Source organism: Protomyctophum bolini (assembly GCF_963924005.1).
Source record: "Protomyctophum bolini genome assembly, chromosome: 18".
Classification (NCBI taxonomy): domain Eukaryota; kingdom Metazoa; phylum Chordata; class Actinopteri; order Myctophiformes; family Myctophidae; genus Protomyctophum; species Protomyctophum bolini.
The window spans coordinates 6,025,528-6,313,885 of NC_137879.1; the positions used below are offsets into that span (position 1 = coordinate 6,025,528).

General features: G+C 42.1%; 15 protein-coding genes and 1 long non-coding RNA gene across 26 annotated transcripts; 6 read left to right on the plus strand and 10 right to left on the minus strand.

The window, feature by feature from the left end:
- Positions 1-33,110: 33,110 nt before the first annotated feature.
- LOC308333125 (uncharacterized protein) lies at positions 33,111-36,565 on the minus strand (the record flags this gene model as incomplete). The annotated part of the gene is made up of 5 exons (XM_080789320.1): positions 33,111-33,298; positions 33,383-34,784; positions 35,443-35,634; positions 36,199-36,322; positions 36,543-36,565. 5 exons carry the CDS (start codon positions 36,563-36,565, stop codon positions 33,111-33,113), a joined length of 1,929 nt encoding a protein of 642 aa, XP_080645446.1.
- Positions 36,566-36,703: 138 nt separating this feature from the next.
- Positions 36,704-37,657, minus strand: LOC308332963. Its single transcript, XR_013965770.1, has 3 exons — positions 37,602-37,657; positions 37,425-37,512; positions 36,704-36,763 (listed from the first exon to the last, which is right to left on the minus strand). It is a non-coding gene; the product is annotated as an uncharacterized lncRNA (long non-coding RNA).
- A 4,908-nt stretch (positions 37,658-42,565) lies between these two features.
- Positions 42,566-49,258, minus strand: LOC308333126 (uncharacterized protein; the record flags this gene model as incomplete). The annotated part of the gene is made up of 10 exons (XM_080789321.1): positions 49,163-49,258; positions 48,637-48,694; positions 48,390-48,517; positions 48,214-48,301; positions 47,630-47,820; positions 47,285-47,408; positions 46,532-46,714; positions 44,639-45,873; positions 44,223-44,310; positions 42,566-42,622 (listed from the first exon to the last, which is right to left on the minus strand). Exons 1-10 carry the CDS (start codon positions 49,231-49,233, stop codon positions 42,566-42,568), a joined length of 2,223 nt encoding a protein of 740 aa, XP_080645447.1. The 5' UTR covers positions 49,234-49,258.
- Positions 49,259-63,497: 14,239 nt separating this feature from the next.
- LOC308333128 (nephrocystin-3-like) lies at positions 63,498-69,315 on the plus strand (the record flags this gene model as incomplete). The annotated part of the gene is made up of 12 exons (XM_080789323.1): positions 63,498-63,560; positions 63,645-63,719; positions 63,860-64,030; positions 64,217-64,320; positions 64,707-64,821; positions 65,007-65,150; positions 65,630-65,727; positions 66,376-66,478; positions 67,950-68,120; positions 68,307-68,410; positions 68,797-68,911; positions 69,097-69,315. The coding sequence occupies 12 exons, from the start codon at positions 63,498-63,500 to the stop codon at positions 69,313-69,315; spliced, it is 1,482 nt and encodes a 493-aa protein (XP_080645449.1).
- Positions 69,316-87,566: 18,251 nt separating this feature from the next.
- tubgcp2 (tubulin gamma complex component 2) lies at positions 87,567-124,600 on the minus strand. 4 transcript variants are annotated; one of them, XM_080789012.1, is made up of 20 exons: positions 124,514-124,600; positions 122,387-122,444; positions 121,779-121,873; positions 118,714-118,874; positions 118,001-118,129; positions 116,723-116,899; positions 115,828-115,987; positions 115,027-115,234; positions 114,422-114,621; positions 112,637-112,826; positions 111,574-111,719; positions 109,156-109,336; positions 106,759-106,939; positions 103,441-103,613; positions 99,193-99,321; positions 98,588-98,708; positions 97,445-97,588; positions 96,420-96,539; positions 88,253-88,416; positions 87,567-87,832 (listed from the first exon to the last, which is right to left on the minus strand). In XM_080789012.1, exons 4-20 carry the CDS (start codon positions 118,861-118,863, stop codon positions 87,757-87,759), a joined length of 2,649 nt encoding a protein of 882 aa, XP_080645138.1. In that variant the 5' UTR covers positions 118,864-118,874; positions 121,779-121,873; positions 122,387-122,444; positions 124,514-124,600; the 3' UTR covers positions 87,567-87,756. The 4 variants fall into 4 exon arrangements, with proteins under 4 accessions (XP_080645138.1, XP_080645139.1, XP_080645137.1 ...); XM_080789013.1 differs by lacking the exons at positions 121,779-121,873; positions 122,387-122,444; positions 124,514-124,600 and adding an exon at positions 120,358-120,487 and having other exon boundaries at positions 88,253-88,410; XM_080789011.1 differs by lacking the exons at positions 121,779-121,873; positions 122,387-122,444; positions 124,514-124,600 and adding an exon at positions 120,358-120,487.
- On the plus strand, positions 120,912-124,520 carry kctd2 (potassium channel tetramerization domain containing 2). The gene is made up of 6 exons (XM_080789015.1): positions 120,912-121,619; positions 121,761-121,869; positions 122,060-122,151; positions 122,334-122,429; positions 122,871-122,996; positions 123,132-124,520. Exons 1-6 carry the CDS (start codon positions 121,251-121,253, stop codon positions 123,159-123,161), a joined length of 822 nt encoding a protein of 273 aa, XP_080645141.1. The 5' UTR covers positions 120,912-121,250; the 3' UTR covers positions 123,162-124,520.
- Positions 124,601-128,868: 4,268 nt separating the features above from the next.
- On the plus strand, positions 128,869-139,492 carry slc16a5a (solute carrier family 16 member 5a). Of its 3 annotated transcripts, XR_013965804.1 has the most exons (6): positions 128,869-129,088; positions 131,088-131,540; positions 133,555-133,698; positions 134,590-135,423; positions 136,978-137,693; positions 137,793-139,492. XR_013965804.1 is itself a non-coding variant. In XM_080789818.1 (5 exons), exons 2-5 carry the CDS (start codon positions 131,159-131,161, stop codon positions 137,262-137,264), a joined length of 1,647 nt encoding a protein of 548 aa, XP_080645944.1. In that variant the 5' UTR covers positions 128,869-129,088; positions 131,088-131,158; the 3' UTR covers positions 137,265-139,492. The 3 variants fall into 3 exon arrangements, 2 of the variants coding, with proteins under 2 accessions (XP_080645944.1, XP_080645945.1); XM_080789818.1 differs by having other exon boundaries at positions 136,978-139,492; XM_080789819.1 differs by having other exon boundaries at positions 131,095-131,540; positions 136,978-139,492.
- A 3,751-nt stretch (positions 139,493-143,243) lies between these two features.
- Positions 143,244-154,551, minus strand: LOC308332699 (uncharacterized protein). The gene is made up of 9 exons (XM_080788719.1): positions 154,240-154,551; positions 152,331-152,401; positions 151,394-151,508; positions 148,702-148,911; positions 147,918-148,051; positions 147,158-147,424; positions 145,187-145,332; positions 145,023-145,091; positions 143,244-144,918 (listed from the first exon to the last, which is right to left on the minus strand). Exons 2-9 carry the CDS (start codon positions 152,333-152,335, stop codon positions 144,578-144,580), a joined length of 1,287 nt encoding a protein of 428 aa, XP_080644845.1. The 5' UTR covers positions 152,336-152,401; positions 154,240-154,551; the 3' UTR covers positions 143,244-144,577.
- A 1,743-nt stretch (positions 154,552-156,294) lies between these two features.
- On the minus strand, positions 156,295-157,110 carry LOC308333129 (THO complex subunit 4-B-like; the record flags this gene model as incomplete). Its single annotated transcript, XM_080789324.1, has 1 exon — positions 156,295-157,110. One exon carries the CDS (start codon positions 157,108-157,110, stop codon positions 156,295-156,297), a length of 816 nt encoding a protein of 271 aa, XP_080645450.1.
- An 8,584-nt stretch (positions 157,111-165,694) lies between these two features.
- On the minus strand, positions 165,695-182,601 carry msh2 (mutS homolog 2 (E. coli); the record flags this gene model as incomplete). Its single annotated transcript, XM_080788656.1, has 16 exons — positions 165,695-166,148; positions 167,616-167,794; positions 169,265-169,512; positions 170,608-170,812; positions 171,486-171,740; positions 172,681-172,778; positions 173,138-173,288; positions 174,183-174,306; positions 175,136-175,245; positions 176,003-176,202; positions 176,992-177,125; positions 177,827-177,976; positions 178,712-178,858; positions 179,411-179,692; positions 180,850-180,998; positions 182,391-182,601. 16 exons carry the CDS (start codon positions 182,599-182,601, stop codon positions 165,984-165,986), a joined length of 2,808 nt encoding a protein of 935 aa, XP_080644782.1. The 3' UTR covers positions 165,695-165,983.
- A 13,094-nt stretch (positions 182,602-195,695) lies between these two features.
- gch2 (GTP cyclohydrolase 2) lies at positions 195,696-200,252 on the plus strand. Its single transcript, XM_080789959.1, has 6 exons — positions 195,696-196,063; positions 197,170-197,279; positions 197,610-197,665; positions 198,310-198,341; positions 198,690-198,774; positions 198,974-200,252. Exons 1-6 carry the CDS (start codon positions 195,763-195,765, stop codon positions 199,095-199,097), a joined length of 708 nt encoding a protein of 235 aa, XP_080646085.1. The 5' UTR covers positions 195,696-195,762; the 3' UTR covers positions 199,098-200,252.
- Positions 200,253-202,149: 1,897 nt separating this feature from the next.
- cript (cysteine-rich PDZ-binding protein) lies at positions 202,150-209,514 on the minus strand. Its single transcript, XM_080788389.1, has 5 exons — positions 209,372-209,514; positions 208,997-209,062; positions 208,687-208,741; positions 205,951-206,054; positions 202,150-205,103 (listed from the first exon to the last, which is right to left on the minus strand). Exons 1-5 carry the CDS (start codon positions 209,385-209,387, stop codon positions 205,039-205,041), a joined length of 306 nt encoding a protein of 101 aa, XP_080644515.1. The 5' UTR covers positions 209,388-209,514; the 3' UTR covers positions 202,150-205,038.
- A 533-nt stretch (positions 209,515-210,047) lies between these two features.
- On the plus strand, positions 210,048-217,775 carry pigf (phosphatidylinositol glycan anchor biosynthesis, class F). The gene is made up of 5 exons (XM_080788756.1): positions 210,048-210,471; positions 213,030-213,121; positions 214,028-214,144; positions 214,770-214,878; positions 217,402-217,775. Exons 1-5 carry the CDS (start codon positions 210,244-210,246, stop codon positions 217,513-217,515), a joined length of 660 nt encoding a protein of 219 aa, XP_080644882.1. The 5' UTR covers positions 210,048-210,243; the 3' UTR covers positions 217,516-217,775.
- Positions 217,776-224,680: 6,905 nt separating this feature from the next.
- Positions 224,681-233,484, minus strand: cox7a2l (cytochrome c oxidase subunit 7A2 like). The gene is made up of 3 exons (XM_080788467.1): positions 233,329-233,484; positions 227,928-228,062; positions 224,681-225,723 (listed from the first exon to the last, which is right to left on the minus strand). The coding sequence occupies exons 1-3, from the start codon at positions 233,398-233,400 to the stop codon at positions 225,577-225,579; spliced, it is 354 nt and encodes a 117-aa protein (XP_080644593.1). The 5' UTR covers positions 233,401-233,484; the 3' UTR covers positions 224,681-225,576.
- Positions 233,485-238,279: 4,795 nt separating this feature from the next.
- Positions 238,280-242,000, minus strand: kcng3 (potassium voltage-gated channel, subfamily G, member 3; the record flags this gene model as incomplete). The annotated part of the gene is made up of 2 exons (XM_080788468.1): positions 238,280-238,925; positions 241,336-242,000. 2 exons carry the CDS (start codon positions 241,998-242,000, stop codon positions 238,280-238,282), a joined length of 1,311 nt encoding a protein of 436 aa, XP_080644594.1.
- A 4,973-nt stretch (positions 242,001-246,973) lies between these two features.
- Positions 246,974-286,903, plus strand: mta3 (metastasis associated 1 family, member 3). 6 transcript variants are annotated; one of them, XM_080789197.1, is made up of 20 exons: positions 246,974-247,302; positions 250,301-250,368; positions 251,422-251,515; positions 253,059-253,185; positions 254,112-254,175; positions 256,963-257,080; positions 258,227-258,329; positions 259,581-259,680; positions 260,048-260,236; positions 265,814-265,888; positions 266,217-266,275; positions 266,698-266,831; positions 269,613-269,773; positions 274,026-274,248; positions 277,477-277,569; positions 278,637-278,798; positions 279,563-279,594; positions 280,179-280,294; positions 281,814-281,841; positions 285,774-286,903. In XM_080789197.1, exons 1-20 carry the CDS (start codon positions 247,275-247,277, stop codon positions 285,831-285,833), a joined length of 2,034 nt encoding a protein of 677 aa, XP_080645323.1. In that variant the 5' UTR covers positions 246,974-247,274; the 3' UTR covers positions 285,834-286,903. The 6 variants fall into 6 exon arrangements, with proteins under 6 accessions (XP_080645323.1, XP_080645324.1, XP_080645322.1 ...); XM_080789198.1 differs by having other exon boundaries at positions 266,707-266,831; positions 285,774-286,902; XM_080789196.1 differs by having other exon boundaries at positions 269,613-269,794; positions 285,774-286,900.
- The last annotated feature ends 1,455 nt before the right edge of the window (positions 286,904-288,358 follow it).

Genomic DNA, 288,358 nt, shown 5'->3' on the forward strand with positions numbered 1-288,358 from the left:
AGCCTTAAAAGCCACCAGATAATTCACACTGGTGAGAAATCCTATGGATGTGATCAGTGTGGACAACACTTCTCTCAAATGTCCACCCTGAAAATCCACAAGAGAATTCACACTGGAGAGAAACCATATGGATGTGATCAATGTGGACAACACTTCTCTCAAATGTCCACCCTGAAAATCCACCAGAGAATTCACACTGGAGAGAAACCATTTGGATGTGACCAGTGTGGACAACACTTCTCTCAAATTGCAAACCTTAAAACCCACCGGAAAATTCACACTGGAGAGAAACCATATGGATGTGACCAGTGTGGACAACACTTCTCTCAAATTACAAACCTTAAAAGACACCAGAGAATTCACACTGGGGAGAAAACCAAATAAACTGTATAAACTTATATAAACGCATTACATGTATATGAGCATGCTAATTCTAGATTAATAGGATGGCGATTAAACAAATGTTTCCATGTATAGATTAATTGCAAGTAAACATACTATTTGAACGGACTGGTCTTCTACCATGTTACAGATTCCCCAGATTTGCTGTAGTTTACATTTATACGATTTTAGTTGTATGTCGGATGTAAATGTCCGGATTAATTGAAAAATGGAGAACCCTGGTGTAAACAATTTTGTTGTTTATTTTTCCTCGTATCAGGTTTATTGTATTGACCTGTACTTTTGTTGAACTGTAACCATTCTACAAACTGAATAAAATGTTGAATCAATCGTTTGTCTGTGCTTTAAAATATATAGAATATCATTAATTGTTGTGTTACTCAACACTAAAACAAACTGCCTATGTATTTAGTTGGATAGTCCATTATGAAAGGTTGTTTTTTCTTCCTGTTTTGTTCTTCTTAGTATATCTTTAAAGCTTGGTCTATAGTTAAACAAATCATCTTAAAAAATGGGTAGATGTTAAAATCCCCCAAACATGTTTGAAAGTGAAACATCCATTTAAACATGCAGTCTTTGTTCAGTACCAGGAGTCTGCCCATCGCATCTCTTTGGTAAACATGTGGGTTACAAATTCCATCCTAAAGGAGAGAGAACCCTGCAAAGATTTATCAGCTTGTGTTTTAGTTCAATTTCTTCCAGTTTCACTTATATTCTGTATGTATCCTATATGAGTTATATGACTGTATATGGAGACATGGGAAGACCTCTGTTTCTGAACAAATAATAATTATATCAATGATTACTAGAGCTATTTTAACTACACATATCCCTTGCAAATGGTAGTTTATTGCAACACCTTTAATATTTCACAAAGGGTAATATGAAGTTCTGTGTGATAGACCTATTTCTGTAGTTCTGCTGAAACTCATCAGAGAGGTGTAAAATGTTCTCAGTTCATCCATAATGTGATCGTTAACAGGTGATCTGTCCAATGCCAGACAACCAGTGACCATTAACACGTTTAATCTCTGCATTTGAATGCCTGTTTACATTTTAACCTGGGGTAAGAATGTGGGTTTTGTTCACCCTGCAAAGATTTATCAGCTCGTGTTTTAGTTCAATTTCTTCCAGTTTCCCTTCCAGTTTCACTTATATTCTGTATGTATCCTATATGGAGACATGGGAAGACCTCTGTTACTGAACAAACAATTATCAATGATTACTAGAGCTATTTTAACTACACATATCCCTTACAACACCTGTAACATTTCACAAAGGGTAATATTAAGTTCTGTGTGATAGACCTATTTCTGTAGTTCTCCTCAGAGTCAAAGAGGTGTAAAATGTTCTCAGTTCATCCATAATATGATCATTAACAGGTGATCTGTCCAATGCCAGACAACCAGTGACCATTAACATGTTTAATCTCTTCATTTGAATGCATTGTAGTCTGTTTACATTTTAACCTGGGGTAAGAATGTGGGTTTTGTTCATTATTTAGCATAAATGAGAAAATAAACATTGAATAAAGGGCAGTCATCACAACCCTATTGAAACTAATTCCACACACCTGAGTGCTCCTCATTCCCTCAGAGCAGCACAACCTGAACAATGACTTAAAGAAGTTGTCCAGGTTTCCCAGGTTTACACAAATATAGTTGTTGCTGTTATTGTGTTGCTGTTACACATCCCTGAATTGCATGGAGTGGAAACCTTGGGGTGGCAGTGGCTCAGGGGTAGAGTCACCAGATGGCAACCGCAAGGTTCCCAGTTCTAACCCGGGCTCCCCCAGAGTTAAGTGTCTTTGAGCAGGACTCTGAACGCCTAATTGCTCCCGATATGCATGTTGGTGCCTTGCATGGTTTCCTCCGTCATCGGTGTGTGTGAATGTAACACCTACATTGTAAAGTGCTTTGGAGGAAGCCTTATATAGGTGTAATTTAAATGGTAGTTTCATTTACCATGTAACCCTGCACTGCACACTTGAGTGTCTATTTGGCTCCCCAGCATTCTCTAGAGCGATTTCAGAGGCATTTCCCTTGCTTTGCTTTCAGGCATGATGGTGAAAGTGTGAATGCACGCCAGTGTTTCTCACTTGGCCTGGACCGCTGGAAAGACAACCACCCTGTTTAATGGAGTGCTGCACAACTACCACCCTGTTTAATGGAGCAGAATCCTGCCGGTGAGAACTATGAACACCTTAGTTTACCCCCTGTGCAAACACATTATAGCCTTACTGCCTTAGCCTCAGTAGCTAATCAGCCAGCGTTGTTCTTTTTCTTCTGTGTGATTTCTTGCTTGTTATTGGGTATATTGGTAGTTCTTAAATATACAATGTACTTTTAACATAATTCACATTATGAAATAGTAATACTGATGTTAGTGAAGTAGGTATGGAGGCATGGGAAGACCTCTGTTACTGAACAAACAATATAGCAATGATTTACTAAAGCCATTTTAACAAAACATATCCCGTACAGCACCTTTAACATTAACACAAAGGAAGTTCTGTAGTTCTGCTGAAACTCCTCAGAGTCAAAGAGGTGTAAACTGGTCTCAGTTCATCCATAATGTGATCATTAACAGGTGATCTGTCCAATGTCAGACAACCAGTGACCATTAACACGTTTAATCTCTGCATTTGAATGCTAGTCTATAGTGAATGAATCATAAGCCATCATCATTTAGCCTGTTTACATTTTAACCTGGGGTAAGAATGTGGGTTTTGTTCACATTTGAAGAAAAAAAAACATTGAATTAAAAGTGCAGTCATCACAACCCTATTGAAACTAATTCCACACACCTGAGTGCTCCTCATTCCCTCACAGCAACCTGAACAATGACTTAAAGACATAACGTTATCCAGGTTTCCCAGGTTTACACAAATAGTTATTTTATTCAGTTCAGTTCATTTATCCTGACTTATCCTGATCATTAATTAATAATACTGTATGGACACATGTTTCTGCACACAGGCCTACACATTACACAATGGGATATAAGAGGATTTGACAATAATGTGTTGTTAGGCCTTGACCAGTTTTGTACAGGAACCAGACCACTGTCTTCTATACTAAAGTGGAAACAAATTGAACTTACATCGCACCTTAATATAAAATAATAATAAAAGTACAGGGGATGTGTTACTATACTGGTAAAATACAAGATAGACTTGTGTACTATTTATGAAGACTGCCTGAAATAATTTAGGGGATTTTGGAAAACAAATAAGCCTAACTGTTTTTCTTTGTAAGACGCTGGGATGTTAATCACAGTATGAGCAGTTGTTTCTTCACCAGAGTTGGTTCTGAAATAATGTAAAGCAATCCTCTTTGACTCTGCTGCATTAATTGATATCCACTTATATTATTCAATACTGTTAGACATATACAATCCAGATACTCATTGCATGTACATAATATCCATAGCATATCATTTGTGAACCTCAGTCTCCAGTAGGAGACCAAATGGAGAGTGTTTGGTAGGAACTAATCCTTTGATGTTTTTAAGGTTTATTATAAACCAGTAGTTTTTATGCACCACATATGTAAAAACTCCCAGAAAACAGCAGTTATGCTGGCACTCTGTAATTTTTATTTATTTTGTTTCTCCACATAGGCTAATAGGATGTACGTATGTCCATTGATTGATTGATTGAAATATTTCTTAACAGTTTGTAGAATTACAGTACATTTCAAGCACAAACTCAATACAAAGACTGTTAACTGTGAGTGGACGACCCAATTAAGCATTACACTTGTTTACAACAGGGTCCACATTGTTCAATTCATCAATGTATTATAATTTGGATATAGTTTAGATTAATTAAATATGAAGCTTACAAAGCAATCTCACAGTTAGCAGTTTTTTTCTAGAATGTTGCATGGAGCATGGGGGGAGCTACAGGGGTGGAGCATGCAGCAGTTTTTTAGGTTGTGATTGGTTGAGCCATGATTCTATTGTTCTCTTTTTTGGCCAATCAACACCAAGCAGTTAGTGGTTCCACATCTGGCTCTCTAGTATAAGAAGAGTTTGTAGTTGTCAGTTCTCCACAACTCCTCCAGGATATCAATCCTTTCTGATCACATCTGACTGTGGACTCCAGACTTCAGCTGAAGATGAACTCTACCAATGCCACCATGAACAGTTCTGCTCAACAGGGAGGACCCAATGATCAAGACCTATGTAAGTTACTTAATGTGTCTATGGATATACAGCATGTTTATTTGTTTTGTTTTAATATTAGCATTGACTTAAAATACTGTTGTTTGTCTCTTTTTCTAAAATGCAAAACAGATTGTCTAATCGGATTATAAATGGCTGCTAATTTATAATTGTGTACATTAACTTCACATTAGTTTTAGATTTTAAGATCATGAAGTACAACTAAGCAATTTTAGTTAAATTTGTCTTTGTTTCCAATTCAGTGTTGCATCATCAGTCTGGTTTACCTGTTCTACCAGAGGTGAATGAACAAAGAAGCTTGGCTAAGCAAAAACACCACTGCTGTGATCAGTGTGGTAAACGCTTCCCTACAATGTCCAAACTTAAAGTACACAAGAGAATTCACACTGGAGAGAAACCATATGGATGTGATCAGTGTGGACAACACTTCTCTCAGTTGACCCACCTTAAATCACACCAGAGAATTCACACTGGAGAGAAACCCTATGGATGTGATCAGTGTGGACAACACTTCTCTCAAATTACAAACCTTAAAAGCCACAAGAGAACTCACACTGGAGAGAAACCATATGGATGTGACGAGTGTGGACAACTCTTCTCTCAAATGGCAATCCTTAAAAAACACCAGAGAATTCACACTGGAGAGAAACCCTACGGATGTGATCAGTGTGGACAACACTTCTCTACAATGTCCACCCTGAAAATCCACCAGAGAATTCACACTGGAGAGAAACCATATGGATGTGATCAGTGTGGACAACACTTCTCTACAATGTCCACCCTGAAAATCCACCAGAGAATTCACACTGGAGAGAAACCATATGGATGTGACCAGTGTGGACAACACTTCTCTCAAATGACAAGCCTTAAAAAACACCAGAGAATTCACACTGGAGAGAAACCATATGGATGTGATCAGTGTGGACAACACTTCTCTGAAAAGTCAACCCTGAAAAACCACCAGAGAATTCACACTGGAGATAAACCATATGGATGTGACCAGTGTGGACAACACTTCTCTATAATGACCAGCCTTAAAAGCCACCAGATAATTCACACTGGTGAGAAATCCTATGGATGTGATCAGTGTGGACAACACTTCTCTCAAATGTCCACCCTGAAAATCCACAAGAGAATTCACACTGGAGAGAAACCATATGGATGTGATCAATGTGGACAACACTTCTCTCAAATGTCCACCCTGAAAATCCACCAGAGAATTCACACTGGAGAGAAACCATTTGGATGTGACCAGTGTGGACAACACTTCTCTCAAATTGCAAACCTTAAAACCCACCGGAAAATTCACACTGGAGAGAAACCATATGGATGTGACCAGTGTGGACAACACTTCTCTCAAATTACAAACCTTAAAAGACACCAGAGAATTCACACTGGGGAGAAAACCAAATAAACTGTATAAACTTATATAAACGCATTACATGTATATGAGCATGCTAATTCTAGATTAATAGGATGGCGATTAAACAAATGTTTCCATGTATAGATTAATTGCAAGTAAACATACTATTTGAACGGACTGGTCTTCTACCATGTTACAGATTCCCCAGATTTGCTGTAGTTTACATTTATACGATTTTAGTTGTATGTCGGATGTAAATGTCCGGATTAATTGAAAAATGGAGAACCCTGGTGTAAACAATTTTGTTGTTTATTTTTCCTCGTATCAGGTTTATTGTATTGACCTGTACTTTTGTTGAACTGTAACCATTCTACAAACTGAATAAAATGTTGAATCAATCGTTTGTCTGTGCTTTAAAATATATAGAATATCATTAATTGTTGTGTTACTCAACACTAAAACAAACTGCCTATGTATTTAGTTGGATAGTCCATTATGAAAGGTTGTTTTTTCTTCCTGTTTTGTTCTTCTTAGTATATCTTTAAAGCTTGGTCTATAGTTAAACAAATCATCTTAAAAAATGGGTAGATGTTAAAATCCCCCAAACATGTTTGAAAGTGAAACATCCATTTAAACATGCAGTCTTTGTTCAGTACCAGGAGTCTGCCCATCGCATCTCTTTGGTAAACATGTGGGTTACAAATTCCATCCTAAAGGAGAGAGAACCCTGCAAAGATTTATCAGCTTGTGTTTTAGTTCAATTTCTTCCAGTTTCACTTATATTCTGTATGTATCCTATATGAGTTATATGACTGTATATGGAGACATGGGAAGACCTCTGTTTCTGAACAAATAATAATTATATCAATGATTACTAGAGCTATTTTAACTACACATATCCCTTGCAAATGGTAGTTTATTGCAACACCTTTAATATTTCACAAAGGGTAATATGAAGTTCTGTGTGATAGACCTATTTCTGTAGTTCTGCTGAAACTCATCAGAGAGGTGTAAAATGTTCTCAGTTCATCCATAATGTGATCGTTAACAGGTGATCTGTCCAATGCCAGACAACCAGTGACCATTAACACGTTTAATCTCTGCATTTGAATGCCTGTTTACATTTTAACCTGGGGTAAGAATGTGGGTTTTGTTCACCCTGCAAAGATTTATCAGCTCGTGTTTTAGTTCAATTTCTTCCAGTTTCCCTTCCAGTTTCACTTATATTCTGTATGTATCCTATATGGAGACATGGGAAGACCTCTGTTACTGAACAAACAATTATCAATGATTACTAGAGCTATTTTAACTACACATATCCCTTACAACACCTGTAACATTTCACAAAGGGTAATATTAAGTTCTGTGTGATAGACCTATTTCTGTAGTTCTCCTCAGAGTCAAAGAGGTGTAAAATGTTCTCAGTTCATCCATAATATGATCATTAACAGGTGATCTGTCCAATGCCAGACAACCAGTGACCATTAACATGTTTAATCTCTTCATTTGAATGCATTGTAGTCTGTTTACATTTTAACCTGGGGTAAGAATGTGGGTTTTGTTCATTATTTAGCATAAATGAGAAAATAAACATTGAATAAAGGGCAGTCATCACAACCCTATTGAAACTAATTCCACACACCTGAGTGCTCCTCATTCCCTCAGAGCAGCACAACCTGAACAATGACTTAAAGAAGTTGTCCAGGTTTCCCAGGTTTACACAAATATAGTTGTTGCTGTTATTGTGTTGCTGTTACACATCCCTGAATTGCATGGAGTGGAAACCTTGGGGTGGCAGTGGCTCAGGGGTAGAGTCACCAGATGGCAACCGCAAGGTTCCCAGTTCTAACCCGGGCTCCCCCAGAGTTAAGTGTCTTTGAGCAGGACTCTGAACGCCTAATTGCTCCCGATATGCATGTTGGTGCCTTGCATGGTTTCCTCCGTCATCGGTGTGTGTGAATGTAACACCTACATTGTAAAGTGCTTTGGAGGAAGCCTTATATAGGTGTAATTTAAATGGTAGTTTCATTTACCATGTAACCCTGCACTGCACACTTGAGTGTCTATTTGGCTCCCCAGCATTCTCTAGAGCGATTTCAGAGGCATTTCCCTTGCTTTGCTTTCAGGCATGATGGTGAAAGTGTGAATGCACGCCAGTGTTTCTCACTTGGCCTGGACCGCTGGAAAGACAACCACCCTGTTTAATGGAGTGCTGCACAACTACCACCCTGTTTAATGGAGCAGAATCCTGCCGGTGAGAACTATGAACACCTTAGTTTACCCCCTGTGCAAACACATTATAGCCTTACTGCCTTAGCCTCAGTAGCTAATCAGCCAGCGTTGTTCTTTTTCTTCTGTGTGATTTCTTGCTTGTTATTGGGTATATTGGTAGTTCTTAAATATACAATGTACTTTTAACATAATTCACATTATGAAATAGTAATACTGATGTTAGTGAAGTAGGTATGGAGGCATGGGAAGACCTCTGTTACTGAACAAACAATATAGCAATGATTTACTAAAGCCATTTTAACAAAACATATCCCGTACAGCACCTTTAACATTAACACAAAGGAAGTTCTGTAGTTCTGCTGAAACTCCTCAGAGTCAAAGAGGTGTAAACTGGTCTCAGTTCATCCATAATGTGATCATTAACAGGTGATCTGTCCAATGTCAGACAACCAGTGACCATTAACACGTTTAATCTCTGCATTTGAATGCTAGTCTATAGTGAATGAATCATAAGCCATCATCATTTAGCCTGTTTACATTTTAACCTGGGGTAAGAATGTGGGTTTTGTTCACATTTGAAGAAAAAAAAACATTGAATTAAAAGTGCAGTCATCACAACCCTATTGAAACTAATTCCACACACCTGAGTGCTCCTCATTCCCTCACAGCAACCTGAACAATGACTTAAAGACATAACGTTATCCAGGTTTCCCAGGTTTACACAAATAGTTATTTTATTCAGTTCAGTTCATTTATCCTGACTTATCCTGATCATTAATTAATAATACTGTATGGACACATGTTTCTGCACACAGGCCTACACATTACACAATGGGATATAAGAGGATTTGACAATAATGTGTTGTTAGGCCTTGACCAGTTTTGTACAGGAACCAGACCACTGTCTTCTATACTAAAGTGGAAACAAATTGAACTTACATCGCACCTTAATATAAAATAATAATAAAAGTACAGGGGATGTGTTACTATACTGGTAAAATACAAGATAGACTTGTGTACTATTTATGAAGACTGCCTGAAATAATTTAGGGGATTTTGGAAAACAAATAAGCCTAACTGTTTTTCTTTGTAAGACGCTGGGATGTTAATCACAGTATGAGCAGTTGTTTCTTCACCAGAGTTGGTTCTGAAATAATGTAAAGCAATCCTCTTTGACTCTGCTGCATTAATTAATATCCACTTATATTATTCAATACTGTTAGACATATACAATCCAGATACTCATTGCATGTACATAATATCCATAGCATATCATTTGTGAACCTCAGTCTCCAGTAGGAGACCAAATGGAGAGTGTTTGGTAGGAACTAATCCTTTGATGTTTTTAAGGTTTATTATAAACCAGTAGTTTTTATGCACCACATATGTAAAAACTCCCAGAAAACAGCAGTTATGCTGGCACTCTGTAATTTTTATTTATTTTGTTTCTCCACATAGGCTAATAGGATGTACGTATGTCCATTGATTGATTGATTGATTGAAATATCTATTAACAGTTTGTAGAATTACAGTACATTTCAAGCACAAACTCAATACAAAGACTGTTAACTGTGAGTGGACGACCCAATTAAGCATTACACTTGTTTACAACAGGGTCCACATTGTTCAATTCATCAATGTATTATAATTTGGATATAGTTTAGATTAATTAAATATGAAGCTTACAAAGCAATCTCACAGTTAGCAGTTTATTTCTAGAATGTTGCATGGAGCATGGGGGGAGCTACAGGGGTGGAGCATGCAGCAGTTTTTTAGGTTGTGATTGGTTGAGCCATGATTCTATTGTTCTCTTTTTTGGCCAATCAACACCAAGCAGTTAGTGGTTCCACATCTGGCTCTCTAGTATAAGAAGAGTTTGTAGTTGTCAGTTCTCCACAACTCCTCCAGGATATCAATAATTTCTGATCACATCTGACTGTGGACTCCAGACTTCAGCTGAAGATGAACTCTACCAATGCCACCATGAACAGTTCTGCTCAACAGGGAGGACCCAATGATCAAGACCTCTGTAAGTTACTTACTGTGTCTGTGGATATACAGCATGTCATAAAAAGTCATGTTTATTTGTTTTGTTTTAATATTAGCATTGACTTAAAATACAGTTGTTTGTCTCTTTTTCTAAAATGCACAACAGATTGTCTAATCGGATTATAAATGGCTGCTAATGTATAATTGTGTACATTAACTTCACATTAGTTTCTGCGATTTTAAGACCATGAAGTACAACCAAGCACTGTTTAATTTGTCTTTGTTTCCAATTCAGTGTTGCATCATCAGTCTGGTTTACCTGTTCTACCAGAGGTGAATGAACAAAGAAGCTTGGCTAAGCAAAAACACCACTGCTGTGATCAGTGTGGTAAACGCTTCCCTACAATGTCCAAACTTAAAATACACAAGAGAATTCACACTGGAGAGAAACCATATGGATGTGATCAATGTGGACAACACTTCTCTCAAATGTCCACCCTGAAAATCCACCAGAGAATTCACACTGGAGAGAAACCATTTGGATGTGACCAGTGTGGACAACACTTCTCTCAAATTGCAAACCTTAAAACCCACCGGAAAATTCACACTGGAGAGAAACCATATGGATGTGACCAGTGTGGACAACACTTCTCTCAAATTACAAACCTTAAAAGACACCAGAGAATTCACACTGGGGAGAAAACCAAATAAACTGTATAAACTTATATAAACGCATTACATGTATATGAGCATGCTAATTCTAGATTAATAGGATGGCGATTAAACAAATGTTTCCATGTATAGATTAATTGCAAGTAAACATACTATTTGAACGGACTGGTCTTCTACCATGTTACAGATTCCCCAGATTTGCTGTAGTTTACATTTATACGATTTTAGTTGTATGTCGGATGTAAATGTCCGGATTAATTGAAAAATGGAGAACCCTGGTGTAAACAATTTTGTTGTTTATTTTTCCTCGTATCAGGTTTATTGTATTGACCTGTACTTTTGTTGAACTGTAACCATTCTACAAACTGAATAAAATGTTGAATCAATCGTTTGTCTGTGCTTTAAAATATATAGAATATCATTAATTGTTGTGTTACTCAACACTAAAACAAACTGCCTATGTATTTAGTTGGATAGTCCATTATGAAAGGTTGTTTTTTCTTCCTGTTTTGTTCTTCTTAGTATATCTTTAAAGCTTGGTCTATAGTTAAACAAATCATCTTAAAAAATGGGTAGATGTTAAAATCCCCCAAACATGTTTGAAAGTGAAACATGCAGTCTTTGTTCAGTACCAGGAGTCTGCCCATCGCATCTCTTTGGTAAACATGTGGGTTACAAATTCCATCCTAAAGGAGAGAGAACCCTGCAAAGATTTATCAGCTTGTGTTTTAGTTCAATTTCTTCCAGTTTCACTTATATTCTGTATGTATCCTATATGAGTTATATGACTGTATATGGAGACATGGGAAGACCTCTGTTGCTGAACAAATAATAATTATATCAATGATTACTAGAGCTATTTTAACTACACATATCCCTTGCAAATGGTAGTTTATTGCAACACCTTTAATATTTCACAAAGGGTAATATGAAGTTCTGTGTGATAGACCTATTTCTGTAGTTCTGCTGAAACTCATCAGAGAGGTGTAAAATGTTCTCAGTTCATCCATAATGTGATCGTTAACAGGTGATCTGTCCAATGCCAGACAACCAGTGACCATTAACACGTTTAATCTCTGCATTTGAATGCCTGTTTACATTTTAACCTGGGGTAAGAATGTGGGTTTTGTTCACCCTGCAAAGATTTATCAGCTCGTGTTTTAGTTCAATTTCTTCCAGTTTCCCTTCCAGTTTCACTTATATTCTGTATGTATCCTATATGGAGACATGGGAAGACCTCTGTTACTGAACAAACAATTATCAATGATTACTAGAGCTATTTTAACTACACATATCCCTTACAACACCTGTAACATTTCACAAAGGGTAATATTAAGTTCTGTGTGATAGACCTATTTCTGTAGTTCTCCTCAGAGTCAAAGAGGTGTAAAATGTTCTCAGTTCATCCATAATATGATCATTAACAGGTGATCTGTCCAATGCCAGACAACCAGTGACCATTAACATGTTTAATCTCTTCATTTGAATGCATTGTAGTCTGTTTACATTTTAACCTGGGGTAAGAATGTGGGTTTTGTTCATTATTTAGCATAAATGAGAAAATAAACATTGAATAAAGGGCAGTCATCACAACCCTATTGAAACTAATTCCACACACCTGAGTGCTCCTCATTCCCTCAGAGCAGCACAACCTGAACAATGACTTAAAGAAGTTGTCCAGGTTTCCCAGGTTTACACAAATATAGTTGTTGCTGTTATTGTGTTGCTGTTACACATCCCTGAATTGCATGGAGTGGAAACCTTGGGGTGGCAGTGGCTCAGGGGTAGAGTCACCAGATGGCAACCGCAAGGTTCCCAGTTCTAACCCGGGCTCCCCCAGAGTTAAGTGTCTTTGAGCAGGACTCTGAACGCCTAATTGCTCCCGATATGCATGTTGGTGCCTTGCATGGTTTCCTCCGTCATCGGTGTGTGTGAATGTAACACCTACATTGTAAAGTGCTTTGGAGGAAGCCTTATATAGGTGTAATTTAAATGGTAGTTTATCATTTACCATGTAACCCTGCACTGCACACTTGAGTGTCTATTTGGCTCCCCAGCATTCTCTAGAGCGATTTCAGAGGCATTTCCCTTGCTTTGCTTTCAGGCATGATGGTGAAAGTGTGAATGCACGCCAGTGTTTCTCACTTGGCCTGGACCGCTGGAAAGACAACCACCCTGTTTAATGGAGTGCTGCACAACTACCACCCTGTTTAATGGAGCAGAATCCTGCCGGTGAGAACTATGAACACCTTAGTTTACCCCCTGTGCAAACACATTATAGCCTTACTGCCTTAGCCTCAGTAGCTAATCAGCCAGCGTTGTTCTTTTTCTTCTGTGTGATTTCTTGCTTGTTATTGGGTATATTGGTAGTTCTTAAATATACAATGTACTTTTAACATAATTCACATTATGAAATAGTAATACTGATGTTAGTGAAGTAGGTATGGAGGCATGGGAAGACCTCTGTTACTGAACAAACAATATAGCAATGATTTACTAAAGCCATTTTAACAAAACATATCCCGTACAGCACCTTTAACATTAACACAAAGGAAGTTCTGTAGTTCTGCTGAAACTCCTCAGAGTCAAAGAGGTGTAAACTGGTCTCAGTTCATCCATAATGTGATCATTAACAGGTGATCTGTCCAATGTCAGACAACCAGTGACCATTAACACGTTTAATCTCTGCATTTGAATGCTAGTCTATAGTGAATGAATCATAAGCCATCATCATTTAGCCTGTTTACATTTTAACCTGGGGTAAGAATGTGGGTTTTGTTCACATTTGAAGAAAAAAAAACATTGAATTAAAAGTGCAGTCATCACAACCCTATTGAAACTAATTCCACACACCTGAGTGCTCCTCATTCCCTCACAGCAACCTGAACAATGACTTAAAGACATAACGTTATCCAGGTTTCCCAGGTTTACACAAATAGTTATTTTATTCAGTTCAGTTCATTTATCCTGACTTATCCTGATCATTAATTAATAATACTGTATGGACACATGTTTCTGCACACAGGCCTACACATTACACAATGGGATATAAGAGGATTTGACAATAATGTGTTGTTAGGCCTTGACCAGTTTTGTACAGGAACCAGACCACTGTCTTCTATACTAAAGTGGAAACAAATTGAACTTACATCGCACCTTAATATAAAATAATAATAAAAGTACAGGGGATGTGTTACTATACTGGTAAAATACAAGATAGACTTGTGTACTATTTATGAAGACTGCCTGAAATAATTTAGGGGATTTTGGAAAACAAATAAGCCTAACTGTTTTTCTTTGTAAGACGCTGGGATGTTAATCACAGTATGAGCAGTTGTTTCTTCACCAGAGTTGGTTCTGAAATAATGTAAAGCAATCCTCTTTGACTCTGCTGCATTAATTAATATCCACTTATATTATTCAATACTGTTAGACATATACAATCCAGATACTCATTGCATGTACATAATATCCATAGCATATCATTTGTGAACCTCAGTCTCCAGTAGGAGACCAAATGGAGAGTGTTTGGTAGGAACTAATCCTTTGATGTTTTTAAGGTTTATTATAAACCAGTAGTTTTTATGCACCACATATGTAAAAACTCCCAGAAAACAGCAGTTATGCTGGCACTCTGTAATTTTTATTTATTTTGTTTCTCCACATAGGCTAATAGGATGTACGTATGTCCATTGATTGATTGATTGATTGAAATATCTATTAACAGTTTGTAGAATTACAGTACATTTCAAGCACAAACTCAATACAAAGACTGTTAACTGTGAGTGGACGACCCAATTAAGCATTACACTTGTTTACAACAGGGTCCACATTGTTCAATTCATCAATGTATTATAATTTGGATATAGTTTAGATTAATTAAATATGAAGCTTACAAAGCAATCTCACAGTTAGCAGTTTATTTCTAGAATGTTGCATGGAGCATGGGGGGAGCTACAGGGGTGGAGCATGCAGCAGTTTTTTAGGTTGTGATTGGTTGAGCCATGATTCTATTGTTCTCTTTTTTGGCCAATCAACACCAAGCAGTTAGTGGTTCCACATCTGGCTCTCTAGTATAAGAAGAGTTTGTAGTTGTCAGTTCTCCACAACTCCTCCAGGATATCAATAATTTCTGATCACATCTGACTGTGGACTCCAGACTTCAGCTGAAGATGAACTCTACCAATGCCACCATGAACAGTTCTGCTCAACAGGGAGGACCCAATGATCAAGACCTCTGTAAGTTACTTACTGTGTCTGTGGATATACAGCATGTCATAAAAAGTCATGTTTATTTGTTTTGTTTTAATATTAGCATTGACTTAAAATACCGTTGTTTGTCTCTTTTTCTAAAATGCACAACAGATTGTCTAATCGGATTATAAATGGCTGCTAATGTATAATTGTGTACATTAACTTCACATTAGTTTCTGCGATTTTAAGACCATGAAGTACAACCAAGCACTGTTTAATTTGTCTTTGTTTCCAATTCAGTGTTGCATCATCAGTCTGGTTTACCTGTTCTACCAGAGGTGAATGAACAAAGAAGCGTGGCTAAGCAAAAACACCACTGCTGTGATCAGTGTGGTAAACGCTTCCCTACAATGTCCAAACTTAAAATACACACGAGAATTCACACCGGAGAGAAACCATATGGATGTGATCAGTGTGGACAACACTTCTCTCAAATGTCCACCCTGAAAAACCACCAGAGAATTCACACTGGAGAGAAACTACATGGATGTGATCATTGTGGACAACACTTCTCTCAAATGGCACACCTTAAAATACACCAGAGAATTCACACCGGAGAGAAACCATATGGATGTGATCAATGTGGACAACACTTCTCTGACAAGTCAACCCTAAAAAAACACCTGATAATTCACACTGGAGAGAAACCCTATGGATGTGATCAGTGTGGACAACACTTCTCTCAAATGGCAAACCTTAAAAGTCACCAGAGAATTCATACTGGAGAGAGAGCATATGGATGTGATCAGTGTGGACAACACTTCTCTCGAATGTCGATCCTTAATAACCACAAGAGAATTCACACTGGGGAGAAACCATATGGGTGTGATCATTGTGGACAACACTTATCTACAATGACCAGCCTTAAACGCCACCAGAAGTCAATTCACACTGGAGAGAAACCCTATGGATGTGATCATTGTGGGAAACACTTCCCTACAATGTCCAAACTTAAAATCCACCAGATAATTCACACTGGAGAGAAACCCTATGGATGTGATCAATGTGGACAACACTTCTCTAGAATGGACAAACTTAAAAGCCACAAGAAAATTCACACTGGAGAGAAACCATATGGATGTGATCAGTGTGGACAACAATTCTCTATTTTGTCCAACCTTAAAAGACACCAGATAATTCACACTGGGGAGAAACCCTATGGATGTGATCAGTGTGTACAACAATTCTCTCTTTTGGCCAACCTTAAAAGCCACCAGAAAATTCACACTGGAGAGAAACCATATGGATGTGATCATTGTGGGAAACACTTCTCTCATTTGACCCACCTTAAAACACACAAGAGAATTCACACTGGAGAGAAACCCTATGGGTGTGATCAGTGTGGACAACACTTTTCTGACAAGTCCACCCTGAAAAACCACCAGAGAATTCACACTGGGGAGAAACCATATGGATGTGATCAATGTGGACAAAACTTCTCTCAGTCGTCTGCCCTTAGAAAACACAAGAGAATTCACACTGGAGAGAAACCACATGGATGTGATCAGTGTGGTCAACACTTCTCTACAATGGGTAGCCTTAAAACCCACCAGAGAATTCACACTGGGGAGAAACCATATGGATGTGATCATTGTGGACAACACTTCTCTACAATGTCCACCCTGAAAATCCACCAGAGAATTCACACTGGAGAGAAACCATATGGATGTGACCAGTGTGGACAACACTTCTCTCAAAAGGCAAGCCTTAAAAAACACCAGAGAATTCACACTGGAGAGAAACCATATGGATGTGATCAGTGTGGACAACACTTCTCTGACAAGTCAACCCTGAAAAACCACCAGAGAATTCACACTGGAGAGAAACCATATGGATGTGACCAGTGTGGACAACACTTCTCTACAATGACCAGCCTTAAAAGCCACCAGATAATTCACACTGGTGAGAAATCCTATGGATGTGATCATTGTGGACAACACTTCTCTCAATTGACCAACCTTAAAACCCACCGGAAAATACACACTGGAGAGAAACCATATGGATGTGATCAATGCGGACAAAACTTCTCTCAAATGGCACACCTTAAAAGCCACAAGAGAACTCACACTGGAGAGAAACCATATGGATGTGATCAATGTGGACAAAACTTCTCTCAAATGGCACACCTTAAAAGACACCAGAGAGTTCACACTGGAGAGAAAGCCAAATAATTGTGATGTTTGTGGAAAAGCCTTTTAGTCAAGTAATTTAGATTTTCATAATGTTGTACACACTGGATTTAAACTGTTGACTCTTTTGTTAGAATTGTACTAATTTGAGCCACTGAAAATGTCCTGACCGCACACATATTAATCCACATTACAACCAAGTGTAACATGTTGATCCATATGGTATTTTTTTAACAATTGTTTAAGGCTAAACTGTTTAAACGCATTACATGTATATGAGCATGCAAATTCTAGATTAATAGGATGGCGATGAAACAAATGTTTCCATGTATAGATTAATTGCAAGTACACTTTAAACGGACTGGTCTTCTACCATGTTACAGATTCCCCAGATTTGCTGTAGTTTACATTTAGACGATTTTAGTTGTAGGCTACTGTATGTCGATGTAAATGTCTGGATGAATTGAAAAATGGAGAACCCTGGTGTAAACAATTGTGTTGTTTATTTTCCTCGTATCAGGTTTTTTGTATTGACCTGTACCTTTGTTGAACTGTAACCATTCTACAAACTGAATAAAATGTTGAATCAATCGTTTGTCTGTGCTTTACAAAAAATATAGAATATCATTAATTGTTGTGTTACTCACAAAAAAAACTGCCTATGTATTTAGTTACGATGGATATTCCAAATGCTATTATGAAAGGTTGTTTTTTTCTTCCTGTTTTGTTCTTAGTATATCTTTAAAGCTTGGTCTATAGTTAAACAAATCATCTTAGAAAATGGGTAGATGTTTGAAAGTGAAACATCCATTTAAACATGCAGTCTTTGTTCAGTACCAGGAGTCTGCCCATCGCACAATCTCTTTGGTAAACATGTGCGTTACAAATTCCATCCTAAAGGAGGGAGAACCCTGCAAAAGATTTATCAGCTTGTGTTTTAGTTCAATTTCTTACAGAATTTACAGAATTATATTCCAGTTTCCCTTACAGTTTCACTTATATTCTGTATGTATCCTATATGGAGACATGGGAAGACCTCTGTTACTGAACAAACAATTATCAATGATTACTAGAGCTATTTTAACTACACATATCCCTTACAACACCTGTAACATTTCACAAAGGGTAATATTAAGTTCTGTGTGATAGACCTATTTCTGTAGTTCTGCTGGAACTCCTCAGAGTCAAAGAGGTGTAAAATGTTCTCAGTTCATCCATAATGTGATCGTTAACAGGTGATCTGTCCAATGCCAGACAACCAGTGACCATTAACACGTTTAATCTCTGCATTTGAATGCATTGTAGCCTGTTTACATTTTAACCTGGGGTAAGAATGTGGGTTTTATTCATTATTTAGCATAATTGAATGAAGGGCAGTCATCACAACCCTATTGAAACTAATTCCACACACCTGAGTGCTCCTCATTCCCTCAGAGCAGCACAACCTGCACAATGACTTAAAGACTAAAGTTGTCCAGGTTTCCCAGGTTTACACAAATACAGTTGTTGCTGTCATTGTGTTGCTGTTACACATCCCTGAATTGCATGGAGTGGAAACCTTGGGGTGGCTCAGGGGTAGAGTCACCAGATGGCAACCGCAAGGTTCCCATTTAGAACCCGGGCTCCCCCAGAGTTAAGTGTCTTTGAGCAAGACTCTGAACGCCTAATTGTTCCCGATATGCATGTTGGTGCCTTGCATGGTTCCCTCCGTCATCGGTGTGTGTGTGTGTGAATGTAACGCCTACATTGTAAAGTGCTTTGGAGGAAGCCTTATATAGGTGTAATTTAAATGGTAGTTTATCATTTACCATGTAACCCTGCACTGCACACTTGAGTGTCTATTTGGCTCCCCAGCATTCTCTAGAGTGATTTCAGAGGCCATTTCCCTTGCTTTGCTTTCAGGCATGATGGTGAAAGTGTGAATGCACGCCAGTGTTTCTCACTTGGCCTTGACCGCTGGAAAGACAACTATACCACCCTGTTTAATGGAGTGCTGGACAACTACCACCCTGTTTAATGGAGCAGAATCCTGCCGGTGAGAACTATGAACACCTTAGTTTACCCCTTGTGCAAACACATTATAGCCTTACCGCCTTAGCCTCAGTAGCTAATCAGCCAGCGTTGCCAGGTCTGCTTATTAAAAACGACCTTGGTGGTTGTTCTTTTTCTTCTGTGTGATTTCTTGCTTGTTATTGGGTATATTGGTAGTTGCATTTTGCTAACAATAGAGCCCAGGCCGTAATTCCCCCTTCATATTAGTGTTGATCAATTATACTTTTAACATAATTCACATTATGAAACAGTAATAATGATGTTAGTGAAGTAGGTATGGAGACATGGGAAGACCTCTGTTACTGAACAAACAATATAGCAATGATTTACTAGAGCCATTTTAACAAAACATATCCCGTACAGCACCTTTAACATTTCACAAAGAGTCAAAGAGGTGTAAAATGGTCTCAGTTCATCCATAATGTGATCGTTAACAGGTGATCTGTCCAATGCCAGACAACCATTAACACGTTTAATCTCTGCATTTGAATGCTTGTCTATAGTGAATGAATCATAAGCCATCATCATTTAGCCTGTTTACATTTTATCCTGACTTATCCTGATCATGAATTAATACTACTGTATGCACACAGGCCTACACATTACACAATGGGATATGAGACTAAGAGGATTTGACAATATACTCATTTGTTTGTTAGGCCTTGACCAGTTTTGTACAGAAACCAGACCACTGTCTTCTATACTTAAGTGGAAACAAATTGAACTTACATTGCACCTTAATATAAAATAATAATAAAAGTACAGGGGGTGTGGTAGTATACTGATATTCATGATATGAAGGCTTGTGTACTATTTATGAAGACTGTCTGCAATCATGTTAGGGGTGAGTGGCAGTTTGTGTTTTGGAAAACAAACGGGCCTAACTGTTTTTCTTTGTAAGATGCTGGGATGTAAATCACAGTATGAGCAGTTGTTTCTTCACCAGAGCTGGTTCTACTTGGTTCTGATGTTACTGAAATAATGTAGAGCAATCCTCTTTGACTCATGCTGTATTAATTCATATCCACTTATATTATCCAGATACTCATTGCATGTCCATAGCATATCAGTTGTGAATATCAGTCTCCATATAGGAGTCCCAATGGAGAGTGTTTGGTGTTTTAAGGTTTATTATAAACCAGCAGTTTTTATGCACAACATATGGAAACACTTGGTTGTATAGATCTGTTGTGACAATTCTCGTGCTTTGGGTTGGAATGGTTAAGCCTGTAGGCCTATGCTGTGCATTAGACAGATATTGTAGTGGATGTTTGGGAGGCTAAGAATAAGCATGTTAGATGTCAGGTTTTTTTTTTGAAGCAGTATAGGCAATGGAAACTTTGCACGCGATAGGCTTCAGCCAAATCTGTTTGATATCCTTCCCCCAGGCCTTCTAACCCATTCTGACCTGAGATCAGATTCATACGAGGTTTCCACTGGACACACACTGGTCTGATTAACCCATTCTGACCTGAGATCAGATTCTAAAAATGTCAGTCGCTCTTCGATTTTTCAAAAATAGCAGACCTGCAAGCTCGTAGCGCGCCACTCGGTGGCGCGCTATGAGCTTGTAGATCTGCTATTTTCCAATAGCTAAAGCATAGCATGATGCTAATACCAAAATAGGTTCCCTTTCAGAATGGGCTAATGTGAAACTGCTTCCTCCCTGGCTGTAATGACATGCAGGGACACAGGCCTCACAGAGGAGGACCTTTAGGAGAGACGTACTCATCTACGTCGTTTCCTTATCATCTGTCTATACAGCAGAGTGTAGGCCTGTATCGACGTCGCTGTCGGGCACAAACCCGACTTTTAATCGTCTTTTCCGAGGGGCCGCTAGCCCCCTTCCAACGCCTGGCTTACAGACCTTGACGTCATGTGGAAGTCTATGATATTTGTCTTATAGGCAGGACCCTCCCCCCCCCCCCCATTTTCAGCATGTTATGGACTCTGCGTGCGTGGAGGGATTTTCTAAAGGCTAATTTAATCCAGTGTAATACGTTTCTGCTTTCTGCACAGATATACCGTATTTTAAATGCAAACATCTGTCCCGTATGGCCTGAATCACGAGCCAGTTTATTATAACTCTGTTCATCCCCAGATGTTCACACTAATAATACTGTATGTACTGTACATCACATGATGTCACAGCCTCTAGCCTCTAAAGACCTATACTTTGCCTGTAACCTGTGTTGTTTTCGTCGACTAAAACTAAGACAAAAAATATACTGACAATGTCGTCGACAAATACAAACTAGACTAACATGTCAGGAAGGGACTACTAGTGGACAAGAGATCCAGTATAAGTCATTTTACAATTTACACTTGGTTGCATGCTGAAAATAGCCAATATACAAACACTAAAACAGTCCAGGTGACTGAAACTAAATGAAAACTATTGAAGAGACTTTGACTGAAACTAAAATCAAAACGTGCTGCCAAAAACAACACTGCCTGTTAACCTGCCTCCCGTTTAGGTATATACAATTAGACCATTCGTCCGGAAACAGTGTCACGAGCAGTGGTGGAAAGTACATTTACTTGTGCAACACATATGTGACAGTACATGACAGACATAACTTAAAGGAGCATTCAGTAATTTGGGTGATTTGGAAAAAAACCCAGTCCGCCCCGGTAACAAGATGTGCACATGCACGCACTACAGTGGGGACACACGCAACAGGCCCACAGCATGTGCACCAAGGCCCGCCCCCCGCTCGATCATGATTGGCGGAAGACCCCTCTCTATCCTGATTGGATGAAGGCTCATGGGCCACCTATATAGCCAAAATCGAAACCTACGGTTTTTTTGACCCCAAGGAGTTAACTGGGGACAGGGAGGAACTCCTTATATGGTCAGCACACTCTATAGTAGGGAGGATTATCACAACGAAACAAAAAAGAAGTGATATTTGAATTAAGTGAAATGCACTGAATACACCTTTCTTACACCACGCTTGTAACCAACAGTATTAATTTAACTCACAGGGTGTAAAGATGGAACCATACGAGGGTCCCCTGCTGAGTTAAACTAACACTCGGCATTATGTGCATTACGGTGACAACCAACGCGAGTCTTTCGCAGTTTCTTGGAAATGTTAATTCTTGTCGCCCGCACGAGCAAAAGGAGCGTTATAAGCGAGAGTTAAGCCCGCCGGCCGTGAGACAATTCTCGTGCTTTGGGTTGGAATGGTTACGCCTGCAGGACTATATGCTGTGCATTAGACAGATATTGTAGTGGATGTTTGGGAGGCTAAGAATAAGCATGTTAGATGTCAGTTTTATTTGAAGCAGTATAGGCAATGGAAACTTTGCACTTTGATATCCTTGAGAGAGCAGGGTTGGATTTGTTTTGGGAGGGGGGGGTTCTGTGGGGAATCCATGCCTCTGTTTTTGATATACCCCCTCTGGCATTTCATTTTAATCTCTGGGGATAAGGATTTTATCCCTGCTTCTTGGTCAATTGGATAAAACATTTAGGACATGTACTATTATGCTAGCCACGGCAGGATTTGGAACAAAAACCTCCCCCCCTGCATTTATATCATCAATAGAATCTAGTAGTAGAAAATGTCTTCACAGGTCTTGAAACAAACAAACAAACGAACACAAAAACAATAAGACAATTGTACTTGATTCAGAACGTGCTGCTGCTCAAGTCTTTATACCAATGAAGTGGATCAGTTCTTAGATCTTTACACTATCTTCTTCTGTCGATGATGATGATTTTTGAGTTGAAGTTGATTTAATTTGTCTGTCAGACGGTTAAGCGTGAGACAGACAGACAGACAGACAGACAGACAGAGGGGTTTGTAGATGCATCTTGTCCTCAAGGCCAGAAGAAGACTATAGGTCTCTCAGTGAGTCAGGGTTGTGTAGCATGGAATGGCCTTCCTCTGCGTTTATAAGGGAATCGTGCTACATTTCCATCTTTTAAATTCAATCTGGAAAAAATGGCTGCTTGAAAACCAAGGCTGCCTTGTTTTAGGTGTATTTTTATGTAATGTTATGTAAATGTATTCCACTGTTTGTCTGTCTGTTTTTGTGTTTCTTTGTGAGGACTGTTGATGAAAACTAGCATCTTTTGCTAAATCTGGTGTATTTACGTTCATGTGACGTCCATTAATATGCATTGTCCTGTCCAAATAAACAAACACAGTGCTTCCTATACTTGTATATGATTACGGTGATCTGTTGTACTGTAGGCTACACATCAATATACAGATCATCTGCACGTCTATAAAACAGAAGTGCTAAAAATGTGTGACACGCGTGGGGGGGAAAAAGGGATGTTTTCTTTCCAACGCTAAAGATATTAACACACCCAAATGTCACATCAAATGTCAACAACTTGGCCAGCTTCCAATGCAAACTCATTATCACTGCCCTGCGGCACCGAGGATGTTCTGGACAGGACAATGGGTTTCCGAGGACAGATAATGTCCCATGGCGGTCGGTGTGAAAAGGTCTTGTGCGTCTTCTTATATCGAGGGCTTTAAGGAATGCTAGTGGCCTTTTAATGGGGACCGTTCTGGTACCAGCCGAGGCACGCGCATGCTCGCCAACTTATAAATACTATAACGCCCCTCTGGACGTGGCTGGAATGCACTGCGCTTTTCTGCTTTATTATTAACTTATTTATTTTATTACAAGGAAACGAGGGTGGCATGCAGTTTGCTCAGGAGGTATAGAGCGGTCGTCTCGGAAACCGAAAGGTTCCACGTTCGATCCACGCTGCATTGTACAAGACCTATACCGTATATAATTATACGCTGTATATTTCTCGGTGCGGAAGTTGCAGGAATTTGGCGGAAGTATAGGCCTACCGCTCAAGGAAATTATTTGGTAAATTATACCAATCTGTTTACATTCTCTGTGAATGAAACAATTAAGCGTTGTGATTACATACACTCTCTGTCTTAAGTTGTGACCAGGTTTTTTTCTTTCTCTTTTCGCAGATGAGTAATCCTGGGACCGAGGCTATACAGTAGGTTCCAATCCCCTCCTGCATGGCTATATACTGTACGCGTCGACCGACGAGTCCTTGAGCAAGACGCTCTGAACCCCCCTAACGAACTGCTCCCGCTCAGCAGGTTGGTGCCTTGCATTGGTTTACACACACACACACACACACACACACGACATGGTGTGCATCTTCGTGCGTGTGAATGCAGTCCATTTCCCATTTGCGGCAACGAGCCGTCAACAAGGTCTATCTGACAGGCAGCTCAGAGGTGTATGTGGCCTCCGCGATCCACACCGCAGCATGCACCGTACGTATGTGTGTATTTACAGCCGGTGAAAAGCTCTCCTGGATGTTTGCAAAATATGCCTCACAGACACGCACAGAACACACACACACACGCACGGACACACACACACACACACGACCGCCCGGTTCTGACGTGGGAGCTGTGTTAATACGTACTAGCCATAGGTCACTTCTACGCCTTCGTTACCGTCTTACCGACAACTTCATCTAGTATGAAGCCTGATTTATTTATATACACGGGTAGTCTCTTTGACATGATTATTTCTCCCAGCTGCAATGAATCACTGGGTGGGACGTCTCGACTTTAGGAGGGTATGGTCCAGACAGTGGTGGAGGTTAGGTGGGTGTATATATATATATAGATATATATTTGTGTACTGTACATACTTTGATATCATCTGCAGCCAAGTGATGTCTCACCTGCAAACAAGAGTATTATGCATTGGCCATATCTTGCATGGCACCTTATCACATATTATGGCTAATGTTATATTATTTTGAAGAAGGAAAAAAAAGCATATTAAAATAGTGAAAATGGACGATCTACAAGCTCACAATGTCAATGTAGATCCGCTGTTTTCACTATTTATTTTAACCCATTTTGGGGTGGGAACCCCTTTTGGTGTTTTCACTAAGCATTATGTTATACTTTAGCTATTGAAAAATAGCAGATCTACAAGCTCATAGCGCGCCACCGAGGGGCGCGCTATGAGCTTGTAGGTCTGCTATTTTAGAAAAATCTTGAAAATGCGGCACAAATCTTTGAATATATTCTTTCAGAAGACTTTTTTATTTTTTTCGACGTCAGGCCTAAATGGGTTAAAATAAATATAAATATTGCCAATTTGGCCTCAGGGCTAAGGTGCATGGCGTGCATTGCAGGCCCTGTACGCACAAGGGACTGATTCACTAGACTTAAACATGCACCGTGTATCACCGCTTACTGACATTGCTCGTAGTGAATGGCACACAGCTAGCTCTGTTCTTTCAGTATATACCCAACTCACAGGGCCTGTTTAGGCTTTTATTTCACATTTACACGTCGATTTAAGCTCTGAAACCTTTGTCAGACATACTCTAGTGAGTATGTCTTGCTGCGCTATTAACTCAGGGGCTTTCATCTTCAATCTTCGACGCAGAGACTTCTCAGATACAACGTGTTCCTCGGCCAATTAAGGGCATTCGTCTGATGGGAGGCAAATATAGGGCTTTTTGGGTGGGTGGTCAAGAAACTCTCCCTGCACCCTCTCCTAAATGCTCAGGTCTCTCTCTCTCTCTCTCTCTCTCTCTCTGTCTCTCTGTCTCTCTCTCTCTCTCTCTCTCTGTCTCTCTCTCTCTCTCTCTCTCTCTCTCTCTCTGTCTCTCTCTCTCTCTAGCCACTAAGCTACGGTCGCCCCTACAATAATAATGACATGCCCAAAATACGGACGCCCAATTTTAACCCATCTTGGGCGGGAACCCCTTTTGGTGTTTTTAAACATTGTTATAATTTAGCTATTGAAAAATAGCAGATCTACGAGCTTGTAGGTCTGCTATTTTTGAGAAGTCGTGAAAATGTGGCGCAAATCTTTGAATATATATTATTTCAGAGCGAACATTTTTAACTGCTTGTAGCCTATACGTGTGGGACAAGAGGGACCACAATCCGGCTTGTAGGTCTGCTATTTTTGAAAAGTCGTGAAAATGTGGCGCAAATCTTTGAATATATATATATTCTTTCAGAGCGAACATTTTTAACTCAAATCTTTGCTTCTGGGAGGGAGGTCCCTGGAAGCTGGAACAACATATTTTCAGATGGGGGTCGGTGCGTGGCCAAATAAATGCATATCATTCTGGGGGGGTCCTTGACATGAAATATTGAGCACCACTGATATAGAAACATGAGGTTTTTCAGAAAAAATAATATTTAAAAAAATATATATATTTTTTTATTTCGACGCCAGGCCTACATGGGTTAAAGAGGTTAGATTGCATTTCATGGTGTGAATGCTCTGTAGTGGTCTGAGCTGATGTGTGTGTGTGTAAGAGGCATGATGAGACACAGTGGTCCCCTTCAACCTGCGTGGGGCTGAGTGTGTGATAAACACCGCAGGCTCACATATATAGGTTCACACCCTTTAAGTAAGGTACACACTGAGCACCTCCAAAATAGCCGCTCTGTTTCTCTCCCGGCTAAAGGAAACGGCTGGCCTTTTGACCCACGGTCGTCCAGTTGGCAGCGGCGTTATAATGGGAGTGTGCCAAGCAAGTAGATTTAACCCATTCTGACCTGAGATCAGATTTTTTTAAATGTCTTCTACATCCTGACAGTTTTCATTCTGACCCGAGATCAGATTCTAAAAATGTCTTCTATGTCAGTCGCCACCAAGTGGCGCGCTACGAGCTTGTAGGTCTGCTATTTTTGAAAAATCGAAGAGCGACTGACATAGAAGACGTTTTTTTAGAATCTGATCTCGGGTCAGAATGAAAACTGTCAGGATGTAGAAGACATTTTTATAGAATCTGATCTCAGGTCAGAATGGGATAAACAGGAGGTAACGGGATACGTGTGGGGCGTACTGTGCTAGTGGACGCCCAAAGAAAAGTACTATTGCCCGCGATAAAACATTTCTCGTTTTTCCGACGTGCCTTTGCAGAAGGGCATTCCGCTGCACGTTCTTGGGGATCTTCGACACTGGGAGGAGGAGGAGGAGGAGGAGCCGGTTGTTTAAAAAACATTAGTGAAATTGTTGTCAGATGTAATTCCCTTTTTTGAATGGGAGGATATGCGTGCTTCGTGCTATAGGGCCTCGCAGTGTAAATAAACCAACCGCCTAAACGTGGAGGTGTGGGGCCTGGGTGCCACTGCGTGTGTGTGTGTGTGTGTGTGTGTGTGTGTGTGTGTGTGGTCCACCCATCACGGCTTCCTCCTCACTCCAGAGAGAGGGAGAGAGAGAGCACTTCCTGGAATAGCCTATAGTGTTGAGGTCGATAAAGCACACTCGAGAGGGTTCTGGTTTTTAGTTAGAAAAGATGTCCGTCATCATCGTGAACCCGCCCTGTTATTCTGCTGTAAGAGAATACGGTCGAATGTGAACGACCGTGTCAGCTGTTCAAAGCCGTCGAGCTCGGCAAAAAACGAAAAGTCATGATTAATAACCGTGACTTTTTTGTTTCCTTTTCTTTCTTTTGCGAAAGGAAACCGTTTCATCAGCCCTGGCTTCTTAATTTATTATGGGCCCCGTTCGTTTAGATGTTCAGACATGGCAGCCAAATCCAGCCTCAATCAGATCTGTGCCTCGTTACATCCAGATTGGAATCAGATTTGTTTAAATAAGTCTAAACACAAACGAGTCACATGGAATCCGATTTAGAACACGTTACTGCGTTAGGTTCTTAGCGTATGGTTCATGATGTTGTTCATATTGTACATGTATTACCATGTTGTTGTTTTTTTTGTTCTTGCTTACTGTAAATCGCTCTGGATTAAGAGTGTGCTGCTAAATGCCTAAATTGGAACCATGCAAGGCACCAACCTGCTCATCGGGAGCAACTATAGCCGGGGTTCAGAGTCTTGCTCAAGGACACTTCGACACTAACTCTGGGGGAGCCCACTTGGTGTTTTTCCACAGTTTTTCCTATCCGGCAACTCTACCCCTGAGCCCCTTGTCATTCTCCTACTCTCTCTTATAGTTTCCTCTCTCTCTCTGTCTCTGTCTCTGTCTCTCTCTCTCTCTCTCTCTCTCTCTCTCTCTCTACTACAAACTGATCTCCTGTCTAGAACAGTTCGTTGAGATGTGGGGACATGATAACATCTTGTGTAGCATTGAGCAAGAATCACTGGTTTTATCTCTTTAAGGAAAAAAAAAAGAAAGAAAAGGGTTTTAATATTATTGTGAGTACCCAAAGCATGACATTTCTAGAAATGTCCTGAAGAATTATGTGAGTGTACACAAAAGATTAAATAAAGGCTTTGTTAAAGTTCTCTCTCTCTCTCTCGCTCTCTCTCACTATAAATAAATCGCCCCCGAAGTCTTGAGAGATCTATAGTGAAAGAAAATCTGAAACAATTCAGCAGCTTATATCCAACGTGCCTTTTGCATTACCATCTCCATATGTTACGCTTATGTTATTGTTCGCTTTTGGGAAATGTCAGCGGAAAAGTACACTATAAAGAACCACGCCATTAACCCATTCTGACCTGAGATCAGATTCATACGAGGTTTCCACTGGACACACACTGGTCTGATTAACCCATTCTGACCTGAGATCAGATTAAAAAAATGTCAGTCGTTCTTCGATTTTTCAAAAATAGCAGACCTACAAGCTCGTAGCGCGCCACTCGGTGGCGCGCTACGAGCTTGTAGGTCTGCTATTTTTCAATAGCTAAAGCATAACATGATGCTAACACCAAAATGGGTTCCCGGTCGGAATGGGTTAATCATCCCATATATAAAGAGAGCAAAGCTGGCAAGACCACAGACGGACATACCGAACGAATCTGAGTTATTATGTCCCAAAAAAACCTGGTGAAATAAACCACACACGGGCCTTGTTAGCCACATGTGATGACAGCCTTCAGGACGGAATGATCCACTGTGGGAGCTCAGCCAACATGTTGTTCTCCCCAATCAGTCAGTCAGTCTGCACTGAACACTGCCTCATTCGTCCTACTCCATGGGACGTCCCATGGAGAGCAGTGTTGTTGTTTTTGGCAGCAAATTTCTATTTTAGTTTTAGTCATAGTCTCTTGAATAGTTTTCATTTTAGTTTTGTCACATTTTAAGTCACCCGGAAATGTTTTATTGTTAGTCTAGTTTTAGTCGACTAAAATGTATTTTGGCGGGCCTTGATGCCGTCGTAATGACTGATTTGACACTTGCTGAAAATAGCCGATCTACAAGCTCACAACGTGTCGCCCTGCGACGCGTTGTGAGCTTGTAGATCGGCTATTCCAGCATGCAACTGTGAAGTGTAAAATGACTTATACTGGATCTCTAGTCCCTTCCTAACAAAAATGATGTTTTAGCAAACTGCGCGGAACAAGGCAGAAAGAGACTCAGAAGTCTGACACAATTAAAGGTGAATTCTACATGGTATGGCACTTCTTGTCCTGTCATTACAGTGCTCATTTGTATGTCAATATAATAATATTGCTGGTCGATTCTTTTATTTCCGTGTCCTGCACACATTGGCTATATCTTGCGACACTCATTACATCTTATCCCTAAACTTCTTTGCCCTTTTTTTTTACTATCTTGAAAAACATTTTTAATCCAATAGCCAATCTATAACAATACAAGCTCACAACGTGTGAGCTTGTATCGTTGACTATATAAATTATAAATGCACCATTTTTACCATTTTTATCCTTTATCTTGTTGTCGCACGCGCGCACACACTCTCACATGAACGTGCACATTAACCCATTCTGAACGGGAACCCATTTTGGTGTCAGCATCATGTCGTGCTTTAGCTATTGAAAAATAGCAGATCTACAAGCTCATAGCGCGCCACCGCGTGGCGCGCTACGAGCTTGTAGGTCTGCTATTTTTGAAAAATCGAAGAACGGCTGACATTTTTTAGAATCTGATCTCAGGTCAGAATGGTTTAATCAGACGAGTGTGTGTCCAGTGGAAACCTCGTATGAATCTGATCTCAGGTCAGAATGGGTTAACACACACATAAGCACGTGTACAAGAGGTGGAAAGGGCGGTGCAGATGATGGAGTATAGTGGGAGAGTGGTATCCGTCCCGTCCGTTTCCTCCTCCTGTGGCTTCGTGTTTTCGTTTCCAAAGCCGTGAGTGAGAGAATGCCGATCTGCGCTGCACGGACGTGTTCTCTGTAAACAGAGACACGTACCCCTTCCCCTCTGTGGTGTGGTGTGGTGCTCCCCACCCTCACACACCCCCCCCCCCCCCACCGTGTCCCTTCCCTCCTCTCAGGGGAAGGAAGCTGCAGAAGAGTCTCCCCCACCCCACCCTGCCAAGGTCAAATCCCTGAGTTTCCCCACCCTGCCAAGGTCAAATCCCTGAGTTTCCCCACCCTGCCAAGGTCAAATCCCTGAGTTTCCCCACCCTGCCAAGGTCAAATCCCTGACAGACTGGAGATGGAGGTGGCGGAAGGGGGCGTGGCTAATGTGCTGTCTGTCTGTCTGGCTGGCTGTCTGTCTCTGTCTGACTGGCTGGCTGTCTGTCTGGCTGGCCGGTTGGTTGACTGTCTGTCTTGCTGTCTGTCTGGCTGAATGGCTGGCTGGTTGGTTGACTGAAGGATGCGCTGGCTATAGCTGACTGGCGGTGCTCGCTGACTGGCTGCACTGCACTTGGAATTTTAGGAGTTGAGGCATTCAATTTAGTTTGACTCTGGTTCCACAGATACATGTTGTGAAAATAGTGTTTTGCGAGGCGTTGCAGATCAGCTATTTGCAACATGTTTTGCCTATTTATTATTAGGTGAAATTTGACCCAATGTTTGACCAGTTTTTGTCGTATTGTATTATGTATTGGGTCTTCACCCTGTAACACCCAGCGTTGCAATACTACAACATATTTTAATTAATTAATTAAATTTTTTTTTCTCACCTAAACGTCATCATTGATGTTCATTGCAATGCCATTGGTCATGATATTTGCATATAAATACCCCCCCGCAGAGGCTGAAATTCACACAAATAAAACATCTCTGGACTAAACTAAATTATTATAAATGTGCATAAAATTTGCTCATAACATTTACATAATTTCCTCTGATAAGTCCCAGTAGTACGGTTGAAATCGTTTTCTTTGCAAGTCATATGGGGACCCCCCCCAGAAAATCATGTAGGTTTAGGCAGCACTAGTAGACTAAATGACTGGTTGACTGACTGACTGACTGACTGACTGACTGGCTGGTAGGAGGTTGGTTTCACCCTGAGCCCTGTTGCAGTGACAGCAGGAAAGGCCAACTGTGTTGCCTTCCTCTCTGTGCAGATGAGGGCAGGATGTGGAATATCAGAGTGTTAGGATTAGGAAGCTTCGCAGTTCGCACCGTGTCAGGGTGGCGTTTCAGTGAGGCTCCCTAAAAACTCCTCTATAGCTTTTCCATGAAAAAAAAAAAACAGTCACACGTTTACGTCATAGGCTACTTTTTTTTCTCCACCAGTGACTTCAGAAAGTCTCTCTCTATATACAGTAGGCTGTTTATTTTATAAAAGTTTACAAACAATCCAAACAGTTTGATGGGAGGTCACTCCACATTTTACTGTTGACTCCCAGCCCTCAAAATTAAAATGTGACATTCCAATAATTGTAAAATAACAAAAAGCACACCGTGTGCCCATTCTAAAAAAAATATGCAAGATATTCACCCGTTGAGGAAGAGGAGGGTCAACTCAGAGATCCCTTAACTTGCTAAAGCCCAAACATCACTAACAATTAAAATCTCCATTTTGCTCCCACCCCTGTTTTCCCATATCCTTCATTAGAAGCTGTCTGTCTGGTTCACAGCTCCTTGTCCAGAAACCAAAAAGAAAAAGAGTGTGTTATTTTTGTCTGACTGCCCCTTAAATCCGTATCCCCTTAACCCATTCTGACCTGAGATCAGATTCATACGAGGTTTCCACTGGACACACACTGGTCTGATGAACCCATTCTGACCTGAGATCAGATTCATACGAGGTTTCCACTGGACACACACACTGGTCTGATTAACCCATTCTGACCTGAGACTCAGATTCTAAAAATGTCAGTTGTTCTTCGATTTTTCCAAAATAGCAGACCTACAAGCTCGTAGCGCGCCACTCGGTGGCGCGCTATGAGCTTGTAGATCTGCTATTTTTCAATAGCTAAAGCATAACATGACACTAACACCAAAATGGGTTCCCGTTCAGAATGGGTTAATACTGACACTCTTCTTGGCGTAGCCTCTGAGCTGAGAGAGAATTTTACATTTTCTGCTTTACACCATTATCATGTTCACATTTTGATCATAACACCCACTTACTGAATGTCAAGTCTCCATGTTTTCCTCAGAACAAGCATGACAATTATTTATTGTGACACTATATGGCACATTAGGAGTCCAACTAGTACTAGTGTTTCTCACATTTAATTTGCAAAGACCCCCTTCACTCTGAGTGTGTTCAAATGGAACCCTCTCACAGAGTTACAGACCTGTTATGGTCACTCAGGGTTATCTATTTGTGTTTCTGGTAATATTATTGTCTGTGGCAAAAATGGAATGTTGTCCAAAATGTCCACCACAAGCCACCTATATAATGTTTGTTGTGCAGGAACCGTCAGCCACTCTCCAAACCCAATGGTCTGCTCTCTCTCCTGGTTTCTATTCTCCATATTGGCTAGTATTCTGGGTTAGTTATATCTTAAGTTAACATGTAGTATGATGTTTAGCACATAACAATTGCACTGTGATATGAACGATGGTTTGTACACACTCCAGCATAATATAATAACTTATTGATATGAGATATGGTCTCATCCACGTGTACAATATCAATTGTAAACACTATCGGGGTCAATGATCAGAGGAGCAGAGTTTATACCATCAATATGACCAGGACCGAAGAATGGAAAGAGTTTCTCAGTGAATGTGAGGCCAGTGAAAGAGTAGATGAACTCTGGCCTCCACGTCGTGAAAGGAAACCAGACCCTCCTCATAGTCCACAAACACTCCCACTGTCTGGACCATCTCTCTTACAAGGGGGAGGATACGAGGGTCAGCAGAGGCAGGAGAGTCTCCCTTCCTGTTGATGGACTCCCTGGCCACTCCTAAAACCCACTCAGTCTTCTCACATGTATGTCTTGGGGTAAAAAAAAAGGTACTAATATTGTGATATAAAATCTAGGCCATACTAACAGGAGAGATGGTCAGGGGAGCTGAGTTTATATCACCATCTTTAAGCCCAGGACAGAAGAATGGAAAGAGTTTCTCAGTGAAGGAGCAGCCAGTGAAAGAGTAGAGAAGAACTCTGGCCTCCACATCATAAAAGGAGACCAGACCCCCCGCATAATCCACAAACACTCCTACTGTCTGGAGTTCCTGTTTTACAGGGATGAGGACAGTAGGGTCAGCAAGAGACTCCTTATTCCACAACCTTATAGTCCAGATACCATTGTTGGGACTCAGTGTGATGTCTTCCTTCCTGTTGATGGACTCTCTGGCCACTCCTAGCCACCACGCAGTCTTCCCTTTAACCTGCACCTCATAGTAAAACCTTCTTGAGGAGAAGCTTTGCTTTCCTAAGACAAAGATATGGTGTGAGAATCTCTCTTTGTTGTATGGGACATCATTCCTCGTGTCTCCATCACTCACTTGTCTTCCGTCCTCAGACAGGATGAGCCAGGGATTTGCTGTATCAGGGTCCAGAGTCACATCCACTGCATATCGCTGGACCCTCCTCAGCTCAGCATCAGGTAGCTTCTCCATCTCTTGACCGAGTGTCTCCTCCAGTGTCTTCTCCAGCTGAGCCACAGCTGTCCACACAGTCTCCACAAATGAAAGCTGATGGACATTCACCTTTGTCCAGTCCTTGGTGGGTGGAAGGGTGTTGATGGATGTGACGTTCAGGAAGAGGATGAGTTGTTGGAGGCGGTCTTCAGTGTGTGAGAGCTGCTTCAGATCACAAATCCTCTCCTCTAACTGAGCGATGTCCTTTTGCAACTCGTTGATGAAGCCTTCGGCCTGTTTCTCCGTTGGTTTCTGCTCCTCTTCAATCCCATCCATGAACTCAGCTCGGCTTCTGTCCATACAGCTGACCAGGGCAGTGAAGACCTGCACGCCGGCTGCTATCACTGTGTCTGCAGCTTTCCTGTTGAGCTCTACTGAGTGTTTGATCTCCTGAATCTTCACTTGTCTCTCCTGGATCTGCTGCTGAACTGCAGCCTCTGTCTTCACCAGCTCAGCAATCTTTTCTTCATATTCCTCCATCAGCGGTCCAAATTGATGTAACTTGTGACCTGACTCACTGCTGAACGGATAAAGGGCTGAGGCTAGGATCATGGCTAGGATTACAGCGAGTACAGTTAGGATCTGGGTTAGGGTTAGGAAAGGTTTAGCAGGTTCTTGGTTTTTGTTGGCAGTCTTTTCTTCATCTGGCTTGGCGGGTTCTTGGTTTGTGCAGGAAGGTGTTTTCTGCAGATTTGATTCTTTAACCTTGACACAGGTGTTGCAGCGTCCACATGGAGTGGTGGACATACCCAGACCAACTGGACACAGGGACGTGAGACTGCTGGGCGGAGAGTCCAGTTCGACACCCTGAGAATAAAAATAAAACAAATGATACTTCACTTACACCAAAAACCTTCATTGCAACCCATAAATGTCACATTTTGCAGCTCTCAGTAGCAAACTAAATAACTAAAATAAGATATGGTGACTAAAATGAAGACTAGATATATTGACAATTTTGTCAACAATTAAAACTGGTGGAGAAGAGATACAGTAGAACAAAAAAATAATTGTATGCTTGGTTGCACTCGGGTGTTGCGCCAGGGACCCCTGTGTGCTCTGGCACATCGTTTCTCAGATCCTCACCACCAAACTTGGCAATAACAGTGTTCAGGGGTCTACCATCACAATAGCCATATCAGGGGCCGCATGGAAAAAAGTGGCATGCCATACCACTTTTTAAAAGGGTATAATACTTTTAAAAGTGGTAGATACCACTTTTTGTAGAGTGTGAGCTCTCTCCTTATGGATCTAAATGATGCCAGATTCAAAGAAATTTACACCCAGGTGTAAATAAAGTGACTAAAGAAGTGTGTACTTTCGGTACGATCATTCTCACGTGTCATTGGGGGGGGAGAGTTAAAACTCGACAAGGATATAATCATTTCTACTGATGAAATCAGAGCTGTAGGCTATTGATTACTGTCCCACTCTATACTATCGGCCCTACTGACTGGGATTCTACCTGCTTGTTGGTCATGTCCATGTGAACAGTGGGGTCTTCACCAGCCTCCTCCTCCTTCTCCTCTTCCTCCTTCTCCTCCACCTCCTCCTCCTCCTTCTTCTCCTCCTCCTCTTCCACCTCCTCCCGGTAGAGGTCATCTCTCCGCTCCTCAACCTTGACCTCCATCTCTTCCTCCAGTTCTTTAATACGAGCCTTTCAAATCAATCAATCATATCAGGTTAACGTGTGACAATCATCATTTACTCGTACTCATTTCTCTTACTTGCTTCTCAACGTTTAGAATATCAAGGACCCCCCCCAGTTGGATGTATGGCATGCATTAGGTCATTTGATATAATTTATTTAAATCTCTGGGACCTGTAAAAGTGTGTGGCTCTTAAAGCAATATGTTGGTAAGTTTGTTAAGATCTGTTCTAACACGTTTTGTAATGTGATTGATTGAGTGCAATTAGTACAGTGTACACAGCATGTTCATTTTGCAAACGGCATAACAAAAATATTTTTGGTTTATGATACAGAATGACACAAATACTTTTGTATGGCCAGTTTTACAAAAACGCCAGTAAAGAACCTTAACGAAGCCAGTGTCTATTGTCTAACGGGCTTTATTGGGAGCTCTAGTGTAATAAGTTTAATTGTGTAATGGTGTAATAAGTGGAATAGTGTAAAAGTGTGTAATAAGTGTAATAGTGTAATAGGTTAAGGTTAAAAAGGGATAAAGCGGTTAATGAGAAATGCATTTATATAATCATGGACCCAGGGACACATCAGGGGCCCTGCCAGGGACACATCAGGGGCCCTGCCAGGGACCCCTGCAGGTGCCACAGGAACACAGTTGCCCCGATCCTCACCAGACGTGGCGATAACACTGTTCAAGGGTCTACAATCACAATAGTCACATCAGGGGCCACATGTGCCCCCCCCACTCCTTGCTGAACGTTAATAACTGAAGTAATAAGTTACTCTCACGTATAATGAGAAAGAAGTTAATTTATACAGTTCAACATCATGATCATATAAGCTGTATTGATTACTGGGGTGATTGATTGGATTTTGAAATCAAATGGAATAATGAATCTGGCCCTATAGTCTGGGATTACATGGCTACCTGCGTGTTGGCCATGTCGATGTTAATAGCGGGGTCTTCACGAGCCTCCTCTTCCTTCTCCTCCTCCTCCTCCTTCTCCTTCTCCTCCTCTTCCTCCTCCTTCTCCTCCTCCTTCTCCTTCTCCTCCTCCTCCTCCTCCTCCCCCCGGTCGTCGTCATCTCTCTGCTCCTTAACCTTGACCTCCATCTCTTCCTCCAGTTCTTTAATACGAGCCTTTCAGATCAATCAATCATATCATGTTAACGTGTGACAATCATCCTTTACTCGTACTCATTTCTCTTACTCTCTTACTTGCTTCTCAACGTTTAGAATTTCAAGGACCCCCCCCCCCCCCCCAGTTGGATATATGCATTAGGTCATTTGATATAATTTATTTAAATCTCTGGGACCTCGATCTATTCCTGTCACAACACTCAGTGTTTATTTAAGTCTGAGAGGGTACAAATGGAACCATTATGGACATGTAAGGCTTCATTTGTTGTACGCCCGTCTGTGAGGAGCTAATCTCTGGAACAATCGACATGAAACTTGTGATGTTTGAATCATATTAATATTACTCCTACACACGTTTCTCCACACAAATCGGTACACAATACCTATATAGACGAATCCACAGAGTGGTTCCCTGGGCGCAGCCATATCTGAGGTGTACCAGCTTGACACCTGGCCTACAGGCCAGAGCTCCGTGGATTTGTCTATAGTCATCGGATCAAGACAGATCTGTCCAATCTTTCATATTCCATCCTGGTTGGCTTCTAAAGTTTGCAGGAGTGGCTCGTTTAGAACAAAATTGCCGTGAAATGTTGCGGCCTACAATAACCTTCCTGCCCTGGCGGAGATCTGTTATTAATGATTTTAATGAGAAACAATATACCTGTTGCTCTTTGACCTTCTTTTGCAAAAAGGACGAAGACTTCTCATCTTCAATCTTATCCAGAAGCTGGCCTATTTCAAAGTCCTTCCTGTGGGACAGGGATACAGCCGTCATAATGTCAGTGTCATTCTGCAGGTATAGTTACTGCATGTCATTCCACACCGTGGTCCATCTTACCTCTTGATCTCATTCTCCAGATCCATGATGGATTCCTGGGATCGTTTCAGGTCCTCCTGGGATCGTTTCAGATCCTCCTCCAGCTTTCTGTTGACTCTCTCGGCTCTCTCCAGGTCCATGCGGAGCTTCTTCTCTCGCTCCGGAGAACCCTCCAAATGAACAATGATGCATTTATTTGTACATCATTATTCAGTACAAAAATAAACATTTGTCTCCCATTCAACCAATCATTATCCATTTAATTTGTATAAGAAAATATGTTGTAAACGGACTCACCGGATCTGTTTGATGCTCCTGATCAGACTGATCATTGAGATCCTTCTTCTGGTGGTCTCTGTGGAGGACGCACACACACACACATGCACACACACGCACACAGGTCAGATGAGTTGCTGGCCAATATTAATGATCAGGGATCTATATGGGCTTAACTATTCAATGTATCCTGTATTGCTGTCACAATTAAACCGAAAATATATAGGAAAGAATATATAATAAGTACAACCAATAAACCACTTAAAACTGAATAATCTAATATGTTTTTTTTTTTGTTGACGATGGGCACATTTTATTAATGGATTAGGCCTGTTAACTAGTGATAAAATCAGAGTACCAATGCTTTATTGAGCCTTCATTAACAGTTTAGTCCACTATAGATGTTTGTCTTACCTCTCATGTTGTTCACACAAGCTGCTTTTAGAGGCCACGCCCCCCTCCTCTCTCTCCACAGACTCACTCATCGTAGAGCAGACCTTTACACGCGCACACACACACACGTCAGTCCATGTAGCTTGACTGCACATCCGCTAGCCCTCTGTGTTGTGTTGTGTTGTGTTGATGGAAAGAAGGGACCACATGTTGCTGCTGATGCTTCTTTACTGGTAGTAGCCGGTGTAATAGTGCAGTACAGTCCTGAACGTAAACACAATGCATGCACAACACTCTGATGAATATGCAGTTCTCCACATACAGTACAAGGCTCAGCAAGAGACCCTGCTTTGCATATATGCTTTGCATACTGTAATACATTTTGTGTGTATGAAACCAAATGAAACATGAGCAAACACTAGTACAATTAGTTTAAAAAGGAGGTGGCTTGCACACATCCAGTGCTTTGCTGGTGCTGGACAAAAGGTAGAATACATACAGAGAAGGAGTGGACCGCACACGGTCTTTGCTCCAACACTATGGTGTTTGAAAATGACCTGCCCTCTGTTCTTAACCCATTCTGACCGGGCACCCATTTTGGTGTTAGCATCATGTTACGCTTTATGTATTGAAAAATAGCAGATCTACAAGCTCATATCGCGCCACCGAGTGGCGCGATATGAGCTTGTAGGTCTGCTATTTTTGAAAAATTCGAAGAACGACTGACATTTTTAGAATCTGATTTCAGGTCAGAATGGGTTCATCAGACCAGTGTGTGTCCAGTGGAAACCTCGTATGAATCTGATCTCAGGTCAGAATGGGTTAACGTCAGTCACGTGACGTGACGACCATTATATAAGGGAGGTTATCATAATGTGAGCACTGAGCGGACACAAGGCAGGATCAGATTGGGCCACCACGGCCGTTTATTAGGATTAAGTGCGCTTCAGGCGCGCAGCATTATTAAATGCAAAACTCAAAGTCTCTTTAAACAACAGAACTCCGCCTCTTCTTCTGCCGTCTGTCACACAGGCAGGATTGGGCGGTCAGTTAGGGTCCTTTTCCCCTAACTGGGCTTAGTGCGCCCTGATATAAATCACGCTAAGAATGTCCCCGGGTTTGACAGGTGCTTCTTTCCCTGCATGTCAACATTCCCCCGGGGAAGTGGAACTCTCTCTCTCTCGTCACTATAGATTCGTCCGGGGCGGCGGGTTACCGCCGAGCATGCCCGAACTGTCCCTCTCAGCAGTCAGTCCTTCCCTTTTAAAGGGACACTTCAACCTTTTTGCAAAAAAATACATGTTAATGACGTTTAGAAGCTTTAGATCACTTTCCTGGGGGTATTTATGTGTGTAATATGTGGTTTTAGATATTTTAGATTGTAGCAGTGAGCCTGTTGTCTCTGATGTCATGGACACTGGTCTCACTACCTTCCTGGACTACAATTCCCATAATTCTTTGGTGCACTGCTCCTCCTTGTGGATAGGGGGGAGAGTAGTCCAGGAAGGAAGTGAGCCCAGTGTCCATGACATCAGAGACAACAGGCTCACTGCTACAATCTAAAATATCTGAAACCACATATTACACACATAAAGACCCCCAGGAAAGTGTTCTAAAGCTCCTAAACGTCATTAACATATATTTTTTTTGCAAAAAGAGTGAAGTGTCCCTTTAACCTTCCCTGGAGGCGCGTACACTTGGCCTTGAGCCAATAGGTACGCGGGGTAGTACTGTATGACTGACGAGGCCGAGTAGGCGTGTTCTCCTTGGCTGCGTTCTGCCTCCTCCCCACTGGCTGTCTGGGCTACTACTACGTATGCTCACCTGGCAGCTGGTTGCCTAGCGACACCCCACAATATACTGATTACTATCACCTGACCGGTTTAACACAAACACTGTTGGAGCAAAGTGCGGACCACTCCTTCTCTGTATGCCAAACAGTACAATTAGCCACACACACACACACCAGTTCCAACATACAAAGTAAAATTTATACAAAGTGCAGCCAATATACAACACAACAAAATAAACATACCTGTAGTACGTAACACAATAAACGCACAACACCCTGATGAATATGCACTTCTCCACATACAAGGCTCAGCAACAGACCCTGGAACCCTGTAATATTCGGAAACGCATGTCTCCTATAAACATAACATGCCAAAAATGTATTTTCTACAGACTTAATATACTGTAAGAGAGACCCCTGCATGTGTTGCATATTCATAAGTCTACTAGTAGCATTTATAGATGCTATACTGTTGTGTAATATTGCTTACAAAACAAAATACAAACATCAACTTCTGACGGAGAAAAACATACCTGCCCTCAGTGAGTAAACTTCAAGCATAAACTGAGAAGGAGGCACAGCTGTATATGACTCCATAAACAGTGAAGGCTTAAAGTGACAGTACAGGTTTTGGAATGGAATGACTGTTTTAACTGAACAACAATATTATTGACTGAATCTAATAAAGTTGTGGTGTGGGATTTCAACCATGAAAATAAACTATAATTGTAACCTTGTTACGTTTGCAGTGTCCCTTTCCGTGATGTGATGGACCGACTACATTAAAGAGTGTCCACACAACCTGCCCAGCACGGGGGAAAAAACACGGTCAGTGACTCCAAAGACACATCGCTGTCTGCCTTCGTTCAACATGTACGCTGTGTGTGTGTGTGTGTGTGTGTGTGTGTGTGTGTGTGTCACTCAGATCGCTCTGCCACATAGACGCTCTAGTATATTACATACGATACAATACCAGTTACAATTAATTACAATTACCATAATGTTAAGCCCGAAGCCCGACAAAAGCCAGACAGAAAAAAAAGCAGCACTAAATTGCGGCGCAGCGGCGCCGTGTTTCAGTGTGAAAGTGAGAACGGAGATCAACGGATTTATCAAAATAAAGGATATATGTAACTCACGTTAGAATAGGCTATTAATGTTCCATAACTTCCATTTCCAATCATTCTAATGGATTCCATACACATTATAGTTTCCTCTGAAGTGAAGTTGCTTTACGTGTAGCGTTATAAGTTATATATCACCATCATGGATCGTTTGGTGACGTTGATTAATAATTAGGTTTTATTCATCGCAGCCAGCTGGGTTAGCGAGACTCAGTGCAACATGACGAAAACCTGACTCTTCTTCAGCTGTGATAACCCGATTGATTTTATAAAATATTTAAGCATAATTATGGCAACTTGGCAAGTTAACTGGTGGTTAGTAGCTCGTTTGGTGCGCAAACCAGAGGGAAACCAGCGGTAGCAAGGCAAGCAAGCAAGTCTCTCACCGTTCACTGTTCTCTATACTGTATTGCCTGCGCGCAGTGCAGGACTGCGGGGAAGGCTACATGGTCCCTCCTCATGGTCTAAATGTACCCCTTCCCCTCTGTGGTGTGGTGTGGTGCTCCCCACCCTCACACCCCCCCACCGCGTCCCTTCCCTCCTCTCAGGGGAAGGAAGCTGCAGAAGAGTCTCCCCCACCCCACCCTGCCAAGGTCAAATCCCTGAGTTTCCCCACCCTGCCAAGGTCAAATCCATGACAGACTGGAGATGGAGGTGGCGGAAGGGGGCGTGGCTAATGTACTGGCTGGCTGTCTGTCTGTCTGGCTGGCTGGCTGTCTGTCTGTCTGTCTGGCTGGCTGGCCGGTTGGTTGACTGTCTGTCTTGCTGTCTGTCTGGCTGGTCGAATGGCTGGTTGGTTGGTTGACTGAAGTATGCGCTGGCTATAGCTGACTGCGGTGCTCGCTGACTGGCTGGACTGCACTTGGAATTTTAGGAGTTGAGGCATTGAATTTAGTTTGACTCTGGTTCCACAGATACATGTTGTGAAAATAGTGTTTTGCGAGGCGTTGTGAGCTTGCAGATCAGCTATTTGCAACATGTTTTGCCTATTTATTATTAGGTGAAATTTGACCAATGTTTGACCAGTTTTTGTCGTATTGTATTATGTATTGGGTCTTCACCCTGTAACACCCAGCGTTGCAATACTACAACATATTTTAATTAATGAATTAAAACATCGTCATCATTGATGTTCATTGCAATGCCATGGGTCATGATATTTGCATATAAATACCCCCCCGCAGAGGCTGAAATTCACACAAATAAAACATCTCTGGACTAATCTAAATTATTATAAATGTGCATCAAATTTGCTCAATTTCCTCTGATAAATCCCAGTAGTACGGTTGAAATCGTTTTTTTGCAAGTCATATGGGGACCCCCCCAGAAAATCATGTAGGTTTAGCACTAGTAGACTAAATGACTGGTTGGTTGACTGACTGGCTGGTAGGAGGTTGGTTTCACCCTGAGCCCTGTTGCAGTGACAGCAGGAAAGGCCAACTGTGTTGCCTTCCTCTCTGTGCAGATGAGGGCAGGATGTGGAATATCAGAGTGTTAGGACTAGGAAGCTTCGCAGTTCGCACCGTGTCAGGGTGGCGTTTCAGTGAGGCTCCCTAAAAACTCCTCTATAGCTTTTCCATGAAAAAAAAAAACAGTCACACGTTTGCGTCATAGGCTACTTATTTTTCTCCACCAGTGACTTCAGAAAATCTCTCTCCTATATACAGTAGGCTGTTTATTTTATAAAAGTTTACAAACAATCCAAACAGTTTGATGGGAGGTCACTCCACATTTTACTGTTGACTCCCAGCCCTCAAAATGAAGTGCCTATGCGGCTGACATAATGTGACATTCCAATAATAGTAAAATAACAAAAAGCACACCGTGTGCCCATTCTAAAAAAATATGCAAGATATTCACCCGTTGAGGAAGAGGAGGGTCAACTCAGAGATCCCTTAACTTGCTAAAGCCCAAACATCACTAACAATTAAAATCTCCATTTTGCTCCCACCCCAATTTTCCCATATCCTTCATTAGAAGCTGTCTGTCTGGTTCACAGCTCCTTGTCCAGAAACCAAAAAGAAAAAGAGAGTGTGTTATTTTTGTCTGACTGCCCCTTAAATCCGTATCCCCTTAACCCATTCTGACCTGAGATCAGATTCATACGAGGTTTCCACTGGACACACACACACTGGTCTGATTAACCCATTCTGACCTGAGATCAGATTCATACGAGGTTTCCACTGGACACACACTGGTCTGATTAACTCATTCTGACCTGAGATCAGATTCTAAAAATGTCAGTTGTTCTTCGATTTTTCCAAAATAGCAGACCTACAAGCTCATAGCGCGCCACTCGGTGGCGCGCTATGAGCTTGTAGATTTGCTATTTTTCAATAGCTAAAGCATAACATGACACTAACACCAAAATGGGTTCCCGTTCAGAATGGGTTAATACTGACACTCTTCTTGGCGTAGCCTCTGAGCTGAGAGAGAATTTTACATTTTCTGCTTTACACCATTATCATGTTCACATTTTGATCATAACACCCACTTACTGAATGTCAAGTCTCCAGGTTTTCCTCAGAACAAGCATGACAATTATTTATTGTGACACTATATGGCACATTAGGAGTCCAACTAGTACTAGTGTTTCTCACATTTAATTTGCAAAGACCCCCTTCACTCTGAGTGTGTTCAAATGGAACCCTCTCACAGAGTTACAGACCTGTTATGGTCACTCAGGGTTATCTATTTGTGTTTCTGGTAATATTATTGTCTGTGGCAAAAATGGAATGTTGTCCAAAATGTCCACCACAAGCCACCTATATAATGTTTGTCGTGCAGGAACCGTCAGCCACTCTCCAAACCCAATGGTCTGCTCTCTCTCCTGGTTTCTATTCTCCATATTGCTAGTATTCTGGGTTAGTTATATCTTAAGTTAACATGTAGTATGATGTTTAACACGTAACAATTGCACTGTGATATGAACGATGGTGTGTACACACTCCAGCATAATAATAATAACTTATTGATATGAGATATGGTCTCATCCACGTGTACAATATCAATTGTAAACACTATCGGGGGCAATGATCAGAGGAGCAGAGTTTATACCATCAATATGACCAGGACCGAAGAATGGAAAGAGTTTCTCAGACCCTCCTCATAGTCCACAAACACTCCCACTGTCTGGACCATCTCTCTTACAAGGGGGGAGGATACGAGGGTCAGCAGAGGCAGGAGAGTCTCCCTTCCTGTTGATGGACTCCCTGGCCACTCCTAAAACCCACTAAGTCTTCTCAAATGTATGTCTTGGGGTAAAAAAAAAGGTACTAATATTGTGATATAAAATCTAGGCCATACTAACAGGAGAGATGGTCAGGGGAGCTGAGTTTCTACATCCATCTTTAAGCCCAGGACCGAAGAATGGAAAGAGTTTCTCAGTGAAGGAGCAGCCAGTGAAAGAGTAGAGATGAACTCTGGCCTCCACATCATAAAAGGAGACCAGACCCCCCTCATAATCCACAAACACTCCCACTTTCTGGAGTTCCTGTTTTACAGGGAGGACAGGAGGGCTAGCAAAAGCATAGTACTCCTTATTCCTCAACCCTATAGTCCAGTAACCATTGTTGGGACTCATTATGATGTTGTCCTTCCTGCAGGACTCTCTGGCCACTCCTAGCCACCACGCAGTCTTCCCTTTAACCTGAACCTCATAGTAAAACCTTCCTGAGGAGAAGCTTTGCTTTCCTAAGACACGGATATAGCGTGAGAATCTCTCTTTGTTGTATGGGACATCATTCCTCGTGTCTCCATCACTCACTTGTCTTCCGTCCTCAGACAGGATGAGCCAGGGATTTGCTGTATCAGGGTCCAGAGTCACATCCACTGCATATCGCTGGACCCTCCTCAGCTCATCATCAGGTAGCTTCTCCATCTCTTGACCGAGTGTCTCCTCCAGTGTCTTCTCCAGCTGAGCCACAGCTGTCCACACAGTCTCCACAAATGAAAGCTGATGGACATTCACCTTTGTCCAGTCATTGGTGGGTGGAAGGGTGTTGATTGATGTGAAGTTCAGGAAGAGAATGAGTTGTTGGAGGCGGTCTTCAGTGTGTGAGAGCTGCTTCAGATCAGAAATCCTCTCCTCTAACTGAGCGATGTCCTTTTGCAACTCGTTGATGAAGCCTTCGGCCTGTTTCTCCGCTGGTTTCTGCTCCTCTTCAATCCCATCCATGAACTCAGCTCGGCTTCTGTCCATACAGCTGATCAGGGCAGTGAAGACCTGCACGCCGGCTGCTATCACTGTGTCTGCAGCTTTCCTGTTGAGCTCTACTGAGTGTTTGATCTCCTGAATCTTCACTTGTCTCTCCTGGATCTGCTGCTGAACTGCAGCCTCTGTCTTCACCAGCTCAGCAATCTTTTCTTCATATTCCTCCATCAGCGGTCCAAATTGATGTAACTTGTGACCTGACTCACTGCTGAACGGATAAAGGGCTGAGGCTAGGATCATGGCTAGGATTACAGCGAGTACAGTTAGGATCTGGGTTAGGGTTAGGAAAGGTTTAGCAGGTTCTTGGTTTTTGTTGGCAGTCTTTTCTTCATCTGGCTTGGCGGGTTCTTGGTTTGTGCAGGAAGGTGTTTTCTGCAGATTTGATTCTTTAACCTTGACACAGGTGTTGCAGCGTCCACATGGAGTGGTGGACATACCCAGACCAACTGGACACAGGGACGTGAGACTGCTGGGCGGAGAGTCCAGTTCGACACCCTGAGAATAAAAATAAAACAAATTATACTTCACTTACACCAAAAACCTTCATTGCAACCCATAAATGTCACATTTTGCAGCTCTCAGTAGCAAACTAAATAACTAAAATAAGATATGGTGACTAAAATGAAGACTAGATATATTGACAATTTTGTCAACAATTAAAACTGGTGGAGAAGAGATACAGTAGAACAAAAAAATAATTGTATGCTTGGTTGCACTCGGGTGTTGCGCCAGGGACCCCTGTGTGCTCTGGCACATCGTTTCTCAGATCCTCACCACCAAACTTGGCAATAACAGTGTTCAGGGGTCTACCATCACAATAGCCATATCAGGGGCCGCATGGAAAAAAGTGGCATGCCATACCACTTTTTAAAAGGGTATAATACTTTTAAAAGTGGTAGATACCACTTTTTGTAGAGTGTGAGCTCTCTCCTTATGGATCTAAATGATGCCAGATTCAAAGAAATTTACACCCAGGTGTAAATAAAGTGACTAAAGAAGTGTGTACTTTCGGTACGATCATTCTCACGTGTCATTGGGGGGGGAGAGTTAAAACTCGACAAGGATATAATAATTTCTACTGATGAAATCAGAGCTGTAGGCTATTGATTACTGTCCCACTCTATACTATCGGCCCTACTGACTGGGATTCTACCTGCTTGTTGGTCATGTCCATGTGAACAGTGGGGTCTTCACCAGCCTCCTCCTCCTTCTCCTCTTCCTCCTCCTTCTCCTCCTCCACCTCCTCCTCCTCCTCTTCCACCTCCTCCCGGTAGAGGTCATCTCTCCGCTCCTCAACCTTGACCTCCATCTCTTCCTCCAGTTCTTTAATACGAGCCTTTCAAATCAATCAATCATATCAGGTTAACGTGTGACAATCATCATTTAGTCGTACTCATTTCCCTTACTTGCTTCTCAACGTTTAGAATATCAAGGACCCCCCCAGTTGGATGTATGGCATGCATTAGGTAATTTGATATAATTTATTTAAATCTCTGGGACCTGTAAAAGTGTGTGGCTCTTAAAGCAATATGTTGGTAAGTTTGTTAAGATCTGTTCTAACACGTTTTGTAATGTGATTGATTGAGTGCAATTAGTACAGTGTACACAGCATGTTCATTTTGCAAACGGCATAACAAAATATGTTTGGTTTATGATACAGTATGACACAGTATGTTTGTGTTTTCAAATTTTTCTGTATTGCCAGTTTTACAAAAACGCCAGTAAAGAACCTTAACGAAGCCAGTGTCTAACGGGCTTTATTGGGAGCACTGGTGTAATAAGTTTAATTGTGTAATGGTGTAATAAGTGGAATAGTGTAAAAGTGCAATTAGTGTAATAGTGTAATAGGTTAAGGTTAAAAAGGGATAAAGAGGTTAATGAGAAATGCATGTATATAATCATGGACCCAGGGACACATCAGGGGCCCTGCCAGGGACACATCAGGGGCCCTGCCAGGGACCCCTGCAGGTGCCACAGGAACACAGTTGCCCCGATCCTCACCAGACGTGGCGATAACACTGTTCAAGGGTCTACAATCACAATAGTCACATCAGGGGCCACATGTGCCCCCCCCCCCACTCCTTGCTGAACGTTAATAACTGAAGTAAGTTACTCTCACGTATAATGAGAAAGAAGTTAATTTATACAGTTCAATCTTCACAACCATATAAGCTGTATTGATTACTGGGGTGATTGATTGGATTTTGAAATCAAATGGAATAATGAATCTGGCCCTATAGTCTCGGATTACATGGCTACCTGCGTGTTGGCCATGTCGATGTTAACAGCGGGGTCTTCACGAGCCTCCTCTTCCTCCTCCTTCTCCTTCTCCTCCTCTTCCTTCTCCTCCTCCTCCTCTTCCTCCTCCTCCCCCCGGTTGAGGTCATCTCTCTGCTCCTTAACCTTGACCTCCATCTCTTCCTCCAGTTCTTTAATACGAGCCTTTCAGATCAATCAATCATATCAGGTTAACGTGTGACAATCATCATTTACTCGTACTCATTTCTCTTACTTGCTTCTCAACGTTTAGAATTTCAAGGATATATGCATTAGGTCATTTGATATCATTTATTTAAATCTCTGGGACCTCGATCTATTCCTGTCACAACACTGTTCATTTAAGTCTGAGAGGGTACAAATGGAACCATTATGGACATGTGGGTCCATTTGTTACACGCCCGTCTGTGAGGAGCTAATCTCTGGAACAATCGACGTGAAACTTTGATGTGTGAATCATATTTATATTACTCCTACACACGTTTCTCCACACAAATCGGTACACAATACCTATATAGATGAATCTGTTATTAATGATGTTAATGAGAAACAATATACCTGTTGCTCTTTGACCTTCTTTTGCAAAAAGGACGAAGACTTCTCATCTTCAATCTTATCCAGAAGCTGGCCTATTTCAAAGTCCTTCCTGTGGGATAGGGATACAGCCGTCATAATGTCAGTGTCATTCTGCAGGTAGGTTACTTCATGTCATTCCACACCGTGGTCCATCTTACCTCTTGATCTCATTCTCCAGATCCATGATGGATTCCTGGGATCCTTTCAGATCCTCCTCCAGCTTTCTGTTGACTCTCTCGGCTCTCTCCAGGTCCATGCGGAGCTTCTTCTCTCGCTCCAGAGAACCCTCCAAATGAACAATATTTGTACTATCATTATTCAGTACAAAAATAAACATTTGTCTCCCATTCAACCAATCATTATCCATTTAATTTGTATAAGAAAATATGTTGTAAACGGACTCACCAGATCTGTTTGATGCTCCTGATCAGACTGATCATTGAGATCCTTCTTCTGGTGGTCTCTGTGGAGGACGCACACGCACACACACACACACACGCATGCACACGTTTTGTAAACGCATTGACAATGAAGGGAAAATTTACGTCATATTGTCTCTTTATTGTTAACACCATCGGGGCCCATGACATAAATCACTGTCAAGTTCAAGTGCACGGTCATGTGCCCGAGACGGAGATTGATAATCTCCGTCAAATTAGTGCTATGAAAACTGATCGCATCGCTCTACAGCCTAGAGGCGCTTGTTGACGATGGGCACATTTTATTAATGGATTAGGCCCGTTAATGGCGTTTAATGTTTGTGTTTGCACTGTTTGTTTTACATTACCATTACATCACCTAATCAACATGAGTTGATCAAAAATCAATTAGTCTGATTGACCACTTAAAAAGCACTTTAACTAGTGATAGAGTATCAATGCTTTATCGAGCCTTCATTAACAGTTTAGTCCACTATAGATGTTTCTCTTACCTCTCATGTTGTTCAGACAAGCTGCTTTTAGAGGCCACGCCCGCCTCCTCTCTCTCCACAGACTCACTCATGGTAGAGCAGACCTTTACACACGCACACACGTCAGTCCATGTAGCTTGACTGCACATCCGCTAGCCCTCTGTGTTGTGTTGTGTTGATGGAAAGAAGGGACCACATGTTGCTGCTGATGCTTCTTTACTGGTAGTAGCCGGTGTAATAGTGCAGTACAGTCCTGAACGTAAACACAATGCATGCACAACACTCTGATGAATATGCAGTTCTCCACATACAGTACAAGGCTCAGCAAGAGACCCTGCTTTGCATATATGCTTTGCATACTGTAATACATTTTGTGTGTATGAAACCAAATGAAACATGAGCAAACACTAGTACAATTAGTTTAAAAAGGAGGTGGCTTGCACACATCCAGTGCTTTGCTGGTGCTGGACAAAAGGTAGATACATGCAGAGAAGGAGTGGACCGCACACGGTCTTTGCTCCAACACTATGGTGTTTGAAAATGACCTGCCCTCTGTTCTTAACCCATTCTGACCGGGCACCCATTTTGGTGTTAGCATCATGTTACGCTTTATGTATTGAAAAATAGCAGATCTACAAGCTCATATCGCGCCACCGAGTGGCGCGATACGAGCTTGTAGGTCTGCTATTTTTGAAAAATTCGAAGAACGACTGACATTTTTTTAATCTGATCTCAGGTCAGAATGGGTTCATCAGACCAGTGTGTGTCCAGTGGAAACCTCGTATGAATCTGATCTCAGGTCAGAATGGGTTAACGTCAGTCACGTGACGTGACGACCATTATATAAGGGAGGTTATCATAATGTGAGCACTGAGCGGACACAAGGCAGGATCAGATTGGGCCACCACGGCCGTTTATTAGGATTAAGTGCGCTTCAGGCGCGCAGCATTATTAAATGCAAACTCAACGTCTCTTTAAACAACAGAACTCCGCCTCTTCTCTGCCGTCTGTCACACACAGGCAGGATTGGGCGGTCAGTTAGGGTCCTTTTCCCCTAACTGGGCTTAGTGCGCCCTAATATAAATCACGCTCAGAATGTCCCCGGGTTTGACAGGTACTTCGTTCCCTGCATGTCAATATTCCCCCGGGGAAGTGGAACTCTCTCTCTCTCTCGTCACTATAGATTCGTCCGGGGCGGCGGGTTACCGCCGAGCATGCCCGAACTGTCCCTCTCAGTAGTCAGTGGGGAATGAGCGCAGAAGCAGTCAGTCCTTCCCTTTTAACCTTCCCTGGAAGCTGGCGTAGGCGCGTATACACTTGGCCTTGAGCCAATAGGTACGCGGGGTAGTACTGTATGACTGACGAGGCCGAGTAGGCGTGTTCTCCTTGGCTGCGTTCTGCCTCCTCCCCACTGGCTGTCTGGGCTACTAATATGCTCACCTGGCAGCTGGTTGCCTAGCGACACCCCACAATATACTGATTACTATCACCTGACCGGTTTAACACAAACACTGTTGGAGCAAAGTGCGGACCACTCCTTCTCTGTATGCCAAACAGTACAATTAGCCACACACACACACACACACACCAGTTCCAACATACAAAGTAAAGTTAATACAAAGTGCAGCCAATATACAACACAACAAAATAAACACACCTGTACGTAACACAATAAACGCACAACCCTGATGAATATGCAGTTCTCCACATACAAGTCTCAGCAACAGACCCTGGAACCCTGTAATATTTGGAAACTTATGTCTCCTATAAACATGCCAAAAATGTATTTTTTACAGACTTAATATACTGTAAGAGAGACCCCTGCATGTGTTGCATATTCATAAGTCTACTAGTAGCATTTATAGATGCTATACTGTTGTGTAATATTGCTTACAAAACAAAATACAAACATCAACTTCTGACGGAGAAAAACATACCTGCCCTCAGTGAGTAAACTTCAAGCATAAACTGAGAAGGAGGCACAGCTGTATATGACTCCATAAACAGTGAAGGCTTAAAGTGACAGTACAGGTTTTGGAATGGAATGACTGTTTTAACTGAACAACAATATTATTGACTGAATGTAATAAAGTTGTGGTGTGGGATTTCAACCATGAAAATAAACTATAATTGTAACCTTGTTACGTTTGCAGTGTCCCTTTCCGTGATGTGATGGACCGACTACATTAAAGAGTGTCCACACAACCTGCCCAGCACGGGGAAAAAACACGGTCAGTGACTCCAAAGACACATCGCATCAAGGCAAGGTGTGTGTGTGTGTGTGTGTGTGTGTGTGTGTCACTCAGATCGCTCTGCCACATAGACGCTCACGCTCTAGTATATTACATACGATACAATACCAGTTAAGGGGTACATACCGCGGGGTAGTTTTTGGGTTGGAAAACTACACCATTACGTCAGTCGCGGTGATGATCATCACCGCGGACACAGACCCATCTCTCTGTTTTTACTATCAGACAAGTCTTTTCACTCTGGAGCTATCACCCCGTTCACTGATTGGTTTAGAAGTTGTGTAAACCACAGGGAGGCGGGGTCAATCCTGTGTCAGATCAACATGTAAGGCAAGGCAAGGCAAGGCAATTTTATTTATATAGCACCTTTCATACTCAAGGCAATTCAAAGTGCTTTACAGAATAAAAACAAACACAGAAGTGCAACAGTGCACTTTAAAATGAATACAGATAATAGATACAATTACCTTACATTACAACAGATACTCCCACCTTTAATAGAAACACAGTTAATTGGGATATGCAATGTTAAATAAGTAGGTTTTTAAATTTGACTTAAAAACGGCTATGGTTGGGGATTTTCTAATGTAACCTGGAATGCTATTCCAGGTTTGTTTGTGGTGCATAATGGTGGAATGCTGCTTCACCATGTTTTGTTCCAGATATCGGGTGAACTATCAGTAGGCCAGCCTCAGATGACCATAAGGGTTCTGGAGGGCTCATATGGCTTCAGCATGTCTGAGATGTATAGCTGGGTCCAAAGCCACAAACAGATTTATAGACAAGTAATAACATTTTAAAATCAATTCTCTGGGACACTGGTACGCCAATGTAAGGATTTTAGGATTGGTGTAATATGGTCATATTTTCTAGTTTTTGTCAGGACTCTAGCAGCAGCAGCATTCTGAATTTAATGTAATGTAATGTAATTAATTCTGTACTGGGCCTGGCCATAAGGATAACACAAGAACACCCGGGAGCTTGAATTCTGTACTGGGCCTGTTTCCCATTTTTGGTCCATACTCAATTATTCAGTCAATTCAACACAAAACATACAAATAATGCTCAGTGGGGTCATAAGCAGAGGTGTAAGAAGAAGTACTAACATTTCTTACTTAAGTAAAAGTATGAATACCGCAGTGTAGAAAACGATCTGTACAAGTAAACGATCTGCATTCAAAATGTACTTCAAGAGTATTGGTATCAAAGTGATTCTTGACTAAGTACCAAAAGTAAAAGTAGGCTATACTCATTCTGCAGAATGTCCCCATTTCACAAGTTTCAGATGTATGAACATATTTTGAAAATAGCAGATCTATACGACATTGCACCAGGGTACATGTAGTGGTTCATGGTGTGTACCTACTACGCAAAAAAAAAGTTTTTAAAAAGTTCTAAAATATCACATATAGCCCAAAAAAACTCCAATAAAATAAAAATAAATGTATTTTTTAGGCCACACTAACAGGAGAGATGGTGAGAGGAGCAGAGTTCATATCACCAACATTATACTGTGGACTGAAGAATGGAAAGAGTTTCTCAGTGAATGTGAGGCCAGTGAAAGAGTAGAGACGAACTCTGGCCTCCACATCATGAAAGGAGACCAGACCAGACCAGGTAAAAAAAAGGTACTAATATTGTGATATAAAATCTAGGCCATACTAACAGGAGAGATGGTCAGGGGAGCTGAGTTTCTACCACCATCTTTAGACCCAGGACCGAAGAGTGGAAAGAGTTTCTCAGTGAAGGAGCAGCCAGTGAAAGAGTAGAGAAGAACTCTTTCCTCCACATCATAAAAGGAGACCAGACCCTCCTCATAATCCACAAACACTCCCACTTTCTGGAGCTCCTCTCTTACAGGGAGGAGGACAGGAGGGCTAGCAGCAGCCTTGTACTCCTTATTCCTCAACCTTATAGTCCAGATACCATTGTTGGGACTCAGTGTGATGCGTTCCTTCCTGTTGATGGACTCTCTGGCCACTCCTACATACCAACAAGTCTTTCCTTTAACCTGCACCTCATAGTAAAACCTTCCTGAGGAGAAGCTTTGCTTTCCTAAGACAAAGATATAGTGTGAGAATCTATCTTTGTTGTCTGGGACATCATTCCACGTGTCTCCATCACTCACTTGTTTTCCGTCCTCAGACAGGATGAGCCAGGGGTTTGCTGTATCAGGGTCCAGAGTTACATCCACTGCATATCGCTGGATCATTCTCAGCTCACCATCAGGTAGCTTCTCCATCTCTTGACCGAGTGTCTCCTCCAGTGTCTTCTCCAGGTGAGCCACAGCTGTCCTCACAGTCCACACATATGAAGGCTGATGGACATTCACCTTTGTCCAGTCCTTTGTGGGTGGAAGGGTGTTGATGGATGGGAAGTTCTGGAGGAGGATGACTAGTTGGAGGTGGTCTTCAGTGTGTGAGAGCTGCTCTAGATCAGAAATGATCTCCTCTAACTGAGCGATGTCCTTTTGCAAGGCTTTGATGAAGCCTTCGGCCTGTTTGTCTGCTGTATTCTGCTTCTCTCCAATCCCATCCATGAACTCAGCTCGGCTTCTGTCGATACAGCTGATCAGGGCAGTGAAGACCTGCACGCCGGCTGCCATTACTGTGTCTGCAGCTTTCCTGTTGAGCTCTACTGAGTGTTTGATCTCCTGAATCTTCACTTGTCTCTCCTGGATCTGCTGCTGAACTGCAGCCTCTGTCTTCACCAGCTCAGCCATCTTTTCTTCATATTCCTTAATCAGAGGTCCGAATGTATGTAACTTGTGACCTGACTCAGTGCTGAACGGATAAAGGGCTGAGGCTAGGATTATGGCTAGGATTACAGCGAGTACAGTTAGGATCTGGGTTAGGGTTAGGAAAGGTTTAGCAGGTTCTTGGTTTTTGTTGGCAGTTTTTTCTTCATCTGGCTTGGCGGGTTCTTGGTTTGTGCAGGAAGGTGTTTTCTGCTCATTTGATTCTTTAACCTTGACACAGGTGTTGCAGCGTCCACATGGAGTGCTGGACATACCCAGACCAACTGGACACAGGGACGTGAGACTGCTGGGCGGAGAGTCCAGTTCGACACCCTGAGAATAAGAATAAAACAAATGATACTTCACTTACACCAAAAGAAAAACATTCATTGCGAACCGTACTCTATCAGTAGCGAACTAAAGAACTAACTAACTATAAGACTAAATATATTGACTATTTTGTCATCAATTAAAACTAGTATAAAATGTTACCTGCTTGTTCATGTCCATGTGAACAGTGGTGTCTTCACCAGGCTCTTCCTCCTCCTCCTCCTCCCCCCGGTAGAGGTCATCTCTCTGCTCCTCAACCTTGACCTCCATCTCTTCCTCCTCTTCCTCCTCCTCCTCCCCCCGGTAGAGGTCATCTCTCTGCTCCTCAACCTTGACCTCCATCTCTTCCTCCAGTTCTTTAATACGAGCCTTTCAGATCAATCAATCATATCAGTTTAACGTGTGACACTCATCATTTACTTATTAGTCTTTCTCACTGCTTCTCAACGTTCATAATTTCAAGGACCCCCCAGTTGTATATACTGTATGCAGAATAGACCATGAACCATGGATCTTTTTTTATATTACTTATACACATTTATGTCCAAACATCACACAAATTGTCATTACACGTTACCTATATAGACGAATCCACGGAGGGGTTCCCTCGGCGCAGCCATAGCTGAGGTGTTCCAGCTTGACACTTAATCAGTATTGATTGCCTACACCTGGCCTACAGGCCAAGGCTCCGTGGATTCCTCCATAGTCGAAAGACGAATCTTTCCGATTTTTTCATATTCCATCCTGATTGGCTTCTAAAGTTGGCAGGAGTGGCTCGTTCGGAACAAAATGCCTCAAATCATGAACACGGCATCCGATTGCCGTGAAACGTTGTGGCCTACCATAACCTTCCTGCCGTGGCTGTGTGTTCCAAGGAGCACATCTTTCTAGTTATTAACCCATTCTGACCTGAGATCAGATTCATACGAGGTTTCCACGGGACACACACTGGTCTGATTAACCCATTCTGACCTGAGATCAGATTCTAAAAATGTCAGTCGTTCTTCGAATTTTTCAAAAATAGCAGACCTACAAGCTCGTAGCGCGCCACTCGGTGGCGCGCTATGAGCTTGTAGATCTGCTATTTTTCAATAGCTAAAGCATAACATGATGCCAACACCAACATGGGTGCCCGGTCAGAATGGGTTAATGAAGAAGAAAAAAATACCTGCTGCTCTTGAACCTTCTTTTGCAAAAAGGACGAAGACTTCTCATCTTCAATCTTATCCAGAAGCTGGCCTATTTCAAAGTCCTTCCTGTGGGATAGGGATACAGCCGTCATAATGTCAGTGTCATTCTGCAGGTAGTTACTGCATGTCATTCCACACCGTGGTCCATCTTACCTCTTGATCTCATTCTCCAGATCCATGATGGATTCCTGGGATCGTTTTAGGTCCTCCTGGGATCGTTTCAGATCCTCCTCCAGCTTTCTGTTGACTCTCTCGGCTCTCTCCAGGTCCATGCGGAGCTTCTTCTCTCGCTCCAGAGAACCCTCCAAATGAAATATGATGCATTTATTTGTTACTACCACTAGTGTATCACTATTCAGTACAACAGTAAACATGGGCGTTCAAAGCATCCGTTGTTCTTTATATTTATGAGACAATATGTTGTAAACGGACTCACCGGATCTGTTTGATGCTCCTGATCAGACTGATCATTGAGATCCTTCTTCTGGTGGTCTCTGTGGAGGACACATGCACACATGCATTTACTTTAAAAACCTGCATCTTCCCTCCGTTAGTTAGTCACCCTCCACGTCTCCATATATGGTATCTCGCCTCATGACATCACGTGACATAACGGAGACCCTTAGATCTCCACATACAGTGGGTACAAGTATAGGTTTTTTTTCCCGCAGGTCAGATTTGGGCCCCTGGGTTGTCAGTCCCCAGTGTGGTTTCCGCACGCGAGTCACGTGTTGGTACAACACATGGATTTCCTTAGGTGGAGCTGATAGCCTGATAGTCATGCCAAAGCGCCAGCACTCGCCCAGCAGTCTGCCGTGCACGCGACCTCGTGACAAGTACAACCTTATTGTACTTGTTTTCGACCTTAGGTGGCATTTACTATGAAAACCTTCATCTCCCGTCCGTCCGTCCGTCCGTCCGTTATTCACCCACGCCTATATATGGTCACACCTCGTGACATCACGTCTCCATATTATGGTCATTGCTTTTTTGTCTGATTAACCACTTAAAGCTAGGGCCTGCTTTTAGGTTAAAATAAGTGAGTATAGCAATAGTGCCTATATGTTTAACCCATTCTGAACGGGAACCCATTTTGGTGTTTAGCATCACGTCATGCTTTAGCTATTGAAAAATAGCAGATCTACAAGCTCATAGCGCGCCACCGAGTGGCGCGCTATGAGCTTGTAGGTCTGCTATTTTTGAAAAATCGAAGAGCGACTGACATTTTTTTAATCTGATCTCAGGTTAGAATGGGTTCATCAGACCAAGTGTGTGTCCAGTGGAAACCTCGTATGAATCTGATCTCAGGTCAGAATGGGTTAACAAAAAACATGGTGTGTAAAAATAGTGCATAATCACAACAGTTTTTTTCTTTAACTTTTTTTTAATGGTCGTTCATTAATGGTAATCGAGGCACAATGTCACAATGTTAAATGTCAACTTCCTCGACCTCACAGAAATAAAAGCCTGAAACTGGACTGGAAAGACGCGACCGGTGTTTTTAGTTTATGCCCCCCCCCCCCAAGTACAGATCTAGGGTCAGATTTACTAACTTATTTTGAAAAACAAAACCGGATCCAAAATCAGCAGTCAGTGAATACTAGGCCTATAGTAAATTCACAAACTTTTTCACAACTATCGCATACATTTACCTCGAACGACAGAGGGTGAAATGATCATACAAATACGATAATTATCGTCTACATCGGCATGGCAACACTGATTGACACACACCCTTTTCCCCAGTAAGCTTGTTGGAGACAGACAGACAGACAGACAGACAGACAGACAGACAGACACACACACACACACACACACACACACACACACACACACACACACACACACACACACACACACACACACACACACACACACACACACACACACACACAAACAGACAGACAAGACACTGAACATGCTAAACGGGCTTATCATCTTCTGGGCTAGGCAGGTTATCAAAACATCTCAAACAGGTTCCAGGGATCCGTGTCGAATTCCTAGACCGTTTGATGGTGTCTATAATTCCCCGCTCACTATTATCTGTTGTTATCGTTATAGACGACCTTCAGCCTGCATAGCTGCATACCGTGGCAAATCTAAATATTCCCATACGGAACAGGTCGTTTTGGGTGACCAAAATTGTGACTGGAATAGCGATAAATCGTCTTGCTTTAAGCAGCAACGCATGTGATGCCCTGAACCCAACTAACAAATTATTCATAGCTCCACTCGACCAGACAGTGATACTTTGATGGACATCGTTCTAACAAACGCTGTACACACATGTGCCCCACCCCCTAAAATCGCATATGTTAACCCATTCTGACCTCAGATCAGATTCATACGAGGTTTCCACTGGACACACACTGGGTCTGATCAACCCATTCTGACCTGAGATCAGATTCTAAAAAATGTCAGTCGTTCTTCGATTTTTCAAAAATAGCCGACCTGCAAGCTCGTAGCGCGCCACTCGGTGCGCGCTAAAGCATAACATGATGCTAACACCAAAAACGGGTTCCCGTTCAGAATGGGTTAAGTACAGTAGCCTACTTAATAAACTTTATTTATGTATAGCACCTACTTGAGTTCATGTACTCACTGTACACCACTGAAACTGTGGGTAGCTGAATTAGACAACCGTCCTATACTCGTTCTGGAAAAAGGAGCATAATACACTACAAAATTAACCGTTCAAAAGCAAAACCTTGTCAAATGTACAAATATCAATACGATTCACAAGTACATACCGTGCGTCTGTGAGTCAACCCTATAGACACATGACAGAACAGTAAGAAACACTGCTTCTTTATTGAAACAACCTTTGACAACTTCCTTACAGTCTGGTTTAGATAATAAAGTAACGTAATCTAAATGACTTACTTGCTTCTGTCATATCGGCTGTTAGTTAACCTCTGCATGCTTTTATTTTATTTTTTACTGCTAGTTTGGTGTGTTTGTGTTCTCAGACGGTCAGACTGAGAGACTCAATCAGTCAATCAGTCAACCAATCCGTTTTACTGTCACTTCCACAATACACAGTGGGCACACAGGGGATCAAAATGCCGTTCTCCACAACTCATGGCACTTCACATTTAAAAAACAATGGACACATTAAAAAGAGGCAATGCCCTTTAAAAACATTAAAAGTTGGAGAGAGCAGATAGCATTGTCAGGAGAAAGTGCTGATGCGTTCAAAGTGCAATATATAGATACAGTGCCAATATAGATAAAGTGCCGTAGGGAGCTCTTTAAAGGGACACTTCACCCTTTTTGCAAAAAAATATATGTTAATGAGGTTTAGAAGCTTTAGAACACTTTCCTGGGGGTCTTTATGTGTGTAATATGTGGTTTTAGATATTTTAGATTGTAGCAGTGAGCCTGTTTTCTCTGATGGAAAGTGTAACACTTTATCTAACTGCATTTGCATTTTTTGGACACCGACCGACAGCCTATACTCGGAAGACCTGAGGAGAAGCAAAGAGGACCAGAACAGAATGCTTCACTCTGCGTGGCCCTCGACTCCAGGCTGGTTCCTCTCCGTGGCCCTCGACCCCGAGGCTGGTTCCTCTCCGTGGCCCTCGACCCCGAGGCTGGTTCCTCTCCGTGGCCCTCGACCCCGAGGCTGGTTCCTCTGCATGGCCCTCGACTCCAGGCTGGTTTCTCTGCATGGCCCTCGACCCCGAGGCTGGTTCCTCTCCGTGGCCCTCGACCCCGAGGCTGGTTCCTCTGCGTGGCCCTCGACTCCAGGCTGGTTCCTCTCCGTGGCCCTCGACTCCAGGCTGGTTCCTCTCCGTGGCCCTCGACTCCAGGCTGGTTCCTCTCCGTGGCCCTCGACTCCAGGCTGGTTCCTCTCCGTGGCCCTCGACTCCAGGCTGGTTCCTCTCCGTGGCCCTCGACTCCAGGCTGGTTCCTCTCCGTGGCCCTCGACTCCAGGCTGGTACCTCTCCGTGGCCCTCGACTCCAGGCTGGTACCACAAAATGTCTTATTGAAGGGCAAAGACGTGAATTAAAGTATATAGGTTCTGCTTGTGAGTGCTGTAGACTAAACAGAGGAGAGCTGTGTTAGTGCTGCTTCTAGTTGGGGCTTTTGATCACCTTCCTTAACCCATTCTGAACGGGAACCCATTTTGGTGTTAGCATCATGTTATGCTTTAGCTATTGAAAAATAGCAGATCTACAAGCTCGTAGCGCGCCACCGAGTGGCGCGCTACGAGCTTGTAGGTCTGCTATTTTTGGAAAAAATCGAAGAACGACTGACATTTTTTAGAATCTGATCTCGGGTCAGAATGGGTTAATCAGACTAGTGTGTGTCCAGTGGAAACCTCGTATGAATCTGATCTCGGGTCAGAATGGGTTAATGTCAACTTCTACAGGATTAGACGTCTTCTCCACAATATAACCCTATACTGTACCTGCACACTCCCTCCCAGGACCACACATTAACCCATTCTGACCGGGCACCCATTTTGGTGTTAGCATCATGTTATGCTTTACCTATTGAAAAATAGCAGATCTACAAGCTCATAGCGCGCCACCGAGTGGCGCGCTACGAGCTTGTAGGTCTGCTATTTTTGAAAAATCGAAGAACGACTGACATTTTTAGAATCTGATCTCAGGTCAGAATGGGTTCATCAGACCAGTGTGTGTCCAGTGGAAACCTCGTTATGAATCTGATCTCAGGTCAGAATGGGTTAAAACCAGCGGAGTAGTGAAACGTGAGTAAATGTCCCATAATGTGTCTAGATGCGCTGCATTCGGCAGCATAACTGCTGCCCTGCAATGCTTTGATCCTTTGATCTGTGCCGTTGCACTGCAAAATGAACTTAGGAGACATTTGCAAGACTATAAAAAATTCTAAATGTTTCATGCATTTTTGTTGTTATGGTGTAAATATCAGTGGTTTTAAATCATTGTAGTTTCAGAAGCAAAGATTTGAGTTAAAAAAATGTTCGCTCTGAAAGATTAGGCCTATATTCAAAGATGATCTACAACAAGCTCGTAGAGCTCGTAGATTTGCTATTTTTCAATAGCTAAAGTGTAACATAATGCTTAACCCATTCTGACCGGGCACCCATTTTGGTGTTGGCATCATGTTATGCTTTAGCTATTGAAAAATAGCAGATCTACAAGCTCGTAGCGCGCCACCGAGTGGCGCGCTACGAACTTGTAGGTCTGCTATTTTTGAAAAATTCGAAGAACGACTGACATTTTTAGAATCTGATCTCAGGTCAGAATGGGTTAATCAGACCAGTGTGTGTCCCGTGGAAACCTCGTATGAATCTGATCTCAGGTCAGAATGGGTTAAAACTCCCAAACTCCTGAATGGGTCATAATACAAAGCCAATTCTAACATTATAGGCTACTTTAAAAGTCACCCAGAGGTTATCATAATTTAATACAGCCAATTCTAAGCAACGTATACATAGGCTACTGTAATGTCACCCAGCCAGCATACAGAGTTTAAGTTGAAGGATGACCTGCTAGGAAATGTGTTTAAACAATCCTAGCATTCCATGCGAGTCCTTTGGTCATTTGGTCCTTTGGTCAATCATGTGGGCATCCCCACATGATTTCCGGTGGGTCCTCAGATGACGGTGAAGTGACATTTTAATGACATATTTAATACCTAAACTATAAAAACTGGTCAAACATTGGCCAGATTGTATAAGACAGAAAAATGCCACAATGCCTTGTGTTTTGCGACTTGCCAGGCGTTGTGAGCTTGTAGAGTCAAACAAAATGTAATGCCTCAACTCCTACATTGCGTGTAGAAGTCCATTGGTTTGCGCTGTCTGTCTACTCTCCTATCACTGGTCAGAATGTTCTGCTCTCAAACAGAAAAGTGACACTGCCTCCCCCTGCTGGACAGTCCATGTAAGGAGGGAAGGAACTCTAGGAGCAGAGGTCTTCACCCCTAAACTACTGTGTGGGAATAAAACCCCAGAATCCAATACAGTATACATGATCCCACGATACAGTCTTATCTAAATCTATCCTTTATAACGAGCCTTTACAGTTGATATTGTCACTATAGTCTGTTTTATACGTGAGCCTGGCAGAGTCTGTGCCCTGACTCTGTGCCGAGTCTGTGCCCTGACTCTGTGCAGAGTCTGTGCCCTGACTCTGTGCACAGTCTGTGCCCTGACTCTGTGCCGAGTCTGTGCCCTGACTCTGTGCACAGTCTGTGCCCTGACTCTGTGCAGAGTCTGTGCCCTGACTCTGTGCACAGTCTGTGCCCTGACTCTGTGCAGAGTCTGTGCCCTGACTCTGTGCACAGTCTGTGCCCTGACTCTGTGCAGAGTCTGTGCCCTGACTCTGTGCAGAGTCTGTGCCCTGACTCTGTGCCGAGTCTGTGCCCTGACTCTGTGCAGAGTCTGTGCCCTGACTCTGTGCACAGTCTGTGCCCTGACTCTGTGCACAGTCTGTGCCCTGACTCTGTGCCGAGTCTGTGCCCTGACTCTGTGCAGAGTCTGTGCCCTGACTCTGTGCAGAGTCTGTGCCCTGACTCTGTGCAGAGTCTGTGCCCTGACTCTGTGCAGAGTCTGTGCCCTGACTCTGTGCACAGTCTGTGCCCTGACTCTGTGCACAGTCTGTGCCCTGACTCTGTGCACAGTCTGTGCCCTGACTCTGTGCACAGTCTGTGCCCTGACTCTGTGCAGAGTCTGTGCCCTGACTCTGTGCAGAGTCTGTGCCCTGACTCTGTGCACAGTCTGTGCCCTGACTCTGTGCACAGTCTGTGCCCTGACTCTGTGCAGAGTCTGTGCCCTGACTCTGTGCACAGTCTGTGCCCTGACTCTGTGCACAGTCTGTGCCCTGACTCTGTGCACAGTCTGTGCCCTGACTCTGTGCACAGTCTGTGCCCTGACTCTGTGCACAGTCTGTGCCCTGACTCTGTGCCGAGTCTGTGCCCTGACTCTGTGCAGAGTCTGTGCCCTGACTCTGTGCACAGTCTGTGCCCTGACTCTGTGCACAGTCTGTGCCCTGACTCTGTGCCGAGTCTGTGCCCTGACTCTGTGCAGAGTCTGTGCCCTGACTCTGTGCACAGTCTGTGCCCTGACTCTGTGCACAGTCTGTGCCCTGACTCTGTGCCGAGTCTGTGCCCTGACTCTGTGCAGAGTCTGTGCCCTGACTCTGTGCACAGTCTGTGCCCTGACTCTGTGCACAGTCTGTGCCCTGACTCTGTGCCGAGTCTGTGTGCCCTGACTCTGTGCCGAGTCTGTGCCCTGACTCTGTGCAGAGTCTGTGCCCTGACTCTGTGCACAGTCTGTGCCCTGACTCTGTGCACAGTCTGTGCCCTGACTCTGTGCACAGTCTGTGCCCTGACTCTGTGCAGAGTCTGTGCCCTGACTCTGTGCAGAGTCTGTGCCCTGACTCTGTGCACAGTCTGTGCCCTGACTCTGTGCAGAGTCTGTGCCCTGACTCTGTGCACAGTCTGTGCCCTGACTCTGTGCACAGTCTGTGCCCTGACTCTGTGCACAGTCTGTGCCCTGACTCTGTGCACAGTCTGTGCCCTGACTCTGTGCAGAGTCTGTGCCCTGACTCTGTGCCGAGTCTGTGCCCTGACTCTGTGCAGAGTCTGTGCCCTGACTCTGTGCACAGTCTGTGCCCTGACTCTGTGCCGAGTCTGTGCCCTGACTCTGTGCACAGTCTGTGCCCTGACTCTGTGCACAGTCTGTGCCCTGACTGTGCACAGTCTGCGTGTGTGTGTGTGTGTGTGTGCGCGCATGCGTGTGTCTGTGTTCAAGTGTAACTTTGCAGATGTTCAAGTGCAGAATTCATTGGATTCTTTCACATCAGCCACTCCTACATGGCTGGCTTGGACATCTTTGCCATGGACATACAAAATGAGAACACCATCAAAATCTAAGAGTTCCCTCGGAAGTCTTGCCACGGACACATTTATCCGTGTACACTGTACGGACATGTTGATGACCCCTGATACACAGCCTTTCTGTATACTATGATATGATGTGTACATTCACCTACTGTAGGTGGTGGATCATAGTGGTTCCCCAGAGGATGGAGCAGCCTTGATTTACGCCCAGCTGGAGAAAGTCGTCAAGCAGGTATAAAACAGTATTATGTCATTGCCGTTGGGCAGAATCCTCATGTGTTTGTCATACAACAGTGATGCACAAAAACAGCAAAAAAATAGCCACTGTGAGCGTATAGATATTTTTAAATATCGTCTCTGTCACTGCTTTAGGAGTTGCTGGGCCTGGAGGGGACAGACGTGGACTCCGCGGACTCGGGCATAGACGAGGGACACGAGGAAGACTCGGGCGACGTGCTGTGGGACCTGCATGACGAGCAGGAGCAGATTGAAGCTTACCAGCAGGCCTGCAGCACCAGCTGCTCTCAACTAGGCTTCCAGAAGGTAGGGCACATTCCCTCCTGATATCCTTAACCACGTCTCTCACATCTCAGTCACTAATCAATGCAATCTGAAAGTTTTTCCAATTGATAAAATGTTATTTTAACCAATCTATATAATGTCTCACTGTCAGGGAGGGCATACAACGTACGGAATGCAGATTTAAATGATTTCTTCCTGTCCTCTCAGTATATAGATCGTCTTAATGACATGGTGGCAGCCCCTCCGCCAACCCCTCCACTGCTGGTGTCTGGAGGTCCAGGCTCAGGGAAGTCTCTCCTGCTCTCCAAATGGTAACAACTACTGTATTTCACCATCCAAATGACTGTTAATATACAGTAGGTTGCGTCCCCACAGGCAGACTTGACTTGTTTATAGTAGCTCAGATTTATATAGTGCTTTTCTAAGTCGATTTACGTAAAATAAAGGGAACCAACTTTATTATTAAGAAAAAACAAAAAGAACAACTGTGAATTGGAAGGTCGCTGGTTCGACCCTCTGCTTGCCAAAACTGTGTGTCCTTTTTATGTGGGAAGCGGGAGTCACTGTCCTCATAATTCAACATCTCTAAAAGTTTAATTTAGGTTATTTACCCACTCCCACCCATACATATAGCTTTTTTTAAATGGTAAAATCATTTAGCAGCATCCCCCATTGACTGCTGTGTAATGTCCTGCAGGATTGAACTTCAGCAGAAGCAGGCCCCCAACACTTTATTCCTCTATCATTTTGTTGGCCGGCCTCTGTCCACCAGCTCAGAGCCCGTTCTGATCATCAAACGCCTCACTGTCAAGGTAAGGTGGCCTTCAGTTCCCACAGAGTCAAGCTCAGCATTCTGTCAAGGTTAACATACTGTATACATTTGGCGCTGTCGGGCAGAAACGTATATCGCTGGATTTCATTGTTTGTTTTTTATTATTTATTATTATTATTTTAATGACAGGTTTTTTTTCTTGTCTGATTGATTGTTGTCTCATAGTTGCTGCAGCACTTCTGGTCCATCTCAGGTCTGTCCATGGAGCCTAGTAAGATCCTGGAGGAGTTCCCACGCTGGCTGGAGAGACTGTCGGCACGCCACCATGGAAACATCATCATCATCATCGACTCCATCGACCAGATACAGGTTCAGTACACCGTACTGCTGGAACCCACGATAGACCAGCGGTTCTCAACCTTTTCAGGCCGCGACCGGCCCAAACTCTGAACTGGGCCACCCCAAAATAATCATGTGTAATCACATTTGAACTGGGGGAACTGGGGACCCCCCAAATAATCATATTTGAACTGGGGACATCCACCCTGACAAGCACTTGGGAATAGTAGGAGTTGAGGCATTACTTTTAGTTTGACCCGGTCCACAGATAAATAGAATATATAGTTTCACAATTCTCTTTCATGATTATATAATTTGGCCAATGTTTGACCAATCTTTTGTTTCTATTTCTTTTAGGAATTAAAAATCTTAAAAGTACTTAACTTGTCAATTTATTGACAATGATCTGACCCCCCCCAAAATCATGTGGGGACCCACAGGTTGAGAACCACTGTGTCAAACAGTCACATGAAGCAGACATTCACAAGGCTTTTCTCTTTTGCTTCCAGCAAGCTGAAAGGCACATGAAGTGGCTGATTGACCCTCTGCCCGTCAACGTGAGAGTGGTGGTGTCTGTCAATGTGGAAACATGTCCTCAGGCCTGGAGGTGAGACACATCAGAAAATAGACCACGTATCTATCATCAAATATTCAGTTGTTGTCAATGAAGCTACGTGCAATCGCATCCAGCATGTGTATCCTGTTATCTGTTCCAATGCTTCCATATCTAAATACCTTTCTGAACAAGCAATAACGTACAGTACAAGAGCGGGTACTATACTGTGAGATATGTTGACCCTACAGTGACTATATTTCACCGTACAGCAGAGCAGGTATGCTGTGTTATTGCTTTTATTTCATTTTGAAATGTATTAAAACATTTCACTAAAGGATAAGCCCCTTGAGTTGCAGTCTTTACTTTTGTAATTGTTAACTTCAACAAAGCGCTGGGTTCGGGAAAAAACAACAACAGACGAGCCTTTATTTATTCTTCATCTGTGGAAAAAAGCACTGCTTTCATGTAATAAAGTACGGGACGTGTATGGTATATGCGTGCCATTAGTGGGCGCGTAGTTAGTCAATTAATGCTCCGTTGCATGTCGGTATCACATGCTCACAATGGCTAATCTACAAGCTCACAACTTGTGCGTGTTGTGAGGTTATTGAACGGCGATTTTAGATGCGCGATACTGCCATAAGACAAAGTATAAATCCGTCTTTAATTGTAAATGGTTGTGTGTGTGTGCCTGCCCAGGTTGTGGCCCACCCTGCACCTGGACCCACTGAGTCCCAGGGAGGTGAGGAGTGTGGTCAACGCAGAGTGCCAGGCCATGGAGGTCAAACTCACCAAGGACCAGGTGAGGGGGGCATAACAGTGTGGACAGATGGTCCTAAGGCTCTGACAAGCAAATCGGATTTGTCAGCCGTCTGCTGTCGCCCCGTCGAAGTATCACCAGTATCTAGCCCATATCGTACGGCATACTATAGCGCGCAGTTTTTCATCATTTTTGAGGATTCGAAAAAAATGACGAAATGACAAAAACGATGGGTTATAGCCCATGTTTTTTGAAATTTTGGAAAAAAAAGTTAGCCTCGTTTCTCATCATTTTGGACCATGGGCTATAGCCCATATCGTACGGCATACTATAGCGCGCAGTTTTTCATCATTTTTGAAGATTTGAAAAAAATGACGAAATGACAAAAACGATGGGTTATAGCCAATGTTTTTTGAAATTTTGAAAAAAAAAGTTAGCCTCGTTTCTCATCATTTTGGACCGTGGGCCCATAGCCCATATCGTACGGCATACTATAGTGCGCAGTTTTTCATCATTTTTGAGGATTTGAAAAAAATGACGAAATGACAAAAACGATGGGTTATAGCCCATGTTTTTTGAAATTTTGAAAAAAAAAGTTAGCCTCGTTTCTCATCATTTTGGACCGTGGGCTATAGCCCATATCGTACGGCATACTATAGCACGCAGTTTTTCATCATTTTTGGAGATTTGAAAAAAATGACGAAATGACAAAAACGATGGGTTATAGCCCATGTTTTTTGAAATTTTGAAAAAAAAAGTTAGCCTCGTTTCTCATCATTTTGGACCGTGGGCTATAGCCCATATCGTACGGCATACTATAGCGCGCAGTTTTTCATCATTTTTGAGGATTTGAAAAAAATGACGAAATGACAAAAACGATGGGTTATAGCCCATGTTTTTTGAAATTTTGAAAAAAAAAGTTAGCCTCGTTTCTCATCATTTTGGACCGTGGGCTATAGCCCATATCGTACGGCATACTATAGCGCGCCGTTTTTCATCATTTTTGAGGATTTGAAAAAAATGACGAAATGACAAAAACGATGGGTTATAGCCCATGTTTTTTGAAATTTTGGAAAAAAAAGTTAGCCTCGTTTCTCATCATTTTGGACCGTGGGCTATAGCCCATATCGTACGGCATACTATAGCGCGCAGTTTTTCATCATTTTTGAGGATTTGAAAAAAATTACGAAATGACAAAAACGATGGGTTATAGCCCATGTTTTTTGAAATTTTGAAAAAAAAAGTTAGCCTCGTTTCTCATCATTTTGGACCGTGGGCTATAGCCCATATCGTACGGCATACTATAGCGCGCAGTTTTTCATCATTTTTGAAGATTTGAAAAAAATGACGAAATGACAAAAACGATGGGTTATAGCCCATGTTTTTTGAAATTTTGCCGTTGGGCAGAATCCTCATGTGTTTGTCATAAAACAGTGATGCACAAAAACAGCAAAAAAAATAGCCACTGTGAGCGTATAGATATTTTTAAATATCGTCTCTGTCACTGCTTTAGGAGTTGCTGGGCCTGGAGGGGACAGACGTGGACTCCGCGGACTCGGGCATAGACGAGGGACACGAGGAAGACTCGGGCGACGTGCTGTGGGACCTGCATGACGAGCAGGAGCAGATTGAAGCTTACCAGCAGGCCTGCAGCACCAGCTGCTCTCAACTAGGCTTCCAGAAGGTAGGGCACATTCCCTCCTGATATCCTTAACCACGTCTCTCACATCTCAGTCACTAATCAATGCAATCTGAAAGTTTTTCCAATTGATAAAATGTTATTTTAACCAATCTGTATAATGTCTCACTGTCAGGGAGGGCATACAACGTACGGAATGCAGATTTAAATGATTTCTTCCTGTCCTCTCAGTATATAGATCGTCTTAATGACATGGTGGCAGCCCCTCCGCCAACCCCTCCACTGCTGGTGTCTGGAGGTCCAGGCTCAGGGAAGTCTCTCCTGCTCTCCAAATGGTAACAACTACTGTATTTCACCATCCAAATGACTGTTAATATACAGTAGGTTGCGTCCCCACAGGCAGACTTGACTTGTTTATAGTAGCTCAGATTTATATAGTGCTTTTCTAAGTCGATTTACGTAAAATAAAGGGAACCAACTTTATTATTAAGAAAAAACAAAAAGAACAACTGTGAATTGGAAGGTCGCTGGTTCGACCCTCTGCTTGCCAAAACTGTGTGTCCTTTTTATGTGGGAAGCGGGAGTCACTGTCCTCATAATTCAACATCTCTAAAAGTTTAATTTAGGTTATTTACCCACTCCCACCCATACATATAGCTTTTTTTAAATGGTAAAATCATTTAGCAGCATCCCCCATTGACTGCTGTGTAATGTCCTGCAGGATTGAACTTCAGCAGAAGCAGGCCCCCAACACTTTATTCCTCTATCATTTTGTTGGCCGGCCTCTGTCCACCAGCTCAGAGCCCGTTCTGATCATCAAACGCCTCACTGTCAAGGTAAGGTGGCCTTCAGTTCCCACAGAGTCAAGCTCAGCATTCTGTCAAGGTTAACATACTGTATACATTTGGCGCTGTCGGGCAGAAACGTATATCGCTGGATTTCATTGTTTGTTTTTTATTATTTATTATTATTATTTTAATGACAGGTTTTTTTTCTTGTCTGATTGATTGTTGTCTCATAGCAGCACTTCTGGTCCATCTCAGGTCTGTCCATGGAGCCTAGTAAGATCCTGGAGGAGTTCCCACGCTGGCTGGAGAGACTGTCGGCACGCCACCATGGAAACATCATCATCATCATCGACTCCATCGACCAGACACAGGTTCAGTACACCGTACTGCTGGAACCCACGATAGACCAGCGGTTCTCAACCTTTTCAGGCCGCGACCGGCCCAAACTCTGAACTGGGCCACCCCAAAATAATCATGTGTAATCACATTTGAACTGGGGGAACTGGGGACCCCCCAAATAATCATATTTGAACTGGGGACATCCACCCTGACAAGCACTTGGGAATAGTAGGAGTTGAGGCATTACTTTTAGTTTGACCCGGTCCACAGATAAATAGAATATATAGTTTCACAATTCTCTTTCATGATTATAAAATTTGGCCAATGTTTGACCAATCTTTTGTTTCTATTTCTTTTAGGAATTAAAAATCTTAAAAGTACTTAACTTGTCAATTTATTGACAATGATCTGACCCCCCCCAAAATCATGTGGGGACCCCCAGGCCGACCCACAGGTTGAGAACCACTGTGTCAAACAGTCACATGAAGCAGACATTCACAAGGCTTTTCTCTTTTGCTTCCAGCAAGCTGAAAGGCACATGAAGTGGCTGATTGACCCTCTGCCCGTCAACGTGAGAGTGGTGGTGTCTGTCAATGTGGAAACATGTCCTCAGGCCTGGAGGTGAGACACATCAGAAAATAGACCACGTATCTATCATCAAATATTCAGTTGTTGTCAATGAAGCTACGTGCAATCGCATCCAGCATGTGTATCCTGTTATCTGTTCCAATGCTTCCATATCTAAATACCTTTCTGAACAAGCAATAACGTACAGTACAAGAGCGGGTACTATACTGTGAGATATGTTGACCCTACAGTGACTATATTTCACCGTACAGCAGAGCAGGTATGCTGTGTTATTGCTTTTATTTCATTTTGAAATGTATTAAAACATTTCACTAAAGGATAAGCCCCTTGAGTTGCAGTCTTTACTTTTGTAATTGTTAACTTCAACAAAGCGCTGGGTTCGGAAAAAAACAACAACAGACGAGCCTTTATTTATTCTTCATCTGTGGGAAAAAGCACTGCTTTCATGTAATAAAGTACGGGACGTGTATGGTATATGCGTGCCATTAGTGGGCGCGTAGTTAGTCAATTAATGCTCCGTTGCATGTCGGTATCACATGCTCACAATGGCTAATCTACAAGCTCACAACTTGTGCGTGTTGTGAGGTTATTGAACGGCGATTTTAGATGCGCGATACTGCCATAAGACAAAGTATAAATCCGTCTTTAATTGTAAATGGTTGTGTGTGTGTGTGCCTGCCCAGGTTGTGGCCCACCCTGCACCTGGACCCACTGAGTCCCAGGGAGGTGAGGAGTGTGGTCAACGCAGAGTGCCAGGCCATGGAGGTCAAACTCACCAAGGACCAGGTGAGGGGGGCATAACAGTGTGGACAGATGGTCCTAAGGCTCTGACAAGCAAATCGGATTTGTCAGCCGTCTGCTGTCGCCCCGTCGAAGTATCACCAGTATCTAGCCCATATCGTACGGCATACTATAGCGCGCAGTTTTTCATCATTTTTGAGGATTTGAAAAAAATGACGAAATGACAAAAACGATGGGTTATAGCCCATGTTTTTTGAAATTTTGAAAAAAAAAGTTAGCCTCGTTTCTCATCATTTTGGACCGTGGGCTATAGCCCATATCGTACGGCATACTATAGCGCGCAGTTTTTCATCATTTTTGAAGATTTGAAAAAAATGACGAAATGACAAAAACGATGGGTTATAGCCCATGTTTTTTGAAATTTTGAAAAAAAAAGTTAGCCTCGTTTCTCATCATTTTGGACCGTGGGCTATAGCCCATATCGTACGGCATACTATAGTGCGCAGTTTTTCATCATTTTTGAGGATTTGAAAAAAATGACGAAATGACAAAAACGATGGGTTATAGCCCATGTTTTTTGAAATTTTGAAAAAAAAAGTTAGCCTCGTTTCTCATCATTTTGGACCGTGGGCTATAGCCCATATCGTACGGCATACTATAGCACGCAGTTTTTCATCATTTTTGAAGATTTGAAAAAAATGACGAAATGACAAAAACGATGGGTTATAGCCCATGTTTTTTGAAATTTTGAAAAAAAAAGTTAGCCTCGTTTCTCATCATTTTGGACCGTGGGCTATAGCCCATATCGTACGGCATACTATAGCGCGCAGTTTTTCATCATTTTTGAGGATTTGAAAAAAATGACGAAATGACAAAAACGATGGGTTATAGCCCATGTTTTTTGAAATTTTGGAAAAAAAAGTTAGCCTCGTTTCTCATCATTTTGGACCGTGGGCTATAGCCCATATCGTACGGCATACTATAGCGCGCCGTTTTTCATCATTTTTGAGGATTTGAATTTTTTTTCGAAATGACAAAAACGATGGGTTATAGGCTTATAGCCCATGTTTTTTGAAATTTTGGAAAAAAAAGTTAGCCTCGTTTCTCATCATTTTGGACCGTGGGCTATAGCCCATATCGTACGGCATACTATAGCGTGCAGTTTTTCATCATTTTTGAAGATTTGAAAAAAATGACGAAATGACAAAAACGATGGGTTATAGCCCATGTTTTTTGAAATTTTGAAAAAAAAAAGTTAGCCTCGTTTCTCATCATTTTGGACCGTGGGCTATAGCCCATATCGTACGGCATACTATAGCGCGCAGTTTTTCATCATTTTTGAGGATTTGAAAAAAATGACGAAATGACAAAAACGATGGGTTATAGCCCATGTTTTTTGAAATTTTGAAAAAAAAAGTTAGCCTCGTTTCTCATCATTTTGGACCGTGGGCTATAGCCCATATCGTACGGCATACTATAGCGCGCAGTTTTTCATCATTTTTGAAGATTTGAAAAAAATGACGGGTTATAGCCCATGTTTTTTGAAATTTTGGAAAAAAAAGTTAGCCTCGTTTCTCATCATTTTGGACCGTGGGCTATAGCCCATATCGTACGGCATACTATAGCGCGCAGTTTTTCATCATTTTTGAAGATATGAAAAAAATGACGAACCTGGCCCCTCTGGCCATTGGCACAAACCCTGCTGCTTGGTGGTGGAAGAATAGGGATTCCCTCCCCATGCTGTATGATTTGTCTGCAACATATTTGTGTGTACAAGCATCATCGACACCATCAGAGAGAGTGTTTTCAGTTGCAGGAGACACCATTAGTGAGGAGAGGTGTAGGATTCGTCCAGAAGTCGCAGATAAGCTAATTTTCCTGCAAAAGAACTGTTAGAAGTTGCATGCTTGGCGGAGGGTGTGTAGAGACCAGGATCACATTAGATGATTGAGACAGGGGTGAAAAATGGGTTACAAAATCGTGGGATAAAGAAATATATAATGATAAAAAAATAAGTTGCATGCTCTCACTCTCAGGCCTAAAGCAATTCAAGTGCAATTCAACAGTAGTGCCTTACTGTGCCTATACCTCATTTTATAATTGTAACAGTGCAAGTGTTTACTGAAATATCTGCCAGTGCAGTAGTGCAAATGTTGTACCTGTTTGTAACTGTATGTTCATTACAGTATGTTCATTTAAACAAGAGTATACTGTGTCTGTGAGACAAACTCTTAAAAAAGATATGCTACTAGTGCTGTGACTGCTGTCTGCCTACCTCAAAATTGTAAAGTACAATTTCTGTGCAATAAAGAACAGTGGCTTTGTATTATTTAATTTGTGTTTATTATGCACTACTATAATACAAGTATAATCTATGTCAGAAAAAAGGGGAAAAAAGATATATTGGGATCCGTTAAGGGAACCGTTAGGAACCGGAACCGTTAAAATCCTAACGAATCCCAACCCTAGCTATAACCCATCGTTTTTGTCATTTCGTCATTTTTTTCAAATCTTCAAAAATGATGAAAAACTGCGCGCTATAGTATGCCGTACGATATGGGCTATAGCCCACGGTCCAAAATTATGAGAAACGAGGCTAACTTTTTTTTTCAAAATTTCAAAAAACATGGGCTATAACCCATCGTTTTTGTCATTTCGTCATTTTTTTCAAATCTTCAAAAATGATGAAAAACTGCGCGCTATAGTATGCCGTACGATATGGGCTATAGCCCACGGTCCAAAATGATGAGAAACGAGGCTAACTTTTTTTTTCAAAATTTCAAAAAACATGGGCTATAACCCATCGTTTTTGTCATTTTTTTCAAATCCTCAAAAATGATGAAAAACTGCGCGCTATAGTATGCCGTACGATATGGGCTATAGCCCACGGTCCAAAATGATGAGAAACGAGGCTAACTTTTTTTTTCAAAATTTCAAAAAACATGGGCTATAACCCATCGTTTTTGTCATTTCGTCATTTTTTTCAAATCCTCAAAAATGATGAAAAACTGCGCGCTATAGTATGCCGTACGATATGGGCTATAGCCCACGGTCCAAAATGATGAGAAACGAGGCTAACTTTTTTTTTCAAAATTTCAAAAAACATGGGCTATAACCCATCGTTTTTGTCATTTCGTCATTTTTTCAAATCTTCAAAAATGATGAAAAACGGCGCGCTATAGTATGCCGTACGATATGGGCTATAGCCCATGGTCCAAAATGATGAGAAACGAGGATAACTTTTTTTTTCAAAATTTCAAAAAACATGGGCTATAACCCATCGTTTTTGTCATTTCGTCATTTTTTCAAATCTTCAAAAATGATGAAAAACTGCGCGCTATAGTATGCCGTACGATATGGGCTATAGCCCATGGTCCAAAATGATGAGAAACGAGGATAACTTTTTTTTTCAAAATTTCAAAAAACATGGGCTATAACCCATCGTTTTTGTCATTTCGTCATTTTTTTCAAATCTTCAAAAATGATGAAAAACGGCGCGCTATAGTATGCCGTACGATATGGGCTATAGCCCACGGTCCAAAATGATGAGAAACGAGGCTAACTTTTTTTTTCAAAATTTCAAAAAACATGGGCTATAACCCATCGTTTTTGTCATTTTTTTCAAATCCTCAAAAATGATGAAAAACTGCGCGCTATAGTATGCCGTACGATATGGGCTATAGCCCACGGTCCAAAATGATGAGAAACGAGGCTAACTTTTTTTTTCAAAATTTCAAAAAACATGGGCTATAACCCATCGTTTTTGTCATTTCGTCATTTTTTTCAAATCCTCAAAAATGATGAAAAACAGCGCGCTATAGTATGCCGTACGATATGGGCTATAGCCCACGGTCCAAAATGATGAGAAACGAGGCTAACCTTTTTTTTCAAAATTTCAAAAAACATGGGCTATAACCCATCGTTTTTGTCATTTTTTTCAAATCCTCAAAAATGATGAAAAACGGCGCGCTATAGTATGCCGTACGATATGGGCTATAGCCCATGGTCCAAAATGATGAGAAACGAGGATAACTTTTTTTTTCAAAATTTCAAAAAACATGGGCTATAACCCATCGTTTTTGTCATTTCGTCATTTTTTCAAATCTTCAAAAATGATGAAAAACTGCGCGCTATAGTATGCCGTACGATATGGGCTATAGCCCATGGTCCAAAATGATGAGAAACGAGGATAACTTTTTTTTTCAAAATTTCAAAAAACATGGGCTATAACCCATCGTTTTTGTCATTTCGTCATTTTTTTCAAATCTTCAAAAATGATGAAAAACGGCGCGCTATAGTATGCCGTACGATATGGGCTATAGCCCATGGTCCAAAATGATGAGAAACGAGGATAACTTTTTTTTTCAAAATTTCAAAAAACATGGGCTATAACCCATCGTTTTTGTCATTTCGTCATTTTTTTCAAATCTTCAAAAATGATGAAAAACTGCGCGCTATAGTATGCCGTACGATATGGGCTATAGCCCACGGTCCAAAATGATGAGAAACGAGGCTAACTTTTTTTTTCAAAATTTCAAAAAACATGGGCTATAACCCATCGTTTTTGTCATTTTTTTCAAATCCTCAAAAATGATGAAAAACTGCGCGCTATAGTATGCCGTACGATATGGGCTATAGCCCACGGTCCAAAATGATGAGAAACGAGGCTAACTTTTTTTTTCAAAATTTCAAAAAACATGGGCTATAACCCATCGTTTTTGTCATTTCGTCATTTTTTTCAAATCCTCAAAAATGATGAAAAACGGCGCGCTATAGTATGCCGTACGATATGGGCTATAGCCCACGGTCCAAAATGATGAGAAACGAGGCTAACCTTTTTTTTCAAAATTTCAAAAAACATGGGCTATAACCCATCGTTTTTGTCATTTTTTTAAAATCCTCAAAAATGATGAAAAACGGCGCGCTATAGTATGCCGTACGATATGGGCTATAGCCCATGGTCCAAAATGATGAGAAACGAGGATAACTTTTTTTTTCAAAATTTCAAAAAACATGGGCTATAACCCATCGTTTTTGTCATTTCGTCATTTTTTCAAATCTTCAAAAATGATGAAAAACTGCGCGCTATAGTATGCCGTACGATATGGGCTATAGCCCACGGTCCAAAATGATGAGAAACGAGGCTAACTTTTTTTTTCAAATTTTCAAAAAACATGGGCTATAACCCATCGTTTTTGTCATTTTGTCATTTTTTTCAAATCCTCAAAAATGATGAAAAACTGCGCGCTATAGTATGCCGTACGATATGGGCTATAGCCCACGGTCCAAAATGATGAGAAACGAGGCTAACTTTTTTTTTCAAAATTTCAAAAAACATGGGCTATAACCCATCGTTTTTGTCATTTCGTCATTTTTTTCAAATCCTCAAAAATGATGAAAAACGGCGCGCTATAGTATGCCGTACGATATGGGCTATAGCCCACGGTCCAAAATGATGAGAAACGAGGCTAACTTTTTTTTTCAAAATTTCAAAAAACATGGGCTATAACCCATCGTTTTTGTCATTTTTTTCAAATCCTCAAAAATGATGAAAAACTGCGCGCTATAGTATGCCGTATGATATGGGCTATAGCCCACGGTCCAAAATGATGAGAAACGAGGCTAACTTTTTTTTTCAAAATTTCAAAAAACATGGGCTATAACCCATCGTTTTTGTCATTTCGTCATTTTTTTCAAATCCTCAAAAATGATGAAAAACGGCGCGCTATAGTATGCCGTACGATATGGGCTATAGCCCACGGTCCAAAATGATGAGAAACGAGGCTAACTTTTTTTTTCAAAATTTCAAAAAACATGGGCTATAACCCATCGTTTTTGTCATTTCGTCATTTTTTTCAAATCCTCAAAAATGATGAAAAACGGCGCGCTATAGTATGCCGTACGATATGGGCTATAGCCCACGGTCCAAAATGATGAGAAACGAGGCTAACTTTTTTTTTCAAAATTTCAAAAAACATGGGCTATAACCCATCGTTTTTGTCATTTCGTCATTTTTTTCAAATCCTCAAAAATGATGAAAAACTGCGCGCTATAGTATGCCGTACGATATGGGCTATAGCCCACGGTCCAAAATGATGAGAAACGAGGCTAACTTTTTTTTTCAAAATTTCAAAAAACATGGGCTATAACCCATCGTTTTTGTCATTTCGTCATTTTTTTCAAATCCTCAAAAATGATGAAAAACGGCGCGCTATAGTATGCCGTACGATATGGGCTATAGCCCACGGTCCAAAATGATGAGAAACGAGGCTAACCTTTTTTTTCAAAATTTCAAAAAACATGGGCTATAATCCATCGTTTTTGTCATTTTTTTCAAATCCTCAAAAATGATGAAAAACGGCGCGCTATAGTATGCCGTACGATATGGGCTATAGCCCATGGTCCAAAATGATGAGAAACGAGGATAACTTTTTTTTTCAAAATTTCAAAAAACATGGGCTATAACCCATCGTTTTTGTCATTTCGTCATTTTTTCAAATCTTCAAAAATGATGAAAAACTGCGCGCTATAGTATGCCGTACGATATGGGCTATAGCCCATGGTCCAAAATGATGAGAAACGAGGATAACTTTTTTTTTCAAAATTTCAAAAAACATGGGCTATAACCCATCGTTTTTGTCATTTCGTCATTTTTTTCAAATCTTCAAAAATGATGAAAAACGGCGCGCTATAGTATGCCGTACGATATGGGCTATAGCCCATGGTCCAAAATGATGAGAAACGAGGATAACTTTTTTTTTCAAAATTTCAAAAAACATGGGCTATAACCCATCGTTTTTGTCATTTCGTCATTTTTTTCAAATCTTCAAAAATGATGAAAAACTGCGCGCTATAGTATGCCGTACGATATGGGCTATAGCCCACGGTCCAAAATGATGAGAAACGAGGCTAACTTTTTTTTTCAAAATTTCAAAAAACATGGGCTATAACCCATCGTTTTTGTCATTTTTTTCAAATCCTCAAAAATGATGAAAAACTGCGCGCTATAGTATGCCGTACGATATGGGCTATAGCCCACGGTCCAAAATGATGAGAAACGAGGCTAACTTTTTTTTTCAAAATTTCAAAAAACATGGGCTATAACCCATCGTTTTTGTCATTTCGTCATTTTTTTCAAATCCTCAAAAATGATGAAAAACGGCGCGCTATAGTATGCCGTACGATATGGGCTATAGCCCACGGTCCAAAATGATGAGAAACGAGGCTAACCTTTTTTTTCAAAATTTCAAAAAACATGGGCTATAACCCATCGTTTTTGTCATTTTTTTCAAATCCTCAAAAATGATGAAAAACGGCGCGCTATAGTATGCCGTACGATATGGGCTATAGCCCATGGTCCAAAATGATGAGAAACGAGGATAACTTTTTTTTTCAAAATTTCAAAAAACATGGGCTATAACCCATCGTTTTTGTCATTTCGTCATTTTTTCAAATCTTCAAAAATGATGAAAAACTGCGCGCTATAGTATGCCGTACGATATGGGCTATAGCCCACGGTCCAAAATGATGAGAAACGAGGCTAACTTTTTTTTTCAAATTTTCAAAAAACATGGGCTATAACCCATCGTTTTTGTCATTTTGTCATTTTTTTCAAATCCTCAAAAATGATGAAAAACTGCGCGCTATAGTATGCCGTACGATATGGGCTATAGCCCACGGTCCAAAATGATGAGAAACGAGGCTAACTTTTTTTTTCAAAATTTCAAAAAACATGGGCTATAACCCATCGTTTTTGTCATTTCGTCATTTTTTTCAAATCCTCAAAAATGATGAAAAACGGCGCGCTATAGTATGCCGTACGATATGGGCTATAGCCCACGGTCCAAAATGATGAGAAACGAGGCTAACTTTTTTTTTCAAAATTTCAAAAAACATGGGCTATAACCCATCGTTTTTGTAATTTCGTCATTTTTTTCAAATCTTAAAAAATGATGAAAAACTGCGCGCTATAGTATGCCGTACAATATGGGCTATAGCCCACGGTCCAAAATGATGAGAAACGAGGCTAACTTTTTTTTCCAAAATTTCAAAAAACATGGGCTATAACCCATCGTTTTTGTCATTTCGTCATTTTTTTCAAATCTTCAAAAATGATGAAAAACATCAAAACATCAAAAATGATGAAAAACGGCGCGCTATAGTATGCCGTACGATATGGGCTATAGCCCATGGTCCAAAATGATGAGAAACGAGGATAACTTTTTTTTTCAAAATTTCAAAAAACATGGGCTATAACCCATCGTTTTTGTCATTTCGTCATTTTTTCAAATCCTCAAAAATGATGAAAAACTGCGCGCTATAGTATGCCGTACGATATGGGCTATAGCCCACGGTCCAAAATGATGAGAAACGAGGCTAACTTTTTTTTTCAAAATTTCAAAAAACATGGGCTATAACCCATCGTTTTTGTCATTTCGTCATTTTTTTCAAATCCTCAAAAATGATGAAAAACGGCGCGCTATAGTATGCCGTACGATATGGGCTATAGCCCACGGTCCAAAATGATGAGAAACGAGGCTAACTTTTTTTTTCAAAATTTCAAAAAACATGGGCTATAACCCATCGTTTTTGTAATTTCGTCATTTTTTTCAAATCTTAAAAAATGATGAAAAACTGCGCGCTATAGTATGCCGTACAATATGGGCTATAGCCCACGGTCCAAAATGATGAGAAACGAGGCTAACTTTTTTTTCCAAAATTTCAAAAAACATGGGCTATAACCCATCGTTTTTGTCATTTCGTCATTTTTTTCAAATCTTCAAAAATGATGAAAAACTGCGTGCTATAGTATGCCGTACGATATGGGCTATAGCCCACGGTCCAAAATGATGAGAAACGAGGCTAACTTTTTTTTTCAAAATTTCAAAAAACATGGGCTATAACCCATCGTTTTTGTCATTTTTTTCAAATCCTCAAAAATGATGAAAAACGGCGCGCTATAGTATGCCGTACGATATGGGCTATAGCCCACGGTCCAAAATGATGAGAAACGAGGCTAACCTTTTTTTTCAAAATTTCAAAAAACATGGGCTATAACCCATCGTTTTTGTCATTTTTTTCAAATCCTCAAAAATGATGAAAAACGGCGCGCTATAGTATGCCGTACGATATGGGCTATAGCCCATGGTCCAAAATGATGAGAAACGAGGATAACTTTTTTTTTCAAAATTTCAAAAAACATGGGCTATAACCCATCGTTTTTGTCATTTCGTCATTTTTTCAAATCTTCAAAAATGATGAAAAACTGCGCGCTATAGTATGCCGTACGATATGGGCTATAGCCCACGGTCCAAAATGATGAGAAACGAGGCTAACTTTTTTTTTCAAATTTTCAAAAAACATGGGCTATAACCCATCGTTTTTGTCATTTTGTCATTTTTTTCAAATCCTCAAAAATGATGAAAAACTGCGCGCTATAGTATGCCGTACGATATGGGCTATAGCCCACGGTCCAAAATGATGAGAAACGAGGCTAACTTTTTTTTTCAAAATTTCAAAAAACATGGGCTATAACCCATCGTTTTTGTCATTTCGTCATTTTTTTCAAATCCTCAAAAATGATGAAAAACGGCGCGCTATAGTATGCCGTACGATATGGGCTATAGCCCACGGTCCAAAATGATGAGAAACGAGGCTAACTTTTTTTTTCAAAATTTCAAAAAACATGGGCTATAACCCATCGTTTTTGTAATTTCGTCATTTTTTTCAAATCTTAAAAAATGATGAAAAACTGCGCGCTATAGTATGCCGTACAATATGGGCTATAGCCCACGGTCCAAAATGATGAGAAACGAGGCTAACTTTTTTTTCCAAAATTTCAAAAAGCATGGGCTATAACCCATCGTTTTTGTCATTTCGTCATTTTTTTCAAATCTTCAAAAATGATGAAAAACTGCGTGCTATAGTATGCCGTACGATATGGGCTATAGCCCACGGTCCAAAATGATGAGAAACGAGGCTAACTTTTTTTTTCAAAATTTCAAAAAACATGGGCTATAACCCATCGTTTTTGTCATTTTTTTCAAATCCTCAAAAATGATGAAAAACTGCGCGCTATAGTATGCCGTATGATATGGGCTATAGCCCACGGTCCAAAATGATGAGAAACGAGGCTAACTTTTTTTTTCAAAATTTCAAAAAACATGGGCTATAACCCATCGTTTTTGTCATTTCGTCATTTTTTTCAAATCCTCAAAAATGATGAAAAACGGCGCGCTATAGTATGCCGTACGATATGGGCTATAGCCCACGGTCCAAAATGATGAGAAACGAGGCTAACCTTTTTTTTCAAAATTTCAAAAAACATGGGCTATAACCCATCGTTTTTGTAATTTCGTCATTTTTTTCAAATCTTAAAAAATGATGAAAAACTGCGCGCTATAGTATGCCGTACAATATGGGCTATAGCCCACGGTCCAAAATGATGAGAAACGAGGCTAACTTTTTTTTCCAAAATTTCAAAAAACATGGGCTATAACCCATCGTTTTTGTCATTTCGTCATTTTTTTCAAATCTTCAAAAATGATGAAAAACTGCGTGCTATAGTATGCCGTACGATATGGGCTATAGCCCACGGTCCAAAATGATGAGAAACGAGGCTAACTTTTTTTTTCAAAATTTCAAAAAACATGGGCTATAACCCATCGTTTTTGTCATTTTTTTCAAATCCTCAAAAATGATGAAAAACGGCGCGCTATAGTATGCCGTACGATATGGGCTATAGCCCACGGTCCAAAATGATGAGAAACGAGGCTAACCTTTTTTTTCAAAATTTCAAAAAACATGGGCTATAACCCATCGTTTTTGTCATTTTTTTCAAATCCTCAAAAATGATGAAAAACGGCGCGCTATAGTATGCCGTACGATATGGGCTATAGCCCATGGTCCAAAATGATGAGAAACGAGGATAACTTTTTTTTTCAAAATTTCAAAAAACATGGGCTATAACCCATCGTTTTTGTCATTTCGTCATTTTTTCAAATCTTCAAAAATGATGAAAAACTGCGCGCTATAGTATGCCGTACGATATGGGCTATAGCCCACGGTCCAAAATGATGAGAAACGAGGCTAACTTTTTTTTTCAAATTTTCAAAAAACATGGGCTATAACCCATCGTTTTTGTCATTTTGTCATTTTTTTCAAATCCTCAAAAATGATGAAAAACTGCGCGCTATAGTATGCCGTACGATATGGGCTATAGCCCACGGTCCAAAATGATGAGAAACGAGGCTAACTTTTTTTTTCAAAATTTCAAAAAACATGGGCTATAACCCATCGTTTTTGTCATTTCGTCATTTTTTTCAAATCCTCAAAAATGATGAAAAACGGCGCGCTATAGTATGCCGTACGATATGGGCTATAGCCCACGGTCCAAAATGATGAGAAACGAGGCTAACTTTTTTTTTCAAAATTTCAAAAAACATGGGCTATAACCCATCGTTTTTGTAATTTCGTCATTTTTTTCAAATCTTAAAAAATGATGAAAAACTGCGCGCTATAGTATGCCGTACAATATGGGCTATAGCCCACGGTCCAAAATGATGAGAAACGAGGCTAACTTTTTTTTCCAAAATTTCAAAAAGCATGGGCTATAACCCATCGTTTTTGTCATTTCGTCATTTTTTTCAAATCTTCAAAAATGATGAAAAACTGCGTGCTATAGTATGCCGTACGATATGGGCTATAGCCCACGGTCCAAAATGATGAGAAACGAGGCTAACTTTTTTTTTCAAAATTTCAAAAAACATGGGCTATAACCCATCGTTTTTGTCATTTTTTTCAAATCCTCAAAAATGATGAAAAACTGCGCGCTATAGTATGCCGTATGATATGGGCTATAGCCCACGGTCCAAAATGATGAGAAACGAGGCTAACTTTTTTTTTCAAAATTTCAAAAAACATGGGCTATAACCCATCGTTTTTGTCATTTCGTCATTTTTTTCAAATCCTCAAAAATGATGAAAAACGGCGCGCTATAGTATGCCGTACGATATGGGCTATAGCCCACGGTCCAAAATGATGAGAAACGAGGCTAACCTTTTTTTTCAAAATTTCAAAAAACATGGGCTATAACCCATCGTTTTTGTCATTTCGTCATCTTTTTTCAAATCTTCAAAAATGATGAAAAACTGCGCGCTATAGTATGCCGTACGATATGGGCTATAGCCCACGGTCCAAAATGATGAGAAACGAGGCTAACTTTTTTTTTCAAAATTTCAAAAAACATGGGCTATAACCCATCGTTTTTGTCATTTCGTCATTTTTTTCAAATCCTCAAAAATGATGAAAAACGGCGCGCTATAGTATGCCGTACGATATGGGCTATAGCCCACGGTCCAAAATGATGAGAAACGAGGCTAACTTTTTTTTTCAAAATTTCAAAAAACATGGGCTATAACCCATCGTTTTTGTCATTTCGTCATTTTTTTCAAATCCTCAAAAATGATGAAAAACTGCGCGCTATAGTATGCCGTACGATATGGGCTATAGCCCACGGTCCAAAATGATGAGAAACGAGGCTAACTTTTTTTTTCAAAATTTCAAAAAACATGGGCTATAACCCATCGTTTTTGTCATTTCGTCATTTTTTTCAAATCCTCAAAAATGATGAAAAACGGCGCGCTATAGTATGCCGTACGATATGGGCTATAGCCCACGGTCCAAAATGATGAGAAACGAGGCTAACCTTTTTTTTCAAAATTTCAAAAAACATGGGCTATAACCCATCGTTTTTGTCATTTTTTTCAAATCCTCAAAAATGATGAAAAACGGCGCGCTATAGTATGCCGTACGATATGGGCTATAGCCCATGGTCCAAAATGATGAGAAACGAGGATAACTTTTTTTTTCAAAATTTCAAAAAACATGGGCTATAACCCATCGTTTTTGTCATTTCGTCATTTTTTCAAATCTTCAAAAATGATGAAAAACTGCGCGCTATAGTATGCCGTACGATATGGGCTATAGCCCATGGTCCAAAATGATGAGAAACGAGGATAACTTTTTTTTTCAAAATTTCAAAAAACATGGGCTATAACCCATCGTTTTTGTCATTTCGTCATTTTTTTCAAATCTTCAAAAATGATGAAAAACGGCGCGCTATAGTATGCCGTACGATATGGGCTATAGCCCATGGTCCAAAATGATGAGAAACGAGGATAACTTTTTTTTTCAAAATTTCAAAAAACATGGGCTATAACCCATCGTTTTTGTCATTTCGTCATTTTTTTCAAATCTTCAAAAATGATGAAAAACTGCGCGCTATAGTATGCCGTACGATATGGGCTATAGCCCACGGTCCAAAATGATGAGAAACGAGGCTAACTTTTTTTTTCAAATTTTCAAAAAACATGGGCTATAACCCATCGTTTTTGTCATTTTTTTCAAATCCTCAAAAATGATGAAAAACTGCGCGCTATAGTATGCCGTACGATATGGGCTATAGCCCACGGTCCAAAATGATGAGAAACGAGGCTAACTTTTTTTTTCAAAATTTCAAAAAACATGGGCTATAACCCATCGTTTTTGTCATTTCGTCATTTTTTTCAAATCCTCAAAAATGATGAAAAACTGCGCGCTATAGTATGCCGTACGATATGGGCTATAGCCCACGGTCCAAAATGATGAGAAACGAGGCTAACCTTTTTTTTCAAAATTTCAAAAAACATGGGCTATAACCCATCGTTTTTGTCATTTTTTTCAAATCCTCAAAAATGATGAAAAACGGCGCGCTATAGTATGCCGTACGATATGGGCTATAGCCCATGGTCCAAAATGATGAGAAACGAGGATAACTTTTTTTTTCAAAATTTCAAAAAACATGGGCTATAACCCATCGTTTTTGTCATTTCGTCATTTTTTCAAATCTTCAAAAATGATGAAAAACTGCGCGCTATAGTATGCCGTACGATATGGGCTATAGCCCACGGTCCAAAATGATGAGAAACGAGGCTAACTTTTTTTTTCAAATTTTCAAAAAACATGGGCTATAACCCATCGTTTTTGTCATTTTGTCATTTTTTTCAAATCCTCAAAAATGATGAAAAACTGCGCGCTATAGTATGCCGTACGATATGGGCTATAGCCCACGGTCCAAAATGATGAGAAACGAGGCTAACTTTTTTTTTCAAAATTTCAAAAAACATGGGCTATAACCCATCGTTTTTGTCATTTCGTCATTTTTTTCAAATCCTCAAAAATGATGAAAAACGGCGCGCTATAGTATGCCGTACGATATGGGCTATAGCCCACGGTCCAAAATGATGAGAAACGAGGCTAACTTTTTTTTTCAAAATTTCAAAAAACATGGGCTATAACCCATCGTTTTTGTAATTTCGTCATTTTTTTCAAATCTTAAAAAATGATGAAAAACTGCGCGCTATAGTATGCCGTACAATATGGGCTATAGCCCACGGTCCAAAATGATGAGAAACGAGGCTAACTTTTTTTTCCAAAATTTCAAAAAACATGGGCTATAACCCATCGTTTTTGTCATTTCGTCATTTTTTTCAAATCTTCAAAAATGATGAAAAACTGCGTGCTATAGTATGCCGTACGATATGGGCTATAGCCCACGGTCCAAAATGATGAGAAACGAGGCTAACTTTTTTTTTCAAAATTTCAAAAAACATGGGCTATAACCCATCGTTTTTGTCATTTTTTTCAAATCCTCAAAAATGATGAAAAACTGCGCGCTATAGTATGCCGTATGATATGGGCTATAGCCCACGGTCCAAAATGATGAGAAACGAGGCTAACTTTTTTTTTCAAAATTTCAAAAAACATGGGCTATAACCCATCGTTTTTGTCATTTCGTCATTTTTTCAAATCTTCAAAAATGATGAAAAACTGCGCGCTATAGTATGCCGTACGATATGGGCTATAGCCCACGGTCCAAAATGATGAGAAACGAGGCTAACTTTTTTTTTCAAAATTTCAAAAAACATGGGCTATAACCCATCGTTTTTGTCATTTCGTCATCTTTTTTCAAATCTTCAAAAATGATGAAAAACTGCGCGCTATAGTATGCCGTACAATATGGGCTATAGCCCACGGTCCAAAATGATGAGAAACGAGGCTAACTTTTTTTTTCAAAATTTCAAAAAACATGGGCTATAACCCATCGTTTTTGTCATTTCGTCATTTTTTTCAAATCCTCAAAAATGATGAAAAACGGCGCGCTATAGTATGCCGTACGATATGGGCTATAGCCCACGGTCCAAAATGATGAGAAACGAGGCTAACTTTTTTTTTCAAAATTTCAAAAAACATGGGCTATAACCCATCGTTTTTGTCATTTCGTCATTTGTTTCAAAAATGATGAAAAACTGCGCGCCGTTTTTCATCATTTTTGAGGATTTCCAGTTCAGATGTAAGTCGGCTATTGCAATCATTTAATGAATCATTATTTCATCTAAGAATGAAACATGACCTTTGACACAATCTAAATGTCTCCATAGAAGGGCAAGGAGACAAAATACAACCACCCCAAAAGTTATGTCATATTAACTATACCACATATTAATCTACCATACAGATTTAGTTAATAAAACCCTTTTTCCAAAACATGTTTAACATCACAAAAACATCTGTAACATAAGTCGTTTTTCGCCAGACGGGCAGCGCGACCGCAGCCTATAATGTGTATACCAGTCCAGTACGTGAAGAAAAGAAAATACCAGATCTACAAGCTCACAACCGTGCTGCAGCGTGATCCTATATCGTTTCTCATAATTTTGGACCATGGGCTATAGCCCGGCATACTATAGTATATTATATACTATTATTATAGTATAATATATTCGAGTTCTTCTAGGTCGAAGGGTTTTGTTTGAGGGTTGGCTGATTGTGGTTGGTCTGATACCACTGTGCGATGGTATTCTCCTGTGGGTCGGCGGCGGTGTTGGTTACGACTGTTGGCCACCAGTTGTGATGCAACAGAGTTCGCTGTGACCGTTGTGAATTATGGGTGGCTCCCAGAGGTCCTTGATCCCCATGCGGTCCAACAGTGGTCATTGAAGCGTGCACACACAAATGCACATATGCACCTACACACGCACAGGCGCACATGCGTATGCACACCTGGACCTGTAAATTAACAACACAAAAACTAAGGCACTGGTGTCGGACTTCTGGTTTACCGGAACGGGGTTCAACTCCCTGCAGTGCCCTGCTCAATGTGTTCTATTTACATGGTTGTAATTGCGGAAATTGGAAATTGCGGAAATTGCGGAAATTGCGGAAATGTTAATTGCGGAAATTGCGGAAATTGAAAATTGCGGAAATGTTAATTGCGGAAATTGCGGAAATTGCGGAAATGGAAATTGCGGAAATGTTAATTGCGGAAATTGCGGAAATTGCGGAAATGGAAATTGCGGAAATGATAATTGCGGAAATTGCGGAAATGTTAATTGCGGAAATTGCGGAAATTGCGGATTTTGCGGAAATGGAAATTGCAGAAATTGCGGAAATGGAAATTGCGGAAATTGCGGATTTTGCGGAAATGGAAATTGCGGAAATTGAAAATTGCGGAAATTGCGGAAATGTTAATTGCGGAAATTGCGGATTTTGCGCAAATGGAAATTGCGGAAATTGCGGAAATGGTAATTGCGGAAATTGCGGAAATATTAATTGCAGAAATTGCGGAAATGGAAATTGCGGAAATTATAATTGCGGAAATTGCGGAAATTGACAATTGCGCAAATGTTAATTGCGGAAATTGCGGATTTTGCGCAAATGGAAATTGCGGAAATTGCGGAAATGGTAATTGCGGAAATTGCGGATTTGCGGATTTTGCGGAAATGGAAATTGCGGAAATGTTAATTGCGGAAATTGCCGAAAAATTGCGGAAATTGCGGAAATTGAAATTGCGGAAATGGAAATTGCGGAAATTTTCATTTTTTTCCAAATCCTCAAAAAGTACTCAGAAAGTTCAGCATTCTTTCAAATGTACAGTCCACTTTAATTAAAGCATTTTATGTATACTGCAAATGTTAGAGCACAAGTAATTGTCCAACAGTTCCACAATTACATTTCTTACAGTACATATATATGTATACATATACAATGAAATCTTCTTTTACATAAGAATGGATATTATTTTTTGTGGGTAGCCAGCATTGAACAGATAGGCAAACATGAGTAAACTTGGGTTGTTATTATTGCTGGAGGAGCGTTTATACATGACTAAAATGTTGAAGATGCTGCTATGCAGCCGCTTTCTGACTCCTCTCGATAGCCATCCTCTCCAGGCGCTCAGTGTAGAATCCATTGAAATCAAGCCTGAGGAATCACAACAAATAAATCTGTTAGCATTTATATTTAGTAGGTTATATTAACATTATTGAGCTCTTCTAGCCTTACTACCTATTATGCCTAAACGTTTTAGGCATTTTTTTTGTATTTTGAAAAACATTTTAAAATAGTTCAAATATCCTACGTTGACATGTTGTGACCTTGTAGATTAGCTATTTAAACTATTTTAAAATGTTTGAAAAAGGCGCCCATGGCAACGAGGGCGTCGCGGGATAGGCGTGAATGAGGCACTGAATGAGTTTTAATAGAGAAAATACATCATGTATACTGAAACCAGATATAATCATTAAGGAAAGTGTATGCATGCACTATGTGTCAATTTCCATCATTTTGGGACCCTCCGAGGGGTCACGACCCGCAGGTTGAGAAAACCTGTAGGTAGCGCACCTGTAGATGATGTTGATCATGCTGTGTTCGCAGTCGTTGGTGCTGTAGATGCTGAGTTTGTCCAGCAGGTCGAGCAGCAGAGCGCTGAAGTTGCTGTCAAACTTGCTGATGGCAGCTTCGAAGCCGGGGTCTGACTGAAGGGCATCGACATGGTCAGCCTGAAGCTACAGCCAGGGAGAACGGGGCAGACAGAAATGCATTCAAACCAAAGTGTTTGTTTTTGGCATCAAATTTTGATTTTAGTTCTAGACATATAGGGCTGTATTTTGCGTGTCTTAATGATCAATGACATTTGGCTATTCTGAGTGGCCAAAGAGCATTGATCACGCCTCCAGGTCTTTTGTTTACTCAAGTTAGGTAATAAGACCTGGTACTTAAGTCTTGAATAGTTTTCATTTAGTTTTAGTCATTTTAGTCAATTTTGAAAAAAAAAGTTAGCCTCGTTTCTCATCATTTTGGACCATGGGCTATAGCCCATATCGTACGGCATACTATAGCGCGCCGTTTTTCATCATTTTTGAGGATTTTTAAAAAATGACGAAATGACAAAAACGATGGGTTATAGCCCATGTTTTTTGAAATTTGAAAAAAGAAGTTAGCCTCGTTTCTCATCATTTTGGACCATGGACTATAGCCCATATCGTACGGCATACTATAGCGAGCCGTTTTTCATCATTTTTGAGGATTTGAAAAAAATGACGAAATGACAAAAACGATGGGTTATAGCCCATGTTTTTTGAAATTTTGAAAAAAAAAGTTAGCCTCGTTTCTCATCATTTTGGACCATGGGCTATAGCCCATATGGTACGGCTTACTATAGCGCGCCGTTTTTCATCATTTTTGAGGATTTAAAAAAAATTACGAAATGACAAAAACGATGGGTTATAGCCCATGTTTTTTGAAATTTTGAAAAAAAAAGTTAGCCTCGTTTCTCATCATTTTGGACCATGGGCTATAGCCCATATCGTACGGCATACTATAGCGCGCCGTTTTTCATCATTTTTGAGGATTTGAAAAAAATGACGAAATGACAAAAACGATGGGTTATAGCCCATGTTTTTTGAAATTTTGAAAAAAAAAGTTAGCCTCGTTTCTCATCATTTTGGACCATGGGCTATAGCCCATATCGTACGGCATACTATAGCGCGCCGTTTTTCATCATTTTTGAGGATTTGAAAAAAATGACGAAATGACAAAAACGATGGGTTATAGCCCATGTTTTTTGAAATTTGAAAAAAGAAGTTAGCCTCGTTTCTCATCATTTTGGACCATGGACTATAGGCCATATCGTACGGCATACTATAGCGAGCCGTTTTTCATCATTTTTGAGGATTTGAAAAAAATGACGAAATGACAAAAACGATGGGTTATAGCCCATGTTTTTTTAAATTTTGAAAAAAAAAGTTAGCCTCGTTTCTCATCATTTTGGACCATGGGCTATAGCCCATATCGTACGGCTTACTATAGCGCGCCTTTTTTCATCATTTTTGAGGATTTAAAAAAAATGACGAAATGACAAAAACGATGGGTTATAGCCCATGTTTTTTGAAATTTGAAAAAAGAAGTTAGCCTCGTTTCTCATCATTTTGGACCATGGACTATAGCCCATATCGTACGGCATACTATAGCGAGCCGTTTTTCATCATTTTTGAGGATTTGAAAAAAATGACAAAATGAAAAAAACGATGGGTTATAGCCCATGTTTTTTGAAATTTTGAAAAAAAAAGTTAGCCTCGTTTCTCATCATTTTGGACCATGGGCTATAGCCCATATCGTACGGCATACTATAGCGCGCCGTTTTTCATCATTTTTGAGGATTTGAAAAAAATGACGAAATGACAAAAACGATGGGTTATAGCCCATGTTTTTTGAAATTTTGAAAAAAAAAAAGTTAGCCTCGTTTCTCATCATTTTGGACCATGGGCTATATAGCCCATATCGTACGGCATATTATAGCGCGCCGTTTTTCCGCATTTTTGAGGATTTGAAAAAAATGACGAAATGACAAAAACGATGGGTTATAGCCCATGTTTTTTGAAATTTTGAAAAAAAAAGTTATCCTCGTTTCTCATCATTTTGGACCATGGGCTATAGCCCATATCGTACGGCATACTATAGCGCGCCGTTTTTCATCATTTTTGAGGATTTGAAAAAAATGACGAAATGACAAAAACGATGGGTTATAGCCCATGTTTTTTGAAATTTTGAAAAAAAAAGTTAGCCTCGTTTCTCATCATTTTGGACCATGGGCTACAGCCCATATCGTACGGCATACTATAGCGCGCCGTTTTTCATCATTTTTGAGGATTTGAAAAAAATGACGAAATGACAAAAACGATGGGTTATAGCCCATGTTTTTTGAAATTTTGAAAAAAAAAGTTAGCCTCGTTTCTCATCATTTTGGACCATGGGCTATAGCCCATATCGTACGGCATACTATAGCGCGCCGTTTTTCATCATTTTTGAGGATTTTAAAAAAATGACAAAATGACAAAAACGATGGGTTATAGCCCATGTTTTTTGAAATTTGAAAAAAGAAGTTAGCCTCGTTTCTCATCATTTTGGACCATGGACTATAGCCCATATCGTACGGCATACTATAGCGCGCCGTTTTTCATCATTTTTGAGGATTTGAAAAAAATTACGAAATGACAAAAACGATGGGTTATAGCCCATGTTTTTGAAATTTTGAAAAAAAAAGTTATCCTCGTTTCTCATCATTTTGGACCATGGGCTATAGCCCATATCGTACGGCATACTATAGCGCGCCGTTTTTCATCATTTTTGAGGATTTGAAAAAAATGACGAAATGACAAAAACGATGGGTTATAGCCCGTGTTTTTTGAAATTTTGGAAAAAAAAGTTAGCCTCGTTTCTCATCATTTTGGACCATGGGCTATAGCCCATATCGTACGGCATACTATAGCGCGCCGTTTTTCATCATTTTTGAGGATTTGAAAAAAATGACGAAATGACAAAAACGATGGGTTATAGCCCATGTTTTTTGAAATTTGAAAAAAGAAGTTAGCCTCGTTTCTCATCATTTTGGACCATGGACTATAGGCCATATCGTACGGCATACTATAGCGAGCCGTTTTTCATCATTTTTGAGGATTTGAAAAAAATGACGAAATGACAAAAACGATGGGTTATAGCCCATGTTTTTTTTAATTTTGAAAAAAAAAGTTAGCCTCGTTTCTCATCATTTTGGACCATGGGCTATAGCCCATATCGTACGGCTTACTATAGCGCGCCTTTTTTCATCATTTTTGAGGATTTAAAAAAAATGACGAAATGACAAAAACGATGGGTTATAGCCCATGTTTTTTGAAATTTGAAAAAAGAAGTTAGCCTCGTTTCTCATCATTTTGGACCATGGACTATAGCCCATATCGTACGGCATACTATAGCGAGCCGTTTTTCATCATTTTTGAGGATTTGAAAAAAATGACAAAATGAAAAAAACGATGGGTTATAGCCTTAGAGTATATATACAATAGAGAAGGCACCCAAGTTCTCCTCCCGTCCACTTGCATTGAGTTGCTCAGAAGCGCATGAGGCGAATCCACTCCTCCTTCCGGTTTAGGAGCCCTGTGCATTCTGGATTTTTGCCCTCAAACACATGAACGCGCGACGACCGACACATGAACTAGCATCGTGCGTGTGTGCGTGTGCGTGCTACTCGTGGTGAACGCGCATCGCTATGTTGGCAGCAGACTCGTCTGCTGTTTTTTATCATATTAGCATTTTGAATAGATTAAGAACATGGATGTATCTGATTCTTTAAATTCGTTATTTTTATACACCTCTATGAACTGTTTACACACCATATAATATAATATTAATGCAATAAACTGAAGTTCATTCCAACTTGTGTTATTGTGTGGTGCAGTGCTGCAGTTGAATATTTGCTTTTAAAGGGACTTTATACTTTTGCTAATTCACATTTAGAAGAGAGTGAAAATATAGGCTACATACATTTTACAAATACACTTTACCAATGACAATGTAGAACAATTTTAGCTCTGAAGAACACTTTAAGCCTGCATGGCAAATGCAAGGTCACAGCACCACTCTAAACTATTAAATAATAATGCTACAGATCTCTAATAAAATGCCAAAATACAATAAATGATGGGTTCTTTTTCATAGCACTTGTAGCACTATGAATGCAAATATAATAAATATTAAATATGTATCAGACAACCAACAAATGTAATACAAACTATATATTTATATAACAAAATAATATTTAAAGTGTGACAATATTGTCACAATTGTAAAATTGTAATTGAAAAAGAATGTCAATATAGTTTAAAAAAGAGCACTTTGACACTTGTCATGCCAATTTGCGCACCACTATGAGCAATGACTTTTTAGACATAATTACTAACAAAAATACCAAATCGTACATGATCTACTGCTTGACCAGACAGATATTGTTTTTGGTTCTTTAGACAATATGAACATATTATTCCAATATCTGATATGCAGAATAAATGCTGCGTAGGCTATTCTATGCCATTCAGGTTCATATATGTGCATAGGAAATATGTCTCAAAACTGGATGTACAGTATTCCAGTCCCACTGTTGTTTATCCAGTGTGAATAATAGATTATTTTAAAAATCATTGCAATTTGATCTGTGACTTTTGCAGAACCCAATGTTTTAATTCAGAGGTTGGTTTAAAATGAAAGCATTTTGATTATCTCGGTAAGCACATCAATACGAATCTGGGTTATTATTGTGGTTATCTTAGCACTTCATCATGGATTCCTTGGGTGAAATTCCCAGTTTTACACTTCACATGTGACATAGAGAAATTCTTCCTTGATCTCCACCTTTTCTTAACTGCACTTTGTCCAAACAGAATAAATGTAATTTACACACTTAACCATAATTTGATTTTAATTGGAAAATTGATCATTTTCAGTGTTATGGAATAATTTAACCATTGATTTTAGACTGTAAAGAGACGGCACTGCACAGAGCTCCACGACCACCAGTCAATCATTCAACCTCTGCCCAGGGATGGAGGCTTGAAGACGGGGTAGATGGAGAGACATACGCCTGGCAGAAAATGACTTTCGCCTACTTGTAGGTTATCAAACCATGTATTTATATCGGTAAATAATCATGTTGATGCTAAATCAACATTAACATTTCATGTACAGCTGCTATTTAAAAAAAAAAAAAATGAATTCGGACTCGGGAGTTCTACAGCAGAAGCCTATGGTAAGTGAATGGGAAGTCCCTGGCAGTCAAAATGACATTAAGCGATCTTTATAATCTTAATACTTGGTCACAAACCAACTATTTTACAAGAACAATATTGATGTAACTAGAGATTAGACAAATTATCTATATTTTATATACACAGAATAATAAGTAATGAGCAAAAGTCCTGATGCGACATTTCCTGGTTTTAATGCGGTCAGTCTCTCAGCGCTCCGCTCTGGGGCAGAGCTCAGAGAGCTGGCTGAAACTTGCTGGAGTGGGCGGAGCCTAGTGCGCGTTCATGTGTTTGAGGACAAAACCTTACCAAACTGCAATACCTTCTTCGGCCACTATGTCCATTGCGCTTCAGGATTTCCTCTGGGTGTCTTCTCTATTGTATATATACTCTAAGGTTATAGCCCATGTTTTTTGAAATTTTGAAAAAAAAAAGTTAGCCTCGTTTCTCATCATTTTGGACCATGGGCTATAGCCCATATCGTACGGCATACTATAGCGCGCCGTTTTTCATCATTTTTGAGGATTTGAAAAAAATGACGAAATGACAAAAACGATGGGTTATAGCCCATGTTTTTTGAAATTTTGAAAAAAAAAAAGTTAGCCTCGTTTCTCATCATTTTGGACCATGGGCTATATAGCCCATATCGTACGGCATACTATAGCGCGCCGTTTTTCCGCATTTTTGAGGATTTGAAAAAAATGACGAAATGACAAAAACGATGGGTTATAGCCCATGTTTTTTGAAATTTTGAAAAAAAAAGTTATCCTCGTTTCTCATCATTTTGGACCATGGGCTATAGCCCATATCGTACGGCATACTATAGCGCGCCGTTTTTCATCATTTTTGAGGATTTGAAAAAAATGACGAAATGACAAAAACGATGGGTTATAGCCCATGTTTTTTGAAATTTTGAAAAAAAAAGTTAGCCTCGTTTCTCATCATTTTGGACCATGGGCTACAGCCCATATCGTACGGCATACTATAGCGCGCCGTTTTTCATCATTTTTGAGGATTTGAAAAAAATGACGAAATGACAAAAACGATGGGTTATAGCCCATGTTTTTTGAAATTTTGAAAAAAAAAGTTAGCCTCGTTTCTCATCATTTTGGACCATGGGCTATAGCCCATATCGTACGGCATACTATAGCGCGCCGTTTTTCATCATTTTTGAGGATTTTAAAAAAATGACAAAATGACAAAAACGATGGGTTATAGCCCATGTTTTTTGAAATTTGAAAAAAGAAGTTAGCCTCGTTTCTCATCATTTTGGACCATGGACTATAGCCCATATCGTACGGCATACTATAGCGCGCCGTTTTTCATCATTTTTGAGGATTTGAAAAAAATTACGAAATGACAAAAACGATGGGTTATAGCCCATGTTTTTGAAATTTTGAAAAAAAAAGTTATCCTCGTTTCTCATCATTTTGGACCATGGGCTATAGCCCATATCGTACGGCATACTATAGCGCGCCGTTTTTCATCATTTTTGAGGATTTGAAAAAAATGACGAAATGACAAAAACGATGGGTTATAGCCCGTGTTTTTTGAAATTTTGAAAAAAAAAGTTAGCCTCGTTTCTCATCATTTTGGACCATGGGCTATAGCCCATATCGTACGGCATACTATAGCGCGCCGTTTTTCATCATTTTTGAGGATTTGAAAAAAATGACGAAATGACAAAAACGATGGGTTATAGCCCATGTTTTTGAAATTTGAAAAAAAAAGTTATCCTCGTTTCTCATCATTTTGGACCATGGGCTATAGCCCATATCGTACGGCATACTATAGCGCTCGTTTTTCATCATTTTTAGCCGATCTACAAGCTCACAACGCGCCGTGCAGTGACGTGCATGCAACCAAGTGTAAAATGACTTATACTGGAGCCCCTTCCTAACATTTTAGTCTAGTTTTTATTTGTTGACGAAATTGTCAATACTGTATACGATGACTAAGGTCACGGTAGACTCGAATGCGTATAGGCGGGGAAATTGGGATTCTTGCATATTTAATTGCCTGCGGTTTGCCTTCACACTGTCATTCGCAGCAATTGGAAACGCAGCAGGGGGGACCTTTATCAATGTGTTCCATTCATAAACTAGCCTACACAGTGATCATCAAAAATTATGAAAAACGGCGCGCTATAGTATGCCGTACGATATGGGCTATAGCCCATGGTCCAAAATGATGAGAAACGAGGATAACTTTTTTTTTCAAAATTTAAAAAAACATGGGCTATAACCCATCGTTTTTTTCATTTTTGTCAAATCATCAAAAATGATGAAAAATGGCGCGCTATAGTATGCCGTACGATATAGGCTATAGCCCATGGTCCAAAATGATGAGAAACGAGGATAACTTTTTTTTTCAAAATTTCAAAAAACATGGGCTATAAACCCATTGTTTTTTTCATTTTTTCATTTTTGTAAAATCATCAAAAATGATGAAAAACGGCGCGCTATAGTATGCCGGGGATTTTAGTAGTCACGTTTTATACCATTAAAAATGACCTAAATACATTCTCCAGACATCCTGGGTTCTCCTACAAGTGTAATTGATTCAGCATGAACACTGAAGCATTCTAAATACATTTACGCAAGCTTTAATCCTGATAGAGTATGGGCCGATTCGGCGATTCATACTCCTATTTTACCGCTGCTGTAGTGCCGAAATGATTTCGGCCAACTTTAGGACGGTACCCGCCCCCCCCCGAACCTCAAATGACGTCACATTGTAGGCTCTACAGCACCGAACCGACTTTTATTCGGCTCAAAAATAGGAGTATGAATCGGCCCTAAGTCAGCCTCGGAGCTGACGGGCAAACGGCACACGCGCAACGTAGGAAAATGGCCTTCTGAAATGCCGGTACGCTCAAAACATCAGCGTAAATTGCGTAGTGAATGGGTCAACAGACAGTCTGAAGTGTATACCTTGGTGGTTATTTTCTTTTTCTCTGTGTCCTCAGAGCCTCCTGCCTGCTCCTGCGTCCGGCCTTCCTTCATGACATGTTCCAGTGACAGCCGGTCCAACCTCATGCTCTGGGTGAAGCGCTGCATCAAAGGCAAAAAACGAGCTTAGCCATGTTCAATGTGTTGCTTTCATTTCATTTAGTTTGTTTTTTTTTAACTACAAATGGACCCTAACGGGTCCATGTGGTTCTTTGATTTTACAATATACATTGGGGTCCCATAGATAGAAATGCCATTAAATGGGGGACCGTAGCCTAATTCAGGTAATTATTAAATTAAACTGGTTGAGAATCACTGCTAGAGCCGTAGAAATCTTTTCTAATGGGGGTCCTTGGTGTGTATCTTCTAATGGGGGTCCTTGGTGTGTATCTTCTAATGGGGGTCCTTGGTGTATATTTTCTAATGGGGGTCCTTGGTGTATATTTTCTAATGGGGGTCCTTGGTGTATATCTTCTAATGGGGGTCCTTGGTGTATATCTTCTATTCTACAACAGGTCATTTCGAGGAAGCAATCCGATTGGTTGAAACAGCCTTCTAGCCGTGGGTTAAACCTGCAGCACCATTCACCACCTAATCAAAACAAAGAATTCAGCTGCTCTGTTCTCCCAGAGTGCTAGCAAACTCGGTGGCTAGGCTAGCTAGTTTCTTGGGACATTTGTGGTCGTAGTGACTACATCAGTCATTAAAAAAATATTTTTTTTCAGCGATTTTCTTAGTTTTAAGGGTAACTGTTCTAGAATTGCAATATGATGCTTGCGGAACTCAACTTCGTCTCGTTCCTGACCGCATCACTGTCGTGGCAATAATCACGTCAACCCACACCCTCTTGTGTATTATTGCTTAAATGGGGGTCCTTGGTGTATATTTTCTAAAGGGGGGTCCGCAGGCTAATGAGTGTCAATTGGGGTTCCTTGACATGAAAACGTTTGAGAACCAGCCTCTGCACTAAAACAACACATTATGATGTTCACGTCATGCTGACCAACCTGCATGCAGTTGGTGAACATGAAGCAGATGGACATGAGCCTCTGGAAGATCTTGAGAAGCTCAGGGTTGGTCAGCATGCAGTCCTTCAGACAGTTGTCCAGGAAGCTGGTGTGGTGGCACAGGACGTCGTCGATGTTGGACGCCTGCAGTGGTGGGGGGGGGAAAGTACTACTACTTTGAGTTAAAGTATCAATACTGCAATATAGAAGTACTCTGTTACTAGTAAAATAAAATAAAAAGTCCAGGATTCAAGATTCAGGATTCAGGATTCAAACCTAACCTAAAACCTTTGAGCTTGTGGTAGATTGGCTATTTTTGCTCATTTTGTGTGACACTGTAAAATTACATGACATTAGGGAATTTATTTACAAAAAATAAATAAACATACAAAGGATACAATCATTACAATCGAACACTTTCCACTGTCTTTAAATGATTTTATTCCTAGTGTTTTTTTCTCTCCCTAATAAAGTTGTTTTTATTTTTGTTGCTTCCTCTTGCCCCCCCCCCCCCCCCCCCCCCCCCCCATGTAAAGTGTCTTAGAAAAGCGCTATAAGTTTGAGATATTATTATTATTATTATTATTAATATTAACCCATTTTGGGCGGGAACCCCTTTTGGTGTTAGCATCATGTTATGCTTTAGCTATTGAAAAATAGCAGATCTACAAGCTCATAGCGCGCCACTGGCGCGCTACGAGCTTGTAGGTCTGCTATTTTTGAAAAATCATATGTGGCGCAAATCTTTGAATATATATTCTTTCAAAGTGAACTCAAAGCTGCTTCCCTCTGGCATTCGCCTAAAAGTCCCAGGGGCCAAAAGCAACAGGTATAAGTTCTCCTTCGTGCCTTCGTAGCTATCAAGGCTCTAAATGCCGATAGAAGGAGGTAAATTTTATTAATTGTATTAATTTTTTATACAACTTTCTGGAAAAGTTATGAATTATAATGTTACACTGATACCTTTAACTGCCATCCTGTTTTAAATGTTCTATGTGTATTATGTGCCTTTTTGCTGTGTTTTTGTGTTTCATGTTACCTGCCTGTGTTATGCCTTGCTGTAAACCAAATCGCCCCACGGGGACAAACACATAAATGAACCTGAACCTGAACTCAGGTTTAATGGGTTAATCCGGAACTCACCGATTTCAGGTTGTTCTCCATGATGTGCCACGTGGGCTCCATCACCTCGAACATCATGTAGTACTGAATGTTCTGCACAAAGTTCAGCATGCGCTGTCGCAGGGCAAACGCCCCGGCAAACCTACACGCCCAAAGGGAGCTCAGAATAAAACGGTTGCGGAGGTACGATTTGCTCAAATGAACGAACACTCAATAAGAAACTGGGGATGCTAATACAATTTACAATTTAGGCATTTAGCAGACGCTCTTAATCCAGAGCGACTTACATTAAGCAAGAACAAAAGCATGGAAATACATCACATAAAAACATTCATCTGAAACATGCGTAAGCTAAGAAAGTAACAGTGGAATATCTATATAATGAAACTATACATATAAACTATACATATATACTACTATGCTATACATATGTACTATGGCGTGCTATGACTATATACAATGCAATTCTAGTGCTGTCTACATAACATGCTATAAGTCTGTATCAAATGCTATCTAAGTCTACAGAAATGCTATCTAAGGGGGTAGGGTAAGTGCTATGGGCCATGATGGAGTCTGAAAAGGTGGGTTTTCAGACTACAGACTAATAAAAGGCACAGTTTACTCACCATTTAGCAGAATGTAAGGAGTATTGCTTTGCATCTTTGTTGGTGATCCACACGTTACACAGCAGTCTCTCCACATGTTTGCAGTAAAAGATGTGCCTGAACAGCATCTGGTATCTAGTGAGCGCTTTCCTGTGAAAGAGGTGAAGGCACAACATGATCACTGATTTGCGGTAAAATATCTGAACGGTATCTGGTATCGAGTCAGAACTTTGTATTTGTATTTATTTATTCAGCACAGTATAAAAAACAACACAGTGAACATATAAATATGAGAAGGGTAAGGTGCTAGGCTGAGGCAAAAAAGCCCAAGGGGCTTATACGAGGCCTCTACCTATATAAATTAAAATGAAACATTGTATATGAGATATAGAATATCCAGAAGACATGATTGCAGTATATAAAACATAAACAAAACAAAAACACAACAAGAACATGATTAGAATTTTTGGTTATTTACATGATTAGAGAAAAGAATAGATAATACAAAGAAATATAATTAGGTGATCTGGTCAATTAAGTGGGTCCTAAACTTATGTTTGAAATTGTTTAATGAAGTAGAATTTGATGAGATTGCTGTATAGGTGTTCCATAGCTGTAGGCTATAGCCCACGGTCCAAAAAAATGACGAAATGACAAAAACGATGGGTTATAGCCCATGTTTTTTGAAATTTTGAAAAAAAAAGTTAGCCTCGTTTCTCATCATTTTGGACCATGGGCTATAGCCCATATCGTACGGCATACTATAGCGCGCAGTTTTTCATCATTTTTGAAGATTTGAAAAAAATGACGAAATGACAAAAACGATGGGTTATAGCCCATGTTTTTTGAAATTTTGAAAAAAAAAGTTAGCCTCGTTTCTTATCATTTTGGACCGTGGGCTATAGCCCATATCGTACGGCATACTATAGCGCGCCGTTTTTCATCATTTTTGAGGATTTGAAAAAAATGACGAAATGACAAAAACGATGGGTTATAGCCCATGTTTTTTGAAATTTTGAAAAAGAAAAAGTTAGCCTCGTTTCTCATCATTTTGGACCGTGGGCTATAGCCCATATCGTACGGCATACTATAGCGCGCAGTTTTTCATCATTTTTGAGGATTTGAAAAAAATGACGAAATGACAAAAACGATGGGTTATAGCCCATGTTTTTTGAAATTTTGAAAAAAAAAGTTATCCTCGTTTCTCATCATTTTGGACCATGGGCTATAGCCCATATCGTACGGCATACTATAGCGCGCCGTTTTTCATCATTTTTGAGGATTTGAAAAAAATGACGAAATGACAAAAACGATGGGTTATAGCCCATGTTTTTTGAAATTTTGAAAAAAAAAGAGCCTCGTTTCTCATCATTTTGGACCGTGGGCTATAGCCCATATCGTACGGCATACTATAGCGCGCAGTTTTTCATCATTTTTGAAGATTTAAAAAAAATGACGAAATGACAAAAACGATGGGTTATAGCCCATGTTTTTTGAAATTTTGAAAAGAAAAGTTAGCCTCGTTTCTCATCATTTTGGACCGTGGGCTATAGCCCATATCGTACGGCATACTATAGCGCGCAGTTTTTCATAATTTTTGAGGATTTGAAAAAAATGACGAAATGACAAAAACGATGGGTTATAGCCCATGTTTTTTGAAATTTTGAAAAAAAAAGTTATCCTCGTTTCTCATCATTTTGGACCATGGGCTATAGCCCATATCGTACGGCATACTATAGCGCGCCGTTTTTCATCATTTTTGAGGATTTGAAAAAAATGACGAAATGACAAAAACCATGGGTTATAGCCCATGTTTTTTGAAATTTTGAAAAAAAAAGTTAGCCTCATTTCTCATCATTTTGGACCATGGGCTATAGCCCATATCGTACGGCATACTATAGCGCGCCGTTTTTCATCATTTTTGAGGATTTGAAAAAAATGACGAAATGACAAAAACGATGGGTTATAGCCCATGTTTTTTGAAATTTTGAAAAAAAAAGTTAGCCTCGTTTCTCATCATTTTGGACCGTGGGCTATAGCCCATATCGTACGGCATACTATAGCGCGCAGTTTTTCATCATTTTTGAAGATTTAAAAAAAATGACGAAATGACAAAAACGATGGGTTATAGCCCATGTTTTTTGAAATTTTGAAAAAAAAAGTTAGCCTCGTTTCTCATCATTTTGGACCGTGGGCTATAGCCCATATCGTACGGCATACTATAGCGCGCAGTTTTTCATAATTTTTGAGGATTTTAAAAAAATGACGAAATGACAAAAACGATGGGTTATAGCCCATGTTTTTTGAAATTTTGAAAAAAAAAGTTATCCTCGTTTCTCATCATTTTGGACCATGGGCTATAGCCCATATCGTACGGCATACTATAGCGCGCCGTTTTTCATCATTTTTGAGGATTTGAAAAAAATGACGAAATGACAAAAACGATGGGTTATAGCCCATGTTTTTTGAAATTTTGAAAAAAAAAGTTAGCCTCGTTTCTCATCATTTTGGACCGTGGGCTATAGCCCATATCGTACGGCATACTATAGCGCGCAGTTTTTCATCATTTTTGAAGATTTAAAAAAAATGACGAAATGACAAAAACGATGGGTTATAGCCCATGTTTTTTGAAATTTTGAAAAAAAAAGTTAGCTTCGTTTCTCATCATTTTGGACCGTGGGCTATAGCCCATATCGTACGGCATACTATAGCGCGCCGTTTTTCATCATTTTTGAGGATTTGAAAAAAATGACGAAATGACAAAAACGATGGGTTATAGCCCATGTTTTTTGAAATTTTGAAAAAAAAAGTTAGCCTCGTTTCTCATCATTTTGGACCGTGGGCTATAGCCCATATCGTACGGCATACTATAGCTCGCAGTTTTTCATCATTTTTGAAGATTTGAAAAAAATGACGAAATGACAAAAACGATGGGTTATAGCCCATGTTTTTTGAAATTTTGAAAAAAAAAGTTATCCTCGTTTCTCATCATTTTGGACCATGGGCTATAGCCCATATCGTACGGCATACTATAGTGCGCCGTTTTTCATCATTTTTGAGGATTTGAAAAAAATGACAAAATCGATGGGTTATAGCCCATGTTTTTTGAAATTTTGAAAAAAAAAGTTAGCCTCGTTTCTCATCATTTTGGACCGTGGGCTATAGCCCATATCGTACGGCATACTATAGCGCGCAGTTTTTCATCATTTTTGAGGATTTGAAAAAAATGACGAAATGACAAAAACGATGGGTTATAGCCCATGTTTTTTGAAATTTTGAAAAAAAAAGTTAGCCTCGTTTCTCATCATTTTGGACCGTGGGCTATAGCCCATATCGTACGGCATACTATAGCGCGCAGTTTTTAATCATTTTTGAGGATTTGAAAAAAATGACGAAATGACAAAAACGATGGGTTATAGCCCATGTTTTTTGAAATTTTGAAAAAAAAAGTTATCCTCGTTTCTCATCATTTTGGACCATGGGCTATAGCCCATATCGTACGGCATACTATAGCGCGCCGCTTTTCATCATTTTTGAGGATTTGAAAAAAATGACGAAATGACAAAAACGATGGGTTATAGCCCATGTTTTTTGAAAAAAAAAAGTTAGCCTCGTTTCTCATCATTTTGGACCGTGGGCTATAGCCCATATCGTACGGCATACTATAGCGCGCAGTTTTTCATCATTTTTGAAGATTTGAAAAAAATGACGAAATGACAAAAACGATGGGTTATAGCCCATGTTTTTTGAAATTTTGAAAAAAAAGTTAGCCTCGTTTCTCATAATTTTGGACCGTGGGCTATAGCCCATATCGTACGGCATACTATAGCGCGCAGTTTTTCATCATTTTTGAAGATTTGAAAAAAATGACGAAATGACAAAAACGATGGGTTATAGCCCATGTTTTTTGAAATTTTGGGAAAAAAAAGGCCGGGAAACCATAACAATATTTATGGGCAATATATTTTATTATTGTTGGGCGATGAATTGGATCTGCTTTTAGGTACTGAGATCAAGCGCATCAGTAGAGCAGACGTAGAATACGCACATCGACAGGCTGGGTGCTGGACTAAATAAACTTCAGTAGGTATTGGATGGAGACCGCACACCACAGGTATAAGAAAGACGTTCTTTATTGAAATACTGACCAGTATTTCAATAAAGAACTTTCTTATACCTGGGGTGGAGGAGGGTGAGCAAGTTCAGTCAGTTTCCTGACTGAAGTTGCTCTGTCTGTGACAACGCTCATTAATCAATCAATCAATATACCTGCTGATGATGAGCGAGAGTGGCCATTTGACGATGTAGTCGAAGGAGAAGGCCTCCAGGCCGCTGAGGGGAGCCTCGGTGGTCTCCGTGTTGATGATGGACTTCTCCTGCTTGGTCTCGATGGCCAGCACCCTCAGCAGCTGGGTGATGACGTCATGAGGCATGAGGTCGATCTGTGGGGGAAACCAACAGACAGTTTTGATTTAGTCGACTAAAAATGTTCGTCGACTACCTTTTTTTCGCTGACAAACTGAATGGAAACTAAATGAAAACTAAGCTATGATGAGTGATGACTAAAACTAATTATACTGACAATTTCGTCAAACAAATAAAAACTAGAGTAAAATGTTAGGAAGGGAGTAGTGCACAGGAGATCCAGTACAAGTCATTTAACACTTGGTTGCATGCTGAAAATAGCCGATCTACAAGCTTGATCTGAGCTTGTAGACGGGTCATTACGACGGCATCAACGCCCACCAAAATACAGTTTAGTCGACTAAATCAACTGTAGATTTAGTCGACTAAAACTAGACTAACACTAAAACACTCCAAGTGACAAAAATGTGACCAAAACTAAATGAAAACTATTCAAGAGACTGACTAGTAAAACTAAAATCAAAACTTTAAATGGGACTGCACGGTGAGTACTTTCTACTTTTGGTACCTTAAGTACTTTTTGAAGCCAATACTTTTGTACTTTTACTCAAGTACATTTTGAATTCCGGACTTCTTTTTTTTATAAAGTAAGAAGGTATAAGTAGCAATATGGGATACTTTTACTTAAGTAAAACCAGTAAGACGCCTGCGGACGAGAAGCGTAAAGGGCGAGGTCGCGTGCACGCATCCACCTGGGTGACAGCAGACTGCTGGGCGAGCGCTGGCGCTTTGGCATTGGGGGGTAAGATCTTAATTTCCGGGACTGTTAAGAACTCTAGTTTTCGTTTGCTGCCGGGCGCGGCTGCACTAATAACTTTGGGGCAGGCCCGTCTAGAGTTTAGAATGGACAGGTATCAGCCAAAAGGGAGACATCGAAGAGGAAGGGCGGGTGGGGAAGGATCAACATATGGAATGTCAGAACAGGTCAACTCCATATATAGAGACCTATGGGTTTGAGGTCAGATATAGAGTTGCTGGCCGGCTCCATATTATATATATATATATATATATATATATGCAGATCTAGGTGAGGATCCAGTCTTCACCATGTATGGCTGTCCATTTTGTCCAAAAATGCTCAAATAATTGTTTATCACAAAATTGTTTTCATAAGTAAATAACAATATATACACTCAAAAGGTGATGGGGACATTTGGCAGGAGCACCAGTGTTGTACAGAGCTTTTTATAGTCTATTTCAAATAGTGTGCCCAGAACACCATGAACTTGAATCACAATCTATCTGTGGCATTGTATTTCTGACCAGCAGATGGAGCAGTTGAAACAAACACAACAGCAATGACATGCTGTGAGGCTTTAGTATTTCCAATTTCTAATACTTTTACTTCTACACCACTACATCTCAGAGGCTAATATTGTACTTTTACTTCACTACATGTATTTGAAAACTTTAGTTAATAGCTACTTTGTAAATTTTGATTATTACTACAAAACATAAACATAAACCACTATACACATTTCAGCCATCTACAGGCTCACAATGCGTCGCATCGTGACACATTGAGCTTGTAGATATGCCATTTTCAAAAGATATTTAAACATTTGAAAACTTGAAATGGGACAATCGGTATAATGAGTAATTTCTACTGTTGGTACTTTAACCCATTCTGGGCGGGAACCCCTTTTGGTGTTAGCATTATGTCATGCTTTAGCTATTGAAAAATAGCAGATCTACAAGCTCGTACGAGCTTGTAGGTCTGCTATTTTTTCGACGAACCACTGACATAGAAACATAGCTTTTTCAGAAAACTGTCAGGCTGTAGAAGACATTTTTAGAATCTGATCTCATGTCAAAATGGGTTAAGTACATTTTGATACCAACACTTTTGTACTTTTACTCAATTACATTTTGAATTCCGGACTTTTACTTGCAGTATATTTCTACATTGTAGTATTGATACTTTGACTTAACACAAAAACAGCTCGTGACGGAACGTTCCGCCAATTAGAATCCAACCGGCAACGCTCCATCATATAAGCTGCATTATTGATATCAAACGGGATCACTGATTTATTTTCTCTCTTTTTTTTTAACTTGGCCTTTCCTTCTTCACCGATCCTAGATCGGGTTCGTGTATGTGCAGTTGTGCGCGGCCGTTCACTTCTTGTATACTGCGGGACTAAAAAGCAATTTTGACAAAAGTCCTTTGTAGAATCCATAATGACCTTCAACATCACATCATGGTTTGGTGTGATGCGTGCCATCAACCGGAACCCTCTCCACAGGGTGGTTAGGAATCGGATCAGCGGCAAGATCATTGGGAGGGACCAGGAGTCACTCAGCAGCATCCATAAAAAATGGACAATAAAGAAGGCCTCTCAAATAGTTGAGGACAACACACACACCCTCCATAACCACTACCAACTAATGCCCTCAGGCCGGCGATACAGAGCATCAAAACTCACTAAAAAGGGGCTCAGCTAGCGTTGTGCCCACCTCCATCAGACTCTTGAACACCCCCCCTCCTCGTTCCCTAACAAACAACCCCCCCCCCCCCCCCCCCCTTTCCACCTGATGGACTATAGTGAACGCATACTGTAGGTTGCATACAGTAAATATTTAGATTTTTAATTATTAGTACTTATAGAACAGATTTTTTTTTATATATTATGCTTTTAAGTAGTCTCTCTTAAAAAGTCGTTTTTATGATCTTTTATATAGTAACTGTGTTTGTGTGTACTGTGATTTCTGTTGTCTTTACCACTGCACAAAATAAGTATTCCGAAAGGAAAAATAAAGTTCTTTGAAGTGAATCTTTTCTGATTATCCGGTGATCCCGAATGGAACATTGGCGTCTTCTAGAGCAAGGATGGCCTAATTTTAGATCACTAGAACTGACGCTAATATTTTAGCATCTAAAATGACACACTCGCACTAAAAACCAAGTAGATCTTGTTCGGCAGTTAACCCATTTTGGGGCGGGAACCCCTTTTGGTGTTTTAAACATTATGTTATAATTTAGCTATTGAAAAATAGCAGATCTACAAGCTCGTAGATCTGCTATTTTAGAAAAATCGTGAAAATATTTATTTCAGAAGAGGATTTAGAAGATTTTTTTAATTTCGACGTCAGGCCCGAATGGGTTGGCACACAAAGTGTGAGTACTTTTTTTTTCTCCACCACAGGCCGACCTGCACCAACCTTCAGGTCGTCTTTGAAGGGGTCGGTGTTGGCCGTGCTCATCCTCAGCGCCAGCTCCAACAGAGCCTCCAGCCTGGGAGGAACGATGTCGTCCACCGGCTTCTTCAGTTCCTCTTCCGTCAGGTCCATGAAGTGGACGAAGAAATCCCCTTTGTCCATCAGGAAGTAGTGTTTGATTGATCTAGGAGGGAAAAAACATTTCTATGTATTTATTGGAATGTAAACGGCACATAAAATGTGTTAACATCATTCTTCCTCGGTACTAGGGATGTCCTGATCAAGTAATTTCGCTACTGATCCGCTTCCGATCATTTGATTTTGAGTATCTGCCAATACTGATTTTTCCCGATATTTATATTTTATAGAACACTTATGGCATATCACAATAGTACAATATCCAAGATCGCAGACAATATCCAGTCCAATATCATGATATGGATACAATATTCATACTAGGGATGTCCCGGTCACGTTTTGTTTCTCCCGATCATTTTCACGCGATCGGGACAACCCTACTCGGTCGGTACGTCTTTCATTCCTCAAATATAAGTCTGTAAAGATGAGAAAGTGGAGAGCTAGGCGAATAACATTAATCTATATAGTTTCTTATAATTAATTCATGATTTACCCAATTTTCCCTTGGGGATCAATCAAATTGAATCCTGTGTTTGCGCTTGCCTATCAACCCAGTTACACCTGAGGCTGCATCGGTGTCGCCTTATAGCTTTTAACCACTTTAACCATTATTTTAAACTTTAGCTGTTGAAAAATAGCAGATCTACAAGCTCATAGCACGGCACAAAGAAAGCTTGTAGATCTGCTATTTTTGAAAAATCGTGAAAATGTGTGGAAATATATATTCTTTCACAATGAAACATTTTTTGCTCAAATATTTGCTTCTGGGGAGGTCCCTGGAACAACAGATAATACAGATAATAAAAATACAGATAATTCTGGGGGTCCTTGACATGTAAAAGGTTGAGAACCACTGACATAAACAAACATTTTCAGAAAACTGTCATGATTTAGAAGACATTTGTAGAATCAGTTCCCAGGTCTAAATGGGTCAACAGAGAAACTCTATATTGCAGTATTGATATTTAAAGTATATAAAAAAGTTAAAAACCTTCCTACCTACATGACTGCCTGCCTAAATATGTCCCAAACCGCCCCTAAGGTCTTCCACTGCTGGCCTGCTCGCTTTGCCTAAAAAAATGGCAACTAAAAAAATACAGGGAAGCAGCGTTTTGCTTCTACGGGCCAACGGCGTGGAACAAGCTCCCACTGTACCTTCATCAGGCAGCCTCTGGAGACATTTTTAAAGCACAGCTCAAGACCCACTTCTACGCTCTTGCTTTTAATTGATCTTTTAATTTTTTTGTTATTCATGTCCTCACTGTATTGCATTACTGCTCTTGTTTTTTAATGTTTATGCCTTGCTTTTCTTTTTCTTTTTTATTGCTCTGTAAAGCACTTTGAGCTGCATTTCATGTCATGAAAGGTGCTATACAAATAAAGTTTTATTATTATTATTATTATTAAAAAGAAAATTCCCAGATCATTGGATGGACATTATTGAGGAACTGTATTCTATGGAAAAACTAACATTCATACTGAGACTACAAGAGGATAAATTCTATAAAAAGTGGGAAAAGTGGAATCTCTTCTCTCAGCCTAGCGATATTGCAATAGGATTTCATTGAATGTTTGTTGTAATATGAAAAATGCAGCCTTTTTTTCTTTTACTTTTTGTCCTTTTCTTTTCTTTTTCTTTCCCGTATTGTCTTGTTAGTTGAGTTTTTATTTTGTCTGTTCTTCCTTCAATAATAATTAAGTGAAAAAATCACACCTGTGTGAACCAAGTGGCGCAACTCCCCTCTCTAAAAGCTGAATAACTCATAATCTACGGAGCTCTCCGTGGTTTGGTCCATTAGCGCGATTTTCGGAGGTTTTTGCTGATAATCCGGTGGTCTAGATGGAAACATTGGTGCTTTCTAGAGCAAGGATGGCTATATTTTAGCTCGCTAGCATTGACGCTAATTATGTAGCAACAACGTCCACACACGGGTGCGTGCGCACACCAGTGGTGCACGCGCACGTGCACGGCACTACACACACGGGTGCGTGCGCACACCAGTGGTGCACGCGCACGTGCACGGCACTACACACACGGGTGCGTGCGCACACCAGTGGTGCACGCGCACGTGCACGGCACTACACACACGGGTGCGGGTGCACATCAGTGGTGCACGCGCACGCATGCGCACACCACTCGTGCTCAAAGACACACACACACACACAGGTACACAGGTACACGGACAAAGCTGGATGTAGAAGTGGTTGCACCACTTAAAAAAAAAGAAAAAAAGAAAATGTCACCACTGTCTGCAGGCCTACCTGAGACGCGACACCAGCTCCATCTCCTCCATGAGGAAGTCCAGGAGCACCTTGCTGGCGTAGTTGTAGGCCTTCTCGATCTGCTCCACGTAGGCTCGCTCCTTCAGCGTGTACAGCACCTCCTTGGCGTCGGGACACGTCACGTCGCGCCCACACTCTCGCACCACGTTGAGGTATTTCCCTGAGGATGAAACAGAACAAGCCCAAATTGATTAACCCATTCCGACCTGAGATCAGATTCATACGAGGTTTCCACTGTGGACACACACTGGTCTGATGAACCCATTCTGACCCGAGATCAGATTCTAAAAATGTCAGTAGTTCTTCGATTTTTCAAAAATAGCAGACCTACAAGCTCGTAGCGCGCCACTCGGTGGCGCGCTATGAGCTTGTAGATCTGCTATTTTTCAATAGCTAAAGCATAACATGATGCTAACACCAAAATGGGTTCCCGTTCAGAATGGGTTAAATCGATTAATTAATTACCAGCTGCATTATTATTATTATCTGTGGGTCTGCTGCTGACGTTATGCCACTTTTTAGCTGCGCTCCGCTGTTATGCTCAAATTAGTGACCCTAAAGAATTCTGAGGCAACATGGCTGGAGACGACGAGGCAGCCAATCAGAAATGCTCGACTAGCCATGCCGTGCAGACGATGGGATGTTATGGGTTGTTGCCAGTGGTGGCAACTGTCGTGACAGAAATAAGCTAAGCAGCCTCCAAAAACCAAACCAGGCAAGCAACTTGTTAATGAATCCACGTTAGGCTGGAAATATGCAGGCTTGGCAACCAGTGTTGCCAACTGGTGACAGAGCAGGCTCAGCAGAAAATGATCTCCTGTCGATCCCCTGTCGGGACTTTCACAAGCTAATATTGACCAGCTTGCAGCTGGCAAAAACTAATCTCGTATTCTGTATATGTATAGAATGGCTGGTTTTTTTCGAGTGCTGAAGAAGCAACAAAAATAATAAGACGATACACACAATAACATAACCATAGACAGACATACAGTATAAAAGGTAGACCCAAGGGCGGGAAAAAACATTCCCGAGACTCCTGAGCGTACGTCACAGAGCGCATGTTCGGGGTCTGATAAGTCCCGGAAAAGATGTGCTGCGATTGGCCCAGTAATCACTTGAGTGACAGCGTGACGCAACTTGCCATCCACAGTACTTCCGGCGTACTTCCTCCCCCAGTGTGAATTGCTCCGCCCCTCCAACACACATGGCTCCATCGAACAGCAGCGGCCAATTAAATATCTATGAACATAACTGCCTGCATCCTGGTGCATGCTGGGAAGTCCTACTTCCTCAAGCCAGAGCCATTAGGGTTTGCGTAGCTAAAATATAACGATATATGTAGCAAGTGGCTCAATGGGTGAGATTGACTGCATGTAAAGTAAACCAGGTTCGGAAAAGGAGCTCAATGTGTGTATGAAAACCAAGGAAATAAGGGAGGCAGAAACTGGAGTTAAAGTGTAACTGAGATATTATTATTATTCAAAAACAACTTAAACAACTGTGAACATTATAGAAAATAATAAACCAAAAAAATGGGGGCCCTTTAAATGTGGTGACTGACACTGTCCAGGTTCCTAGCTAGGGGAAATTTCAGTCTCTTTCTCCAGGGGGGGAGAATTGGGTTTACCACATTTGTGGAGGGAGGGGGGCGTCGAAGTCCGGGTCGGCTCGCCAGGTTCCGTACCAGCCGGTACCGGAACCATCCAAGTGGGTTTCCTTTTAATTAAACAAAAAACCTGACCGAAGAGTATTCCAAGATTGTCACAGTGAATCTGCTACCTCTGCCATGCTGCTGCCAAACAATTCGGCCATCTTGTATAGGTGGAAGTGGGAGTGGGGAGTGTAGGACCTGATGTCACTTTTATACTGCCTTGATTGACAGTTGACATGGGTTGCCATTCGTGGGTTGCCATGTTGGCTGGGTTACATATACATTACACCTAATAATCTTTGCTTTAACCCTGAGGTTAAACCTGCAGAAGACATCACGCAGAGTTGTAACTTCCAAACTTTCCTGTGTTAATAAATGGTAAATAAATGGTAAATGGTGCATTTACAGTATATAGCGCCTTTATCCAAGGCGCTTTACATAGATTGTGCATTACATTCACACACACATTCATACACCGATTGCGGCGGAAGCCATGCAAGGTACCAACCAGCACATTGGGAGCAATTAGGGGTTCAGTGTCTTGCCCAAGGACACTTCGACATGTAGACAGGAGGAGACGGGATTCGAACCGCCGACCCATGGATCATTGGACGACCTGCTCTACCTCTTGAGCCACAGTCGCCATAATAAATGGATTAAGAGGTTTATGAATGAATGGGTGCGTATGGGGCGGATGCACGCTGCACGTGAATGTGGCCTTACAAGAAGTTACCCACCCATCTTACCTGTGCTTAATATTTTGTCCGCCATTTTCTGCAGATAGGACGGAATGCGATGCTGAACAACGGTGTATCTCTGATCCCAGTACTTGTCATTGTAGTCTTCCTGAATGTTCTCTTTCTGCAGCTCATGTTCTTCCACCATGAACTCACTGCAGGAAAATGTTATGGAAGCACAACATATTTAGCCCATTCTGACCTGAGATCAGATTCTAAAAATGTCTCCTACATCCTGACAGTTTCCTGAAAAAGCTATGTTTCTATATGTCAGTCGTTCTTCGATTTTTCTAAAATAGCAGACCTACAAGCTCGTAGCGCGCCACTCGGTGGCGCGCTACGAGGTTGTAGATCTGCTATTTTTCAATAGCTACACCAAAAGGGGTTCCCGCCCAGAATGGATTAATAATTGACAGCCAAGCAATTGGCAGGTGCAGGTGGTCACTGGTCACACACCCGAAGTGGAAGCCAAACATATTTTTTTGTCGATATTCTACACCGTTTTTCTTGTAGTGTTATGTATTTATTTTATACTGTTATTCTTTAGTCCTTTAGTTTGGACCAGTGTTCATTTCGTCCGACTAATACTAAGACGAAAAACGTTCGTCTGACTCCCTTTTTTCACCGACAAAGACTAAATGGAAACTAAATTAAAACTAAGCCATGATGACTATAACTAAGACTAAATATATTGACAATTTCGTCAACAAATAAAAACTAGACAAAAATGTTAGTGAGGGACTAGTGGACAAGAGATCCAGTATAAGTAATTTTACACTTGGTTGCATGCTGAAAATAGCAGATCTACAAGCTCACAATGCGTTGCGCTGCGACACGTTGTGAGCTTGTAGATCGGCTATTTTTAGCAAGTGTAAAATCAGTCATTACGACGGCATCAAGGCCCGCCAAAATACACTTTAGTCGACTAAAAAATGTGATGGCATTTTAGATGGGCGTGGCAGATAGGTGGAAAATAATAACATACATGAAAATAGTCCATAGCAAACGAATAAATGCATATAAACAATGTGACTCTGGGCACAGATGTTACATAATGCTATACATTATGTACCTGTATGGGTCCTTGATGATGCCCCTGTAGATCCACTTTTCCAGTATTTCAAAGTAGGGCACGCTGGCTGCTTTGGTGAGGTAGAGACACAGCTCCTGGGCTTGGCTGTCACCGGTGTAGTTGAAGGTGCGGTCGTGGAGAAGGCTCAGTGTTGAGCCACCCATGCAGTCCCCTTTGTCCACCGAGGACGCTGTGGCGGGGTGGGGTGGGGAGGGGGGGTGGGGGACGGGACATGAACACAGTAAACCGTTAAGACACAATGGCGACGAAACCCTTCAAAATGCCAGCAACTCTCTCCATCTCTGCCATCAAATGGCATCACATTTCATTCCTTTTAAGTGTTAAGTCTAATTTGGCACAATAGCGGCTCTTAATGGACAGGAACGGTATTTAGTATAGGTGCTCTCCATCAGCTTTCAACCCATTTCCCACTTCCTCGGAGGCTAGCACAAATCCCTATCCCCTAGGGTTGCCGTACCAAATGCCAACCATGGCCCTAAGATAACTATCTCTGTTGGGTGGAGCACTCGCAGCCTGGGAGGATATTCTGCCTGGGAGACTAAAGAGTCTGGTTGCAAATAATGCATCAGAATGAATTGCCTCAGGGATCAATGTGATATGTACAAGTGCTTATTGTGTACCACTTCACCCGTTTTCAACCTCTCTTCATATAATTGGTCCTCACTAAACCCGTCCACCAGTGACATCATTGTTAAGCAGATATTTCTTTTTAAACAAGATTACAACAAATGTTTAGATTTTTATTATCGTGAGAACGATGGCTTCCATTAACGCACTGCAACTTTTCAAGGAATAGAAAGCCTGCAGTTTATATTGGCTTGGATTCCCCATCAATGATGTCACTGGTGGACTGGTTTTCTGAACTGCCCACAGGCCTCCCATGAGACACAGACCGAGTAGAAAATAATTTTGGCATTTTATCATGAACATTAGTGAGGACCGATAATGTGAAGAGATGTTGAAAAGTGGTGAAATGGTCCTTTAAGTAGCCCCCTTTTTGACTTTGTGCAAACAGTAGAGAATTTACTATATGACCTGTTTGGCCTGTATGTAAAAGAGAATGGTTAGAACTAGGGATGCACCGAAAGGGAAATTCTTGGCCGAAACGGAATACCGAATATAGGAAACAGTTGGCCGAAAAACCGAATATGATAAATATTATACATCTTTTTTCCTACCATTGCAGTCATGGCCGTACCTTAAAGCTACCTGATTTATGGCAAAATAAATGGTTTTGGCAAAACTTAACTTAAATAATAATCACTATTATGGGTCCATAAAACATTTATTCAGCTCTTTTGAATGCATTATTAATTGCATACACCGAATAGGCCGAAAATGCATTTTTTAGACATTTTCAGCCGAATATTTTCTGCGGCCGAATATTCGGTGCATCACTAGTTAGAACTGCAGTAGAGAGTAGACCAAAACTAAGGCCTTGTCCACACGTATCCGGGTAAACGGATAAACGTAGGTTTTTATATGCGTTTTGGGGGGGTCGCCCTGCACACGCAAACACGTTTTTGGTCCATATAAACGCATCTTTTGGAAAACTCCTGCCACAGTGTATTTTTTTTAAACTCCGCCTGCGTGTTCCCGTGTGGACAATGTAAACAGAGTTTTGCATGGGTCTTGCCATTGGTCATATGGACAGAGAGATTTTAAAAAACGTGTCGTATGGACAGAGAGATTTAAAAAAAACGAAAACGAAAACGCTACGTTTATGTAGGTGTGGATGAAGCCTAAATGAGTCCAAAGTCTAACCTATGGAGGCCAATATCTCCATGGTGCGCATGGTAGGCTGGATGTAGAACCAGAGCTTCTGCAGGGACAGCATCCCCTGCCGGTGGAGATGCTCCAGCTGATTGACCAGGATCAGGTACTCCTTCATCAGGGTCCTCATGGCCGCGGTCAGAGCATGGTTCACCAGGCCGTACTCGAAGGACGATTTCTCCTCTGTGAAACTGTGAGGGGAGAAAAAGATTAAGTCAATTGTGAATAGGGTCATGGTGTGGTGGCTCAGCCTGTTGGCACGCTTAACCACATAATGACATTTGTCTTGAATATAAAGTTTGCCATCAAAGTGTGGCATTTAGCTCCATTAACCCATTTTGGGCGGGAACCCCTTTTGGTGTTATAGCATTATGTTATGCTTTAGCTATTGAAAAATAGCAGATCTACAAGCTCAAGCTCATAAAATAGCAGACCTAAAAGCCTGTAGCGTGCCACTCGGTGGCGCGCTACAGGCTTGTAGGGCTTGTAGGTTTTTAGAATCTGATCTCAGGTCAAAATGCGGGGTAATAAAGTACGGTATGAATTCTACTTCAAGTTCAGACCTGGTTGATAGAACTCTTCCGTTCCCTGCTCACCGTGTTATGGTGGAGTAATAGGAGGCGACTGGTAATATCCGGTTCACCAGCTCCTTGATGGACATGTCGAGTGTGGGGTCGACGATGAAGGAGCGGTTCTGCCTCCCCAGCACGGGCTGGGCTATGACGTCTCTCCCGTCCACTCCGACCAGCACAAACAGCAGGTCCTCCACGAGGGCCTGTTCCTGGGCCGTCAGGGGCATGGTGCCTGGACAGAGATGTGGACTACGTCACTGATGTTCAACAGCAATAATGGACAAGTGAGAACAGTTAACCCATTCTGACCTGAGATCAGATTCATACGAGGTTTCCACTGGACACACACACACTGGTCTGATTAACCCATTCTGACCTGAGATCAGATTAAGAAAATGTCAGTCGTTCTTCAATTTTTCAAAAATAGCCCTAGACTTATTTGCCATTTTTTACTATTTTGAAAAACCTATTAAAAAATTGTTCAAATAGCCAATCTACAAGCTCACAACGTGTCGATGTAGAAAGAAAATTCTAAAAAGTAAAAAAAGGCAAAATAAGTTGAGGAATATGGGGTAAGGGGTGGTGCAAGATAGGGCCCTATATGTCACTAAACATTTCAATACTTGAGTTAAATGGTATACATAACAAACTTAAATAATTGAAGGAATTCAACTTTTGACAGCATATAGTCAAATGGAACACCACTTGTGTTATCAAGATAGGATAATGTTTTCATAAAATGTCTCGTCGACACATTTTCATAATTAAGTGAGGCAATAAGGAAAATGTGTGAATGGAAGAGTCCTCTCCACGTGTGAAGCCTACCGATAGCCACAATGGGGTCTGGCACGGACGTGGAGCTGGTGATGAAATCTCCTATCAGAGCAGGTCGGTCATAGACCCAATTAGGATACACAGGGTTTGGCTGCGTCGGGTTCTTTTTGTTGTGTCTGTCCCTCAGCATCTTCCGTGTGACCTCAGCAGACTGCAAGCAGATTCCAAAAGAGATGTGGATTTCATCACAGTATTCTACATGTTCCCTTTTTACTTACAACACTATAGCTTCAAATATGAGACCTATACATAACCAACGTTTAGCCTCACGCAATAATTAAAAATATATTTATATAGGCTGCAAATTGCAATTATGACTATTAGTCTATTTCTTTTTTTTATATATATTTTTTATCCCACGATTTTGTAAACCATTTTTCACCCCTGTGTCAATCATCTAATGTAATCCTGGGCTCTACACACCCTCCGCCAACCTGGGGAGAGCAACGGACTTGAACTCATGCTTCCTTCATGCCTGAGTGTCCAAGTTGCTCCTTTACACCTGACAGGGGGGAGTTTCCCTGGTTGGACGTAGTGCGTGGAAGGAACACGTTATTCCAAACAGTTCCTTTCCCCACCATCAGGCACCCCAGCTGGCCAGGGGGAGGCAGTTTAGAGACCAGGATTACTGCATGTTTTTGTGAGGGTACCTACCCTAGGGGACACGGGGAGAACATGCAAACTCCACACAGAAAGGCCCTTTCGCCAACCCTGCCTTCGGGTATGGGCACTGATGACGTGGAGGAGGAAACACGCCGCCAGCACCCAAAGCGTCCCGAGCGGGAATCGAACCCAGGACCTTCTAGCTGTGAGGCGACAGCACTACCAACTGTGCCACCGTGCCCGTTCTATTCGTCTATTACATATATCAGTACAAATTGCCAACCTGAGGAACGTTGGAGCTGGCTGCGACGTTTCCAAGCTTCTTACGCAACTCATCCAGCTCCTGCATCGACATCTTTGTGGTGGTTGTTGGAAGAGTGTAGCTGGTGGTTGTGGTTGAAGTTGTGTTGGCAGAGGACTCCGACCTCTCTTTGGCATTCTGCTGCAGACATTGAAGTGTCTAGGGAAATACCACCACCACAAGTAAAAACTATTATGTTTTTTTTTTGAGAAAAAGATATCTCAAAACACTGTTTTGGGGCTAACCAGTAGCTGACCGGATAGCGGCTCGACCACATAAACCCCATTCATTTCCATTAATGTTTGCTACTTTGACCTGAGAGTACTCTATGGGTGGTGTTCAAATTTCAACATGGTACAAATTCAAAAAAATATCTCTGGTAATGCCTCAAGGCAGCAATCAGCCCTTTGTTAAGCGATGGCAAGCTGTCCTTCTCACCCATTGAGATGCATGTTAAATTACGGGATTTCTCCATATAAATAATTGATCATTTCAGTATCAAGAGCTTCAAAATGACTTCTGTCATGCACTAGGGGATGCATGGCAAAAACAGGGAGTCCACACAAGAGTTTAACGGTTTGTAATTATATTTATTATATTAAAGTAAATAAAGCATAGCAAAATAATGAAGTGTGGGATGTGAGTATATCAGTCATCAGTAATGTGTGCAGTGTATGGATATATGGAGAATGGTGTGTGCGTGTTGTATTAGCTGGTGCAAAACATAACTTAACAAAAGGGTGGTTAGGCCCTTGAGCCCGGTGGCAGTCCTGCTTGCAGGGAGGACAGAGAGAAGAATGAGCTGCAGCCAGGAGAGCTCTCTATATAGTCCCCTAAGCCACACCCACCTCAGGTGAGCACAATTGGGCTGACGGCCTGCTCCACTCTGCCATCACAGAGGCTTCCCTCTAGCTTACAGTGAGGCAGAGGGGGCAGGACCGTCACACTTCTAAATCTAGTCAACTAGCCCTGCAGTAGGAAGGCTCTGCACTGGACAATGTGCATGACATTATTTCAATAAACTAGAAATACGAGGAAATGTTAGAGGGATAAACAGCATCCAACTCAATCAACTTACAATAACAACACCATCCGAAAGGAGTTTTCATGTGATGCACGGTAAGACTATGGTGAATAGTATTAGTGCCATCACCTGGGTGAGTCAGTCATGTAACTTTCCCGACGTTAAGCTATGTATGTGTTCAACAACACAGCCATGCAAAATTAAATAACACTGGCTTAGAAATAAAATAAAAATACCTCTTTGTCCTCACTGAGCTTGGACAGTACATAGACCAGAGGGTCCAGACTGCGGACATTTTTTGACTTGACCTCATCATATTTCCTTAAGAAGTCTTCAGGGGTTTTCGAGAACTCTGCGATTTTCACCTGTAAACAACAACAACAGTGTCGCATCAATCACTGCAACATCTCAGGATTCATCCAAACCCGACGTTCTTCAACATTTTCCCACTTTAGACCCGAGTTTAGACTTTGCACTGGAAGCAGCCAAGTTCGTAAACACAGAGATCACAAAAGTAATAGGAGCAGCAAGCAACCCATTCTAAGTAAGTGTTCCATGATCCATAGTAAAGCCATCAAGACCTGGAACGCATCTGTGTCCGCTTATAGCTTTTAACCACTTTCAGTGATGTAAATAGACAAATAGGTTTCCAATGTAATGGGTCTAAGGACCCAGCACCAGGGGTGGTCTTTTAGATGGGACATTTTATGAGTCCCACTTCAACGACTAGGAGTCATATTTTGAAATTTCTTGTTTTTTTTACAAATTGCAGCATTTAACTCCCATTTCATCTTTACGGTTATAATATGCTTATATTCAGAGGTTATACTGTGGTGGTGAAATAGGGAGTCCTACCTTAGCACTATGAGATGACACTGTGGTGGTGACATAGGGAGTCCTACCTTAGCACTATGAGATGACACTGTGGTGGTGACATAGGGATTCCTACCTTAGCACTATGAGATGACACTGTGGTGGTGACATAGGGAGTCCTGTGCTTCTGCAGCAGGTCTATGTAGCCCTCTGCTCCCTCACCTCCACGGACATGAAGCAAACTGAGGAGCTCATTGACGTCGTGGTGGATCCTGAACTCACTCATGGCTCAGACAGCTGAAAAGACAACGATCAAAGCAAACATTATACGGACAAACACATAAACGTACATATACATTACATACCGTACGTACAAACACATCACACAATGAGGTCCATAGGGCAGGAGGCAGGAGCCTATCTCCTGTTTCTGTAGCGTGAGGCAGCTTGATGTACAAGTGCACCCCCTGGACATGTCTCTAGTATGTCGCAGGGTCTTACCCCCAATCCAACCATAGACTGTAAAAAATATGGACAAAGCGTTCCGCGGGTCTAACGTGAACGTAAAATGAAGCCTGTCAGTCCTTGCAATGGAAGTCGCCATCTTTCTAGATCCGTTTTGGCCCAGCTCAGGCCAGCTGGCCCATTGGCTGGCCCAGACAACGAGGCGGAACTTCCCCCCTTCTTCTTCGTTGGTTTTTATTTTGACTCGAGTGGGTGGGGGATCCCGTTCATAGACTGTAACGGTAGCCACGCCCCTCAGAACATGCGCGACTTTATGGTCATTTTTTTTATAAATGGGACCATAATTTTCCAAAAAGAATATTATGACATTAGAAATGAGACTTTAAACTAGTGACTGGAAGCAGAAAGTATTCATGACTATGTTTATTAAGGTAATACAGTCTAGGTGAAGTTGGGCCCAAATACATGGACTTCTATGGGGCTATGGGTTTTTCTGGGTCCAGTGATAGCGCCACAACAGGCCATTATATGAACTTTCATTTCCTTAGTGGCTTCACAAAATATCTGTCGGACTGCCCCCCTGGTTTATACACACAACACACACACACACACACACACACACACACACACACTCAATACAAAGACTGTTAACTGTGAGTGGACGACCCAATTAAGCATTACACTTGTTTACAAGAGGGTCCACCATGTTCAATTCATCAAAACATTTAGAGATGTACAAATAGACATATAGTTAAAGAACAGAACAGGAATTCATCATAAAGGAAGCAAAAAGGGAAAAGAAACATATACAGTGAGGGGAAAAGGGATGTCTGAAGTGGGATTCGAACCCACGCCTCCAGGGGAGACTGCGACCTGAACGCAGCGCCTTAGACCGCTCGGCCATCCAGACTTTAAGTGTATATCCTTGGGTTCATGAAATACGCTATTCAAGCTATTGTTATCTCAGGAGCGAGCTATAATGATCAAGTAAATCCTACAGAAACATTAGAATGTGGCTAAAAGCATGGAATTGTGGACAAAATCTTATCCAACGACAAAAAATATTCTAAGTTTTGAGTCTGAGAGGCTAAATCTCATCAAATGATTGTCCATGACTAAAAATGCTGAATAAATAACGTCGGACCTTGATATGAAAACGGTTGAAAACTACTGGTCTATAGCTAGCCAGTGAGCTAATGTTCACTTGCCAGCTAAAAATGAATGGGACCAAAGACAGCAGATCTGCTGCAGATTCCACCACAATGCAACCATAAACGCTCAAACTCTAGGATAGTAACAAAAGTATTGATATTACATCGGTCGCCGGTCGTATTCCACATCCAGTGTTCGTAACGTAGAGTAGATACAAGCAAGCGCGCCGCGCATCTGACTGACTAAAGTTACCAATGGATGCGACTGAACGTTACTATAGCAGTAACCTCGCCTCACCAGGCTTTTGCTCTCGGCCTTCAAAATAAAAGTTTATTGACAACGTCTGTTCACTGCATGATAGATAGCCTACTTTCCTGTTGGGGTGAAATATATCTCTCTCTGGGACGGTGGGACCCCCAATATATAATATTTTACAATATTATTGTAAAATCAATGTTGATTTAACTCTGAGAGTGTACAAAAGGAACCTATGGACTCTCTGAGTTACAGACCCATAAGGGTCCATTTGGTTCATATAGCTATCTATCATCTAGCTAGGGACCCCCTGAAACTCCCTCAATGACCCCTAGGGGTCCCCGGACCCCACTTTGGGGGTCAAGTCATAATATAAATTATATTACTTATTTTGAAAAAAGGGGGGGATGACAACGGAAGTAAATAGCAATCGCCTTACAACAACCCGGAAGAATTGCCCCGTCTCTGATTAACGTTTGAATAAACAAGAATGACCACTTTGTTGTTCTAGGGTGCAGATCAAACGCGATGTGGCACACACGGTTTACATTTCCTCGGACATAACCATCGGGTGTCTGTCTTTCTTCTCGGCGGGGTTCGTTCGGGACAGAGGAGATCGAGTGGTGTGTGTGTGTTGTGTGTGTGTGTAGCAGCAACGCCCTAATGCCAGCCACCTTGTCGAAGAATAATAGCTCTGCTGTGCTCTGTTTACAAATCGGGTAGATAAATCGTTTCGCTGCAGTGTAGCTAATCGTGTGTTTTTTTTGTTTTTTTTAGACGATCGGGGGGGGTGGGTTAAATATGGCCGAACTGCATGTCGTGGAATCGTGTGGCACCACCAGCACTATAGAGCAAACCGAGCAGCAGCACCGTGGTGATGTGCGGGCGTCCGTGCGGCTGGCGTCGCCCACTCTCGTGATCCCGCCGCGGAACAACCAGCCGTCGAGTCCCGGGGCTTCGAGCGGCGCGAGCCGGTCATCGGTGTTCGGTTTCCCGGCGAAGAGCAACCCGAGCTCCCCGTCAGAGCCCGTGGACAAGCCGGGATCTCGCTGGGTTCGCCTGAATGTTGGGGGCACCTATTTCATCACGACCAAACAAACGTTGTGCAGGGACCCCAAATCGTTCCTGTATCGTTTGTGCCAAGAGGACCCTGATTTAGACTCGGACAAAGTGAGCAAAATGCGTTGTCCTCTAATGTATCTTAATATTAATGTCCTTTTAAATCTCTTTTCCCAGACAAAGCAGATGTCACATATCTTATATTAAACCACACTTGGTTTATTCAATGAACTTAATTGTATTTCATAATAGGATGAGACGGGAGCTTACCTGATTGACAGAGACCCCACATACTTTGGCCCCATCCTGAATTATCTTCGGCATGGAAAACTGATCATGGATAAGAATCTGGCAGAGGATGGTAACTAAAAAAAACAAAACATGTTCATATCTTTGAATACATACTGTGAAATACTATCAATTTGAAAGTTTAAGGTTTTTTTTTAAGAAATAAACATGGCATGCAAGCAGAATTAACAGAGGTTAATTAAACACTATACTATTGTAGCTGCACAATGAAGTGACGCAAGTTATATTTTTATTTTGAATAGGTGTTCTTGAGGAAGCAGAGTTCTACAACATAGCATCGCTAGTGAGGTTGGTTAAGGAGAGGATTCGGGACAATGAGAACCGAACATCTCAGGTAGGCCTATAATATTTCTGGGAATAATGTTAGCGTCACTCAGAGGCCCATGGCTTTAAAATAGCTCTGTCTGTGCTATGGACCAGTGCTAATGTTAGTGGATTAATCTGTAATCTGTTGTCCCAAAATTACTCTAATCTGCTGTGTGTGTGTGTGTGTGTGTGTGTGTGTGTGTGTCACAGGGCCCTGTGAAACATGTGTATCGAGTATTGCAGTGCCAAGAGGAGGAACTCACACAGATGGTCTCAACCATGTCAGATGGCTGGAAGTTTGAGCAGGTGGGGAAAACGGGCCTTTAAAAAAAAAGAAAAGAAAGTTGACTTTGCACTTAATGGCTTGTTTACAGGGTTTTATATCAAGCTTGCGTTTTCAGATGGGTTAATACCGTGGTCCTCAACAGTCTGTTTCTCTAATGTCATAGCATTCCTAAAGATATCTATATATTATATATGTTTAAACGTGGTTTATTCCATCATCGCATCATCAGCTTTTTCTACCCTTCCCTTAATCCTTACAGCTTTAAGTACCGGTAAAGGCAACTAAATACCACTGCTGCCACATTTCACAGGAGTATACAACATTGTGAAATGTAGCATACTAGCCAATTCCATGAAATAGTATGAAGATGGTGAGCTTTAACATTTCTCCAAGGTTGACAGCCTCATAACATCACACCCACCTTTTCTTGTCTGTCTGTCTCCCCCCCCCCCCCCCCCCAGCTCATAAGCATTGGCTCCTCTTATAACTATGGCAACGAGGACCAGGCTGAATTTCTCTGCGTGGTTTCCCGGGAGCTTAACAACTCCACCAACGGCATTGTCATCGAGCCCACCGAGAAGGCCAAGGTGAGCTATCCACAATGTGACTCACTGATGTCAGGAGGAGAAAGAGGATTTCAGATGGTGTGTATATCCCAGACAATATTGGCTTCTATTCTGACTTTTTTTCTCTCCCTCCCCCCCCGCCTTGTTTCCTTGTAGATCCTCCAGGAGAGAGGTTCACGGATGTGAAGAGATTAGACCAGATCAGACCAGAATCCTGAGCTAAAACAACACTTTACGAAGAAAGAAAAAAAAAGAAGAACCCTTGACATTTTCTGCAGTTCCAGCCATGGTCCACATGAGTTCAAACCCCAAACCTCCTTTCCTCTTAACAAGCCCCAACCCTGCCCGGTCCTCTGGTGTGCCTTTCCACAAGGGGGGTTCTCCATCTCCGGCGTCCCTCTTCCCTACAGTGCTGCAACACAACCCCCTGCCTGCATCCTCATTAAGCTATGGAACATTCATGGGGGGGGGGGATTTGAAACAAAAAATTGCTTGTCGTTTTTGGGGTGAGAGCTAGGGCTTCTAAGGGTCATAATAACCACAGTAATTCAGGCTCGTATGATCTTATGATAGTCTTGTGTTGTTATCAGTGGATGGACCCAAGGGCCAAGACACAGCTAAATTATCATCATCCTCATCACCACATGCATCATTGCAACCTAACTGGACCACCACACCCCCCCTATAAGTCTGGATCCATGTGGCAGAAATCTGTAATCGTCTCCTCAGGACTCTGAAAGGGCACAAGAAAAGAACGAATAAAACTGCTCTGACTGAGCCACTGTTTTAACCCCCTGACAGTTATACCAGCAGGGTGACCCATAACAGCCTCTCACCCCTTTACCCTCCCTCTCCCCCCTCTGACCTCCCAAAGAAGGGGGAGGATGACAGACGGGAGAGGCGAAAGGGAAAGTGTGGCCAGTGGCCACCCCACCTCATCACCACGTCACAGAACACCAAGATTAAGGAGACAGGAGGTCCAGCAGCAAAACGGAGGAGCTACAGCAGGCAGGATGATGACTGTCTCTGCATGCTCTCTCTTGGTATACACTATACAGTGCCACTCCCTCACATTCTTTAAACTGAGGACGGAGGGCCCAATCCATCATCTCGCAGAGGCTACAACTTTGTTCAGTTCAAAGGAGATTGTGTATCACTCCTCTCACCATCTAGCTTGATTTGCTCCATTTTCAGACGGAGAGCACTCCTTTTGCTTGTGTTGCAGCCGCAATGAGGATAATTTAAACACAAAAGAAAACAAAAGACTAAAAAAACTACACCTGTGTACAATTTGTCAAGGCATGTGAAGAATCTATATAAATCTATATAGGCTACATGATGAAATTATATGAAAATTTGAATGCAAGTGGTGTAATTATTGATTTTTCTGTATCATAGTTGTCATATATTTGTGTATTATGGTGAGTAATTCTATTTAAATGAGGGCAAATTATCAGTCTTCACAAACAGTTTAGCTGAGGGGTTTTCCACACCTGAATGATAAGGGTGTGTGAGTTTCTGTATGCACTATGCAGTACCTCTGGCATTCTGTCTGTGGCTGAAATATCAGATCTGCTGATCCACCATGTTTTTCAGCAACACATTTTCTTTTCTGTGGTGTTCCTAAAAGAAAGAAAAAAACAATACATTTCTCTTTAGCATCCTATTTTGTTCTGTTGCACATCTTAAAAAATATCTAAAAATTGTAACTTGAGCTAAAAGATCTCGAAAGGCCCATTTTCCTTTTGGAAATTGTTGGACCATGGCCAATCGGTACGCTGCCTCAAAACCTGAAATGTACTTTCTCTCCATGTCTTACGCCATTTTTCCCAATTTTCATTCGCTCTTGCCTAAACGTGTTCCCAGTTTTAACTCCATCTCACAAGCATATGAAGATTGGAAACAAGTGAACTACTGGCAAAAAGTTTCTAACCAAAAGTACAGGATGTACAAGGCGAGATGTTGTCCAGAACTTCCGGTTAGACTCCTATTTTAGAGCAGAAAAAAGTCGGTTCGGCTCTGTAGAGCCTACAATGTGACGTCATTTGAGGTTCGGGGGGGCGGGTACTGTCCTAAAGTCGGCTCTTCGGTGCTACTGAAAATTTCTGACGAGCCGAAATCATTTCAGCACTACAGCAGTAAAATAGGAGTATGAATCGGCCACTTTTGGCAGTAGTTCTTGTCCAGCTTACTGTAACTCTTGCCTCTATTTCAAATTCATAACAACCAGTTGACTGCATTGTCTGATTTTGCAGTGAAGTGTAGCACTGTGGCATGGGCTGAAATGTACATGTCCACAACTCATGCTCTGATTATGTTATTTCATTCAATGTGTCACATTTTCTGAGCTAAAGTGGAAATTGTAAAAAAAAAACATCTTTATTCCAGACTTCACTCAACATCTTTCTTTGTGGCAGTAGATGGGTACCAATTTGTATCTTTCTCTTAGCACGTGTTAAGTTGCTATTTTATCTAAACAAAAGTCCTGTTTTTATGCTGTTTTTATTCTCTTAACATAGGACCAACATTCAGTTGCATATCTATTCTAATAATTAGTAAAAGATTTGCAGGAGAATTCAGTAATTTTTATTATATATATATAAATAAAATAGCCTTTGGTGCAATGACCAAGATAACAATTCTGTGTTAGCAATAGTACAACATAACCGGTACAACATACCACAATATATTCTAAGAACAAGATGCAGCAGAATGTTGTTACTAATGTAATTGAAGGCATAAGAGTAACTTCATATGTGAAGTTAGAACCACATACACATATCAACTGTAGACTATGAAAGATTGAACTTATTCTCTCCTGAACTTTGTATTTATATGCTAAGAGGTATATCCTCGTTTATTTCACTGGTGTTGCTTTACTTTGATATACTATCCCCTGTACAAAAAAAGTGGTGTAATTGGGTTATATCGGCATGAACAAGAATGCGTTTTAACAAAGAAAAAGAAAATACTGTCTGTACCCTTTGCTGTGTTCAGTCAGGCCTCAGAGCTTAAACTCTCTCTGTGATTTATTTTTCCCCTCCTAAGTGTGTACTGTGTTGTGTGCCGTTCTATTCTGAAACATGAAGACAACGCTCCAGCTGCTAAGAATGCCCACCATCTTGACGGGGGGGTACCTTTGAGCTTAAATTATAGTTTGTCATATGCCAGTGTCGCTTGTTGAAAATAATTGACTGTCAACCCAAAAATAATACAATTTTTGGTAAACAACACTTGTATGACAGTATAAATTAGGCTTCATTCCTCTCTGGGACCTTTTCAAAGCACCTGAGAGTTTTTGTTTCCCCTTGTCTGTGTCTGTGTCGTGACCTTTGACCTGTGTTGTCCCTTTGCCCTGAGGTTCCTTTTCATATTACCTTTTAAAAAGCCAGGAGACAAACTGAGGTTCCTGTGTAATTAGGCAACAGCTCAGTCTTTATGGTTAAGCCTGATTTATACTCTGTTGCATGCCAGTGTCAGCTGAAAACTAACTGCAGATCTAGAATGGCTGTTTTCATGATGCGACACTGCACGTAACAAACTATGCATCAGGCATTAGTGTTTCACTGAGAGGTCAGAGGGATTAGATTTATGCAAGTCTCGTAATGTTTTTTTTTTCTTCTTCTTTTGCCCAATGTACTGCTTGATTGAAGACAATTCGGTTTAATTCCTGCTTCCCTGTTGAAATATCTCTATACTGCCATTCCTGATGCTTCAAGTCTGTCTGCATTCCACAGTTTCAGGGTCTTTCGTGTATGCCCATGGTGGTGCTGTTGTGTCTACTCTACAGTGCAGTGAAAGAAGCATGAAGCAGTTGATAGCAGGGACATTTTAAAAAAAGAGCAGTTTCACCCTTTGCATATCTTAGTAAAACTAGCACTTTTTTGTTAGAGAAAAAAGGACCGCTTTACTTTCTATATATGGGTTTTTGTGGCTGCTTTGAGACAACTACATCTGCAGTGTTCCCTTTCTTAGATGGATTGAATCAACTCTCAAAGCACTTAGTGTATCACGTTTGTAAACCTCAATAGACCAATTCTGCTGTAGAGTAATTAATATTTGATCTATCGACCTGTTATTTTAAAGCCCAAAACAAGGTATAAGCTCAAAACATAGCTTTTCACTGTAACCTACACAATACAATGTACAAAAACAAAAAAAAGATTTGGCACGTGAGAACATGTGAGCATGCATTGTTCTAGAGATTCTGATGTTGTATTGCTGGAATTTGTCTGACCTCTGTGTTAGTGCAAAGTGTCTGTGATGCATGGTTGGGAAAGGGAGGGAGGCATGGCTCTGTGTGGTAGGTGTAGATTTCTTGTGTGGGTCTACAACTAGATGTTTTCTGTATTCTCTAATCACATGTTCAGTTGTCTGTGTTCTTTTCTGTATCCTGTTAACTTAACAGTAGATAGTTTTGCACTTGACTTAACAAAAAATAATCGGTCATACTGCAGAATCCCGTAAGGATTGTAAGGATACGATGGACATAGCATTTATTCAGCCCACAGGTTCACACGCAAATAAAGAAGGCCTTTTAATTCATGGCCGCTGTTTATCTGTTAGAAAACACCTGCATGCATTTGTGGACATAGCCTAATACAACACACTATACACACGTTTAGACGTAATTGGAGATATCTTCTAATAATTTTGAGTGTGTTCATTTATCAACAGTATTGATGTCAAATTAAATGTGAATATTCTTGATGGAGATGGGCCTGGAGAACTGTTGGGGAGCTGACAAAAAAAACACCTTTGTCTTATTGTCCTTTCACTTTTATTTATTTCATATTTTGGAATTTTTGTCTACCAATGTTGTTTCTTTACATGTAACAACTTTAACAAAACCCAGTCTGGTTTTTAATCATAAAATGTGTATGTGTTTTAAAGTGTGTGTGATTCGTTTGTTAATAGGCTAGACTCTTTTTTTGTTTTTAACTTAATAGTCTAGTTAGTACACAGTCAGTATTAACCAGATGCATCATGGTGAGCTACCAAGATCCATCTAATGAATATACAGTATGTTAATGTGACCTTCCTGTTATCACAGGCGTTTCCTGAAATGACCCTGTCCTTGTATAACTTCTGTTTGCTGTTGTAGGCCTAATAATTCACCCACTGGTTCCTCTTGTTTACACGTGGTTAATCTGGCTCATTTAGCTGTTCTTCAGCATACTGGTCCCTCTCGTCACACTGGTCAATTTATAGGCTCACATTGATTTGTTCCGTTTTAACTCCATTTGTCCTGTTCCAGACTAGGCTATTGCCTACTTTTCTGTGCCTCATATTTAGAACTCAGAAACACTTTATTGAATAGGTATTTATCTCTAGCAAATAGGTCTACAGGCATTATCGTTTTGGTCAAGGTGCAAGAATATTCGACAATGAAATAGAAAGGACAACAACAACAATATTAATAAGAAATTGGGGCATTGCATTATTACAATTAAGTAAAAGCTTGTGTAACGGTTAGTGGGCCTACTTATAGTGTTTGGTTACAAACTGGTACGCTATCCTAATCCTACCCTGTCATGTGGCAGGGCCACGTACAGACCGTATAGTAAAGTAGGCTACACGCTACACACACCCAGTAGGCTATACTGCTTGCCTGGGGCCGGCCCCTCCTGCAGTGGCCATGACCATGGTCCATGACCGACAGACACACACGGGCCTATACACGTAACGCACCCCACAAAATACCTAATGCATGCATGCCATCGAGTAGGGCGAAAATAGCCGATCTGCAAGCTCACAGCGCGTCGCTTGAATAATCGCTGTGAGCTTGCAGATCGGCTATTTTCACCCACCACTGAGCACTGAGCAAAAGGATCCGCTTTTAAGCCTTCCGAAGTTCTGCCTCCGCCCACCACCGCCCCGAACACGTTATTTTATTGTGTCTTCACAGTGTCTTCGAGGCAAAGAAAAAGGCAACGGACATCATCACAGCCAGTCACACGACACGGATCGCTTGCTGTGTATATAGCCTAGAAATAATATATGTGTTGACTGGCTGACCATGGATGGATGCAGCATGCGGGCATCAGACACGTTTAACAACGGAAGACGCGACGCATAATAATTTATGGAAATGGTCACACACATAACGCAAGGTGAGGGGATTTTTATTGTAGGCTACTACAGTAGTAGTAGTAGTAGTATAGTAGCAGCAGCCAGCCTCATGTGAATGATGGTTTCTGCCGTTTCCTATAGCTGTTCGTAATGTTTGAGTGTTTTCCTTCTAGGCGCTGATATTTGATCATCACAGTAGTTCAGAATAGATCTTACAGTACACCAGGCTGTTGGTGGTGATATGTAACTTATGTTTTACAAAGCTATACGAAAAACAGAAGCAATTAAGTAAAACTATAGCAAACAGAGTGTTCACTATTGTATGTAGGCTACTACACTGTACTTGTCGCCTACTGTAGTTACAGTAGTAGGCTTATACAGTAGGTTTTACCGTTTTACTATTTTCCATTCGGGGTCCTCCTGGACCTCCTCCCTCCATACTGTACATGTTTTTCCCTTCTTTTTTCTTTGTTTTACTTTATTTTCATAGACGTGTATACGTCTTTAAATGTTCTGATGAATTGAAAATGGAGTACCCTGATATAAACAAGTCTTAATTAGTACTTTTCATGGTTTCGTCCTCAAAGTAGCAGTTTTTGTATTGACTTCATTCAATCAATCCGGGGCTAGTGGGCTTGGTTCTAACCCGGCTTTAACCCATCATGACAATGACAAGTTTATCACTTGGGCGACAAATAATATACATTAATTCAAGATACACGTCCACTGACAACTGTAAGTATAGCCTAAGTCAGTGGTTCCCAAACATTGTCATGTCAAGGACCCCCAAATTGACACTAGTAATTATCCCTCGGACCCCCATTTGAAAAGATATGCCATGAGAGGGAGTGATTCAAGGACCCCCAGTTTGACCCCCCCATGTAATGGCATTTCTATCTCTGGGACCCCAATTTATACTGTAAAATCAATGGTTCCATTCGTACACTCTCAGAGTTACAGACCTGCATGGCCTGGGCCGTGGCTCAGCGGTCCAGGCACCTTGGCTGCAGGACATCCAGTCTGGCAGTGTGCTGTGGGTTCGACTCCAGATCCCGACGGCCTTTACTGCATGTCCCCCCTGTCTCTCTCCCCATTTCCTGTCAGCCTATCCCTGCATAGAAAAAACAAAAAACTATCATTTAGCTGGGAACTCCCTCAAGGACCCCTGGGGGTCCCCGGCCGGAACCCCTGGCCTATAAGTGCTTGTGGTAATGTGGCAATATTTATTTATTGGCAGCTCCAGTGTGGATCTGACAGATGAAAATAGGACAGTATGACAGCAGCCCTAGCAGACTGCTCTGTCATGTCACTGTGTTGACCAATATGCTGCTGAAAAGATTCCAGACTCCACACAGAGGGCCATTCATTTCAGGACTTTCCCAAGTACTTGCAAGTTTCATACTAGACAAGTACTGTATTATTATTACGTACACTCCTCTATAATCTTGAGTCAGAGCCAGGCAGAAACGGACTCAGATATACACCTGTAGGCTATAGCGCTAACCTAAGACTTAAACTCTCATAGATGTATTTACATGTATTAATTCAGGTCGTTTTTTTAATAAATTAAATTCAAAACAGTTTATAATATTTGGTAGTTGTCATCAGGAAGTATGGGAAATGAGGTGAACTTAAGAAAGATTACATGGCACTCGGCTCAGTTAAGTATTAAGAAAGTCATGGCTTTCAGATTCAACTTGGCAAAGAGAGCCTTCATCGGGGTCCAATGACAGGACATTGGACCCTGATGAAAGCTCTTGAAATACGTTGGTCGTTTTTTTTTTTTTTTTTTTTACTTTGCCAAGATAAAAGCCAAGGGCTTTTTAATACTCAACTGAGCCTACTACTACAAGGGAAGGAACTTAAATGTGTTTACCTACTTTTGAACCCTCTACAATGAGCACCTGTTTTTCAGATTCTGATCACTACGGTCTACGGACCCATGCAGTGATTCCTCTATCCAATGTAAATAATATGTGTTTGGTTACTTACAAGTTGAGTTGATTATGTCCTCTTTTTTTTTGTCACGTTTTGTTGAAGGTTGCAGAAGTCAATAAGGTGACATGGATATCAGTGACTGTAGTGCCACTACAGGGACTTGAGCAGAAACAATGACTTGTAGGAATGGGCACAGAGGGACAAGTGACCACTGCTTCCAGATGGACCCCACCACCACCACCACCACCAGGGTCCCTGAGCAGGCAAACGGTGTGGAGATGGTGGCAGAAGCCATCAGCTATGACTCTGAGGAGGGGCCAAAGTGCAACCGTGAGACCACCAGAGACTCCGTGCCCATGCAGGGGGCAGTCACAGCACCCGACGGGGGCTGGGGCTGGGTGGTGCTGGTCGCCACCATCCTGGTCCTGGCTCTGACCCTGGCCTTCCCCTCCTGTGTGGGGATCTTCTACACGGACCTCCAGAACGAGTTCCAGGCCACCAACAGCGAGACGTCCTGGGTGCCTTCCATTATGACTTCGGTGCTTCACGCTGGAGGTAACTGTACTTCCTACGTGGGTCGCATGAATGAATTAATGCATTTTATTTGTATAGCACCTTTCCAAACATGTAGTTACAAAGTGCTTTACAAACAGGTTATGAAACAGTAATCATAAAAACATAAAAACAACAAAGCATCAAAACATCAGAGACAATAAAACATGAAGAAAATATATACAGGTCAATTAGGAAAAACACTTGGCATACAGATGCCAAGTGTAAAAGAAGGCACTGATTCTGCTAATCTAAGAGCCTAGGGCAGGGAGTTCCAGAGCAAAGGTGCCCGAGCAGAGGTCATTTTGACCGTTTTTTATTATTATTTTAAAGTTGATTATCTTTGCCCATGAAGCTTTCAGAAGGTTCCCCTTCCATGAGCATCATCATCCATCACCATTCTATCATCTCAGAAAATCTTGACATCTGAAAAAAATTCTAAATGTGAATTTAAGCACATGCAAATTTAGCAAGTAACAGTAATCAATCAAATCTTAAAATCAATTCTGTAGCTCACAGGGAGCCAGTGAAGACTAAGCTAAAATAGGTGTGATATGTTCACGTATGTGCACCACCATTCACTGTGAGCACGTCGTGACACCCCCACTCTCACAGATAGCTGATTTCATCATATATTACTGTAATATTACTTTTGCCATTAACGCGTAAAGTAAGGTATTACTCTGACAAAACCGTAATATATTTACTTAAAATAAAATTAGCACATTAGCACTTTAATATATTTTGTTTTGTTGGCTGTTGGCTTGAAAACATTTCATTTAAAAGGTCGAGAGAGATTGCTGCTTTATTTTATAACCTTTTAGGGGTGATTTGTGACTCTTCTTCTTAATAGTATTGTTCAAAACAATTGGATTCAGTTCTAAAAGAAGCTGACTTAACAGATTGTGTTGTTGTATACGTCCCTTTTTTGCGGGTGTGGCGGGCGCAAAAGTAATATGTAATATAATATAATATGTGCCAGAAGTGTACCTCCCAGCCCTGGCAGAGTAGTTCTGGAGTAACTTCCAACGGATTGTGTGCCCCTGGTTTTTCCCTAATGGGACTGATTGAGGGTAGCTACGTAAGGGACGTAAGTCGGGACTTGATCACTCCCGGCTGGGTCGCCTGAGTGAGGGGTATGATGTTGCGAGACCCGAAACCCCGTTGACCTCAGGATACATCACTGAGGATACGTCCCAGGTGCATCCATGCAATGTTTTTTTTTGTTATAATATAATATATGTAATATATTAGTCTTGATTCCAAGTAATAACTAATATTGCCCAACACTTGTTTTCTTCCACTTGGACGTCAGCAACAACTCCGTTTCCCCATTTTGAACGTTGACTGCCATTTTTGGCTGTGGCTCGATGGCCTGTTGCCTAAGGCCTCACATTTGCAGAATGTCTTAAATCAGCCAAATGAGTTCTACCTACAGTACAGGCACTAAGCAGTAAAGCTGAGACTTTGTCATATAAGATTTATTGGAGAATCAAAATGAGAGTACAAAATGAAAGTTAGAAATCTCCAGGTTTTCATACAGAATAGCATAAAACACCAATGAACAACAGAACAACTAATTTCTTTTTTTCCCCCCCCAACTGCCTCTTTAGTTGTCCTGTCAGAGCTTGTTTACGAATAGTGAGCAATGAGGACTAAACGTCCTGAACAATAATATGATGCAGTGATGAAATGCGAGGCAAACCACAGTTTGATTTGTTGAGCAAACATCTGAGACTTAAGTGCATTTTAACAAGAGTTAATGGATTAAAACAAGCACACGTCATGACTCATGTGTACATAGACATTCCACACACACACCGTGACCCACTGACCCAAAAAACTCAAACCTTTGTTCAATAACAGCTATACAGATTTACCTTGAACCTGCGAATTGCGAGTATTTCCAGAAGGGTGTCAGGATAAGAACACACACGTCTTTGTGTTACTGTAGTGTGTAGCTCTTTGTCTATCTCTAATGTGTATTTAACTAAAGCCCATTTCATCATCTCTACAGGTCCTTTCTGCAGCGTGCTGGTGGCAAAGTTTGGTTGCCGAGCGACAGTTATGATGGGCGGAGTCCTGAGTGGATTTGGAATGATCGCTAGCTCATTCACCCATTCCATCGTTGAGCTCTACATCACTGCTGGGTTCATTACAGGTCAGCGACCTTTGACAGAGATGGCATCAAAACACAGCTGATTGACTTGTTTGTTTTGGGTTTTTTCCACTAGACTTAACAGTTACAGTATACCAGTCTGGTGAATTAGCCATTATTTGACCAGTATCAATCAACCTGGTGTCCCTATTTATGTTTTAAAATAGCAGCTCACAACACCTTACAATGTGTTTGGGTTGTGACGTGTTGCTATATCTTTGAATAGGGTGTAAGTGGTAAAACAAAAAGTTGTTTTATCTATCAAAAAGTTATTTGTGCAGATTTTTATTAGAGTCTTTTTGCTAATATTGCTCCCAAATACAAACTTTGATGGAGTCTACGTTTTTTCAAATTGATTAGAAAAAAACTGCACTTTTATTGGCCAAATCATCAATAATTGGTGGTCAAGGTCTTTCCAAAATCAGCATCAGCATCAGTCGGGCTCTCGGGTTCAATGTTAGAAAGGTCCAACATCTCAAGGAGGTGCTGTGTTTTAAAAGAAGCCTTTAAAAGAAGCAAATTATAATTTTCACTATTCTGTATGGTATATAACTAATCACAGTATGACGTAAGAGCAAAATGTCCTCCAGGTGAATGTGGTCAATATTATCCATTGTGTCAGTTAGTTGTCACTCTCAGTATTATTTTGTGCAGTCTGTGTTTTTATTTCTTTATTGCACAGCTGCCCCCCTTTGCCAACTTGTAGACTTTTGTACTGTTCTTTATGAACTTTTAACCTGTTTAAACCGATGACCTCTTCCTACAGGAAAGGATTCCAAATAAGCCAGCTGGCTTCTTCCCTTCCTTGCATTGTATTTTTGCTCTTTGATTGTCTATTTTTTGTACTACATGCTAAATAAATAAACCTAAAAAACCTAAACCTAATTATTCCAGGTCTGGGGTTCTGCTTCAGCTTCCAACCCGCCGTCACCATTCTCGGACATTACTTTGTGCGTCGGCGCACGTTCGCCAACGCCATGTCCTCCACGGGCACGGCGCTGGGCCTGTGCACGCTGCCCATCCTGGGCAACTACCTCCACGCCGAGCTGGGCTGGCGCGGAAGCTTCCTGGTCCTGGGCGCCCTCCTGCTCAACTGCTGCGTCTGCGGAGCCGTGATGAGACCCCTGGCGCCCCCCAGGCGCCGCGGCCAGCCCCTGATGACCGACCACGAGCCCCCTAAGCTCCAGGAGGAGAAGGAGAAGGTCGGAGCGAGGACAATGACGAGCTACGTTCTGAGCGTCCTGAGCGAGCACATGGCCTTCGACCTGTTCCGCGAGAACCTGCGGTACCGCGCGTTCGCCATCGGCATCACCTGGATGATGCTGGGCTTCGTGGTGCCCCTGATCTACCTGGTGCCGTACGCCACGGCCTACGGCATGGAGCAGGGCCGCGCCGCACTGCTCCTCTCCATCCTGGGCGTGGTCAACATCGTGGTGAGGCCGCCCGTCGGCGTCCTCTTCAACCTGCCCGTCTTCAAGGGCTGCCACGTCTACGTGTTCTCCGCGGCGCTGCTGGTGAACGGGCTCAGCAACCTCATCTGCTGCGTGGGGCCCAGCTTCCCCGTCCTGCTGGCCTTCGTGCTGACGTACGGCCTGTCCATGAGCCTGGTGGGCTCGCTGATGTTCACCGTGCTCATGGACACGGTGGAGATGAGCCGCTTCCCCTCGGCGCTGGGCCTGCTGGCCATCATGGAGAGCGTCACTCTGCTCATCGGCCCCCCGCTGGCAGGTACTGTAGACACACAGACTGAGAAGACCTTAGGGGGCTTAACCCATTTTGACCTGAGATCAGATTCTAAAAATCGATTTTTCAAAAATAGCAGATCTACAAGCTCGTAGCGCGCCACCGAGTGGCGCGCTACGAGCTTGTAGATCTGCTATTTTTCAATAGCTAAAGCATAACATAATGCCAACACCGAAAGGGGTTCTCGCCAAAATGGGTTAAATGTACTTCATCAGCTGAAGTTCTATAATTATGAAAATCAAAGCTCTTTTGTAGGCTATATAATGTAATGTATTAAATGCAAATAAAGCCAGCGGCTTGTTTTGAATCTCTTTAGTTAAACGTATGTTTACTGTGTGAAGCTTCAACAAATGGAGAGAAATCTTGCTTTTCTAGTTTAAAATGGGTTAGTCAAGTGCACACACAGTCACACACATTTCCCTGAAGAGAGCGGACTTTGAAGTAGCGCTATTTTAAAGTCCTCCAGTCAAAAGAATGTGTAGAGACCATTCTCCCTCTAGACCCCCAAATGCCTGAGGAAGGTTCCGGAGGGACCGAAACGTTGCTTCGTTAAATAAGAGAATACTCATGATGTACCGAGCAAATACACACTAGTGTGCGGGTGTACCTCATTGCTTTCATTACAGTCTTCATCAGCAAAATAAAATAAAACCTATGTCATGTGCACACTGCACAGAAATTTGCTGTGCACATAAGAGGCTGCACAAGAAGTCTAGAGTGCTCAGCAGTCCGCTCGGGGGAAACTACTGAACAGGGTCTGAAGGGGGGGCAGGGCTGGGGAGGTATTAGTTGCATTCAAAAGGGCAGACTCTCCTGTTTCACTGTGCAAATGTCATCTGTGCTTCTCTCGCGTTCACACGGCCTATGAGAGTTCACCTATCGACCAGAACGACAGTGCTTCAAGTCACAGTGTGATATTCACGTATTGTATGTCATTTGAATCATGGCACTTTGTTTGAGTATAAGTTGTAAAGGGGGAAAATGTTGAAAACGGGTGAGAGACACAGATGAAGAAGGGAACAATCGATTCTCCCTTTGCGTGTGACTTTCTTTTCTCCTGTTGTTATACTAGTAATATTAACCCATTTTAGGCAGGAACCCCTTTTGGTGTTAGCATTACGTTATGCTTTAGCTATTTAAAAATAGCAGATCTACAAGCTCAGTGGCGCGCTACGAGCTTGTAGGTCTGCTATTTTTTTTTAAATCGAAGAACGACTGACATAGAAACATAGCCTTTTCAGAAAACTGTCATTTTCAAACAGACATTTTTAGAATCTGATCTCGGGTCAGAATGGGGTTAATTACTATCCCTGTGGTTTGTTTTTCTTTTAGGTGTCCTGGTGGACAGGACAGGGCAGTACTTCCATATCTTTACTATCCCTGTGGTTGTTTTTCTTTTAGGTGTCCTGGTGGACAGGACAGGGCAGTACTTCCATATCTTTACTATCCCTGTGGTTGTTTTTCTTTTAGGTGTCCTGGTGGACAGGACAGGGCAGTACTTCCATATGTTTACTATCCCTGTGGTTGTTTTTCTTTTAGGTGTCCTGGTGGACAGGACAGGGCAGTACTTCCATATGTTCGCAGTCTGCAGTGCCGTCGTGGCCTCGTCCGCCGTGTTCCTCATGGTGTCATTTTACTGTCTGGGCAAGAGGGACGAGCAGGCTTCGGAGCAGGGCGAGGACTCGGAGCCCGCGGCCCTGACCGAACCCTCCAAACCCGCAGCCGACAACACTGCTTCACACTGCGAGTACAGCAGCGTGCCCACAGAGGGAGACAAAGAGCCGGACTCGCACGTCACCACCACCACCACCAGCAGCAGCATCTGAACGTGATCATCTTATATTACCCCACTCCCCCCTACCCTACCACGCCGCATCAAACACCGTTACCAAACTGTTCACTTCATGCGTGTTTCAACTCACAACTACACACAACTACACACACACGGTAAGGATGGCGCTCGGTACAACGTACGTACACTGTAGCACATGTAGTACTGTATTTACTGTATGCGAGCGTTTGAACGTTTGAGTATCTCTTGTGATTAGGGTGACCAGATGTCTCCCTTTGCATGGGACAGTCCCTCATGTCCCTCAAGACTTTTCAGGTCGGTGTCCCACAAATTGAGCCCCTGGTCCCACATTGTGACCGGCGGGCATCAGTGTTCAAATAGTGCCCTAATAGTTAGTCCCCTAATAGTCGGCTTTCTGTTGTAAAGCCCCCCTCAATTGTCTCTTTTCCTGCAAGATGTGTTTGTAAGCCTGTTAACATGAGAATAGGCTATACAGTACCAAGTTGGCCATACCACCCATGACCAAAATTATCGTTTTAAATCAAAATTTTAGACGCCAGAGGGGGGTTAATAACAAAATTATAGGCAATACTATAGACCTATGGTCGAATATGACATACAGCATTTTTAATAGCAACTTAAGTAATACGTTGCTATAACCCCCGACCTGTCCCACTCGTCCCACACAAGCGATACTTCTGTCCCTCAAATGAACAGTTTGACTCTGGTCACCCTGCTTGTGAATGACAACATAGTACCAGAATAATTGTCCCCCATCCCTGGCCATTTGGTACTCCAAAGATGTTGACACAAATGCTGCAAGTTTAATTCTAAATCTGAGCCAACACTACACACCAAAACAAACAGCGCTGTACGTTATAGTATGATATTATATATGTGCTTAGAGTACTGTATCATAATACGCTGCTAACCATGTGGATATGATGTCACAGTCCATTATTGAGTGGTGCAACCACTCCTAGAACCAGCAATGTCTGTCTGTCCCTATGTTTAGGGGGTACCAACAGGAGGCGCTGTTGCACCACTCACTTCAGACAAGGTCTGATGTATACTACACACACACACTGTATGAAACGAAGCCATATCTTTAATTCAGTCACTCGACCGAGGAAAATAAGTCTACTTTCCTCTGACTATAACCAATAAGCTGAACATGGCATTGTGTTTACAAGTTGCACCCAGTATAAGTGGGCCGTTTTAACAGTAACTCATACACTGTAGAGCAGATGATAAAGAAAAGGAACCCTACACTATAAGTAGCAACTAAAAACATACTATGTTTATCTACGTATCTGCATGCTTAGTTCTCACCCTTCATGACAGTGCCTTTTTCTGTATACGCCCCTTATGAGTTGCGTTTGTACTTGAAAACAATCATTGGATACTAGGTTTTATTACTCAGAACCTCTGCATTTGTGTTTAAAATAAGCATAAATGTTGTCCTATTGCGATACAGTTTACATAGGGCTTTGACCCATATTTCGCGGTATTCTGTGCTTGCTTTTTGATGTGACATATGACTGAAACAAATTAAACTAGGAGCGGACATCGCTTAGTTTTTAATGACACAACATCGAAAACTGAACATACAATATACTGTATACCTGTGTTTTAGCTGGTATGCCTGCATATTCCAAGTAGGCCTAGAAGTGAATATTACAATGTGAATGATTAAAGGACCACTTCACCACTTTTCAACATCTCTTTATATAATTGGTCCTCACTAATGTTCATGATAAAATATCAAATTTATTTTCTGTCTCATATATACAGTAGAAGGGGCTGTGGGAAGTTCAGAAACCTGTCCACCAGTGACATCATGGCAGAAGATTTGTATTATCGTGAGAACGTTCGATGGCTTCCATTTTCGCTATTGCAACTTTTCAGGAATAGAAAGCCTGCGGTTTCTATTAGCTTGGATTCCCCATCGATGATGTCACTGGTGGACGGATTTCTGAACTGCCCACAGCCCTCCCATGAGACACAGACCGAGTAGGAAAAAATAATCGTGGCATTTGATCATGAACATTAGTGAGGACCAATTATATGAAGGTAGGTTGAAAAGTGGTGAAGTGGTCCTTTAAGGAGGAATACAATTCCTCATTATGAAGTACATGATGGTGTAACAGTGTCTTCTCTGCAATTAAGTATTTTTGTATGGGCTAGTATTACTTTGGCCAAGTTATACCTTTCATATGAATGCATTATTTATACACTATGCGAAAATAAAGTACATGCGTTTATAAAAACATGTTTTCCTTGTATCACCAATTCACCATGCATTGTTATGTGAGCTTTTCATCATTGTGACCTATTCTAGTGCATGTCGCCCCCAAGTGGTCATAAACAAAAGTGTCAGCAAAATAACACTTCTGTCCAAAGAATTCATAACTATATTTAACTAATATTTCTCAGACCTTTATTCACTAACGTTGTTGAGCTTGAATTTCCAAAATATTCCTCCCAGCACTTTAGTTAGTACTCAATAAATAAATAAGGATAAACATTATAAACAACATTCCAAATTAAAAATAAGGCATACAATGGTAACCTTAAATGGGAATAAATATTCCTTTTTGGTCTGTATGACAGTAAAGTGACAATTTAACGAATTCTATGACATTCTTTATACCTTGATTTATTTATTTTTACAAAAATGTAAAGACCATTAATGCATCAAAAGTAATCAACAAGCAATACTATAATAACTGGTCAAAAATTGGCCAAATTGTCAAATAATATAAGAAAGAGGCAAGCTAAATGTAATGCCTTGTCAACGCCTATAATTCCAAATGCTTGTCATGGTGGGTGGTTCCCAGTTCAAATATAATTATTTTAGGGTCCGGTCACGGCCTGGGAAGTTTGAGAACCACTGCCCTGATGACCAACCTGTATTTGTAGCTTGCTAGAACAACAGCAACAAAGATTGCTCTCACGGCCCTGCACCTTCCCCACCCGTGAGCAGCACGGTGTTCGTTTGAGGGCCAACACAAGTTCAAATGCACGTGGAGGATTTGAACTCCATGGTCTACAGGAGTATTGTATTACTGCAGTTGCCTTGCCTTGTATTACAATTAGGCAGTTGCCTTGTATTAGTGCAGTTGACTTTCCCCCAATATGGGGAAAAGTCCACTACTGCTTGGGAAAAGCTGTGAATGTCTATATTTTTATATTTGGGTCGATCTGGATTATAGTAAAGTGACAATTTAACGACTTTTAAGACACGTTTAATTCCTTGAAAAATAAATAATTAATAATAAAAATTCTAACACTCGTATTACTGCAGTTGACTGGGTAATGGCAAAGGCACAGGCAACAGGGGCATAAACCACCCCTAGGCCCTATAACGTATACATCTAAAACTTTGATTCCCTGGTGTTACAATGGTGCCGTGACCTGGATCGGATTTCCCTGTGGGAGGAGGTGGGGTGTGTGTGTGTGTGTGTGTGTGTGTGTGTGTGTGTGTGTGTGTGTGTGTGTGTGTGTGTGTGTGTGTGGCAGAGTGGCTCACAGCCTCAACCTGATTCACAGGCATATCATATCCCTTTGGCTTAGTGGTTAAGCTTTCCACACGGGAGACCCGGGTTGGATTCCCGGGTGTTACATAATTATGCAAACAGGAGGGGTAGACGACGAGGGTCATATCTTCATCACATTTTGTGAATGAAGCTACATTTTATAATATCATTAATCGCAATGTTTTTGTTCATTGATGTTTGGCCATATAGATGGAAATGTGGCTTTTTACTGTGTGTTTTGTTTCCTTCATTTTTAGACTAATCGTGTAGTCTGTAACAAATTTAATGTAAATTTGGATATAATCTTCATATTTTAATGTGCAGTATTGCTTACCTCTGGCAGAATCGAAGGTCAGGGCAGGTGGCTCGGTCAGCAGCAACATGGACGTAGTCGTCACCGTACGTCGCTTGAAGGTCACTTTGGAGGACTGTCAGGGCCGAACGTGGAGTGTGCCCACCTTCAAAGAGTTCCGTTAAAGTCTCAATGGCCTTCTGACCAACGTCTCTGTGTTTCAAAGAGCCAGTGGAATATATGTCATGGTTGTGGATGTTCTGGAGAGTTATCAAATATCAAAATATGCTAGCCTTAAATTTGTGGAATAGTTTCAATCGAATGACGACACTTATTAGGAATAAACTCACTCTGACTTTCTGCCGTCAGTCAGTGTTTTTCGACGTCCTTCTGGTGGACGACGTGTCTGATCTCACATTCCCATGGTGCTGACATTTGTAGACCATCTGAAACATAATATTTAGATATTATATCAACCCATTGCACTACAATAATGATGTTTGTGTTTCTCAGCTGTAATTAGTTAGGTAGTCATGATGGTTTATTACCTTATAGAGAACCTTTTTTTCCTGTACATGCTTTTTTGCAGATGACCCTCCATGTCATGGGGTTTCTATCAAATATAAATGGAATGATGTTATTCAATGTTTTATCTTGAAACAAAGTTCATGCAGCAGTGTCCCAAGGCAAAACAAAGCCAGTTCCTCCAGTCAGTACAATGAATATGAAAACGATGGGAATACTGTAGGTGCCAATAATATAATATAATATAATAAACATTCCATGGTTTTCAGACCATATTATGGTCTGAAAACCATGGAATGTTAGGTGCGAATGGTCAGTGTTTTCCATCTCTCTTCAGTTCCCCCAGCCTACACTGAATATCAAAACCATATGAAATGTACGTGGCTTAACCTTGATGGAAAGCAAACTACTAACTAAAACTACTTGTGCACTAAACCTACCTACAAATAAATCAAATGTAAACCGAAATGACCCAGTAATGTAGTTGTACTGTACATTGTGACTGACCTGTAGGGCAGGACATTGAGAAAGATCAACATCTCCACATGGACGTGTGCTTTCTGAAATGGTACTGTGAAGACAGACGAGAAACACATTGTTATGATGCTTAAACGAAAGAATAATAAAGGCCATTTATGTCCTACTAGTGCGCAAGCAGAGCGAGCAATTACTGTCGACCGCTACGAACTTTCAAATCTCAGCCTCTCTGTAAAAGACTGAAATGAAATACTAAAGTCAGGTTAAAACTGGCCGTCAATGGTGACATAATTACGATACGTTTCAATATTGGTTGGGTAACAGGTAACGTACGTGTATCTAAGTTCAGTTGGAAGTTGAAAGTACTATACTGGGTCGGCTGGCTTTATGATGCGTGTATGCTTGGTAGATAATATCTACTAGATATATATACTGATGTTGACGTAATTATGATATGTTTCAGTGTCGGGTGAATTAAAGGTAATGTCTCTATGTATATACTATGTATGTAATCTGAAACCTATCTTAATTACGTCACCGTCAACACCTACCTAGCATACACGACGTGCATTCGTACCAGCACGACCACAATACTTGCGCGCTCTGCTTGCACAAGTAACAAGAGCCCAGCTTTAATGCATTGTATGATATAAACATAATAGTTACATGATATTTGCATTATAATACCTCATTGAAGCGGTTGGTTGGATTCAGCATTGATTCCTTCGGTTGTGTGCATGTCGGCAGCGTGAATGAGATTCCTCGGTGGGCGTGATCTGATCTTGGCTAGGCCCCAGTATTGTATACGCCAAGTTGGTGGAGCTCGGGATCAAACCCGTGACCTTGTCCAAAGGCAAGAGCTCTACCGACTGAGCTACCAGTACCCGGACACAAACTTGTAGTATTTAGTATCATTTTATTACTTAAGTAAAAATGTTTCTAATTTCTATCAAACAAATAACATTTGACAATCAAAACAAATACAATATAGCCGTTCTTAAAGGGATTGTGGCATAATTTATTCAAAAAATGTTTTTAGGTTTTCTGAGCTCATTGTACCCAAAAAAACCAATAAGTTAACATTGAGTAGATTTTCTTGAATTTCCAAAACTTTACTAACGAAAGTGCTGGGAGGAAACATTAAAATAAATGTTGAAGAATAAAGCATAACAAACCCATTAGAATGCATGTTCTACTCAGGGGGAGTCTTGGAGTGTAATCTCTGTAGCTGGGGTGCAGATTCTTGAAGATACAAATGAAAAACATATTAATATCCGCACTCAGTAGGCTATAGTCTCTTATGAGCTTCGGTACGTCGTCCTTCTTCTCAGCGTTTCAAACTAGAGTATGTCTGACAAAGGTGACTAGGGAAAAAAAGCATACAATGATAACCTTAAATGGGAATATTTGGGTCTGGATTACAGTAAAGTGACAATTCAACAACTTTTAAGACATTTTTAATACCTTGAGAAATAAATAAATAAAAAATAAGTAAAACATACTTGTATTACTGCAGTTGACTTTCCCCCAATATGGGTTAAAGGCAAAGGCAGACCCGTGTTGGAATCAAAGTCAAAGTAGTACGATTTGTCACACAGGTTACCGCAGTGAAATGTGTTCTCCGCATTTGACCCATCTCTTGGAGCAGTGAGCAGCAGCCAAGGAGCGGTGAGCAGCAAGCAGCCTTGCCTTGCTCGGGAATCATTTGATTAGTTGATTTGACCTGACCCCCCAATCCAACCCATTGATGAGTGTCAAGCAGGGAGGCATTGGGTCCCATTTTTACAGTCGAACCCCGACCTCCCAGTTTCAGGGCGGACACTCTGGAATCCCTAATAGAGGGTATGCGCGGGACATCGTCATCATACCCGGAAGTTATGCGGGAACGCCTACTTTCGTAACCTGACGCTGCCAGATCCAAGAAGCTTGCTACACAAATTTGTTTCACAGCTTATTGGGATCTGGGATCTCGGGAGCAAATTCGATGACGGGGCTGTTCCTTTTTTTCAAGATACTTGGTAGATGAATGGATGGACCGTCTGTCTATCACCGTGTGGCCGTGCAAACACAACCAATCATATTGAAGTGTCTATATAGCGTCACATCCGGTTTCGCACATGTCCCGCCCTTAGCTCACAGTGATTGGTTCGAACCACGAGTGGTTCGGCGTTAGCTCAACTCCCTGAGAGATCCCAGATGGATGCTGTGTTAGGGAACATGGTTACCCAATACCGCCCCCAGCTGGCAGAGTCAGGTTACTACTTTCTGGCCATTACGTCCAAACAGAAAAGTCCTATCCGATTGTATTAAACAACTTTAAACTCACTTTGACACTCGATTTGCCATTCACTTTATGCATGAGCATACCCTCTATATGCAAACAGCAGGGGGAGATAACGAGGGCCAAATCTTCATCATTCAGCTGGTATATCCTTCGATACATTATTGAATGCATCCTGGGTGGGCATTGCTGCAGCATCCACTACTACTCGGGACAAGCTGTGGATGTCAAGACTACACTCCATTCGGGTAGCTGTTGCGATGGTCCATGCTTGCCACATTTTTCTTTGGCCTCAATGCAGTGAGCCGACCTCTGCCTCCAGGCCTGACCCTTCGGCGGGCAATAGAGGTCAGCTGTGCTGCTGCTGCTGCTATCGTGCCGGACTGTGATGCCCGACCGTTTGTACCGCAGCTGCCAAACCTGCGCATGGCTGACAGCAGCAGGGAGTGGTTCCCCATCACCATGTCTAAGGTCTTCATCATGTCTAAGGCTCCTCCTTGAAGTCCTTCATTGTTCAGCACCGTTTCCTTAAACTTCTCTATGGTGGAGCAGAACTTTTCTCTGTCAAAAACATCTGGGAAAAAAAAAAAGACAAACAATAATTGAACAATACATATGTCTTTTTTTGTAGTCTTTTTTTTGTAGTTTGTTTATGTTTTTGCTTATAATTAAACTCACCTGATGCTTTAGCACCCTCAAGCCCTTCAGTGGCTGCCTTGGTTGAACTCGACAGCGGTTGCAACTGGACTGTCATTCAATTACAAAGAAAGCCATATGCATGTCAAACTTTTGCTCATCCCGGTTATCTCCAATAAACAAAGCAAAATGAGAATTAAACTGACCCGTTGTTTCAGCATCCTCAAACACTTCAGCGTCTCCCTCCAGAGGTTCAAACATGTCAGAGTCACTCTCCAGAGGTGCGAACAACATTCCATTTCCTTGTGCGCTGCCACACTCAGCCTTGGATTCCCGTATGCTCTTATACAAGCTGTGGAAAATATGTGATATCAATTAACCACTAAAAACTCAAAACAACCAAACTCAGAAAATGTAACTTTCCCAGATGTTGTAACGCCAAGATATATTGGGTTCAGAGATATTAAAATTATTATCTATGTATCTATATTTTGTGTGTGTTCAGCACAAAACTACTTACAACTGTACTTGTTTTGGAAGTTTTTTACAGTTTTTATTATTGTTTTACTGGTGTGCGCAAGGGGCCATTTATTATTTTTGTTTTCTGCTGAGAGGTAGGGCATTCACGAATACAGATTTTTGGTATTCAACGTTAAATACCTAAAAGTAGTCGAATAGTCGATTATTTCCTGGTGAAATAATATGTTTTTCATCCAAATGTCATCCATCATAAAATGCTGTCTTGCAAGCCTTGGGCGTCACAACACGTCTCCAATCCAACTTGTCCTGCTTCTGTTCCATGATTTCCATCTTCCTGCCCTGCGGTTACGCTGTACAAAGCTCACGACAACTGGACTGGATATGGCCTGTTCTAGCAGCAACTCTTTCAACAGCTGCAGACCCTCAAATATGGCAGCCTCATCTTAACTTCGAGTGAGGATGACCCCTAATGGCAGACCAACCAGCACAGCTGTGTGTGAGAAGCAGCAACACCCTGCAGGTCTCAACAGTCCATTATTGCCAGACGAGTCGATGAAATAAAGTTCACCACTGGGACTCGTCCGATGCACACGCTTCATAAGGGGGTGCAGACGGCAAACCTGCGGCTGATGTCGTCAACTTTGCACAGGTGTCGCTACATGTGCTGTTGTACTGCACAGCTTGTCTTTCCAGGGCAGCAAGCATGACCAATAACATCAATATACAAACGGGCTATAAAAATCATGGATCAAAAACACAACCTTTTTATTTTTGTGGGGGTTTTTTCTACTATGAAATTGTTTTTTTTAAATGTTTACAAGGTCATATTTCACCTTTGTTCTCTGGACTGGTGTTCCGAGCTCTGGTAGAGAAACTATACACAAGCCTCAACAAGTGGTAACTATATTGTTCCCTCATTTCGGGACAGTCTGCCTTCTCCGTAAAGGGTGCAAACCTTTGGAACTCCTTGCCTAAGGGTCTAAAACTAGAGATGGATGGTAATGTATTCTACAGAGGACTCAAAACTACGGTTGAAATCAAATCAACTGTGTTCACAAACTTCACATGTATTATATAGTGTCTGACTAGTTACCTGAGTGATTATGTTTCCTTTTGTTTTATAGGTCAATGTAATGGGTATTTTAAGTTTGTTGTAAAATATTATTAGTATAGTATATTATTAGATTTGATGCATCTGTTCCGCATGTATTTTTTGTAAACGATTGTTTTTAGTAGAGGTAGTTCAAATATAATTGTATAGAAAGGCCTAACCAGGGACTGGGTTTGCAAATTAGCCATGGCTATAAACCCTATGTACAAGGCAACGGTTTCATGATTTTACAACTTGATAAATTGTTTTTTGTATTGTCCCTGTTAAATAAACGTATAAATAAAATAATAAATGACTGGCCCTGCACTCATGCCATCTGTAAGAGACTGTTTGTGCCGTCTGTTTAAAAAGACAGTGTATACCGATTATCAATTATCTGATATTTATTGCCTTCTTTTTCTGTTCAGTGTTAAAGTCACTGAAACACTTGACGCCATGGCTTGTACTACTGTACAGTAGTACTGATGAAGCTGTACTACTCATTCACAATTTCACACCAAATGGAGGGTCAACTAAACTCACAACAGAGGGCAAAAATTAGGAATGGATATAATCTTCCATCATTTAATGTGTAAGTATTGCTTACTTCTGGCAGAACCGAAGGTCAGGGCAGGTGGCTCGGTCAGCAGCAACATGTACGTAGTCGTCACCGTACGTCGCTTGGAGGTCACTTTGGAGGACTGTCAGGGCCGAACGTGGAGTGTGCCCACTTTCAAAGAGTTCCGTTAAAGTCTCAATGGCCTTCTGACCAACGTCTCTGTGTTTCAAAGAGCCAGTGGAATATATGTCATGGTTGTGGAAGTTCTGGAGAGTCATCACGGTTGGATACTGTGGCATGTGTAGGTCCTTACTCCTGAGACAAAACAGCACAACATAAGTTAGCCTTAAATTTGTGGAATAGTTTTGTTCTCACTGTCAGTAGAGGGCGTCAGTCCCTCAGGTTTGTGTACTTTTTATTTGGGAGGATTAGGGGGGATTTTAGATCGCCTCATATAAGAAATGTGAAAAATAAACCGATCTCCCCAGCCTTTTCATTCATATGGATATGAAGCATCAACTGAAGGTGAAAATGTACAAATATACCCAAAGAGTAACAAAATAAAGCGTTAGAAATGAGTCAAACAACCCAGAGACTACATTTCCGGGTAGGCAGGGTGGCTGCATCTGCCCGTCGCACAACAGAAACTGAATGTCAATTACGTTTATTTTTCATTTTATTGATATTTAATGTTTCGTGGTTAGTACGAATCGAGTCACCACCAGCTGAGCTTATGTCAACGTCGAGGAATCTCAGGAACGCAGACTTCGGTGCTCTATGGCGGCATTTATTAGGAAAAAAAACTCACCTTGACTTTCTGCCCTTTGCCACAGGGATGCGGTGGACGGTCAGGGTCATTTTCGCTGGACAGTCAGTGTTTTTTGATGACCTTCTGGTGTTCGCTGTGACCGATCGAACATGGTGCTGACATTTGTAGACAATCTGAAACATATTTACATATTATATTTAAGACATTGTTACTACAATAATGTACGTGTAAATTGTCGTTTCTCAGCCGTTGTTTCTCAGCCTTCTGATTGGTCCCTGACTGACTAACCAGCAGGCTCTTTCTGCCTTGTTCCGCCTTGTTTATGTTGCTAAAACATCATTTTTGGAAAAAACGAAAAAGCCCAGTCACCATGCTGCATCTGTGATGTTCCTTTTTTACTGGACACAAAGTTTAAAATAAGAACTGAGTGCACAGAATATCAATAAGAAGCAACTGAAAAACACGTTCTTTCAATGGTATAGTGGATGGAGAGAGAGAGGATCTTTGTCCAACCACATAACTGCAACCAATGGGCGCGAAGAGGGGCACAACCAGGGGGACGGGACTTGACAAAGGGTGAATTAGTTCAAACCCATTTTGGGCGGGTACCCCTTTTGGTGTTGGCATTATGTTATGCTTTAGCTATTGAAAAATAGCAGATCTACAAGCTCATAGCGCGCCACCGAGTGGCGCGCTACGAGCTTGTAGGTCTGCTATTTTTTGAAAAATCGAAGAACGAAAACTGTCAATTTCAAACAGACATTTTTTTAGAATCTGATCTCAGGTCAGAATGGGTTAAGGGAGTCATGATGGTTTTCCTTACATTACAGATGGTCCTTTTCCCCGTGGTCGTCTTCTTGCTGTCCACCCTCCATGTCATGGGGGTGCAGCGTGTCTTCAGAAGCCACTGCTTCGCTTCTTCCTCCGTCTTCAACGTGAGACGTATGGTGGCGCTGACCGCAGCGTGGTCGTAGTCTGTCTGCGTCTCCTCAACGGAGCACACGTGATAGTCAAATCCCGGTGGCAAGCACTTCTATTCAAATATAAATGGGAATGATGTTTGTTATTCAATGTTTAAGCCATGGAACATTAGGCAATGGGGCATGTAATGTAATGTAAAGTGATTAGGTGAGATGGGCATGGAATGTTCGGTGATAATTGGTCATTAATGGGGCAAAAAAACACAGTTCCACTAGCAGTGATGTAAATAGGTTTTCAATGTAATGAGTCTTTTAGATGAGTCCCAGGGACATTTTATGAGTCCCACTTCAACGACGTTATAAGGAGTCATATTTTGCCATTTTTACAAATTGCAGCATTTAACTCACATTTCATTGTATATGGTTATAATGTGGTTATATTCATGTAGAAAACAGAAGAAGAAATTATTATTATAACTAAAGCCAGCAAAATAAACTAGAATAAAAAAACAGTACAGTAGTAGCCTGGCTAATAAGCCAGACCGAATCAGCCGTTGTGATATTAGTCTGGCTTATTAGCCAGGCTAGTCCAGTAGTGCATCACGGAGATGCAGAGGTCGTTGTTTTATTGCGTCCCTTAACTATAAACTGAGTTTTGCGGCTCTAGCTGCTTTAAAAAGGGGACTAAAGACCTTCCTTTTTAACAAGGCTTTTTGCCTAAATGGACTCATTATAGATGCCCTGTGTGCTTTTATAACCTTTTGTGTGTATTTAGCATAGACTGTAAAAAATATGGACAAAGCGTTCCGCGGGTCTAACATGAATGTAAAATGAAGCCTGTAAGTCCTTGCAATGGAAGTCGCCATCTTTCAAGATCCGTTTTGGCCCAGCTCAGGCCAGCTGGCCCATTGGCTGGCCCAGACAACGAGGCGGGACTTCCCCCCCTTCTTCTTCGTTGGTTTTTATTTTGACTCGAGTGGGTGGGGGATCCCGTTCATAGACTGTAACGGTAGCCACGCCCCTCAGAACATGCGCGACTTTATGGTCATTTTTTTTATAAATGGGACCATAATTTTCCAAAAAGAATATTATGACATTAGAAATGAGACTTTAAACTAGTGACTGGAAGCAAAAAGTATTCATGACCATGTTTATTAAGGTAATACAGTCTAGGTGAAGTTGGGCCCAAATACATGGACTTCTATGGGGCTATGTTTTTTTTTGAGCCCAATGATAGCGCCACAACAGGCCATTATATGAACTTTCATTTCCTTAGTGGCTTCACAAAATATCCATCTGACTGCCCCCCTGGTATTTAGCCACTGATTGGAACGCATCAATTGTCAACTACCCCCCTCTGCTGGTGAAACTGAAAAACAACATTGCATTTTGGAAATCGCTCCCTATTTCATTGATAGGTAGAGTTAAGACAATAAAAATGATGTTTCTTCCCCGCAACTGTTGTACCTTTTCCAATGCCTCCCTGTACTCCCTGTACTGTGTTTCTACCCAAATCCTTCTTCAAACGCTTTGACTCGATTGTCCTTTTATCTGGGAGTACAAAAAACATAGGATCAAAAAAAAGGTTGGTGGGCTTGCTCTGCCAGACTTTACAATGGATGCCTTGTTATTCACAGTATGATAAGAATCTGGAAACAAATCCAAACATATTTTAGGAACAACTCACTATCTTTTCTGCTCCCTATAGCTGATAACCCCTCATTTCTACCATCCCAACTGGATGACACGTTTGCACAGTGGAAGGGTTTGGGTATACGCACAATTGGTGAAGATATTTCTTCGCACTGTGACAAATGTAATGCAATAGCAGGAGTTTCGCTGCCTCTCTGCAATAGATGCAAATCTTCTGCACAGCTTCGCCCTTTGCCCTCGGATACAAAGATACTGGATTAAGATATTTGAGACACTCTGATATTTTGAGTATTCATATTGACCCCGATCCTGTACTAATTACTCTGGGTATGTCAGACTCCATGCCTATGTTGACGAGAGCACAGAAACAAATCTTCTCATATGGTCTGATTACAGCAAAAAAAACTAATTTTGACGCACTGGAAAAAGGAGGAGTCTCCTGCATTTAAGCATTGGCTAAATGAAATGACTAGTACGCTTCATCTTGAGAGAATAAGGTATTTCCTGAGAAACAGGGAGAGACAATTTGATAAGGTTTGGCTGCCCCTTGTCTATTACTTGAGTAGAAACAATTCATAGACAGGATACCACTGATATGGTTGACTGTACGCCATTTTGTTTTCCAATTTTCAAATTATTATTACTATTTTATTCTATAGTATGAGGTGTCACTGAGCAGTATGGTGGGAGGGTTGAGGGTTTTCTTTCTCTTTTTTGTCCTTGGAACATTAGGCATTGGAATGGAATGGAATGTAACTGATAATGATCTTTAATGGCTTTCTTTGTCTCCATCTCAGTTTTAACCCCCAGTCAATACACTGAATATGAAAACCATGGAATGTGGGCTTGAAGCAAACAGCATTTTTTACGAAAACGACTTCTTACAAATGAATCAAACATAAACAGAAATTAATAAGCCAAGTAATACAAATTGTGACTTACCTGTAGGGCTGGATATCGAGAAAGACCAACATTTCCACATGGAATTAAGGTCGGATGTTGAACAAACGCGCGTTGAACAACATCTCCACATGGAGATGTGCTTTCTGCGATGGTACTGTGAAGACAGACAAGAGAAACAATGTCATGATGCTTAATTAGTAATTACCGTATATGGCTTTGGCTAAAACACAGAATTATGAATGGACCGCAATGGAAACAAGCTGGGCGAATCCCTCTGATAAACAGTGTTGATTTCATCGACTAATACTATGACTAAATATTTTTTTTCACTGCCGAAAACTAAATGGAAACAAAATGAAAACTATGCTCATGACTAAAACTAAAGCCCTATTCGCAGGGGACTAGTATTATCCCAGGTAAAAAAGAACATCACGGAGGAAGTCTTTTTTTAATCCCGTGCGACTCATCCATGTCTGTGATTTACTCTGTAATAACTAATAATTACAGTAACAGGCCAAATTACCTACCATATTTCAGCAAACACCGGGGTCCTGTGATAATTGTAGTCCCGTGCGAATCGACATCTCAGTAATTTGGGGTAGAATTTAGTTTTCTGATAGTTTTGAGAGCGTCTGGATGCAAATTCAGCTCATAACTGTACCCTGCATGAAAACAGAATGATCGGAGCAATTTGGTCTTATCAGTCAGGTTAGGTTGAGGGTACTTTTAAAAACTTTTATCCTTGACATGAAAAGTCTGGGAACCACTGATCTAGTCAACTAAAACTAGACTAACACTAATACATTCCACGGGACTAAAATGTGACTAAAACTATAAATGAAACCTATTCAAAAGACTATATGACTAAAACTAAAATTAGCTGTCAGTACAAAACTACAGAAATGGATATACCGCAATGGACTGTACAATTTCATAGCCTAAGCCTACATTTAACAAACAAGCTTCATAATCATACCTCATTGAACTCAGGCTGAATTCAGCGTTGCGAGATGCGTTCGACGTTCGTTCTCCTCCTGTGTTGTTCTCCTGTGCAGGTGTAGAAAAAGTACATTCTTTTTTTACTGAAGTAAAAGTATCAATGCTGCAATGTAGAATCTCTGTTATTACAAGTAATTGTACGAAATTCTAAATTGACTTGAGTAAAAGAAAAAGTATTGGTATAAATCTCAACAAAGTAGAGATGCCCCCGATATTAAAATGGAGAAACCAATCTTTTACACCATTTAAGTGGTATAACTGTCAATCAGATATATAGTATAATATCCATTTTCATCTTTGTAACATGCCCTAAACATTCTCCCATTCCTCCCCACACACAGGGACAGTTTTGACATATCATTTTGGAAATATTCAAATTTTCCCATAACACACAAGATCGGTATGGGCCTATCATGAGAAAAACTATCTGTGATCGGTCCCAGAAATCCCTAACTTTAAAGTACTAAAAGAAGACTGTACTCATTATGCAGATTGTCCCGTTTAACAAGTTTTCAAAATGTATAAAGAATATTTAAAATTATTTAGAAAATAGATCTATACAAGCTCACAATGCGTCACAATGTGAGCTTGTAGATTGACTTATTTCCAAATGGCCGAAATGTATATAGGGCTGAAGTGTTAAATGTTTCGTAATAATCTAAGTAGAAGTAAAAGCAGGTTACTGAAGTCTAGCTTCCTGTCCTATTCTACTGGCTCGCCACCAGGGCTGTGTTTTTTTATCTGCCTTTTTCATACATTCTTTATACCAACGATCGTTTTAGCCATTTTCACAACAGATTAATTATTAAGTACACCGGCTGACGACTCGGTCATCGTCAGCCAGCTTGGCAATGACGAGAATTGCCACGGGCAAGTGCTGGATGACTTCCTATCCTGGTGGGACAACGCCTTCTTGAAGCTTAATGTCTCTAAAACAAAAGAATCAGCTATGCATAGATTTCAGACGTTCCCCACAATCCTCCCAGAAGTGTTGTCAATGGACAGAAAGTAGATATTGTAACCAGCTATATCTAGGCACAATAATCAACGACAAGTTGAAATTTGACCTTGATTTTACGCATAAAAAAGGCCAGCAACGCCTATAATGTTTAAGGAATTAGGCTAAGTTCAATGTCAACAAGACTCTGATGAAACTGTTTTGTGTGTATATGACTGTATGTGATGTGAATGTTTGTACAGTATGTCTTTAAACCTGAAAATGTATAAATAACATAGTAGGGCTGCACTATTTTGCTTTTTGCAGCCCATTTTTGTCAATTATCTAATGTAATCCTGGGTGCTACACATCCTCTGCCAACCTGGGGGGCAGCGGACTGACCTCATGCTTCCTTCTATGAATGAGGAGTCCAATTTCCTGTTTTTGGCTATATAGAAGTGTATATTTGTACGTCTCTAAATGTTATGAAAAAATGTAACATGGTGGCCCTTATTGTAAACAAGTGTAAACAAGAGTCTTCCACTCAGTCACAGTTAACAGTTTTTGTATTGAGTTGTACTGTAAAAACTGTTAATACATACTTCAATCAATGTTTTTCCCCCCCTTTTTACCTCCTATATGGTGATTTGAAGACTTCCTGTTTTTTACTATAGAAGCGTATATTTGTATGTCTCTAAATGTTATGATGAATTGAACAGGGTGGACCCTCTTGTAAACAACAAGTGTAATGCTTTATGGTTTTGTCCACAGTTAACAGTTTTGCATTGAGTTGTGCTTGAAATGTACTGCAATTCTCCAATATGTTAATAAATACTTCAATCAATCACTGTTTACATACTAGTCTGAAAAAAAAAAGACAAGCAGAGACGGGTGAGTTTGACGTGTGGTTTTGTTGTGTTAGTGTGTAGTCCACTGTTGTTGTACTAACCTGGTCTGTGTAGTTTGACCTCGCGGTATTCTGGTATGGTATATCATGTGATTCTTTCTTTCACAGTCCCACAATTGATCGATTGATTAATAAAACAATACTAGTAGAACGCCTGCGGTCTCAGAGGAGAGGCTACTTTGTTAGCAGTCTGCAGACGAAGAAAAGGAGAAAAAAAGGTCTGCTAATAGGATTTAAAAGCCCAGAAAGCCTATGTATGGCTTGTTTCCATTGAGGTCCTTCCTTGTGCGTGTAGTCAATCGGAAAAAATGACAAGTGTGTGTATTCGGCATGCAGAAAACTTAGTGAACACAGTCAGAGACGATTTTGAAATAGAAAACACTCTGCAAGGGGAGCGCCATTTCTTTCTTCTTCTTCGTCGTCTTTTTTCCCCTTTCTCTCCAACTATTCCACTTCCGGTTAGTTTCTTCTTCTTTACCGCCACCTATTGATTTGGAGCGTGAACGTCTGATGTCTGCTGCTGACAAACCATAGACAATAATTAATGACTCTAACAATGTCTGCCAACGAATCAACAATAAACACAATGAATACACTAATACAAAAATAAAATACAAAAATAAAATAAAGACAAAAATTATACATATTTAGTATTATTATTAGAGAGTTAACTGGGTTTAGTACCCTATTTATTTATATTGTTATTATATTTTCAAATGGCGAAAGTTGTTTTGTAATAATCAAAATCCACAAAGTAACTAGTAGCTAAAGTTTTCAAATATAAATGTAGTGGAGTAAAATACAATGTGTACTCAAGTATACTGTAATTTTGAGGCATTTATATACTTTATCGAGTATTTCCAATTTCCAATACTTTTACTTCTACTCCACTACATCTCGAGGCAAATATTGTACTTTTACTCCAGCCTACAAAACATAGAGAAACCACTTCAGCCCTTATTATAGATTTCGGCCATTTGAAAATAACCGATCACAAGCTCACAATGTCAAAGATTTTAAAAACATTTAACAAATAATTATACCTTGTGAAATGCAACATTCTGCATAATGAGTACTTTTTACTTTTGGTACTTTTAAGTTCATTTTACTTTTGTACTTTTACTCAAGTAGGCCATACATTTTGAATTCCAGACTTTTACTTGTATTAATAAGTCAAAATTAGACCTGATGGACACTGAGGTGGAGGAAGGAGCGCCACCATCAGGCAGCTCTGGCTACTACTGATACGCTGAGTTAGTGGAGTCCGGGATCGAACCCATCACATTGTCCAAAGGCAAGAGCTCTACTGACTGAGCCACCCGGACACAAACCTGTATTAGTATTTATTTACTTATTTGCTTCAACATCTGCAGTTTTACTAATTACCATTAAACGCAATTTAAATAGTCACTCACAATGTTGAATCAACCATAGAGATGCTCAGTATAACCTGAAAAAAAAAGAAAAAAAAGTTAAAATATTATAGACAGAGGTCTTGCAGCTTACATGAATATTTAAATATATATTTTATTGTTTTATACTTCCAAAGTAGCTTTTATTTATGAGTATACATTTTGTGTATTTGTATTTATTATGTTTAATGTATTTGACTACTGTATTATTTGATTGGTAAAGAAAATAAAAATAAATAGCATTTAAGAGGTGACCTTGCCCTTGTGTGCAAACAGTAAGGGAAGATGACATGGCGCAAGATTTCATCCTTTAGCTGGTTTCCAAACTACTGAGGTCGAGACCCGAAAGAGAGATTAAGACGTTTGCCCGGGACACAAACTATAGTGAAAATAGCAGATCTACAAGGACACACGCAAGCTTGTAGATTGTTTATTACTACTTAAGTTCTTAATTATTATCTTAACTTTATTTTTTATTTATGGACTTTTCGTTTTAAAATGTATAATATATATATATATATATATATATATATTAAAAAAAATACATACATTTTTAAATGTAGGAAAATAAAATGGAATTTAGTTTACTGGAGTCGTGATCCGTTAAAAATGGTCCGTGTGACCCACAAATGGGTCCCAAGTCCCGACCAACCGTTTGGGAAACTGGTGTACTGTTCCTGACATATCAAGCTTGCTGCTGCAACCACGAGGACGACCAGTCCCGAGGCCGTATGGCTCGTCTGTCAGCGCGACCTCCATGTTGTCCCCTATACATGACCTGCTGTGTGTCAAGATGGGAGGTGATGAACTGTATGTCCAGGGAGCGCCCGTCAAGTGTCAAGTCCTTTAATTCTTTCCTGGCGTCCTCTGCGTCTGCCTTTCTTTCGAAGATGACATCTGCAGTGCACAGACTCCTTCTGGACCGGTCGTAGTGAACGGTGGCCTTCTTCAGATAGCCAAACCTGGAGAAGAGGCCCCTGAGGTCGTGATCGGACACTCTGAGGTCGAGGTTTGAGACGCGGAGGTGGCCTCCAGTTTCCAAACCGGCCCCAACGCTGCCACCGCCAGCGTCAAAGTCACCGTCGGGACTCTGTTGTTTAGGCCTGCTGTTGTATGACGGCGGTCTGCCGTGACCGCCGCCGCCGCCATTGTCATGCTGCCGCTTATCCGGAAGCTGTTTAGGCGGCCTGCTGTACGGCGTCGGCCCTCCTCGACCACGGTTGATGATGTTCTTCCTCATGGTTATGGGACCAACGCCGCCTCGGCTGCCTAAACCTCCTCCAAGGCGAAGAACACCGTCACTACGGATATCGTGGCCTGCGTTACGACTATCATGGCCATTATTACGGCTATGACGGCCGCTGCCCGAGGCCCCTGCATGACCATGGCCTCCTCTTCCGCCTCTCTGGTCCCTCTGCTGCTGTTTGTTCTGTTTGATGATGTCGTCTAAGGACATCTCCATTTTGTCGCCCAAGGACATACCGCCCGTTTTATCTGCCATATTTTACGCCTGATCCCAATAATGCTAAACGACTATAAACGTACAAAACAAGTACACCCTGGGGTGCGCAACCTATAAGTTATAGTAAAGAGCAGTCCACGTCACAAAAAAATAACAAGTGTAACACACAAACACCCAAAAAGCACGATACAAACTGCGATGAACTTGCGATGTGCAAGCTTTTATATTGGCGGCGTGACATCACACTTTGCTCTCAGGTGTCGTCACGTCACGCCGATTGGCTGAGAGTCACCCTTTTTTTAAATATAGAAATATAGCACTCAGAGTGCAACTTATTTACCAGAATAACTGTAATCCTAGCAATGGCCGCTGCAGGCGCTATAGTCACTAGAATGGGCTCGGTGGAACCAAACGATAATGACGTATCTATGACGTATTACTACATATTTGGGCAAGATTTCAGCCTGATATTGACTGCTCTCTGTCACCATTATATTTAACTGGGAGAACCCAAGCCCAACTCATAGAACTGTACAAGAGGCAGATGCTTAAGAGAGCCTCCTCCCTCCTGGAGGTATCGGATCACCCACTTTGGTCTGAGTTTGAACTGTTGCCCTCAGGTCGCCAGCTGAGGGTGCTCCACTACAAAGACTAATCGGTTCAAACTATCCCTTGTCCCGGCTGCTATTCAACTGCTGAACAGCAGATAGCACTTTATTCTTGCCTCTTTGCACATAATGCCCACTAATGTACTTTTGCTGACTTTGCTACTATTGAATGTCATGAATTCTCTGTCTCTATAGTGCCCTGTTCTTAGATCTTAGTCTTGTATTGAATGTTGTTTGTTGTGTGTAACTTTTTACTATGATCTGGCTGCAAATTTCCTGCAAGGGACAATAAAGCTAACCGTGACCTTGACTCTCTCCGACACATCACGTCCACTTGGCTGGATGAAGCTGGACTTTCCGCCCATATTTGGACCTGAAGGGCGTGGCCCGGAGACCGGGGCGCTAGTGACCATTTGGGAACGGTATGAGTTTCGGTGATGACGTCATCACTGAAACTCATACCGCTCCGAAATGGTCAGCAACCGAAACTGAGTTTCAGTGATGGCGTATTGCAGTGGGAGCATGTCTGACATATTGTGGAAAAGAGTTGCCATTTCTAAAATTAAATTATGTTTATTTCCCAATATTTCAAATACAGAGGATCTGTGTATTAGAATACAGTACACACACACACACACACACACACACACACACACACACACACACACACACACACACACACACACACACACACACACACACACACACACACACACACACACACACACACACACACACACACACACACACACACACACACACACACACTCTCTCTTCTTTTTTTAGAACCGGCTGGGTAACATTTTATCCAGCCTATCCTCACTAATCCTGTGCCAAGGGCAGGGCTAGACATTAAACCACTACTCCTGTATGCTTGACACAAAAGATACAAAAGAATTCCAAAACACGTGAAGTGTACGAGTTGATGGGGCGTTGTCCCACAGAGGAACGCACTTCCTCACACTTCACCTTTTGTGACTTTGGGTGTTTTGTTTTTGCGACATGACTCACATGTCCTTTTATGTGACAGGACGCCGCTGATTGACATTTATCCATTGACCTTCAATGCTTTCGGTGTCCCACACCTGCAAAGTCACAATCAAATAAAATCTTTCATTCAAGTAAAGCACTCAAGTAAAGTGCACAACTCTGCCAAAGGACAAAACATTTCAAACAAAACTCCTAGAGGTAATATCATCATGATAAGTCAAGATATAGTAGGAAGAAAATGTATTCATCCATAAGGGTAAAAGGCGCAGGGTTCAAGGTATCAGTGGAATAAATGTGCTGTGCTGCAGTAGTTCATCTTAGATCACTTCGTTTTTCAGTTTGGTATTTGACATATAGTTTAGTTTTAGTCTTATAGTTGTAGGTATTATAAGGACATTCTTAATTTATAGAAGCTGAAAAGGTCAGGGTGAAATATATATTATTGTATTTTACTTAATTTTAGTGTGAGTAAACTAAATTGCTCGACATATGACGATATGACACATCTCCAAACAATTGTTTGCACATCAACCTGTCAGGTAGTATATTTAGTGTGGCATGTAGAAGCCTGAACTGAACTGGTGTATTCAGAAACAGACTGGCAGTGGCACGTCATTGTGATATGGGCGTGTATTGCCAGCGGGCGATCAGGGGTGTGGGTGATGAGACAAAACACAAACACACACACACAGACACACACACACACAAACACACACACACACACATTTTCCGACACATAACATTTTCTCGCAGCAGGAAGGCATCAACAATACAAAGGCAGCTGAAATGGAAGGTTTACAGTCTGGAGTCAACAGCATGATTGAAAAAGCTGGTGAGATACTTATTAGCTATTATTCCCTTAATAGTAGATAATAATAATAATAATAATAATAATAATAATAATAATAATAGTAGTGACAGTTATGGCTCAGGATCTATAGCTAATGGTTTTCCACTCTACACAGCAGATCGTAGACACGGCCTTAAATAACGTCACAAATGTAATTGTCAGATTAGATGATGGGTAACAGGACGAATGAGCACTAAGGAAGAGTGGGGCAGCTTGATGTAAAAGTGGCTATTTGGTCCAAAATGTAAATATATATATATATATATATATATATATATATATATATATATATATATATATATATATATATATAATATTTGGAGTAATGTAAAGTATACAGAACATGATTGAACATTTGACCATTAAAGTCAAATATTTCTTCAATTGCTACAAAACCTGTATAATTATACAATCACTTTGAGCATTCAACGAGAAGTTGAAGTGTAAATTTAGGCTAAGGTCTGGCAATAATATACTGTGCATGTTCAACGTCAAACCATGTAGGCTATACGAGCATTCTTCAAATATACTGTATATATATTATTTCTTATTTATTTTTTACATTTTGGACAAAAAAAAGATTTTTCATCTAGGTGCCCACTGTTCCTTAGTGCTGCACACTTCTAGTAATCAGAAGAGTGGGCACTAAACCGTGGTAAAAGTGGTATAAAGTAACTAAGCTGTGTGAGCTTGTACATCTGTTCTTTTCAAAAGGTTTTAAATGCATTTTAGACATGATAACTTGTGAAAGGGTAAATTGTGATTACCAGACTTTTACTTGTAACAGTGTTTCTATGCATTGCAGTATTGATATGGTTGGTAAAGAAGTGTGAGAAATGTTTTCCACCACTGGGTCAGTGCATGTGCCCTTTTTGGTGTTAGCATTATGTTATGCTTTAGCTATTGAAAAATAGCAGATCTACAAGCTCATAGCGCGCCACCGAGTGGCGCGCTACGAGCTTGTAGGTCTACTATTTTTGAAAAATCGAAGAACGACTGACAGATAGAAACATAGCTTTTTCAGGAAACCGTCAGGATGTAGAAGAATCATTTTTAGAATCTGATCTCATGGGTTAGAATGACATCCAAGCTAAGTGTTTCCTTTGCTACAAGGCGAGGGGAAGTTATACTTTCTTCTTTATCACACATCAACTCGGGGATGGACATAATCGCAGGAAATGACAGAAAGTGCCTCTCGTCTGCTTCTGAAATTCCTCGCTGCCAATTACAATCGGTGAAGACAAGACAAGAGCATTTAACCCATTACGAATGATCTCCGGGAAAACTGTCAGGATGTAGAAGACATTTTTAAGAATCTGATCTCAGGTCAAAATGGGTTAACTACCTATTATGTAAAAAGAAAAAGAGAAACTGTATATTGGTGACAATAAATCTAGCATTCTATCTGATCTTGAGGCCTACAAAAACAGGGGGAAAAAACGATTAAAAACGAATAAAAAATAAAGTTTTATCAACTAGTCCCAATGGGGTGAACTAGTGGATTTACTAGTCGACTAGTTGAATAGCTGACTAGTTCCTTAAAGCCCTACTCTGTACTCCCCAGCGGACGCAGCGCAAGACAAGGTTGGCGAGTTACTCGGAGGAGGAAAGAAGGAAGCAGCAGCAGCAGAACAAGGTGATTTGATTTGAGCCGTCCCAATTCAGTTTTTGAGTCATTCTTTTAATAGAAGAAAAGGACTACAGGAGATGGCCTTTAAAACCCATGAAGCACAATGTTGCACTAATATGTAAAAATGAACGTGGCACTTGAATTAATATAAGGCTTTCAAAACTTGTTTGACATTATGTCCCACAGAAGGTACTTTGGACCCTGTTTTTGTAATTCTAATTTTAAAATCGTATACCCGTCTAGTCGGATGTTTTTTTGTTTGTTTCTTTTTACCAACACGGCCAAATACTGTGTTGCTGTGTAAATAGTGGACGATAAAGCTTCTTGAATCTGGGAGAGTATATAGTGTCATTTCTCCACTGAAATGTGGCTGTTGTCCCCCAGGTATCGGGGACAAGATCTCTGGGGCCATCGGGGACGCAGTAACCGGTGCGGCCGCGGACAAGGCGGCCGACAGCACGATGGACAGCGTCATGAGCTTCGGGAGTAGCTTGTTTAAATGAATGAATTGATGTCCATATCCCTCATCATTACCCGTTACCGGCTGTTGTATGGTTAAAGAAAAAGCTACTGTATAAGAATAAAAAACAAATATGAATAATCAACACAAGGCTGCATGGGTTTATTGTAGGTTTCATAGAAGAAAAACAAAAAAGGTAATAAAAAAAGAGTTCCCCTTTCAAAGCAAGGACAAGGACTCCTTGTACACATTGAGGCCCTCATTTATCAATCGAGTGTAAAATCTGCCACAGATTCGAGTGCAGGTTTCGTAGTACACCCACGTCGCCACGGCATTTATAAAGTGATCGCAAACAGCTGATCCTTCCATAATTTCGTTCTGACGTTAATAAATGTGACGGCTGAAATCTATCTGGCACGCCCTATGAAATCAAGCCTCGCCCTCGTTTTTGCGACTGAACACATGTTTACGACCTGTGGGAACCATGGAAACCATGGAAAAAAGGTTTCTCCCGTGCCTTGCCCGCCTCACGCACCTCTCTCACACACACACACACACACACACACACACACACGCAGAAGCACACGCAACTTGCAAGCCCACTGGTGTCTTGTTAAATAAAGAACGAACACCTGCATGAATTAAATAAAGTTGTAGGCCTACCCTGTCTGTTTTCCTCTCACCTCGCTTGCTTTGCTGTCATGTCCACGCATGCACGCATATACATGACACATCGACATCGCATCGCCATGAATGGAATTAGTTTGTAGGCTGGCCTATATTAATTTTACCCATTCGTGCGCAGTGCACGGCGAAGGCGTGATACTGCGCACTGCTGTGATATTAAAGTCCTGTGGGTGACATGCCTGCATGAGAGATAGGCTATCATGTCGTCAAGGCAGCTCACAATCAACGTTTATGTAGTGATTTGATCATTGATGAACGAATCATAAACATATGGATGAAGGCTTGCCGCTTGCGCTGGTATGTGTTGGCGACGCACGCTGCAGTCCCGTCCTCCCGACCCCCGAAAATGATCTTGCTTTTATCTGAACTGTCAAAACATGTCAAAACCTGTCTAAGCACTTATTTAAATGGTGAATGATTAAGCCCCTTACGCCTATAGCCTGCTAGTACTTACTACAAATAGGCAAGCTGTATTGTATGCTTGTCATTGTCACTTGGAAATAAAGGCGTGCAGTCCATTCATGCCTTTAAAAAAATAATATCATAATCGCATATGCCGCATCACCGCGTCCGCATGCGCTCCAAAATCATCTCACAAGTGCGCTCGCATAACAAGTGTTTGATTAAGCACAAACTAATACATTGTAAACATGTTATATTGTTTTTAATTGCGCGATTTTAATTACTTGTAAAGTTGGAAATCTCTCTTTTGTTTTTTACATACACATACCGTTTTATATTAACATTTTAGGAGTGAAAACATATGTTTTGATGCCTGTGACAGTGTCAGCAGTTCAGACAAGGCTGCTCCGCTTGTGTAAGACAGGAAAAAAATGCGTACGCCAGCTGAGGAGCAACCGTGGATTTTGCACGTTGTCACGTTCAATTTCAAGCGTTGGCGGAAATGGTAAATGTCAAAAATGTCGGCAATTTCGGCGTGCACCCATATTTTGGTCTACGCACGGTTGATAAATGAGGGCCTGAGGACCTTCTCGATGGCGTTTACTGCTCTATAAAATAGAGCTTAAGGGGGTTAAACTGTGTCACGTTTAATGAGAAAATGTCAAAAAGGTGAAAATAAGTAAACGAACACCATCCTAACAGCGTCTTTGAGGTCTCTTTCAACTGAATATGTTTGTTTGGGGGCGGAACACCATTTGGTGTTAAATTACCCCTTCAGGCCGGGAACCCACTTTGGGTGTTCTGTACAGTATTCAAAAATGTTTAAAAAAAAAAAAGGATGCTGCTATATAAATATTTGAAGTTTTTCAGAAAACTTAAATCAGGTTGGAAAACCCACTCGTAGGCCTACTCCCTGGCGTTCGAAGCCGATTATTAAGAGTTGCAGCACTGCATTGTCTTGTCTATGTTCAGTTAAACCTGTTTATCATGTATTGTTGTTTTGACCTTTCTTTCTTTTTTTAGTAGGCTATTATATACTGTATTCATCATCATCCAGCAAAGTACACACATTAAAAGCTGTGGGAGTCACCTAAGGCCATGCAGGGCTGGGTTCTGACTCTCATCCAACTGCTTGTTAAAACAGGTTTGATACTTTGATTTGCAAGCACACACACAGAGATGCATACTTGCCTAGCCCCATATGTGCCCTCTCCCATACGCTCATTATGTAGCTCCGAACGAGTGTAGGGAGAAGGCACATATGGGGCTAATACTTGCCCTGACAGATCTCAGATCTGTGTGTGGTGGTGTAGGCCAGCAGAGACGGAGAAGAAGCAGGGACCGCCACTACATATTGCATTCATGTTAAATGGGTGTTTTCAGACATTTAACCACTTCAACCCTAAATAATACTATGTAAACTTGACCTTTGGCTCGGTACTTGGTCTGCACTTTTTAACATCTAAACCAAAAACAGGCCCGTTCAGAATAATGTCAGAGGGTTTGTCGTTGGCTTAGTAATTAGGTTTAAATGTGTACATACCTTTCTGGTTCCATCTTTTGGGTTCCCTTTGTTACGAGATACCAGGGTTGTGGCTCTTTCGGAGCGGGAACTCTGGGTGGTGGAAGGGGTAAAATACTCATTTTTGTATGTTAGCTTTATTTGACTCATATGTGACTCAAATTCTAATAAAGAATCTTTGATTAAAAAAAATCCAGCCCAGCCAAATTGTCAATGTCACAGGCTGTCATCTGATCATTGAGGAGCAACAGAGGATGAGAATACCTTCAGATACCAGGAGAGATGTTTTAGGATAGCTAGTTTATGTAAATATGAAAACGGGGGCCACTATATAAACTGGCTGTAGATTAGATTTCATGTAATATCAATGTGCATTTCAAATGATGCGATAATTATTAATTTATCGTTTTTTTAAATCAGTCTCTGTCTGTGTGTTTAACATTTACAATTAGGCCTGCCCTGAATCTTATTGGCCAAATGTTGACTATAGTCGACTGGTAGTCAAATCACGCATTATTTAATGTTTTGACTGAATAAAATAATATGTTATGCAAAAGAGGATCATTCTATTTGGGCTGTGGAAGGTGCATAATGTCTGACCCAACATATACTTGCTTGGTTGGTTTCTATATATAAATCCTATTTGGATTTGTTTTCCTCGAGTCGACTAATCGATGTCAGGCCTAATTACAATAAACAAATAAAATACAAATAAGAGCGGCTGGTGAGGAACAACTCAACAGAACATCTGTCTCTTTATTGAATTGGCATCAGTTAGTGAGACGTTGAGAACACAATAGCTGCGGAATTAACTGCTGTTGAAAACCTAATTAAAACAAAAAAAATATGAAAATTAGGCCTGCTTGTTGTATTATATTCTCATCACTAACCTTTTCCTTCCCCAGGTCCTGACAGGAGGCTTTAACTGCAAACTTAAAGTAAACATGATACAGTAAAGGTCCAGTATTCAACAATTCAACAAGTATTGTCTTAGTGAGTCACACAGATGTTTTCCTGTCCCCTGCTGCTCAAAAGGGTGCATTGCAGGTTATAACTCTCAGAAAAAAATGTTTTCTATGCGTGTCATAGGACAAGGATAGAGAACGCTATCAGGTCAAAGTTTGTGTGGTTCCTTCCCTTAAACCAGGGGCAGGCCAATATGTCTCCAGGACATTATGTGGGGGGGGGGGGCCGGACGCGAAACATTAGAGCAATATCTCAATTTGACATTAAGACTGTTTTCACACCAGCTGCTCTCCCTGCACTAGCGGTCACTCTCAACGTGTATCGGTAAATTATAATAATATAATAATAAACCTTCTTTAGGTGGGGATAGTTCCTCAATTCGGATATAATAGCCTATATGTGAGACTGTCGGTCTGATATTGTATATTAAAAAAAAAAAAAAGTGTTTTCAGACATTTAACGACTTAAACTCTCAATACTTTGTAAACTTGACCTTTGGCTCGGTACTGGCTCTGCTCTATTTCCCCCCCTCTACATCAAACCTCTTCGTCAAAAATAGCAGATCTACAAATGCTATTTTCGGCTAGTGTCCCCCCCCCCCCCCCCCCCAGAATAGGGACGGGAGGGTATAAGTTGTGGTTAATGTAAAAATGAAAACAAAACAACAAAAAAATCTCTGACAAAGATTTGGCGGCCCCAGGCCCTGCAGTATCTTTCTCCCGGACGCTCTGTTGAAGACCTCTGCTCTAGTCTACACCAAAATGATGATGTTCACCCCAGAATAGGGACACTAGTGTTCAACAGCGCAGCGGCGTCAGCATCTTTGCGATGTAGACGTTGCTTCTGGCATCAAGCTCCGCCTTCATCCTCTTAAGCTCCGCCTTCACCTCCTCGTTAGTCATGGTGTCGGCGGGAAGCAGCTTAACTTCCTCCAGGAAGCGGTGGATCAGCGACTCGCCCTCCTACGCGAAGAGAGAGAGAGACGAACGAGAGGATTCACCCCATGGCTCAGGGTTGACGGCCTGGGCATTTTACTGCCGTGTATTCGCATTCACCAACAGGATGCGTCCCTGTTCTGGCCATGTCATCACCCGAAAACGATCCAAAACGTTTCAGTGTGTTTCGAAGATAGTGGATTTACAAGCTCACAATGCATCACAACTAGGGTTGTCCCGATCACATGATTGGATATCAGGGCTGATCATGTGATCAGAATCGGATCTGCTACATTCGTATGCTCTGGCTCATTGGTTCGCAACCTTTTTTTATACTGAAGTACCACCTAAGAAAATATTTGGCTCTCCATGTATACCACCATGATAAATAACATTTATTTGTTTATTTAGTTAAAATACAGGAGTGTATACCTGCCCTTTTTGTTCCATTCCTAAAAGCCAATAATGCTGCTGCTGCTGACAAAACTCTGATATCTCTAATGTGATTAATCCGTTCTCAAATCTTCTACTAACGGCTAGGTGTGCCTTCGTGCTCATTTCAGCACGGCTGGAGAGCCTATTTTCAACCAATTGCTTGGTCAGTAGAACTACCTGTTTCTTCCGAAACTACAGTAACTTTAAGTCCACCAATATACAAATAGCATCTTTCAGTTGTTTAGTTGTTGTTCAGTTGTTTAGTTCAGTGGTTTTCGCTTGAATCAACAAAATACTCCCATACAACCAATGTCACTTTAAAAAAATCGTTTACATATGACGTAAGTTTTCCCTTCAACGTCAATGGTGTTTAATGTTTTGATGGTTCATTTCCGTCATATTTAGCGGAATAATGACGTCATTTCTCCGTTCATAGTCAAGGCAAATATTGAGACGTGTGGGGACAATTTTAGCTGACATTTGACCTGACGTGTGGGGACAAAAGCTGTTTATAGAAGGGGCTAGCTAGCACCCCTTAAAAAACTGATTTTGAGGGCAAATCTTTTAGAAAAATAATAATAATAATCACACCCGTGTGAAGTGAGGGGCACTCTTATCATTATGCATCATCTCATGAACAATTGAATTCTATGTAATTCGTTGGTTAAATCTACGTCATATTTGGTGGACAACTAATTTATCCTTTCATTGTCAATGGCAAATACGAGACGTGTGGGGACAAGATTTAGCGGACATTTGACACATACTACGACGTAAAAATTACGTCATAGTATTGTGTCTATTTGTGTGGGACACAGATAAGACACTAAGCCGATTTGCTCAGACACTGACGTAAAACTCTCCATGGGTTTGTGTAAGATGGAAATCTACACTAATAGCTGAATATAGGAGGGGCTAGCACACCTCAAGAAATATTACAAAACAAAATTGCAATGTATCATTTGTGATTGAGGCATTTGAATACCTTTGCAAGGCACTGTATAAATGATGGAACAAAAAAAATAGCCATATGTTTAGTAAAATGGTCCTTAAACAAACCGTTCTGTCTGAGCGCCGTTTCTTGGCCTCAGGCTCCTCCTCCCTGTCGTCTGACTCCGCCCCCTCGGGCTCTTGGAACTCCTCCAGCTCGGCGGCCTTCTCCTTCGCCATGGCGACCACGGACGGCGGGAAGCTGGCGAGCTCTGCGACGTGGATTCCAAAGCTCTGATCACACACACCTGTGTGCACGCACGCACAACACACACACACACACACACACACACACACACACACCACTGAAGCTCTGATCACACACACCTGTGTGCACGCACAACACACACACACCACTGAAGAGTCATCGTCATGTTCCCCCTCCGCCCCCATCACTCATCTGTGCACTTCTCACAAATACAGAGAGTCTGTCTTCAATATTTGTGAGAACCCATATTCTTGGTTAAATGATGATAAATAGAGAAAAAATAGGCAATCTACAAGCTCACAACACATTGCGATGCATTTGTTGCATTGGTTGAATGTCTGCGAGATGAGCTAGAACACTGCCATAGATGACACCCCTTAAAAAAACATCTTGGTCGATTACACACTTGAGCCCTAATTGATACTTTGTCGCATCTCTTCCCCAAACATAGGGAAATACTACAAAGTTGCGACACGTTGTGAGCTTGTGGATTGGCTATTTGCAGCAAATGTTAACCCCCAGAATTGATGGACTAAATACTTTATCAATTGTTTCCATTGGGGTCCTTACTCTTATGTACTCAATTCATCGAATGATGTACTCAATGCCTGGGCTATATGCACACAACCTCCGGGCTGCTTGCCTACTTCCTTCAGGTGTTACTGATGATACAAATTAAGGCTCTGTTCCATTTAGTGTGAAGTACGTAGCCTTGCCGAGCCATGAGGCCCATAGGGCAGAAGCCTATCTCCTGTTTATGTAGCGTGAGGCAGCTTGATGTACAAGTACACCCCCTGCCTGGACATGATGACGCTAGTATGTCACAGGGACTTACCACTAATACAACCCTTGATGCTGAGTGTCAAGCAGGGAGGCATTGGGTCCCATTTTTACAGTCTTTGGTATGACCCGGCCAGGGATTGAACCCCGACCTCCCAGTCTCAGGGCGGACACTCTAACCACAAGGCCACTGAGCTGGTGCGCATTTAGTGTGAAGCGGTTGGTTGTCAAACCTTTTAATTTCAAGGACCCCCATAACTCTGTGTACAAATGGAACCAAATGGAGCCGTTACAGGTCTATTTGGTTCCATTTGTACTCTCCCAGAGTTACACACACCCGTACGGACCCATTTGGAACACACTCAAGGACACTTTGATGGTATAGCAGATGAGTGTTTCCAGTGAGCCAACACAGCACCCTGACTCCGTTTGACCAGAATGGAACAGAGCCTTCATTAGTATCATCGGTAAAACACCTGTGAAGGAAGTTGGGAATGGCGTGTGTGTTAGCATTACGTTAAGCTTTAGCTATTGAAAAATAGCAGATCTACAAGCTCATAGCGCGCCACCGAGTGGCGCGCTACGAGCTTGTAGGTCTGCTATTTTTTTTTAATCGAAGAACGACCGACATTTCAGAAAACTGTCAGGATGTAGAAGACATTCATAGAATCTGATCTCAGGTCAGAATGGGTCAAAAGAACGCAGCCGTCATGGCCCCAGCACCACGCACCTGGCCTGACCCTGTACAGCATGGTGATGTTGTCCTTGGTGGCGAGCGCCGTGACGTGCAGGTTGTGCACGCCGGCCTGCTCCGTGGCCAGCGCGGTCAGCTCGTGGAAGTGCGTGGCGAACAGACAGAAGCAGCTGACCTTGGCGGCGATGTGCTCGCTGATGGCCCAGGCCAGCCCGAAGCCGTCGTAGGTGGACGTGCCGCGGCCCAGCTCGTCGATGATGATGAGAGACTTCTCTGTGGCGGACCTGGACGAACAAGCAGCGGGTTTGGTTTTAATTCGGAAATGTGGAGATTTTAGAGATATATATATAAGTCGTCTTCTTTTCCTTTCTTTCTTCCTGGACCAGAGCTACCTACCCTCTCTACCAGTATATCTCATCTTTCACGCCTACTAATATTAACTATGATTTAATATTACCTTAAATCTTTTATTTTATGCACGTAAAAATATGTGACTATTTTTGAGACAGAGACTGTCATGGCAGCAAGACTAACTGTTCAGGAGAGGAGAAAAAATATTTGTTTTTAAATCCAAAATGAGTAAATAGCACATACTAGAGCATGTCATAAATGCTTAAACATGTAGCTAGGTGTAATGTTAGAGACCACGGAAGTTAACCTATCAGGCCTGTTTAATCAACTTGCTGTTTCTCTGCAAGACATTACTCTATAAGCCATATCTCAAATTTGTGGGTGAAACTGAACAACCCAATGTGTCAATTTGAAGCTATGATTCCCTGCTTTCACATGACATGAAAATGTAAAAAATATCAAAGACTTAGCCTCGGTCAGAAATCAGAATCGGTCACATATGTATACAGACTACAGAGAACGATCTGAGGCATAATACTGAACAGTTGCCCCTACTACTACTAGTACTATACCATCCTCTCCCAGTTCAACACAGCAGCACAAATCTAGGGAACATTGCTTTAAACATGGGCAAAGTGGGCATATTTGTAAAGCCGAATCTTCACAAAAATATATTAAATAGCGTAAAATAGCTGATCTACACTCTCTCATAGATGAGTTTGAGTAATCAATAGAAGAAAAAAAAATTGGAGGGGGGTTGAACTATCCATTTAAGTGGATTTAGCTTTTACATTAGACTACACTGGATTGATGAAATTAGATTAAACACAGATCAATGTTTTATAAGTGTGTGTGTGTGTGTGTGTGTGTGTGTGTGTGTGTGTGTGTGTGTGTGTGTGTGCCTTAGAATGGTAGTGGTGTGTGTGTGTGTGTGTGTGTGTGTGTGTGTGTCTGTGTGTGTGTGTGTGTGTACACAAATTAATTGCCCATCTTGTGACATGTAAATAAACTTGACCTCAGTTGTGTACCTCAGAATGGTAGCGGTCTCCAGCATCTCGGACATGAAGGTGGACACTCCTTTGATCTGACTGTCCCCTGCTCCCACCCTGCACAGCACGCTGTCAATCACACTCAGCTCCGCCTTCTCACAGGGCACGAAGCAGCCAATCTGAGCCATCAGGGAGATCACGCCCACTTGGCGGATGAAGGTGGACTTTCCGCCCATATTTGGACCTGAAGGGGCGTGGCCAGGAGACCGGGGCGTTAGTGACGGAACGGTGTGAGTTTCAGTGATGGTCGTATTGCAGTGGGAGCACCGTCTGACATATTGTGGGAAAAACGTTGCCATTTCTAAAATGTAATTATATTGTATATTTTTCCCAATATTTCAAATACAGAGAATCTGTGTATTAGAATGCAGTGTATGAATCCTGGTCTCTAAACTGCCTCCCCCTGGCCAGCCGGGGCGCCTGATGGAGGGGAAAGGAACTGGTCGGAATAACGTGTTCCTTTCGCGCGCTACGTCCAACCAGGGAAACTCCCCCCTGTCAGGTGTAAAGGAGCAACTTGGACACTCGGGCATGAAGGAAGCATGAGTTCAAGTCCGTTGCTCTCCCCTTGTCCCCCATATATGGGGACTAGGTTGGTGGAGGGTGTGTAGAGCCCAGGATTAGATAATTGACACAGGGGTGAAAAATTGGTTACAAAATCGTGGGATAAAAAAAATATTTAAAAAAGAATGCAGTGTATGTGTACGGTATATATACACTGTATACAGTATATATATATATATATATATATATATATACACAATACATTCCACACACACACACAGTTTTTCATATACATGCACGTGCCACACACACACACACACAGAGCTTGAATCCAACGCGACGTCGTAACGCACCTGTGATGATGTAGAAGCTCTTCTCTCCCTGGGTGAAGACGATGTCGTTGGGAATGAAGGCCGTGTCGGCGTCCGTCTCCATGCAGGGATGTCTGGCCTGGCGGAGCTCCAGGCGCCTGGCGGAGCCGCCGCCCTCCTCCAGCAGCGTGGGCCGGACGTAGGGCACCGGCGCCGAGACAGAGGCCACGGCCAGGCTCACCACCGCGTCCAGCTGGGCCACCACGTCGCTCAGGGTCTGGAGAGGGTCCACGTAGCCTGGTTGGTTGGTTGGTTTAGAACATGGAATTAATAATTAAAAAAGCAGTGGTTTTCAACGCTTTTCATGTCAAGGTCCATTATTTATTCTGGCATTTTTTTGAGTCACGGTCACGGCACGGACCACCATTTGAGGAGGTTTAGCCTCTCGGGCCCAAAACTTGTCTTATAATATTAGAATATTAGAATATTTTGTTGTTGTTGTTGAAGGAGGAGAGGACACTGGCGCAGCACGGACATTTAGAGGCTCTAGTATACAGGATAACGACTAACGTTTCCACCTACGCGGTCTTCATCAGTCATGACCGCATAGGTCGAAACGTTCCGTCGATATACCGAGTACCGATCCAATACCAGTGTGTAATTCAAACAAATGAGGTTGGTTCTCAAAGTGAGGTCCAGGGACCATGTAGGTACTAGGTTCCTTGAGGGGGTTCCAAATGGACCCTTACAGGTCTGTAACTCTGAGTGTACAAATGGACCCTTACAGGTCTGTAACTCTGAGTGTACAAATGGACCCAAATGGACCCTTACAGGTCTGTACAAATGGACCCAAATGGACCCGTCAGAGTTATGGGGGTCCTTAATTGAAATTAAAAGGTTTGAGAAGCACTGATCTCATTTCATTAATTGTTAAAGTGCAGCTCCAATTTGGTAAATTAATCATGTAAATAGTACAGTGAGAGTTTAGAACAGTCGTGCAACATCACTTGAAGCATTCAAAATATGACAGTGTAAATGCAATATCACGTGATAAATGACGTGGTATCAGATTGGCATAGACTGGCATACTCGCCGACACCGATACCAGCATTATTAGCAGTATCGCCAGCTTTTCCGTTACTGGTATCGGAACACGAAATGCGTTTGTTTGGTTTGAAGATGGCGTTTGAAGATGGCGTTTGAAGATGGCGCGCAGCAGGCGATAAAAGAGTCTCACCCGAGGCGATGCCAATGATCTCTTTGACGATGGCGTTCTGAGCTTGCTCGTACTCCTCTCTGCTCTTGGTGTACTCCTCGTTCAGAGCGCTCAGCTTACTGCGGGCACGTGCACACACATGAACACACACACACACACACACACACACACACACACACACACACACACACACACACACACACACACACAGAAACAGACATGGTCAGAGTGTGCATGGTTGGGCTGTTTTGCAGTGTGAGTGATACAGACCATTTCAACACAATGTATCTTGGAGATTGGTAAAGGAAAAGAAAAAAAACAGTCAACTAACAAAGTTACAACAAAGTTACAACAACCTACAAACTCAATTGTAGCTTAGCTAACAATGTCAGTTACAAACCAGCGAGCTGTTCAATGCTCAGGACATGTCACTGTGTTGAGTTGAGTATGAACTTGTGTTGCCGTCGGTCTGACAGACCTGTTGGTGAAGCGCACTCCGTTCTTCTGCACGTCCAGCGTGGTGAACTTCTTGTTGTTCCTCAGGCCCTTCTCCTCCTTACAGGTCACCCTCAGGTAGAAACCCAGCATGGCGTTGGACTCCAGCTTCACTGTCTTCCCTGCATCCAGTCCTGCACGCACACACACACACAGGGTTCACATTCTGTTCATTTGCATGATGTACACAGACAAAGCAGCTGGGGGACACATTAACAGCAATCATCTTGAGTGAAGAAAAAAAAACAATGTTCTCAGATCCTACACACAGTGCGATAATAACCACACGACACCCAGCATCCAACGTGCCTCGTTGTGAGGTTGTAGAGCTGCTATTTTCTGCAAAGATATTTAGTGCAGAGGGAAGAATCAGGGGGAACTACTCCACCAGGAACCCCTGAGGGACTTCCTTTAACCCATTTAGGCCTGACGTTGAAATAATAAAAAAATAAGTCTTCTGAAAGAATATATATATTCAAAGATTTGTGCCGCATTTTCACGTTTTTTTCAAAAATAGCAGACCTACAACCTCGTAGCGCACCACAAATGGTGGCTGGTTCCATTTGTCCACTCTCCTTGAAATTAACCCATTCTGAACGGGAACCCATTTTGGTGTTTGGCATCATGTCATGCTTTAGCTATTGAAAAATAGCAGATCTACAAGCTCATAGCGCGCCACCGAGTGGCGTGCTACGAGCTTGTAGGTCTGCTATTTTTTTTAAATCGAAGAACGACTGACATTTTTTAGAATCTGATCTCAGGTCAGAATGGGTTAATCAGACCAGTGTGTGTCCAGTGGAAACCTCGTATGAATCTGATCTCAGGTCAGAATGGGTTAATTATTATCATCGGTAACACCTGTGAAGGAAGTAGGTAAGCGACGCGGAAGGAAGAGTTATTCTGTGTGCATACAGTATAGCCCATTGCTGAGGGGTATTACCCATCTGGGCCTCAGGCTCGGCTACACAGCCATAAATGCTCAACACCCTGTGTGTGTGTGTGTGTGTGTGTGTGTCTGTGTGTCGTACCCAGTTCTCGTGCCGCGCTGTTCAGAACCGCCTTCATACTCTTCTCCAGGTCGTCCATGTTCTCTCTCAGCTCACTCAGCGCCGGGTCAAAGGAGGCCTTGACCAGGAACTCATGGTGGTCCACCTTCACAGACATTACATCATACATCAGCGCTGTAGTCCAGGTTCTTTCAGACAGGTATACCATAATTATTCACTGCGCGACATGCGCACGTATAGGCTATACGCTTGTGTGCACCGTCAATGGATGAAATGATTAGAAGCCGCCAGACGGTATACGCTTTTTTTTCCTTCCAGCGAAAGGAGCTCCCGCCCACCGTCTTCACTTATATAGCAGCCGTTTATTATGCAACGTTACGGTCTCACGACCTTCATCGGGTATCATACGCCTTTTTTCCCCAAAAGGCACGACATGCTACATATATAGTGTATAACGGTAGAAAGCACCACTGCCATACATGCAGTAAATGCTGCTTCACACCAAATGTTCAGATAACTCATTAACCCATTTAGGCCCGACGTAAAAAAATAAATAAATAAAAGTCTTCTGAAAGAATATATATTCAAAGATTTGTGCCGCATTTTCTCGATTTAAATAAAATAGCAGACCTACAAGCTCGTAGCGCGCCACTCGGTGGCGTGCTATGGGCTTGTAGATCATAGCACATATGTTATAGCTAAAGTATAACATAATGCTTAGTTAAAACACCAAAAGGGTGTTCCCGTTCAGAACTGGACAAAATGCCTTCTAAATCAGTAGTTGAGTTCTCAAACTTCTTCGTGCCAAGGACCCACATTTTTATTTGTATTATATTTCTTTGCCGTATCGGCATGGCTTGTATAAGATCTGCTATAATTTAGTGCATGACACCAGCATGCAACGTCGTACAACTCAGGATGTAGTACAGGATCAATAACAGGGAATCACAGCATGGTGGCTCAGTGAGACGGACCTGGTTCATGTCCAGAGTGGTCTCCATCATCTCCTGGTACTTGACAAAGTCATTCAGCAGGTCCCTGAAAGGAGACAGGAACACTGCCTCCATCAGTGCCCCGTAGCTGCCTGCAAAACACAAATAGAAACACAGTAACACACACATAGCTTTGTTGTCATAATGGCTTTCCACGATTATGGTCTTATAATGCCGCCGGTCAGTGACATCATCTCTGTGGGGGGCTGCGGGGCTTGTGACAATCATAAGAACTTTTTGTCTCTGCTGCCACTACCGTGATGACCGTGACTGAGTGAGCGGTGGACCAGTGTTGATTTCGTTGACTAAAACTGAGACTAAAAATGTTTGTCGACTACCTTTTTTCACTGACCAAAACTAAATGGAAACTAAATAAAAACGAAGCTATGATGACTAAAACTAAGACTAAATATATCGACAATTTCGTCAACAAATAAAAACTAGACTAAAATGTTAGGAAGGGACTAGTGGACAAGAGATCCAGTATCAGTCATTTTACAATTAGTTGCATGCTGAAAATAAGCTCACAACGTGTCACACTGCGACAGTTCTACTTTCATTTTATGTAGGCTGGCAGTGACATATCAAATAATATAATATTGCACAATATTGCCTTACTTTAGATGAACACCCTTTGGTCACTGACCGTATGTATTTGTAGGCGGATCTCCTCAAATCAGATTTGAAGCCAACTCTGAAATGTGACTCAAGTCACATTTGTAAAAATATGATTCCATAATATGACCCGTCTGCATTTAGATTTCAATCTGGATCATGTGGCACAGATCTGAGGCTAGATTTGGCTGCCAGTGTAAATGGGTCCTTAAGTAAAAACATCTCCACGCGTACCCGAGTATCTCTCCAGGGCCGTGACGAGGCCGGGGATGTGGCCCACGGCCTGGTAGACACGGTAGCAGTCCTGCAGCGTGGCCGAGCGGCGGTGCAGCTTCTTGGACAGGCGGTGGAGGTCGGGGAAGCGCCTCAGCAGGTCGTCCTGGCACGTCTGCCTCAGCTCGGAGTCGCACACGAAACTCTCCACCAGGTCCAGCCTGCACGCACATTTACACACAGATCTTTTACATGAGCACGAATAACACTGCATCTGTGACTTTGTGAAATAGCGTGAAAGAAGAGCCTCCACACTAGCACCGTTTCCTGAACAATTAGCACAACACAATATGTAGAATTATGATGGTTTAGGTATTATCATTTTAAACCAACACACAGCCAACCGGTTGAAGAAAATCAGACTGGGGCTTAAACCTTTAGTTGTATGAAATATCTCAGACCATTATGTTGTATTGACAATGCTTCTGAACTTCTTCTGAATTCTAATACTCTTTTATCCAAAATGAAAATAACAAAATAAACATAAAATAAAAAGTTCATCGAGTTTAATATTTATAAAAATCAGCACTACAGACAAAAGTAGCAGAAATTGCTCATCTACAAGGCAGCTCTCATTGCGATTAATTTACGATAAAACATAGAAAGTTGAAATATGGAGATGCAAGGTTTCTGGCTGACTGCAACGATAAGAGATGTAAAGTGGTTTAATAAAGTTGAGGCCTAACTGCAACGATATGAAATATAAGTGGTTTAATAAAGTTGAGGGGCCTAATTGACTATGTAATCATAATGTATGCACATGTAGCCAAACAAAGCATCATACAAAAGCACAAAAGACTAATGCATTATGTCTTACTGTAATTATAATTGCTGCCTCCGTGTAGCAGCAGCATAGGACGTACATTTCGTCACCATCTCACGCCCGCAGGCCAGGGGGGCATGAGTTATTTTTACTTTTACGTTTCGGGATGCAATGTCTTCCACGTTACCTTTCCTCTATCTTGGTCTTGTCCATCAGCGGTTGCTTTATCCATTGGTTGACCAACCGCTGGCCCTGTGGCGTTCGGCACTTGTTCAACAGGCCAGCCAATGAGTGGGCTCCGGTCGTGTCGTCGGGTGAACCCTGGAGAACGAAGGGGATCCAAAACGTCACAGAGGAAACCAGACGAGGGATTGTTGTTACTATGAGTACTCATTATTCATTATTCATTCATTTGTACCATCTTGATCTTGAATACAAATCTTCTCTCCTGGGGATGCCCCTGTAGGCACAAAATATATTCTGATTTTCCATGTGGTTTTGGGGGTCCTTCGCACACAAAGGTTTGAGAACTACTCATTTTGAAGAAAAGAAAGACAATGTCGAATCGGCCTCAGGTCTTAATTGGTCAATTTAATCCTGCCTGAGCAATTATTCATACTGTAACTAAAGACAACCGGGGACCACCATGGGTCCTTGAGGGAGTTCAAGGGGGTCCCCAGCTAAATGATAGTTAGGAACCAAATTGATCCTTATGGGTCCATAACTCAGAGTGTACAAAGAGTGTACACTCTCATAGTTAAATTAACATTGATTTTACAATTTACATTGAGGTCCCAGAGACATAAATGCCATTAAATAGGAGTCTGTAGCCAAATGCATATCAAGCTGGGGGTCCTTGAAATTCTCATGAGGGGGTCCCTGGCATGATATCTTTTCAAATGGGGGTCCGCAGGCTATAAAGTGTCAATTTGGGCGTCCTTGACATGAAAAGGTTTGAGAGGCACCGATGTACAGGATGTGAGACCATTGAGTCATTGGGTATAAGGGGACCAGGCTCTGACCTGGAAGAGGTTGAGGGCCAGCACTGCAGCGTTGTCCAGTCTCATGTACTGGCCCAGGTCCAGGGTGGTCAGCCTGAAGGAGTTGAAGTTGGTCTCGTCGGACAGCAGGTCCAAGAAACGCACCACGGCCGCCAAGCATGACATAGACGCCTGCACGTGACGACACCACAAAACGGTATTCACAACTTCATTTCTGGGCTGCCTTTGACAGTTTTGTTTTCGCGCTCCAGTAGAGGTCAAACAATTAAATCGACAGATCAATCAATCAATTTTGACAATATGCTAGATTACATTGCTGATGACCACCACTGTTTTTAACATCGTTTCAGTGCTATGGAAATGTATAATCTACCGTGCTGTCATCTTGTAGACTGGTGCATTTTTTCTGCCGCATGCCGCCATTTACAATTTACAATTTAGGCATTTAGCAGACGCTCTTAATCCAGATTTTTTTTTTACAATATGTTGGAGAAACAGGTAAAACAATAGGTACTAGGCTGGGACGACACAGATACAATATTAACAATGCCAAAAAGACAACCACAAGATTTGTGCAACATTTCATGGCTCACGGCATTGAAGCTCTAAAATGCGCTGGACTTCAACACAACCCCAACTGGACAGTAGGACAAAGACGTTTTAATGAAAAACAGTGGATTAAGAATCTCAACACGGATTTTCCTGGAGGCTTAAACATGCCTAAAATCAGATCTTGAACACTACAAAACTTAAACTCAGGATCAAACTGGAGAAATCTAAAAGTGATTGGATCAGACTTCCTTCGGATACATGGCGAATGCATTTATTCCTTGCATTGGTCACCAATGCCATTGGTCACTAAAGTACAGAATAGGGCTTACGTGGTTAAATATTGTAGTGGTTTACCTGTTTGTCTAACTCGGGCAGTGTGCTGCTTGCCACGGTCTGCCCCTTCTTGGCTCTGAGCAGCCGGTTCAGGTCCTGCACCATGTCCTTGCTGTTGAACTCTGACTTCTTCCTGTCAGAGACCAGCATACCTCCACGCTGCACCACCTGCGCAGACACACGTCGTTATCGTTATTACATTGTAGAAGAAAGATCAGACCCTTGATTGTTCACACTGTAGTGACTGTCCTCAACAGAGACTCAATGAGCCGGTAGTCTCGCGTGGCCAGACAACTATTACCCAATCTCCACATGCTATAGTCTGGAACTACACCTCCTGAAAACTTTTGTTCACGAAAATATATCTTAAAATATGTTTTTGTATATATATTCTTTCCATTTCTGCAAAGCAGCAAGCTATATATGCTTACATGATTTTTATTTAAATTCATATAAATTTGTGCGACATGATGGAAGCATTTGAAAATGATGCGAGGCAACAGCCTTGGCAGTCTGGCTCACAAAACGAATGGGCTTGCCTGGGGCATTGTTGCCCCAGGCCAATACTCAAGAAAACACAAAAGGGAGGAGATTCTTCATAACGTTATGGAATATAGATTCCCAATCCATTTTAATTGGGAGGTTATGCATTTGTGTGCCATATGTTCCTGCTAACCTCCCTGACAGAAAGAACACATGCCTTAGATTCAAGATTCTCACCTCTCGTAACTTCGTGCCATCACTGCCTTCTCCCTGGGCTAGCAGACACTCCTTGGGGCTGATCTGCACCAGCAGGGACTCCAGGTTGGAGAAGGTCTCGTTGTCGGGGAACTCGCACACTCCCATGGTCCTCTGGGCGGCGTCCACATAGCCCACGCCCACCGTGCGGTGTCCGTCTGCCCCGGTGGCCAAGCGCACGGCTACCACACCGGCACAGCCCTCCGCTCCCACTCCGCTCCCGAACAGAATCTCCTCAAACTGAGTCAGGTTCCCCGGAGACGCCTGAGGATTGTTGGAAACACACGACATGAGCCCCGGAAAGGAAGCATGCACTGCTGTAGGCCCGTCACAATTATTACAGAATTGCAATTTTGTTCTTGCTCACAACATAAACTCTACAAGTGGTAAATGGTGCATTTGCGCTTTACATAGATTGTGCATTACATTCACACACTGATACTTCATACACTGATGGCAGCGGAAACCATGCAAGGCACCAACCTGCACATCAGGAGCAATTAGGGGTTCGGTCAGTGTCTTGCTCAAAGGCACTTCGACACTAACTACTGTATGGGGGAGCCCGGGTTCGAGCTGGCAACCTTGCGGTTACCATCCAGCCACTCTACCCCTGAGCAACCGCCGCCCCTGATAGATCTCATACACATGCTCATGTGCGTTGATTATGATGGGTCAGAATATGGTGGGTCAGATGTTTGTTTGACATATAACTACTTTTGTTTTTTTCATTATCAATAAAGACATCAATAAATCAAGCGTCAGAATCCATTCATCAGTATAATCTGCTGAACATTTTACAAAACAATGTATGTTTAAGTAAACCTAAAAGCCAAACATAAATGTAATTTGAATTTATTCATCACAATTATTTGTATGACATTTAATCATCATTAATATATCTCTGATGACAGAGATATTGTATGTTATATGTAAGTTTAATTTCTGCTCTGTTCCAGTGAAAATCTCACTTTCTAAAGCCTATTGTGCACTGCCCTCTTGTGGCGACACTACAAAAAGGGCAGCCTGCAAAAAATGACAGTGGCATATAATGACTGCATGAGACTGCTGCTCAAAGCCCCAAGATGCTGTGGTGCCAGTCAAATGTTTGTAGAAATAAATGTACCCACTTGCGCTGCTGTGCTACGAAACCTGATGTATAGATTTATGTGCAGGTTAACGGACTCTGTGAACAGCATCATTTTCTAACCCTGCTAAGAGCTCTGTCAGGCTGTCATCTAAGCTGGCGTTCTAGCCTGTACAGTATGTACAGAAATAAGTCCCCCCTGTTTGTTTATGCTTTGTTTATTTATAGTTTGTTTACTTTTGTGTTCTTATGTTTTATGTGTTCCGCCCTACGGACCCCCCTGTGAGCGTCTTGAATAAAGTTTGAATTTAATTGAATACACAGAACTTTGGTTCACCTTGAACTCGATTCTCCAGTCCTGCTCTTTGCTCTTGCTGCTGTGGTTCTTGTAGACCTCCACTCTGTACTGTCTCACCAGCAGTAGGTCTCTCACAAAGGACTCAAAGTTCAGCTTGCTCAGGACTACACCCTCTAACTTGCGGCTTCCTGTCAAACAAACAAACAAACAAACAAAGAAACGTGCAGGCATGAATGAACACATAAAGACATAATGTACTGTATGCCACAAACCATGAAGCATTGGCTTCCAGTTGTTCCAAAACTGGTGATGGCCAACTAGTCAACAAAGGTTCCGCACTTTCAGGGCAGGGCATGATGATCCAATCCAATTCCTCCCCTGCTCACAGACCGCGTTGCCGACTTCCTTCCACAAAACACCATGGACAACGCTTTGGCATGTCCTATACCTAGAGTAGACTCTTCTCCCTCCTGGCTCCCAAACTGTGGAATAAACTCTTTCAACAGATGCTACTTTACCCCTTAACCTTTTTTGATAGATGGAATGGAAATGCAACCCGACTCCGCCAGATTGCGGCAGTATTGAGTTCACAAGTTCCCTCCTCCTGCCTGGATCTGGTCTCTCTCAAGCAGGGTTAATAAAGTAATCAATCATAATTATGATAACTGCATGGCAGTATTGATACTTTTGCCTAAGTAAACAACTGAGAATGACCATTTCCACCACCACCACTGAGCCGGGAACCCTGCACCACTCTGATGATGTCACACTCTTAAATCACTCTGGATAAGAGCATCAAGATTGCAATGAAAACATGTACGCAAAGCATGAACACATGGAAAAGATCTACGGTAATTGCACGCAAAGCATGAACGTGAACACTAATGTAAAAAATAATGTACTGGCTGCATGCGAAAGCATGGACACATGAACTCATGTCTAGCAAAACATGAACTTAAACATGTCCCGCAAAGCCACTATGCATTGAATTATTATAATATATCAGCATTGTGCATGTTTGATTGATTGAAATTGTATTCACAGTGTGTACTAATGGGTACGATCCAACGGAAGTACAGGTCAATACAAAAACTGCTACGAGGATAAAAACAAAAAAAAATACTTGTTTACATCAGGACCTATTTGTACGTCTCTAAATGTTTTGATGAATTGAACAAGGTGGACCCTCTTGTAAACAAGTGTAATGCTTAATTGGGTCGTCCACTCACAGTTAACAGTCTTTGTATTGAGTTTGTGCTTGAACTGTAATTCTGCGAACTGTTAATAAATATTTCAATCAATCAATATGATGATCAGGGTCCTCCATTTTCAATTCATCAAAAAAAGATTTGACCCTGACGTGATTTGAACACGCAACCTTCTGATCTGGAGTCAGACGCGCTACCGTTGCGCCACAAAGTCTTGTATAGGCAATACGTGCAATGAACTTGTAGATACTAGACAACCATTATGTGACCATAGTTCCAAAGCCATTGCAACGGTATTAGAGCTATTGACCAGAGCTAGCCAGTATTACACAGTATCAAAAGTCGATGTAGTGGATTTATCCGATCGCTTACCCGAGGCGCCCAGGTTTTTGATGACCGCGTTTGTTTTGAAGACCTCCTTGGCCGCGAACACGGCGTCCTTCCCGTGCACGGTGTAGTAGTCGTTGCGGTCGAAGATCCTGAACGTCGTGTCGGGTCTCTCCGGCATGGAGAAGTAGAAGTTGAGGAAGCCATTCTCCGCTGCGCTGTCCATGGACAGGTTCTGCTTGGGCTGCACCGCCATGCTGGAAACTCCCGCGTCCGTCTGGCTGCCTGGGGAAGCCGGAAATGACGTCTGGGCGCGCGCTCAAGCCACTCTCACTTCCGAGCCGAGAGTTTCAAAATAAAGTTCCAACTTCCAAGGTACATTGTGTGTGTGTGTGTGTGTGTGTGTGTGTGTGTGTGTGTGTGTGTGTGTGTGTGTGTGTGTGTGTGTGTGTGTGTGTGTGTGTGTGTGTGTGTGTGTGTGTGTGTGTGTGTGTGTGTGTTATTTATTTATTTATTTATTTATTTATTTATTTATTTATTTATTTATTTATTTATTTATTTATTTATTTATTTATTTATTTATTTGAGAGTGTGAAGTCAGAGCTGTAAAGATACACATTTCGACCTTGATATTGCACTGCATTTCTATTTTCTTCATTCTGTGCCGTATAGCTAATAAATAGCTATTATCTCGGCAAAAGTAAATGGTTGTCTACAGTTATGTCAATCAAGTTTCAACCATAATAACACGCCAGATAGGGTCAACAAATCACATCTGAAGTGAAGGTCTTCGGCCCTAACACTGTAAATGTCTTCAACAAATGTGAGGTCCCACCGAGATTTGAACTCGGATCTCTGGATTCAAAGTCCAATGTGCTAACCATTGCACCATGGGACCGGTTGATCCTGAATGAGCACGGTGAAGACCATAATAAAGTAAAGTAGCTACAGCTGATCAGAAACTAATGAATGTAAGTTATGTTTGACAGCGTTTCCCTGAGAACTTAGAAGAATGGAGCTAAAGTCGTTTTTCATACATTATTTGTCTGTTTAATTTAGCTGTATTAATATCACATGCCAGTTATGTTAAAAACGAAACAGTCCTCCGAAACATAACATACAGACGGTCATCGCCGGTCATGAGTAAAGGCTATCAAAGCGGGTGACTGACATGGATAACTTTATGGCGGATAATAAACGGAAACATACAAAAGCCATGGTCCAGTAAATTTCTATACACATTTCGTGCAACATTGTAGAATTTACCTAAAGTTCAGGTCCTACCGAGATTTGAACTCGGATCGCAGGATTCAGAGTCCTGAGTGCTAACCATTACACCATAGAACCTTGTGTATACGCCGATGGGAGTGGTCTCAAGTTCTGGACAACTTTGTTGAACCTCTAGAAAGTCGCTAATGCGATAAAGAAAAACATGAATCCATGTAGCAATGCCATATGGCCTAGATATAAATATTCGATTAAATTCAAATCAGCTTTATTGCATTGAGAAAACATACGTTTACATTGCAAAAGCAAGTGTCAAAATACAATTAAAACAGTTGAAAATGGGGACTAGCATGCAGTTGGAGGGGAGTACAGGCCTACAGTACTACAGGGGGGTTCCTAATACAAGGAACACTGACAAATAATACTCTGGGAAATGCCCAGGTTAAGGTTTATCGCGAATAAAAAATGTCCCAGAATGTTGGGCATCATCATCGTTGCAAAAAACTACTTTCTGGCCTTGACAGCCCATAGGCCTACATCCAAATACAATCTGATTTTATTAAACGACATTAAACAACGTTAAACTCACTTTGCCACTTGATTTGCCACTCACTTTATCCATGTGCATATCCTGTAGTGTTTAGATGGTTCTGTTATGACTTCTCCTCTGCATGCTGTAGTGTTTAGATGGTTCTGTTATGACTTCTCCTCTGCATGCTGTAGGCTAGTGTTTAGATGGTTCTGTTATGACTTCTCCTCTGCATGCTGTAGTGTTTAGATGGTTCTGTTATGACTTCTCCTCTGCATGCTGTAGGCTAGTGTTTAGATGGTTCTGTTATGACTTCTCCTCTGCATGCTGTAGTGTTTAGATGGTTCTGTTATGACTTCTCCTCTGCATGATATATCGATATGGCATGTACTTACAAACCAAATGATGATCTTCTATTGTATTTCTTAATTCACAAGATGCTGTCTGGCAACATATACTGTGATGTCCTATTGCTTTTTTGTGTGTTTTTGTTTATTTTTAATTGTTCATGAAAAATGAATACAATTTAAGCTGAAAAGAATATAGTAATATATAGTAATATAAAGAATAGAGTATCACCAGCAGATGGCAGCAGAGTCTGATGTGTATTTGCAACAGCCATGACAAATGTTTTGATTGATTGATTGCAGAATGGGTACATTTCACATAAAGCACAACTCAATACAAAGACAGACAAGTTACTGTGGACGACATTATTTACAGATCAGGGTCCACCTTTTTCAAGTCATCAGAACATTTAGAGACGTACAAATATACACTTAAAAAAAGGAAATCAAGCAAGGAGGTAAAAAGGGAAAAGAAACATATACAGTAAAGGGGAAAGGGGGTGGGGGGGATTCAGATTTTACGGGGTCGCCTGCGGTATATAGTAGAATTAGTATTACTGTATGTAATGTCTGTCTGACGTTATGTGTAAGAGACAGTGTTGATGTGGACACACTTATAGCAACTATTCTGAATACTATATTACCAGGGGTCTGGGCATGTCTGTAAATATAGACCAGGGTTGTCCAAAGTGCGGCCCGCTGGTCCAAATGTGGCCCTGGGACAAATTGTATACGGCCCACAGCTTCATAACTGAATAGAGGGTAAGCGCATTGGATAAAGTGAGTGGCAAAATCAAGTGGCAAAGTGAGTTTAATGTTGTTTAACATCGTTTAGTACAATCAAATCTGTTTGGATGTATGGGCTGTCAAGGCCAGAAAGTAGTTTTTTGCAACTTAATAGTAGGTGTTCCCGCATATATAACTTCCGGGTACAATGATGATGACCAACAGTGTGGAACATTTTTCAATCAAGATTGAAAAATGATTTAACCTGGGCCTTTCCCAGAGTATTATTTGTCTGTGTTGTCTGTGTTCCTTGTATTTCTTAAAAAAGGCCAAGTTACACTCTTTCAAAAAAGGCTAAATTACACTTTGTTCATTCACAGCAAACACCTGACAAAAGACCATCTGTTAATGGTGTAATGCCGGTGCCACTCAGGTAGGCCGCTATATGTCAACTTGACATATTTCTGAGTAGCAAAGGACATTACACCATTGCCATTACACCATTAAATTGTCAACATATCATCAATATCACTTTGCAATATAATGCACAGACCTGATAGTGAACTGTTTTCTTTTTTGCACCCAGAGTTAAATTAACCATCTGGATGGTGGATTGCTGTGTGTGTGTGTGTGTGTGTGTGTGTGTGTGTGTGTGTGTGTGTGTGTGTGTGTGTGTGTGTGTGTGTCACTACTGTACCACCTCCAACCGTGGGAAGTGAGACGACGAGATGCATGCATGCACACACACACACACACACACACACACACACACACACACACACACACACACACACACACACACACACACGCACACACACGGTGACCTGGTTCATTCTGATTTGTGGGTTGTCCACTTGGTCTCATGACTGACATTCCAAAGGAGCTGCACGGAAATCAATCTGTTATGGTTTATTATGACATAACTCTCATGCCCAACTTCTCATTTTTACCAAGGATCAGCTACTCATAATGTACTTTTTTATGGGTTACATGAATGTGAGCGACCGTAAAAACACCAGTAAAATTGTACTATACCAATATCAATTGCACAATCCACAACATATGGGGTGCCTTTAACACATAGTGTGGACTAGTGTGCAAAATGTGTTTAAGGTGCATGTAGATCGATGCTGCCTTAATTAGCTATTGTTCATAAGCATGGTGGCCACTGCCAGCCATGTTGTTCGCGAATGTGGCTATTTACATAATACAGTATGAGCTAAAGCACAACCTGGAGTCATACGACTAACTAGGGCATTTTCTAGTACACTAATAATGTACAGAAACCACTGTACTGTAGTCCGTCTAGGTCAGACTCACACCTAAGCATATATATACATTTAATGTGTGATATATTAAATGTAGTGATCACTAATACACTGAACATTTCAGCCCTTTGTGTCCGGGCCAGGGCCAGGGGGACTGTCACCTGCATGCCCCATCCTTAATCATTTAAGATGAGATCAGATAAGATGAGATAGAGATTATTTGGGTACAGGTGTCATTGCAGCAGTAAGACTCAGTGAAAGACATCTGCCCCGGGTCTCTGAATGAATAGGTGAATATGTGTGTTCAGTCTATCAATGAATATAAGAATATATATACTGTAAATGTACATGTATAGTAACAGTCTGTGAATGTGAATGAATCTAATTAATATATGAATGTACAAACAATCAACAGTGAACATGAGAATAGAGAATGAATATATTATGCGTACACTGCAGCATTTACTGTACTGCAGACTGTATTGTACACATCATGCAGGACAGCCAGGCCATATAGTCAAGTATTATAACTTATTATAACTTTCCAGCACAAATTTTGAGTGGTGCTAGCCACTATAGACTATGCTATGCGTGTCCCTGGCTGTGTCTGTCTCTGTGTCTGTCTGTCCTTTTTTTTAATCATTGAGCTAATAGAGCCTGCCTGCTTGCTCAAGGGATGAATTGAATCTTGAACAGTATCTGATCATAAATTGAATATTGATCATCAGATCAAAATTTGTGTCAGATCCGGCATCCAGGTGGGACATGACCTCCGCTTTGACGTGATCTAACTGTCTCAATAGAAGAGCAGGGAGTCAAAATACAACCACCCCAATTGTATAAGTACATACTGTAAGCCCTTAACATCAATGCTACACGTGGAACATCCTCTGTGGCCAGATCAGATATTGTGCAGCGATAAAGTGAATGTACATTATACGACACACATGGAACATCCGCTGTATCCAGATCAAATCCTGTCAACTGATATCTGAATATCTGGCAGCACTGTGACCATTGGCCCCTATTGCTGAAATAGGACCGTTTTCTTTATTCTTTTTACCTCTATTTCACAGTGGGTTTTGACCCCTATCGCCGAAATGGGGCAGTGGGTTTGTGTGTGTTAAATTCTAAATACCCTGAATGTGGGCCATCGTTCTATATAATCAGTAGAAGCGATTACAGCTGGCAAATTGTGAGTTTTACTCTCATTATACTAGTCTCAACATGTACCAATACAGAGGAACCTCGAGCCTTCAGAAATGTCATTGTTTTTTGGATCTAAAATGGGAAATGATTGTTATTGTATTTTCGTTTTACTTGTTGTATGAAATGTATCAGCTAACATTTAATGCACAATAAGGGTCCAGACACACCCAATAATAAAAATAGGTATTCCATTGAGTCTCTCATGGTCAGAAACCATAAAATAGACACCAAGTTTACATTTCTAGCTCATCTGGTTAATAAGTTAGAGCCAAAACCTATTTTCTTGGTGTTAATATTGTTATTATTTGTTCAATATCAATATTTGTTATGACAAATGCAGGTCAACCCCCTTTGCCCCCTGGGTAAGTCACATAAAATAAACAGCATCTTCTCCAGGCAACGAAACCAGCATCATGGTCTCTGTTAAACCTTTTTAAAAACATGCATGTTGTGTTTGTCCCTGACCGCATGTGTGCACGCCTATAGCAATGTGAACCATTTACTGCAATGCCATCGATGAAGAGAAAGCTCAAGGCTGTGTGCTCTCTCCTTTGCGTCCCAAAGTGTATCGAGTACGAAAGACACCAATGGAAACAAGCCGTAGGCTTTCTTGTGTTTATAATCCTGCCCCCTGGGTAGCAGAGAGTTGTTTGTTATGAATGTTGTTTGCTAAAATGTTGGTAACACTCCAACTCGTTCTTGTACACCCTGTTCTTTGGCTGATCGATTCTCTGATTGAATACTGGGTAAAAGGATAGGTGGACACTATAGGGACATCCGGGCACCTCGATGCAATATGGGTTATTTTCTACAAAAAAAAATAGTAATTTACATGTGTAAACATAATGTTAACATAACTATAATTGAAAGGCATTGGAAATTAAATAGAAATGTTACTTTTCAGGAATCCAATTCAAAAATAGCAAAAACAATAATCTGGATTTCAATTCAAATAATAGCAAAAATCCCCAGTTCAAATATGATTACTTTTGGGGGGGTCCCCAGTTCAAATATGACTATTTTGGAGGGGTCCCGAGTTCAAATATGATTATATTTGGAGGTTGTTGCAGCCTGAAAAGGTTGAGAACCACTGACCGGCCTAGACTACAGGAATGTAACATTAGTTATATTATTTAAAATAAATCATAGTGTTTTGCCAATTATTTGGGAGCCCACTTGCAGTATCCTCACAGCCCACCAGTGGGCCCCGGCAAACATAGTTGCGAACCACAGCTATAAGCACAAATGCACTATGAAGAACATAAAACACAAAGTCATGGTGCCCTCACTCACAGTACCGCGCCCAAAGCACAATCAAATCCATATGCAAACAAACCGGTACACCACAATACTAGAGCCTGCACTGTGTAGAACTAAACTAAACAAACACTGAAGTCACACTGAAAATACAGTGTCCCGCCCAACGCTTATAGCCAAAGAACGACGTGTTATCAATCATGATAAAATCCCAGAATTGCTGTGTCATATGACATCACAGAATCATTGTGTCTTGACTCATATGACATCACAGAACCTGCTGTGTCATATGATGTCAGAGAATTGCTGTGTCGTTTTGACTCGTCACAGAATCGCTGTGTCAGATGACATCACAGAATAATTTGTGTCATGACTCATATGACGTCACGAGAACCGCGTCAGATGACGTCAGAAAATTCCTATGCCGTTATGACGTCACAGAATTGCTGCGCTGCCACAATGACACAGCGATTCTGTGATGTCACGAAAATGTCACTGTGAAAAATGAAACAATCATCGATACAGTGTCAGTTGAGCGACCATTGCGTGCCTCGTTGTACAATGTAAATCCTCATATAGCTACCGGCATGAAGGAAGTCACCACACTCGGACACTCCACACACTGCACCAACTTCTTCTCCACTCTGTCGTGCTCCTCAGTGTTGTCACCTGTGAAGCAGCTGGAGGTGTGATGTGTGTGAATATGTGTGTGTGTGTGTGTGTGTGTGTGTGTGTGTGTGTGTGTGTGTGTGTATGTGTGTGTGTGTGTGTGTGTGTGTGTGTGTGTGTGTACGTGTCTCTGTCTGTGTGTTTGTGGCGCTTCAGGCCATGTGGAGTTAACACCATTAGTACATGTGCCTGGGGGTTGCAGGTGGTTGTGAGGTGGGTGTGGGGGGTCTATACTCTACTCTACATGAATGACGCAAAACCACAACCAATCCAGCCTTTGTGTTTAGATGTTACATGATGAGTTTCAAGGTTCACGGTTGTTATTGTGCACCTGAAAGTAAAACTTATGTTTGGTCGTCCTTCCTTTAGACTTTGCCATCGGGGAGGCCCCTAGACTCTGGAACAGCCTCCCATTGGACCTCAGGTTTGCTAGCTCAGAAATGTGCTAACAGCGGAAATCAATGCAACTATTCTCACGGATACTGTTATTGTTTGTTGTTGGGTTTTTTTGTTGATTTGTTTGGTGTAATTAAAGCTGGTCGTGTTTGCATGATTGGAATTTTAACAGAAATTAAAGAAATACTTCATCAGTATTCCAATATTAACCTGAGGGCCACATTAAGTGAAGGTGGGGGGCGCATGTGGCCCCCGGGCCGCCAGTTGCCCATGTATGGCATAGCAGAGCAAAAAACGAGTTTTACTTTAATAGGATAATAAAATAGATCTGTGTATGTGCAATTCATATGCATGGCATGGCATACCAACAGCATTTACTGTATGAGTAGCTGCACTTGCAAATCTGCGATTTTCAGTGAAGGAATTCGGTGTGTAGGTCAAATAAGTATATACGGTTAAGTGTTTAAATATGTGAATCTCACAGCCTATACAGTATAACGTGGTATACGTATAATGTGGTCTTCTGACTAAGGGCCGATTCATACTCCTATTTTACCGCTGTAGTGCCGACTTTAGGACAGTACCCGCCCCCCCAAACCTCAAATTAGTATGAATCGCGCCTTACAAGGCCCCCAGGCTCTCTGATCACCAGGAGTTGTAGGTATATTTCCTTGAATAGAGCCAAGTAATAAATAGTTTAAGCTCCTTCCAGAAGCATAGGGACTAGAACACTGCTTATGTTGCAGTATGTTACAGTATGCTGATTGTACTAATTGATTCAGGCAGAAACTGGTTTTATTTTGCCTCAAATGTTCTGAATAAGTGTACGGTAAAGAAAACTCTTTCATGCTTTATTTCGGTCAAGATTTTCTTAGATGTTTTACAACTCTCACACATACTGAAACATGGGCCGAGGTGTGTGTGTGTGTGTGTGTGTGTGTGAGGGAGCCAGGGAGGGAGTACTGATGTTATTACGAACCATAAATCTTCCATAGAAAATGGGATATGATCCATGTCATGCAAATACTGTGTATATCCTATAAATCCTGTACGATCTCGACCCACACATGCCTTACGGCCAGAGAGCAGTGTGTTTGTACGGTAGGCATACAGTAACTGCCCGTTCTGCCTGGGTGGTACTAGCAGACTTTCTGGCCTCTGTGCATGAGTTAATCCGTCCCTGATTATTATAGTACGTTTCACTGGAGTTTCAATAGCATATACATAGAAGGTCTCTTTTCTGTTTCAGATGTTAAAAGAGGAGATAAGGGGAATTTAATGCCCAGTGTTGGACCATTGACCTTTCCGCAAATTACGGAAAATTACGAAAGCGGAGAAATTGGTCTTGCAACAACATTCCATTTTACTTAAGGCCTGTAAATCTCAAATCCCATTTGCTCCATAAAAAATTAAATAAAAAAAGAGATTTCTGGGAATTGCAGTTACTGCTACAATAGACCACGTTATACAGTAGTTATTATAGCATGTCTTGAAGCCATTCTCCATGAAATGTTATATGTTTTACTTCTTAAAAGCATCTCTATGGAGCCATTAAAAAAAAGAAAAAGCACCACAATGAAGTGATTCATTACCGGTGTAATGTAATTGTGACGTGTACGGTTAGCATACTGTACACGTAGCGAGTCGAAGCCTGGCTGCGTCACAGAACAGAGGAGGACTATTAACCCATGTAGACCTGAGGAACGATTCTACAAAGGCCTTCTAAATCCTGACAGTTTTCTGAAAAACCTACGTTTCTCTCAAACTATTTCATGTCAAGGAGCCCCAGAATAATATGAATTTGGCTGCCGACCCCCATCTGAAAATATGCTGTTCCAGGGACCCCCCCCCCCAGAAGCAAAGATTTGAGTTAAAAATAGCAGATCTACAAGCTCATAGATCTGCTATTTTTCAATAGCTTAATGTAACTCAATAACTTGAATGTTGCACTGTTCAGTAGAAATGTTGTTTGAGGACCTGTAAAAGGGATGAACATATATTTTTGAATTTTTAGTATTTTAATTTAATGGACAAAAGGGTAGACCTAATAAGCCTAGGCTTCAGTCTATATACCCTTTTTTTCCCAGAATAAGAAAAAGAAAAAAACTGATGAACTAAGAATGTTTTGTATGGGGGAAAAAAAACTAATAAACTAAACTAAACTAAATAACATAATCCTTAAAAAATGCCAAAAGGTGTTCCCCGTCCAGAATGAGTTAAGTGACCTGGTCCGATCTCAGTGCTCTGGAGTCTGTGAAAAGAGGCCAGCTGGTTCCGCTGCGCATCCTTACACGTCCGCCATCCCTCCTGATGAGACACATGATGCCTCCAGCGTGTCCCCGTCACCCATGGCAACAGTGGAGTAGTCTATGCAACACCGTGGCCACTTCAGCATGTCCGGGAGATTAACCTGGAGAGGGGGCACATGTGTCACAGTACGATTTCAATCTGAGGCTTATAAGAGACATTCATTAGTATTTTGTGTGTGGGTGTGTGTGTGCGTGCGTGCGTGCGTGTGTGCGCGCGCGCGTGTGTGTGTGTGTGTGTGTGTGTGTGTGCGTGCGTGCGCGTGTGTGTGTGTGCGTGGTATTGTGTCTAAAAGAGGACTATCAGAGGAATAGAATAAAACAAATACTGTAACAAAAAATATACAAAAGCATCACAAAATGACGATCTCTAGTTCATTCGATCTCATCTTTGATCCATCATAGCTAGTCATATTATTATCTAGACAGGAGGAAGCTTAATTTAGGAGAGATAACTAACTTTGTTAAAGTCACCAGGCCCTCTAAACATTGTTTTTGAGATTCTTGAGATTGGTCCTTTTTTTCTTTTCTTTTTTTACATGTTTATCCCATTCTGAACGGGAACCCATCTTGGTGTTGGCATCATGTCATGCTTTAGCTATTGAAAAATAGCAGATCTACAAGCTCATAGCGCGCCACCGAGTGGCGCGCTACGAGCTTGTAGGTCTGCTATTTTTTGAAAAATCGAAGAACGACTGACATTTTTAGAATCTGTTCTCGGGTCAGAATGGGTTCATCAGACCAGTGTGTGTCCAGTGGAAACCTCGTATGAATCTGATCTCAGGTCAGAATGGGTTATAAGGCACGCACTTCCTCTTTATTCAGACCAGACAGCGTAGTAGTAAAAAAAGAGATGGAAAAGCGGTGTTACTGCATTATGATATGTCATATCAGATACAGTCAGATTCGGACTTGAAAAGATATAGTCACACTAACCCATTTAGGACTGTCGTCAAATTTTTTAAAACAAAGTCTTCTAAATTCTGACAGTTTTCTATGTCAGAGGTGCTCAATATTTCATGTCAAAAAGTATCTGTATTTGGCCGCCGACCCCCATCTGAAATATATGTAGTTCCAGGGACCCCCCAGAAGCAAAGATTTGTTTTATATTTGCACCACATTTTCACGATTTCTCAAAAACAACAGACCTACAAGCTATGAGCTTGTAGATCTGCTATTTTTCAATAGCTAAAGTATAACATGGTGCTTAAAACACAAAAAGGGGTTCCCGCCCAAAATGGGCTAGACAACTAGACCACATACTTGACTCTTGAAAAACCATGAAGTTCAATCACTTGCGGGAATGCACATGATATATAACACGAGTCTCATTGACAATACTTCACAATTCATATCTTTCCCCACAAATGAATTTGTTCCCAATTACGTCCATTTACACGGACTTAAAGGTTTGTGCGCTTGGGTTTCGGGAAAGGACGGGCCCCACCACTGTACACTGGATAATCACTGTACCCTCCCCGTGAAGAAGTCATGAGTCTCTGCTCTCTGAAGGTATTCTAAGAACAGTAGTGCTTCTGAAAGGGTGATCGGTTACAGGTGTTACAAGTGAAAAATGATGAGTCCCATGCAGTGTTGTTTTCGTCGTCGACTATACTACTGTTGTTTTCGTCGAATGCTACGACGAAGAATGTTCGTCGACTACCTTTTTTCACTGGCGAAAACTAAATGGAAACTACATGACAACTAAGCCATGATGACTAAAACTAATTCTAAATATATTGACAATTTCGTCAGCAAATAAAAAATAGACTAAATTGTTAGGAAGGGTAGTGGACAAGAGATCCAATATTTTTTTTTTTTAAGTCATTTTACAATTGGAGATCGGCTATTTTCAGCCAGTGTAAAATCAGTCATTACGACGGCATCAAGGACCGCCAGAATACATTTTAGTCGACAAAATCAAGACTAACACTAAACCATTCCAGGTGACTAAAATGTGACTAAAACTAAATTAAGTTTCATTCCAAAAACTACGACAAAAACTAAAATAGAAATTTGCTGCCAAAAACAACACTGGTCCCAGGGGCATCTCACCAGTCCTGCAGCTAAGAAACTAAAAGTGAAGCCTCAAGCTGTAACTTTTTATGTTCCTATACTGGCAGCTATCCGGCATTCGAACACGGGTCACGGTGTAGAAGCCACATTTCTACTACTGCCCAGAAGCAACACTTCAATTCATACACAAATTAATCATGAAAGTATCAATAGTTCCTGTTAATTAATGGTAACGTCACTACGACTTAACCAAAGTTAATATATAGCCTATCATTAGTTTCACACGTGGTGGATTTGAAGATCTGCTTTTTTCAGTGGCTTCTATGCCCAGGAATAGGATGAGTGCTCATAGGCAGCAGGTAGTAGTAGTAGTAAGTTGTGGTGGTTTTGATTGATTGATTGAAATCTTTATTAACAGTTTGCAGAATTACAGTACATTTCAAGCACAAACTCAATACAAAGACTGTTAACTGTGAGTGGACGACCCAATTAAGCCTTACACTTGTTTACAACAGGGTCCACATTGTTCAATTCATCAAAACATTTAGAGACAAACAAATAGACACTTCTATGTAGTTAAAGAACAGAACGAACAGGAATTCATCCCGAATTCACATCCCGACTAGAGGACTCCAGGTCCCAGGTACGATTTCAACTCTCAGCAATGTGTCAAAGTGCCCCTGGCCTGGGCAAGACACTTAACCCCCCCATAACTGCTCCCGAGCTGGGTGGAGCTGAAAACTGTTCCCCCTGGCATTGTGATAGTTACTTTCACTATAGCCTACCATTAAAGGACCATTAATTAATTAACAGCAATTTGAATGATTAATTCATGATACATTGATTTATACTATAGTCAATCATAAATTAGGCGTTAATTGTGTATGAATTTGGAAATGTTACTCTTTTTTATTTTTTAACAACTTATGACTGCAGCTTCAGTTCAGGCAATATTAGGCTACTGTTTGTCAACCAGTAGCAGAGTAGCCTACTGTAGGTGTCCTGTCTGTCTGTGACCTGTCCTGTCCTATCCGAGACATGGGTCTAATTCTCAATGGAGACCACCTCCACTCCACTCTGCAAAGGAGATAACTTCAGATAAAGTTAACCTATTATTGATAGATATTGCATTGAAACCTGCCATATATAGATTGTTAAAATAACGTTTTAAATAACATACGGATTGTGGCTTTAACTCATTGGTGACGATTCTGACGAAACTAAGTGTTTTGCTTTGGTCATCACGGTCGTGACGAATTGGGAAGTTATGCAAATAGGGCGGGGGGAACACAGTGGACACCGCCTGTAGTGCAGGATATATAAAAGCCTGCGCGCTTTGCCGGCGACATGGCACACTACTAGGCACAGCCGCTCCAAAATATATCACCATTACCAAAAAAAAGACATATAAATAGTAAATACTATATTATTTACATAGACCCATTTCCTCCCGATAAAAAAGAAACGATGAACGGCCACTGCAACGGCAAAGGGAACGACATAGTGGCGGAGTTCCACTGCAACAACGGCGGCGGCGGCTTCGGCGAGCTGTCCATCGACGCGAAGAAGTCGGCGCTCCAGCGCAAACACGAGACGTCCCGCAAGGTGGCGGAGGACGCGTCGCGGCTGCCCTCCCTGGAGGCGGCGTACAGCAGCATCCTGCGGGAGGTGGGCGAGGACACGGACCGCCAGGGCTTGTTACGCACGCCGCTGCGCGCAGCCAAAGCCATGCAGTTCTTAACCAAGGGCTACCACGAAAACGTCTACGGTAATATTAAGAGGAAAAAAACTGTCTGTCGCAACGCAACACGTCTGTTTGAAGTTTGAACTACTTTCATTCCTGTTGTTTGTTGTAGTCGTGGTCTCTCTTTGTAAACCACTTTCATTCCTGTTGTGGGCATGTCATTATATAGGCTATAGGCGATTAAAAAAGGGTTTAATACAACTTTTAAAATGTTTAAAAATACCGAATTGTTAAATGGGGCTTAAATGGTTAAAGTCTTAAAGATGTCTCTTTATTGGCTTAAATAAAGGTGTCTCTTTCAAATAGATAAAAACAAAACAGATATACTTAAAAACAAAACCTAGTAGGCTAGTCTATACTGGATTTTAATGTGTTTTGGCTATGGCAAATCTCTCTATCACTCACTCACTCACTCACTCACTCACTCACTCACTCACTCACTCACACACACACACACACACACACACACACACACACACACACACACACACACACACACACACACGAACACACAATTATTATCAATTCTGGTAAATAAATCATGTGACTGTTATTTTCTCAGTGTCATGCACACTATAACCTGTACCTGTTGTTATAGGAAACTCAGGAAGAATGTTTGCTTCAAGTCAATTCTGAATAATGTACTACTGTAATTTGAAAGCTGCAATAATCTGTGATTCGAACCCCCCCCCCCCCCCACTCAAGTAGAGGCAAACACCCCCCTTTCCCAGGGGAGATAATTTGCTCTTAGGAGCTTCAAGGCGTGCTATACTCAACCAGTCTTATACCTGACAACAAGGGTAAATTTAAGAGTAGGAAGACCACCTCCAACCACTGCGGATCTACTAGTTGTACCATTATTATTATTATTAACAAGTCTAACACACCGTTTCCCAAACCAATTTCTATGGGTCAGGACTCAGGACTTGAGTCGCCTCGGAAACCCAGACGTTTTTATTTCCAGGGAGGAAAAAAAATATATTTTCCTAAAGAAAAAACGCAAAACGACGCGTTGTGCTATTTCCACTAGTTTGGGTCCCAGCCAGGCATCTAATGTCTCTTTTTTTGGTCAAAGTAATCTGACATGGGTGTTGTCAGTGAACATGTGTGTGATGTGTTTGTGTCCATAGACATCTTGAACGACGCCATATTCGACGAGGACCATGACGAGATGGTAATAGTGAAGGACATAGATATGTTCTCTCTGTGTGAACATCACTTGGTGCCATTTTTTGGCAGGGTAAGTGCGTGTGTCTCTCTGTCTCTGTGTGTGTGTGTGTGTGTGTGTGCATGTGTGTGCATGGGGGGGGGGCGCACAACTGCAGTATAATATCTTAATGGAAGAGCTGGGAGACCACCTGCAACCACTGTTGTTTTGTATCAACATACGGATCGGTTAAAACGTGTCATTCTTTAAAAACAAGTCACGGAATGCAGCTTTAACGTTAACGTAGCTCGTGCGCACGGAAATGCATTCGTGACGTCAGTGATGTCATTCTGTATTAGTGAGCCTTTGGTACATGCTGTGCGATCTTTGACCGAATGTCTACTGTTCTGTTATCGCTTCTAGGTACATATTGGGTATCTGCCAAACAAAAAGGTGGTCGGACTAAGCAAGCTGGCAAGGTAAAACACAAACAAACACACACACACACACACACACACAGATGCATGGACGTGTACTGTACTCTCCCTCTCTGTCTCTCTCTCTCTCGCTGTGAAAGTGTGAAAGTGGCCACAATGTCTGTCTGGTTGTACGTTGACGTTATTGCCGACTGGCTGCGTTCTTCTGTTATCTCAGTGCATTTCTCTGGTGGCTTAAACTCTAAGCCCTGTGGCCAATATCACCGTCCTCTCACCAGCCTGTCAGGCCATGAGAAAATCCCGTCGGACCTGTGGCTGTGGGAATCGCACCGAATGTGATCACAGTCTCTGTCTGTCTCCTTCTTGTCCATTTCTAGATCCACAAAGAGAGAGAGAGACAGACAGAGAGACAGACACATCAAAGCACTGGGCTCTTATGAAAAAAAAAGGGGGAGGGGGGGACTCCTGGAACAAGCTGAACCCCCTGGGGTCATGGGTTCATTATGGGACATTGGCGGAGGGGCATAAGTCGGAAACATCCGACGAATAGTGTACCTTCGGTTCTTCACACCCACTTTAGTGAATGATTTATAGATGTTAAAGAGGCCGGGCAGCCGGGCCCCTGATTTGGATCAACAGAATGTCTTATCCGTGGACTAACTGTAGCTCTTTCGTTCTGGTTGCAGGATTGTAGAGATCTTTAGCCGAAGGCTTCAAGGTAAGACGCAACATTCTTATTAACATGTTTCATAGACGTCATGCTTAGGAGTTCATGTATGATTTAGGACATTGAGGTATTAGTATTAATATTGCAGAGGGAACAGAGGGAATCCCCACTTGTTGTCACTTGGGGGGAGATATTGGTCTCATGAGCTTCGGGCGGGGCTTCATGACAACCAGGGTCTAAATGCCTCAGTGGAAGAGTAGGTACTAGACCTCCTCCAACCACTGCAGATGTACTAGTAGTTATATATATTGCATTAATGTACTCATACTCATTGAAGCTATAAAATGTCATCTATTGCGTTTCGTGGTCTTGACGGCTCAACATTCTTGTCTCCTTCAGTTCAAGAGCGACTTACGAAGCAGATTGCCACGGCGATATCAGAAGCTCTACAGCCAAGGGGGGTTGCCGTGGTGGTGGAGGCAGCGTGAGTCCAACACACACACACACACACACAAACGCACGCACCAGTGTTTACAGTCAAAGCTGGGAATGTGACAAACATTCGAAAGCTGCTCAAAATATTGCAGCAGTACACAACAAAGCACTGTATGTTGACCACCATATTATGAGCGTGTCGACACTCGGCGACCCGTGTTGAAAGACTTGTGTGTTTTGTCTTGCAGGCACATGTGCATGGTGATGCGCGGCGTCCAGAAGATCAACAGCCGTACAGTGACCAGCACCATGTTAGGTTTCTTCAGAGAAGACCCCAAGACCAGGGAAGAGTTCCTCACACTTATAAAGTAGCGACTAGGCGTGTGTACGACTGACTCCTTTTATTTATACTGATCTGTAGTGGCGTGCCAGTGTAGTGCACTGAACATAGCAGATCTACCAGGACACAAGCAAGCTTGTAGATCGGATATTTTCAGCGTATCGTACACGATTGCACGTTAAAAGTATAAAATAAGGCATAACTCCACAGCGCTTGCACGTATTTATCATTTCCAAAAAGGTCAGGAGTTTCCGATGGATCCGCATTTAGCTTAAAGCTGCAATCCATAACTTTATATTTAGTGAGTAATATAAGACGTTGTTTTGACCAATAATCTGTATGGAATATTATGTTTCTCGCTGCCTGGGGGGGACCCGGATTTGAAATTCAGGGTTGGTTGTGAAAGTTGTGGATTGCCGGTTTAAAACCCCATGACCAATAATATGCTGTACTATGAATCTGGATCTATGTAAGCGCTGCCCCGGGCTTATAGAAGAGTACACACACACACACACACACAGCCTCCTCAGAAACGGTTTCCTGGATTTCCTCTTCATAGATCCGTTATGGTAATCATGGTCTATCTCGTTACTTAGGATCACTGACAATCAGACACTGTAATCCATGGTGCCTTAACTCGTCTCTGTCGGAGACCATGCCGTGCCATCCCACTGAGCAATAGCCGGCTATTAAGACGTGCGTCTAAAAATGGGATAAAAAAAACGTCTAAAAATGCCGTTGTTGCTCAGTGGGATATTATAGAATAACAGTTTTTAGTTAGTTAGTTATAATTAAAGTATAAATATATAATGTTGCACATGCCTTAGATTGACGGGGACTTTTATATTATATGGATTTTGTTTTATTTGTTTCCTATGGTGCTGTTTGTCTTTAGTGGTCCGTTCACAGAAGGCGACCCACCTCACAGTTCTCGCTGAAATGAACGGCCGTCAAATGACAATAAGCACAGACTTGAAATACTTGATGGATCCATTTACACTTGTAAATATTTGTATTGTAACAAAATTACGTGCGTTTAAAATGACGCATTGTGTGTGTGGTAAAACGTGTTTGATCTGGTTCGTCACCTTTTCAGACAATCTTCTGTCTTGTCTGGCATCATTTTAGTTTTTATCAGTCAGCATTGTATAGTGTCGCTGTTGTATAGTGTTCTCTGGCAAAAATAAACTAATATAAATACAATAACGTACGTGTGTGTGTGTGTGTGTGTGTGAATGTTACTTGAGTAAAACCTGTAAACCGAAGCAAAAAGTCAATCAAGGCCAGTTTGCTTAATGCTAATTTGGTGTGAAACCATGCAGGCAACATAAGCATAAGTGATGGCGGTGTTATCTTCGGTCTCGTTGCCCAGCAACAGGGCACAACAAAAGGGAATACTGGATAATATCGTAATGTAAATTGAACAATCTACTACCAAGGATTCTTGGAACCACATGATTAGCATAATATTCATCAAGCAGCCACAGTATAGCTAGTGGCTTGAGCCAGAGACAGAATAATCATCGATTTATATGAATCAATGATAGAAAAAAATGAGCACAAAAAAGGCAGCTCTACAAGCTCATAAGACAACGTTGCATTGAAAAGTGTTTTGAGCTTGTAGCAAATTTTGTTTTAGTAGGCCTGACCTCAATGTTTTTTTGAAATCCAGGTTTCTGAAATAAATATTTTCACGGTTTTTCAAAAATACCAGAGCTACAAGCTCGGTGGCGCGCTATGAGCTTGTAGATCTGCCATTTTTCAATAGCTAATCCTAAATTAACATGTTTAAAACACCAAAAGGGGTTCCCGAACAGGCTAATAGATTTATTTGATTGAAAGATTTTGTTCATATTGGTTCGTTGATGTATAGAATGTGTATTCAAAAAATGTCCTTCTCAATTAGATTATTGAACGAGTAATCGCTATGAAAATGATTGATTTGCAGGTCCTAATTAATCACCTGCCAAACACACTTGGCTGAAGGCTGATGTCAACTCACTTAAGCGTTATGTTTTGTCATATTATGACAACTACTGAAAATAGCCGATCTACAAGCTCACGTCATCTGCTATTTTAGAAAAATGTTCACTGCTCAAAAAGTAGGGACTTGATTCATGCCGTGCATGCAGCACGAAATACATCACCGTACACACACACTTATACTATAAGAAAAGAAGCGAGGGCCTGAGGGAGAGCAGGGCTTTTAAATGTCAGAAGGAGCTTGCTGCTAAGTGCCACCGACAGTCTCCGATCTACATCATCTGACCCCGAGGGAGGGCGGGTCACAACAGACTGACGCTACAGCCTGCTGAATCATAATCATGGATAAACATAATAACAATAACAAGATTATGTAATGGGATCTATTTATCCTGTGTATTGCCATCGTGACCGGCGTACCAATCACGGAGGCCAAAACGGAACAAATATGGATACTATAGTCTATAGGCCTTACGGCTGTGTTTCGGACTTTCTTCACCAGTTACAATAATACGAGTACAGCCAAAACATCCTTCCCCAACACAGATATATATATATTTTTATATATTTTTTTTTATCCCACGATTTTGTAACCCATTTTTCATGTCGAACATCTAATGTGATCCTGGGCTCTACACACCCTCCACCAACCTAGTACCCATATATGGGGGACAAGGGGAGAGCAACGGACTTGAATTCATGCTTCCTTCATGCCTGAGTGTCCAAGTTGCTCCTTTACACCTGACAGGGGGGGGGGAGTTTCCCTGGTTGGACGTAGCGCGTGGAAGGAACACGTTATTCCAACCAGTTCCTTTCCCCTCCATCAGACGCCCCGGCTGGCCAGGGGGAGGCAGTTTAGTGACCAGGATTACTGCATGTTTTTTGTGAGGGTACCTATCCTAGGGGACATGCAAACTCCACACAGAAAGGCCCTTTCGCCAAGCCCGCCTTCGGGTATGGGCACTGATGACGCGGAAGGAGATATATTTTTTAAGAGTTTCTGCATACCTGCGTACCCCCATTTGAGAAACACCGCTATAAGCAATAGACTAAAAATGATACACAATGCCCCTCAAGGCAGACGCAAACATCAAAACAATGGAATGTCAGACCATACTGAATGTTTTAATACACTAGTCGAAATGACAACACAATATATTACATACAGAAAGGGGTTTGCCAAAAAGCTGAGCAGCTGTGTAAGAACAGGCATTGAGTGAAACTGTGCCACCGATACGGCCTAGGCAGGTGGACAATGAGTGATATTCTACACGAAGAGAACAGCGCTGGCCCAAAGTATTGTCAGAGATAACGGTGTGGCCACTAGAGTTGCAACACTTAATCTGACTGATCGATTAAATCAATTGGAAAAAAAATTATAGATTTTGCCCGGACGGCTATGTTAGAGGTTCGGATTCCATGCAGCCTGACAGCGTGTCGTGGGTTCGAATCCCGATCCCGACAACCCCCATCTCTCTCTCTCTCTCTCTCCCCGTTTCCTATCAGCCTACTGTCCTATCAATAAAGGCATAAAAGCACCAAACTAAATATTTAAAAAATAATACAATTTTCAAAAATACAGAAAATATCAAATCCAACAAGCTCACGCTTCTTGAATAATCGGAAAGGTAATCCAAAAGAATAGTAGCTACGGCGATAATCGATAGTTGCAGCCCTGGTGGCCTCACTGAATGCTCATGAATGTGGCTGTCGCGGTTCCATTTGGTTTAGAATCCTATTGACTTAACTTCAAAACACAGCAACATAGATAACAGCAGAAAAACACTTTTAGCTATCTTAGTAGACAGTTTCTGCTTCATTTTCATTAGGTCGGACATTGTAGAGAGACAGGAAGCAGAGGGTGCGGAGAGAGGGAAGAGACATACGACGGTGTTTCATTGGCAGGAATTGACCCAGTCCCAGAAACCATTCAACCACATAGACCCATTCCCCCATAAAACAGCACGCCCCAAACATTTAGCTGCTTAACCACTTATATTTCGCCATGCGATAGCGTCTCGTTGAGAAACAGACGAACAACAAGCTCACAAGTCACAACACGTCGCACCACACAAGCGTTGTAAGCTTGTAGATCAAGTGTTGTGCATGCGACACACTACAGTCATAGGCTGTGTGTCTACACTATCATATCTGAAATAAAGCTTAAAAACTAAATGCAGAGAAAGAAAAGGCAGGCCTCACCTCTCTCATCTTTTACGGGCTCCAGAGCAAATTGCAAAGTCCCGTTGCATGACTGTCTTGCGTTATAATTTTTTTATTCAGCTTTTACACAAGGATGTGTAAGGCTGTGATGAAAATAACGTTGTAATGTGCATGCCATGTCGCTAGGTGGCGGTGACGGACTGCCAAGATAGACCAGGACACATCTACAAGACCAACCAATCTGTTCTACTTTATTATCACAAGGCTTTTTGTTTACATCATGGTTTTACATTCACCATCGCTACATTTGTATGTGTAGGGTGAGTGGGTTCGAGGGAGTGCTTTCTCATTCTAGGAACTCCAAATATCACCTACGGCTCTGCATCAATGTAATAACATGTACGTTTTGCCCGTTTACATTTAGATGGCGAGGAAACAGCGTTGTCAAAGATTTCCACTCTGGAAGGCGTTTTCACTTTGTTGCGTTTTCAACCCGCGAAAATGGCGCTCTCGTCTAAAGAGACCCCAGCAAAGGATACTTTATTTAGCTTTTTTCTATGAACACGGTTCTCGTGTAAAAGGGGCCTTAGTCTATAATAGTGGAGCATTCAATTAATCGATATGGCAATATATCGATCGAAACTCCGGACTATAAGGTGAATCGATCGAGAGGCTGCTGTATCGATACGGCAATAAACGGCATGAATTATCTGGGTGACGCAGTGTTGACAAACGTACCTCTGTTCAACGTTATCAAAGCCCCCCTTGCAAGTTGCACTCCCTTCCCAGACCCCTTGTTAGGATGTTTAGACATTTCTTTTAAATTTAAAGATCTCTGTGGGCCTGAAAGTGTTTTATTGTATTCATTATTTTTGAATAAACGTATAGTCGATATATATATATCGTATCATGGCCTCTGTATCGTGAGATTGCAAGCAATATCCAATAGAAAAAAAGCAAACCTCATTCCCAGATTTATCTCCATCTCACGAGAAGACGGTGCCTGGAAAATAACTGCCTGTCCTGACTCCTGAAGTAGTTTCACACAGCCAGACGACCAGAGATCTCCACCTAACAATACATCGGGGGGGACACCTAAATAAAAAAATAACTATCGCAGATCCAATGCAAAGACGTTTTTGGAAGGTTTCATGATTGGGTATTCAAAGCAGCAGGCATAGCTTTCCACTTCACAAAATGAAGACTAAACAGAGATTAACCACTTGGAACACAGCATCCCTATTCTGGGCGTTTCATATAATAGGCAAACATTTGGTGAAAATAGGACATTTTCAAAGAGCAAAGAGAAGCAAAGAGATGGTCCTGAATGACTGTGACTCAAACTTCTAAAGCAATAGCTAACTTTCCCCCCCCTGCTTAGTCTTGTCACTGTTCTAGCTCCTACATTGAATTTAGATTTCCTCAGATGTTATCAGTAGGCGGAGATCTCCGATAACATGGCTAATGACAAGAATAAACCGTAAGTATTAAGTACCGGGCTACACGTTGTCTGTCCAGTCTACGGAGAAACTTCTTGCAGCCCTGTGCTTCCTTTTAGACCCTTTCGGCTGTAGTTCATGTCCAGCATTAGGGAAAAGAATCTCCCAGGTTAAATCACAAACACGCACACAGAAAACAAAATGCTTGTGTATGTGTGCACAACACACACACACACCTGGAAAGAATGCATGGAGTTCCATCTGGTTATGTCACTTCTCTTATAATGTCACAAAGGGGAGGAGTAGTACACACACCTCCCACTCCTCCGTTCACTCCTTTCCTTGCGATGATACTTCTGTCCAACATTTCTGTTCTTCTCAAACGCCGTCAGACAGACGTCTGTTTGTAATTCTTGGTGTCCAGAACCTTCCTTCCACACATGGCGCAGATCCCTGGAGCGAGATAGGGGGCGGTAGCGAGAACAGCAGCAAAGTTCATCAGTAGAGAGAGAATATGGGAGAAAATATAAATCAGTCTACAATGCATACAAAATAACAAATTACTTTCTCACCCTGCACTCCTACAGTAGCCTCTGAGTCTAGACGTAACAAGTGCTTGTATACAACTATACTATACAATGCCTCCCTTCCCAGAGACTAGAAAAGTAAGTTAAGTAACCACTAAACATAATGCTTGGCAAAGGGGCCAGGTCTCCTGCAGCATTCTCAATTGTGTCCCCCCACTTCCTGGTCCAATCTGGTTGTAATGTTCACCCATGGCCTTATATTTTCTGACAATCTGACTTGGTATTGGATGGTATTCATTGTTTTGAGTACAGCTTGGCTCTATAACACAAGCTCCCCTGTTATCTTTGTGTATGGCAGTGCTCCCATCCCTGCTTTAACTAGACTTAGTTTCAACCCACTTATAACCTCGTCCCAATTTGACATTATAGGCACAAACAAACAAAAAACATTACTGATCTACAAGCTCACAACCTTGCAGAGATGAGCCATTTTAAGTGGTCCTTCTCCCCTGAGATCATGAAATAATAAACGTATAAACTTATAATACTTTGTTCAGCTCTGTTTGGCTCAACATTCTGATTGATCCATAATTCCTCAATAACACACATTCCTACAGTAAAATTTAAAGCCACACTGGGGGGAAGGTTGACTAGGAGATTACCATGCGTTTTTAAAAATTGACATGCGTTCTACTGTAGAGCAGCAATTTGAATGTTCGCCCCAGAAAAGGGACGCCAAGGTTAAAGTAGTGGTTATAATCATAATCATTTACCTTTCTTATAAGCACAGCCCTGGCAGTAGTGTGAGCCAGACTGGTGCACGGAGCTCTTACAGATCCTGCAGATGGCAAAACCAGTCTTGCTGTAAGGGTCAAACCTGAGAGGGACATAATGCAGGGTCACTCGGAAACATTCCCAATTACAGCGCGGATTTGATGATTACAATAATGCAGTGAAAGTGTATGCATGCAATTATTATATTACATTTATTGTTTATGTTGCTCTGGCATTGGTCATGAAAATAAAATGTTTTAGTTGATCTCATCTCAAATATTTTTACAGTCTCTAACCCTAACCCTCAAATAAAAGACAATTGGCCTCATTCACAGTACGTTTCTTAAATTGTTCTTACTTTCATTCTTATGAGAAAAGCCTACCAACAAACAATGTAGTATTCATGAAACATGGCATGCACACTCTTTCATAGGAAAACTGTGGTTTGCAATACACGGTGGTAATGGTAAGTCACCAGTCAACAATGTAAAAGTCACGCGGACAGACGTACTAGCATAGCATGGCTAATAAGCCAGACTCAAATCACACTGTCGTGTGGCAATTTTCTTTTTGCCAACGGCTGATTCGGTCTGGTTTATTAGCCAGGCTACAGATGTACGCAGTGGCGGAAACTCCGTGGGTTCAGAGGCGCGATTGAACCCCCTGGCATTTTGGCAAAGGCGCGACTGAACCCACTGCATTTTGGCAAAATATATCTATATGCACTGCAGTAAATTATGCACCCACTGTCTGTCCACTGAAATGTCCCCTCCCCAGTGGTCATGTTGTCATACACGTAGTCACAAGTGACATACCTTTACGAGGGGTACAAGATAGGTGTTGGGCGCGCCGCGCATGCCGCATTCAAATGCTAATAAGGTGGCTTTTGTTCGAAAAAACAAAACTCGTTTTTTTTCCACCGCTGGGGGGGGGAGGTGCTTGAACCCCCTGCCGTTATAAGAACTTTCCGCCTCTGGACGTACGGCTTATAAACAAAAGCCATGGCAGAAAGCTTTTCATGCTCTGAGACGGATGTTTTATTGTTGTGCAGTGACAGGATATAAATGGCCTGAAAGAGAATGCATGTGTGTACTACTACATTATATTTCAATTAGCATATTTGTCAGGTGTGCACAGACGCTTTCTGCATGCATTTCAGCACGCTCTGTGACAGAGCACGGTGTAGCTAGCTAGCCTGTCTTGGCCAGAATTATATCACTGCTTAGATATATTAGTCTGGAATCTCTGTGTGGAACTTGAATTTCCAAGGAGTGAATAAATAAATAAAAAGCCTCTGTGATCATAAACCCGACCCATATTTGTATTCTGGGCCCCGATTGGTCCCTCACTACTTCGGAGGGAGTGAAATCCAATCACAACTGAGCGTTGCCAAATCGGCAATGGCAATGCAATGGCAGATTCGTCTGGTTTCCAGGCTACAGTGAAGCTGCTTTGGGCCTATGATGCTCAAATGAAGCGCTTTAGGTCTAAATCTAAAATTAAACATTTGGTTGTTAACCCATTCTGAGCGGGAACCCCTTTTGGTGTTTTAAGCATCATGTTATACTTTAGCCATTGAAAAATAGCAGATCTACAAGCTCGTACAGCTTGTAGTAATGGGTTAATATGAGGCTCTGGCAATCCAAAGGTACACCTCTGACCGCACATTTAGATCAGTCATTCAGCAGATCTGTCACAACTCATAAAATACCGTTGCGAATCTTGCGATAACTCCTCGATTCATTTCATACTCCTATTTAGTGCCAAAAAAAGTTGTTTGGGGAAAGGTCCCAGAGTCAGACCCGAATTTAGTTACTCTATAAAAGTCAAAATGATTTCGGTTCGTCACATACTTTCAATGGCATGGAAGCGCCGACGTTAGGACAAACCTCGAATGACGTCACATTGTAGTCTCTACACAGAACGGAACAGTTTTTTCCAGCTGTAAAATAGGAGTATGAATCGCCCCCTACATGGGAGGGCATGGGTGGGAATAAAAAACAACGCCCCTTTACCAACTCGCCCCGGGTGTACAGCCGGCGGAACTGTGCGGCCTGGTATTCCTAAAGTAACCCAAGTAAATAAAATTATGCTTAAACGGTTAAACCTAACTTTATTCCTAACCTTAACCTCAGTAAAACTATGCCTATACCTAAACTTAACCCCAGTAAAACTATGCCTAATCCTAAACTTTTTTATAACCTTATTCTCAGTAAAACAAAATAAAGAATACCCCAACCACTGCACCGAGCGGTCAGCGTGAGGTCGGCATGAAAACAAATCGAGGGGCGAGATGGTCTAGGGCTCCTATTTTAGAGCCGAAATAAAAGTCGGTTCGGCTCTGTAGAGCCTACAATGTGACGTCATTTGAGGTTTGGGGGGGCAGGTAGTAGGTACCGTCCTAAAATCGGCTCTTCGGTGCTACTGAAAATTTCTGATGAGCCGAAATCATTTCGGCACTACAGCGCCGAAACAGCGGTAAAATAGGAGTATGAATCGGCCCGTAGGGGCAACCATACCTGATACCATGGGTGGTGATCTATGGCTGTGTATATATATATACTATAATACATCAGTCAGAATTCTCAATAAAGAACATCTTTCTTATACCTGTGGTGTGCCGGCTCCATCCAATATCTACTATACTAGTGTAATACATGACATGTATGTATTAGGTCTATGCTCCCTACATGTCATGTATACAAATGAGAGAGCAATCTGTCTGTTCTGCTCACCTGGCTTTCTTGGATGTCAGCATCTTGTTCTCATTCAGCTTCCGTCCACCGCTCTCTATTTAGAGATGCATGCAGAAAACACAGCATAAACACAAGGTAACGTAACAATAGTACTGTATACCACTTCACAATGTCAACAATAATGTAATCAAATAATAAATAATGAAAAGGTTTAGTGAGTTTAAAACCAGGCCTGTGTGTGATCATGGACACAATCCTCGATGGGACCACATCATGAACAGACATGACGTGTATTAGAAATGACACAACAGCATTCCACCTTCATCTCAAACAAAGTGAATTAACAAACCTGTCGTGTTTCTGGCTCCATCCTTCCAGGTATCGGGGGTGATGACTGTACCAAGCTTCTTCTCGCCTGAAACAAAGAAATGGCAGAATGTTTACAAAAACTACGAAGTGAACAGCTTCAATTCCTTTACATTAGCCTCATTTCTCTGGGCTACGTTTACATGAACGATATAAAAATCAATACGAAGCGTGTGACTGAAAACTCACATTCATCTATTTTAAGGTTATCACTCAATTTAGCATGTTCTTTTCTTATGTACGTAGTTAGTATGTTTGTTGTGTATTGTTGTTAGCAATAGCCACAGCCTCCACTAACGTTAGTCAGAAAACTACGCAGATTAACGTAAACACAGTGAAGTAAAAGCAACTCTCTTACACTTTTCGCAAACCATATTTTGTCTTTCTTTGTTTTTCTCAAGGCTTTGTGTTGTTTGGTTTGTTTAGTGAAAACACTGGAAGAACATTATTAGCGTGATTAGCGTTAGCGTAGTATCGTAAACTTCCGGCAGCATCTGTCTTCCGCTTCCTTTCCGAATACTCACGCACGTGATTGGCCAGTTAGTCCAGACTCCAGAGACTCTTAAATCTGATTGGACGGCACCACAATCCTTTGTTGTTGCACGGAAATTAGTAACCTATCAAAGTATGTGTCTAGAGCTTAGACTAGAGGCTTTTAGCTTGACGTCCTTTCCTTGAAATAAATACTATTGTTAAATGAAAATAATATCTTATGTATAAAAATCAAGGGAACCCACTGTGTTTAATTAACTATCGGCATTAGATAAACTCCCATAATTGCTCTTTAATGGCAGGAATTATTAATTAAAAATTGGACTCTCGTAGATGTATTTATCGATTCTGACATGCTAGTGTAGACTAGTTTGCCCTTTTATGTAAATCGTTGATGAATTGAACAAGGTGGACTGGACCCTCTTGTAAACAAGTGTAAAACAAGTAACACATTTCTGTCTAGACTAATTTCCGTATAACACGTGTTTTTGTTGCGTCAATTTGACGTTGCCTGTCTTCCGGCCGGTGGCGCTGTCTGAATGTTGACGGAAGAGAGAGGTCGAATCGAATGCATGGTGGTGCAGGTGTCTGGTCTCTCCACTTCAGTCCAGTCCTTTGCTGCTGATCACCCCGTGCTTTAAGAACAACCAAACCTAAGGCTGTCATATTGTTGTTAGAGTCTAGTTAGTAGCCCCTCGCCTCGGTGTGTGTCCACTAGGCACTAGCTCCTCCATCATCATGTGGGACCAGGAGATCAGAGCCATGGCCTCCACTCACGCCTTCCTCGCCTCCACGGTGTTCGTGGCCACCGTGGCGCCCAAGGTGCTGGTGCGGGGCTTCTCCGTGTACGGCACGCACATGCTGTGGCTGTACTGCGTGGCCGGAGCGGTCGGCCTGGTCAACGTGTCCGTGTTCTGGCTGCTGGGCATCAGCCCGCCCACCAAGAAACACACAGTGGGCTACAAGGTGGGTAGGTAGTGTGACTCAAATGTGGGGGTGAACTTAGGTTACCAGGGGACCCAGGCAGCAGGGGTCCCTAGACTTGACTGTCAACGTACTAGGGTCAGGACAGGGACCCCCAGGGGTCCTTGATGGAATTAATATAAAGGAATGTGTTATAGACGTGGTTTATATAAACATGATTGCAAAACATTTATAACGAGTGGTAATGCCTTAGTTATAGGCACATTATAGTGCATTGTAAATGAGCTTATATTGTTCTTTATTGGGTCGTCCACTCACAGTTAACAGTCTTTGTATTGAGTTGTGCTTGAATTGTGCTTGAAACTGTTGATAAAGTATTCAGTCAATCAATCAATCTAAACCAGGGGTTCTAATCTCCAGCATACAATGTCCTTTGATCAAAGTTTCACTATTATCTCTCTATACCTATAGTACTACAGTAATAATAATAATAATAAAACTTTATTTGTATAGCACCTTTCATGACATGAAATGCAGCTCAAAGTGCTTTACAGAGAAATGGAGGATAAAAGAAAAGCAAGGCAACAACATTAAAAACAAGCAGTAATGCAATACAGTGAGGACATGAATAACAAAAATAAAAAAATAAAAGATCAATTAAAAGCAATGTTGTAGAAGTGGGTCTTGAGCTGAGCTTTAAAAATGTCTACAGAGGCTGCCTGACGAAGGTACAGTGGGAGCTTGTTCCATGCCGACGGCCCGTAGAAGCAAAAAGCTGCTTCCCCGTATTTTTTAGTTGCCATTTTTTATTTATATTTTTTTATATCAGTTATACACAGACTGTATGTAGTTGTTCTAGTTACAACTACATACAGAGTATGTAGTTGTAATTTGATTAGCAGTATACTGTGGTTACTTGGTTCCAAAAAGTGAAGACAAGTTTTCTTCAACGGTAAATCTGTGCCTGGTTTGCTGGGACTAGTTACAACATTACGTCATCCTTGAGAGAGTACATGGTGTGTATATGACGTAATGTTGTAACTTGTAACTTGTAACTAGTCCCAGCAAACCAGGCACAGACTGTATGTAGTTGTTCTAGTTACAACTACATACAGAGTATGTAGTTGTAATTTGATTAGCAGTATACTGTGGTTACTTGGTTCCAAAAAGTGAAGACAAGTTTTCTTCAACGGTAAATCTGTGCCTGGTTTGCTGGGACTAGTTACAACATTACGTCATCCTTGAGAGAGTACATGGTGTGTATATGACGTAATGTTACAAGTTACAAGTTACAAGTTACAACATTACGTCATATACACACCATGTACTCTCTCAAGGATGACGTAATGTTGTAACTAGTCCCAGCAAACCAGGCACAGATTTACCGTTGAAGAAAACTTGTCTTCACTTCGAAGAGACCAAGCGAAACGATTACTTGCGCGCTCTGCTTGCGCAAGTAAATACGCAAGAGATTAGGCAACTATGCTTGTAGGTCATTTTACTGGAAATAAAGATCAGCATTTCAGCCGAAACAGAACAGTATTACTTTCCTACACCCCATCACCCCTGTTCCACCGGTGCATGGTGTAGTAGTGGAGTCGTTTTCTACTTCCCTATGCCCATAACCCTTGTTACACCTGTGCATAGTACAGTGGGGTCATCCTTCATGTACAGTTTGGTTTGACAATCATTCCGGTCCAATTGTGCCACACAATGATCATCAAAATCAAACAGTGTTGCCCTGCAATCACAGAGTTGAAGGTAGGGTAAAGGGTTTTGGGTTAAAAATAAATAAAAATCAATACTATAAAATTATACTAGTGTGTAAACAGAATAGAATCAGAATATAACACTTATTTTATTTCACCTTTTAACATTATAAAATCTAATGGCTTCTCACTTCACAAGTGAATCTCAATTGCCTTTAACTGGGTGGTACTTACGGGTAACAGCAGGTCATATAATTATGCCTGCAGCGACAGTCCAGGCACTGAGTGTTGAACCATTTGGAGCCTTCTACATGCCATGTTCCATCCACCTCATCGATACAATGAGTCATACCTATTGATACATAATATAGGAGAATGAACTCTCTCTTTAACCTTTTTACTTTGTTACAGAATACAATTGTAGTGGCATTTCAGTGGTAGTTCTGTAACTTCTGTTGGTTTTACCTTGCTTCCTTGTAGCGCAGAACGCATGCATCACTGAAGGCAGCAGGGCACATAACAGTAAAGCTAGAACCAAGTATTTCTTCACAAGGAAAAAGACAAATAGAGTTTTTTAAATAAACTGGCTTTGATTAATCAAGATGTACGTACGTATGTATAAATAAATCATAATATAAAACATCTATATCTTTCATCAGATAACTAAACTACAATAAAAAAAAGTAAAACAAAAACTCACCATGGTGGCAGCAGAGTGGTGACCAATATGTTGTACTTGATGTGTGCTTGCCTCGAGTCTGGTTTATATTTACAACTAGTAGCGAGTCCTTTAGACTTTGGAATTAAATAAACTATGTTATGTTAACAATGATATTCCGGTAACCTGATATACGAATGTTTCATCACACTCTCCACGCTTCTTCTGTGTAGCTGTCTAGGTTGGTTCGTTCCTGTCTCTACCTTTTCCTCTCCTGCCTGTTCTTCCATACTGTGGTGGTTCTCTACGGAGCGCCGCTTATTGAGTGAGTAAGCGCGTGTGTGTGTGTGTGTGTGTGTGTGTGTGTGTGTGTGTGTGTGTGTGTGTGTGTGTGTGTGTGTGTGTGTGTGTGTGTGTGTAATTGGGTGGATTGCAAAAGACAAATGCAAAAATGTTGGCTAAATACTGTTCTGTCTCAGCTATTATGGGCAGTCTGTCTATCTGGAGAAGGCGTTGTTTAATTTATCCCTATGTGGCTTTAAAAAAAAAACCCATCCTGTCTAGTAAGTGTCAAGTAATAGTATGTCATCAATGTGCTATCTTTTTTTCCTCTGTGTGTTAAGCATGTGCAGCAGTTATTTGGTTGGACCATATAATGTAACTTAATTCTGATCAGTGTTTGGGTCTATTGTATTGCGCCTCTTGTGCAGATCCAAATAAAATAATTAAAATGTGTGTGACAGAGAAACGGAGAAAAGCACATTATCATTGATGGTGCGTTAAAAGGGGAGAAAAAAATGAAAGGTATTTTCATTTTATTAACAGTTTGAAAATACCGGCAGTACAGTGGTACGACAATTGTTCTAAAAGGAGATAACACAAAAAGGCCTCAGGGCTTGTTTCCAATTTCCTATGTACTAAGTCAATCCATCAAGACATTTAAAGACATACAATAATACAATAACATACAGGAAATCACCAACACTAGTATAACAATAAACTTATATAGCAAACTAGAACCACTAGTTAGACAGACAGGTGTTTTTTCTATGTTGGTTTTGAAGTAGGGTATAAGGACTCGGAGTCACACTTTTTGATTGCTGTTGTTGGTAGGGCATTTCCACATGTTGGTGGCATAGCAGTAGAGCTAGTTTAACCCCAAGTTTGTGCCGAATCTGGGTTAGAACGAGATCCTCTAACTTTGCATGTATGTATGTTGTTTTTTTTTTAGATCAGCCCTGGAGACGTTCTCCCTGGCCGTGTTGCTGACCTCTCTGACCACACTGCGGTGCCTGTGTGTCCTCGGTCCCAACGTCCAGGCCTGGATACGAGTGTTCAGTAGACATGGGTATATATATATGACCAGTGTTGATTTTTATTTCCTCGACTAAAACTATGACGAAATATGTATGTCGACTACCTTTTTCCCACTGACGAAAACTAAATGGAAACTAAATAAAAACTAAGCTATGATTGACTAAAATGTTAGGAAGGGACTAGTGGACAAGAGATCCAGTATAAGTCATTCAGCTGTATATTATTTTGATCACTTAGGTCTTCATCAGGACAATTTATACTCTATTCTCTTTTGTAGCTTTTTAAGGCCCCACCTCGCTCCTCCATGTAAAATATGGACATATATTGGTATGTGACAATGGGAAGAACCATTGATCATACAGAAAGCTCTCTATGAATGTATAGGTACTGTACATGCTCAACTCAACTGTACATTCAATATCACTAGACGTGTACGTGCCCGTCGGTCACCGGCCTACAGTACTTGGGAACGAAGTACTGGAAGTTGGGAGGCTAATAATACCCATTGTCCTAGCACCCATTTTAACTGTCTGTCTGTGTCCCACATGCCATGATATTTATTAGCACAGACGACTACATTGTGAATATCTTCGTTGATACAATACATACTAAATACTCAATGGCTGATAAGTCTCTCTCTCTCTCACCCCGTTCAGGGCTATGTCAGTATGGGACACCTCCCTCCAGATTACCGTGACCACCACTGTGATTGGAGCTTGGCTTGGAGCCTTCCCAATACCCCTGGATTGGGACAGACCATGGCAGGTTAGTACATACTAGGGATGCCTGTCGGGGGTCTATGATAAATTATTGCTTTATCGTTTTTTTCATTATTCAAGTACATTAGCATTCTTTAATGCTCAATGTTGGCCTATTATGATCATAATAGCATCGTTATATATATATACTGTACATGTTATATTATACAGGGTTTGTATAATGTCTTCTAAATCCTGACAGTTTTCCGAAAAACCCATGTTTCTATGTCAGTGGTTCTCAAACATTTTCATGTCAAGGACCCCCAAAAATATATGTATTTGGTCGCCGACCTCCATCTGAAAATATGTTGTTCCATGGACCCCCCCAGAAGCAAATATTTGAGTTAAAAACGTTCGCTCTGAAAGAATATATATTCAAAGATTTGCACCACGATTTTTCAAAAATATCAGATCTACAAGCTCGTAGCGCGTCACTCGGTGCCGCGCTATGAGCTTGTAGATCAGCTATTTTTCAATAGCTAAAGTATAACATAATGCTTAAAACACCAAAAGAGGTTCCCGTCCAGAATGTGTTGAACAAAAAGCAGCAATCTTTCGCAGTCACTGTTGGGACAATTAGCAGCATTTTCCTCAAAACTATTTAAATAGTTTACACCTCCAAAAAATCCCCATTTAAAATGTGTTTAAAGGTAGCAGCTCTGTTTATATGTAGGCCTGGACAGGTCTACTGGTACAGATGTTGTTGTATGTTCTGCCCACTAGAGGGCATTCAAACCACAACTATTGTTTGGTTGAATCAACAGGCGATGCCTTTCTTGCCTAGTTGGGAAGAAGGCTTTGTAACAAAATTAATAACACAAACTAGGATGCATTCATTTTTGAATAGGCCAATGTGAAAAGGGTGCCATTTCTTCAATTCAATACAGGCAATTCCATTGGCAATTGTGTTCCAAAAATGTGTTTAGCAAAAATCCACCTGTTGGTTGCGCTATAACAGGCCAATGTGGAAAGGGTGGGATTTATTCCTCTGCCTAGTAGGAAAGTGTGTGAAAAATGTCACGTAAATTGTCACATTCATGATTTGAGGCTTTTGATCCGTCTTGTTTATAGGTAAACAAACATGTGAAAATCTGCCTCATGGTGGCACTATAACAGGCCGTTCTGTAAATTTTGGGGCAGAGGTTCGTCGTTGGCAGGTTAACGGTGACGGAAGATTAGCTGTACGCAGACAGACGAACGGACGGACGTACGCACACACACGCGCATACATAAAATACACAAAAACACAAAATACAATCAAAATGCATGCATAGTAACATAATCAGCAATCAGTCAAACAACATTCACAAACCAATGGTTGTTTGCCAAAAACACAAGGCCTTACAGCAGGGTTTTTTTCCCTTTTTATTTACTATAATCCCAGCCATAGAGAAAACAAAAAACCTTTTTCTGCTCTAACCGGATTGCCTGAGATGCTCAAATAGTGCAGTGGCAGCTGGGCAAGGTGGGAGTACTTGGATCTTCACATCTTTCACCAGAAAAAACATGTTACTGTCATGGTTAATGGGGGTCTCACTGAGTCTAGTACATCAGCATTTATCGCTGCATCTCCCAATTGCCATACCACCCGACGCATCTGCGTCCTTGGCAATAAACATTACGCAAAAGGTCCCCCCCATCTCTCTTGCCGTTTCCCCGTAGGCACGGCTGTTCCCTTTTTTCTTCCTCAACTAAACCTCATCACAATCAGCCACCGACGTTACCTTTTACTTCCTCACGTGCCTCCTGCTTTTGGTAACGTTCCAAATTAATTGGCTGATGGAAACGTGGGTTGAGCTACGGTACTGTAGCTAGCTAGCTAGCTAGTGGACTTGTCGAAATGTACCGCTGTGGCCTTTACTTTTAGTCTGCTGACCAGACCTCGCTGCAAGCCCTTTTCCTCCACGGCCCGGACCGGTTTAAATTGTGTTGGGCCATGCAGCGGGACATTTGATGCCCTGCAGCAGGTGTCTCTCCATGGCGTTAATATAATTTAGCTGTTTTTGTCCGTGGCGATGGAGCTGCCTCGGGCATATCGGTTGGTTGAACCAATAGGGAGACGGCCTCCATTTCCAAGCGCTAGTTTGATCTACCGCTCCATGCCAAGAAAAGCTTGGGTACTTTCAGTTCAGGGTAATGGTTAGGTTATGTGGCTGGAAACCAGCCATATAATCTTGCGGGAACCCCTTTTGGTGTTGGCATTATGTTATGCTTTAGCTATCGAAAAATAGCAGATCTACAAGCTCATAGTGCGCCACCGAGTGGCGCGCTACGAGCTTGTAGGTCTGCTATTTTTTGAAAAATCGAAGAACGACTGACATGGAAACATAGCTTTTTCAGAAAAACTGTCAGGATGTAGAAGACATTTTTAGAATCTGATCTCAGGTCTAAATGGGTTATGATGACAAGCTGCAAAGCCCCACACACACACACACACACACACACACACACACACACACACCTGGGTTCTCATGGTGGCTGCTTTGTAATTGGCTCCTTGACGGATCATCCGGTCTTTACTTCCTGGTAGGTGTGGCCTGTCTCCTGTAGCATGGGCTCCGTGATCGGATTCGTCAGCGGGCTGGTCGCCGCCCCCACCTGGATCCACTATCATCGCAAACAGCTCACCTACAAGTGCAAGTGATGGATGTGTGTGTGTGCGTGAGACTGACTGTGTGTGGGTGAGACTGACTGTGTGCCGGGGGTCACATCAACACTACTGTACATCCTACTGTTTTTCCTTTGGCGTTTTGGTGGATATTTATTGGGAGGTCGTCCGTCCGTCCCTTTTGCTTTCTAAACAGGAGAGAAGATTTTGTAACTACAGACCTTTTTTTTTATATGGAACATTGTTTTGTGTGCAGAAGAAGGCTAAACATAATTATTTCCTTAACGTTTTTGGGGGCAAATAAAATGTTCGTTATGTATTTGTTTTTGGCATTTTGTACATGAATTGTCCTGCAATGTTAAAACCTGTAGACGGCACTGTAATACTCTCCTTCTGATCGGTGTGTGTGCACGCATGTGTGCAACTGTGCATTCATGTGTGTGTCTGTTTAAATTAAAGCGATACATCAAGTTTTCGCCTCATTTGCAAGTAATAGAAAGTAATCAGTAAGCCGTATTAACAGTAACTCCATTTACTGAAACACTGTCAGGGGCGACAGAGCAAGAAGACTGACAGAGACATAAGAGTATTCTCTCTGACACACACACACACACTATACTTGTGAGGACATCAACATTTGAGAATGCTGACTTTACGAATGTCTTATTTATTTCTAATTTATCAGGCTTAAGTCCAAGACTAACCCCTAAACCTAAACTCTATAAGCCTAATCCTACCCATAAGCAGAATCTTTTGCAAAGCGTACATTGTCTTCACAATGTCTATTTCTCAAATTCTGCTATAGTATACCTTTTGGCCCTCACAAGTATAGTAATACACACACACACGCACACACACACACGCACACACAGCACCTGAAGCTGACTAGTGATGAATACAGTTCCTGTTCAAACAGCCATTAATCTTTCCTCCTGCTCCATTCCAACGCCATCCTTTTTCCTTCCACTCGCCTCATTCCTTCTCTTCACCTCAGGCGTCCATATTGATTCAGGTTTCATTTTAAGGGACATTAATTCTCTCCCCTTCACAACCTCCCAACCCATATCTCCTCGTCTGTGCATGTCCAGTGAGTGCCGCCCAAACAAACTATCGTCTCTGCATCACTGTGTCAGAGTCAACATAAGTGTGTGGGTGACTCTGAATGAAGATCCCCACACCTTTCAATGTTTGAATGAATCAGTCTCAAATTATTACATTGGGTGATGGGGGAGCTAGCTGGGAAAAGTGGAAAAGAATCGAATTGCAATCATATTTCCAATTAGATTTTCGCAGAACTATGTGTGGAGGTCAAGTATGTCTCTGGCTGGACACAATTGCTGGGCTGTCGTCGCCACAAGGCCAGGAGGGTTTGTAAGAGAGGTGAAAGCCAGCACACACCTCCCATTCACTTCAATTTGTATAGAGCGTTGAGTGGCCCAGGAAATTATTCTCCATTCATTTTCTCCATAGGCTCCATAAGTATTTATATAAAGACAGTTACGCCGCAGACAAAGCCAACTCGGATCGTGACAAAAAATGACAACAAACACAATATTTTGTGCCGATCAAATAATTTGAAAGAAGAAAATAAAGGCAGGATACAACACTATTTGTTTTGTTTTTCTTCTTACTAATTATTTGATTGTAATTATGGTCATGATTTGTCACGATCCGAGTTGGCTTTGTCCGCGGCGTAACCGTCTTTATATAAATACCTTTTGAAAAGCCTATGGAGAAAATTAATGGAGAATCATTTCCTGGGCCACTCGTCGTTCTGAAAGGGAGCGGGACTGAGACGCTCCATTTCCCTCGCCCTCCATGTGACCTCTTGTTACCTTGACCTCCATTACGCCTTGGTCATATTTGTAGTCCAAATTGTAGTAGCCATTGTAGTATTACTGAATTCACGCTCGAGTCGCCTTCCAGGGGCTATACACAACATCTGAAACCTATGTTTCTCACTTAGTGGCAGAACAGAAGCACATCATTTGGATAGACCCGCGTCCCCCCAGGGGGTCTGTCTGTACACTACATGGTTGCCTACTTGTTCCCATTACACCAAAATCTCTTTGCCAAAAATAGCGGATCTTAAGGTTGGACATTTATCATCACAAATATGACCCAAATTGTAGAAGGGAGTTCCAACCGCACCTGAGTCTAGCCTATGGCAGGCCAGTCTGGTGCGTCTCAGAAGCAGGACAGGTTACATGCGAAAAAGAAGGCACTGGAGCAGCTCAGACAATTCAGGCCCTTAATTTTAGTTTAGTTTAGTTTAAACTTACAAAGTTACATCTTTGTCAGGTCACCTAAATAGAGGGCATGCTCGTGACATCATCAGCATACCCGGAAGTTATGTGGGAACGACTACCGTGTGGCAAAAAACTACTTTTCTGGCCTTGACAGACCATACATACAAACAGAAACTGATTGCATTAAATGACGTTAAACGACATTAAACTCACTTTGCCAAGTCACATTTGCCACTCGATTTGCCATTCACGTTATGCATGTTGCATAACGTCACGTGCTCTGCATATTGACCTAGATTTGAATCCATTTTCAGCCCACCTTTTCATTGAGCATAAATCAGAGAAGGACACTGTCAATGGATCATACATAAAATTATGATTCATTCATACTTGACCTGATGAATCATACATTGTTTTTCCAGTCCTTGATCTGATTCCGTCTACGTTGCCTGCATGTTATGTTTAGCTTATAGTTTGTCATTTATTTGACGTGAGATGCCAATTGAATCAGCCTCTCAGATAGGCGTCGTGAATCATTCACAGCACATCATTCACAGCACATCATTCACAGCACCCAGCCTTTTAAAACAAAAGGATATAAGCATATACTGCACAGATATACAGTATATAAAAAGTAAAATATATATGGTTTGGTTTGTATCTATGAGAGAGGCTGAAGGCCATTCACACAATGCACACACAAAAGCAACATCTTCACAAATTGCCTCCCTGATTGAATCTCAGTGAACTTTTTATTTATTCATTATTTGTACTCGGGTACTGCGCTGTATTGTGAGCAGGGATATTGTGTTCATTGTGTTGAGAGGTAATTTGTCACCCTCTCCATATTTTCTCCCTGCAAGACGAGAGCAGCCTGCCCTCGTGTTTGCAAAGAGCTTCATGCTTTTGTTCCTGAGAGGAGAGTACAGACTGAGTGTCACTAAGTGAGACAGAGAGAGGGAGTTGTGCTCAGAATCGTTGTGCCGTACGGTACGTACGTGGCCACTAGCTACAGTGTCTTGTTTTTCCCAAAATGGGAATTTATTAGTGGAAGATCGGCTGGGGGTTCAAGGCGGTAATAAGACGGATGAGTGCCCAGCTTGGTAACCCATTTTGGACTGAGGTCGATTAAAAAATAAAAAAAAAGGCTTCTAAATCTTTTTAAAAAATCTGAAAAACCCATGTTTCTATGTCAGTGCGGTGCTCAACCTTTTTCATGTCAAGGACCCCCAGAATTCTCTCTATTGGGCCACACGGACCCCCATCTCAAAATATGTAGTTCCAGGGAGGGACCCCCCAGAAGCCAATATTTTAGTTAAAAATGTTCACTCAGACATATATATTCAAAGATTTGCGCCACATTTTCACGACTTTAAAAAAAGAATAGCAGACCTACAAGCTCGTATGAGCTTGTAGATCTGCTATTTTTCAATAGCTAAATTATAACAAAAATTAAAACACCAAAAGGGGGTTCCCTTCCCGCCCAAAATGCGTTAACGCAAACCGGAGCGTCTCTCTCTCTGCCGCCGTGTTCCTCCTTCCTTCCTGCCCTATAGCTGCCTCTGAGGCGGGAATATGTAAACACCAGCTGTAATAGACGGATTAATATTTCATGACGATTTATCTTGTGGCCAAGCCGTACGGAGCTGTCTCTCCCCCCCCCCCCCCCCATCCGCAGTCATACATTCTCCAATCTCCATCCTCCAACAAAGCACTTCTCGTCGTCACAGCCCCCAGACCCCTTCTGTTGTTTCCACCACTACCACCACCACCACCACCCGCCTACTCCTCTACACTTCCCGTTTGGTTTTTTTCTCTCGCCTTTTGATAATTTCCCCTGCTTTCCCCCCCCACCCCGTCTCAATTATCCTGTTTCCAACGTCAACCCCAACCCCCATTGCCCCCCCACCCCTCTCACCTCCCTCTCTCTCTCTCTCACCTCTTTTGATTGCACTCCATCCGGTGCGATCACACACTCTCCCATTGCAGAGCCACGGGGGCCTCGTTAACAATGAGGTAAACACATCCTCTGAGAGAGACGAGCAAAAGGGCCCGTTTTTGAGCCAGCATGAGCTCCTCCAGTAGGTTGTCTTCCGTGACTTGACAACCCATTTAGGACTGATTAAAAAATAAGTCCTAAAAAAAAGTCTAAATCCTAAATGTTTTCTAAAAAAACAAACGTATGTTTCTTTTTTTAAATATATTTTTTATCCCACGATTTTGTAACCCATTTTTCACCCCTGTGTCAATCATCTAATGTGATCCTGGGCTCTACACACCCTCCACCAACCTAGTCCCCATATATGGGGGACAAGGGGAGCGCAACGGACTTGAACTCATGCTTCCTTCATGCCTGAGTGTCCAAAAAAAACGTATGTTTCTATGTCAGTTTTTCTCTCATGTCAAGGACCCCTAGAATTATCTGTATTTGGCCGCGGACCCCCATGTGAAAATATTTTGTTTTCCGGGGACCTCCAAAAGAAGCAAAGATATTAAGTTTTTCACTGTGAAAGAATATATATTCAAAGATTTTCGCACAGGGGCCATCCCTTTCGAAAAGCAAGCCAAGTTTATGAAAAACAAGATATTCATCCAAAGCACACTCTTGACACTATAATGACTGGGTGCGCCCATGCACAAAAAACACAACATTCTGATATTACCAGCCACTTAAAACTATGTTTAACCTATTCCGTAACACAGGCTCTGCTCCAGTGGTGTTTTGTTTTATTTAAAACACCATTAGTTAAGGAGGCACTTAACTAATGGTGTTTTAAATAAAACAAAACTGGAGCAGAGTGGACTTCTTTCTTCATTCATGTATCTACCTTAAAGTCCAGCACCAGCCAGGAACTGGATGTGCACAAGCCACCTGTTTTTTAACCTATACCGTATCCATATAAGCTCACATATAGATCTGGTATTCATTTATACCAATGTTGTAAGCCTATATTTAATGTTGTTTTATAGCCTATATATTTGACATGCCAAAAAATACATTGAAAGCGGTTAAGCCTAAATGAGTTGATGCGACAGTGACACATGCTACTGTAGAAATGGGGGAGGGGGTCGAGAATACCTTGATGTAAAGTTTGAACGGTATGTTCGGTGACATCAATGCCAGGAGTATTGATGCGTCATTACTGTGAGCGGGTTATCTAATAGTCCAATAAACAGGCTGTACACTTGAATCATGGAATCACAAGATCTGGCATTTTAATGATTGCCCATATTTATCCCAAATTGAATGGTCATGTGATATGCATATGAACAGAAAAGACATATGAAAGCAAATACGACCCGTTACATCACGAATCAGATTCGATCACATCAGTCCGCTGATCGGGGCGCCCCTTGCCCCCTTGAAGCGCTAGGCCAGAGAGGTTTGTCTGTCCTGGAGAATTCTGACGTGTCTCTACTTTTTCAGACACTATATAGGAATCTTTCTGTCACTCTGTGACCTTGCTTGAGCACAGCTCGGGTGCACACTCTTATGAGTAATGGTAACTGCTTAAAGGGTCTACTTTCCCCCCCATCAGTATCCATGGCCTCCACACCTCATCATAGCACACATTTTACTTCTAGGTCAAAAGTCGTGTGAAAGAAAGAAACTCCTGGATTAAAAATAGCATCCTATATTGCTTTCCCCCTGCATGTCCACAGGGCACCGTTATACGACGACTGCCAGGTGACGGACAGCCCCGGGAGAGACACTAACATGTCAATCCAATCTGTGGCAGTCGAGACAACCCTGATGACCGTCAGGCATTCAGCTGGGGAGAGCTCGGTGGGTCTCGGGAGGCATTCAACTGGGGAGAGCTGGGGGGGGGGGTCTCGGGCTGCACATTGATCCCATTCATTGACCCAATGAATGCAGTCCTCTCGGTGGCTCAGAGGTAGACTAGAGTCTCTGGATGGTATAACCGCAAGGTCGCCAGTTCGAACCCTGTGGGCTCCCCCAGAGTTATAGTGTCGAAGTGTCCTTGAGCAAAGACACTGAAACCTTAATTGCTCCTGATGTGCTGGCTGGTTGGTGCCTTACATGGTTTCCGCCACCATCGGTGTATGAATGGGTGAATGTAATGCACAATCTATATGTAAAGCGCCTTGGATAAAGGCGCTATATAAATGCACCATTTACCGTCTAGAACAGCGAATCCCAACCTGTGGGCCGGGGGTCCACGTTGCGTGGCCTGTGTGTGGGGATGTTGCAAGTGGGCGGCCCGCCCAAAATACTTCAATACTTGTCAAAACACTAATAGAGGAGGAACCACTGATCGAGAACTCAAAACTCAACCACAGACAAGAGGAGCATGAATGCCAAGTACACAGCATAAAGACTAAAACAACAGACTCCACAGCCATGCAACGACGGCAATGATCAATACGCTTCTTCGTGTCTTAACAGCTGAACTTGCGGCTTTCCAGCCGGTCTCTCGAATGATTCGTCTCTCGCGCTCTCCCACACGCACAGGATTCAGTGAAGAGCATCTGATATCACACTGCCCCCCCCCCCCCCCCCCCCCACACACACACACACTGAAACAGTATTATATAGCCAATATGAGCAACAGCCACACTCCAGACGGGGCTGTTGCCACCACTCTCTCTCTCTCCCTCTATCTCTCCAATAACACACACACACACCCGCTGGCAGCACTGTGCTACAGAAGGCCGTCAGCATGCAACCTGTTCATATAGCGGTGGGTAATTGAAAATCTATACCACTCAGTCCTATTTCGACATGGGTAAGAGCTGAGGAAAAAGTATGAAGTTCCTTCCCCTATAGGCGGTTTTACATGTTATGTGAGCCTCCACCATTTTCCTTGGCACCCGTTTCGAATGCCATTGATGCATAAAATAAAATAAATAAAAGGGGGACAAAATCACTGGAATTGATTTAGTGAAGCACATCGGCAGATGAAGGATAAATCAGGACATTAAGGTTTGAGTTCAGTTTCTTCTTCAAATTGAGTTACCTTTTTATTTTTCAACAGATAAAAGACAAACAATTGTTTCTGTGACTCCCTGGCATTGCATATTATATTCATTTAATTTTCATGTTAAATAAAATATTTTGAGAGAAAAAAAAAAAAGGTTAAGTAAGGTATGCAACATGTGAACATGCACGCCATCATGTATCATTCATTATCCAACTGAATTGTATCCTGCAACGTTTAGAACCCAAAATGAGCAGATACACAGGTTTTGTAGCAATTGTGGGAATATTAAAATGGGAAAAGAAAATAGCCAATTTGGTCCTCGGGTAGCCCTATTATTGCTGCATGGTTCCTACCAGGTAGTTCATTGCATTCACCCGGCATCCCACATCTAACTTCTAGTCCCCAATTAGGCAGCTATAATGAAAAAGGACGCCACGTAAGATGTAAAAAGTATATATAATATACTTTGTATACTATAAATAGGTCATATCAAGCACCATTCATTGGCCACCTACTGTGCTGAGGGGACACACTGCTATGGATACCATAACCAACACATCTTCATATCGAAAACAAAGAACAGGCATTTCTATGAATGGACATAATTATTATATATCCAGTTAATTTCTGAGGGACACCAGGTGAACGCATTTATAACTTGGCAGGATAGAAGAGCATCAGCACTCAATGGGAACCTGTGGTGTGGTGTAGAAAACTAATATTAAACGGTGTAGAGTCAGTTGATATTGTTGGTCTGGGCTGCCCTTGTTGTGTCCACACAGAGCTAGGGGGTGGTGGTGGTGGGTTCAGGGGCTTGGGCAGGAGGTCACTTATTGGTGGGTTGGGCTGTTGTGCCCTTGTGTCCTGGTGGGGTCAGGGGCTTGGGCAGGGCAGGAGGAGCTCGGTCACTTTAACTTATTGGTGGGCTGGGTTGCGATGTAGATGGCGACGAGGCAGTAGAGAGCGCCCCCCACAGTCAGGGCCATGGTGCTGCGGTACAGAAGCCTGTCGGGAACGCCTCGCTTCAGGTGCACAGGCGTACCGTCTGGAATCTGAGACGGGGGGGGGGGGGGGGGGGCAGGAAGAGACACCGTGGGTAAAATCCAAGTTTTTATCAGTTGAGGCTTTTAGCGAAAGTCAAGTCTAGCTGTAACTTTTTAATGATTTTGAACGTCTCATACATGCTTTTATTTCAACCCGACTTGACTACTGTAATGCACTGTATGTTGGTGTTACACAAGCCTGCCGCATGTCACGACTACGGTTAGTCCAAAACGCGGCCGCTCGCCTCTTAACAGGGACACGGAAGTATGATCACATCTCCCCCGATCCTTGCCTCCCTATACACTGGCTTCCTGTGCGCTACAGGATCCAGTTTAAGATTTTAATGTTTGCTTTTTAAGTCTGTAAATGGGTCGGCACCAAGTCTATATTTCGGAACTTGTAACTCCCAAAGTATCGACAAGGGCCCTGAGGTCGACTGACCAGTCACTTCTCAACTTCTCAAGATCCCTAAATCAAAGCTGAAATCCCGGGGGGGATAGGTCATTTTCTGTTGTAGCACCCACACTGTGGAATGAACTTCCACCTCATGTCAGAGCTTCTCAATCCTTGTCTGCGGACTTTAAATCACATCTGAAAACTCACTTGTACTCCTTGGCATTTGAACATACTGATTAAGAGTTGCTGCTTCCACTGCATTGTGTCCTTATATGTCCTGTCTATGTACTGTTGTTGTTGTTGCTTTTTTAGTATTTATTTGTGTACAGCACTTTGTTTCAACCTTGTTGTATAAAAATGTGCTTTATAAATAAAGTGGGTTGGATTGGATTGGATTGTGAAGAACCGATACAGAATCCGACTATTATTGACTATTGGAAAGCATGACATTTATTCTGTTGGATTCTTTTTTTTGTTTATACATGTTTGTACGCTTGTGCATTTGTTGCCGCAGTACAACAAATCAAATTCCAATCTCAATGTCTCATTGAAATGGTAATAAAGTATTGAACAGCCACAATGATAAAAGACGGGCCGGTACTCGAGGCGTAAGCTGAATCATTACGGTTCAACAGCCTCGTCAGCCTTGTCTTCATTCCTGCTTATAAACAGACGAATCATATTTTATTTATATTATGCATGTTCTATTATCATTGAAATGTGAAATGTGTTTTGCCAATTTTTTGGCAAAACACCCCCCACTTACAATACCCTCATAGCCCTGGTTGAGATTGAAGTTTGCGTGTACAGTAAGTTTACTTGCGCGAAGAAACAAAAGCAAATGCAAATAAAACAGAAATAAATGCACAAGTCAATATATTGCATTTCCCCATTCGTTATTTGATTAATTGTGCACTCCAGTTCCAGACTTTCTTATTACCCCCCCAAAGCCTCTTGGCCTGTGATGGATTTTTTCAGGACGGGGAGTGGAATTCAAATGTCATTATGTAAAAATGTGAAATAAACACCAGTTCCCCATGGCCACGAACCAATAAATAATTCTGACTGCCTGCTAAGCTTATCCCATTTTGGGGAGGGAACCCCTTTTTAACTAAGCATTATGTTATACTTTAGCTATTGGAAAATAGCAGATCTACAAGCTCATAGCGCGCCACCGAGTGGCGCGCTACGAGCTTGTAGGTCTGCTATTTTTTGAAAAAGAAAATCGTGAAAATGTGGCACAAATCTTTGAATTATAATATTCTTTCTTTCAGAATACTTTTTATTTATTTCGACGTCAGGCCTAAATGAGTTATGTCCCCTACTGACAGCCAGGCCACTTTGGAAAGAGACCAGATATCATTTTGGACTCCATTAAAAATGTTAAATTGGGTGTTGGGAGTACTAAAACTTTCACATATTCCGTCCCATTGTACTAACAAAATAGTTTGCTTCCTGCTATGAATAAGATTTACAGAAACACTTGTTTAACGGACCCATTCTAGGCGGGAACTCCTCTTGGTGTTTTAAGCATTATGTTATACTTTAGCTATTGAAAAATAGCAGATCTACAAGCTCATAGCACTACGAGCTGTATTTTAGAAAGAAACGGCACAAATCTTTGAATATATATTCTTTCAGAGTGAACGATATTAACTAAAACCTTTGCTTCTGAGGGGTTCCTGGAAAAACATATTGGGGGGGGGGGGGGTCGGCGGCCAATTACATATACTTTTTGGGGCCCTTGGCATGAAATATTGAGCACCACGGATACAGAAACAGCAGGCCTAAATGGGTGAAGAGTCTCTCTCCGTACCTGGAACATTCTCTGTAGGTCGGGTACTCTGTTGGCTCCCAGGTACTGCACTGTGGGCCCGGCCTCGGACACCACCTTGGTGGGTGTAGCAAAGATCATGGCAGGTCCCTCTGCGGGCACACCCGGCCTCATCCCCTGTGGCACAATGCAACCATGCATGCAAACCATTAAAATCACATACAAATACAAATAACCAGTACTATATGATATGGGCCACTTCTTCACAACTGAGCCCTAAAGAAGATAGTGGATCCTTCAATTCACACCAATGCTTTAACTGGGTGCAAACAACCGGACTAGAGAGACTAGGGCAGCCAGACTAGGGCATTTTGTTTGCAACTTTGCACCTTATTAAATTATATGATATAGTACTTTTATTGTCAGTTCACACTGAAATGTGTCAGTATGCAGAACACATATACACACACAAGACAATATTACATACATGAAGACCAGAGCAATATCCACCGCCTAGATTTCCAGTGGCTACTACAACTCCTGATTAAGCCTCAAGGTCGACTGGTGGACACAAAGGACCTCTTTAGTCTGACCTTATTGTATGCTGCTACAACATATCTCCTTCCTGAAGGTAGCAACCTATATTCTCCATACAACACATGCTTAGTACTTTTTATGTCAAGGACCCCCTCATTAGCCTTGCAGACCCCCCATTTTGAAAATATATGGCCAGCAGTGATTTTCAACCATTTTCATTTCAACGCCCCCCCGGTTTGACCTGGATTAGGCTACGGTCCCTCATTTAATGGCATTTCTCTGGGACCCCAATGTATATTGTAAAATCAAAGTTAATTTAACCCTGAGACAAAGTGAGTGTACAAATGGATTTGGTTCCATTTGTACAACACTCTGAGTTTCAGACCCATAAGGGTCCATTTGGTTCCTAAAATTATCATTTAGGTGGGGACCCCCTGGAACTCTCTCAAGGACCCCTGGGGGATGTGGAATATATGGACTATTAGTTAGGTCTTAGTATTTACATTTGTAATTGTAGGTAGGCAGACAGTTGACATTAATTTAAATGTTTGCTTGGTCTGTCTCTGTGCTCATATTCATGATTGCTGCTAGCTATAGGTGATTTAGGAATCAGTTGCTTTTAATGTGCTTTTAAGTAGTCTAATTTCTACAGTATATGTTCTGTGCTGTACTACAAACAAATTGCCTCTCGGACGACATTAAAGTCTAAGGGCTGTATTTTGCGTGTCTTAAGTACCAGGTCTTATTCCCTAACTTGAGTAAACTAAAGACCTGGAGGCGTGATCAATGCTCTTTGGCCACTCAGAATAGCCAAATGGCATTGATCACGCCTCCAGGTCTTTAGTTTACTCAAGTTAGGGAATAAGACCTGGTACTTAAGACACGCAAAATACAGCCCTAAGCGTTAAAGTGACTATCTTCTTTATCATTTTGCCAAAATGATTACAGTGGCCCATTGAACCGTTATTAATAATATCGTGTCCTTTTCCGAGAGCACCGACCTCCGTTTATGGAGAGAGTGGCTGAAGCGTATGAGAGAGGCCTTCGTCAACAATATAATCTCATCTCAATGACATACTGTACAATAATGAAACAAAACAATGCAATTACCCACTTCAATGGGAGTCCATCATGCAAGGAATGAATGGAAGGAGATATGGCATGCACAGTACAGTACAACAGTACATCAAGCCTAGTAACACTATAGTTAACCCTTCACACCGTAGTAGACCCCATTCAGTCCTGCTCAGGACTCAGGAGTGTGATTGGTGTTATTCTACCCGAGAGTCGTGGTGTAAAGTAACTAGTAAAGTACATTTAACTCAAGTACAAATTTCAGATAGTTTTTTCCCTTCACTGGAGTATTTCCAATTTTCAGTACTTTTCCTTCTACTCCACTACATCTCAGAGGCAACTAGTGTACATACTTTTATGCAAGTAAATGTTGAATTCCGGACTTTATTTCTACATTGATTGCAGTACTGATACTTTTATTAACCCATTCTGGACGGGAACCCCTTTTGATGTTTTAAGCATTTTGTTCCGCTTTAGCTATTTTTGAAAAATCGTGAAAATGTGGCGCAAATCTTTGAATATATTTTCTTTCAGAGCGAACATTTTTAACCCAAATCTTTGCGTCTGGGCAGTCCCTGGAACAACATATTTTCATATGGGAGTCCGCGGCCAAATACAGATAATTCCGGGGGTCCTTGACATGAAAAAGGTTGAGCATCACTGACATGGAAACATAGGTTTTTCAGAAAAGTTTTAGGATTTAAAATACTTATTTATTTTTTAGAATTGGCCTCAGGTCTAAATAAGAATGCTAGTACCTTTTCCATCATTGACTGAGAGCGAACAAATGTAGCCATTAACAGGAGTTTACTTTTTCCTTCATCTCCCATATAATTAAAACTTAAAAAATCTCAAACCAGTGAGCAGCACACAGACTGTATATATAACTACATTATGCATTAGGCCAAAGGCAAAATATTTATTGGAATGCTACATAAATCAGCTGCCTGCATATTTCAAATGAAGTGTTCAATTTCAAGTCAATTTCAAGTGTTTGATAATGTTCAATACTCTAGGAGCTACATTAATGTGCTATTTTCGCTCCCAGGCCCATTAACCACAAGGTTATCATTCATCATCAATGGCAAAGTCAAATAACATTTACATAATTTAAAAGGTCCCCTGGTCTGCCACCGCGACAAACCTTTCTCCTCACTACAAGGGCTGGGACTGAAAGATATGACTTCAAATAAATATGACGACCATTTCAAACTTTTGCCTCGAGTACAATTAATGGAGGTTTTTTAACGTGTTGATATATTAAAAACGGGAAGATTTCTTTCTAGTTTAAAAAAATTAAAGAATCTTGAAAGAACTACTGGTTTAAAAGGCATTTGTAGAATCTGCCTTAATGGGTTAAGAAGAAAAACAAAACAAAAATGGTTGATAAATGTTGGTTCTGGTTAACACTTTGTGCCCAACACGTCCTTAGAATTACCCCCATAGGAAGCCCATCTGCTGGGCACTCTAGCGCCTTTGAAAAACTTTATTTGTTTATATTCTATTTGTGTGTGTACTGTGTACCATTATTGGTGTCGATTCCCAAGCTACTGGAAACAACCGCCGTTTCTATTCTTGGAAAGTTACTGTAGAACACTGAAACAGAAGCCGTTGTTCTTACATTTAAAAAATAAATAATAAAAAAGGAAAAAGTTTTGATATCTTGCTTGAAGCTGTAATGTCAAGCAAAGGTTCTAATCATCTAGCCGCAACTTCCGCAAGCAACTCTTCGATGCTATGATGCTATTTTCATTAGGTGGCATCTAGAGTTGCAATACCAAACCTTGACAGGCCATTCATTCAGACAGAGAAAAGTCCGATTCTGATTGCATTATTAAACATTAAATTCACCAACATTGCACCTGTACGTACGGAAAGCTTGAGTCATCCTCTTTATATCCATACATTTGTTTTATAAAAATCCACCGTAGATACACATGTTATGACCTACTTTGTCACTAAATTGCATGCAGGCGATTGTTTTTCGAAATATTCGAGTTTTGAATTTCACCCGAAAACGAGTGCTTCCAATCCAAACTCAAACACTTGAACTCATCACATGAACAGAATTCATTGACAGAAAGCTCATAACATGGATTTTTATGAAACAAAAACTCTGCAGATACAAAGAGGATAAACCAAGCTTTCCTTACAGCTGCAATGTTGGTGAGTTTAACGTTGTTTAATACAATATCATGACTTTTCTGTTTTTGGTGAATGGGATGTTTGGGCTGTCAAGGGTTGGTATTACTACTCTAGATGCCAGATAGCATCCAAGGGTTGCTTGAGGCTTAAAAAAATAGCCCATCTCATGTATGGAGATTATGTAGGAAAAAAGAAAGAGGTGAAATGTTCCTGTTCAACTATGTCACTATAAAAGGCACAGCGGTGGCAGACAGTAAAAGGTCACAGCCGTCAAAAGCAGCGGCGACAACTACAGGGGTGCCTGGTAGCTGGTAGCTGTCGATTCCCAAGCTACTGGAAACAACCGCGGTTTCTATTCTTGGAAAGTTACTGTAGAACACTGAAACAGAAGCCGTTGTTCTTACATTTAAAAAAGTTTTGATATCTTGCTTGAAGATGTAGTGTCAAGCAAAGGTTCTAATCATCTAGCCGCAACTTCCGCAAGCAACTCTTCGATGCTATGATGCCATTTATTAGGTGGCATCTAGAGTTGCAATACCAACCCCCCCCCCCCCATGACTGTGGGTTTGTCATGACGTCACCTGTGACCTTTACGGGGGTGGTGGGGGTGTTCTCAGAACAGGTATTCAAATGTGACTCTAATATGGTGTCTTTTGTTACGCTATAATAGACATTGATTCATTCTTTAGTTTAGATCATTGATCATGCTGAAATGTTGAAACAAGATGCTGAAACAATAAGTCATGAGTGAATGGTGTATTCTTTGTGAACTGAAATCGTACCACTGTGTTTATTTAGCCAATTGTAAATAAAGTACCAAACGGTACAGTTATAAGGAGAATTCTCCCTGACAATTATAAGGAGAATTCTCCCTGACAGCTATAAGGAGAATTCGCCCCTGGTCAAAAGGATGCAAGGGAAGCTCTTCTTAACACACAATAGCATCCCTGATTGACTACAACGTTATACACATGTGAACTTTGTGAAGGTCAGATCAACGGGTGGGGAAACCTTTCAGAACAATAGCATCATAAATAAAACATGTACATAATATATTGAACGTACAACACGAGTATAAAATGTGTGATGAGATCCCACCTATCGCAGAGACGCATAAAGGTCACGGAGGCAGCATAATAATGTTATCATGGTGACACGCAGTGGTGTGAATTAATGAGTAGGCCTACTCAGATGCTGTACTTATTATAATTTTGAGATACTTCTACTTCTACTCCACTACATCTCAGAGGCAAATATTGTACTTTTACGCCACTATAGTTATTTGGAAACTTTACTTACAAGTTACTATGCATCTTTTTTATTATTATTACAAAAGATACGTTAAGCAGATTGCAGATACATAGGCCATTTGAAAATAACACATCTATACACACTCACAATGTTTTGAGCTTGGAGATTTGTATACAACGTATACATTTTTAAAACTTGTGAACTGAGAGATATCATATGAGAGTCTGAGACATTCCGCATGAAGTTTTATTTTATCATCATTATATGTATTATTAATTGTAGTAGTACATTAGGAATTCCAGAGTTGCATTGTTTCTACATATGCAGCATTGATACTTTTATTAAAGTTTTTCCGCCACTGTTATCATCATATAGTGGCATGAAGGTCATCATCAACAGAAGTCTCATTTTCCATTATCGTGAGTTCATATCTTACCTGCGGGCTGTATGCGGTGGAACCTGCAGATCCGGTTAGTTTCTGCGTGAAGCCGCTGAATTTATAATACATTTTTTTTATTGCGTGGTGGTGACAGACAGTCCGATGATGAAGGACAGACAGACAGACAAGATGAGCGTGTTGTCCAAAGGAGATCAACCGGCAAAAGGGCTTTCCTGCCAGCTGAGACCGTCGCACGTACGGCACGTCGACGGAAAATGACGTGGCAAAGCTGTCCCTGCAACTGCCTTTTTATAATTCAAGAGTAATTGTTTGTTTGTTTTATTTTCACATACAAAAACATTTCGGAAATGATACACAAGGTCAATAAAAAAATGTGAAGGAGAAAGCCTAAAAACCCTCCAGGGGCTTGTAAGTGGCTTCTCCAGGCAATACATTCATAGTTGTTTTTGTTTGTTTAAAGAAAAAACAATCATATTGAACATGCAGATCTTAAACATTAGAATTGATTGATTGATTGATTGATTGAAGTATTTACCACCAGTATGCAGAATGGGTACATTTCAAACGAAAGCACAACTCAATACAAAAGCTGTTATGTTAGTGTGGACCACACCATAAAGCATTACACTAGGGACTAGGTACAATAGGGTCCACCATTTTCAATTAATCAGAGTAGCTAGCTAGTACTAGTAGGCCTGGCCTAGGCAAGAATGTTTATGAAGCTAAGTAAATTATAGCCTAAGTATAACCGTACGTGGTCAAATATAAGGACGTAAATGAAAGATTTACATTGCATTGATTAAGACCATAGGTCCCAACATTTGTCCCCACATGGCCTGTCAGCTCAGCAGCTGTGTCAGTCTCACACACACACACACACACACACACACACACACACACACACACACACACACACACACACACACACAGCACACACAGGTCTTCCTATATATATTGTTGAAAGTTAGAGACTTTTTCTGATTGTCAGGCATGTCAAATTGGTGGGTGGGACTGCATGGGCCCAAACATTGTAATTTTGTTTCCTAAAAACTATGGTCTGTCCTGCAGTGGAGTGTTATTAAGGTACGTATAGGCTACTTGTTTATTTTGTAGGCTACATTTCTCAAAGACAAAGAAAGTACTGCTCTAAATGTGTAGGCCTATAGCCTAAATGACAGCTGTGAGCAATGTTCACATAGCATTTGACATGGCTAAAAAGAAGTCACACAGTATAAAAGCATGCCACAAAAAGATCTTTGATAGGCGTGTCAGTTTATTTAATTGGGTAAGAAATGTGAATTGAGATGATTGTATTATTAGTGTATGAAAACGTATGAAAGCTCATAGCCTATATCTCAATTATATTGTCAAGAGCACACATTTTAGTGTTTTTATTATTTCGACACAATAAATACAATTTCTGTTTTATTATTATAAAATCTTTTACCGGTCAAATGTTAGGCGAATCTCCAGTAGGCATAAAAACAACGAGAGAGGATTTGTTTATCCATAATCAGACACAATGCAATGCCTCCAGCATCGTGATGTGTTGCAGCGTTGTTAGGCTACATACAACACATCACGTACATTAGGCTTTTAGGCTAGGCTATATAACCCATTCTGACCTGAGATCAGATTCATACGAGGTTTCCACGGGACACACACTGGTCTGATTAACCCATTCTGACCTGAGATCAGATTCTAAAAATGTCAGTCGTTCTTCGAATTTTTTAAAAATAGCAGACCTACAAGCTCGTAGCGCGCCACTCGGTGGCGCGCTATGAGCTTGTAGATCTGCTATTTTTCAATAGCTAAAGCATAACATGATGCCAACACCAAAATGGGTGCCCGGTCAGAATGGGATAACACACACATACTCATATTTCTGTTTTCAAATGTCAAAGATAAATGGAAAATTGCTGATTGAAGGTTATTTCCATAATCGTCTTGTGCAGTATAGGGGACTTTAAAAGCACAGGCATTTATGTAAAAGAGATATCTACTGCCTGTAAATATACAACCTCATTTCAAAGCGAAGCTCATAAAAAGTGATTGCTGATATTCAACAAGGGACAAACTGCAGAGCACGCAAACAAATATAGATATGAAAATATTTGAAAGGAGAATGAACAATGAACAAAGAGAGTCAGCTTCTTTTACCACATGAACGGGCATAACAGGCAAACATTTGGAAAATACACTGTAGGCCTATAATATGCCAACATTTTTGGTAAACATTCAGCGAAAATCTCTCGTCACGTGACAAAGTATAAAATAGGGTTTAAGTGCTCCAATCTCCCTGCATGGTGGCATTTTTATTTTGTTCACTTTTCTTTTCCTATAACAATCAGTAGCATTATGTTCTTGTTGCGTTGAGATGCTGTTTGCACATAGTCTTGCGGACCATAGTTGCCACACTAGCATTCCGTTGCTTGTGCCTGTATCAGAGGTGACAAATATACCCTCTTCAACAGGGGGTCAGAGACCCCTAGAGCAGTGGTTCCCAAAGTGGGGTCCCTAGGGGACCTTGAGAGAGTTCCAGGGGGTCCCCTGCAGCTAAATGATAATTAGGAACCAAATGGACCCTTATGGGTCTGTAACTCAGAGAGTTAAATTATTTATTTTACAATATACATTGGGGTCCCAGAGATATAAATGCCATCAAATGAGGCCTAATTCATAATTCATAATTCATAATTCATTCATAATTCATTATGACTAGCCTAATTCAGGTCAAACCGGGGGGCATTGAAGTGAAAATGGTTGAAAAATCACTGCTAGAGCCGTGAAAACCCAATTCTCTTATGGGACTCCTTGCCATATCTTTTCAAATAGGGGGTCCGCAGGCTAATGAGTATCATTTGGGGGGTCCTTGACATGAAAAGGTTTGGGATTCGGGAACCCCTGCCCTAGAGGGTCCTCAGAGTTATACTACAGGGGGGTATTTGAGTGATAAGGACGTTGTTTCTTTACACTATAACCACTTGAACCCTATAGCTTCCAAGGGAGGGGAACGCTACCATCTGCGGCCTCATGACTGAGTCTAAGTCAGAATCTCGCCTATAGACGGAACGATATCTGGGCGCCGAGGACTCTCAGCTGGCCTTGCTTTGCTATAAAGGGCTCGATTCGTTTTCTCTGTCCCAAAAGTGGACTTCACCCGCCCACCCCCACTACATATTGTATTCACGCTAAATGTGCCTGCTTCATCTCTCTCTCTCTCTCTCTCTCTCTCTCAGGTGCCTGAAAAGCATTGAAGACTCCTGCTCTTGAGTCTTGACAAGAGACATTGGCCTTGGTGTGGTGCGTGTGCGAGTGTGGAGTGGACCATAAGGCAGGACTGTTGTGTGGGAGACGTGCCGACTTCTTTTCTTTGCTTTCAATGCATCACTTTCAAACAAATCAAATCACCAAGGCTGCGCAGTGTGAAGGCGACTGAATCACCAAATTCGTCATTGTGCCCATGCATCATTGTGCCCATGCAAGTGTGTGTGTGTGTGTGTGTGTGTGTGTGTGTGTGTGCGTGTGTGCGTGCGTGCGTGCGTGCGTGCGTGCGTGTGTGAGAGAGTAGTTACACAAAATGGCAGTATAGGTGAAGGCTTACTCAGATCATTGTAACTGCGTGGTGAAAGTATAGCTCTTGTGCAACATGATATTGTGGAGAGAGTATAGTCTCCGTCTGGAAGGACGATGTGTCTGCTTTCAGCGATCAGAGATGCATGCTTGTACACCGAACGATCGCTCCTAAATGAATTCTACTTACTGTAGATAGTCACTATATATCAGCCATCTTGTGCATTATGTACACATACGTGCATGTGTTTGTGTGCGTGTGCGAGTATCTGTGTGTACGTGCGTGCATGCATGCAATGCATGTTTGTTCGTGTAGGTGTGTGTTCTCACTTTGCATTGTTTGAAGAGCACGTGTATAAAGAGTGGGAGCGCAACACACCACGCCACAGCAGCCATGATGCGCGTGGGTGAGTATGTGTGCACACAAATCAACCACCATCATGTGGCTGATTGACATGTCAGTCGGAAGGAATAGGTTGCCGTGGAGACGCAGAAACACATAATTCTTCACAATCTGTCAAACGCTCCCCAAGTGGAGGGGGCGGGGCGGGGCGCAGACACAACAATCTCAAGCCTCTTGATTATTTGTCTTGGCAGTACACTCCCTTTTTTTGTCTGTCGCACATACGGCCTATTGTCGTCGGTTGCCATCAGCAATCATTTTGTGCTATATCGTCCCTTTGTTGCGCTCTGCACACTTCATCTCCCTTTGTCCCTCCAAATCCATTTTCTTCCCGCTCTCTCTCTTGTGTCTCTATATTCCATTATCGCCCGCTTATTCCCTCATCGCGCCCCTCCGTCCGTCCGTCCTCGACCGCTTTGTGCCCACTTTGCCGTCGCTCATTCAATTTGCCAGGGTTTAAAAGGGGCCTTTTTGCAACAGTGCTTCTGGGGTGCAAATCACTCTTGTGTAAATTGTGCCATCTGGGTGCGAACGAAGCTCGGGCAGACGGATTGAAAAAGACGAGGGAGACGGGTAAACAGACAAAGAGTCAGGCAGACAGGCACACACACACACACACACACACACTCCACTCGTAGTCAGAGAAGCTAAATCAACCCTCCTCCAATGCAATCAACAAGGGAGTGCAATGTCAACAGCGGGTTGTGTGGACAGCCCGGTTTGACTGGACTGCCAGTGTGTGCTTATTCTAATTGTCATTCGTATTCGCATTTTCACGACGTGTCCCTCTGTGTCACGGTATCCGCCGAGAGCATGCTGGTTAAAGGGGAGAATGGCAGGAACCAAACTGGCCAAAATACAAAACAGCTCAGGCTCAGGCAAGGAAACAGTTGGAGAACTGTTTCATATGGGGGGGAGGGGAGGGGGTTCACATTGAGTGATCCGGCTCCACTATAGTCTTGTAACATCCCTCTCTTTGTGTGTGTGTAATATGTACAGTATCCTGGGAGCTCACTGCAGGGGAGCGCTGCTGCGCGCGTCCCTGACGGAGCGCAGCTTCAGCTCCGCGTAGCACTGCACGAAGCTGTGGTAGATGAAGGTGATGGGCAGCGCCAGCAGCACGATGCCGCTCACCACGCACACGCCGCCCAGCATGCGGCCGCCCACCGTCACCGGGTACACGTCGCCGTAGCCCACCGTGGTCATGGAGATGATGACCCACCAGGAGGCGGCCGGGATGCTGGCGTAGTCGGGGTTGCGCGGCCCCGTGCCCAGGTCCAGGCCGTGCTCCAGCAGCTGGGCCAGGGCGCTGTAGATGGCCATGGCCACGGCCACGAACACCAGCAGCATGACCATCTCCCGGTAGCAGCGGCGCAGCGTCAGCCCCAGCGTCTGCAGGCCCAGGAAGTGGCGCGCCAGCTTCATCAGCCAGAAGACGCGCATCATGCGCAGCACGCGCAGCGTGACGCCGGCCACGCCCAGGCCCGCGCCGGGCATTCCCGCCTTCGCCAGCGCCATGGTGACGTAGTACGGCGTGATGGCCACCACGTCGATGACGTTCAGCGGCCGGCGGAGGAACTCCCACTTGTCCCGGGCGACCAGGAAGCGCATGGAGCACTCGGCCGTGAACCAGCCCATGCACACGGCCTCCACTATCCTAAAGGGGGGACAGTTTGCATAAACACACATGGGATCAGAGGCTAAGAGGAGATATGGATGGTATGAGAGACTGCATATATCATTACTTGGGAAAAAATAAACAGTGGAACAGTGGAAGAAAAGAGGGAATAACATAGCATTAACCACAGCACTTACAGCTTGTCATGCTAAATATTTCACAAACGAGTGACACTATGAAGTACAGTATAATATGACATAAGTGCTTAACCCATTTTGACCTGAGATCAGATTCTAAAAATGTCTTCTGAGCTTGTAGATCTGCTATTTTTCAATAGCTCAAGCATAACATAATGCTAACACCAAAAGGGGTTCCCAAAGTAGATTATTAATTGATGTCTATTGTCTCCAGAGAGGGTTATCACATTGTAGAAGGACGAGAACATGCAAGGACAGCGATAGAGATAGCAGGGGGGAAGAAGACAAATGAATAACAGGAAATGAACAGAGAGAGAGAGAGAGAGAGAGAGAGAGAGAGAGAGATGTTGAAACCTGCAGAGAACTGTGAGTATGACGCAAATGAGCAGCATGGTGATTAGTGCGCCCAGGGGCAATAAAGGCAACAGAACCAAATTAGAGGGAGTTGATTTGACTGAGAAACGAGCGGACCAAACAAACAGCGCCGGTCGCCGAGCGCCTCGGGAGAGCCCTGCCCGCACAATTATATAAATATAAACAAATTATAGAAGAACAGATCAAGAGAATGACATCACCTGTTGGAATGGCGACCACAAACAGAGCAAGTAAATAGGATGGCCTAGCTTTTTTTTGGCCCTATGTATAAACAACGCATCAGTTTCCTTATAACAACAGAGACAGGTCCAATACTAATATGAAACTATGTACAGCCTCAGCGAACATAACCCAGCCATATATAGAGAAAGGCCAGAGGCAAACCACTTCCCTGGAAAAATCCTTGGATGTTGAGGTATAAGAGGGTTTTACAACTTTGTACCCTGCAGGGACCATAGCAGGGATTATGGACAACATTTTTTGTTTTGTCCAAATCTTCAATATTCGTATTGTGCATGATAATATCGTAATGTGACAATATACATTTACCGGTATTTATTTTTCAAAATTATTCAGAAAATAGCAGAAACAGAAGATCTCTATAATACAGTCTCACAATGCTGCATGGGTGAGTTGTGATCTTGTCAGTCAGAACGTGTTTATAGTGTTGTGTATTATTTATTGTGTTATTTTTATGCTATATGTTGGATAATTGAAGACATGATATAGGACCACAATGGAAACAATTCCCCAGGATTATTATTATTTTTCCCTCAATGTCTGACTGTACCTTTTACTGTATATACATTTCTGACGTGGCCCCCACCGGGAGTCTCCGGGGGATCAGTGCCTCGCGCTCCGTCGGTCCCCGAGTATACCCACTCCTAAAGTATCAATCAATCAATCAATCAATCAATCTCTACCATGATAAAGATATATTGCCCACTGCCCAGTCATATACAGAGCTATATCATTCTCACTTTCTCTCTTGATATAGGCTTCTTATAGGCTATATAATTTAAAACTGATTTTGTTTTCATGGCTTGGGACTGGTAGTTTCAAGTGGTTAACCCCATGGGCTATATGACTTCAACTCCCAACCCAATGAACCCACGCTTGAAAGGAAATTGGAAAAAGAAAATCGGTTGACTGACTATTTGGGCCACTGCAAGTGAGAAAGAACTCTTGCATGCCTTTCTCATGTTGTGCTATACACTCAGACTATAGCTTGGACTGGCCATTGCATGCCTGCATGTCCTCTCTGAAAAACAATGATGAGCCGCACTTGTTTTATTGGTAATGTTGATTGGTTATCGATCTAATCGTGTGAGAGGTCCTCCTGATTGTCTTGTCTTAAGTGTCAACCGCGCTCACTGTGCGGGTCCTAATTGTAGCTTGCGGTAAACTCTCACTCACATGGGGGGAAATCGATGGTGCTTTATGGATTTGGTCGGCGTCTCCAACACATGTAGGAAATCCTCAATGGGACATTGAAATTGGAAAATGATCCTCGGAGAAATCGTGTCCGAATTGGAAATATATACATGCTGCATTTACAGAGCTATACGCGCCACAATTGCCCTTCGTGCATGGTTCTCAAAAGTGGGTTCCGACCGTCCGGGGACCCTCCTCAGGGGTCCTTGAGGGGGTTCCAAGAGGTCCCCAGCGAATTATGGGCACTTTGGACAGTTATAGGCTCCAAATCCCAAATGGACCCTAAACCATTGCAGGTCTGTAACTCTCTGAGAGTGCATGTGCAGATGGAACCAAATGGACCCGCGTAATGGGGTGCGTGGACGAATGCATGCATACAATAGGGTCCGTGTCCTTGACGTGGAAAAAGTTTGGGAACCACTAATATATACAGTATAGCCTACCTGTGTTCCTCCACGGTGTTGCGTTTGGCCGTGTCCCAGTCCGGCAGCGTGCTGACGCACAGCATCACCATAGAGACGATGACAAATATCACGGACACCGAGGCCACGAGCTGCGCCGCCACGGACGAGTTGGGCTCCTCGAAGGTCTTGCGTAGCATCTCCATCCACCGTGCGCGCCTCGAGGGGGCCTGCTGCACCGGACCGTCGTCCCCGCCGACGACCACGTCGGTGGCCCCCCGCCCCCCCGGGCTCACCTGGGACTCATCGGCCGAGGACGAGAGCTCGTCCACGGGGAGGTCGTCCATGCCCACCTCCGACATGCGCTCGTCCAGGCGCTTCTGGCAGCAGGAGTCCAGGTGCGCGCTCTCCAGGCCCCAGTAGAGCATCTCGGTGTAGAAGGAGAGCTCGCAGACGCCGGGCACGAAGCGGAGCTTCCCGGAGCGCACGTAGAGCATGATGAAGACGAACGCCTGCGCGTGGCGGTCGAAGAAGAACTCGTTGCGCTCGCGGTCGTAGTCGTCGCAGAGCTCCAGCGCCTCTTTCTCCGAGGCGCACGCGTGCAGGCGGCTGACGCGCCGCAGGGGGAAATCCCGGATCACGTCGCGGGTGAAGGCGTACCGGGTCCCCCCGACGTTGAGCACGCAGATGCTCTTGCCGAACTTCATGTTTTTCTTCCCCCCCTTTGTGTGTGTGTGTGTGTGTGTGTGTGTGTGTGTGTGTGTGAGACCTATAAAGAAGAACTCCGCTCCAAAGTCCTTATTATTATTCCCCCGGGCCCGGTACCGGTACCTGCTTCCATAGCAGCAGCTTTGACAGAACTTTATTGAAGCAGCAGCATCTTCTTTGCAGGGTGATGGATCTGTCTATAGAGCTTCTGTCTGTTCTGTCTGTCTGTCTGTCTGTCTGTCTGTCTGTCTGTCTGTCTGTCTGTCTGTCTGTCTGTCTGTCTGTCTGTCGGTCTCTCTCGGTCTCCTCTCCTCTCCTCTTCTCTCCTCTTCTCTTCTCTTCAGTGCACGGTCAGATGAAACTCTCTCTCTCTCTCTCTCTCTCTCTCTCTCTCTCTCTCTCTCTCTCTCTCTCCCTCCACCCCAACCGCGAGGGGAAGCCAAACCTATAGTGATGTCACGCACACATGTGCACGCGCGTCTCCACATTTACGCGCATAAAAAAAGGAGATTAATTAAAAGTCTTGAAAAACATAAATTTAGCTTTTTCGGTATAGGCTACTAAAGTACAAAAATCACACCCGTGTGAAGTGAGGGGCGCTAATATATTAAAGTCTAACTTGATTAGGTGATGTGATATAATGATGTGAAACAAACGGTGCCAACACAAACATTAAACGCCATTAACAATAAACAATATGACGTAAATGACACATTATGACATTTTCCCTTCTTGTCAATGGCGTTTACAAAACAAACATTGAACTAAAGACAAGACATTAAACGATGACAAATATCACGGACACCGACCTTTTAAAAAGGTTTAAAGACATTAAACCTGTAAAAAACTAATAAATACATTTATATTTAAGGCTATATTATTTCCCACCTCCCCCCCTCTCTCTCTCTCTAGCTCTCTCTCTCTCTCTCTCTCTCTCTCTCTCTCTCTCTCTCTCTCTTCAATTAAATCCGATGGGGCTGCAGGTCGCAGGTTCGAAAATTAGAAATGTGTAGCCTATATAATTACATGTGGACAAAAACACTGAAAGCATAATGCTTAGCATATAATTAAGGCTAGAGCTTTATAGGACTCTGGCCTAAAGGAGTATAGTTCACCCAAACAATGATTTTCTATCAATTACACACACCCCATGGCATGTGCATGCAGCCTTAATTGAATTCATGGAGATTTTGTTTTTGTCTTTCCTTTTTTTCCCCCGCATTCATGAGTGAATAATTTGACAACAGGGTCATTCATCGGAGACTCTTTGGGCTGTATTTTGCGTGTCTTAAGTGGCCAGGTCTTATTCCGTAACTTGAGTAAACTAAAGACCTGGAGGCGTGATCAATGCCATTTGGCTATTCTGAGTGGCCAAAGAGCATTGATCAATGCCTCCAGGTCTTGAGTTTACTCAAGTTAGGGAATAAGACCTGGTACTTAAGACACGCAAAATACAGCCCCATGGACTGCTCTGGTCATCATTTTTCTTTTCCATTGATTGATCTCTCTTCTTCTTCTTCTTCTTCCACTTGCACATTTCACACAAGTAGGCCATATAAGTCGCTCTTAATCCAGAGCGATTTACATTAAGCATGAACAAAAAGCATGCGGCAATACATCACATATAAAAAGTAGTTATCATGAATCATAAGCTAAGAACAATATTAACTGATGTTGAAGATGATATGAAGATTTGGGGTGTTATACAGTATACAGTGACAGTACAGTAGAGGGACCCCTTGGGGACCCCCACACAATAACTGTCATTTCTCAACTGTTTCAGACACGGGTTCGGCTCGCCGGAACCGGGCCGCCGGCACCATGTGACCGCGTTCCTCTGGGTCTGGAACTTCCGGGGGCCCCCCTGCACACGGAGTTGCACCACTCACTTCACAAGGGTGTGATTTTGTTACGGCTGATTGGCTGAAGGGTTTGTCTGTACTCCCAACCACTAGTACCACTGGTGGTACTTGAGCCCCCCTCTAGTGGTACTCAGAGCTAGGAGTGAGTTGCCAAAAAAAGGAGAAAAAAGACGAAAGTGGAATGATGGATTACTGCAGGTAGTTCTTCTGACCAAGCAATTGGTTGAAATAGGCTCTCCAGCCGTGCTGAAATGAGCACAACAGCACACCTATAGCCGTTAGTAGAAGATTTGAGAACGGGTTAATCACATTAGAAATATCATCAGTTGTGCTGATTATTAGTGATTAGACAGAGTTTTGTCAGCAGCAGCAGCATTATTGGCTTATAGGAATGGAACAAAAAGGGCAGGTATATGCTCCTGCATTTTTAACATGTATTATGGTGGTACTTGGAGCGCCAAATATATTCTGAGGTGGTACTTCAGTACAACAAGGTTGGGAAGTGGAACCAATGAGCTATAGCACCTGTATTAGGTTACTTATCACTCGAATGCAATCGAGCCATGGCAGGCTTGCCTGCAGCCTATACTGGCTGCAGGAAAACACGGAAGTGAAATTACTGCTGCCGAAGCGAAAACATCGTGAAACTGCATGACTTACGTGGTAAATAAATGGTAAATGGTGCATTTATATAGCGCCTTTATCCAAGGCGCTTTACATATAGATTGTGCATTACATTCACCCATTCATACACTGATGACAGCGGAAACCATGCAAGGCACCAACTAGCACATATATAGGGAGCAATTAGGGGTTCATTGTCTTGCTCAAGGACACTTCGACAGTAACTCTGGGGAGCCCACAGGGTTCGAACTGGCAACCTTGCAGTTCCCATCCTGCAGGCACTCTACCCCTGAGCCACCGCCGCCTGTGCAGCCGGTTAAGACTGATATGAGGTTATAGGGGACTCACGTGGCCGGTTAAGACTGAAGGGTTAGGGTTAGGGTTGATTGCATATAATAGGGCCTAAATGGAAACAAGGACATTTTCTGGTGCTATCCCTTTTGGACTAAAAGTGTTTGACTGTATTCTGTTGCTGTTTTCACATTTCTGTCTAATAAACTATTCAATCAGTCAATCAATAAATCAATAAATCAATCAATCAATCAATCAGGTTAGATTTAGGGTTATGGTTAGTAATATTCGGACAACGTGCAGTCCAACGCCATGTCGGACGTCTCCGCGTCTCCTAATCGCAGCCAGACGGCTTGCATTGGAGTGATAGTACTGTAACATACTGGTGAGTATCGGTTGATTTTCATTTGAATCCGCTAGCATTATAGCAGGGTCCAGACTATATGCACGGATATGCGAATTCAAGGGGGAGTGGTTATCTCCGACGTCATTCGTCAGGAGTGCGTGGATAGGGTGGATCAGAGGTCCTTTGACGAATCAATGAGCTTCATTTCATGACCCAGTCTATACCATATTGCCGCACAGAACTGCCAAAACTGCTAAAAATGGTGGAATCAGAAAAAAACTGTACAAACATAATATGGGTCTTTATCCCTTCAGGCTTTTTCCCTAATAAAGAATATGTGTTGAAAGGAGCAGAAAGAAGCTAATGCTTAGCCTATAATGTCCTATACCATATATCATTATATTAAAATCTTAATAGAAAAGAAAACACTCGTGTGAAGTGATGGGCGCTCTCATCGTACATCAATCATGACATATAAATTAGACATGCACTGTCTTGCACAAACACTATATGATGTAAAATTCTCCATCTTTGTCAATGGGAATGTAATGTTTTTATATACAAAGTTTGTGAACATACACTAAAAGCTGGCTAGGAAAAAATATATATTAAAAAAATATATATATAGGCTTTATTTAAGAAAACAGAAGAACCACATTCCTACCAAAGGCTACATTATTATAACTTCACAATGCAGTACCCTTGATAAACCATCGTTTTCCCATGTTGCTTAAAAGGCTATACTTATTTTTTTATGATTAATATTTTGTATTATTTTCAATCACACTTGGTAGTCTACAGAAAAGAATGCTCGCAACAATGCAGAAACGGAATTAAAGCAACAAAAAAAAAAACTGATAATGCAAAAGTAAACAATAAAAGAAAAAATAAAGAAAAAAAACATACATACACAAAACAAAAAATATGAAAATAATAAAGCTGATGGATATTCAGGGAAATTCAAGTACAGTTCATATAATAGTCTGCTCAGTTTAGACAGTGCATGCCTCCAGTGTGTGCCTTCCAACTTATCCCATTTGAATATAGGCTACCTATACTATTGAAAATACCTTTCTCTTTATTGATATTTAAACTGTGCAGGCATAGGCCTATACTTGCTTATCTCTTCAGCAGTTCATTCTGTTCTGTTCTTTGACTATAGTATAGAAGTGTCTATTTGTACGTCTCTAAATGTTTTGATGAATTGAACATGGTGGACCCTCTTGTAAACAATTAAGTGTAATGCTTAATTGGGTCATCCACTCACAGTTAACAGTCTTTGTATTGAGTTTGTGCTTGAAATGTACTGTAATTCTGAAAACTGATAATAAATATTTCAATCAATCAATCAATAATCAATCAATCAATTCCAAAGAGTAACACTGCAGACGGAAACCGACACTTTAAAGATGTGTTAAAGAAGAAACTATATTGTGTGACTGTGAGCATATCTATACTATAGCCATAATTTGCAATATATTGCATGTAAGCCATACTGCATGAGTGCATGTGTCTGTATACTGTACTCTGCACTTAACAACACCAAATACATAAAAAGAAAAGTGAAAGTATGTATTCGGATGTGGATGGCGGGGCCGCGGGGGGCATACCGGTGCACATAATGTTATGTCTGCATATGCAATGCATATAGCTCCGTACTGTATACTGTGTGTGTGTGTGTGTGTGTGTGTGTGTGTGTGTGTGTGTGTGTGTGTGTGTGTGTGTTCGCGCGTGTGCATATGCGTGTTCGCGCGTGCGCGCTGCACAGCAGCAGCAGCAGCAGCAGCAGCCACTAACCCACGCCCCCCCCCCCCCTCCCTCCCACCCACAGCAGTCTATGGTTTTCGGATTGATCCGACTTCTTTGGCGTGTGTGTGTGTGTGTGTATGTGTGTGTGTGAGTGTGAGTTCACTGTATTGTATCAGGCTACCGGAACGAGGAGGAGGAGGGGGGGGTCCTTTTTTAACCCCCAAAATAACTCGATCGATCCACAGATTCGAGGCTCCTCGCGACCCACAACCGTTTTTATTTTTTTTTAGTTTTTATCCTTGTTTTTTGTAATTTACTAAAGCTTTTTTATGGGTCTCATTTATTTATTCTATTTTTCTTTAGTTTATGGTTCGCGTTTTTAACACTCCGGGAGGGCAGAAATGGCGGCCAACATGTACCGGGTCGGAGGTATGTCAGTGTGGATTCCTATTTCTTAACCAAACACGAGTTTTTCTCTTTTTGGGGGGTGGTGTGGGGGGGGTGGTGGGGGTGCTTTTGCGCGGCCCAACGTGCACCGATGTCCCGCGGAACGCACGGCGGCGGGACCGTGCCCCGCGTCGGCACCGGTCCGGGCCAATCGATCCGGACGGAATAGTAGCTATTTTTGAGATATTTGGGATTGAAAATGGGTCAGGGCCTCGCCAGCAGCAGCCAGCCAGCTAGCCGCCAGCCTGCTGCTTGCTACACGGCTAGCTCCACATTGTAAACATTTTTTTTTCTCCTCTCTCCACTCTATTGTTGATCAATACAATCGCCCGTTCGATCTGAGCGGTGTAATCGCGTGTACAAAACGGACGGCTGGGCGATAATATAGCACATGTCTTTTTTTCATTTATTTATTTTGACTGGGATGTGTGTATTAATCAGTGATCGATATGTTTATTAATAGTCATGGATACTGGGGGGGGGGGGGGAGACAGGGACAGTGAAATTGCCTTTGTATTCAATGTCTCCTCTACTGGCATGCATCCATTATTACACAGTCTAGTCGGTCCCCCTTGCTTGCTCATTTTTAGCGAACGTTAGCAGCAAAGCTTCTACGATTTACAGATACATTGATCTTTTATTATTGCATCGCCTTTGTTTGCATTGATCGAAACAATGTGATCACCAACAACCAACGTTGGCGCATCCCCTTTTCTTTATCGCACACAAACGCAGTCAGTTTGTAATGTATGCGATTAGTTTTTTTTTATTTTTAGCACGACTCCTCCGGAGGAATCCGACATCACGTTATTGTGTCTCATTTTCATGGCGTCGTCCGTCCGTCGTCGCGTCGGGCTGGGTGAATTAATTCACTCCCTCGCAACAACAATTACAGTCGATACAATGTATCTAATGTGCAGCTAGTTTGTAGCCCAAACAACGAGCAGCCAACCCATCAGGCACAGTAGCAGCACCCCCCCCCCCCCAAAACAAACAAACAAACAACAACATACGGGGGGTAACAGTGTATCTTATTTTTTTCTTTTTGTTTAATTCTAAATTCGATACAATGTATTGGAATGCGGGTCACGTGGTGCCATGTCACTACAGTCACACACACTTGTCATGGCTACGTTGGTTGGTGTGCTTGCTTTGGCCCGCGTTGAGTTCAGGGCAACAAAAAAACTCCATGACTCATGAGTCTAAACAAGACAGTAGTAGTAAAGTACACTACACTGTCTGTCTGCGCGTAGTTGGACTCGGGTCCAAGTGTGTGTGTCGCTTGCCGAAAATAAACAACCGCTTGATCTGGAAGCTAACAATTAGTCGCACTCGCACGTCACCTTCCTACTACTACTACTACTACTACTACTGCTGCTGCTACGTTGAGTGACACCGTATAGTGGCCTTGTTGGCCGGGGTTGAATGAGGTTGGATGGGGTTTGGTTGAGGCCACGTTTCTGTGACTCCTGACAGTGGGAGAACTACTAGGCAGGACTGTATGGGTGACTGTCACCTAGTGGGGGCTCCTTCATGGCCTGACCAGTGTGTGTGTGTGTGTGTGTGTGTGTGTGTGTGTCACAGTTTGGTTAGATAGATAGATTGATAGATGGATAAATACCTTTTTAGAATTGATCCCACCGCTGAGAGGCAGAAAGCCAGCACAGTGGTTAAGATTTACAGAGTTTTCAGGTACAGAGTAAAGGAAAGCTAGGGATGCATGGTTTTGACATTTTGGCCAATACCCCATTACTGTAATTTGCATGGTCAAAACAACTGATACAACAGTTTATTGTTTCCAGTAAGGTTTAGCTTTTTACACGACCGTTACACAGTTCTGTGATTCTGGGTGCAGATGCAGACTTGTACGGAAACAGTGTATTCTAATTCTAATATTAGGCTACCTGATTTATTAAGCCTACTGGCAATGCAACCATTGATTGATTGAATAGGTTTCTTAGTCAGAAATGTAAACGCATGCTGCGTTAGGTTAGGCTACACAGTCAGACAATTAGGCTAAAATGATTCGTTCTAACAACTTAAATGTAATATTTTTACTGAATGTTTTTTTGCCAACTTCACACGGCATCACAAAACAATTTTTGTAGGTTCACTTTCAAACATACATGTTATATAAAATAAGTTAACACAGCGCTAACGTAACCAATATGTTATTTTTGACCTCGGTTCTCGGCTCTTTATTTTAAGGCCAATATTGCTGATATTGAATGATATGATGACCTATTTAAAGCCTTCAGGTTATTGTCTTTAAGGGCATCTTGTTATGTTACTACTACTGTTACCCCTCTGAGCAGGGTACGAACTACGAAGTGCCTTGCCCGACGGCGCAGAAGTAATTGTTGAGGGGCAAGTGGATTGAATTGAAAGGATTAGTGGACCTGAACAGAATTAGTGAAGGGAGCATGGTGGTGATCTGACAGTGTGTGTGTGTGCGAGCGTGTGTGTGCCTGTGCGAGCGTGTGTGCATGCACTCTTGGGGGGGTGGGGTGGGTGGTTAATTAAGAGTGATAGTTAATTAATCCGCATAATTGTGCCTTCCTGGTTTCAAGTCCAGCTCATGACTTGTTGCGTTGCAGGCGTCGCCTTAACCACATTTATTATATTAGTCAATGGCATCGCAGACCAAAGATCTACTGTATATAAGACTCACGGTAACATGCTGTTATACTGTGAGCTTATGGAGCTGCTACTTTTGGATGACAGTACCGTCATACAAGGCTCAGCATACTGTACATTTGGGCATCACTGTACTGCAATATATATATTTATTTATGTATTGTACATCACTGTCTCTCCTCTTTCTCCAGCCTCCATGCCACTGTAGTCTGGATAAAACGGAACGGAGATGCAGATCCTTTATTGAAATTAATTCAGTAACAATCGTAATAATAATTGTACGGTACAGTGTTGTGACCAGTGTGTGTGTGTGTGTGTGTGTGTGTGTGTGTTTTCATTTCAGATTACGTGTTCTTTGAGAACTCGTCCAGTAACCCTTACCTGATCCGGCGGATAGAAGAATTGAACAAGGTACTGACTGAGGTATCTTGTATGTATGTCTGTTTGTTTGCGTTGCGTGTGTGTGTGAAGTGTTTGCATTTCAATGTGTGTCTCTGTGGCTTTTTGTGCCTGGGGGGAATAGCTTGGATGCTTCTCGGTTTGGTGCCTCTGAGCCCCTTTCCTAGTGTACGTGTGTGTGTGTGTGTGTGTGTGTGTGTGTGTGTGTGTGTGTGTGTGTAATCTGATGCAATGAGGCAGATGTTACTGAGCTTGAACTGTCGTTACGTTGATATGGCAACCTGTCCGTGATCGGGGACACACCTGTGGGTGGGTGGGGCGGTCTATGTGTTGGAGGCTGGGGTGGGGTGGTCTCTTCTTTGGCTTCTCTGCACACACACAGTTCCCAGATAGCTGTGTGGGGTTGTGTCGTAAGCTACCAGCTTTATTGTGCGCACATTTTAGACTGTATATATACACAAACTCTCTTATAATTACCATACAGGTGGATATATCTAATCATAGACGTGAGTAATTATACGCTTGGCTCTGTAATACTGTATATATAGGATGAACACGTGCAAACTAGGCCTACATGGAATTCCAGTCAAGGGATCTCGTTTCAAGATCCGGGTATAGGCACTTTCCACGGCCATTAAAAAAAACCTGAATGAGAATTGGAATGGCTCAGTTCTCAGAAAAAAGAAGTTGTATTGCATAGAATAGATGATGCAATGTCAAGACGTTTGTCGCCGCCCGTACTATCCACACACTCCCCTCCCCCCTCACGGCATTCTTCTAATCTCAAGACTAGTCGATAAGCCTGTCTGCCTAATTGTACAGTCAATCCATCAATCATCCTAACCTAGACTGACTGACAGGCTGTCCCGCTGGTCCCGTCGTGCTCTCCCATTATAGCGAACATATCGCGAGCAACACCACGCGAAAGGAAAGCGGCGCCCGGCCGCCCGGGGGTCCCCGGGGAAATCAGCAGCCCCGTTGCAGCCAGGTGTTGCCTCGCCACGGCGGTCTCGCTATACCACCACCGTGGCGTGACTCTGCTTGTATGTTTGTGTGTTTTTTTAGACGGCCAGTGGGAACGTGGAGGCCAAGGTGGTGTGCTTCTACAGGAGGAGAGACATCTCACACAGCCTCATCCAGCTCGCAGACAAACATGCAAGTCAGTACACACACACACACACACTATGGTTAAAAATTCTAATATCACAATATTTTGTAGAGTTGTCCCAATATCATTTTTTACGAGTCCCAAGTACTTCATTTTTAGTACTCGCCGATGCAGAGTACCATAGATGCAGATGGGATCTCCGATCTACACTTTTGTCAGTTGTCATTTATGCTTGTAGATGTTGCTGGGTTTTTTTGGCGATTTGCTACCTGTTTTGGTATACTCGGGTCAAAGATCGGAGCCAGTTACGAGTACCGAGTACGAGTACTTGAGGGTGGTATCGGCCCGAGTAACCCATACCGATTCCAGTATCGGTATCAGAACAACATATTTTGACCAAATTCCTCAATATCGATGTCCATGTTGTGAGTCTGTAGGGTATACTTTAACGTTATGTTTTTTTAAATATTTATATAAAGTATCCTTCTGTAAGTATAAAGTAAGTCTTAAGCGATTAAAACTAGGAAAAGACAACATTTATGGCAAAATCTCATCAATCATACTCTAGTCTCATATCACAATATTTATATGAAAACGATACATTGTCCAGCCCTAACACACACACACACACACAATCTTGGGCTTATGCTGTAAATATCCAGGAGCTTTTATTTTCCGATGCCATGCTTAAAACATTGTAATATTTATTTCCATATTAAACCTTGGCCACTGTATTTTTGTTAACATCAAGGCTTCTTCAATTTGGTGAATTTTACATGCTGTTGTTGTGAAATTGTACTGGCGGTGGAAGTAAGGAGGAATTCGGACGATTCAATTATGCCGTTATAAATATGTGCCAGCCGAGTAATTTAACTGCCCACGAGATGGCTTTTCTTTTCAGCAGATGAACAGTAGACGGACATCTGTTACCTAAATTAAATGACCACCATCATAAAATAATAGAATAAGCGGCAAAATCATTGCCGTAATTAACTGCCAGCGATTTGTTTTTAGCTATTGCCGACTGTTTTTCTTTGCCTACAGATTATGGCTCCTTTGTGTGCACTGTAGACTGATTAGTGGGCAGATATTAGCTGACCGCTCCGTGGCTGCTTGTGCTTAAACGTGTAGTCCCTAAAGGCCGGTCCCTAAAGGCCAATGCAACTCCTTGCAACATTTATCCCCAATGGCGATTTCAGGGAGTTGCATTGGCGTGGACATTGCAAGGAGTTGCATTGGCGTGGACACAACCTTAACCCATTTTGACCTGAGATCAGATTCTAAAAAATGTCTTCTACATCCTGACAGTTTTCTGAAAAAGCTATGTTTCTATATGTCAGACCTACATAGCAGACCTACAAGCTCGTAGCGTGCCACTCGGTGGCCCGCTATGATCTTGTAGATCTGCTATTTTTCAATAGCTAAAGCATAACGTAATGCTAACACCAAAATGGGTTAAAATTGTGTTGTTCCAAAACCCCCCAAACTGTCCCGCATGTTCAACTCCGCTCTGTTCGGGACGGGGGAGGCCGAGTTGGGTTTACGGTTTACACCGCCTCAATTTGGGCTCTTGTGTTTTTGCTGTTCGTTGCAGAGGACCTGGAAGAAGAGAAGGAGACCCCGCCAGACACGGACCTAACAGACAAACAGAAGCACCAGCTTCGCCACAGAGAGCTGTTCCTCTCTCGGCAGTACGAGAGTCTACCCGCCACACACATCAGGTAGACACACACACACACGTGCACGAACACACACACATACACACATGTCAGCATCTGCCATTGGCAGGCAGTACCCATGGGTAGTCGCTCGTCCAGCCATGAACATCAGGACATCAGCCACTGTTCACTGCGTTGCTGTTGTTGTCGGGCAGAATCCTTGTATCTCCATGTTTCAAATGTGTTTTTTTTTGTGTGTAATGTAAATGAATCAATGTCCTATTTTGTTGTACAATTGTGTCGTGAGCTTTTAGATGTGCTATTTTTGAATCATTTTGAAACTGATAATGGTTAAGTCTGCCTGTAGATTTTATAAACATTTAACCAATGAAAATGTGACTAATGTCTACATTGTATCAATTTGAACACGGGTTATTTTTCTTTCCAGAATAGAAACAGTTTTGGACGTACAAGGTTTCTACCTATAATCTGTTCTAATGATGTTTAGGACACAAGAAACATATATATTTTAGTTATGATGCCATGTTCATGACCAAAAACCTCATGAACATGGTCTCACTTCCTTCCTGGACTACAAATTCACACCTCCATGCAGCCTCCCCGCTCTCCACAAGGAGGGGAAGTGCACTGAAGCATCATGGGCATTGTAGGAATGTTGTCTTACCTGCTGTCCGAATAAATTTTGGTACTCTGGCCATTGGTGTGTGCGGCCACCTTCTTGTTCATTCAAGATCTCCTCCTCCATTGTAGGAATTCAGCAATCCAGTCAAACACACACAGACTTCTTTATTCTTCTGGCCATAGGGTGCACATTTAAATTTGTGCTACTGTCATATCTACTACAAATACTATTAACATTGAGTGACTGCTGTTTCTTCCAGCAGTGAAATGTCCCTTTAACAGTCTGTCGTTCCGACTCATTCATAATGTTTCTCTGACTTTGTATCTCCCTGTGTTTCTCACCCTAGGGGGAAGTGCAGTGTGGCATTATTGAATGAAACTGAAGCAGTGCTCTCGTACCTTGACAAAGAGGTGAGTTTGAGCAACAGTCCCCTTTGAGCTTTGATTTGGTTCTGGTTCACCACAGATGTGCACTGAGCCATTTTAAAGCCAGAACCACTGAGGTGAATATAATCCATTTCATGCGACAGGTGTTTGTCAAAGTCTAAAACCGTCTCTCGACCCTTTGGTGTGGTTCGGGCCATTGAATTCCATGCGTTGGGTCAACGAACGTGCAACAAGACAAATCACACCGCAGGGACAATGCTAAAACCCGGCAGGAATCTTCGAGCGAACATCCGAACCATGCGTTTGTAATTAATTTTAAAAAATCGCTCCCCCCGCGCGCCTCCGCCTCCCAGTTATTCTGCCCCTTTTTCCATATGGTTGTCACGTTTTCCTTTTACTTTATACCTGATGTAAACAAGCCTCAGTGCTTTTTCTGGTTTTTACAACAGTCAATCAAGCTTGTTTGTTAAATGTAGGCTATATAATTGTACAATCCTATGCGATAGCATAGGCTATATTAATGTCTGTAGTTATGCATGCCTGTAGATGTAGATATATAGGGTGTGTGTGTGTGTGTGTGTGTGCGCGTGCATATACACTTTTTCCACACACACACACACACACACACACACACACACACACACACAGCTGCAGCAGAAAGCTACCTTACTATAGTGTCAGTGAGCAGGTCTCATAGGTTGATATATTGGGTCATTTATAAAAAGGAGAAATGTACTGTAGGCGTGAATGACAGGAGCTAATCGCCACTCTCCTTGAGAGCCCAGGAAATGAGCCCTCTGCCAAAAGTTACTACCGGTACTCTTGTCACTGAAATAAGCCCTCTGCCAAAAGTTACTACTCTTGTCACTGAAATAAACCCTCTGCCAAAAGTTACTACTCTTGTCGCTAGGGATGGACTGGGACAAAAACAATGGCCCTGGCCTTTTTGACCAGCCCGTTACACCAATAAGTGAGCATGCTTGTTCTTCGTCTGAATACCACCACCTCTAACAAAACAATAAATACAGAAACACATTTGTTTTGGTCACCATTTTGATTATGTTATGGAACAATACTGTCAAATTGTCACGACTTCTCTTACGATATGATATTTAATACTACCCTATGGCCTATTTACAGACACATTTCCCATGCATGCATACATAGCAATGGACAGAGTTTTAATAATGTGTATTAGGCATGTAACGATATATCGATATTAATCCTGACGATATATATCGATTATGATAGAAATCATTTAAAAAAATTGTATTGTGAACCTCATATCGTGATGCGTATCGCGTGTATCATCGAGTGTATCGTTGCATGCTTAATCCATGTCCGTGTCAGCATCATGTCGTGCTTTAGCTATTGAAAAATAGCAGATCTACAAGCTCATAGCGTGCCACCGAGTGGCGCGCTACGAGCTTGTAGGTCTGCTATTTTTGAAAAATCGAAGAACGACTGACATTTTTAGATTCTGATCTCGGGTCAGAATGGGTTCATCAGACCAGTGTGTGTCCAGTGGAAACCTCGTATGAATCTGATCTCAGGTCAGAATGGGTTAATATGTATTCAAAACTACTATGTAGGGGAAATGTCCCTATATATATATATATATATATATATATATATATATATATATATATATATATATATATATATATATATATATATAACTGTAGGGAAAACGGCACGGGTCCATAAGTGCTCCTCTTTGGTCCTTTGAGCATTCAACTGGTTCTGTTGGTGCCCTCGTTAATTGGACTTGTTGTGGTCTCAAAGGGTTCTGAAGACATTGAACCTTGAGCTCATCATGAGGATCCATATCTATTATTTGATTTCTCCCGCTGCGTTTGTTTTGCCCGTGTTGCCTCATGGCCTCACAAGTCTGTCAGATAATCTGCTGATTGAAATGTCAACTCGGGTGTGATTGTGTGTGCACTCACAAAAGACCGCAAGCATGCTCATTATAAGACTGCAATTACTATTCGTCACTGTAGCAATTATCCCTATCGTTGTTTTTTCTCTCCAATTAATCAGTTTGTCTTTTGTTTTTTCTGCCTGCCTGCCTGCTTGCTTGTTCAGGGGAGAAATACACATTTGACCTAGTGTAAATGTATGCATCTAAATGTCTCCAATAGGAGAGCATCTAAATGTCTCAATAGGAGAGCATCTAAATGTCTCAATAGGAGAGCACAGAGACCAAATTCAACCACCCCCATTGTAAAAACGTATACATTGTAGTAACATACTCTGCCATTCTCACGAATATAAAGTGCATTATAAATAAATTATAAATAAATCCATACCGATAGGACAAAATATAAATGTTTTCACAGAATAAGTTACATAATACAGCTTCATTGAATCGACATGATACAATTATAATGTATTTCTTTATATATATATTTATATAATTTGCTATGTCAATGGGTCTGCTTATGCCATATTCTATACTAGTTGTATAGATATATTCTAACAGTGTCGTGCAAAAATGGCAAAACAAACTAAATCATCCTCATGCCTCCAATGCAATGTTCTGATTCTGAAAAACCCTATACAGTCCTAGATTCAGGATATGATATGATATGATATAGTACTTTATTGTCATTTCACACCGAAATCTGTCTTGAGACCCAGCAGCCTTGTATGCAGAACACGCATACAATCAAAAGATAAGGATAAGATGGATGGGGGAGGGGTTCAATTTTCACCGTTGCAGAAGCAAATCCTTCTTGGGTTTTCTGTTATTCTGTGTCTTCACGTTAAGACATTTTTCTCTTTTGTAATTGACATGTTCTTTTGTAGGATACATTCTTCTACTCCCTGGTGTACGACCCGACACAAAAGACCCTGTTGGCAGACAAAGGGGAAATCAGAGTGGGGCCACGCTTTCAGGCTGATGTACCCGATATGCTACCAGAAGGTAAGATATATATATATATATATATATATATATACACACACACACACACACACACACACACACACACACACACACACACACACACACACACACACAAAAGATAACCTGATGAGGGTCTAACAGCAAAAAGTTGTTGTTCCCATTCAATCTTTTTAATTGCATTTGTCGACAGTGTAGGAGTTTTTTCTTACAGTAAAGATGCATACACGCACACACCTGGGTCCGATTCCATATCGGAGGGCTGAGATTTGATTATAAAAGTTCTTGTCTATTTTCTTGTCTTATTAGCATGTCTATTTTCTCGTCTATTTTCTTTGTCTATTAGCGTGTCTATTTTCTTGAGAAGAATATTGAATGCCACAGACGAAAAACAGTCTTTAAGTCCACACTATTGATCCATATGTATGTATAATGTATAAATGATAGGTGGTTACAGGACAACGAGGCCTTTTCGTGATGGGGTCAGAATGAAATTTGGACTGTTTTTCGTCTGTGGTACTCCTGATCCATCACGATGCATATTGATTCCAATAATGCATGATTTATTTCCCCCTCACTGTGTTAAGTAAGTAAGCCTTGCCGAGCCATGAGGCCCAAAGGGCAGGAGCCTATCTCCTGTTTCTGTAGCGTGAGGCAGCTTGATGTACAAGTACACCCCCTGCCTGGACATGATGACGCTAGTATGTCGCAGGGTCTTCTTTCTTACCCCCCAATCCAACCCTTGATGCTGAGTGCCAAGCAGGGAGGCACTGGGTCCCATTTTTATATTCTTTGGTATGACGATAAGGTCAGCGATCGAACCGCCGACCTTCCAGTCTCAGAGCGGACACTCAACCACAAGGCCCCCTCACTCACTGTGTGACTAATATTAATTAATATTAAAATTATTTTAGATTTTTGCGTAGCAGATATACTTCGTTCACAGCTTGTACATCTGCTATTTTCTTTATTTTTACATTTTTGAAACATTGTGTGCGAAGTACTGATTTAGAAGGCATTTCTAGAATCGGCCTCAGGTTAAAGACATTTGTGGTTACGCACAAGTGCGAGCGCTCACAGCCACACACACACACACACACACACACACACACACACACACTGTGACACACACTCACTCACTCACTCATGTACTTTTGTGTCACACAGGTGACGTAGACGACAGAGACCAGTCCAAGCTGGAGGAGAAGCTTTGGGATCCAGAGTGTCCCCTCACCAACAAACAGATAGACCAATTCCTTGTGGTGGCACGGTATGACCTTTAACCTCTGACCCCTAACAGCTCAGAGACCTCTAACTTGTCCCGAATGTTATGATGACCCTAGACTGGTTTCTGGCCTAGAGGGGCTTGTGCCAGCAAACGCAAGGCGGGGTCCTATTGGTGCCGGCGTGAGCACGGCGATGGATCCTATTGGTGTACCGATCTGAGCACCTGCCCCCGCCTTGCGAAAACATCAGAGAAGTTAAAACACTGACGTCACCAACTTCGGAGCGACTTCCCTACTGCACTGTTATTGGTTAGCGAAATACAAGGAAGTGGGCTTCCTATGCAAATCTTCCAATGCTTTTCCTTAGGGTTTTCTTTTTGAGCTGAATGCAAACCAAAATAAATGCCTGGGTACTGAGGCTATGATGACCCCAACTCTTCCTAAACTCCATATTAACAAGTTGGTGTCTCTGAGCAACTACTTTTAACAATATTTTGCCAATTATTTTGCCAAAAATAATTTATATAGAGCCTCACAACCAAGCCACCAGAACCGCACGCAGAGAATGATTGAAGCCTCAGAATTCCACATTTGGGACTCTACTGAGCATGCTCAGTATATTATAGTTTGAAACACTATAGTGTGCCTGCTCTATTGACTCCCAACATTGGAGCCAATCCAGGAAGTAGAGACGCTCCTGGCGTTCCGGGTGCTTTATATGCAGTAAAGCAACCTTCATTGAAATGAATATGTGGGGGCAGCCGGGCACGGCCGTCCGCTCTCTAGATATATTATAAATCTATGCTCACAGCAACGTGGCAACGTGGCCTGTTGTGGGCTTGTAAATCTGCTATTTACGGTGCACAAGTGGGCAAGTCTGCTGGTGAGGAGTGAATTGTCCCAGATTTGCTGATTTTTAAAGGAGAATAATGCCCAACATCATATTTCCCCCCCTTTTCTGTTATTATATCCCATAAAGACTGGTATAATTATATTTATTTTGTTCATATTGTTCAGTACCTCTGTTGTTATCCAAGCGGGGAGCGTTCGCTATAGCGGAAGTCTTACGAGACTAGACTTTGCACATGATTTCATACTAAAGCGTTTTTTATCAGCAACACTCAGTTTGTGGACAACACACAGTGTTGGGCTCTTAATACCTCAGCCAGTACAAAACATACAAACCATATGGCCATGTCCTTATGTTTAGAGATGGTTTCTGAGGATGCCGTATGGTACAGTATGTCGAGTTAAGCTCATTAATAAGCTAATTAATAATAATAATAAATTTCCAGGGCGGTTGGGACCTTCGCTCGAGCGCTGGACTGCAGCAGTTCGGTCAGACAGCCCAGCTTACACATGAGTGCAGCCGCGGCCTCGCGAGATATCACACTGGTGAGTCACACACACACACACACACACACACAAACACACACAGGCCCATACACACAAACACACACAGGCCCATACACACAAACACACACAGTTCCATGCACACAAACACACACAGGCCCGTGCCACAGAGCCGCACACACACAAACACACACACACACACAGGCCCGTGCCACAGAGCCGCACACACACACACACAGGCCCATACACACAAACACACACAGGCCCATATACACACACACACACACACACACACACAGGCCCATGCCACAGAGCCGCACCTTGCACAGGGATTCAATCAAATCAATCAAAAGTAAGCGACCCGCCGTCTCCTCTCTGCTTCTTTGCACTCTCCCCTCAACTTTGGCAGTTCCACGCGATGGACACGCTGCATCGCCACGGTTACGACCTGTCCAGCGCGCTCAGTGTGCTGGTGCCGGCGGGCGGCCCGGTGCTCTGCCGCGACGAGATGGAGGAGTGGAGCGCCTCGGAGGCCGGCATGTTCGAGGAGGCGCTGGAGAAATACGGCAAAGACTTCAACGACATCCGACAAGACTTTGTGAGTGTGTGAGCGAGCCTGAGGCAGAAGAGAGTGTGACTGTGTGTGTGACTGTGTGTGTGTGTGTGACTGTATGTGTGACCTGTGTCTCAATCTTCTGCCGTAATCTGAACACTCACCTATTCAGACTCCACCTTAGCCCGCAGCACTTGCCCTAGCCTGTATGACCTTACAGGCTTTATGCAAAAGGCTAAAAATATAATTCAGATATAGCGTGTTATGTAGACACAGATGCCAGGTTAATTTAGACCTGGCGTACTAGTGTCTGTATAGTTTCAATGTACAGCTTATAGATACTTTTGATATTATACTATTGAGACTTGATTATAGGTCCCTGGTTTCACCTATGACGCTAGATTACTATTTCTATGCATTTCATGTTTACCTTGCTTACTGTAAATCACTCTGGATTAAGAAGAGCGTCTGCTAAAAGGCCTACATTGTTATATTGTGGCTGCGGGAAAAGGCCAGGTGCTCATCATGAATTGTTATTACATTACATATTACTGGTTGACTGTTTTGGTCACACGTGCTCCTGAAATGTAATATGTGTGACCTCGAAATATTATAAGGAGCGTTTGTGCGAGTGCAAATAATTGTTCCGGTGCAACCTTGTTTACTGTTTTTCCCTGAGTCGAGGCGCACCTTCGCTGTACATTTGCCAGTTAGTGTAGGCTTAACTCGGTATGTGCCTGGCTTGTGATTGATTCCACGGTAGGCTCTCTGTAGGTGCCATGTATTGTTTAATTTGTGTAGTTGTTTTGCTTGACGGCACAACAACGTAGTAGGAGCAGTGCTTTCTGTGCCGTCCATAATAACCAGTTGCAGTGTCTGAGGAGATGCCCCCCCTGGTGGCTAAAGAAAAGTTAAATATATTTTGTCAATAAGTAACTTCATACTCATTTATACTCATTTATATTTGAGTGGTGCAACCACTCCCTTACGGAGCTGTGTGGGTGGGTGGCTGGCTGGCTGGCTGGGTGGGTGCGTCTGAGCACGGAAACAGCATGGTTGTTTTTCACCACTTGTGCGCAACCTAACACACACGCACATATTAACTGTATATATGGTGATTTCGGGTGTGCCAGTACAGTACAGTGACAGTACAGTACAGTAGAGGGACCCCCACACGGTAACTCTGTCATTTATCAACCGTTCGCCGGCACCCTGGGTGCGTTCCTGTGGGTCTGGAACTTCCGCACCACCCCCACACGGAGTTGCACCACTCACACGGGTGTGATTTTTTTTCATTTCATTCATGCTTTGTAATGAACAGTTTTGCAACAATACATGATTGACTCACATGCTGATTGGCTATACAGTATGCTCTAAAATGAGTAAAGAAATCATATAGAGTCTAGAAAAATAAGTACTTGTCTTGCACATCTAGTTGTTTATATTTCTATAACTTAACCATTGAGAATGAGTTCTCACAGATGTGTACCCAGAATGTGTACCCCCCTGCTGGGAGAGCCTAACATCGCCTAGTCCCGCTCATCCTGGCTTTGCGTCGACGTGTTCTTGAGCAAGACACTGAAATTAACTTAAATTTTATTCATTTTTCATGAATAGAAATGACATACAAGGACATACAGAAAGCAAAAAGACAAACAATCGAACATTACTATATGTGTTGCCAACTCAGTAAATAAAAAGTAAAAACAGTAGATAAATGCTTGTAGGAGATCACACACAGACAGGATGATAATAAAAAGAAAACATTATGTGAGCGTACACACACACACACACACACACACACACACACACACACACACACACACACACACACACACACACACACACGCACACACACACACACACACACTCACATTCACGCTTACATTCCAACTAGCACTTTGGTATCTTGCATAGCTGCCTCCTCCGCCATCGCTGTGTGAATAAGGTGTGTATATAATGCCGTATATGCTGATGGAGAAAGGCTGCTATATACTGTAAATATACCAGTGACGGCCCAACGTTTATTGATCCATCATCCTCTCTCTCTCCTCATAACGTTTCTGCCGAGGCACGCTGTTTTATCTACGCTTTAGGGTTTGCACTTTGCACAGAAGCACACCCTTTATTCTAATGGTGCTTACATTGTGTTGTGGACATAAAATAATGGCAATACAATTCCAGTTATTTTATGGACTGTCGCAGGGAGGGGAGCAGATAAAAACACAGTTGACGATCTGATTAGAGTCGGGGGGTGGGGTGGGGAGGGGAGGGGAGGGGAGGGGGGGGGGGGGGGGAGATAATAGATATCAGCCTCTGGAGAAATTCAATGCCTCTGTCTCGTTGAAGAGATGAATGGAGGAGGGACTCTCTGCCCCTACTCTACATCTCTCTCTTCTCTGTGTGGAAGACCACAGTACAGCCAGAAGAACAACAGTTTTCAGAAAAGTCAGACCAATCTGGAGTGAGTGGTGCAACAGCGCCCCCCCCTGTTGGTACTCTAAACATAGGGACGGACATACTGTAGGGACATTACTGTTCCTTGGAGTGGTTGCACCACTCAGAAACCTATGTTTCCATGTCAGTCGTTCTCAATCTCAACCCATTTCATATCAAGGACCCCAAAGATTATTATGAATTTGGCCGCCGACCCCTATCTGAAATTATGTTGTTCCAGGAACCCCCCCCCCCCCCAGAAGCAAAGATTTTAGTTAGAAACGTTCGCTCTGAAAGAATATATATTAAAAGATTTGCGCCACATTTTCATGATGTGCGCTATGAGCTTGTACGTAGATAAGCTATTTTCCAATAGCTAATGTATAACACAATGCTTAAAACACCAAAAGGGGTTCCCGCCCTGAATGGGTTAAATCCTGAGCCCAGGATATTGCATAAAGCCCCAGTAGTGACCTGTCATGAGACTTATTTAAAGGACCTATAACATAAAATTCGACTTTTTCGATTTCTTTTGTGTTTTTGGGGCTCCCATGTGTGTTTTCTATCCCTACAAATAACCAATTTTGAACAATCAGGCCTTCATGTCATATGGGTGTTTTAATGGAAATTGCTCTCAGAAACAGCTCGACTGATTTTGGCCTCATCGTGATGTCATCAATGTCACCCTACTTTGTATAATTCCTCCTTTTCTTCAGTCTTCAGTTGCAAATTTGCATTTCCACTTTGTTTACAATGTCCGCCATTGTTGATTTTCCAAGCTAGCATGGAATGGAAACAAGCCTGGTTTTATCTAGCATGAGTATTATAATGACTCAAATATTAAATAATCTGCATATCAGCACCCTCTCCACCTCAGGACATTGTGGTACTGCACCTAAAACTGCTTTCAAAGTCCAGAAATAATTGACAAGGCTGGTTATATCAGAGTGGTGATTGAGGCTCAAACCATTAGAAATAACTTTGAGGGACATAGACAATATGATTATTAAATATTAAAAGCAGTTTTAAAATGCATGTTATTTGCGCTTTAAGGCGTCGGTTCACTGTTCTTTATGTTAACTTGTAAACTGTACGGTTATAGTTATAGTGCCAATTATTGTTTTATCGATAAAATAATGCTGTATATTGTTGGTGCTCCAAATGTTTTTTGCAGACTAGAGCGCCAATGTATGAATGAATGAACCATTGTAAAGCGCTTTGAGCACTTGGAAAAGCGCTATAAAAATGCAATTCATTATTACACATTTCAAGCCGTGATATTTGTACTTTGTACTTGTGGAAGTGTATGTGCTTTCGTTGCGTTGTGTGTGTGTGTGTGTGCACTGTAAAATATTGTTCTTTTAACACAATGAGCGCCAGGATTTCCTTCAAAATAGGAGCCCCCCCCCGCCCTCCTTCCATTCCGTACAAAAAACGGGAGGCATAATGTTGCTTGCTTACCTCAGCTCACCTCATGATTACGATAAAGTCTCTCTAGATTCTAGAGAGACTTTATCGTAATCATGAGGTGAAAATTAATACTTCTAGAGTCTAGAAGTATTAATTTTATAAACAAGAGGCATGTTGAAGACAGAAGTATGCCCATCTGGTCAATACCACAGAGAGCTCCCTAGATTAGGAGAGACGAGTATGGTGCAGAAGGAGAGGCCAACCAACCCCCTCCCAAAAAGCAATTCGGAATTTTTATATTTTGTTTGATATCAATGAAAAAGCACTAAGACGTGTGTGGACCCATCGGTTGGATTAGATATGACATTTCCACACGTCCTACAGGGTTTTTATTTCCCAACAGGGCTGCTATAACAAGGCGAACGAGCCTTAGACCCAGCACACATGCTCTGAGCTGCTTCTGGTACCACTTCTTTACATCGGGGTCCATTATTAACCCATTCTGAACGGGAACCCGTTTTGGTGTTAGCATCATGTTGTGCTTTAGCTATTGAAAAATAGCAGATCTACAAGCTCATAGCGCGCCACCGAGTGGCGCGCTACGAGCTTGTAGGTCTGCTATTTTTGAAAAATCGAAGAACGACTGACATTTTTAGAATCTGATCTCAGGTCAGAATGGGTTAATCAGACCAGTGTGTGTCCAGTGGAAACATCGTATGAATCTGATCTCAGGTCAGAATGGGTTAATTCTGCGTTTGAGCCACGGACCAGCCATTTGATGAGACTTATCCTCGACCTGGACCCAAAACGTAGAATATGTTGTTGTCGTTGCATATAAGACGGAACAAAAGGCAAAATGACAATTATTCTACATTCGCCAATTGTGTAGACTTTTTGTAAATTAAGTAATGCAGATGTTTTAACAACAATTTAACTCATGAGTTAAAGGTCTATAAGGGTACATTTTGTTACCAACTCCATCATTTAGCTGGGGTCCACCTGGAAACCCCCTCAAGGACGGCTGGTTGAAAAGCACTGGTCTGGAATTCTCCTTTCACTCTGCCCGGTCCCTTTGGGTTACATTTTGTACCCTTCAGAGTTAATGTAACACTCGGGACTGAATGTGGGTCTTCATGGTCTGGGTCCCTTTGGATACATTTTGTACCCTTCAGAGTTAATGTAACACTCGGGACTGGATGTGGGTCTTGGTTCTGGGTCCCTTTTGGTTACATTTTGTACCCTTCAGGGTCAATGTAACACTCAGGACTGAATGTGGGTCTTGGTCTGGGTCCCTTTGGGTTACATTTGTACCCTTCAGAGTCAATGTAACACTCGGGACTGAATGTGGGTCTTGGTCTGGGTCCCTTTGGGTTACATTTTGTACCCTTCAGAGTCAATGTAACACTCTGGACTGAATGTGGGTCTTAGTCTAGGTCCCTTTGGGTTACATTTGTACCCTTCAGAGTTAATGTAACACTCAGGACTGGATGTGGGTCTTGGTTCTGGCACTGGCAGACCGAGCCGTACTTAACTGTTCAGCCTCCATCCTACAGTCATCTCCCTCTCTGGCCTGCTCATGAATATTCATGAAGGCGTTCACACCCGCATGGCGAGAACACGAGTTATTAATACCCTTAATTTGTTCTCTGTCGCCACCCCCACCCCAACCACCCCCCTCTTTCTTTCATCTCTCTGCTCACTCTGTCCCTCCTCCATGTTTCTTCTTTTCTTCCTTTCTTTCTTTCTTTCTTTCTTTCTTTCTTTCTGTCGTCGTAGCTGCCATGGAAGTCTCTGACCAGCATCATAGAGTACTACTACATGTGGAAGACCACAGACAGATATGTGCAGCAGGTGAGAGCAATAATTATTATCCACTAGCAGATCTACAAGCCCACAACATGGTGCATCAGAACAATATTGTGAGCTTGTAGAGCTGCTATTTTATGTTCTAATTAGAGACAATTGAGGGATCACTGAGGGTCATGCTGACTTGCATGAACCAGCATTTCAGATTTTCGTCTTTCCTGAAAACGGTCCAAAGAGCATTGCATCGAGTAGTAATTAAGCTAAAAGTTACAACTTTCTAATTAAGGCCAATAGATTAGTGCCCACTGGTCTGTGGCAGCCAACTAATGTTAATGGGTTTCTTTTGTCTTGCTTTTTGTCTCTCTCCGAGCAGAAACGGTTGAAGGCGGCAGAAGCAGAAAGCAAGCTGAAGCAGGTTTACATCCCTACATAGTAAGTGTTTTTTCTGTGTGCCCATAATGGTCTCAATTAACTTAATTATACCGTCATTATTGTATCGTGAGAATGACTGCAGTGGAGAGTATTGTATATGCATATTTAACCCATTCTGAACGGGAACCCCTTTCGGTGTTAGCATCATGTCATGCTTTAGCTATTGAAAAATAGCAGATCTACAAGCTCATAGCGCGCCACCGAGTGGCGCGCTACGAGCTTGTAGGTCTGCTATTTTTGAAAAGTCTAAGACATTTTTAGAATCTGATCTCAGGTCAGAATGGGTTAATAATGAAACTGTCAGGATGTAATAGACATTTTTAGAATCTGATCTCAGGTCAGAATGGGTTAATGTGTGTTCAGCGGCCCTCGCAGAAGAAGGCCGGCGGGTCCGTTTTATTATTATCGTCGTTCCTCTGCTGTCTTCACAGTAATAAGCCCAACCCCAACCAGATCTCGGTGACCAATGGGAAGATGGCGACGGTAAACGGGGCGGGACCAGGGGCCTTTCACACGGCGACGTCAGGAGGGGGCAGAGCTTGCGAGAGCTGTTACAGTGAGTTTTGTGTGTGTGTGTGTGTGTGTGTGTGTGTGTGTGTGTGTGTGTGTGTGTGCGTGTGCGTGTGTGTGTGTGCGTGCCTGCTTTGTATCTGTCATCACAGAAATTACGTAGTACATACATCATCTCAGTTTACACATCTCAGATGAATGACAACATTGTCCGAAATTGACTGAGATTCTTTGAGTCGAACAGACTTTTCGAGAGTTCGGGGCTCTGTAGCATCGCTTTCCTAATGGGCTTTGCTAGTAACGTAACGCACAAAGAAAAGATTACGCACATCCTCCCGTTTCTTTCTTGGTGCCGAGCCAAAACTGCAAAAATAGACTCAAGTAAAACAAGAAGGGTGCTCGCAACTCTCTTCAAAAGCTCAAATTGTGTTCACAGCAGAAATGTACAACGTTTTGACCTTGCAGTATACTTTCAAGTTTATGCATGCTGTGAATAAAATTAGTTTTGTTTTTCTTACAGAGATTCGCGAGACCCCCTTTGTGTTCTTCTTGCTAGAAATGTGTCGTATGCCTTTCCTTGTTTGTCTGCCTCAAATGGGAACTATTTTCAAAGAGCATCTCCTGCTGTTTTAGTTTTCAATCTGGTCACGGAGGCTCTTCTTGATATATTCAAGCTAAAGACCCGCAAAATGTTTTTAGCGGCGGAGAAGAGAGTGGATCACTGTGAGAGGGAGGAGGTGGGTGTGGGCAGCAGTTTGTCTAGTGCCTAGTATAGTATATATTTACAGTAGTATATACAGTATTTACAGTATGTCACTGTAGACTAGACCACGTATAATCACGTAATCAGTTTTATTCTTCAAGTCCGTGAAAAAAAGACATCCAGGAAATGAAGTGTTAAGTAGGTGTGTGTGCGCGGGATATTCGGTTAACATACTCATTGGGGCTGCCCCTACAAACGGTATTTCTTTTGTCTTGTCTTAAAGCAATAATATGTCAACATTTTAATGACCTTTTTTGTTTTTTGGTATTCAGACAGCCAGCAATGGGTAAAACGCTCCAAAAGAATGTAGTCCCTGACACATCTAGGGGCCGCAATCTGCATTCAAAGATTTTCCTAGAAGCCTTGTCATTGGTCGATTTGCCGGTCTATTTCCTGATTGGTTAGTCATTTCAACCCGTTTTTATTTTTTCCCACCAATGACAAAGCTTCCAGGAACTTCTTTGAATGCAGATTGTGGCCCCTAGATGTGTCACAGAGACTACATTTCTTTGGGAGCATTTTACAGCATTATTGCTTATAGCTACACGCAAAATTAGCAAATTCCTGCCAATGAAGTATTATCAAGGGTGATTTGGCGGGTCCTGATTTGCAGTGCTGGTCACCTGCAGCTGGCTTCGTTCAGTGGAGTAAGTGAATCTAGCCTACTTGAGCTACACGGTCTGTGATCTGGTCGATTTTTAAGAAATACTAGTGTTTGAGGTGAGAACGTGGAGAGTACAGTAGGCCTATTTCAATTAGCTGAAGAAAGATCCAACACATACGATAAATGTCATGTTATGGTTCAAGTAGAGCTGGCCTGGTCAGGGGGCAGTGTGCTTCAGACCGGCTCTGACTTGGAGTGACAGAATAAAATGTTTTGACCTACTTTTGCACACTGGCTTGATGTAGTTAATTATTAGGATTCACCATTATTCTCATTCTCTGCTGGTGTTCGCAGCGGTCATATTAGCCAAGAACAGTTGAGATATTCTCCGCTAAATGAAGCGCATACTGTACATATCTTAGCCAGGTCCTGGAGTATTACTTGCAGAATGAGTTATTGAGGAGGAAAAGATGCATTTTTTTTGGTAGTGAAAACAAGTGGATGCTGTGCTTTTTAAATGCAGCTGGCAGCAGGTCAGCTGAAATCTGAGGATGAAATTCGATGTTAAAGAACCGCAATTGCATTACGTTCCCTCTATGGGACGGAGAGAATCCCCCCCAAAAAAGCTCATGCAAAAAATGTGAAACCTCTGCAATAAAAAAAAGCTCAGTCAGTCTTTGCTGGCACATTGCTGACAGACATGCACAGGAAGAACGTCTGTGACGTGATAATGGCACAGTGTATACCGTGTAGTGTGCTGATGATGATAATATCTCAAACTTATATAGCGCATTTCTGATGATGATGTAGCCAAAATGCGTCCCGTCTGTCAGAGACTGCTGCTGCGGTAAATAATGGCTTTGAAAGAAAGTGAGTGCGGACTGTTTCTATAGACGGTGTACATGCCATAGCCATAGCCTTCTACCAATGGAGAGACAGGACAGACCTCATACCTAATACCTTCCCTAACTAACCGGTCTGTCTTTCCCTTGCAATCCTTCTCACATTTTTCACCCCTAATCCGTTTGCATGCCTGTTGGTTAATTACAGTAATGGGGGAAACACTGCGGAGTGTCTGTCCAGCAGCAAAAACAATCATTATTTTTGGTGTCTGCTCTCGGTTAAAGTTCCTCTAACCCGCCGTACCTCCGGTGTTGTCCTTGACGTTGACAGCGTCCTTGACTTTGGGGCGGCGGTGGCTCAGGGGTAGAGTTTCCGGATGGTAACCGCAAAGTCGCCAGTTCGAACCCTGTGGGCTCCCCCAGAGTTAGTGTCGGAAGTGTCCTTGAGCAAGACACTGAACCCCTAATTGCTCCTGATGTGCTGGTTGGTGCCTTGCATGGTTTCCGCCGCCATCGGTGTATGAATATGTGTGTGTGAATGGGTGAATGTAATGCACAATCTATGTAAAGCGGCCTTGGATAAAGGCGCTATATAAATGCAACCATTTACCCTTCCAGCGATGCAGTCGGCCCAGTGGTACTCGTGGGGACCGCCCAACATGCAGTGCCGTCTGTGCGTGTCCTGCTGGATGTACTGGAAGAAGTACGGCGGCCTGAAGATGCCGAGCAGAGCGGAGGCGCCGGAGGAACGAGCCTCGCCGAGTCCCGCTGCGACCAATGTAAGCCCCTTCACAACCAATGTAAGCTCCTGCAAACACACACACACACACGCACACACACACCCACATCACAAGCAAAACCACGTTCACGTACATCATCGTATACGTATAACCTTTTGTTTAACTCAACTCTAAATGTAACCGAGACCAAACCAAAGTGCTATCCAACACAGCAGGAGAAACGAGTACAACAATAAGTGCATGCAACAATTGGGGGGGGAAAAACAGGTTCAAATATGGCTCGTCAGAAAAATGAGGTGAAATCAATGGTATTAAATGTAGCTGTGCTCAAAAGCCAGAGAGAGGAAATAGCATATGTGTCTTCTTCGTAGTGATTTAAAACCGGTCTATGGACTGAGAGGGTGGGCTCTAATATAAGGTGACAGGCTATTCCAGCGCCTCGGGGCAGCCGCAGCGAAGGCCCATCACCTCTAGTCCTTTTTGAGTGGTGCAACCACTCCAAGGAACAGCAATGTCCCTATGTTTAGAGCAGGGGGGCAGTCAGACAGATATTTTGTGAAGCCACTAAGGAAATGAAAGTTCATATAATAGCCTGTTGTGGCGCTGTCATTGAACCCAGAAAAACCCATATCCCCATAGAAGTCCATTTATTTGGGCCCAACTTCACCTAGACTGTATTACCTTAATAAACATGGTCATGAATACTTTCTGCTTCCAGTCACTAGTTTAAAGTCTCATTTCTAATGTCATAATATTCTTTTTGGAAAATTATGGTCCCATTAATTTAAAAAATGACCATAAAGTCGCGTATGTTCTGAGGGGCGTGGCTACCGTTACAGTCTATGATAGGGATTCCCCTCCCACTCGAGTCAAAATAAAAACCAACAGAGAAGAAGGGGGGGAAGTCCCGCCTCGTTGTCTGGGCCAGCCAATGGGCCAGCTGGACCAAAACGGATCTAGAAAGATGGCGACTTCCATTGCAAGGACTGACAGGCTTCATTTTACGTTCATGTTAGACCCGGGGAACGCTTTGTCCATATTTTTGTTTAGAGTACCAAACAAAGTGGTGCTGTTGTGCTAGAAACAGAGAGATAGATAGTGTTGCACTGTTGCCTGCTAAGAGAGAGAGAAAGGGAGAGAGGTGTCTGCTAAATGCTAATTCCCCCACACAGTAACTCTGTCATTTCTCGACCGTTTCGGACACGAGGCGGGCCCCACACGGAGTTGCACCATTTTAGCTCAGTCAGTTGCAGCTGGTCGGTCGACCGTAGAGCTCTGGATGGAGAGTGTAAACATTAACACTTTTCCAGACAGCATTAATTCATTCATTCACCCGTGCCGGCCATCATTTTGAACCAGATGTTACTTATGTAACTTACGATGCGTGTTGTGACGGGTCGGATATTTTTCTTTCGCTCCGTGTCTTCCCGTGGCGATTACTACTTTGCCTATATGGACCGTCGAATAAAGCTCGTTTTGACCAGAAATGCCATCAGGGACAAGGAATCCGAGATAACGGCATTTGAAAGGAACAAACGGTGGGTGTGAATGCGCGGCTTGCGCGAGGCAATCAAGATGGACCATGGATCATAACCACTATGAAGGACCAATTGCCGTAGATCTAAGTCAATGGCGGCAAAATTGTTAATAAGGTCTGTGAGGAGAAGGCAAGCCCATTTCTCACGTTAAAAACCTTTTCTAAAGCGGACGGGGTGTGGACCAGGAGCCAATTTTAACCAGTAAACAGTAACATTGAGACCCGAGTGTCTTTCACAAGAAGGAACTGGCCAAGAAAAGGATAAGTCGCACTAATACTACATTACAGGACATTACAATACAGAGCACAGCCTGGGCCATATGATGGACTACTGAAGTCACTCCCCAAGGTCAAATAAAAATATAAATCGACTTATTTTACTTGCCTCTGTCCACAGTGCAGGCACTGTACAACACAAACCAGGTCTTGGATCGGAGGTTAAAAGGGTTTCTAATTAAAACGATTTTTGAGTGAACATGAGAAGGGAGATTAACAAGTAAAGCTCCGTAGACATACCAGTGCTCCATCCATCCTGCGTGTGGATAAGGAAGGCCAGCCCGACTAAAGAATGCTGCTGTGAGCAGTCCTACTAGTACGAGATTAGTCTAAGAAACGGCATCATCTAAATAACAATAATAATCTTTATTGTCCCGAAGGATATTTGTCTTCACAGTCTGTTCAATCACCCACATCAAAAACAACACATAAACTGCCTCCCCCTGGCCAGCCGGGGCGCCTGATGGAGGGGAAAGGAACTGGTTGGAATAACGTGTTCCTTCCACGCGCTACGTCCAACCAGGGAAACTCCCCCCTGTCAGGTGTAAAGGAGCAACTTGGACACTCGGGCCTGAAGGAAGCATGAGTTCAAGTCCGTTGCTCTCCCCTTGTCCCCCATATATGGGGACCAGGTTGGCGGAGGGTGTGTAGAGCCCAGGATCACATTAGATGATTGACACAGGGGTGAAAAATGGGTTACAAAATCGTGGGATAAAAACTATATTTAAAAAACAAAAACAACACATGGCACATAACACCAAGACGATACAAAAAGATGAGGTCCTCCACTGCATACAGAACCATATCCCATCATACATGTACGTTGTATCCAGAAACATCCTATCGGCGACGGCAGTTTGTTTAATGCCACGATGTCCTGAGGGGACAAAATTCCTACTAAAACGGACCTTTTCTCCCGTCTCCTGTTTTTCCACGAAATAATGGAACATGCTCGATTAGTGGGCTCGATAAGAACCACGGCTCGATAAGCCTGATTGATACGGTGATCGAGTCGTTATCAATAAAAATTAACGAGCTCCATCCCTACTGAGAAGGCCCTGTTCTGACCAGTTCGATTATTAGATTTGTGTGTTTTCCGGGAGGTGGGCACTATTGCTTGACCTGAGGGAGCGGGATTGGGACATGGCATTGGATGAGTTCAGAGGGGTAGCGTTGGGGGTGCCTGTTTGTGAGACAATCCAGTGAAGGAATCATATCAAGTACAGTATTATCACACCAATGGCAGTAATGTTCAGCAGGCGTTGACTCCATTATTCAGATACGTTCGGCTTCGGGCAACATATTAATGACGGGGGAAAATGTAAACGAATGCTAAATCTAAGAATAAAGCTATTAAAGGCTATTTTCTTTTTGTTAAAACAATTATGTAGCTCCATATTCTGATAGTAGTAGCATTGCTATTATAGACTAGAGTGTTTGTTCAGTAACAGTTTCTGTCTCTCTAGCTCTTGACCAATTTCATCCAATCAGGGGAGATAACGTGCATGATGCAGTTTAAACTGAAATAGGAAGTGATGACACGATGAATTGAGCAGACAAAATCGGAACCCGCCTGGAAATGTATTTTCTGTTTATTAACCCATTTGGGTGCTCTTCTCTTCTGGGGGTGCCTGCCATTATTTACTCTTTAAACATGGGGGGTCGGCAGCCAAATACTAGATTTGGGGGCCCTTGACTTGATACAAAAGTGTTTAATGTCCATTAGGGCTGCACGATTAATCGAATTTAAATCGAAATCGCGTTTTTTTATTTTATTTGGACGATGTCAAAAAATGAAAAACGACACTTTAACTAGGGTATTTTGGGTAATCTCTCTCACACTCGGCTACCGTAGTTACTTCCTCCTCCCTCTTCCTGCTGCGCAGAGAGAAAACCTGAAAGAAAGGAGCCTTCCTTTACATGTATGCCACGGTGAGCGATAGGAACGAGGATTTTGTTGCTAAAAAAAAAAAGGCAAGACAAAGTCTGTCGTCTGAAAACGGTTCGGCTTCTCCGTTGCAGATGTGGAGAAAACTAGTTCCCCGTGTAAATAAAAGTTTCAAAATGTCGGTGCCTAGGCTGTGAGAGACTGCAACACGAGTCCAGCACCTGGAACATAAACACAAGCATAGCAGCGAATGGGAAGACTGCAAAGCATTGTGGGCTGCTGTTACTTTATTTTGCATCGAGGAGCCACGTGTGTCTGTCTGTCTGTGAACGTCGCCTCGGCTAAAAAACAAAGTGTGCCTGAATTATGCTTAAATCTATTTGAATCTACTTTCTTTTTTTGCAAAATCGTGCAGCCCTAATGTCATTAAACTCCTACCTAAATACAACAAAACACCACACCGTTTTCATTCATATCTGATCTTCTCCATCTCTCTCCCCACCACCCACCTCCTTTCTCCCTTTCTCTCGCTTTGCTCCGTCGACCTGCCCCCCCCTCCCCTCCCCCTCCACCCCTCCTCCACCAACCAGGAGCCTCGTTCCCGGGGCCACGCCCCTCGCCAGTCCAGTCACATGGTGCCCGTGCGCAACAGCGGCAGCCCCAAGTCGTCCATGAAGACCAAGCAGGCGTTCCTGCTGCAGGCCACCCGCCTCACCAAGCTGGCGCGGCACATGTGCCGCGACGTCATCAGGCTGCGCCGGGCCGCGCGCCGCCCCTTTGTGCCCATTAACTGTGGCGCCATAAAGGCAGAGTGTAAGAGCTCTTTCAATTCCTCCTAACTTCCGCTGCCGCCACACCTACGGACACAAGCGCACGCACACGCACGCACACACACACACAGACACACACACTCACACACACACACACACACTGGCATACATTCAGTGCGTACGACACACAACACACACACACGGACATACATACATACATACATAAACACACACATACTGACTCACAGCATCCCCTCCTCACCCCTGACCCTCCATCCATCAGCCCCCCCAAACCCTCCGCCCCTCGCTGCTCTACCCCCCCTCCCTCCCTCCCCGCACCCTCCCCAGTCTGTCTCTCTGTTTTTATTATTATTGTTATATTATTATTATTATTTTTGGGTTTTTTTTGTATTCTCCCCTACCCCCACCCCCCACCCTGTTTCCAATAAAGACTGCCTGTCCTCATAACTCTTGAGTTATTATTATTTTTTCTTCCATTCGTGCTTTTTTTGCTTGTTTTGTGTTTTTCCTGTTCTTTGTTTTACGGTCTTGACTTCGCTCTAAACCAAAAGCCATGGTTGTGGTTCTTTACAGTCCACATTTCATCATCAACAACAGGGCTGTCGTATAGGAGTATGCCCGCACATGCACACACGCACACACGCACACGCACACACACACCACAAAAGACATGTATGGACTCATAATCACAGCCACCAAACCCACACACATCCTATTCAATGCTCTTCCTGTTACAAACAAGCAGATATTAATAATAAGATAGAAAACAATATTGTAGTCTGAGCCGTATATTTGCTAAAGGTTATATAGGTAGGTATAGAGAGTAGGAGAAATTATTTTAATAAGAGAAGCTCTATTTTGCACAGCACCCCTGGGGGGCCGGCTAGCCAAAGTCTTTGCTGTCTTTATTGACGGAATCAATTGTTTCAGCCAGGAATGTTTCAGCCTATCAGATTCTAAGGATGATTGCCTTTTGCTTGATGGTATAATGTTAGCCAAGATGTGTGCGTTTCACGAAGACTTTTAAGCTATTTTGCATAAGGGCTTTTTTTCCTGCAATTAATAGTACATGAGTACATTTTCTGATGGGAGTGATTTTGTGTTTCTTGTGGCACTGTACTTGTACTTATGAAAGGCCTTTTTATTTTGACTGACAAAACTTGAAAGAAAGGCAGAGGTTAAAGGGACTTTGACTGGGTTGAGAGGGATGGGGCATATAGGAGAGGTTTGTTTAGTCGGGGGGCGGCAAAGAGGATCAAATGGTTGATCAGTGACTGCATCCCCGCTGTAGATTAAGGCCTATTCATAGTCTGGATTTTCGGTGGTGAGGTGACCACCACTCCGGTGGTGAGGTGACCACCGGAGTTGAAATAACGTTGAGCGGTGGTGAGTAAAAACAGAAAGAAGGGCTGGGGCGGTGGCGGTGGTTTGCTCTTCACCGCGGCTCGTGACGTCATGTTGTTGTAGTTCGGTGGTCACCTCACCACCGACAATCCAGACTATGTACGAGCCTTTAGTTGAGACTCGGCACGGTCACGTCCATTTTACTCCAGGAATCGGAATGATTCGGGATCATGCATAAACATCTCATGTCTTGCTCGATCATTTTGTGATCAGTCCCCTCTCTCTCTCATTGCTCATTCCCTCAACTGAAGTTTCCAAGTATTATGCTTAATTTATATACCGTCGTGTTAGGACACGCCGCTCGCCGAAAGTTATTTTTCCGGGGGAGCGAGCGACGCGTTCCGTACGACGAATTATAAATGAGGCGTCATATGCATCCGTCCTCTTCGTGATGTGATTAATCCATCCAATGCCCCCGGCAACCATCTCAGAAAACCCTACCTACAGTCTCATGCAGTATAGACCTGACATGCTGTGTTTTATCGGTGGGTTTTTTCTTACCATGCAGAGCCATTTCCCTTCTTTTTCCTCTTTGCCTCTCTCTCTTTTTCTCTGTTTTTTGCAGTATTTTCCATCTCTCATCTTTTTCCTACTTTCGCTCTCTCTCTCTCTATCTCTCTCTGTCTCTCTCTCTCATCACTCTGTGAATGTGAGAGTAGTCCTACAATAAAGTCACAACCTGAAACCATCTTCTCTGAGTCCTTGTGCTTTCATGTGTCTCTGTGTACCTGTCCATCAACTCCACCGCACTCACTGATTGGCTGTTGTTGGCTCCCCGAGGGACACCCCGCCAAGGCACGCCTCTCCTCTCCCAGCATGGACTCTACCTCCAAAAATGCCTGCTGCCATTTGAAACCCTCACATTTCGTTGTGACAACTTTATCCTAACAGCGTTATCTTTGGGGTTTGGCGGTGTGCATGTGAGCATGTACTTATCTGTATGTGCATGCGTGTGTGCAATGTGTGTGTGTGAGAGAGAGCGTGAGAGAGACTCCTGTCCTGTATCCCTGTCAAACCATCTCCATAAGTAAGTTGGGATATTAATCACTTGAAGTAGTGTACAACCAAAATAACTTTTTTTCTATCGATAACACGCATGAAGCCTTGAATTCATGGATATTGTTGTTGTTTTTTGTGTTGTTTTTTGTCTCATTCCTGAGCCAATAATCTGATGACCAGGCCGCCGGTCAGTGAGAGACCATTTGAGTCTCACCGTTCATCAAATTATTGTCTTAGGAATGCAACAACAATTCACGGCGCGTAGGCTAATTCATAGAAAACAAGTCCTTTTTTTGGGGTGAACTAGTCCTTTAAGGCCTATACTTCTTCATGCGAGGAAGTGAAGCGTCTACAAGCAGTTTGTTGTAAACTTGTAGATTAACAATTTTCATCTGGAAAAAGAGAAAAAACAAATGAGTAGACATGTTGAAATGTGCCTGTAATAATAATAATGACATGCCCCGAAGTACAGAGAACAGTTGAAAGTGGTTAAATGCAGACTGTGTGCCCAACCTTGAGGTCATTAAAACACTTAACATTAATTACATCTGAATGCGTTTCCCTGTGCGAGGAAAATGTGAATTATGAATGGAGTTCCTTTTTTAAGAGAGGCCCTTTTTATCAGGTCGAACTGTGTGTTTCTCATTGTGCAGACGTTTTATTTGACAGTCCTAGAAGACGTTAGCCATGTGTGTTCAACAGAGACAAGAGAAAGGCCAGCTAGGGAGATGAGTTTATATACAATGATGCAGTCCAAACGATATCTGTGATCCTGTGTGTGTGTGTGTGTGTGTGTGTGTACGTGTGTGTGTGTGTGTGTGTGTGTGTGTGTGTGTATCTGGTTTAGATATGTTAAGGGTTTCGGAGGGTCAGGCGACTCGACTGCCAAAAACCAGAACAGCCCCGCGGAGTACTTTGACCAGCGTGCTGCAGTTCCTTGGTAATTTACACCTTGGTAGCACACACACAGACACACACACACACAGACACACACACACACACACACACACACATACACACACACACACACACACACTTGAACGTTCGTCCCACACATCCAGCCTGGCCTGAAGCCTTTGGTTCTCAAACCTTTCATTTTAAGGAATGTTTAGTTGTAGCAAGGCATAAAACATAAACAGTAATGCAATACAGTAACTCAGAGAGCAGTATATGCACTCAGAGTTATTACAGACATGGATCTATTTGGTTCCTAACTATCAATCCTTTTCGCTGGGGATTTCCCCCAGGAGAACCCCCTCGAAGACCCTGAGAACCACTGGCCTAAAGCAACCTCATTTTCCAGCATGCCATAAAGCAGGTGTGGTCAACTTTGACGATGGAGAGGGCCACTATATTTCCACACTCACTCCAGAGCGGTCACATTGCATAGCAAGAATAGCCGATCTACAAGCTCAAAAACGTGTCGACACGTTCTGAGCTTGTAGATCGGCTATTATTGCTATATTTGAATTGAAATCCTGAAAAGTAACATTTGAATTATGTTAGTTATGTGAACTAAATACAAATACATTGAACATAAAAAAAGACTACTAGTCATTAAACTACTAATATAGACTTGTTTGCATGTTTGGAATTATAACAGCTCAATCAACACATCAGTATTCCCATATTAATTAGCCTGAGGGTCACTTTAAGTGAAGCATGTGGCCAATGGGTCACCAGTTGCCCCTGTATGCCCTAAAGAACTGCAACTCTTGATTAGGATTCAACTTTTGTGATTTGTGATGTCACAGCCTGCAAATCCCATATATGTCAATGGGATTTGCCAGCAGATGTCACTGTTTTCACAGTTTTTGCCTGTTTCCATTGTGGCTCAAAAGGCTTCAGAACACATAGAGAAAACCCCAGACCACAGAAAATCCACTGAATGTTCAAAGTTCAGGTTTTTTTTGCGTGTAATTCATAAATGAAAATGAATGTCACGAAACCTTTAACAGTAGACGGTCGTACCGTACGTGTCCCGTTTGTGTCGTTTTTGTTTTTCAGAGTCCCGCCCGGCGGCCCAAGCCCCTCGGTCCCACCGCACTCCGGGCCTGCAGGCTCCGCCCCCTCGCCGCCTCCTATCCTCGCTCCCCCACGGGCCGCACGGCATGCTGGGAAAGCGCAGCTACCACCATCACAGCAGGGCCGAGCCTGAGAGACGCTCAGGTATAATAACCTGTATAACCTGCATGCGGACATGAGATTACTCATACGTCGTATATTTATACCCCTTGGGTGGCAGTAGATCAATCTAGGAGTGCTTCTCAAAGTGGGGGGACCGAGGACCCCCCCAGGTAAATAATTGATAGTTAGGAACCAAACAGGCCCTTTACAGGTCCATATAACTCTGTGAGTGTACAAATGGTACCCCCCCTTGTACACTCTCAGAGATATAGCGTTATACGTGGACCAATGCATACAACACCGGGGCTCTATGAAATATTAAACGTTTGCGAATCACGGGTCTGGGAGTCGGAAAGTATAGCCAGCATGACCTCCCCAGTACGCGTGTCAAATGAAGCAAGACATATTCTATCATTTGTCGTGTCACTCCTATTCCCAAAACAAAGATACCATGTTGAAAGTGATCAACCCCACTTTAAGTACTTCATTGACCATGGGGGACCCACACAGGGGTCTATAACTGGACCCCTCCATTTTGTCCTCTACACAGTGTAGGCCTACACCAAATCTGTTGGCTGAAATGTGTTATATATATTACTGACCTTGTGGCTCTGCTAGTTTTTGTTTGTCCCAGAATAGGTACACTAGGGTTCATATGGACGGTTAACAGCTCCCCCTTGTGTATACTCATCTAAGCCATCTGAACAGCCATCACCCTGGGCGAAGCTGTAAGAGGCCCGGGGAGCAGAAATTACTCCCCCCTTGTGGCCGTTCTCTTATCTATGCTGTTGCTCTTGTGTTTACAGAGAACCCTGGTTCGACAGCCGGACCTGTTCTGGTGGGTACAATGCACTTCTGTTCTGTTCTGTTCTGTTCTGTTCTGTTCTGGTGGGTACAATGCACTTCTGTTCTGTTCTGTTCTGTTCTGTTCTGTTCTGTTCTGGTGGGTACAATGCACTTCTGTTCTGTTCTGTTCTGTTCTGTTCTGTTCTGGTGGGTACAATGCACTTCAACAACCTTCTCTAGGCTAACAAGCTCTCATGCCCCTTTTCCACCGGTTGGTTCCCAATGGGAACCGGTTCAGTTATTTTTGGTTCTTAGTCCATGAGCCAGTGCTCCAAAATTGGAACGTATAAAACCATAAAAACCATATTAGATTGTTATCACCATGAAACTTCCCCAATTGAGTACTTACACGGAGACAATGATTTATTGTATTACACATTTTATATTTTTAAATATGCAAATGGAGCATTATGTAGGAAAATATGCAAAATAATCGAAAATAGGAAAAAGCTACTACTGTGGAAGTTGTCCTTTCCTTAAAGAACCACCATTCTTCCGTGCGTTAGAATCTGATCTCAGGTCAGAATGGGTTAAGTACCGTTGATTGGTTGATGCTAATGAGTCGGCTTCCCGCAGCACAACGGGCGCAGTAGCAGCGGAGGTGGAAGGGGAGGAGTCATGATGCGCAAGAGACGACCCAACTGGATCGACGCCCCCGATGACAGCTTCTTCCTGGTCACCCGGGAGACCAGGTAGGTGTGTGTGTGTGTGGTGTCTGTGTATAAGCAAAGCAAAGTTACCATGTTTACCCAGGGTAACTGGACTAAGCTCAATAACTTATTTACAGCCAGGCCCTGCTCATAGAACATGTCATGGTAGAGTTTCAATGCCTTGTCCAAGGGCAATTCAGCGATGGTAATTTTAACGTGCCGGTCCGGGGATACGAACTATAGCGACCTTCCGATATCAAGACCGCTCCGCAAACCGTTGGGCCACCGCTGCCCCAATGATGATGACATAATGATGACAGCTTCTTCCTGGTCACCCGGGAGACCAGGTAGGTGTGTGACTGTGTGTGTGGTGTCTGTGTGCCAGACAAACTCTTCCACCATATCAGAAAAAGAGGCCGCGCATCAACAATTATGGCCTTTCTCAGTGGAGTGCTAGTAATCACATTTTATTGGCAGAATTTGGCACACACCATTAAAGCTGCTATAATCAATAATACCGGTATGTCAACAGAGACAAAACGTTGTGCACAGACTGTATGACGGAAGCGTTTGAAAATAGTGCGAGCCAACAATCAAACAGTCTCGAGATCGAGGCTACGGTAGGTGTGACCTCTGACCCCTTGGGAGTGAGAGAGGAGCAGTGATAAACAGTTTTTGGCGGCACAAATGTTTTACAATTATCTTTGGGCTGCGGCGCAAAGTTTTAGGTATATGAAGAAGTGTCTATTTGTACGTCTCTAAATGTTTTGATGAATTGAACAAGGTGGACCCTCTTGTAAACAAGTGTAATGCTTCATTGGGTCGTCCACCCAAGGTTAACAGTCTGTGTATTGAGTTGTGCTTGAAATGTATACTGTAATTCTGCAAACTGTTAATAAATATTTCATTCAATCAATCAATCAATCAATCAATCAATCAAGTAGGCATAATGGCGGAGCGGCCGAGGGTGAATGTGTGCGTGTGTGTGTGTGTGTGTGTGTGTGTGTGGGGGGGGGGGGGGGGGGGGAGGGGAGTCTCGTTAACCAAACTCACTAAAGTGATGAATGGGGCTCCACGGGTCATTAGAGTGCTAAGAGAGACAGACGCGCACACAAACACTCACACACACACAGACACACACACACACACACGTCACACACACATAAAGACATACACACACATGCACACCGTTTTCTCAACTTTTGTCCTTCTCTGAAAACCACCCCATCTGTCACACACATAATGCACATGCACTCACACACACACAAAAACCCCTTTGAAAGATGATAGATACAGTAGCTGATTCACCTTATTTTTTAAGCCAAATAATTCGGTCGCACAGCTTTGAAACGCTTTGAAGCTACACAACAACGCTGTGCGACGGAAGTATACATCAGGCTTAAGATAAAAACAAGTGCATGAGAAACATCTGCCCATCCCCCCAACCCCCCCCCCCCCCCTCTCCCACGAGAGACAAATTGAGCCCTTTCATTCCCATTAGATGTCTCTTGGTATGTTTCCACTACTTCCTGTGAGTGACTGGCTGCTTGTCTCATTTCAGAAACGCAGCCCTTAGACATCTCCTGACGGTAAGCCCCCTAACCCTGCCCTCACACACACTCACACACTCACACAGAGGACAAGCAACAACAGCACAGACTGCATGTCACAAAGAAACATGCACACAATTTTTAGGCACACACAAACTGTGGACCCTGTGGAGTCTCATTCTCATTGTGAATTGTTCCACCTTGTAGTTTTGTCATGTTGTCTAATGTGGATGTGTATTTTACACCTCCTGTGACCCTAAAAAATGAGCTGTTTTCAGTATTTTCTGGAACGTATCTGAACGCTGCATAAACGTAGGGTGTTTAACTGTGAATAAATAGCGTGAAGCACCTCACTAGCAGGTGGAAGGAGTTGGCATGGCGATTCCACGATTATCGGGCGAGACGTGGTTTTCAATACCATCTCTTTACTGTAACTTAACGTTTATCATGGATTCCTCATTAGCACTTGCCTAAAAGCCTGGCTGTTCTCGTCATGATAAAAAAACACCAACCAAGAGGAGTCAGCCTAGTCAGCACAAGTGTGTGGGGAAGTCGGGAATTAGCCCTTCACTAAATCCCACCCCAAAAAGAGATTGTCCAATGCCAATCCAAACGGTTGCTATGCAGGTCAAGCTTTCTTCGCTGCTAACGTGCCTATTGTACAAGGATGGGTTGGGGAGGGACTTAGTGAAGGGCTAATTGGCATAACGACTAAATTGGAAGAAATAGGGGAATACAAAATATTAATTTAAAAATAGGTTAAAAATTCACAATAAGATATGGTTCAGGTGAGCAAAAGGGGGATCAGGGCAGGGCAAGCACAACTACTTCTTTCCTGTGCGAGTCGGAGAACCTTGTTTTACAGATTACAATTATTCAAACATAGTCTATATATTTTATGTGGAACAGCGGTGGCTAATTAATGTTCAAATTGACATGGTAGAGCACGCACGCACACACACACACACACACGCACACACACACACACACACACACACACACACACACACACACACACACACACACACACACACACACACGCACAGTCACACACACACACACACACACACGCACGCACACACACACACACAGACACACACACACACACACACACACACACACACTCACACACACACAGACACACACACACACACACACACACACACACACACACACACACACACACACACACACACAATGGACCAAAGTGTCCGTGGTCACGGCGTGTGAGGGAGAACGATCTGTTCCTCCGTTATATTAATGCTGTGTCTCAATGAACCACGGCGCTCCACCATCGGACCAGGAGGCTAAAATTAGAGCGGCTAACTGCTGCAGATGTTCCTGAGAGGGGCCAGGCACCACTGTGCCCTGAGTGGAAATATCATTATCACATTAACGGACGTATCACCCACTTATCACTAAGTGTATGTGCGTGCGTGCGTGCATGCGACTGTGCGTGCGTGTGGACTAAGTGTGTTGCCTATAGTAGGCTATATATACACAGCATCTAAACGTATATAGACTGTAATGTACAGTAATTGTATGTACAGTTTGTGTGACTATTGTGAGACAATGAGTGTAAGGAAGAAAAGAGAGATGGAAAGACTGACAGAGCATCGCCACATCCGTCTCTTCTTGTACTGTCTTGTACTCCTCCTGTGACTCTGCAGTGATGGACATGACTTCAGTGGTGATGACCCTGCTAGATTAATTAAAACATGGTTGAGTGTGCTAATGCATCAGCACTGATGGGCAGGCTAATGACAGACGGCGATGTCGGACGCTCATGTTCTGTTCTAGTCACTCTTGGTAGCTGAAGCAGAGAGGAGGAATGGTGAGGTCATTAGACACACGCAAAGGTTGGGAGGGGTTGGAGAGCAGAGAGACAGAGAGAGAGACAGAGAGAGAGGGAGGGAGAAAACGTATAGTGAAAAAAATCAATATGCATGATAGTCATGTAGTCAAAAGCAGAGGTTGAAAGGGAAGGCACGGACAGGGAGAACAATTAACTTGAGAAAGCGACAAAGAGTTGTTCTGTTGCCAGTACAGATATGGCCTTAGAGACCTGATTAGCATTTCTATGAATTAGATTAGAAGATGTATACAAATGGTTAGCTGTAGAGATGCCATGAGCTCAATGTTGAGTCAACCACATTACATTTTTATTTTGTATCTATTTATTCTTTCAATTCAGCAAAATCTATAGTACATAGTATATTCTGTAGGAAGTGTAGGGCATAAGTGGTTCAATGGGTTTTTATCTAATAACCCCCATCATTATATTCACATCATTAACTCAAGTGAATATGAATGTCTGTCTTTTTAATAATTATTCTCAGAGTACAGCATGTTCTCAAATTATGCCCCAGAAAAAAGAAAAGAAAAAAACCTTGTTGTGCTTCGTCTGCCTGCCAGCGTGTGCGTGTGCATGTGCTTGCACGCTTATGTGGTCCTTCGCTGAATGTTAATGTTAAATGTATGAACATTGCATACTTTTCAATCACAGTCATAAATGCATGCACCCCTCTATGCGCTCACACACGCACACGCACGCACATGCACACACATGCACACGCACACACCAGACACCATTATCTATGATTGTTCTAACACAGTAACAGCGGGGATCTGGATAATTGATGTGTTTTTCTATTCAGGCAAAAGAAAAACAACTCTTGTGCTGATGGGATGATGAGAAAGGGGAGGGGGGGGATATGGGAGGGGGCTGAGAGATAGATGGAGAGAGAGAGAGAGAGACCGGAAGAGAGAGAGGGGGGGTTGAGACGTGTCGTGAAGGGAGAGAGAGAGCAAAAACTAAAGTAAGGATTCTTGCGGCGTATTAAGCCTGATTTATAATCCATCACGGGAGGAGGGCGTCACGTACGTTGCCAAAAAATAACTGAACTTCAAGCTACAACACCCCATCGTGATTGTAGATCGGAGTGCTATGGAGTGTAAATTGTTCTTTTGCCCCCAAATATTTCATGTTTATTGCCTGGTCTATAGCCGTGATGTTATCGCCCTATATACCAAGACACAATACCGAGATCATTTATTATGTGTTGTTTTCGTCGACCGATGCTTGTCCAAAAGGGGTTGTGTGGCAAATTAGTCCTAAAGCCTTTCATTTCACTGTTTCCATTTCACTTCCCCGCATAAGTCTTTTCTGTTTTTACGCCGTTCTGCCATTTATAACCACAACCTAGGCAAGTTTTTTGGGGTGTGCGGACTTGTTCACTGTGCATGCATCTCTATGCTAATGATAACCCATTCTCCCGTGCACAGAGACTGAGCGTGAGTGTGAGAATTTGAACCACAGAATTCCTCTTACTGAATCAAACCGAGCTCGTGAATAGCTCTTAATGAATTCAACCTGAACCCACATTGCCTGTTGCCACATTACTGTATTTTTTTTGTCGCATTCTTGGGCCCAAATTCCGAACGCTATAGCAAGCAGGTAAAGCCCAAGCTGAAGGTACTATAGTTGGCTAATTACTAATTAGCCAACATAGTACCTTCAGCTTGGGTATGAACATGTTATTTGTCAATTCTATTCATATATTTTTGTTTACAATCATGTGTTACACATAGGTAGAGGCCTCGTATATAAGTCATTTAGGCTTATTGCCTTCTCCTGGCACTTTTCTTTTTATATATGTTGTGTACTGTTTATTCTTGTATTGTTTTTGATATTCTCTGCTAAATTAATAAGTCCATGAGCAGGTCCACCTGACCTGGGATATTGACCTGCAGGCTATTCTCCTGAATGCTGCCTTCCATTCAGGAAATTGGCATGGAAAGAAGTGGCATTTGCATTTCTTCCACCATAGTAAACGCTGCATTCGTGGTCTAGAGAGAGGGCAGTTTTCTTTTTACAGACGGGAAAAAGGGCCAGGGGCTGAAGCCCCCTTTGATGTCTATGTGTGCTGACATGTCGTGTCATGTGGTCTTGTCTCCCCCATGCTGTCCAGGAGGGCCAGGCGGCTGCTGTCCAGGTCCCAGCTGAGGCACGCCTGCCGGCGGCCCTGTGAGCAGATCACCGTGCAGCGCAGGGCCTCCCAGGGCCCGCCGCAGGGGCCCGTCCTGGCCCCCCCGCACCCACACCCCAGCCTGAGGATGCGAGGCCCCATCGTCATCCACGACTGACAGCTGACTGAAGGCCACCCGGACATGCAAGACAAGACACGACACTCACACACAAACACACAAACACGGGTGCAGTGTACTTAGTTTAGACAGTTTTTGACTAGACTAGACTAGTCATTGGTTAGACCAGTCATTAGTCCTACAACTACAACCTATCTCAAACCCTCACCCTAAACCTAACCTCCCACGGGGGCAGCACACCTAAACCTAAACCGTAACCCATGTATAACTAATGACTAGTCTAAACTGAGTATGCACCCCGTCCCCCACAAACACACCCCTATACCTCCCCTATACACACCCCATATACTTTACTCCTGTCTCCCATCAATCCCCGGACCCCAACCCTTCCCCCCGCCGTGCTATATATATCCCTAGGATGGTTGATGGAGAGGAGCGCTTGTTTTTTGCCGTACCAGCGTTTATCACGTGAAGAAAAACAAGTGCTCCCTCCCCCTCCTCTCAGCCGAGCTGAATCCTCACCAACCATCCTAGAGAATACAATATTGTCTCCACTTTAATTGGCCCCCAAAAAGATCATTGTGATCTCTCACCCTCTCAACCACTCAGCCAATCTACAAGCTCACAATGTATTAAAGCATGATTCGTTGTGAGCTTGTGGATCTGCTTATTTTTAAGTTTTAGTCCTTGGTCTCTCTGGTATGGAAAGAATTTGATGCAGTGTGTTTTACTATGGAAACTGGTAGACTGGTAGTACTGCCTATTTGTAAGGGTGAGAGTGTGTGTGAGTGTGTGAGTGAGTGAGTGAGTGTGTGTGTGCGCGAGAGCTGTGATAGAGAAACTGTGTGTATGGAGGCAATGTGCGTGCGTGCTTGTGAGAGCAATTTGCATGTGTGTGTGCGCAAGCATACATGCGACTGTGTACATAAACGGCTCGTGCGAGAAAAAGAGGGAATGTTTATGTTTCAAGGGACGGGGGGCATCACTGACAGAACTTTTTTTCTTCTTCTCCTTTCTATTTGTCTGTATACCGATGGATGGTCAATTGTTGTGACGTTGCATCAGTTTGTACAGAGCCGGGGTGTGGTGGTCAGAGGCCGGTGGGGGGGTGGGGAAGGGGTGGGGGGCTGGGGGGTCAGGCCGGTAACCAGCGGCGGTGGTCCGACTTTTACCATGGCAGGAGAGCCAATTGCCTCACTGTCGCTGACATTAAAAAAAAACTGCACTATGAACAATGGCCTTGACGGCGGCGTGGCCGCGGAAATGTCGGCTGCATCAATGACGTTTTCCTATATAGCTGTGTCAACGTGGCTCCGCACTACACACTACACACTACACACTACACACTACACACTACGCACTACGCACTACACACTACACACTACACACTCAACCCTGCAGTCTGTGTAAATCCATGAGACAAGAGAAGAGTGTGGAGCTATAATGACCCCCCCGCAGACTAATTATGACTTACAAACCCTCATAGCCTACTTACTACTAATAATAACAACAACCTCCACTCAGACGGTAAACAGCCTGCTCCTTACACGACGGCTTCGCTGGTCTGCACTGCAGATCTCTAGCAAAAGGTTAAAGAAAGAGTATAATTTTGCCGCAAGCAACTCGGATGCTATATTATGATGCTATCTGGCATCTTAGAGTTGCAACACCGACCCCTGACCTGCCCATTCATCCAAACGGAAAGGTCCTATCTGATTGTATTAAGTGTACGTTAAACTGCCCATGAACATTGCAGCTGTGTACACAGAAAGCTTGGATTATCCTCTTTGTATCTGTCAAGTTTATTTTCTTTTTCATCCACCGTCGACATGTTATGAGCTATACTTTCTGTCAATACATTCTGTGCACGTGATTGTGTCAGCGTTTGAAAGGGGCTCAACATCCTGCTATGCCTCCTGCGTTATGTGTAATTTTAGAAACAGGTGGTACACAAGACCACCTGTTTCTAAACTGTGTATTTTATGCAATCTTGGTGAGTTTAATACAACCAGATAGGACTTCTCTGTTGGGATAACAGGGCCGTCAAGGGTTGGTTTTTGCAACGTTAGATGCCAGATAGCATTATAGCATCTGAGTACTAGCTTGCGGCTATTGGAAAGAGTACAAAACCTTACATATATGACCTCACAGCAAACAGCATAGAGAGACACACACGTCGACAGTGTGTCTCCCACTTCGCTCTCACGAGCCGCAGTGTATTATATGTAGTGTATAATCTCATTAAAGCACTTGTACATTCTTACTCATCCTATTTCTTATTACGGTGTACCTACCTAGCCCTGCTATGGGCGTTAAAGCACTTCCTCTCCTGCAAAAAAAGAAGAAAAAAAAGGGCACGGAGTAGTTATAGACCAAGGCCACGATACATGGGCAAGCCTTTGGATCCAGACCATCGTAGGTGTAGTTCTATCGAGTTTGACTTTGACTT

What these genes read in the sequence shown, in the direction of transcription:
- cript (XM_080788389.1), bottom strand. An exon ending in TGGAGCCAGAAACACGACAG is followed by an intron (nt 208,742 to 208,996) that starts GTTTGTTAATTC and finishes ATCTCTAAATAG; the next exon opens with AGAGCGGTGGACGGAAGCTG. An exon ending in GGGCTGTGCTTATAAGAAAG is followed by an intron (nt 205,104 to 205,950) that starts GTAAATGATTAT and finishes ATCTCGCTCCAG; the next exon opens with GGATCTGCGCCATGTGTGGA.
- mta3 (XM_080789201.1), top strand. Translation starts at nt 247,275, where the DNA reads ATGGCGGCCAACATGTACCGGGTCGGAG. An exon ending in GGATAGAAGAATTGAACAAG is followed by an intron (nt 250,369 to 251,421) that starts GTACTGACTGAG and finishes GTGTTTTTTTAG; the next exon opens with ACGGCCAGTGGGAACGTGGA. An exon ending in CCTCGCGAGATATCACACTG is followed by an intron (nt 259,681 to 260,047) that starts GTGAGTCACACA and finishes CAACTTTGGCAG; the next exon opens with TTCCACGCGATGGACACGCT.
- LOC308332699 (XM_080788719.1), bottom strand. An exon ending in CTCGATATCCAGCCCTACAG is followed by an intron (nt 148,912 to 151,393) that starts GTAAGTCACAAT and finishes ATATTTGAATAG; the next exon opens with AAGTGCTTGCCACCGGGATT. An exon ending in TGAGGATGCTGAAACAACGG is followed by an intron (nt 145,092 to 145,186) that starts GTCAGTTTAATT and finishes ATTGAATGACAG; the next exon opens with TCCAGTTGCAACCGCTGTCG.
- cox7a2l (XM_080788467.1), bottom strand. Translation starts at nt 233,400, where the DNA reads ATGTATTATAAATTCAGCGGCTTCACGCAGAAACTAACCGGATCTGCA. An exon ending in CCACCGCATACAGCCCGCAG is followed by an intron (nt 228,063 to 233,328) that starts GTAAGATATGAA and finishes ATTGTGCCACAG; the next exon opens with GGGATGAGGCCGGGTGTGCC. An exon ending in ACCTACAGAGAATGTTCCAG is followed by an intron (nt 225,724 to 227,927) that starts GTACGGAGAGAG and finishes CCCCCGTCTCAG; the next exon opens with ATTCCAGACGGTACGCCTGT.
- slc16a5a (XM_080789818.1), top strand. Translation starts at nt 131,159, where the DNA reads ATGACTTGTAGGAATGGGCACAGAGGGACAAGTGACCACTGCTTCCAG. An exon ending in CACTGCTGGGTTCATTACAG is followed by an intron (nt 133,699 to 134,589) that starts GTCAGCGACCTT and finishes TAATTATTCCAG; the next exon opens with GTCTGGGGTTCTGCTTCAGC. An exon ending in CATCGGCCCCCCGCTGGCAG is followed by an intron (nt 135,424 to 136,977) that starts GTACTGTAGACA and finishes TTTTTCTTTTAG; the next exon opens with GTGTCCTGGTGGACAGGACA.
- kctd2 (XM_080789015.1), top strand. Translation starts at nt 121,251, where the DNA reads ATGGCCGAACTGCATGTCGTGGAATCGTGTGGCACCACCAGCACTATA. An exon ending in ATGAGAACCGAACATCTCAG is followed by an intron (nt 122,152 to 122,333) that starts GTAGGCCTATAA and finishes TGTGTGTCACAG; the next exon opens with GGCCCTGTGAAACATGTGTA. An exon ending in AGCCCACCGAGAAGGCCAAG is followed by an intron (nt 122,997 to 123,131) that starts GTGAGCTATCCA and finishes GTTTCCTTGTAG; the next exon opens with ATCCTCCAGGAGAGAGGTTC.
- gch2 (XM_080789959.1), top strand. Translation starts at nt 195,763, where the DNA reads ATGAACGGCCACTGCAACGGCAAAGGGAACGACATAGTGGCGGAGTTC. An exon ending in GGACTAAGCAAGCTGGCAAG is followed by an intron (nt 197,666 to 198,309) that starts GTAAAACACAAA and finishes TTCTGGTTGCAG; the next exon opens with GATTGTAGAGATCTTTAGCC. An exon ending in GCCGTGGTGGTGGAGGCAGC is followed by an intron (nt 198,775 to 198,973) that starts GTGAGTCCAACA and finishes TTTGTCTTGCAG; the next exon opens with GCACATGTGCATGGTGATGC.
- tubgcp2 (XM_080789012.1), bottom strand. Translation starts at nt 118,863, where the DNA reads ATGAGTGAGTTCAGGATCCACCACGACGTCAATGAGCTCCTCAGTTTG. An exon ending in TCCTTACATTCTGCTAAATG is followed by an intron (nt 98,709 to 99,192) that starts GTGAGTAAACTG and finishes TTGGGCGTGTAG; the next exon opens with GTTTGCCGGGGCGTTTGCCC. An exon ending in AAAAGAAAATAACCACCAAG is followed by an intron (nt 88,417 to 96,419) that starts GTATACACTTCA and finishes CCCTGGCTGTAG; the next exon opens with CTTCAGGCTGACCATGTCGA.
- pigf (XM_080788756.1), top strand. Translation starts at nt 210,244, where the DNA reads ATGTGGGACCAGGAGATCAGAGCCATGGCCTCCACTCACGCCTTCCTC. An exon ending in AACACACAGTGGGCTACAAG is followed by an intron (nt 210,472 to 213,029) that starts GTGGGTAGGTAG and finishes TCTTCTGTGTAG; the next exon opens with CTGTCTAGGTTGGTTCGTTC. An exon ending in CGAGTGTTCAGTAGACATGG is followed by an intron (nt 214,145 to 214,769) that starts GTATATATATAT and finishes CACCCCGTTCAG; the next exon opens with GGCTATGTCAGTATGGGACA.